At 41.4% G+C, this 240,513-nt stretch overlaps 8 protein-coding genes across 15 annotated transcripts; 4 read left to right on the top strand and 4 right to left on the bottom strand.

Annotated features, from left to right (window-relative positions):
• Positions 1-1,361: 1,361 nt before the first annotated feature.
• Positions 1,362-57,799, bottom strand: LOC136052167 (calpain-8-like). Of its 4 annotated transcripts, XM_065742278.1 has the most exons (22): positions 57,563-57,799; positions 56,157-56,226; positions 48,973-49,091; positions 48,018-48,151; positions 47,248-47,416; positions 46,393-46,476; positions 45,684-45,769; positions 44,327-44,401; positions 43,173-43,333; positions 42,285-42,460; positions 40,385-40,396; positions 38,448-38,659; positions 37,844-37,880; positions 37,306-37,371; positions 36,249-36,306; positions 35,568-35,632; positions 34,392-34,460; positions 33,330-33,408; positions 32,301-32,417; positions 31,653-31,711; positions 10,603-10,716; positions 1,362-1,436 (listed from the first exon to the last, which is right to left on the bottom strand). In XM_065742278.1, the coding sequence occupies exons 1-21, from the start codon at positions 57,797-57,799 to the stop codon at positions 10,708-10,710; spliced, it is 2,094 nt and encodes a 697-aa protein (XP_065598350.1). In that variant the 3' UTR covers positions 1,362-1,436; positions 10,603-10,707. The 4 variants fall into 4 exon arrangements, with proteins under 4 accessions (XP_065598350.1, XP_065598181.1, XP_065598270.1 ...); XM_065742109.1 differs by lacking the exons at positions 1,362-1,436; positions 10,603-10,716 and adding an exon at positions 30,525-30,761; XM_065742367.1 differs by lacking the exons at positions 1,362-1,436; positions 10,603-10,716 and adding an exon at positions 30,889-30,995 and having other exon boundaries at positions 31,644-31,711.
• Positions 57,800-62,053: 4,254 nt separating this feature from the next.
• LOC136053113 (calpain-2 catalytic subunit) lies at positions 62,054-81,373 on the top strand. The gene is made up of 21 exons (XM_065743799.1): positions 62,054-62,290; positions 62,389-62,458; positions 66,424-66,542; positions 66,774-66,907; positions 67,748-67,916; positions 69,476-69,559; positions 70,495-70,580; positions 71,243-71,317; positions 71,482-71,642; positions 72,070-72,239; positions 72,989-73,000; positions 73,854-74,065; positions 74,256-74,292; positions 75,114-75,179; positions 75,425-75,482; positions 77,043-77,107; positions 78,182-78,250; positions 78,834-78,912; positions 79,366-79,482; positions 79,803-79,861; positions 80,463-81,373. The coding sequence occupies exons 1-21, from the start codon at positions 62,054-62,056 to the stop codon at positions 80,484-80,486; spliced, it is 2,103 nt and encodes a 700-aa protein (XP_065599871.1). The 3' UTR covers positions 80,487-81,373.
• Positions 81,374-81,973: 600 nt separating this feature from the next.
• TP53BP2 (tumor protein p53 binding protein 2) lies at positions 81,974-122,859 on the bottom strand. Of its 3 annotated transcripts, none has more exons than XM_065740867.1 (18): positions 122,717-122,859; positions 104,907-105,054; positions 101,527-101,640; positions 100,843-100,922; positions 99,781-99,882; positions 97,475-97,649; positions 96,114-96,295; positions 95,529-95,693; positions 94,886-95,123; positions 92,679-92,804; positions 92,164-92,303; positions 90,991-91,474; positions 89,839-90,620; positions 87,925-88,062; positions 87,253-87,386; positions 86,389-86,555; positions 85,088-85,287; positions 81,974-82,764 (listed from the first exon to the last, which is right to left on the bottom strand). In XM_065740867.1, exons 1-18 carry the CDS (start codon positions 122,741-122,743, stop codon positions 82,723-82,725), a joined length of 3,444 nt encoding a protein of 1,147 aa, XP_065596939.1. In that variant the 5' UTR covers positions 122,744-122,859; the 3' UTR covers positions 81,974-82,722. The 3 variants fall into 3 exon arrangements, with proteins under 3 accessions (XP_065596939.1, XP_065597006.1, XP_065597086.1); XM_065740934.1 differs by having other exon boundaries at positions 92,164-92,300; XM_065741014.1 differs by lacking the exon at positions 104,907-105,054.
• A 7,790-nt stretch (positions 122,860-130,649) lies between these two features.
• On the top strand, positions 130,650-143,313 carry FBXO28 (F-box protein 28). Of its 2 annotated transcripts, none has more exons than XM_065738369.1 (5): positions 130,650-130,904; positions 135,696-135,805; positions 136,604-136,742; positions 139,040-139,235; positions 140,416-140,600. In XM_065738369.1, exons 1-5 carry the CDS (start codon positions 130,692-130,694, stop codon positions 140,484-140,486), a joined length of 729 nt encoding a protein of 242 aa, XP_065594441.1. In that variant the 5' UTR covers positions 130,650-130,691; the 3' UTR covers positions 140,487-140,600. The 2 variants fall into 2 exon arrangements, with proteins under 2 accessions (XP_065594441.1, XP_065594367.1); XM_065738295.1 differs by lacking the exon at positions 140,416-140,600 and adding an exon at positions 142,672-143,313 and having other exon boundaries at positions 130,657-130,904.
• Positions 143,314-149,059: 5,746 nt separating this feature from the next.
• On the top strand, positions 149,060-153,295 carry DEGS1 (delta 4-desaturase, sphingolipid 1). Its single transcript, XM_065742878.1, has 3 exons — positions 149,060-149,156; positions 149,816-150,558; positions 152,253-153,295. The coding sequence occupies exons 1-3, from the start codon at positions 149,075-149,077 to the stop codon at positions 152,397-152,399; spliced, it is 972 nt and encodes a 323-aa protein (XP_065598950.1). The 5' UTR covers positions 149,060-149,074; the 3' UTR covers positions 152,400-153,295.
• Positions 153,296-158,638: 5,343 nt separating this feature from the next.
• On the bottom strand, positions 158,639-187,530 carry NVL (nuclear VCP like). Of its 2 annotated transcripts, XM_065741266.1 has the most exons (23): positions 187,432-187,530; positions 187,072-187,145; positions 185,211-185,263; positions 185,024-185,123; positions 184,108-184,162; positions 183,381-183,647; positions 181,974-182,100; positions 181,598-181,674; positions 181,199-181,333; positions 180,556-180,657; positions 179,429-179,546; positions 178,799-178,943; positions 176,945-177,209; positions 174,614-174,832; positions 173,795-173,899; positions 173,413-173,475; positions 172,545-172,664; positions 171,143-171,242; positions 168,774-168,880; positions 165,122-165,198; positions 163,549-163,637; positions 160,078-160,148; positions 158,639-158,882 (listed from the first exon to the last, which is right to left on the bottom strand). In XM_065741266.1, exons 1-23 carry the CDS (start codon positions 187,486-187,488, stop codon positions 158,838-158,840), a joined length of 2,571 nt encoding a protein of 856 aa, XP_065597338.1. In that variant the 5' UTR covers positions 187,489-187,530; the 3' UTR covers positions 158,639-158,837. The 2 variants fall into 2 exon arrangements, with proteins under 2 accessions (XP_065597338.1, XP_065597414.1); XM_065741342.1 differs by lacking the exons at positions 185,024-185,123; positions 185,211-185,263; positions 187,072-187,145; positions 187,432-187,530 and having other exon boundaries at positions 183,381-183,580; positions 184,108-184,150.
• A 52-nt stretch (positions 187,531-187,582) lies between these two features.
• CNIH4 (cornichon family member 4) lies at positions 187,583-192,818 on the top strand. Its single transcript, XM_065738184.1, has 5 exons — positions 187,583-187,687; positions 188,365-188,433; positions 189,427-189,539; positions 191,945-192,085; positions 192,620-192,818. The coding sequence occupies exons 1-5, from the start codon at positions 187,619-187,621 to the stop codon at positions 192,645-192,647; spliced, it is 420 nt and encodes a 139-aa protein (XP_065594256.1). The 5' UTR covers positions 187,583-187,618; the 3' UTR covers positions 192,648-192,818.
• A 6,885-nt stretch (positions 192,819-199,703) lies between these two features.
• WDR26 (WD repeat domain 26) lies at positions 199,704-228,480 on the bottom strand. The gene is made up of 14 exons (XM_065738059.1): positions 227,654-228,480; positions 226,329-226,428; positions 226,144-226,200; positions 219,499-219,635; positions 218,832-218,929; positions 217,941-218,097; positions 213,108-213,246; positions 209,552-209,692; positions 208,039-208,158; positions 207,061-207,206; positions 206,484-206,562; positions 205,761-205,890; positions 203,232-203,417; positions 199,704-201,780 (listed from the first exon to the last, which is right to left on the bottom strand). Exons 1-14 carry the CDS (start codon positions 227,989-227,991, stop codon positions 201,755-201,757), a joined length of 1,854 nt encoding a protein of 617 aa, XP_065594131.1. The 5' UTR covers positions 227,992-228,480; the 3' UTR covers positions 199,704-201,754.
• Positions 228,481-240,513: the final 12,033 nt, after the last annotated feature.

The raw sequence follows: 240,513 nt of genomic DNA, 5'->3' as shown, positions 1-240,513 counted from the left end.
ATGCTAAAAAGAATTCTGAATGCCTCACAAGGCACAACACTATTAAGAGCTAAGATTTAACAAGGATCTTGTCATGCAGTTATGGCAGATAATAACCTGGGATATGTGATATTTCTTGTATTCTTACCAGGTTCAAGTTTTCAAACACTTTCAAACAAACATGTGAATCATTGCTGACCTCGCCAGATCAGTTTAAACCTTCTCTGGAAATCAGATAAAACTTTCATGCAATTTCTTCATATGTGGAGCATGCTATATTTTTGTTTTAACTTAGAAGAATTAATGAGCCTAGATTTCACTAAAAAAAGGTGTGCATCATTAACTCATGTGAATATAACAGAATATTGTCAACAAAATGTTTTACCTTCCTTAGCATTAACGTTGAAGTCTTTACATTAATATTCATGAACAAATAAGTCTCTGAGTATTTTCCACTTATCTCCAAGTGTGTTTTGGTCCCTATCAAAGCACACCTGGAGACCCTTCTTTTCAGAATACTGCCATGTTTGTGTCAACAAGAGGCTCCCCCACACTTCTCTGGGTAGATTTGCACTGGAGATCTTGATCTCATCATCCTTTGTCTAGAAAAGCCATCTTTCTCACCTATGTCTTCCTGAAGAAGATGATTGCTGTCCCTACAGTAATTGCAGGGATTGCAGGAAAGCAATTATTCTTAACAGAGTGCTTTAAGGTGATTGCTTTGAAGAGAAGCTTGCCTCATAAGTGTACTTTCAAGAACAGATATGTGATGAGGAGAATAATTATTTTGATAAATTCTGAACCACTAACAACGATCATGGCTCAAGAAAAGCAGCCCTAAAATTGCTGAGACCTGATCCTGCCAACACTCAGGGCTGGCACCTAGGCTTTTCCTTGTCACTGTTGCTTGGGTGTGATGGCATCCAGATGTTAAAGGCAATATGATAGGAGAAATCTTTATCTTTCATTGAGCCACTATCACTTATAACCATAAAACCACATCTGGGGCCAATTCACCAACATTTTTAATGAGAAAACTAATGTAGTTTTACCAATTAGTACTAACTGTTAGAAAAACTGGTAGCATAGGGAAGATGGAGTAAAACAAAGCACTATGCTTTTGTTTCATTCCGACCTTTTTTATGTAACTAATGAAAAATTCTAATCTAAAGAGCCCTTTAACAAGAGCCACAATTTAATTAACATGGAACTATACTTATTTTTATTGCCATCAGTATGGTTTAGAGGAGATTACAGAAAAAAATAAGTGATACCTGAATAACTGGATGTCTGAATTGCACAGGATTTACTGGAAGGTTTGCTCATGAGCACATGAAGACTTAGGTTCTTTTCTGCCAAATTGTACTTACCACCACTGCTGTGACTGTGCTTGGCCTTTGCTTTCCATTAGGCAGTAAATTCCGCCAGAAGAATGCGAAGAGAAGCAGTTCCAGGATCTGAAACAATTTAAATCTATTATGAGCACTTTTCATCCCATGACACAAGAGGAGAGCAAATGCAAAACGCAGCATCTGATTTGCAACGCCATTCTAAACACAAATGGTACACATCACCCTTAAGTAAAAACTTGTGCCTTCCCTTACACAAGCTGACCAGCTGAGCTTTTCACACAGGTGCAAAAGGAACAGGCTGCGTGGCCCAACAGGATACAGGTGTGTGGACCTCCTGCCTACAGAGCCTGTGCGCACTGTGTTTGCCTTCAAGCATGTGAATAACCACTAACAAAGTAGAAAATTGTGTGCTACCTTTTTCCTCCCATGAAGAGCAGCTTTACATATTCCTTCAGGACTACAGGAAAAGAGGAAAGAGGGATTGGAGATGAGTTACCATGAGAGAAGGGAAGAGACAAAGCAGATGCATTCACACCTGTTCTTTGAGAGGCCCTGGCAAGACAGAGGCTGCTTTTTAAGAGCCCTTCCATTGAAAATACCCTTACTATCCTGAAAGAAGGAAAACAGATGAATAAAATGTCAAAGTTATCTAGCAGCATATAACATTTTCCTAAATTATTGATGTTTTTGGATTCTATCCTAACCAAATGCCATGCGTTTACTTAACTACACAACATGTGGTCAAATACAAATCTGATAAGAACTGATTTATTCACAGAAAAATGTACTGGGTAGTTCTTGACATCAGGAGACTTCGAAGAAGCAGAATTCTGGATATGAGCTGTTGTCAGCTCTAATTTCCTTTTTTATTTTTCTACTTTTTCATGTAGCCACAAAAAGTAGCTTAATGCAGCTATAGGCATATTGCCACTCAGCTGTGCTGGCTGTATCAGCCATTCTTTTGGCTCTCAGTACAGACAACAGCTCAGGTTCATCCAGGTTTTCTCTGTACGTGACCCATTCTCCATCTTTGGTTCTGTGTTTTGTAACTTATTATTTGTCAGTATGTTCAGGTAAGTTGATAACAAATCTAAAGCTAGCTAGAAAAGTCATGATCACCATTCTTACATGCTGTAGGCACCCTGAAACTCATAGCAATAACAGAACTACCTTGAACTGACTGTTTGATGGCTTTCAGGTATTTGGATCCCTGTAGAATGCATCCAGATCTTTATACTTGCTAGTGGAAAGTGAATCCATCCAGGTCTAGACTCCATCAACAGGTTAATTGACATAATATTAATTATTCCTTTTTATTAAGTTTAGTTCCATCTTAAGGCATTACTCCTCTTTCTAATTAGGCATTAATGTTAATTTATGCAAGGTGCTTGCTCTCCTCAAAGTGTAGAGCACAAACTGAAATACAAACTTACTTCTCCAGGGTACCAATGTTAACGCATCTTTAGTGCATAAAACATTAGATATTGTATGCATGGCTGGGGTCATGGATAGTGGTGATGATGGCACTGGCTGGAGAAGATAGGCTCTCTTTAATTTAACATTAAATTTATCTTTTTTTAATCAGACCTTCTAAATGGCACTGACCATTACGTTTCTCTCATTTAGCCCAGTATGTTCTGCATGCTGAAGAGTACTGGTGCTTGGTTACACTTGTGTTTCAATAAGTGCATCCCATTATCTTGCAGCAGCTTGTTCAAACAAGTTAATCACTTTCCACGTGGATATAAGATCCTCAGCTATCCAATTTGAATTTCAACTTCCAAATACTGATTCCTCCTGGAAGAATACTTTCTTAACTGTGATCTGGACCTGCTCAAGCTACCAGAGGACAGCAGCAGTAAGGAAAAAGCAAGGACAAATGGACAGTCCTCTCTTGGAAGGTGTTTCCTCTTCTTCTGGAGCAACAAATCTCAGGCTTGCTTTCACTGTTGAGAAGCTTGGAGCAGGCCTGACCCTTTCCAAAATGATTACGCTGTGTTAGGTGATGGCAGCCACCAGCTCCAATGCTATCTTTTTAGGGAGTTACCACTGCCCTGTACACACCTTGCTCCTAATACAATCACTAGCTGCCTCATTTGCATCCATCAAATAATTCATTGCCTTATTTTCCCCCTGCTCTCCATTTTCCACACTTCACAAATTCTCTTGTATAATTGACTCTTCTGTTATCCTTTTTAATTGATCACCTATCAACTCTTATTCCTAATTGCTGCTGTCATTTTTTCAGATTCTAGAAGGCCTTTCAGCTAACTCTGTCATCTTTCATGGCATTGGAATCATGGCATCACAGCTTTTTGGCTATTTATTGAACTCACCTTGAAAGAGCTCACAGTTCTCAATCATATTTGCTCTTTATGATGCTTTTGTTCTCACTACAAGTCTCACTGGATTTTCTTCCCCTTTAGGAAACCAGTTCTTCTGAGCTACTGAGATGTATTAAAGCCTGTTTTCTTTTTGCCCATTTTGAGTACCGCAAGTAGCAAATACCATTCCCTGGTTGACCACTGCTCTCTGGTCCAATTAACTTTCTTTGTCATAGAAGGGTTCAGAATCAACTTGGTGTAGGATGGATGTTCTAAGTTCACATTATCACTTTTTCTAAAAGTGCCTTTGAAGTGAGAGCCTCAGAGGTTGTTGCAGTTTTTCCACATACACGAAGCTCGTGTAGAAGAGAGGAGTTGTGTATGTGAAATTTTGTTGCAAGTGACTTGAATCAAGGAGTTCTTGTTTGATCTGTCACAGTCGAGTCAGAGATAATTTAAGACCGTTTGGGTGGCAGGATGGATTTCAGCTGATGATTTATTTATGAATCTGAGAACAAAGATTATTTATGACTGCAAATGTGGGATAAACTGTAAAATTTCATCTATACCTGAAAATAAATCACAAACATTCAGCCAATATTGCAATCACAAACTTCCCTCCTAATATAATATTTAGCAAATACATCATTATCTCATTACATGTGGTCTTTGCCCCTAAGAGCTTACAGTCTCATTCAGGCGAAGATATTTCTTAAACGGGGAAAACATAACAAAATAATTGGTTTTGAAATAAATAGACATCAGTTAAGAATAGAGAGAATGCAGTTTAATTAAGGTATCATCCAGAAACCTTCACCTGCAAGGGACACATTCTGCACCAGGGAATGCAAGAGCTGCTACACTAAGGACTTCACTAGAATCAAAAACTAGCCCTCTTAGCTTCACACAAATAATTTTTCTATGCCAAGGTCATAGGTCCATCAAAAGAAGACAAAAGATCACAACTTCAAAAGCTATATGCTACATTTAAACCTCCTTACAATGTGCTGAAAGTACTTCCCTGCAGTTTGGTTTTGCTCAGAGCTGAAGCTATTAGCGTGCACACTCTTTCAGCAGTTACATCGCTGAGTTATTCTACCACAGCACAGTGCAATTTAGTACTTCTCACAATGCCTGAATAAAGAGAGCCCATGAATGCAAATAGGAAGAATAATTTCATTAAATTATTTCTACAACTGCATAATTTCAGTAATTAAAACTTATACTGATTCAGAAGCTAGCAGAATATTATACTAATGCACTGGCACTTATTAAATTTATAAGGTTCACTAGTAAATTTGTGGGCAATGTGAGCTGCTGTTAAAAGGCTTTGAGGAGAAAAATAATCGAAGAGCATTTTGATTAGTATAAATATATTTATGTCATTACCTCCTCAAATTCAGCTTGCTGGGAACAGATGGGCTTTTTGCACATACCTGATTCTGTGGCTATTTCGCTGCGCTTCTGTTGTCTCTGAGACACAGGTGTTTCTAGGCAACACTTACTGAATCCCCTGAGGAAAAATATCAGCATAGGAAAAGCAAAACTGAAAGCCGCCTGAACCAGGAGGAGCAGAGCTGTGCTGAAGTAAGCCAACAGACCATTCTCTCAGTTATTCAAGGCCTAAGAAATATTCTTATTTCTTTGAGATTTGAGTCAAGTTTTTAGGATACGATCTGCAGCACCGGTGAGAAACCCAAACTAGGTGGAGCCCAAGAGAAATGTAAGGGAACACTGAAAAAAAGTTATTTGCAAATACTGATGATCACAGTCATGTCTACAAGCACATCCAGAAGATGGAAAACAAGCGCAACAAAGCATGTACATAACACAAAAATCTTGATATATATATATCTTAGGCAAGAAAAAAAAATCATATCCAGAAAGGGTATGTATCAGGGAGCAGGGCTCTGTACAGATTTAATCACAGTATCAGGGCCAAGGTTAGCTTAAAGAAAGAAGAAATAAGTCATTTCAATGTTCATAATTCATTAGAAATGCAGTTAGAAGCTACCTCTCTACTGTTTCTCTGCCAGAAAACTCTTATATCTCAGCTTCTTACAAGACTGAGAAATTACTAGTCAAAAGAACAAACCTTTTAAAAGATTTAGGGGTTTTACCTTCTGTATTATATACAGTGGTGATTTAATGCTAACATGCTGCCATGCTGACTAGAGCAATTTTAGTCATAACAATTTATGGGGTGCTCAGAGTATGTCCCAAACACCGATGATGATGGATTGATGAGCTGTTCCACAAGACATGCAACTGATGTTGTGTCTTCATCCCTCAGCTCCTCTTGCCAACCCAAGCACCTCTTTTGGCAGTCTTGGCTGTGCTAAGGCAAACATCCCAGCCATTGCCACTAGTGCTCCACAAAACCTGTAATGTGGTTCTGCTCACCTGCTGCTCTATAGTAGTGTAGATTCAGGACCTTTATTCCTTGTCCAGACTCAGACTTCCACACAGAAAAACACAAATGTCACTATCTTTGTCAATTCCATTTCTTTTTCCATGTTGTATTTTAAACTGGTCAATATACTCAGAAGTTAGTATGTAGAAGGAATTAAATGATGAAAGAGAACAGATACAACATGGTTTTTCTAAGTGTAAAAACAGTACGTGTGGAAGGAGAAACAGAAGGTTAACTGTCCTGATAGAGAGAGACTTTCCTGTCCTACAGAAGTTTGTTTATTCTAGAGTACTCTGTCCAGATTGGGGGCCCCTACTGCAAGAAGGACATAGGCCAGTTAGAGCCAGTCAAGGGGAGGACCACAAGACAGGCTGAGAGAGTTGGTTTTGTTCAGCCTAGAGGAAGGGCTTCAAGGAGACCTTATGGAGTATTGGATTGGCACTGTAGTACCTAACGGGAGCCTAGTGGAAAGATGGGGAGGGACTCTTCATCAGAGAGCGTAGTCACAGGACTGAGTAACAGTTTTAAACTGAAAGAAGGTTGCCCAGAGAAGCTGTGGATGCCCCATCCCTGGAAGTACTCAAGGCCAGGTTGGATGGTGCTTTAGCCAACCTGGTCTAGCAGGAAGAGTCCCTTCTCAGGGCAGAAGGGTTGGACTAGATGGTCCTTATGGTACCTTCCAACCCAAATCATTCTATGATTCTACATTTCTATGATTCTCAGCGTTATCTAAGTAAGGGCAGGTAAACCATGACAGCTTTACTTGCCTGCTGGAGTCTTAGATCACAGGTCTTTTGAAATTCATGAGGATTTACCTTTCCTCTCAGTAGTAAAAAGATTGTTGCTGAAACCTTTAGGCTCTTCCATTCGTACCCACACAAGTCCCGTTGATGATTATACCTCTTATGTCTGATCACAGATACCAGTATTTCAAAGAGCAACGTCCTAGCTGAGGTACACAGATTCACCTTATTTGTACAGTGCTGTAACTACCAGGTAAAAATGTAAGGAAAAAGAAGACAACAAAAAAGAGTCAATGCATCTCCAGTCTGTTTTCTCACACTGGAATCACTCTCAAGAGTTACACAGCTGAAGTGAGTGGATTTACACTCAAGAAGATTAGAAAAAGATTTAGTTCTTTGACTGTCACTCATATCTGCCTTTTATCTCATCATTGTCACACCCTTACTATACCGTTAAAAGCTGTTGAGGAATTTAATGTCTAACAGTAATTCTGGGAAAGTTGATCTGTGAGATAATAGAAGTCAGGTTTGCATAGCGGAATCCTCATTTTATTTTCATTTATGCTGAAGTGCTTTATTTGAGCAGCCTAAAACTGAAGTTGTGTATTACAGAGAAAAGTCTTTTTGTGAAAGAAAATAATTACAAAGAACAGTGATGGTTTAGTGGTAGTTTTCCATTGAAGTAATTTTATCTCTGGCAGAGTGGCTCTGGTTTTCTCTTTAGATGAAAGATCAGAAGCAATCAACTTTGTATTTCATAGAGTGGCTTGGGTTGGAAGGGATCTTCAAGACCATTCATTTCCAACTCCCTGATGGGGGTAGGGGTGCCAACCACTAAATCAAGCACTAGATCAGGCTGTCCAGGGCCCCATCCTGCCTGGCCTTGAACACCTCCAGGGATGATGCATCTACAACATCCCTCTGAGAGAAAAATTTCTACCTAACATCTAATCTAAATCTCCCCTCTTCTACTTAAAACCATTCCATTAGCTTAAACAGGAAAGTTTGCTTTTTTTATCAGAGACTATAGTAATTGATTTCTATGAGAATAGATTAATCTGCCTAAGGATTTGAGGGAAGACCCCAGCTTTGAAGAGAAAAGCAAGAAGACAGTGGCACATTGGCACTAATGGCACTGAGGAATTCTGAAAGTCTACTGACTCCTCAGAGAATCCATCTGAGAAACACAGATTTATGAATTGGAAGGTTAAAGACTCTGCATAGCCACCAGTAAAAAAGTTCTGTGAGTAACAAATACTTGTCCGCTGTACAGAATTTGTGGAAGACAATCTGCAATTCCATTCAAACTGAAGGACAAAATCCATTAAAATCAAATCACATAACAGTGTTTATGTCTTGTAGAAATGTCTTGCTCTTTATAAAGTTTGACTCTGATGGGTCAGAAAGCTGTGGGAGAAACAGTTATGTGCTTATTTTCATGGAAAGATCAAGTGGTTTCTGATGGAAGCAATGACTTAAAGATTCCAGTTTGCACATCAGCTTGTTACATCCATCTTCTGTACAAATAAAAAGTCTTGAAATAAATTTGAAAGCACTCTAATCTCCTAGAAAAATGAACAATCGTATATAGAATAGTAAACTTGATAATGAACACTCAAAAAGCTATAAAACTGTACCCTTTAGCACAAATACTTGGGTTTATGTTTTCTTTGAGTGTACAGTCACTGGAGAATCCAATCAATCTCGGCAAATTGGGTATGTCTTTCCCTAGTAAGTAGTCTGAATTGCATTCATTGCGAGAGAATAGCTGGGAAGCTGCTGATTCTCTATACTGTCTACACAGACTAAGTAATAACAACACAAAACCAACCAACAAACTAACTCAACAACACACACAAAAAACCCACTAAGCCCCAAAGCTCAAAAAAGGAAGCTTTATATTTAACTTAAATGGGAATTTAAAACCTCATAAGCTGTCATGTCCAGCAGTACTAAAATGCCCAAAGCAGAATACTCAAAATAGAAATTCTAACTCACGCCCACTTACAAAAATATGCCATTATATATCTACAGTTCACTAACTCTTCTACAAATAACTTCTGAGAGCACTGCCCAACATTCCCACATTCTAATGTGAATCCCAACACAAACAGTAAAAAGATTACTTCATATAAATCTCAATGGTCTCATCTAGTTGAGCTTGAAAACAGTAAGATATTTTCTAGACAGACAGAATAACCAAAATTTAAGAGACATACAGGATCACTAGTAATGTCGAAAAATGTTAACTTCCCCCACAGTGCATATTTACTATTTTGTCTGCAGTAAATAATGTAGAACATATTCTTCCTAATGATGAGATCTAGGACTCTGCCCTTCATTGTTGTGTAACTTATCAAGATTAGGAGGTAAGTTTCCAGGTTCTTGTGCAGTACCACAGTTCCCACTGTTATGAAGATACTCAGCTTGTATGGGATTGTTTTCCTGTGTTGCAACAGAGGATTTTAATAGCTCAGTATTCAGACCATTTATTTCCTTTCAAAAACTGTATGACTGAATTTTATGGCACAGAACAAGACTTTTATGTTTGAATAGAGCAAACAGGCAATTCTGCACTGGTATAGCTAAATGAATTTGTTTCTATAACAGAAGTGTTTTTGTTGCAGCCTTTTAAGTACAAAGACAATTGGATGAGCTAGGAATTATTAATTCCTTTCTGTTGTGGAAAAGGCTACTGTATCAATTGATAATGCATTTTACTTTGCATTTATATAATGAGTTTTCTTTAGTTGAATCCCTAAACAGCAGGATAACTCAGTTCAGCTGAACTGGCCATGCTAAGTCATAACGATTCAGAAGTTGTGGGGGTGGAAATCTAATTATCCCCTGGTCCTCACCATAGATCAAGTTTCTCTTGGCAAAGGTTGGTGGGTGAGACTAAATGACTGTGGAAATCTCCTCCATTCAGATCCTTCTAGCTAGTTACTGGTCTGGAGCTCAGGTAATGATCCTGACTCTGCCTCCAGCCATTTTATCTAATAGGCTGGATGTAATTGGAACAGGTATCCATTTTATGTCAAGGCATTGTGCAAATTACACCTATTTTGTCTGAGAAATTTGCGTCTATGATGAAGTGTGTACTACAAACTACCAAATTAGTGGGGCTGCATCTTCAAGGACTATGTAGTTAATGTACAAGGCAAATTATACCAATGGAGCAGTACAGCATGAGCCAAATACTTCAAAGTATTCACTGCTTCTTTGGGGGGGGGGGGGGGGGGGTTCAAAACAGAATCAGGCTCAACCACAAATTTTCTTTCCAACACTGATCAACAGCCCTAGCACTCAAACCAGCGCTTACAGCAGGACTGATGTAATCCCTATGGCTTCCTTGTGGTATGCATGCTTCTATAAGCAAAACTCTTAAGAAAAGGAATCACTGGCCTCAGGAAAACCTGTGGTCAACACACCTAGAAGATGTGTAGTAAGAGGCCGCTTTCAATCAGCTCCGGGAAAAGACTAAAATAAAGCAACCTCTGAAGTATTTATTATGTTGGCCTGCTCAAGAGGACATGCAACTGTTACTAACAGTAGGTCAAAGTATTCTTTCACTCATAGCCAAGTCTCACAGATATATGGAATCAGTAGTGTTAGCAAGTTCATCATTAAAACCTAACAATGAAGCTCAGTGAGGAATACTAACTTCCATGACTTGTAATTTAGGTTACACAAAACAGATGTGAGCAAGAAAAGAAAAACAATTAAAAACTTCCTCCCAATTAACTATCACCTCACATTTCTGTTTAACCTTAATTAGTCAATTAACTCACCATGCATGCCATGGGACAAGTAAATCTCAAGGACATATTTGGAGACTCCGATCAATCCAAACTTGAAAGTCATCCAAGCATCATGACATGACCTGCAAGAAAGTGCTAGGATATCTAAGAGAAAAGTAGATAAACAGCATTTAAAATCTGAGGTAGACAGCTGTAGTTTCATTAGAAAAAGTGTCCTATCTTCTGGAAAAAAACAGAGGTATTTTCCAACACTCCAGCTAGCATTTGCAGTTTCCTAGGACATTTGTGGTGCCTGGCACAGTACGTAGATTCCCATGCTTAGCTCTTAAAGGTCAGTGACTATTCATTAAAAATTCACAGTACACCCATCTCTAGAAGTATGCCGCCTCAGCTTGCCATCTGGAAGGTTAATAATGGACAGATTAGCAGGCCACGCTGCAACACTCAGATCCAGAGACAAATTTCAGACTCTTCTGATTGCAGCAGCAGTTTAGATCTAAGTTTGGGATGGTTTTCAGAGAAGAGACACTTTCCTAGAAGTTAAGTCTGTTCAATCCCCGACACTAAAAAAATTGACTCCAGTGCTGGAGACTTTAATGTCAACCTTTGACATGTAAATAATACGCAAGTGTAACAAAAAGATAGAAAGGGATTCTCTACAACCAGTTGAGTGGAGAGAAACTCAAACTCCTGAATGCATACCATCATTCCTTGACAAAGAGAAGACTTCAGGACAGTATTTCCTCATACAGTGCTGAGCATCAGGCTTGGAATTGAAGTAATAACACCGGCAAACTACAGCCTTTATTTTAGGATCAGAGAGAACAAAACTAGGTAAGCTTTTCAGACAAATCAACTTCTTTAGCTTCTCTGTGACTCTCTTGTGTGTTTTCAGGAATCAAACATTCACAACTGACACTGGAAATATGTGACTGCTGAGGTGGTATTCATAATCACACTTAACCCAAGCTTACGAGCTGGCTGTAACTCACTTTTCTGAAGAACAGCCCACTTCATCGTATCTATTAGCACTAAATAGCTGGTGTTCTCCAGTGCCTGACATTTACAAAGGGATTGGAAACAACAGTTCCTGTGCTTTAACATTGTTCTCTGACTTTGATTTCTTCTTATATCCTCAATTACTTCAACCATACCTTGCATTAGAACCATTGCCTAAGAGGTACAGAAAAGCACAATGTATAACCCAGCAGTTCTGCTCATGCTGGAAAAACTGTTGCATTCTGCACCCTGTGTAATGCTGTAGTCTTGTACCACACAGATCATCAGCCACTGAAGGCCAAAGACATTTGATCAAGCTAAGCTGTCTTGCATGGAGTCTTGTTTCCTGGTAACATTTTGCAGCATGTATAATAGAAAAACATCATCCAGAGTAGTAGGCAGTGTTCCCCAGAGAGCAAAAATCTGCAGCTACAGAAAAGACTGCTATTTAGTGCAGTACTCTGGCACTGCTCAGCTCTTTGCTCTAGTTCTGTTTCAGAAGACATCTTGTGAAGGAGGATGTCTCAGGTTATCAGCAATGGACAGCAGCTGCTGCACAGAGACTGGAGGTCTTTAGGTGATCAGCTGCACTGGGAATAATTTGAAACGATGAGAGTTAATTAGCTCAGAGTAAACCAAGAAGGGATCTGATTAGCTGGAGTACTAAAAGCCAATTACTTCCAGAACGCAGCTAAATGGCTTTACAAAGCTAAGAAAAGACAGCATCTCCAACACATGAGCTCCAAGCACCAAAACTAGGACCTCTTCCTGCTCTCCCTCAGAACTTACAAGTCTGGTTGAGGGCCAATTTAGAAGAGTTTTTTGCATGTTTTTAAGAAATAATTTCTGCAAGGGCTTATAACATACCCAGCTACTCATGAGCAGATTTCATGGGGAGAAAAAAAACTCACCACCATGAGAACCACTGTCAGAAACAAAATGAAGATGATACAAGTTTTCCCTCTTTCAGGCAGCTTGCTCTCAGACCATCCAACCACCCAGGGATCAACATAGTTCAGCCTTCCACCAACTGCCCCTCTGTCCTCTGACAAGGAGAAACTGTCCTGAAGCTTTTCTTTTCTGTGATTCACATGTTACTGCAAGCTTAATCCACAACTGAAATATTGGTACGTGTATTTCTGAACATTTAAGCATATTTAATTACTTAGATAAATATATATAAAAACAAAAGGATAATTTAAGCAGGCAACACCGAGAATGTGAGCAAGAAATAGATGATCTGTGGGCTGGTGTGTGGCTGCCTCTGTAGCTGCTACCACTCAATTCCAGCTGGAGCTGTCTGCTCCTTTCTTATAAGCATGCTGTCAATGCAAATTGACAGGAATCCTCAAGATTTGAGCCTCAGAACACATTCCCTTATGCAACGCTAATTGTTCACAACAGGACAGATATTGCAGGAGAGGATGTTTGACTAATTGCATATCAAATTACACCCAAGCCAAAGAACACTCACAGAAGAAGCAGCATGTAATTCCAGGTGGGGTGAAATGGGATCATGTGAATGCAGCTGCTTAGGTTCTCCTTAAATTCTCACTGTAAATATTCAGTAGAATTTGCAAGGCCAGAAGCCAGTGCTCTGCGTGGATGTGAACTGCATCCATAGCGTGTATGGGATTTGGTCTTGTATAATTCATGAGGATAGCCACACAGGGTCACAGCAAAAGCTTGTTTAGCTCAGCATCCTGTCTCTGAGTCTGAGCGATAAAAGATTTGTAGGAGAAGAGCATAAGGAGCAGGATGAGCATAGTGTGCTCCTTCCCCTGCTCTCTCCTCACTCTACTGACAGTCACTAGTTCAGGGATTTCTGGAGGTTGCTCCAGCTTCCCAAAGCTTAATAGCCCATGAGAGACCTTTATTCCTTGATTCTGTCTAATTACTTCTTCAGCCTATTTTTATTTGCAATTCCAAAACATCCTGTGGCAAGGAGGTGCAAAATTCAATTATACATTGTGCACAGATGTTCTTCCCATCAATTATTTTGATAACTAATTTTATGTTTTTCCTATTAATTCCTGTGTTATAAGAAAAAGCAAATCTTTCCTAATTCACCTGTGAAATTTTCGCTTCCTCGTATAGATTGCTGTATATTATTTGGAGAAGATTAAACCTTGAATTGACTCATCTCACATGGATGTGATCCCTTATCCCTTAATATCTGTTAACTTCCAACTGTATCTTTTAATGGGCCTGTTCTGAATTCCAGGTGCAAGAAATGGTCTCAGTGTAACATTCAGGCTTTGAATACAAATTACAGAATGAATATGCCTCCAGCATCATTATCCATTGGGCCACTGGGATTTAGAAACTCTTCGTACCTTATCTGGTTGCCATGGCCGTTCTCATAGTCTGTTATTCCTGTGCTTTGTACCAGATCTGTAAATATAAAGCAGTGCTTTGTGTTTCCTTCAAAGGTATATAGCATTTCAATGAAAACCTCCCCATGTTCAGACACAGAGGCTTCAGCAGACCCCCTGATGTGAAGACAAAAAAACCTCAGATATAACAGAAAGAAAAAAAAACAGCCCTGCCCCCTTTTTCTCCTTGTCTTCACACTTAACATTTTGCAAAATGCCACTGTGAAGGTCTTTTCCTTCTGCACCCATCACTGGATTCTCCATGTTATTCAATTAACATCTCTCATACCTTTCATTTAATCCCATGTACCCATCTTCTAATAACCTACTAGATGACAGATGAATTGCTTTGATTGCTTGCCATAAGCAACAGTCATTTCTTCTTTCTCAAGGCCATAGTCACACATCAGTTCTTCACCTTCATACCAGAAACTTCCTTGCCTCTTGTTTTCAAAGTCTATCTTTGCACCAGTGATCTCTGTCAGAGACTGGTTCTCCACTGCTGTGGAAAACTGCTTCATACATATAAAATGCACTGCATGTACTAAGTGATAGCAAATCAGAGCACCACTATATTTTGAATTCATCTAGCACTAGCTTGAAGGACTGTGCAAAAATACAAGCCTGAATATTTGAGGTCTCTAGCTCTCAGCACCCCCATAGCCCTGCTCCTGTTACATGCTTTTATTTTTTTCCTTGCCACGTCTAGATTTGACTGCTCCCAGAGGCAGAAAAGCAGTGATGTTTACAACATATCATCTCTTATTGACAGTGTCAGGGAAATGTCACAAGTGCATCCTGGTAGCAGTTCACTTCAAGACTAGAGCACTACCTTCTCATCTAGGGGAAAGAAGGTAGTACTACTCCCAAGGGGTAGAGTTTCTTTAAAACTACTTTTTAAAATAACACTTCTAAAAAGAACAAAATATTGAGTTCAGCCCATCTGTGCAAACTAAATGAAACTGCTGTTGCAGCTCTGTGCAACCCATTGCACCATTAGAGGTGAGAGGGACACAACCCTCTCCCTCCCAGGAAGTAGCACTTCTGTGATAATAGTCTTCCCTTTTCTTACCAAATATAATCATCAGTTCATGGTACCTGATCATATCAAAAACTGTTATGGAAAAGCTTTTGTGCTTGGCCCTAACGTGGGGAGCTTTTTGTCAAGCCTCTACAAGAGCACAACTGTGAACACTGCAGCAAACTTAAAATGTGTTTAGCCTGTCCTCATTAGTCTAACAAGAGAGAAGCAGCAGCAGATGCATGCAGAGTGGGCATTTCTCAACAACGTGAACTTAATTTATTGAGCTTGGATGAAGGAGCCTTTGACCAGCAGCCAGACCTACATAGTAAAGGGCACTGATGCGAGCCAGCACGTCTGAGCCTGCAAATGCATTGCACTGCCTACTCCTGCAGTGTCCTCCATTGGAATATAATTCTGAAATATCCCAAAAAGCTGGGGCAGCTGGACTATACACTTTTAAATCAACCTACTTCTGTAGCCATTTTGAGCCTGAATTTTCTGTGTGTTTGAGAAGTCATTTACATAAGGTACACTCACAGCTGCCACTATGATAATGTTCATCCTTCACAATTCTTCTAGCAGGCTTGTGTTGCTCACATTTTATGAAAGGAGAACTGAGATGGAGTTTTGTTCAAGGTCACTGTAGCCCTCTGTCATAGAAATGGCAAAACATTCTCTAGTGATAGCAACAGGGCCCAATGGAACAGCACGGAGCCACACCAGGGGTGGGTCAGATAGAGGTTAGGGAAAGGTTCTGCTCCAGAAGGCGGTGGGCACACAACAAGCTTCCCAGGGCAGTGGGCACAGCCCCAGGCTGCTGGAGTTCAAGGTGCATTTGAACAACACCCTCAGATTTTGTATGGTGCCATGCGGAGTTGAATTCAATGATCCTTATAGGCCCCTTCCAACTCAGGATATTCTGTGAGAGAGAAATACTTGGAATCCCCCTTCAAGGGGCCACATTGTACTACCAGCAACAGTCCAGAGGCAACAGTGGTGTGGATCTTACCTTCAGACCCTTTTCAGGGCCACTGAGATTTAAATAGTTGCTAGATTCAAGCTACAAGGCTGAAACGCTCTCTGCTTGTTTGGGTTTCAGGATGATATGGCAAAAGTCCTGTCTAACACAACACACACAAAAAAAAATAACATGCAACCTATGCAGTTTAGTGAGAATAAGAAAGTGCCTCTGCAACATTACAGCCAAAGCTACTGTTCCTCTGTGGAAAGGCTGAGTAATAACATACATTCTAAATCAGCTCCCTGACAAAAGCATTGTCATTGTTCATTTTTCTGTAGAGGACAAAAAGCACCAGTGTACATCCTGTTAAAGAGTCATCTGGGGAATGTCCAAAACATATGTTAGCAACTAGGGGTATGAAGTGAGAGCCGAGGGTCATGGTACTTCTGTTTCAGCTCATTCCCTGATGCAGAAAGCTGCAAGCTTGCAGTTTCTACTTGGGACAGCACAGGTTTCCCAGGAACACAAAAATCAGGGTGATGCAAGAGCTGTAAATCTGTACATTTACTAGCAGTAGTGTGTAACTTCAGAAGCTTTGATTAAAGCATATTATCTTGATAATATCTCCGCAACCTCAAAGTAGCCTATTACAGTCTGGACTTAAGCAACCATGTAATGCCCCTGTGAATGTCTCTTAATTAAGACAATATATAGAAGTAAAACAAGTCAAGCATCCCATAACACCTTGCCTCAGTCTTACTAAAAAGAAACCTAGAAGCAAAAACTTCCTTTTGAGAGCATTTCCTTGTGGCACATGCATCACTCTATGTATCTGTGATACACTGAGTTTTCATACTTGGTATAAGCAGTAAAGATGCAATTTAAATCTAATGGCAAACCACTATTTTCCATCCTGTACACAGTCTTTGCTCTTGTAAGCTGTTGTGCTGCCATGATGTGCTTCCTCCTTCTGGGAGGACATTAAACATATTTCCTTCAACAAGAGACTCAGTTCTGTAATTCACTCTTACTATTATCAACCTTGAATTGAGATCAAACTTTCTGACAACATCTAAAGATAGTTGCCAATTAAATCATTAGGCTCAGTTATCTTAAGTAGATTCAAATTTTACTGAAAGAAACTGTAAAGTAAACAGCTGTTGAGAGAGATCTCTCATACCACAAGCAGTAGAATACTGCTGAGGAGGCAATGTTTCATCTTCCTGGAGCAAAAGATCTGCCCGTCAGGAAGATAGCCACCCTATGTAATTTGAGTGTGATTCTTCCTGCTCACAGACTATGTCAGCATGTAAACAGTCACAGGCACTCTTTTTTTCCTGCTCTAGAAAAATGTTCTGCTGTGCAACCACGCACAGCTTTTCTTGTAAAATTAAAGGATTTAATCTTTGAAAAAAAAAATCAGAAAAAGTGACCAGAAGTAGGTAGATTTAGGTTGGATGTAAGAAAAAGTCTTTTATAGTCAGAGTGGTGACACCAGCACACATTGCCCAGAGAGGTGGTGGGTGCCCCATTCCTGGATACACTTAAGGTCAGGCTGGAGGAGCTCTGAGCACCTGATTGAACTATAGATGGGGCAACTGGACTAGGTGACCTCTGTAACACAATGGAAAGCACAGCAATGACCACAGAGCAATAACATCCTAAGCTGCAGCAATTGAGGAGCCCTTCAAATACAACAGCCATAGGCACGGAACAAAAAAACAAAACAAAGAAACAAACAAAAAAAACAACCTGCTTACCTTCCAAAGGCCTCAGGTATGCAAAGACCTCCAACAAGATCCCCTTACCTCCACTGCCAACCCTTAAAAGAGTTGTGAGAATGGTTGTACCCTGGCTCCACCCCTTCTGATCACTCAGGTACATTGCATGCAGCTGAGCTCCCCTGGGTTGGCCCTGCCTTCGCACCAGGTGCTCCATCACTGGTTCAGGCTGTGACTCAGCATTTCTGCTGCAGAATTTATGGGTCCCTTTCAATTCAAATGATTCTATGATTCTAAGTGAAGAGTCAACCAGAGCTGGTCTTATTAGGATGTGATATAATTAACTTAAAATTTGTTATTTAGTGACGTTATAATGATCAGTGTTACGTTACCTCTAGATGACAGAGTTATTAGCTTCAGGCTGCCCGAGGGTAGGAGATAGGAAAGAACTGTGGTTAAAAAGCACGTACATTGTGTGAGTAGCACAGTAATAATCTCTGTGTTTTCTCTCCACGGTGCCCCTTGGACATACCTCCATGGTCTTATTTGACTTCTGATGTGTACTGAAAAACTACAATCAAAGGTCAGTAAAGTTACTTATTACTGGCAGTGAACAATATTAATGAGAACTTAATTTCAGCTGCCACAACACCAGGTGAAATACAAGCACTGTCTTCAAATACTTCCTGATTTCGTCTCCCAGCCTCCCACAGTTCATTAAAATTACCCAGCTGAAATGTACTTTGTGCTGCTCAGGTCAGGTACACTAGATGTTTATCAACTAAGCAAAATAAATAAACAAATAAATAAAACCAGACTAAGAAATGAATATATTAATGGTATGAATGTTGGCCTTGGGGCACTGCAAATCCATAGGATTCAAACTAGCAATAAAAAAATTTTGTTTATGCTTCAAAATGTAAACATTTTTCATTGTGACAGTCGGCTGCTTATAAAACACAACACTAATCCTAAAACAGCATAATGACACTCGATACCATGTGCTTGAATTTCTAGCAGCTTATCTGCCTTCATACCCCATGCTAACCCTGCCCATAGGACCATGGGTCTTTGTGGGGAGGAGTCTGGCTCATGGCTCACCAGGTCAGGCTCATTGCCATGGGGTGCAGAGCTGGAAGACTCAGATGGGGTGCCTGTCTCACCCACAGTGCAGGCAAGGAAGTGCCATGCACAGTCCCTGCTTGTTATCAGTGTTGTTCTGGCAGCTCCTGAAGAGTCTCTGCAAGAAAGCTCCAGTGGGCAGCCATGGATAGAAATCACTGGCAGAATGACTGTATTGAACCCAATTGTACCTCTTTCTTAGTTGAAAATAAAAGGTGCAATCATCTGGAAAAACAGGGGAAACTCCTTATTCTAAACGACTTTTTAGGTATCTTTACTCTCCTTATCATTTTGCATGGTTTTTTTTGTTTTGTTTTGTTTTGTTTTTTCTTCTAAAGAGAAAAACCTATCTATCCCTACTATATTCAAATTTGGTTATTGTAAGCTTTACATTTTTATCTGAAAAGGTCCATACCTATTTAGTGTGTTTCAATGGAGTTTGTTTTTAAAACAAATTCACAGAATTATTTACAAGTGCTCAGAAATTAGCTCTAATTTAGAGTTCAGCAAAATCAACACCTTGTAGCTTTTGCAACCTGCCCATATCTGTTTAGAGAGGAAAAAGTACTGCATTTAGGATAGGTATGGACATAATATATTCCACATGTATGAAGGAAATAGAGATAATTGGAATGTGAACTATCAAAATGAGAACATTTCAGCAAGGATAAATCAGACTGAATCAGTCACTCTGGGTTAAGGGTGTTAACCCACATGGTGAGTTGTGATCCCTGTAGTTCAACTGATGTCCAAAGCTGAAATGCATCACACTTATTTTTAGAGTTAGCCACAGGCACTGGCATATGAGAGTAAATTCAGCGAGGTTATTTTAAGGATTAAAGCATCCTAATCAGAACTGGAAAGAATGGACTGTTTTATTAGCTGGTCTGACCTTTAGAGTCAGACTTGTGACTTCAGTGTTAACTCACATTTTATCACCTTTTATTCCTCACTCCTATAAACTCTGAAAAGTGTGATCCAGATTTTATACCCCTCCTACATCACCAGAGGAATCATTTATTGAGTTCACAAACAATTTATACTGTGCAAATTCGCTTAAAGCAAGATGTCACTCAGGGTCCAGGTTGAAAACAATTTCAGAGCCTATTTTATTTGGTGTAACCTCAACTCCAGCCCTGCCAAAGATGACTTGCAAGTACTAGTTGGACGGCAAGCTGAACACAAGCCAGCCATGTACCCTTGCAACCCAGAAAGCTAGCCATGTTCTGGGCTGCATCAACACAAGTGTGGCCAGCAGGCTGATGGAGGTGATCCTGCCCGTCTGCTCTGTGCTGTGAGACCTCACCTGGAGTACTGCGTCCAGATGTGGTCTTCAGCACAGGAGAGACGTGGACCTGTTGGAGTGCATCCAGAGGAGGGTCACAAAAATGATCCAAGGGATAGAACATCTCTCCATCAGGACAGGCTGAGAGCTGGGGCTGTTCAGCCTCGGGAAGAGAAGGCTCCAGGAAACCTGATAGTGGTGTTTCAGTATCTAAAGGGATGTAAGAAAGGAGGAGACAGACTCTTTAGCAGGATTTGTGGTGATAGGACAAGGGGAAATGGTTTCAAACTAAAAGAGATGAGATTTAGATTGGATATGAGTAAGAAGTTTTTTACAGTCAGGGTGGTGAGGCACTGACATAGGTTGCCCAGAGATGTGGTAAATGCCCCATCCCTAGAGACATCCAAGACCAGGCTGGACGGGCCTCTAAGCAACCTGACTGAGCTGTAGGTATCCCTGTTCACTGCAGGGGAGTTGGACTAGATGGCCTTTAGGGTCCCTTTGAACTCAAATGCTTCTATGATTAAATTCATCACTGTGATCTGGGTGACACGTTGCACCATCAGATAGAAGTATCTCGACAAGTTAACTGAATCTATAGCAGTAATGCAGACTGAGCAGTAGTTCAGATCTCAATCAAGTAGATGGGAGAGACAAACCGCTGGGAGAGACAGACGTTGTTAATAGATGATCTTTAAGTTCTCTTCCAACTTAAGCCAATTTATGATCCGGAAAATGGAGACTCCAGGAGATATGAAATTAATTTTTCTCAAAATCATGCAAGTTGCTCACATCATAACTGAGAGCTGAACCCAAACCTCCCAAGCTCTAACCTAACATCAGCTATCCATTGCTTTTGCAGCCTGCTTTACTCCATTTACGCTCCTAGAAATTACAATGGGTGGAAGAGCCACTGGCAGTGTATGAAGTGCATTGCAGAGAGCGAGTGCCCTGAGGCTTGGGCAGACCTTGCTGCTGCTCTATACTAATGCTAATCAAGCAACGCTGAAAGGCAATTTTTGGATTTTGTTTGTGTGGTGCTCATGGATGCAGCACCTGGTACACGTCATATCCAATTTGAAAGCAGATCCATCTCACAGATCTTGGTTGCTGAAATGGGCAACAGAACAAAACTGAGGCTGAAGCTATGTGCTACTGCGTTAAAACAGCTAGATGAAAAGAAAGCATTAGAGCCTGTATAATTATCCTCACTAAGAAACATGCAGATAGAAGCATTGGTCCCTTAGGCTACCTAGATTCTTCCCTTTTGGGACTGATCTCTATCAGGACATCTACTTAGAATTCTAAAGGGTTTTTATTTCATCCCAGAAGTAATTTTCCAGAGCTGCTAGAAAAGAGGACTTACGAAGGGATTTCATTTTTTTCAAGTGATCTGGGGACTACAGTCACCATTATTGTCAGATCTGAAGGTTAGATCTACTGGTTCCCAGTGCGGTGATTTTTGGGGGAGGGCTAGGGATAGAGCCTGAGATCCAGAGAGGTTATTCACAATTGCTAAAGACTGGGATTGTGCAAAATATTTTTACTGGCTATCATAGGGTTTTCAAGCTGGTACTTTGTGATTTATTTTTATTTTATAGGAACGAGCAATTTATCTTTTATAAGTTATTCTTTGCTTTAGAGTAATTTTTATTGTTCAAGCATTTTTCAGCCAGTTCAATAGCTGGCCAAAACTGGGCACTGAGAGTACAATTCATAATGCCTGTTCACTTCTCATGCCTTGCCCAGTGCTATAGACCAGCTAGATCTGGTGACAACAAGCTCCACTGTTTAGTTAACATTCTATAAAATAGTCTGTAAAAAATACTTTGATTGGGTTTAAGTTTATTTCTTCAATGTTATATGAATATTGCTTCTCCTTAGGTGAAGCAGAGGTTTTGAGGAGAGCTCCTGGCAAACCTTTTGGCTAAGAAGTCAGGCGTTACAAAATGTGAAAATAAAGGAGGAAAAAATAACAAAATCTACCTAAGACTATTATGAAATGATGGGATGTTTTCAGTAAATGTGAGAACGGGGCAAAAAAGAACCAGACTTCAGCTTCTTCATGCCACTGCCCAGCCAAAATATTTGTCAGCACTGGGACATACATTCCTTCAAAAACAAAAGCAGGCTCCTCACTCCAGGATTTTGGATTGTTGTCTTTTTACAGCTTGATTGTAATTACTTTTCTGTGCCTGTTTGTGCTGCTGTGTACGCCTGCCACAAAGGCTGGAGAGTTGTGGAGGTGTCTAGGGGTGTGGGGCTGCTCATTTCTGTCAGCGTTGCGTGGAAATGACTACTTTGGGTGCTGACTGTACGCAATGCTTCAGAAGTATGCCATCTGTTGATTAGGACTTAGTTACTCTCCAAATTAGATAGCACTCAAGAACACATCGTCTATCTCCTGGGTATTGTAGGACCAATAAAACTGTGAATGTGTGCTGTGAACTGCTTCCTCTGGCTGTTCTTTGTATGAGCTCTTCACAAAACCCTTACATCAAGCGGTAAGTGTCTCTGCAGTCATCCCATTGATTTCAATGGCACTGCTCAAGTAGTAACTCAGTGTGAATAAGGGTATCCATCTGGCCCTTGGAGATGTAGCTGCATCAGCTGAAGGATCTGTTGAGCATTCCCCAAGCAGTCTGTGCTCACAGACATAAAGGCTGGCACAAAATTAGGCTGGGGAGTACGCTGATAAAGCAACAGCCAGAACAATCCAAGCAATAGATAAGACTGTTACAATCCAAGAGCAGTTCCCCAGGTGTAATTAGGAAGTGCACTGTTATGCAATTAAGAAAATTAATTAGAAGTAAACGTTCAGGGACTGCAGGCTGACGACATGTTACAACGTAGCCTTGTCTAGGTTTGTGGTACTTTAAAGGTCTACTGGTGTTATAATTGGTTTTACAGTGTCTCCAAATGAACGGTATTCCCAGACTTATCTATTGACAACTCCAGTAGCATGTAGCATAATTTACCACACATATTAGAATATTGCAACCTACCAAAACCAATATCAAAACACATGGTTCACTTTTTGCTCAATGCAGCAAATCTCTGTGGTCTGACCAGATTCAATCTAGTTCTAGCTGAACACCCTCAGAAAGGCTTCTATTCTGATTTAGCTGTCTCTATCCATCCATGTAACAATCCTGAGTTTAGGGATGAAAATATTTCCAAGCATCCTTAAGCTAATTATCATCATATTGCCATCTACTTTCAAATAAAATTAAGTCATCTGGGCAATGCTACTTTACACATCCTATTTTAAATTACAAAAACCCCAAAACTGGAGTGTTTGGAGTAGTTCAAAACTGAAATGGAAAAATAATACTCCTGACATCTGTAAAAATTTTAACTGTTCTATGTATAGGAACTCAGAGAAGCGGATGTCCTAATTTGACGACTACTTGATTTTTCAAGACTTGTCCTGTGTACGGCACTTATAAAATGTATCTTGTCTTCAGATATGTAAACCTCCCCATTAACAATAGGACGTCATCATTATGCATTGCCATTACATTCCAAAATGGCATAGCCCTTATTTTGGAGTTCAGACCTCAGGCTACACAGCTCCATGGAGGGGCTTTACCCTCAGTGGGGCTCTCTCTCACTTTGGCTTTCTGTTTTTCTGGTATTTGAGTATTTGCATTTGTTTAGTGCAGTGGCATAGCTTCCAGAAGAGGAGTGGAGAGGATTCTCCCCTCCAAGACCACCATGGTGGTAGAGCCTTTCCTGGGAATGGGAGACATTAATATGAATCACCTGCAGAGAAGAAAGGTTTGAAACAGACCTTCTTCTGTCCATCCTTGTCAAGGGCTTAAACCACTACATCACCAAGGATAGGGAGAGAATGTGTGCAGCAGGGACACAACTTCCCCATAGACACATTTCACACGGAAGCAGTGATATCACTATATTTCAAAAGGAACCAGACCCTCCTGATGTGCTGCAGACATACTGTGATATGCCTCTGGGACTGAACATCTCAGAGGATTTCTTTCTAGAAAAAACTTTGCACTTGGAATCTGGATGTCCTTGAGTCAGAGCTAGATGCCAAAAACTCACAAAACTAAAATATTTCTGCACATGTAAAGGAATTCAGCACCTCCAAGCTGAGGCATCCCCACAGGCAGGTGGCAACAGAACATAGGCAAGTCTGAGCTCTGAGGCTGAGGTTCTAAATTCAGGTGGTAGCAGTTTGAGTGAGTACAGCAAGGATGCCCTGCCCTGGAAGTCACTAGTGAAAAGGAGAACTGAACATCAGACTTCTAAGCCTGAAGGCTGCACTTAAGATGTCTGCCAATTGTTAGAAGACAAGGAAATATTTGGTGTGATCCACACCATTATTAAAGTCCCAATTTTCCCCTTTATTGGTGTCACCATACAACACATGATCATTTTATTTTCCCTCTTCATGAAGCTTCTTTATTGTTTGTGCACTTTTCACCCTGGTCACTAGAATTCAGTCACATTATTCCTCCTTCAAGCTGTCATGCACCAGACTAGCATGTCTGAAATTCAGACATTATCAGTCCCTGTAAAAACACACACACACAAAAATTCCAACCCAAAAGCAAGATGAGTTCCAATTAAATGAACTTGTAAAAGGCTTGCACTCTCTTCTAGAATCAACTACATGCTCATTATTATTAAGTTCACAATTGCTGCTTCAGAGGGTGCGTTCTCTCAGGACTTTCACTGAAGATGTTTTACAAATTAGAGACCAGATTGCTCCTTTGTCATTTCCTCATGTTCCTTTAACCTCCTTTCTTCCGTTTCATTAATTCCTTCCTGATTCTTTCTGAAACCAAGCATATTTTCCTATTTTCTTGCATTTACAATTCCCATTTCCCCAGAAGCAGTCACACAAAGCAATGTCCTTCTACTTGTGACAGAAGTTGCCCACCAAGGGACCAGTGGAGGAGAAGATCCCCCCATATCAGAGCTGGTTTACTTAGCCTCACTCTACCATTGAATGAGATTAACCTTCTGTTGGATGAACACTGCATTTCTTCATCCTAACTCAACAAATATTAATGGACAAGGATAGGGAGCTCCTAAAATATGATTTACTGTAAACTGAGTCAGACACAAAGCCTCTTAAAATACTGAGGGTTCCTACCTGCTTTGGCAGTACATTGGGAAAATCTACACAGCAGTCCAAGGGTATGATTACAGCTCATGAAAACATACATGATTTTACAAATACGTGGAAGCTAGTTTTCATAGTGAGTGTGCCAGGTGTCTTCCTGATACCAAGTATCAAATAAAATATTTTCTTTCCCTGTCAGGCCTACATGTATGGCTTTAAAGATGGATTATCATAGAATAATTATGGCTGAAAAAGACTCTAAGATCATCATGTCCAACCATCAACCCATCCCCTACCATGCCCACTAACCCATCTCCATTAGTGCCACATCACAGTTCTTGAACACTTCAGGGATGGTGACCACCACCTCCCTAGGCAGCCTGTGCCAGTTTTTCCTAATATCCAGCATGAACCTCCCCTGGCTCAATCTGAGGTCATTCTCTCTCATCCTGTCTCTGTTATCAAGGATAAGAAGCCAAGCCCCACCTCACCACAACCTTCTTTCAGGCAGTTGTAGAGTACGGTAAGGTCCCCTGTGAGCCTCCTCTTCTCCAGACAGAACAATCCCAGTTCCCTCATTTTTCCTCCATAAAACTTGTGCTCTAGACCTTTAATGGCTTCGTTGCCCTTCTCTGGACATGCTAAAGTCAAGCAGAGCCAATAAGACACAGAAGTGAAAATCTCTGGAAATCCCAAATCCTGTGCTATCTGTAGCTAGGCTGTGCCAAAAGGATTCCCTTTATTTATAAAGAAGGCAACGATGTTGCAACATCACAATGCCATATTCTATATTCTTTTTCTTCCAGCTGGCCAAGGAGTAGCCTGATTTCCCTGAGGGGGTTACAGGCAATGAGAGAATGGGTTCCTGGTAATAAATCAGCTGCTTTGCTTTTGTTTCTAAGAGTAGGCCCTCAGTGGGGCCAAAGTTGCTTATTTTCTCTGCACAGCCTGTGGTGCCACTGAAGAGGCAAGGACAATCCTGGGGGACGTTCAATATTGTCCCCCTGAAGCTACAGGGCTGAGTAAAGAAAAGGAGAAAACAGGTGTGAATTCAGGTGAATTAGGTATGAATTAGGCAGCACTGGTGAATTTTGGTGGAACCCTAGAAAAGATTACCATGTCCCACTCCACAACCCAACTGATAGCCCAGGTTGTCTGGAGCTCCTCCCTCACTGTTTTAAAGAAAAGAGAGGAATGCTGGAACAATTTACATCATCAGCCAAAATGAAGAATACAACGGAGATAAAAACGTGACCGTCAGTGTAGTTAGGAGAATAAAAGAAAGGATATAAGAAATGGTTTGGGAAAGTAAAGACAGCTGAAATGATGCAAGATGATAGAAGTCCCTCACTGTTGCCTTTACAGGAAGATCCAGTCCAAGACTGTCCATTAAAACTAGCCTAGGCAGCTTAAGTTGCTTGAGAGATCATGCTGAGAAGTAGAGCAGCAAGTCTGAACTTAAAGACAGCATCATTCCTTTTTTTTTTCCTTTGCATGAATAGGAGCTGAGTTAGAAGAAATACATGAATCATCCCTTGAGCCAGCGATGGAGTTTTCACACATTTAGAGCTGAGTGAACAGATTAAAACAGTAATGTCTGCAGAGTTTTCCAAATAAGAGAAGAGCACTTGATTTTCCGAGTCAGCCCAGTGTATGATGAAGATAATGCACGTGCCTTCCTTCCTGAAAGAAGCAAGAGCTGAAGAAGAAGCGCTTTTCTCCAGTTCCTGACATCACTTTGCTTGTGCACTGCTAAAAGCTGACTCGTTCTGCTTCCCCCTGGGTGTTTTCACACCATTTGCTCAGGTGCTTCTCTCGTCCACCTCCTGAGATTGTTCCTTCAGATAATTTTCTAAACCGCTCTCTTATTCTGGTATACCCATCCCTCCCAGTAACCACACCAGCAAACCCTCCTGCCCACATCCACTGGCTGTTTGTGACTATGGGAGCTTGCATTTCAGGTGAGAGGTTCAACAAGGCTTCAAAGACAGGGGAAGGAGTTAATGAGTGGCCAACAGTAGCAACTGGAGTAATTTGCTCTATTAAAGGAAGAGAGGATTTTATGCTGTACGTGCCAGTTATACAGAGAGAGAGACACCATGGCAACAAGCTTGTCAGGCAGCAGCAGGGCACTACTTTAAGATTAACTATCACTGGGGACATCATTAGTGGTGGAGAAACTTCAAAAGCTTTGGAATGTGGGTTCCTTTCGCACCCACAATCTCACTTGCTTTATGAACTTTATTTGAATTTTCAGCCCATAAGCTTAGGCTAGGAAAACAACAACAGCAGGCTGGGGATTTTGGATGCATCCTCAATAAGATGGAAAGGAAAAACATGCTCGCAGTACCTCAGCACTTCCAGGCCTGCCAGGTTGTCTGAGCTGTAGGAAAATGAAAAACCAACACATAGCATTGGGTCAGATTCAGTGGGATTGTCTGAAGTGAAGGAATGAAAAGGAGCTTGAAGAGGAATGCACCTTCTGTGCCTACTTGTGAGCCATGAATCTGATCATTAGCCTGTAGTGATGCAAAAGTAAGAGATCCTTCTGCAAATCTCCCATTCTGAGAGGATGAGCAGGTGGCAGATAGCTGCACAGACAAGGTTGATTCTTTTCGTACTTCTAGCTCAAAGGCAGAATCCCAAATCACAGTGATTGCCTTGCACCTTGTATAGATATTTAAGCTGGTGTAAAGCTGGTGTCAGATTCTGATGCAGTAGGAGCTATGTTCATGGGAAGTTACTCTGTAAACAAGCATAAGACGATTAAAAATCAGTCAAATATGAATCACATTTTAAAGGAACAATGCAGAGAACTCAATTTTTCAGCTCACTAGGCTGCAGTGCAACTGAAAACATTTCTACAGCAAAGTGGAGAGAGTCTGGAAAGCTTTGAGGAGCCATTGCAGAGTGTCCGTGGGAGTCTTCTTCGCCCCACTTCATTTGTAAAGTGCTGATCATGCCATTTAGCAAGGTTTTCATAATGACAGGGAATGCATCGCAAATTCATGAGCCTTTATGACTTGCCTGCATTATAATTCCCCATGACAGACCCACTGAAATCTAGCAGGAGTCAGTGGTGCTTCACAGCTCTGATAAGGAAGCATGGCCAAGTAGCAAGGTGTAAGTGCAGGAAGTTTGGATGCCCCAGCCCTGGCTCAGCCCACCACACTGCTGTCACCAGGGCTGCTGTGGGCATTTTAGCCAGCAGCATTACAGTTCCTTCAAGACTAACTAGTAGAGCTGATTAGCACAGACATTTGTTCATCTTGCAGCATAAAGGAAAGAATGGGATTTTAATCATTTTCCTGTAAATGTATCAAGTGAAAAAGAGATGTGTGTTCCATCCAAAAAAAAAAAAAAAAAAGGCTTATTTTTGAGCAGTCGGTGTCCAGGATTCAAGTCCTGTCCTCAAAGAACAAATGAAAGAGGAGGTGGCTCCTCTGGAGCTGCCTGCTTCCCAAAGATAAAGGAAGATGGAATGCAGCACTCTGTCCATGCAGCACAGGGTGAGAGTCACTGAGATAACGGTGAGAATTATTGTGTTGGAGGACCTCGTTTGATGTAAGGGGAGAAGAACTGGGAGCATGCAGTGGATTTCTGTGTATGTACGAGTTTTCCCAGTTCTGTTGAGAGAGGCCTCTCTGCGATCATAATTGGAATGAACTCATGAATAGTGAATGTGAGCAGAAAGCAAATCCAAAGCTGCAAGCTGTTAGCTCACTCTACTGCATGGTGAGTAAGGAGACGCATTGCATGCTCAAGATATAGGGCAGGGAAAGACATGTTCATCCTACCAAACAGGCAGAGCACTCACTAGAAAATTCCCAAGGTTTTGGAGACCCCAGCTTTCCCAGGTAGCTCAGTCTCTCAGGCAGTTGGAGGTACCTAGGTATTCATTGTTGGTCAGGGATTTTTGTCTACCACAAGACAGTTGTGGTAACCCAAGGCAGCTGTATGACTGTCATCATAAGTGATATATGGACAGCGACAGCAGGGGAAAACTTACAGTTCTCCACTGGCTGATTTTACTCTGTGTTCTGAACTGAAAGGTACTTATTTCTCTTTAGCAAATACCATTTATTAGGAAGGTAGAGTGGTATACTGCAAAAGGACATGTGGTTGTAACCAGTACTAACATGAGATGCTAGAAGATGTCAAAGTGAGGCTTGGGGCTGTCACAAAGCATGTATTCCTGCTTGAAGAAAAAGGAACAAGTGAGTGTGAAGAGAGACCTCTCAAACATAGCTCTGGGGAAAGATGGAGACAGAGCCTCATTCCCACATCTGCCCTAGGGACACAGCTCTGCACACCTGCAGCTCTCAGAGAAAGTGTCAAACAGATGTCATTCTGTCAAATCATTACTGGAACTTACAGAAATATTTTCTGTTTGCTAAAAGGACTGCTAGGTTAACTTGCCTGCATTGCTGTGTTATTATTTGCTCTTCTCCTATTAAATTAAAATGCAGAGAGATTTTTTTAAAGGACAAATGTTTTAGAAGATTTTATGAACTGTTATCCAGTGACTGTGGGCTTCTTCTGTGAATCATGAGCCACATCAGCACATTCCTCATACACCCAAGCTCCACAACACTCTACATACACATCATTTCTCCCCTTGTGCCTGCCTTTATGAGGTTCAGGGCTCCCATCACTCATCCCATATAACTTCAGACCCCACCTTTGGGCATTAAAATGGACAAGAACTGACAGGAAACAACTTCATCTGAAGTAGCTGCACTAGCTTGCCCATGGCCTTCCATCCCTGCTTCTCTTCCTATACGAAAAGCTTCCTCTCAGAAAGAGCGGTGGTGAATTGGCACAGGCTGCTCAGGGAGATGGTGGAACCACCATCCCGGGAGGTGTGCAAGAACCGTGGAGATGTAGCACCGAGGGACATGGGTTAGTGGGTGTGGGGGCAACAGGTCTACAGTTGGCCTAGATGACCTTGAAGATCTTCTCCAATCTTCATAATTCTACAGAAAAAAGACTTAGGGAGGTATGTCATGTTTGCCTAATTCTCTGCTCAGGCCTGGGGCTGTGTCTATGCCCTATTCCCCTGAGCTCTGAGCAGTTCATCTTCTGCCTCCAACCTCTTAACCCCCAAGTTCTGCAGGCAGTGGGTATAGTCAAAGTGGACAACTAGGAATGGAGATAGCCAGGGGAGAAACAAATATTGGCTGCTCTATGAGCGTGGGCTTCTCTTTGCGAAGCACACGCTATGTTGCTCTTAAGAGGTCTCCTGTCCTGGTTTATGAACTCTGCTGAATTTTTATGGACAGCTACAAGTCAGACCTCCCCCAGCCCATCTGTGCTAAGTCAGAATTTGTGACAGTTCAGCATGACACACAGAAATACTCTTTGGGCAGAAGTAACAGAAGGTAGGTTTAGGCTTGTTTGTTTTATTTCTTTGGGGTCTTGTTCAAGAGTATATTTACTTTCTAACTGACGGGAAATCATTTATCATGGAAGAAAATAACTTGACAATAATAAAAACAAGTTTATCTCTGCTTTCCCAAGCAGGGAGAATCTGAAGGAGCGATTCTGTATTCGGATCTCTCTGCTGAATTCATCGATCTCAACTCAAACCAGTGTGCAGCACAGCCACTGCGGGAGAGGCAAAACAAGGAGTCAGACCATCTGTGAGGCTCATGGTGTGTCACCAGGGCAATGCACAAAAGCTCCAGGGGAGCAGGCTTGGAAAGGCCAAAACTGTGTTGTAATCTGCTCTATGTGAAGCATCCATCTGCTGTCAAACTTTGGGGAAATTCTTTGCCTGGATTGGCTTCAGACATTGCAAGTAGGGTCTCTTTTGAGGCATGATCTATTCTCCAGGGTAAGCTGCATGGTATTTGAAAAACAGTAGATTTAGCAATGTATTCTTTCTGCTAGATTTAACTATCTGTGACTGAAGGTCACAGGGCCTCCTAGCCATCTTCCTCCCTTTGAGCCAGTCTTCAGCAGTAAGGACTAATTGGATGGACCTCTTGGGGCCCCTTCCAGCTCTGTTTCCTGAGATAAATTTGTATCCTGAAAGGGGAAGGCTGAAGATGATGGCTTTTGTTACAGTTTCAACAGGAGAAATTTGCATTAAAAACAATAGGGGAAAAAAGAGACCTGGCATCTAAAAAGGTCTCTTCTAATTCTGGCATGTTTTTCAGTTCATTTTCTGTCAGAAAATAACATTTTCCTGCTGTGTGTTTTCTAATGAATTGACCACTGCCTACCAAAAGTAGACAGTAAAACTCACTGTGTAAGCAACTTCCCAAGAAACCTTAGGTATTCTGAATATATCTTTACTTTTTACTCACATAGGATAAATATTCATTTTACTAATTTGGACAGGCCTTCTGAGCTGAAGATCTTTGCTACAAAAACAAAGTTTTCCTTTGAATTGCTGTTGCATTTACTATGTGTAGGAGAGATTCTAAAGAAATATATTAGTGCAGTCCATTACTGTAGCTTAACGACATAGTACATTAATCTGACCAGCCTCACCTCTGCTAAAGAGAGCCGAACAACTCCACTCTTGTCTTTATCTAGCAGATCAAACACTCCTGAAAAGTAGAAAAGGGTAAAAAAACAAACAAAAACATTAGATGAAAACTACAGTTTGGCAAGTTAGACAAAATGTAGAGAATTGGCCTTTTGCCATGATCTACTGGAAATCTAGACCAGTTCTGCAAGAGAATACTACAGCTGTTTTTCTTTCCTCTTACAAGTGATTTGTAGGTCACATCATGGGGCAGAATAGTTACATCTACAGCAGAAAACTGCGAGTTGGCAGCAGGACAACTACAGCATCCAACACAATAGCATCTGATATGGTATGGCAACAAAGCTGTGAATCAGGTCTGAGTAAGGATCCTAATGGATAAACATTACCATTTAGTGGGTACAAGCTGGTGACCAGAGCACTGAACAAGAAGCATACATGACTGTAAAGCAGAGGAGCACCCCCACACTCCGTGGTCATCCAGACAGAAGGCATTTGCTATTGCTCTTCTGATTTCTCAAACAGACACATTTTTGCTGTCACGTTCCCCTTTCCTTGCAATCTGCTATATTCACAATTAAGACACAAAATATTAATGAAATCCCAACATTTTCAGGAATTTCCCTTGACTGATAAACAGAGGCACTTACTGAACAGGGTCTCTAAGCGGATCATGCAGGCCACAAAGCCATCAAAATCAATGGTCATCTTGCTGCAGGCGTACCGAATGGCAATGCTCTGCTGCACCTGGTTGTTGAGCACGAAACCTGAAGGCATGGGAAGTACACAAATCACTGACACGGCCGTTACTAGGCCATCTTTCATCTGACTTATCCATGGACTGCTGCATCTGCAGGCAGAGCCAGGTGAAAGATGGAGGACTCTTCCACCCAGGTCTGTTGGATTCCATCATCACCCACCTCTGCTGTGGGTCTCTTCCAAAGCACACTGTGCTGGGTGAAGAGAGGCAAGAAGTTCTCCCATAGCATTCTGTCCAACTGCATACTTTGCACTGTTTCACAGCATAAGCAATCCCATGTTCCCAGATAAATCCCTAATTAGCGAGTCTTGGTGCTGCAGTTGAATAGCAGTGATTGCAGTAGAGCCAATTTCTCACATAACATATTGGGCTGTATTCAGGCCCATATCAGTGCTATTTCTGCCTTTGGATCATCTACATACACTCCAGGAGAGAGATTAAAAAAAAAACAACAACAAAAAAAACAGCGCTCCTGTAGGTAGCCCTGAGAGGGCAAGCACTGCTCCAAAAATGGCCAGCACATCGCAGAGGATTTGGTTGGGGAATGTCTGGATCAGTTTTGCACCTTCTCCACTGTAGAGACAGGTGGTAGAAGGAAAAGGAGGGAAAAGAAAGACTGGACATAACTCTGAAGGGAAACAATTAGATTAGGAAATAACGAGGCCAGAAATAGAGCAAATAATAATCAGACAGATAAGCAATACTCACAGCATGGACAAAAATATCTGTAGTACTGAATGCAGAACAGATGAGTTTTGATGTATATAACAGCAAAAGAACTATCAGGACAAGAGAACAGCACTTGCTATGCTCTGATTTAGGAGATGGGAGGGAAGCAAAGCCATGAAAAGTCCCCACTGCTCTCCTCGTGTTTTTTAATGGAGAACCACTCTGGTCCAATGGCAATCACAAAGCTCACCTGCCTCACTGAGAGCATTTCGCATCTCATGAGAATCAATGGTACCCGAGTAGTCTCTGTCCACCTTCCTATAGATTGCCTGCAGCAGAGGAAAGAGGGAATGTGGGAACTCTTAAGTTATGTGCACACAACTTCAGGTTTCTGCTGGCTGGGATGGACTGCCCCTACCAGCCGAAGCTCTTTGAAACGTTAATGAGCAAGGGAAGTGTTTCAAGTAGCTACTGGCAGGCAGGGCAGACTGGGAAACACGTTCCCATGGGCTGGCAGCTTGCCTGCTTCCATGTTAGGACAGGCCATTGAGGAAAATATCCTATCACTTGGCAAACACTGCAGTAGATAAAGTCCATTTTTCTTAGTATTTCAGACAAGATGACAGATGCTTCCTACTGCCAGCAGGTTTATTATCCAGAATTAGAAATCACCCAGACCTACAGCACAGACTGGAATTGGCTCCCAGGGTTGTTCTGCCAACAGCAACCCCAGGATGGAGGAAAGCTGAACTAATGGACCTCTGGGACAGATGCTCCGAGCTGACCAGCATCAATCATGGTAGCAGCAGACTTGCCTGAAAGGGATGTTATCAAACAAAGCAGATACAGATTTGACCTTCCCTTAGACTGCTGGATTCTGGGTGAACTTATTGATATCAGAAAAATATAATTCAGCATGTGTATAGAACTTAAAAATACAAAGACAGGCTTTTGGTAGATCAAAAAATGTTTCTTCTGCACACTGTTGCCCAGCTGGCAAAGTAGCACACCTCAGCAGCAGAGGAACGAGCTCATATGAGCTTTAATACAGCAGGCAGCAGAGAGAACTGCCTTTGCCAACAACAGAAAGGAATTAATCTGGTTTTTCAGGTTTTTCAAATTATGAGAACGGTGGGGCTAAAGTGAAAGAGGATCTGCTTGTGTCCTTTTAAACCGGAGATGTTTCTTGGGCCTTGGAACAAATTCCAACAATATGACAAGGAAATCTTCCGTGTATACCTTAACCCCTCCCATACTTCTGGATCTTTACTTTACAGCTGTAAGGGAAGGAGAGAAAGAAATATTACATTACCAAATACATCTGAATCTTCATCCAAAGCTTCTTGAATTCTATAAGCCCCAAGGAGCCGGTCCCATTAGTCTTGGAATGTTAAGTAATGATTCAAAAATTAGGATCCCTCTATTCTTACCAAATCTGGAGAGCAACCAGCAATTAAAAATAGCTCACCCAACACAGTATAATCTTAATGCAATTTAAGTTCTGATTCATAATGCATCTCTATCTCACACAGACATGCCCACATGCTTTACATTTGCTTAGCTAAATGTATGCCAAGAATTTCCAGGATACCTGCAGTCTTGAGGAATGATACATGGGATTCCTAAATACATAAACACAATTTTGTGCAGTTAAGAGTAGGCTGAAGTCCTTTGGGAAACAAATGACTGGTCTTGTGGTAGACAAGTGTTAGAAACCAGAGGAAGGAAAGGAAGGAACTGTGAGTGAACAGTAACAGTAGGCTACGGAGTGCTCACCTGTACCCTTCAGGGTCTTAAACATCCCTTCCTATGGGAAATTATGGAGAAATAAGTAATATTGAGCTGCTCTTATGGATTTAGGAGGTTGTGGAGTGTAGGCCAGTGCACCACAGCTAATCCCTTCTGACCTCAGTATGACCATGTCATGAGACCGGCACTAGTGCAACCCTATACCCTGTCAATATGGATCTCAGCCCTGCTACTTAGCCCTTCCCCATGCATCAAGGTAGTTCTGGCCAGAAGAGTTGACTACTTTCCTTTAGCTGTGCCAAGCTCATCAGCTCCCAGATGCCCTACAAGTTATACAGAAGGGAGAAAGCCTTCCAGTCTGTCTCTGCTGCTTTGAGCTCTGTGTTCTATGAGCAGTACCCGATTTAGAGATGGAAGCTGAGCTGTGCTTAAAATCTGCCTCCTGCAGAGCGTGCTGTGCATGCATCTGAGACCACACTGGTGGTGTGTCCAGGCAGAACGTTCCTGCTTCTCTTCCCTGCTATTTTTAGGGAAAGGTTTAAGCAAGGAGAGATATAGAGCAGGTGAGAGAAGCAGCTGACAATGAAATGATTCAGTTTTCTGCCGCTCTGAGCTGATAGAGCAGCTTGGCTGAACTTTATGTGCCAGGACAACAGACACGTAACCTTAGCCTTATCTCATCAAGAAGTTTTGCAAAGGAGTTCCAGAAACTTTAAAGGTGATTACATCCAAAGGATACATCTAAAAGGCTGATCATCTCCCTGCAAGTGTTAATGTTGAATCCATCACTTCTTATATCCTTTCCTGGACAAAAGGGAAGAAAAAGTCAAAGTCAGAAATACTTCTAGACACAATTGTTTTCTGCAGACCATGCTGGAGTTGCTATTTGCCTTAAAATCTTGCTAGCAAAGCAAATGCTCTGCCTTTTCTTCCACCATTTCCTTCCAGCTGATTAACACAGCTTTTTTAAGGCAGGAGCATTAAAAGGGAATGCTTTGGATTTGGGAGTGGTGAGCCTCTATCTGCCTACAGAAAGTATTCAGCAAAATAATAGCTTCCTACAGTGAAAGCAGATGAATAGCTCCTGTGACGAGGCTGACCAGCAGTGGTCCTTCAGAGAGGGCAGAAGGAACACGGTGCCTCTACAGGACAGTGGAAAGCAGCTCTTAAGTGGAGCACCAGGTGGTGTTTTGCCCTTTGTAGCAGAGGTTCAGCAAGCCAGGAGAAATTCAGCTGAGACAAAACTTCATTTTTCCATCACCCATAGCTAGCAGAGCTGGGTTTTGTCAGCACAGATCCCGCTTGTGTGCTGAGAGATTGACGTGCAGGTGTCAGTCTGGATCAAAGGGCAACTTTATGCCTCATTTTCAGCCCATGCCTCTGAGCTGCATTCAATGTGAATCAAATAAGGGATACTTACTCTTCGCCAAAACCCTATTTAAAATAATTTGAAGTTCAGTTGCAGTCACTTCACAGTCCTGGACAGAAAACACATTTAAAATGTTAAGATGAAAAGCATTTGAGGCAAACTATATCCATTCACTGTCATCCTACTCTAGGGCAAAGTCTTTGATTTTTTTCTAACTCTACATTTACCTTCTGACATCACATGAAGGAAATCCTCAGAAACCATGAATATTTCCTAGCATTTCAAGTGGGAAATAAGCGTTTTGTTGGGTGCCATGGGGACGTGGCCCAGTAAATGTTAACTTTTTATCAGGTTTGACTGAGCTGGATCATTGCTCTTGTTCCTTTCTCAGCTAAAAAGATTCGGGAGAGCATCTGAGATTTTTTAGGTTTATAGATACTGCAGTCAAACAATAATAAAATTCCCATCTCAAAACTCACAAATGCTTTTCTAACTAACAAGATGTTTTCTTCCTTCACTGCCACCGGCCACCTGTTCATTAAGAGCACACCTAAAGAGGCAGCCACAGGCTGGCACAGCAGGTTTTGTAGATACAAAAATGCAACAACAGAGAGAAAGTTCAGCCACCAGCTTTCTGAATCCTGGGGCTTTTAAACAAAAAGGAAGCAATTGAACAAATAGCCAATTGTTGGAATTATATGCTAACTCCATAGGCAATTTATTTCACCATGGAATAGTCCTCACTTCATAGTCCTCACTATTGGAGTTATTCCTGTTGGAATTATATGCTAACTCCATAGGCAATTTATTTCACCATGGAATAGTCCTCACTTCATAGTCCTCACTTCCATCACCCATATTTTCAAAGTCATTCCATACCTAGTATTGCTGAGTGAACAAATCACATTTTGCTCCAATAAGAGGAAAAATGTAGTAGAAGTGTTCTATTGTAAAATAAATTGAATTGAAGCTGTGAGTTAATAAAAGGGGAGAAGTGCCTGTTTTTTGAAAACCAGACAGAAAAAGGAATTGGCAGGCCAAATATTAGCATAATCATAGCAGCCAGAGGTTCCCTTTTTTTCTCTCTCTTTCGTTTTAATCCACTTACCTCTCCAGAGAGCTTTTGAAATAGAGACTTGAACTCATCATCTATATCTTTGTTATCAACATGAGGCTAGGGGAAAGAGATGACCAAGAGTGTGGTTTACAACATGGTTCTTAAAAGGGAGACATGGATATCACAAAAGAGCTTTACAAGGGACACATTAAAGAAAGGGAAAAAGAGAGCTTGCTCTGTGTAAAGACAGAAGCACCCCTTAAATCCTTAGATCACTTAGTGCCCTCGCCATCTTCTTCTACTTGTACTGCTTGAAAGCAGTTTCATGTGTTTCAACCAAGTCTGGATGTGTGCAGTTTTTGTGTCCCATGAGCCCAGGTACATGAAATACATGCGAAGCTAAGTCATAGAAGCAAGTAAAGAATCTCTGTAATCAAACTCTTTTTCTCCTGAGCATGAAGTACATAGTAGATGCTCACCTACCATCATCTCAGCTCAGTAGAGAAATAAAAATCCCACATCTGTTTTTCCCCACTACATGGAAGAAAAGTCTACTGCAAAAAGCAGTCTGTCCAGTTAAGGTGTTTACCTCATATGGTTTTGCAGCCACCATATCACCATTCATCCTAAGAAAAACAAACAAGTAATTAAAATAACCAGAAATTATGACTCTACTTCTTGAACTTGAAATCACTAGCAAAAAAAGGCTTTATTTAATATGAAGTGTTACTAAATGCACAGAACAAGTCTTTAGGTTCCCTGTTTCCAATGTTTCCCATCCCTCCTCTGTCTGTCCAACTTTGCCATTATTTTCCTTGGGAAATCCAGCCTCCTTGTTCTTGTCTTGTATCCAGACACCTGTTTTTTCATTCAGTGGCTACTGTTGATACAATAGTTTTTAAAACCATCATTCTACTTTCAGAACCTTCCTCTGCACTCTTCAATTGTGGGAACTTCTGCTGTATCTCATGGATCTGAGGGATCTAGTTACCACTTCAGTGCTCGCCAGAGGTCACTTGAAGAGCCTTGTCTTCGTAACATGGACACATGTGTCACATATGGTAGACAGTGGAAGAAAACAGGTCCCAGAAATTAGCCTATTTTGCTCATAAATTGCTGGTAGATAGAGCACAGACATTTACCTTTATGGGTCGTGTCAGCAGAAGAGAAAGCTTTACACAGACAATACTCACCGAGTTTTAACCTTTTTCTCAGAAAATACTCGAAGGCAGAACTCTCCATTTTTGTAAGGCTCAAATGTGGATGGCACAATGAGATACTCTCCCTTGGGCAATTTAATGCGGCTGGAGACTTCACGCAGGTTGATGTAAGTCTCAGATCGGGCTACTGGCTGGTTCCTTGTGAAGAAAGCACGGTTCAGATGAATGTCTTTGTTATTTTCAAGCTGTGGGAAACATGTTTTTATTAGAAACCTTTTGACAATTTACTGGCAAGCTAGCAATCCTATTTAAATTTCAATGCTTAAAATCCATCTCAGGTTTTTCTTAGTGCAAAATAATAAATCTCTGAGTGATGGCATAAGAGATAACCACCAGGGTTCCATCATGTGAAACAGGCAGGTAATTAGAAGAGAAAAGTACCCTTCTCTATAAATATTATCTCTTTACATGCCTCTTCACAGTATATGGTATAGAATAACTAAAAAGAGCATAATGTGCACTCAAATCTGGTCAAATTATTATCTACTCTACTGAAGTTGTCCATGTAATTAATATTTTTTGCTTCCATAGGCTGCTCATGAACAAATTTAAATTTCAGAATGCTTTTTCAGCAATTGATGGTATGGGATAGACCTCCTGGTTGCATAGGAGTTGCAGTTTCCTATTTCTTTAGACACACATAAAAGAACAGTAAACAGAACTAAGTAATAGTAGTCAGAACGATAAGATTTATGGAGCCAGATAAAATGATTTAACCAATTTCTGTTAGTAATACTAAAGGTGCTCCTTTGTAATGTGGCAAAAATTGTACTAAATTTTTCTATAATATAAATATATTATTAAATGTGACATGTGGTATAGCTCATAAAACAAAATAACTGATTTAACAAGAAACAATAGTGTATGAATAACATTTCTGCTTTGAATCTCCTCTTCATGACTTTTGCTTCACTGGGGCATCTTACAAAAAGTGTGATTCAGTGATCTACAGTAACTGCTAAATAGTTGACACAGGGTGTGGAACATCAGATACAGATAAGATTTCTGTCTAAGTTCAGAACATACAAAGATATTATCAAAAGCTTTAAAAATAATTCAGTTGGGGTTTTTTTTGTTGTTTTTTTTTTTTTTTTTGGGTCACAAACTGTAGAATAGTATGCTTTTTCTCCCCTGCTTTGTTCAAAAGATAAGATTGGATTTGTTATTTATTCAACAACCCTGTCCTTTCTCTCCATCTATCTTAAGCTAGGATTAGACTGCAAAGATTAAGAAGTCAGATCCCATATCTTCTTCAACATATAAAGCTCACTTTCCCTTTGCATCTTCAAGGCTGTTAAAAGAACACAGTTAATTGCTACATGACCACACATTCATTAACTGAGAGAGAAGAAAAGGGCTGAAAAGCCTAGGAAAAATTGGCAGTATAGAGTGCTGGACCTCAGTAATGAGTATAGGCTATTTCTACTGCCAGACACCCCTGGGGTCTCTTTCTTTAAGAATGAAATTCTCTTTAACTTGCTATTGACATCTAGGAGGATTTGGGGAGGTTGAGCTGTTGTTTTTTTTTTTTCATTACCAGAAGCCCCAGCTCAGAACTATAAAAGGAATGGATCCACAGAGTCTAGCATTTCTTCTAAAAAATATTAGCTACATTTTCTAAGTTTTACTGTGCAGAGACTCTGCCTTCACCTCTACTGAACAAATTTTGACCTCTGTTATACAAAATAAGTGGGAGACAAATGTGAAGAGGTATAAATGAAATCAGGATTAGAAATGTTTCTAACAAAGCTTTATGCCCCAGTCCCTTGGAAATGGTCATTTAGAACATGAAATTGTTGTCCAGTGATAAAGAGGAGCTGTTGATATCAAGGAATAAATCCTCCTGGCAGCTGGACTGACACAAGAAGGGCCCGTCTGGAGTGTAGAAGTCTTCAGCAACGATTACATACCTCCTGTGGAATCTGAAACCAGAAGAAAGTGCTGATGTCAAAAGGTTGCTACATACACATTTCTACCATTAGATAAAGAGTCAGATAAAGTCCCCTTCAGACATTAAGTTTTCATCCTCATTTACTACCATGTGTTGTAAGTATCAGTTACCATGAAGTTCCAGCTTGCACTAGAACAGTACCAAAAGAAAAATGACCTTCTTCCAGAGGAATCTACACGATCACTTTTCTCCAGATATGGTGTTGTGAACGATACTATCAGTTGGAAGTATTTCAGTAAACCTTGAAAAGTTCAGACAGAAAAATCATCAGGTTGGCCCTACTTTGCTAAATGAAAATGAGTAGACCTAAAATCTACCAGCCTGCTGCTACTGGAATGCTGATGAAAATACAAGGCTGCTGTCATCAGCAAGAAGCCTGAGGATGACTAGACTGTTGTAAGGCACATAAAACAAGTAGCAAACTTCAATGTTTGGCCATCCAATATTAACTAAATATTTGCAAATTTGTACCTCTGAACATAAGGTAGCTTTTTCAAGATCAAATAGTAACCTCAGGAGTACAGATTCCAGTGAAAGCCAAAGAGACTCTGCTCACAAGGCACAGAAAAGCTGTTAAAAATATCACCCCTACAATGCTTCTGAACTGCCTGAGATGGCCCTTTGGGTCTTGTTTATTTTATCCAACTTACTAGAAGGTCAGAAGCTCAGTGATGAGCTACACAACTTTAAAAAGCTTTGCAAGGCAGGTAGGGCTGGGCATACACATTTTTACCTTGTATAATACAGAGATCTGATATGTCCTTGGCCACAGCATCAACTGCAGTGATATAAATCTACAGCAGTTCATGACCTGGGAACTTGGATCTTAGCTGTGTGTCTACATGAGATGATTTAGCAGCCTTTTCTTTCAGAAGAAAAGCCTCATCTTGTTAAGAGTCACCAAGCCTACTCTACTCAGAAAAAGGATCTCAGAGGAGGCAGATGGGATGAAATAGATATAAAGCAAAAATGCTCTGCTATCTTCTTCAGGATTGTTCTCAGAGATACAAGCAGACAAACATCCTTCATGTGCAAATTCTAGAATGTCAGTAGGCTGGGGTTTTTGACAATCACACAAACAGCAACTCAAGATAAGTACAAGGTGAGAACCAATAGCAAAATCCGTCCTGGTTTTGAACCATTCTTCACAAAGATATATTAACAAAAGTCAGTGATTCCCATCTGCTCACACCTATGATGGCTAATTATCTTCATCCAGAGAAATCTATAGGACACTGAATTGCTTTTCTCCAGATATGACGTTGGGAAATATAATACTGGTTGAAAATTCTTGTATTTGCTTCTCTGCCCTCACACCACAAAAGTTAGAGACAGCACTACAGACTTTTTTCCCTGTGTTATATTAATGAACAGAGAAGCAATACTGGGAAAATTAAAAAGATTAAAAAAAAAAAAGACCAAAAAAACCCCAAAGCCAAAGCAGAATAATAACATTATAGACAAAGAATCAAAACACTTTTCAAATAAAAGGGGAAAAATAAAGAAAATGACTTCTGAGCACTGATGATAAGCAGTAATCAAAACCACTTATCTGGAATTGCCAGCCACCCTGATCCTGTCCCCATTTAGATTTTGAAAGAGAAGGCTCCCATTGAACCTGTTGCTAAATTAACTGCCTCAGTTTTACACCTTTTTCCTGTTAAAATAGGACAAAAACCAAGCAAATTTTTTTCTGAATCTTCCCACATAATGTTGGTCAGGAAGAAATGAAAGGTTTTCAGTCATCTTGCAAAATCTAGTTCTTATTGAAATGCAGTGTTGAATGTCAAGATATAACACATGACTAATTTTTGCCAGAGTAACAGTGAATAAAACCTTCAATGAGGAACAAACCATACCTGATAGAGTGAATAACCGATACTAAGCAGACCTTCTCCCATTCTCTTCTGTCTCCTGCGGTTCTTCTGCATCAAGCCCACCAATATAGTACAGCATGGCTCATTCAAACTCCCTTCATGATCATCATCTGGTTCATCCAGATGGATTTTAAACTGAGGATTGATCCAGTATGTTGCTAAAAGTCCACAAGGCAAAACAAAAGGAGGAGATTTTGTTGTCATTGAAGCCAGAATGGTTGTCACTACAATTACAGAGAAAATCTCTTTGGATGGACATTTGCCTGGAGTTTATCCAAACCTTTCCAGTGTGTTGCATGGTTTTATGCATTTCACAGCTATGCGGTATATCAACTGGAGCCATAGCAAATCAATGATATTTCCTAGGCTGTAAGGATAAAGAAGGAGGAGTTGATACCATCAATTCCAGCCAGTCATTTATCTCCAGCAAATGTCCTTGGCTAAGGCTAGTTTTGTTTCAAGAGGACCAAATATCAGGCAGCCTCTCCAGAGCTCTAACCTGAAAATGAATGTGAGACAACACTCATATCGATCTATGACACTTTCTTGGCTTACCCAGCCCTTTGGAGGATTATTCCAGTCAGTAGCAAAAGCTGTGTAAGTAGGGGAAGCACACAAAGAGAAAAAAAAAAAAAAAAAAAGAATATAGCCACGAATTAAATGCTCAGTGGGCCGATTATCCCTGACAGGGAAATAAGTGTAAATTAGGTCTTGGTTTAGACTGCCAAACATTGGCTTGCTATCTAAACCACATAGAGAAAGCTGTACCTCCCAACCCTTCCCAACCATGGCCAACCCCAGTACACAAGCAAGTTAATTTTGTGGTTTTATTGTTAATTTCACCAAATGGCCATTCAGCTGGGTCCCCACCTGGGTAGTTCTGGCAGCCTCCAGCTGTTGAACCCCGTATCCACTGTCCATTGAACATGGTCAGGTCCCATTTCTTGACCTCGTTGCTCGTCAGTGTGTCAGGAGTCAAGTTGCAGATCTCCAGGCGAGTGAACTGCCTTTGAAAATCAGAAAATGCCATCCTGGAGCACAGAAAGACCGTGGTTAGTTCATCAGCTAACAGTCAAACGACTGCAATGTGGATGCCTCTCCCAGAGGGGAAGCAAATATTGATAGTACAGAATTGCCCAAAGCTCCATTTAATTGAACTCTTGAGTCTTAGGTCTGGCTTTGGGGAAGCAAAATTTCCCACTCCCTGGATGAGCTGTATCTCATATGAAGACAACTGTCCTCAAAAGCTGTGATATATTACAGGCTCAGTGGTATCATTTTCTGTCATCCTCAGTCATGGACAATCCCTCTTGGACTGTGCTTAGTAAAACTCAATAAAACTGGTGTACCAAATCAAGCAGCAAAGTGCTATTTAGTGGGAGTAAGAACTGATCCTTAGGAAAGAGTCACTCTGCAGAAAAATCATCTCAGTTTGGTATATTGATTTAAAACTTTTGTTGATGTTTTTTACCATTTCTAGTAGGTGTGTGTGAGTAACAGACCTCAATCTCTTCATGCTGCAAGCAGAGGTCTGTTCCCAACCCTCACTGCTTTATGCCCCACACAGCTGACTGTCCTCAAAGATGGCAGGTGTTTATCTTTCTGCTCTAGGAGAGATTGATATGAGTTCAACACCGATCTACCCGATCACCTAGCTGGCACTGTCTTTCCATCAGGTCTGGGTAAACAGATTCTTTCCCTGCTAACAATCTAAACTATTTCATTAGTGTGTAGCATTCAGGCAAAAAAAAACAAGCCTCAAAATATGAAGCATATGAACTTCATTCTTGCCACTTCATTAATTTTATTACCATCTGGTCTCTATATTTTGAGTAAGCACTGAGCTATCCAAGCTCTAATAAAAGGTAATATTTAAATGGGAAGGGAAATAAACAAGAGGCTAACAACTCACACATGAGTTAACTTGGTGCTAGCAGTTTCTCTCCATCCAACTGAAAGGACTGCTTAAAAACCACATTTGCACATACAATATCCAAAAGATTACACTAATGAATGATGCTCACCAAAATTCTCCATCATCTACTTGCTTATCCAAAGCCTGTTTTTGTTTGGGATCAATATAATTCCATTCAGGAGCACTGCAGACAAAGCACAAAAGCAACTCACTCAGTTATATTTCATTCCACAATGAGGTCAGAGCGTGACCTCATTGTATCTATGTATTTCTGCAACAACTAGACCTTCTGCCCCTTCCAGTAGAGCTGTACACTAATGGACATAATACACAGCACTGGAATCAGGCTGCAACCAAAACTACAACAAATAAATCTTGAACTGAGGTGGCAGAAATTGCAAATATGCTGGATTGAGTAGCATGCAGCCCAAAAATAGGGGAAGAACTTCACAATTGTAAGAACTACAGGGATGCCTGATATTCTCCCTAGGGAAATGACATAAGCTCTGCTGCTGGGGTCACCAAAAACAAGAAAGCAAAAAGGTGGAATTAGAAAAATCCTGCAAAAAACAGCATCACTTCATTCCCATGCCAATGTTGCTGTGCAGCAAGCCAGATTCTGACTTCATCTGCTCCCATGTGGCTGTGCAGTACCTCTCTCAGTAGTGTTGTTCCATGGTAAAATAGGTGCAGCAAGATCAGGATATGGTGTGTGGGGGCCAGAGACACGTTATCTTAGGGCTGAGCAAAGCAGCTCTGATAAAGATAAGAATAATTCTAATGTTTTCTGTATCAGCACCAGTACTGTGGTCAAGACAGGAACCTGAGATCTCAAAAAAGTACTTGCAAAAGACAAGTCACATCAAGGCCCAAATGAAAGCAAAATACATACCATTATGAAAATAATTAATTTGCTGTCTCTGCCATTTCTATGAAATTCCAAGCCCTGACAGCTTCTTCATAGCTATTCAAGCTTCTGATCCTTAGGTGAGTCATCATCCCCATTTTTTTCAGAATTCTCCAGTTTAAATCAAATATTGATCAGATTTAAAGCTCCAAAATCTCAAGGCTGACATAGGGGCACAGCAGTGTAGCCCTACTGTGTTTCCTAGTGATTGAATTGGTTTGCCTGTCCTGCTAAGGTCTTGGTAACACCAATGGGATATTCTGAGAAAAGTCATCTTGAGAAATGGCATGGGTAAGGCTTGCATTGGGCTACCCACAATTAAAATATGCCCTGTTCTCTCTTATTAGAAAGCTCTGCCTGGGGCAGGGAAGAATGTCCACTGGGCAGAACAGATCAACATCTAACCTTGCTAATAAATTAAGAGTGTTTTATTCCAATGGATTTACTATTTTTACTAAATGTGCTTTGTGATTTGATTAAAATGCATAATCTCAGTTTGATTGTCAAAGGATACCAAAATACATAGAAGAAGGAAAGGCAGGAGCATATAAACACCTACTTATCACTCCACGCTCCAGTCCATTCCACTTCACCCCAGGGATTTCTAAGCCTTACGAGTTTCTCCAGCCGTCCTCGGTAATAGACCTAAAAGATCGACGACAACAAACAGAACTTCAGCACTCCCATTACTCCAGTCATCATGGAGCAATTGCTTTTCAGCAAGGATAAAACTTGATTTGCACTTGAGCGATGCAGTCCATTACAATTTGCAATAGTTAAAAGGCACCTAGATGTCTTTCACTTTTATTTTTACATTATCCTGTGCCACCAAGTGAGCCATTAGCTGCAACACTCACCATTTCATATAATGAAAGCAACCTGCAAGGAAAAATATCAGCTATAGAACAGCAGAATATCTTCATCCTCAAAAGACACTGTACAACACAGCAAGGTTGGAAAGAGATTATTTAGCACAGACATCTCTGTAATGATTCCCGTTTCAGAAGTGTGAATATCTAGGGCAGGCTGGGGAGGTGAGACTGATGGAGCTGTTCACTAAAGAGGCTTTGAGTCCTTTCCTATTTGGGCTGATTGGTAAAGCACATGCTCCCATCCCATGCGGCACAAGTATGTGCAACATTTTTATTTGATCAGTCACAGGAAGACATCAGAAATCAGAAGGCACTGCAGTGCTGCAAGTTGTTCTGTATAATGGCAGCTATAAACACATCAGCCAGGCTGGATGAGCTGCATAGAGACTGGCTTACCTCTTCTGCCCCAGTGACAGAATAAGCATGTCCTTTCACCAGCTTCAGACTCGTGATTGCTTCTGTTTCAGCTGCACGGGTTATCTGAGGCATGAAAAATATACAGGCACAGCTTTCATGAGCAGATTAATATGGGAGAAGATATCCCTAGTGATAATGCACAATGAATATCAATATTCCCAATGCAAAGTATAGTAAATAGAGGTGAGAATCATCACAAAAGTTCACCTCCAGAGTTTCCTGCCCTCAAATACACAGTCCTAGCACAGCAGAGACTCAAGGATATACCATGAAATCTAAATCTAGAATTAATTTGCAGCTCGGGTGACACACCCAGTCAACTGCAGAGGGGTGTCCACATCCACTCAGCTCCAACCTGCCTCGGTTGAACTAGGATTTGAAATGAAATTTTAACACAGGATGTGAAATGTATGGAGTTCCCAAAACATATGCAGACTCATCAGTAACTTAAGAGATCTTGTATGATAGGTGTCAATGATTTTTTTGATTGAAAAACAAAGGCAAAATCAGAGTATGGTCTACAACAAAGTACCCTGAATGGTTTATCTCAAACAGTTCAGTTCAGGGTGGGGAGCTGACATTACACATCATTTCAGTGAGGAAAGATACTGTGAGAATGAGAATGGGATTCAGGAGCTGTCCCCAGCTCATGGCTCTATGCATTCTAACAGGCTGTCTTGTCCAAAGTTTTTATCACTGAAATCACAGAAAGTCTCACACTGACTGTAGTTTACTTTTAATCCATACCTTCACACCTATGCCTACATGAATCCAAGTATGATAATGACAAAAGCCCAGAGAAGTGAGCAAAGTAAAGCAGTGGCAGCCTCTTACATCAATGGAACAGCCGAGCAGTGACCCTGCCCTCAGGGCCTGCTGGACAATTTGGTACAGGTTTGCTGGAGCCCTCCGCAGGTCATAGGATTCAGAGATGCCTCCAGTAAAATCCTCAAACCCCTCTATAGTGGATCCTCCAGCAAGAGCTTCATAAGAACCATTCAGCCTGTGGGAGAGATGACAGAGCCATGTGAGGGGTTGTCTCCACTTGCAAGCACAGAATCATACAATCACAGAATCCTTAGAGTTGGAAGGGACCCCTAAAGATCATCTTGTCCAACTCCCCCACAGTGAACAGGGACACCTGCAGCAAGATCATGTTGCTCAGAGACCTGTCTGACCTGACCTTGAATGTCACCAGAGACAGGGAACCTGCCACCTCTCTCTCAGCAACCTGTGCCAGTGCCTCACCAACCTCACTGTAAAAGACTTTTTCCCTACATCCAACGTAAATCTACCTTCTTTAAGTTCAAAACCATTTTCCCTTGTCTTACCACCACAAACTCTTTTAAAGAGTCCATCTCCTTCTTTCCCATAGCTCCCCTTTAAACACTGAAAGGAAAGCAAGTGCACTGCAGAAATAAGGGCTTATAATGCAATCGTAGTTGTGACCTGGGGCCCCTTGAAACAGAAGCTTGGCAATATCTTATCTGGACTTAGAGGAAGCTGTAAAAAAAATGGTGGAACAGATGATGCCTTTGAGTCTTATACATAACACCATCCACTACTGCACATCCAGGAGCCCTGCCTCCCATCTAGCCACGTACTTGGCGTAGGCTTTCTCCAGCAGTGCACTCCAGAACTCATTCCCTTCCTCCGAATGCACGAAGAGCAGCTCCCCATTCTTGGTGGGCAGCCGGTCGTCCACCACCACGTCCACCCACTCCCCATACTGCCAGAACTGATGAGAGGAAGAAAGGAAGAGATGATCAGAGCTGGTGTGCATATTGTGGCTTTACACTGCTATCTTCCTCTGCTGTGTCACTGAGGCAAATTCTTCCCAGTCCTGTGAAATGCTGAGTAGGCTTCTTAACACTGTGTCAAAGAGCTGCTGATAGGCAACATTAACAGCAGTTTCTTGTACGTAACATCTGTGTTCTGTTCTCCATGCGCAGCTTACATGATGGAGGGACCAGAAAGTCAGTGAATAACAGAAAACATTAAAGTCCACATCTCTGGTTTGCTAACCATAGAAGAAAAAAGTCATGCTGCAGTAAAAATGCTGCAAGGAGAGATCACCCAAAAGAAGAAGAACTTGGTAATGCCAGTCCCTTCTGAAAATATCAGGAAATGTATGAAACACTGTTAAATTTTGCTGGGGCACTTCCAGCATTTTTTCTAGAATTTGTTGCAGTCACAGAGGGGAAGGAAAGAGAATAATCTAAATGACATCTTCTCTGATGAGATGAGCAGGAAGATGTGTAGAAAAACACAGATCACCTGTTGTCCTGATCAACTAGCCTGTGAGAAAGAGCTCGTGTTAGCTTAGGAGCACAAGAAAACTGCCTCTAACTGCTGCATGTGGAAGAAACTTGTTGGTGAGAAACTGCTGTAAACTCTGTTCTGCTTTTCTCCCCTCCATCAATTTCATTTACACATTGTAGTCATTAATACTCAGCCTGTGCCAAAACAAGCAAACAAATAAACAGACAAATAAAAAAGAAATCATCTAAATACCACGGTTTTCCTCTTTTATTCTCAATACCTTGATCAGACAGTTACCTGGAAATGAAAGATTCCAGCATAGTCCTCCTGGAAACTCTGAGCCTTAGGAACAACACGGTACAGAACATCTGGATTCAAAGTCAGAGATGCAATGGCAGCCAGGAGCCAGCAGTCACCTGCAAACACACATGATCCAAGGTGGAAAAGTTGATTAACAAATAGCATCTTGTTGAGCTGATCCCTACGGCAGTATATCACACTCCCACAGATCAAAGTGCCAGCATTAAGTGCTGTGCGAGGTCCTGCAGGATTCATTGTTGGTTCGGCAATTCATTCTTGCTGCGTTGTGTTGTTTCTCTTTTGCTCATTTTCCACTCACCCAGACCACATAGGTATTTCAGAGCCTCTGAAGCTGATGGCAGCGGTGATTTTAGCGGTCCAGCTTGAGCTTTGCTGTTTTGATTTTTTAATGAAGCTCTGAAAGCAGGCTGTTTTAGTAGAGATTTTTAATACCTTCAGGAGACCAGGAGCAGAGCCAAGACAAAGAGGAAATCTGGGTTTGTGGGTTGCAAAGCCTGGCTGAGCAGCACAGAGTTAATTACCTGTGCTACCTCAACTAGCCCCAAGCCAATACACCTGGGAGAAGCAGAGGCTTTTATATATATATATATATATATATATATGTGTGTATGAATATACATTTTATCCCTTTCTTTGAAAGTCTGGACTTGAACCAGCTCTCAGGATTATTACTTCAGTTCTACTTGAAGACAGATGGAAACAGGAACTCTGGAAGCAGGAGCCCTTTCTTTGGCTCAGTGCTCCTCCTGGAAAGGAGGGGCATGGGTCCTTACTGGAGGCTGGGTATCTTACAGCTGTTTGCTGAGTAGCTTGCTTGTTGTGGTTGGATGGGTGAAAGCCTTACACTTGCTGCAGGGAAACTCAAAGATTCATGGATTTCTTAGTGTATGTGCTTATCACCAAGAGCAGGAAGCACTTTTATGGCTCAGTGTTAATTTTTGAGGTCTGCTTAAAGCCTCGGAAAACAAAACTGCTCTGAAGGTGCTAAAATTGTCCTGGTTCCCTGTGGGTTATCTGTGCCAAGATGCACTTTCTTTACACAGGTGCGTATACTGCAGAATGAACTGGCATAATAACTCTTACTTTATTGAAAGTAAACTAATAGAGAAACCATGACAGTTTAATCTGTATCATGATATAACATGTTAGAGCAATTAACTCTTTATATTGATTTGGGCTTTTTGTTTCAGTACCACAATTACTATAATTTTAAAGATGATAAACTAGGATTTGCCCAGTGCTGGATGGCTTCTGTTGCCTATGTACCCCACTCACAGTAACCAGGTGCCTTCTATGAGCTGAACCAGAAGCAGCTGCTCCCAATCAGACAAACAGAGACATGAGAAACATCTGTGAATAAGTGCTCCACCTGTAGCCACCTGAGCTGGTTAATCTGATAGAGGCGTAAAACCCTGATCCAACCAATGTGCATGGTGCAGGCATTCCCAATGGGAAATATAGCATCAGTATGTAAAGGTTCCTGAGCCTTTCTCAGCACTGTTCTGTGCCAGGGAATAACATTCAGGCTGGAAGAGGATAGAATGTGGCTGGATTACTTGCTTACTCCAGCCACCTGCGTTTCCTATCAGAAGAGGTTAAAAAACTTGTACTACTCCTCCTGTTCAAGTGAAGTTTGAAGAGGAATTGTGAGAAAGGATAAATGCTACTGTGGGGGGGGAAAAAAGAAAAAAGAGGAAGGATAAATCAGAATAAAAGAATCATGAAATGTTTAAAGTGGAATTTGTAAAATGTGGCTGCTGTGCGTATAGAAAAGACCAATAGCATCAGCCTCTAGAATGACTACGACCAAAAATCTTCGAAGTTCATATTCAGCCAAATTATCTTAGAAATTATTTTGCTTTCAGTAGGAGAGGACTCAACTCACTGGCTTGGAAGATTCCTCCTAGCCTTAGGTACCCACGTATGAAATAAATAAAACTGGGAGAGCACAGGGCTGCGGAGGAGTTGAAAAGCTTTAAGAACCCCCCTCTCCCAAGAAAACATAGATGTAGGGGAAAAACTGAGATTAAGAATATTCCAGCCTGCTTCGTACCCACTTGTCTGAGGCTTTTCTCAGTAACAGCTTTGTGCTTTATGCTGTTTTAATTTCTGCTTTTCCTTGTAGATGTAGAAATAGCACAGTAAATCTGAGAAGCCAGTTGTCAGAAGAGGAAGATGAAAAGACTAACAGAGTTAGGCCAGCAGACCTCATTTTTCCCACTCCCCAAGCTTCTTTTGCTGCACAGAAGGTAGAGGAGGATTCCTGTTGTCCCCCTCTGCCCCTGGTGAGACCACAGGAACTCTGTAGCAGGGAGTTAGTGCTTTCCCAAAATGTAAAGTCTGGAAGGGTTTCCTCTTCTTGGTTCCAATTTTTACAGCTGGTAGAAGGGAAATGTGGGCTTTGCAGAGGAGGGTGTATGTTTGATGCACAATTAGACAGAAGAGTCAGTGAAATGAGAAAGGTTTCTTTAAATATGTTATTTACTTCTCTGATTCAGAACTGAACTATTTCAGACTCTCATCCATGTGAGATGCCAAATGCAGCATGAAATCCTTTACAGCTTCCTTACAGTATGAATTAACTTCCTAGCATCTGAGAGGTTGCAAGACGTTGGCACTTCTGCCTGCCACAAATGCACCATGCAGTCTGACTTCCTGGAGAGCATTAGGGGCAAGCTGACTTGGGAAGGATCCTATTTGAAGAGCTGCTGGGGGAAACGTGGCTTTATTGCTTTACCTGCCAGGAGCAATGCAAAGTCCTAAGCCTTACTTGGAGGCCTAATACCTTTTGCTAAGACTGTACCAGAACAGCTATTAACTGTGCCTTCTGAAGGGAGTCAGCTGGGAATTAGCTGCTCTGCAGTAACTTGGTAAAACAGGAGAGCTTGCTCAGATACAGATGGTTTTGGACCATTTTATATACAAGCAATGTGTTACATTCAGGTTCCTGTGATGTTGACTTTAACACAAATTAAAGAAGGATATAAGAAGTTGTCCATTTCAAATTGCTACCAGAATCGAGCCTAAATTGCACAAGTTGCTTCCTCTCATACATTTCAACGGGATTCATGCTTATTAGTAAGGTTTTTCAGCCCTTCTCAATGATAAATTCCCAGGTTTTTTTTGTTGTCTGATGTTTTTGTTGTTTTAAGTACAAGTCTCCATTAAGTGTTCCTTTTTTTCAAAGTTCAACATTGCTTTGCTGACAGCAGCTTTAATGGCTTTGTTTGCAGCTATGCATACAGTGTAGTGTGGCAGTATGACATCCCCTGAAGGCAGCTGATATAAGACCATAAAACTCGTCCCAGTATGGCTACAGGTTATAAGTCACTTTCCAAACTGTGAGGAAAGCATTTCATTCCTTTCCTAAAAAGTGAACTTTGGGAGGAAGAAGAAATGAAGCCAACTGGCCAATGAAATGAATATGTAATTAGAATGCGTTTCCAATACAATTATAGTCAGAAAAATGTCAGTATCAAAAAGCATTTTCACTCACAGCATACATTTGACGTTGTACCCTTTTAGCCTCTAGAAATGAGCAAAAAAAAATTCCTCAGCCATTATCCATGTGAAGCTAAATCACCTATGGGCACATGCACTGCTTTCTGTTCAGTCACATATTTCATGAACAAAAGTTTCAGACCAGTGCCAATTACACTGGTTACTGCTCCTACTGCTGAATGTGCTAAAAAGAAACCAGCCTGATTCCTGGATCGAAAGCCATTCGTAATGCTGGTAAAGTCCAAATTTATTTAATTTGAAATGAGCAATTATGACCTTGAGTTTGTAGAGAAGAGGTTGAATTTGAAAACTATCTGTGCATGTTTATATGCATACATCTATATACACACAAACGTGCATATCCTGCTTTGAAACATCACTTGGATTGATAGGGCACTTGATCTAGAACCATTTCTTGCTCACACAAGCACTGTAGTGACTCTGTTCTCAGCACCACAAAGGTGCTTTGTGGCTTACAGACAACCAAGCTGCTGCAATGGATGCTGAGTCCTTACCAGCCTGGGAGGTGTGCAACTCCTCTATGTTGATGTTTACCTAAGTACACTGAAAGCACAGCAGCCATAAAATTAATGAGGAATTTGATTAGTTTCCATTGCCACAGAGCAGCACTTAGTTTCTGTTTAGCTACTATCAAAGCATCTGCACTTAGAGCATTTGCACTCTTCACTGAGCTACTGAGTAGTTAAGCCTACAGTCCAGGTGTCTGGTTCCAACACATAACAGACAGCACAGAAGCATTTCTGTGTTGACTGTACTCTGGTTTGTAGCTGATTCATCAATGCCAAGTTTCAGATTGGCCTCCAGTCTACCTGTAACCTCCTCAAGACCATGTGTGCTATAAGATATGGACAAAGCACCCACAGGGGATCCTCAGCTGCAGTGTCTTGGTGGCAGCCACGTTGGCTTCACAACATGGACCAGCTGGCAGCTGGTTCTAAGACTTCAGAACAAAAGGTGCACCACGGATAGAACTGGTGGAGATCTGGAAAACTATATTATATGAAGATGCATTTGAGTATGCTTTATGCCAAGTTAAATTTATGCCACTTCCTTCTCGAGACCTTCTGCAAACAGATCTGTGTTAACTTATTCACATAGCTGCAAGGAAACTTCATAAGTCACCTCTAATAATGAAGTCTGTGAGTGTGTTTCAAGTTACTACCAGGCTATCAAAAAGCTATGGTTCAAAGTACATTTAAAATATTTCAGGTCTTTCAAGTTCCCATCAAACTTCCCGAGCTGATATTCATCTAGCTTATGTTGTTGTCAAAGAAATAAGTTTAATGGAGTGAGACTGACTCTGGGTTTTCTTGTTCCTTTTGTTCATATAAATCCAGACCTGCAGTGTTATTTTTAAAAGAAAAGGAACATGTCACAGAAAATTATTAAAAATATGCTCTATTTCCCTAAAGGACTTGTTAACTGGTCACATACACAGCTTATGTAAATATGTAATCAGGGTCTGTTTCAATAGAAGGGTTTCACATGACAGCTTTAATAACAACTACTTTGATATTCAAGGTATTGGATCAAATACCAAAAAAAAAAAACCAAAAAAAAAAACAAATCCATAACGTGCCTCTGAAATGTAAAACAAACACCTGAGCACTAGGAGGTAAGTCCCATGCCTTTGTTCTGCAGTTTATATTTGTAAAGGGTCAGCATGCAGAAGTGACTGTAAACAGCCCTTCAGAAACAAAAGTAGATTATATGTGTCCCCTCATTGCTTTTTCTGCCTCTGTGAAAATATGATCTTTCAAAATGGTTTTACTCCTTTTTAGAGTCAAAAGAAATCTCAGAACAAAAGCAGACTCAGGTTACGTAGCTTTTTTCCAGGTTTGGGGCTATTTTTCAGGGCACACACTTGGGTTCCAGCAGCCAGCCCCCTCCCTGGAGGGGCAGGAGCTGCTTGGGCCCAAACCTGCAGCCACCACTATTTAGTGGGTTTAGCACTGCCCTGTGGAATGAAAGCCCATGTAGTACAAACAGCTGAGAGCCCACAGAATCATTCAAGAGGCGATGGAAATGAAAGGAGTCCAAGGGTATTTGCATTCTGTTTCTGGGCTTAACACAAATAATCAAGGAATCATTAAGGCTGGAAAAGACCTCTAAGATCATCAAGTCCAACTGCTGACAATCACCACCAAGCCCACCAAACCATGTCCCTAAATGCCACATCTACACATTTCTTGAGCACCTCCACGGTCAGTGATTCTCCCACCTCCTTGGGCAGCCTGAGAGCAGCCAGTGTTCTTCAGCTCTCTAGCTTGTAAGCTGTCAAGGTTTTACTTCAGGTGGATAGTTGTCATAAAGATTTTATATGCTATTATAGAAACTTTCCAAATTGGAAACAGCAAGAAATGTCGCTTTTATTACTTATCTGAACAATTCTCCTAAAATACAGTAGGCGATTCCCTGTACTCTGCTCTGGCATCCACCAAATAAATATTGTGGAGCACACATACTATTGGGCATCTTATTTCCAGTAGCTAGAATATAGGCCCATTCACCAGAGAATGTCTTAGTGATCACTTTAATAGTCCTATGTTTACAGAACCAGCATTGGTACTATTTATCAACAACCACTTGCAGAAATTGGTTGAATCTCATCTGCAAAGTAAATGGGATGGATTAGCAGTGAGGTCAGGAGTGCTGTGGTAAGCAGCACAGAAGGGAGACAAGCTGATTTCTCCTTGTCCCATCTATCAAATTCTCATTACAAGAGTTTCAGCCTTTTTGCCTCTGTATGCAGTCAGAAGAGGCTGCTGCTGCTATCTTCTGCAACTGAATCTTATCAGCTGGATGGGCAGGGAAGAGGCCAATTCATCAGCTACCAGAGAGGGGATAAGAGCTGTTTGCATAGCAGCTTTGCTTAATGATAGCAAGCACTAGGGGAAAAAAAAAAAAAAAAAAGGTAGAAATGATGGCTACTATAATGGGCCCAGGAGAGAATGACCGCTGTCTGAAACATCCCATCAGCATCAGGTCCCAGTTCACAGAGCCAGGCACCACTACCTTTTTCAGTGCTGCCTTTGCATATATATGCAGTCACTTCTGGTTGCAGCTCTACACTAAACGCCATACAAACAGAATGAATATTCCACGTGAAGACCTTGGAAAAAGTTGCCTGTTGGGGGTTTTTCCACTGGGAGGATTACAAGGTGCTGGCACAGACTGCCCAGAGCATAATAAAGAAGGGAAATTGACTCACCTCCTCTAACAGAAACAGCTCTATCCAGAAAGATCCTACTCCCTCAGCTGCTAAACTTTAAATGAAGATAAGGAGGGTGGATCCAGGCTCCACCCCTTCTGGTCACACAGGTGCACTGCTTGCACCTGAGGTCCCCGGGTTAGCCACATCTTCTCACCTAGTGCTTGACCATTGGCTCATGCTGTTCCCTGGCAACTCCACCGTATTTGGGGACCAGGTATTTTCTTTGTGTGAAATTGGGACTAGATCTTGCTCAGTCTCCCAAGTAAAAATCCTCTAGGATCAGGGTAAAGAATAAAGCTTTCTCAGTGTCCCTTGAATATCTGGAGAGACTTACTGGGATGAGGAATTTTTAAATTAAGCTTCTTGTTTTGAAAAAATAAAAATAAAAAAGAATAAAAACAAAATGCAAAAGTGTTGTACTTACCCAGCACTCCTTGGCAAACATCTGTCCGAGTAGCTCCTCTGACTATGAACTGAGGATTATCACACAACTCCTGAAAAGACATGTTCTAAAAGTGAGCATCACTCTTCCTGGTCCCAAAAGTTTCCTTGTTTTGTTAATGGTTCCAATGGGAAGGCTCAAAAAATATGAAACATATATAGATGAGTTAAGGAGAAGCCTTCCCTTTCTCCTAAGCATTCTCCAAGGGGCTGCAATGGATTGTTTTTTTTCCCTCCTTTCCTCCCTCCAAACTGGCCATCTGTCACAGCACCTGCTGGCTGTCAGCTGTATATGACATATTACATGACATATTACACATTTAGACACCTTTTCCTTCTGAGCCACTGCCAAGCACCACGTACACCTTTCTTACACATGCATTTTCAATCTCTTCCTCTTCTTGGAACACGTCATAAGTTGATGGTGGGCTCTGTTTTCCCAAGACAGGCAAAACCAAGGGAGCTTCCACAGAAGTGCTGCAGAAGTGCCCACTGAGGTGCTGCTTGACTACTGGGCTTGCAAGTAACTTGGACTTACTGAATCAGCAAAATTATTTCTTTTTCAGGTAGGTAAGGAGAAGAGAAAGAAAAAGGCCTTGAATTTTTCCTTCTTGTTGCCTTATCCACCTCAGAGAAAGGTAAGTTATTTGTGGGTTTTGGTTTTTTTTCCTTCTTTTCCTCCTATTTTTCCTTCTTCTCCCGTTTTAGAATCATTAAGGTTGAAAAAGACCTCTTTTAAGTCCAGCCATCGATCCGTCACCACCTTGATGTTCCAGAGGGAGGTAAAATGATGGAGGAGGAGCAAAACACATACATAAATCAACAACTGGAAAATGAAAGCATAGGAAAATCTCTGAAGCTGTGATTGATTTGTATGTTTTGTTTTTAAGACTTTGGGTGCCTTTTCTTTTTTCTTTTTTTTTCTTTCTGATGAAAATGATTTTCAAAATAATTTTCAGTGAAAGGCCATTTGCAGGATGTGTATATTTGGGAGATGACTGTTCCAGCTAGCTGCTTAGTTCCCTGGGGTACTGAGTGAAAGGACCATGGATGAGTACCTTCACAGCCAATGGTCAGTGCCATGGGGTGCCCTGTGCTGCCTGGATGCACATGGAGAGTGTGTGTCCTTCTTGGACTGCACCCTGAACGTGAAGCTCTGAGGAGCTGGGATGGAAAGGGAGGAAACCAATTCCCAATAGGCAGTTATAGGATTCTCTGCTTTAAGAAGAGCTTAGGTAAGGCAAGATAGAATCAAAAGTGAACCAAACGTGAAGGAATAGCAGGCATTCAGCATCACTCATGCTGTATCATGCATCACAGCATGGATGTACTCAGGCAAATGCTAATAATCCAGACCCAGCCAAGCACCCCATGACAAAGTGCTCTTACCGTGGGCCGCTTCCAGACTATTCCCTGGGTTTTGAAGGAATAGGGTCCCAGGTCCTGGTATCCCAGTGCAGATGGGCAGGCAGGGAATTCCTCATCCTTGAACAGAGCCCCAGCCTGCAGGCACCTCTGCTTCAGTGCCTCATAGTCCTGGCCCAGGTAGCTGAGGGCCTTCCTGCAAGAACCCAGCCCCTCTGCAGCTGCTCGCTCTTGGCACAGCCTGGCTGCCAGTCCAGCCATACTGCCTCCGTCTGTGGGGCTGGAGGAGGTGTATGGAGCAGGCAACCAGGGTGGGGCCTGAGGGGAGGAGGCTCAGCAAGTGCAAATATGTACCTGAGACAGTGGGCAGCCAGCCTGTGAGTGTAGACACTGGCTTCTGCCACTGTCGTCTTATTTGCTCAAAAGCTAATGAACTCCTTGCTCATTTCTAAAGCACATTTTTAATGAGGGGTGAGGGAAAGCAGTGGCTTTGCAGGCACACCTGTTTGCACACAGAAACCCATTCAGTGCTGGGAGTCAGGCTCAGGGGCCAGCTCCAAAAGACCAGGTGAGGATGCTTCAGACATTTCCTTCCTTCCAAAATGCAGTTTTACACTGCTGGAGGGCAGAGAAACCAAAAAATCCAGGGCTGATATCGCCTATGTGGCTATGGAGTGTTAAAGCCAGGAAAAAATTGAGCAGCAGCAACACTAGGAACTGGATTATGGACCTCATTGCAAAAAATAAAAAAATAGTCTTCAGTACTCTGAAAACGGTGCATGTGTATGAATTAATTAATCAGCAACAAAACGTGAGAAACTGATAGAACTAGAGATGGTTGTTTGGCTAAACAACCTGCAGAGGGCAAGGATCCCATCCAGTGCATGTTCTTGGCCAAAAGAGCACAGCTGTATGGCACTGTGCATCACCAAATGGAAGCACACTAGTGCCTTTCCCAGCAATAAAAATAGGGGTCTTATCCACCATACTTCCAGACTTTTGGTGCTTCCTGGATATAAAATGTTTACAAAAAAGGAATAAAGCCTCAGGTGCAGAAGGCTTTTTGACATTAAAAAGTACCAGTCTCTTGTTCTTATTGTTCATCTTGTACTGACACACGTGTGCACACTTCCCTGGTATAGTGGCTGCGGAAGTTTGTAGGCTGGAGAAGAGAAGCAGAAGCAACTTTCTGCAGAGCAGAGCTCAGCTGCTTTCCAACTCAAGAGTCAGGTTTCCCAAGGAAGGGCCACTGTATGCCTACCCAGAGCCAGGCAAACAGTTGCTTTGTTTGCAAGAGGGCATGGTTGATGACTACCCCTTGGTACATTTAGATAGAAGGTGTGGGGAAGGGAAGAGAGAATTTTTAAGGAAAGAAACTAGTTGAGATAAAGAATCCAAACAGGCTATAGCTGGGTTACTTGTCTGCAAATATTTGAAGAGCAAGAATGTAAGAGAGGAAATGAAATTACTCGGTCAGTCCCAGGTGGGCACTGGTAGGGAAGGTTTGGCTGTGGGAATTATTATACTGTCTATATAAAAATGAAATTAGATACTGTTGAAACTGAGTAAAGAAGAGTGGTCAGAATTTCATCTGTTATATTTCCATACTTCTGTGTGTGTTTGTGTATTGAATCAGAATGAGGAGTTGAATAATAAAAAGGCTGAAGGGAGGGGTTTTTGCTTTCCAGAATGTTTTTTTTTCCTGAATAATAGACCCAATCAGATATACCCTCTTTCTCTGATAATGGGGCAGAAAATTTATTTTATTCTCCTTCTGCATCATACTTATGCTGATGTTTCCCCCGTTCCTTTGGACCAGAACTTCTCTTTTGCAGTGATTGCCACAAGCTCTGGCAATGTTGTTTCTGAAAAGCAAGGTGCTTTGGCATGCAGGAGTTTCCATTTTGACCCAGAATTCTTTGTTTCCCACGGATGGTTTCGGGTGTATTTTTGATATGTTGTGTGCTCCATAACTCCAGTTGCCACTGGACATGAGTGGGCACAGAAGGGGTGAAGCACTGCACATTCCTGCCATGCTGAAGTATGAACTGGAGGAAATATGACAACAGTTTATCTCCATAAATTGCAGTAAAACATGCTATGAGATTTTTCCCTGTCCTTTATCTTACATTTGGGAAGAAGCTGAGGACATTCATTTTCTCTGATGGAGGCCTAGACCCACCCAGTGTGTTTGCTACAAACTGATGCTCCCAGTTATCTGTAGGAGAGCGCTTTAAATCCATTTCCAAGCTTGATTAGCCCCAGCGTGACCTGTTTTGTGTAGAAAGTGGTGCGCAAGCACCACCTAGAGGATATAAAGAAGAGGAAAAGATAACAGCTGTACAGTTGAGTACCCTGAGACTTATGTTATGGGGGGAAAAGGGGTTAGGTTTTCTATAGTCATCAAAGTTGCTACTAGAGAAGTGTTATCCCCTAAGGGAAATACAAATCAGAAAAAAAATATGTATATATAAAACTGAATCTGATTTCTGATGCTTCTGGGACTTACATATTTTTGTCCATCTCTTCATGATTTCTTCTCATTATTCGGTAATTGCAAGAGGGTGAGATAAATGGGGAAGAACAGAATCAACAAGGAAAAAGCATCATCTCAGCTGCAAAGGAGAATCTGCTAATTACATGAAATCAAAACTGTTCCATGTCTGTGGAAATCCTCAGAAGAAAACTGCCAGTAATCTAATGGCTCTAGCCGTTTCTGCTGTGCTGCATTACAGAGAAATGAAATAGCCCTCCTGCACTGCAGCACTCTGCTAATGAGAATTAAAGCTGCTTATCTGTATTGTAGACTCTGAGCTGTGAAAAGGGATTAGTTTGACTTAAAGAGCTTGCATTCTCCTGTTCTGGATGTACAGGCTCCTAGGCACCCTTTTATTTTGAAAATTGAGTGACTATTACTAGGCAGACCAGTGTGAGCTATGATATGCCTTCAGTGTTTGTCCATAAGATTATTCTTTAGAAGTCATTGCCCCAAATACGAAATTCCACAATACAGCAGGGCTGGCCCAGGGGATGAGGAGTTGGGAAGAGCATTTCACAAGATGGCCAAAGCCTTGCCAACACCCCTGTCTTGGCTGGGCCTTGTCCTGGTGAAGAAACCTCCAGCCCCAGAGGGGAAAGCAACTCCCTTTGTGGTGAAATACCACCACTGCTGCCTGCCCCATAGGAAGCACCAGTGCCTCACCACTCTTATTTGTAAAAAAACTTCTTCCTTACATCCTATCTAAATCTCCCCTTTTAGTTTGAACCATTTCACCTTGTTCTGTCACCACAGACCCTGCTAAAGAGTCTGTCCCCTTCTGTCTTATAGCTCCCTTTTAGAAGAAAGATGGATGCTGTGAGGTGGATGGAGCAGCACTGAACTGCTCAGGGTTACTGAGTGAGGATGGGGACAAAGAGGAAGAAGAGCAAGCACATTCTACCTGGGACATCTCTTTGGTCCTCTTAGCCCTTGTCTTGCTTCAGAGACTACAAGAAACCTCTGTAAACTGTCTGCACAGACAGACCATGTCACCTTCTTGTACACATTTGATTTTCCTGATCACTGTCCAGGCAGAGACTATGAGCATGCTGTCAGCAACCCCTACAGCAGTCAATAGTAATCCCCTATGGGACGTGGGTAGGTGGTTAAGAAAAGCAGAGCTATTGTATGAAAAGTCTAACTTAAGTTTCTGTACCTACTGGAAGCTGAATAGAGGAGTTCATTAACCAGCCCTGGTTTCCAGGCTAGTGAAAACCACCGCTTTAAAGTGACATTAGTTTCCTTCTGCAGCTCTTGAAAAATGAGGTCAGTCTGATCCGTGGCAGCTCTTCAGCTCTGATCCGCTGTGTGGAGCCAAACCAGTGGCTTTGGAGCAGCTCTGTGGTTACGTGGCTCCCTGCAGGTTACACTACAGGGCCGAAGTATTTATGATGCGTTTCAGCCAATAATCAGCTGGAAACGCCTCTGTTGCCTTAGCTTAGTGAGATCCCCCGACCCATGATAAAGAAGCGATACCGAGCTGGATGTGCATCGCCACACACATGGAGCCATCCCCAGGCTCCAACGCAGCAGCATCCAAAATCACAACCCTATATCTGAGAGCACTGCAGCTCCGTGCCGTCCCCAGAGAGCAGAGCTCAGCGCTGCCCTCCGCTCCCCGTGAGGAGCTGCAGCCGCCATTTGGCCTCCCCTCAGCTCCTCTGCATCACGTCCAGCCCAACAGGGCGGCTCCGAGCGAGCCCTTCGCGCGTGCAGAGCTCGGGATCCGCTGCCCCAAACGCGGCCCTGTGCAGGCAGCAGTGCCGTGAGTCAGACGCGAAGCACGGCACGAACCGTGCGGTGCAGCGGTGCCAGCAGCACGCAGAGGCGGCCGTGCGTGGAGCCGCTCGGGCAGCTCGGCGGATCCCCACGGCGGATTTTTGGCCGGGATCGGGTTTGCCGTTCCCCTCCCACGGCCCGCGGGGTGCGGCACGCCCGGGGCGGCCCCATGCCGGGAGAGGCGTGGCGGAGGGGCGATGGCGGGGATGGCGGCGGCGCTGGCGAAGGAGCGTGCGGCGGCGGCGGGCGCGGGGCGGCACGGGCAGGCCGTGCCCTACCTGGGGCAGGACTTCGCGGCGCTGCGGCGGCAGTGCCTGCAGGGCGGCCGCCTCTTCCACGACCCCTCGTTCCCCGCCGGCCCCGCCGCGCTCGGGTACCGGGAGCTGGGGCCCGGCTCTTACAAAACGAAGGGCGTCGTCTGGCTTAGACCTACGGTAGGCGCGCGGTGCACGCTCGGCTCCATCCCCGCCGCTGTCGCCTCTCCTCGCTCCCTCCTCCTGCTGCCGTAACGCCGGGCTCGTTTTGTTCCCAGGAGCTGTGTTCCAGTCCCCGGTTCATCGCCGGCGGAGCCACGCGCACCGACATCTGCCAGGGAGCCCTGGGTAAGGCGGGCGCAGCTGTCCCAGTGCTGCTCTATGCGGGTTCGCGTTGCCCCGTACCGCCTCGTGTCAAGCAGGGAGGATGCAGGCGGGTTTTCCATCGCCTGATTGCTGCCAGCCTTGGTGTGAAAGATGTGCGGGTCCGGAGGAGGGCCGTGAGGGCGCTTAGAGGGCCGGAGCATCGTTGCCGCAGCTGGCCACTCAGACACTCTGCCGAGTTTATGTGGTACCTCTAAAGGGTATGAATTGTGTCACAGCTTGTATTCTTTTCCCTCCTGAAACAATATTTGGACAGGAGGCTGTTAGTTTTTGTGTTTTGTTTTCAGCATGACTAACTGCTGCTGTGACTGGCCTGGTTATCTTCTTATCAATCTGCTCACAGGGAGTTTCTTTCTCTTGATGAACCGATCTGATGCTATGGATTTTTCCTCTGTGTAGCCATTGAGTTACTGAGACCTTGCTTTGAAGGTGTCCTGTGCAAATGCTTTTTTTTTTTTTTGCCTCTGCCTCATTTTACGCTCAGCTTTGCACTGTGAGATTTACCTAAGCTTCCATTTACTTGAACTTCTCTTGCTGACATTGACGTCACATCATGTTTTGGGATATTCCAAAGGACACTGTATTAGAAGACATCAGGTGTTCTTGGAAACTTGTGTTTTATATTATTATATTGCTTTTTGTTCATAGAAAACTGTAATGATCTATTTGTCACCCGGGAAGCTTGATCAGAAAGCAACAGACCTGAGTCCAGAGTTTTACAGCCTAGAGTAGACATCCAAAGCACATGTAGCTATCACTGCTGGGACAGGCTTCTTGGCCTGGATCACCAGCACAGAAAAGCTCACTGGGTTCTCCAGATTACAAAGTTCTTCCCTTTTGGCTTTGGGTTAGCCTTTGTTCTGCTTTACTGTTGCACTTAGAATGTTTTTAGGACACGTATTTGAGTCAGTTTTGCAGTATCAGGTCTGCAGTCAATTATGGAGTCTGGCCCAGAGCAGCAGCAAATGGGATGTGGTGACTCATTGTAGCAGAAGAACCAAAGCAAATGCAGAGGAAGCTTATTCACCCTTAACCACATTCTTTGGACGGATGTCACCATGGTATCACAACACTGGGGTGTATAGGGCTCAGTATCTTTTATGTGCTGTTTAATCACAGATATATCCTCCTTGAATACAGATGTGTGAAAAAATAATGAAGTGAGTAGGATGAATGTAGAAAATGAGATGCGTGGTTCCCACGATGGAAACCACTCTATTGTGAGTGAGTTGACACAGCCTCTTGTCTTCAGCCAGAAAATTTCTTGGGGTCCCACAGTATTAATGCAAAAAATTCAGCCACTGACATAGTTATTAATGTATAACTATGAATGCTTAAAATTATTGATGCTTTTGAGATTGGCTGAATGTACATTTCTCCCTTGATACCACATTCCTATATGGGCTGCCCTCCTGCTCTATGCTAAGATTTGCCTTGCTTAGCTCTCCAGAATGGCCTGTTTTAAGTCAAGAATCTTGTGGCTATTTATGATTGCCTTGTTGTAACTTTTTGTTTTGTTTTGTTGTCATAGTATTGTTCTTTCTTGTTGGAGATTAGGTAAATGCACAGATGAATGCATAGAAATCAGAGGTAAAACAGTGATAGCAGCACACAGGAAGCAAGATGCAAAAAAAACCATCCAACTTCTTGTTAATATAAATAAACTCACAGCCTGATAATTTCCTTTTTTCTGATAACTTTGTTCTGTACATTTACACAGATGAATACAGCCTGGCTATCAGCCCTTTCAAATATACTCTAAACAGGACCTCTAGCTCAACAGCCATACAGGAGGACTAGTTTTATCATTAAGGGTATTTGGTAAGGAGCTCCCTCAGGCTTGCTTAGTGCAGGCTAAAACTCCACTTACACTCACAGGCTTTGAAATATCAGGTCTGCTTTTAGTGATGCCAGTTTGGAAAGACACAGCTTAAGTCCTGAGCACTTCTACATGTGGAAGCCAGGGGGTGGTGAGCCTTCTTATATATCTCTGTCTGCCCTTTAACTTCCAGAAGCTGTTGCCCATGGTTGTCCAAATCAGTATCTACAGTTATCTGACTCTTAAGTTCTCATCAGAAACCACATAAAGCTCCACAGAGAGCCTTTACACCAAAGTCTGCTGTTTCCTTCTCTTCTGTCTGCCTTTGTGTTACAGCTAGGTGGTAAAGGAAAATCTTCAGTTCAGCTAAGAGCTTAAGGTCCTTGATTTCTCTGATGCTAGGAACACTGCTGTCAAACAATATGGGGATCCCCTGGAGTCGCTGAGTGCGTGGCTGAGCAAAGCTCTGCAGTGTGTGCTCAGGTGGTTGCTGCAGGTTGAGCAACTGGGAGGGGAAACATTGCTTCAGCTGAATGTGAGCAGAGGCTGTGCTGTCCAGGAGCAACTGAAGCACCTACTGCTCTCTTGCTGTAATCTCTTTTAACTCAATAAATCACAGAATTGCAGGGGTTGGAAGGGACCTCTAGAGATCATCGAGCCCAACCCCTCGCTAAAGCAGGTAGCCTACAATAGGTCAAACAGGTAGACACTAAGAAGGGTCTTGAGTATCTCCATTGAAGGAGAGCCCACAACCTCTCCGGGCAGCCTGTGCCAGTGCTCTGTCACCCTTATCATAAAGAAGCAACTGAAGGACTTCTTTGTCTGTGTTAAAAAATATTTTTTGTTGTGCAGTGAGTGCCAGTGGGAGAGAAACAGGTTAAGGAGGAAGAAGAGACAATAAGTTCTCAATTCAGAGGCAGGAAGGTACTGATTCATCTTAGCGACACAAGAGCCCCAGTCAAAGTGGCAGGTCTCTGTCTTGTTTCCTGAACCATCCAACACACACTGCAGGATGGTACTGGGGTATCTGATGCATAATGCCATCATTTCTCTGCTCACAAAACAGCGTAGCAGCAGCAGCAGCTCTGATTACATAGTTTAGTGGGCATTGTGGTGATGGGTTTACGGTGGGACTAGATGATCTTAATAGTCTTTCCCAACCTTAATGATTTTGTGACTCTCCTAAGGAGGAATTCCGAAATGCCATTTCTTTCTATGGATTGTGGCAGTCAGGGAGTCCTTAGATCTGTAACCACGTTGTTAATGTGTTTAACTGAAAGGTGACTGCTCTGTTAAAACATTTGTTTCTGAAGATAAATGCAACAGTTGCAGTCTCCTGCTTAGAGAGGGATGGTGTGGAAAAATACTGTCCAAACAGCGTGGACCCTGGGCTTGGTATGTGTTGGCTCTGTCCCAGGAAAGGGTGAAGTGTTGTGTAGGCCTGAGAAACAGTGCCTGCCTTCAGGTCCTTCCTGCCTCTCTGGTAACCAGCGCCAGACTAGATGTTGCACAGGACAAAGAGGCCTCTAACAAGCCTCCAGAGGTGTGTAAGGTCAAAGGAGCTCCTGTTTGGCAGGAGATTGCAATGGAACTTTTAACAGGAACTTAGCCCTAGGTTAGATGTCTGGGTGGCAAGTCAATAAGCATTTATGAAATGTAGAGAAGGGAAAAGAAAGCAGCCCATTCTTGAAAAAGCATGAGCCTTTTGAGGAGAAATTGCCCCCCAGGGAACCTATGTGCTCTTTGACTTTTCCCTGTGCTGTTTCCTAACCTTCAGTACATACTCAATTGAAAATTAATTCATTTTTCAAGTAGTCCCAGCATGGGTGATAATTACTGCTTTCTTTTTTGTTGTTATTGTTGTTTTTGTTTTGTTTTGTTTTATCTTGAGAAAACACCACATCTTCCTGGAAATGGCGTGTATCTGTATACACACATTTGATGTGTCTTAAAGTGATGAGTGGGATCATCTCATCATGGCTCAGGTGATTCATTTCTGAGTCATGAGCTATCACCTCAGCAGCCACAGTGATCCACATGCACAATCCCTACTCAGTACAGAAGTTAAAGAATAACTTCTGAGTAATGAGTGCTGTCTTTTTTTTTACAGGGGACTGCTGGCTCTTGGCAGCTATTGCCTCCCTCACTCTGAATGAAGAAATTCTGGCCCGTGTTGTTCCCAGAGACCAGAGCTTCCAGGATGAATATGCAGGAATCTTCCACTTCCAGGTATGTGGAAATCTGGCTCTCATCTTCTACTGAGTGCTGCTTGCCAGGAACCTGTGTGGTTGGCCATGTCTGAGTGTGAGATGTCTCTTGGAATACCTTGGGGGACATAAAAAAAAACAGGCTGGAAGGAAGAGTGATGGTGATGGCGGGAAGAAGGCCACTGACCACAGAGCCAGGACCAGGGGCTCTCTTTGTTGGTGGACATGACGAGTTATTTGCACTCTCTTCCAGTTCTGGCAGTACGGAGAATGGGTGGACGTTGTGGTGGATGACCGGCTGCCCACCAAGAACGGGGAGCTGCTCTTTGTGCACTCAGCAGAGGGCAGTGAGTTCTGGAGTGCACTTCTGGAGAAGGCCTACGCCAAGTAAGTACAGCCCTGGGTGCCCATGTGGGGCAAGGGAGGCTGCTTGTTCTCTCTTCCTGCCTCTTTTTTCCCGTACCATCCACCATAGTGCAGATACTACACATTAAAAATGTCACTCTCGTTATCACAGTGGCTGCTTTAGTGAAGCTATGCTGACAGGTGCTACTGACAGCAGCCAAAAGTACTGTCTTTGCTGCTAGCCAAGAAAAACATCCCCTGGCAAGCCTGTTCTTCGAGTGTCATCTCCTGTTACTGGGGTCTGGGAGCTCCATTTCATGTGCTCTGAACACCTGTGAGGGTTTGCAGCTGCTCCGGTATGCAAAGCATGCCAGTCCACCTGCCCAGATCTGTCTTCAGGGTAAAAATGCTCAAAGGTGAATTTCTGGGAGGGAGCCGGGGAGGAATTCTGCCATATGACATTACAGTTTTTAAACTGATTTAAGAAATGGAGCTATTATTTCAGAGCAGCTGAAAATAAGTCCCACGATTCTTCAAGGGAGTGAAAGACTATGCAGAACAAGTATGTTATTGGCTCTTGGTTTTTGAGAGTTTGGGGTTTCTTTGCTTGTTTGTTTATTTGTGTGTTTGTTTGTATGACGTCCAAGTTTTTTATCTGTCATTGATATGACTGAACCTGCAAGCTGTACAAGTGATCACAGTAGACCTTACTCTAAATAGTTGTAAGAAGAAAAGCTGAAGGAAGGAGAGATTTCCTATGTAGCTGCCATGGTGCTGCTGAAAGCAGAAGTGCTGTGACAGTTTACACAACTGAGTGCCAGTCTCCAAGAGAAGAGGAGAACAGGGAAGCTGATGGTTGTGTGGGTGTGTGCTTTCTTGCAGGCTGAATGGATCCTACGAGGCTCTCTCCGGTGGCACCACTACTGAAGGCTTTGAGGACTTCACGGGTGGGATTGCAGAATGGTATGAGCTGCAGAAGGCACCACCCAACCTCTTCAAAATCATTCAGAAAGCACTGCAGAAAGGCTCGCTCCTTGGCTGCTCCATTGATGTGAGTCAGTGCTTATTGCTGGATGCTTAGCTGTTGCTCTGCATGATGGCACGCAGGAGGGGAACAAGGGGTGCTCCCCTCTGCTTCTTGAAGACCAGTTCTGTGCTCTCCCTTCTGCCTGTAGAATTTGACCAGGAATGTGACACAGCAATAGAGAATAGGTTGAAATGTAGAACTAATTAGTTTATGTGTTAAAGCTCATTGCCTCAGTTACGTTTTCTTCCTTGAGACCCAGGAGTTGAACTCAATGAGCTCAAGAATCCCTTCTAACTCAGGATTTTCTGTGAAAATTTCTGCCGTTTCATAGGCTCATGGTGAACTCATAAGGGATCCTGATGTACACATCTTTGTTCTTCAGGAAGTCTGTGGCTCGGCAGCAGATTGTCTCAGGCTAAGTGGCTTTGGGCAGAGAACTGTTGCTAATGTGTCCTCCATTGTGTCCTCAGTCATAGCAGTCTCCATCCTCGCCACAGCCTGTTTGTTGTATAGATCGTACCAAAAGATTCCAAAAAAAAAGAAAAAAAAAAACCAACAAAGCAAAAACAACTGTGGTACACTGTCCAGTCAGTCATTTTAAAGGCTTTATCAGAAAACACGTTGCCAAAATCTAAATCTGCACTATAAAAATTCAGCATTGCTTTTAGCCTCACTGAAACGAATCTGAGTATTGTTACTGTGATAACCAACATACTCCCAAAGGAGATTAGATCTTAGTTACGTCTAAAGAGAAGGTAAATTGTTGACAAGAACTCCATTCGTAATTTAAACTCAAGTGTTTCCTCCCATTTTTTATTTTAAATCCCAGTCACAAGAGAGGGAAGTTTCACAGCAGGAAAAATACTTTGTTAATGTCAACGTGCAACTCCACAGCACTTTCTGTCCATGTTCTAGTCTGCATTTAGATAAGAATCTGATCTCTGGATTTTTGCCCCAGAATGATACAATCTCTTGTCAGGGGTGGGGGGAAAGTAAATATATTCCTTTGTTGATGAATGCTTTATGTATTGCAAAGTAATTATTAGTGACTTTGGTCTTTGAAAAATCCCATAAAATCTTTTTTTCTTTTTTGTCAGAGAAAAAGGGTAATGAAGTTAAGCATTATACATTAACTGCACAGGGAGGTGGTGGAGTCTCCTTCTCTGGAGACATTCCAGACCTGCCTGGACACCTACGTGTGCAACCTGGGCTAGGGAGCTGCTTTGGCAGGGGGTTGGACTCAGTGATCTCTAGAGATGCCTTCCAACCCCTACAGTTCTGTGATTCTGTGATTATAATGCCCTGCAGTAATAATAGGGCATGAATCAGCAGCAGGAATTCTGTCTGCTTGATCCCAGTCTCTTTTCTCTTTCATTTTTTTTTCTTTAAGCTTCAAGTGTGCTTGTTTAAAGATCACATACCTTCTGAAAAGGTGGAAGGAGAATGACAAGCGTGTTTAATGGAGGTTGAAGAAGCTTTAAATCAGGCTGTCAAGCAGCCACTTTCTTGCTAGAAGAGATTTTCCCTGCAGTGTTCATAGGTCAGACTACTCAAGTGTTGTAATAGCTTCTTTGCTCTTACAGATCACCAGTGCAGCTGAGACAGAGGCAGTCACATCGCAGAAGCTGGTGAAGGGACACGCGTACTCTGTCACCGGGGCAGAGGAGGTAGGTGCTGTGCCCCGACACAGGGTCAAATACAACCAGCCCCATGTGTGGTCCTCCCTGAGCTGCAGCAGCAGCAACAGATTGGTCTTCATAGCCAAAAATTCTTCATTCTCTGCCATTTTGTAGAACCAGGTTTTTGAGATGATTCTGTCTGAAGAAATACCAAGTTAATGTGTGAGTTTTGGGTAAACACAAACATGAGTTCTTGGGAAAGCTCTCTGCAGAGGGTATGCTATCCTCTGGTGGCAGTGGGTCCCCTCAGCAACTTAAATTTTCGGTGAAATGTGGGAGATGTGCCAGGCAAAAAAATATTATCATGTATTAAATAACAGCGGTCAGCACCTTCCAGCAGAGCACAGTGTGTGAGAGCCAGGTGCCTAGCCAAGAGTAAGTGGTCAGGGAAGGTAAGGTGAGCAAAACCAAAAGGAGGCAGACAGGTCATGGTATCCTTCATATGTGTAAAGGACATTTGGTCACTCCAGTTGTTATTTTTGAAGTATCTCTGAAATGCCAGAGTGAGGTGTGGTGAGTCCCCAGCCACAGGCGTATTGCAGGAAGGTGGACAGTGCTCACAGGCAGGCTGGGGTGCATGCACTTGGCTCTTTCTGTCAAAGAACAATCAGAAGGGAATTTGACCTTTGTTCCAAAAAGACATAGGCAAGCTTCTCCTTCAGAGGCATTTGCAGGCTTTGTATGAAGAGTTCATCTTGAAGCCCCACCCTTTTAACTCTGGTGCTCTGCCTGCTCCCCTCTGTTTGCTTGGCTATGGGTTCTAGTGATGTGTTCCTTATAAGCAATGGCTGTTCCCACTGGATCTCATAGAGCTTTGTTTGTGCTGGGCTCTGTGTGCACAGCAATGGGCAGATTTTAAAAAATGGAGGAGAGCACACTGCTGAGTCCTTGGGTAACTTTCCATACACTTCTGATCCCACCAGGTGAACTTCCGTGGAAGCAACCAAAAGCTCATCAGAATCCGAAATCCCTGGGGGGAAGTGGAGTGGACAGGGAAATGGAATGACAAGTGAGTCGATGGCTTGCATGTTGCCTATAAGGTCTTTACTGCAGGAAAATGGTGTTCCTGCTGTTCTCTGTCTTCTCCCTACCTCCAACTTCACTTTAAGTCATGTCTGGATGCGATGTTCACTCTGGGCTGGTTAAAAGAAGCATCCCACCACTGTGTCTCCCATGCTTGCAGTGGTTTCCATACAAACACCTGCTTTTGTGCAAGATGCAGCGATTTGGTTTGTGGTTCCTGCAATTCTTTGTGTAGCTTCTGCTTTTTTTTTTTGACATCCCAGATTGAGTTGTGAGCTTCTGAAAACCTACTTTATAAAAGGGCTATAAAAATCCATGTCTCTTATTAGCAATGAAGGCTGGAGTTTATGTACTGCTGTGGCTGAACAGTATTTAGTCTGAGTCTTCCTGCTCTGTTTCAGTCAAGGCATTAGTACTTTGAGAAAATAAAACTCCTGCCTTGCATTTTAAGAGGCCAGGTACCTAATGTCCCAGTGTCCCCATATTTCAATTCTGCTGTTGTTTGAGAGCCCTACAGCTGCTGTCAGGTAGGTGTCATAAAGTACTGTAATTGTGTAGAGCTGTGAGAAAATTGAGTCATTGTGCCAGAACAGCTACATTAGCATTTAACTTTTACTGGTCTGCAGTTAACATGGGTTTGTCTTTCAGCTGCCCAAACTGGAGTGGTGTGGACCCAGAGGTGCGGGAGCGGTTGACGAGGAGACATGAGGATGGGGAGTTTTGGTAAGCAAACAAGCCTTTTTCCCACACTCTCCTACCACGCTCTTCAAGATGAGTGAGCAAACTCACCCCAAATCCCAGTGCTAAGTTGCTTCAGTAGAGGGGTTAGGTAGACAAGGTGGCTGTCCTGAAACACTGTTCATCTTAAAGAGATTGCATTCCCACAGGATGGCCTTCAACGATTTCTTGAGACACTACTCCCGCCTGGAGATCTGCAATCTAACTCCGGACGCTCTGGCAAGTGACAGGTACAAGAAGTGGAGCCTGCTGAAGCTGGATGGGAACTGGAGGCGAGGAGCTACTGCAGGGGGCTGCAGGAATTACCCAAGTAAGAGTGTGCTCATCCGCTTGTTTCTCTGGGAGCTTCTGTCTCCAGATAGACACTGTGCAGTGTAAAGGACTGAGTTGAGACCATAGCCTCAGAGAGGCACACAGTGGTGAGAAATCTTTCTGAATCTGGTGTAATGCTGGCTTTGGTGTTGGCTTTGGTCAGCCCTGCATGCCTAATGCACCCTTGTCCTGGATGTTCAGTGGTATGGGGAGGCTTGTGACATGCTGGAAGTATCAGGGACTAATATCCAGAAAGTGCAAGAGCATAGAAGACATGGCTCCATAACAAGGGTCTACTTCTTGTTGTGAGGCAGGGAGAGAAGCATTGGTCACAGCTTAATTTGGGAGTCAGGGCTGTATCTGCCCTAGCTGGCATGTATTGATCAAAGAAGGCTCTGAGCAGTTTGCATAAATCCGCTTCGCAGACACTTTCTGGACCAACCCACAGTATTTAATCAAGCTGGAGGAAGAAGATGAAGATCCTGATGACCCTGAGGGGGGCTGCACTTTTCTCATTGGCCTGATTCAGAAGCATCGGAGGAAGCAGAGGAAGATGGGAGAGGACATGCACACCATCGGCTTTGCAATTTATGAGGCAAGTAAGGTGGATGGAAGGAAAAGGAAAGTTCACTCACTCTATGAACCCAGCCAAGTTCTCAGCTCCTTCCATGCTCTGCCTGTGCAGAGTTGGGCTTCTGACCCAAACTCACCAGGGCTGAGTCAGATACCAGTAGCTCAAGGGAAAAATCCATTTAGATGTTTAGAAAATTGTCCTCCACCAGAACAGTGGTCAAGCACATGGACAACAATCCAGAGAGAATATAGAGGCTGTGTTCTTGGAGATATTCACATCTAGACTGGACAAGGTTCCAAGCAGCCCCATCTAACTTCAGTATTGGCCTTGATTTGAGTGAGGAATCTGGACACAGTGACCCATAGGGACCTCTTCTCAACTATAGTGTTCTATGGTTCTACATGGAGGAGCAAACAAAGTATTAAAAAAAAAAAAAAGGCCCCAAAACGAAAACCACCTCTCATAGAGCAAAAACAGTCTGTTAATTTGTTATGCTGTGATGAAGAGAGGCTGAAGAAGAGCAGCTATAATGGGAATGTAATGCTAGCCAGGGCACCAGCACAGCTCAGAGCTGTGCCCACTGCCCTGGGCAGCCTGTTACATGCCCACCACCCTCTGGGACAGATCCTTTCCCTAACCCCCACCTGACCATCCCCTGATGCAGCTCCACACTGCAGAAAGCTGCAAAGACAGGGGTTCAGTTCAGGACTGTGAATGCAGCCAGTGAGCAGCTCTGCAGCACACAACTAACTGTGCTTTTCTCCCTGCAGGTGCCCCCAGAGGTACGTAGTATGCGGTGGTATTCAAGGTGCTGCTCCGAGGCTGAGGTCTGTGGGCAGGAACAGTTGAGAAGATCCTCCTTCCCTGAAGGGCCATATGGGCTATGTAGAGTCTGAAGTTAGTGGCCGTTTATTCTGAGGTGGGCTTGAGGCTTTGCTGCATTTTCAAAATGTCCTGGATTTAATGAGAGCTCCCAGTACATCAGAAACTCACAAGAGCAGCTCCTTCATGGCTCTTCTCCCAGCCCAGACCCACACCTGCTCCTGGCTCGCACAGAGGTCGTGCCTGACACAGTGTTCCACAGGGGTGTTCATTCTCATTCCCCAGTGAATCCTCTTCTTCTCTGTTTCAACCTGCAGGCAATTAACAGCATGCCCCAGAGGTCAGAGCAGGGCATGCAGTGGGGCGTGATGGCTGTACAATGTGAGGCAGGGCTGCAGACCCCTCTGGAACAAATGAGGTGGAGCAAAGTGCCAGGGTGACCTCAGCCATGTCTTGCTGCACCTGATAGGCTGCACTCAGATCCCTGAGGCACAGGAACAGTGTATGTGGTTGCTACGAAAAAAGGTGGTTTCACCAGGAAGGATATGGGGTTACCAGTTCATATGCTAGCACCTGCCTTCTGAGTGCTTTAGCAATGTTCTGTTACTCCTCAGCTCTTACCCTAGTGGTCACTATCAGATCATGTTGGTCTCCAAAAAAGTTGTCCAATTTCTTCACAATCTGACAAACACAAGCATTACCTGACTGCTGCAGTGAGATGGTTTGCAGGAGTATATCTGTGTTGTAATTGTAACTTACAAAAGCAAATACATGCAAGTGATGGGTTTTCTCTGTCTTCTTGTGTTCTGTAAGTTTTCTGGCCGGACGAATATTCATCTGAGCAAAAATTTTTTCCTGACTAATAAAGCAAGAGAAAAATCCAACACCTTCATCAACCTCCGCGAAGTGCTGAACCGGTTCAAGCTCCCCGCGGGAGAATACATCATCGTGCCCTCTACCTTCGAACCCAACCTGAATGGAGACTTCTGCCTCCGAGTCTTCTCAGAAAAAAACGCAAACTCAACGTACGTTGCTTTGTGCTACAGATGATTTACTGTACCAGAGAGAACACTGGGATGTCAGTGTGTCTGTGGCTCACCCCAGCAGCCTCTCAGCTTTGAATATGCATTATTTTTACTGTAATTTGAAGAATTTTGATCTTAAAGCAATTGAAAGAAAAAAAAATACTTTATATCAATCTTCTTATCTTTCTAGGGTTATAGATGATGAAATAGATGCAAACTTTGAAGAGGTATGTTTTAAATATTTAAATTGAGATGATTTTGTCATAAATAAATGGGGTTGGACACAGTCTTGCTCCCTGCATAGCCCAGGCAGATGGCTTTTTTCTTCAGGCATTAGCAAGAACTTATCCCACTTGGAAATAGGTCTTTGGATATGCATAGTTGAATGGCTGGAAGAGTGAGCAGAAACATCATAAGCAATAATGGAAACAAATGTTGTCTCTTTTCTGTGGGGAACTCGGGCTCTCCAGGTGCCCAGGATCAGGTGCTGCCTGTAGAGATAACTGAAGCTATAGGAAAATTCCCTTTGCTGTCCAGGAATCCAGGAGCACAGGCCTTTAGCCATAGGTATACTTTTTCATGGGATGTTGTTTCCATGAGTAAGAAGTGGCTCGGCATAGGTTTAGTGTTGCAGAGGCTGAGAATGTCTCACCTAGTAATGTATCTCTGCATGACTATGGGATTTTTTTTTCCAAGATGAGAACCTAAATTTTGCAGTCTTTTCTCAAAATGAAGACAGTGCCCCAGCTGAGTAGCAGCAACAGCAGAGTTGTGAATTTGGTTGTGTTCTTTTTTGATACAGTAAAGAATTTTTATTTTTTTTAGGGAAAGCCATTGCAAAAGTTGTTAATCCTTCAGTGTTTACCACAACAACGTTCTGAGGAGCCCCTGAAACTAAAAATGATCAAAATCAAAGTAAACACACTCTGTATCTACAACTTTGCCATTTGAATTGTGTTTTACTGAGTCAAGGAAGCACATTAAATCCTTCTCAGGCAGAAAAGTTCCTCCTTTCCACATTCTGTATTCCTCTCTCTCTCTCTTCTAGACTGAGATCAGTGAAGATGACATTGAAACTAACTTCAAAAAGCTTTTTGGACAGCTGGCAGGAAGTGTGAGTATTTCATCGTTATGTCTTACTGGTGGCACAGAGGGGTGGGCAAGAGGAACAGCTCCCCATCACTGGTGCCAGTGGGTCCAGAGTAGCTAAATGGGTTTCATGGTGAGGGCACACCCACATCACTGACAGAAACTCTGAGGGATGCTGATCTTGACCGTCAGTCCCACAGGATTAGGAGGATGCTTATGAGATGGTGCCTGCATCTCCCAGTGAAGAACTTACTTTCCTCTTTTCTTCAGGATGCAGAGATCTCTGCCTTTGAGCTGCGCAACATCCTGAATAAAGTCTTGGCTAAGCGTGAGTACCTTCCCCCATCAGTGCATCAGTAGGACACAAGACAGGTTCCCATTGCGGCCATGACTCTTCACACAGCCAAGGCTACATGCCCTGCAGCATCATGCAGCTGCAGAAACATTTGGGCTGTGCCTACATATCACAAGATGTGTGCTCCAGTGGGGTGCCTTTGCATCCCTGCTGCATAGAGGTGCTTCTCATTCCAGTGGGAATGACTGCCAGGAAGATGGGCAGACTTAGTGAGGGGACTTGGTAGGACAGGTTGGAGGTGAGGATCTTGAAGGCCTTTTCCAACCTATACAGTTCTGCAATTAGTGCTTAGTAGTAATCAAGGGAGGGTACTGCTGATACACAGCACTGAACCACACAGGATTCAAACCTGACATGAAACATTGCCCCGAGTGATCCTGATTGAAGGACAAGGAGGTCACAATGATGTCACAAGTGAAAAGAGGTTTAAATGAGTAATTTGTTCTCAAAGAAATTTGTCTCTGCATGAAAACTGGTTTCCTACCCAAAAGATTATTTTGCATCTGGAAACAGTTTCTGCTGGAGAGGACCTGTTGAGACCATGACTGAACAACTTGTGCCTCTGCAGTTCCTGTGCTGCTTGCAGCTCCCCAAGTCCCATCACTTGCCTGCTGATAGAGCCAGGAGTCAAGCTCTACAACAGCAGCCCAGCTTCAGACTTCTCTTTGTTTTCTGGGAAGTCATTCAGAGTTTGGCTAAGGATTAATTTCTTTTACATGAAACAGTGTTTGAGCCTGGAAAAGAAATTGTCTTTAATTTCCAAAGTAAAATCTTAGCTACAAAGCCAGGGTTGTGCTACACGCATCAGCCAGTTAACAATGGTGTATTACTGGTTACCAAGCTTGATTTGATGAATAAGGCTACCCAGTGTTGACCTCCACAGGTCAAAAGTCCATGTTGTCCACATTTGTAAGCAGACAAGTGCAAGGAAGGCTTTATCTCTGTCTCTTGTTTCTGCGGCATACCTACAAACCAGACTAACTGGGCTGTTTGCTTGAGGAAATATCACAGTGAACTTTCACCCTGACATCTGTCAGGAAAAAGAGGGCTGCTTATTAGCATCTATTTGCTTGCTTCAGTGCTGTGTCCCTCTCTTGTATAAAACCAGAACTATCTTTAAGGACTAAATTACCTTAGAAGGGATACCTATGCAACTGCTAGATCCCAAAGGCTGAGGATGCTGTTAATAATTCCCAGAGCAGCATTCCCTACTGCCTGCTGTGCTGGTTTGACCCAGACCATGGCAGCCATACAACAGAACACGTCATCATAAGGGTGGATTTGAAGGAGACACCAGATTGCCACTGAGTAACTGACTTGCCACAGATGAGGCAAAGTGCTAAGCACAAATTATGGAGAACAAAACTGTTCCAAAATGAAAAGGTCCTCTTGCCAGTTCCAAAGGAAGTCCCTGAAGAGACGTGCAGTTAAGGGCAGAAGTGTGTACACTGGTTGCAGAGCTCCCACACAATGGAGGAAGATCCTGTGATACAGCGTGCAGTAATAATCCCTTCTCTTGCTCTTTCTTTACAGGCCAAGATATTAAATCTGATGGCTTTAGCATTGAGACATGCAAGATAATGGTTGACCTGCTAGATGTATCCTTTAAGGCTGTTCCAGGATGCTATTTTTCTGTAGGTGAGCTCCTGCCTTTGTGATGCCATCTGAGGCAGATAAGCTATTTTTGCTCTGGTCCTCCCCCAATAGAAGCTGCAGCCTTTGCTTTGGCCACTGACCACGGCACGCACATTATCTCAGGCTGTGGGGAAACTCCATTTCCAGATGGGGTCATCTGCTTCGAAGTCTTGTGCATTATGGTTTAGTTGATGCCAAAGTGAGGTTTGCTGGGAACAGGCAGCTCTCAGCAGGGTGTGCACAGCTGGCTGTGCTTACACACTTTGTTATCTAGCCGGTGTTGGGAAAGGTATGGTAAAGCCGTAACAATAAATAGGAAATGAGACAAGCAAATAACAGAAGCCAGAAACTAGGCTGGTTTTTAGGAACTTCTACATCCAACAATAAGCACAGAAGTATAGGATGAAGGACTTGGGTCTAAGAATAGTTACATCCAGCTTCTCTGTTCAGTGGAACTGTGTACTTGGAAATAAACAGAAAATTACCAAACAAAATGATTAGCTGCTAAAATTTTACGTTAGCAGTCAGTACAGACTACTTAGTGGTTTTGGGGAGGGAAGCAATGAATGACCAGGTTCTTTTGTTAGCTGTTTGTGCAGGAGTTCTCTAAATAGCAGGCTTGTTGTGTCTGCTCCTGTTTATAACCAAGAATTACAAGCTCCTCTAACTGCAGGTGCTGAACCAAATATGGAGAGCAAAATGCCATCACCTCTGCTGCTTTATACACATATTGAAAAGGCAGAGAATTACCAAAGAAGGAGCAAGAAGGGGTTGTGAACCAATGACAGTTTAAATGAATCAGTCAGTTGACTGACTGTTCCCCAAGGCTTCTTGTCTTTCTAAGTCTATGTATTCAACAGGATGGGCTTGTTTAAGCAAGAGAAACAAAAACATAAGCTCTAGAGAGGACTTGCATCCTTTTCTTAATACTTAAAAAAAAATCTAATTGTGTCACAAGTGCTCGTGTTAATTAGCCCAGCACAGAGAAGGAAAACCCTTTTCCTGCCTTCCAAAGATATTACCTTGACTCCAACAAGAATGATGGAAGCGGAAAACTGGGGCTGAAGGAGTTCCACACACTCTGGAGAAAGATTCAGAAATACCAGGTAAGGCACAACCTTCTGGGGGGAAACATACAATAAAACGTGGATTGTTTTGCCTCACATGATATATAGCTATTGGAGAGTATAAGTTTTTGCATGCAGCTCCTTTGAGTGTGATCACTGCAAATTGTGTTTTATTTAAGTGAAATCAGGAAATATCTTGCAGTCTGAGGAGATGAGGTATGTCCTTTCCTATTGGTGATGCTCTGAGTTTCAGAGGATCAGGGCAGACTGGAAAGAACAAGAACAGCACTGAACCAAGTTACTTAACTCCCCTGTCAGTTCTAATTGAACCCAGTCAATTGCCTGTCAAAGTCAGAGCACAATCAAAACTCCCCTAGAGTTCTACAGAACACGAAGTAGCAGGAAAATAATCTGCTTGGAAGCCCTTTGCTGTCTGCTTGAGGCCACACTGACCAGAAGTTGGGTGGCAGCCACACATCCCAGTGCTGGGACACCATTAGGAAGGTGCACAACGTGTCTCCTGGAACCTGTGCATCTCAGCTGTCAGCTTGGTCTTTACCCTTCTGACCAAAAGCACTCTGAACTGCTGACAAGTTATGACTTTGAGTTTTGTGTCCTGCAGAAAATTTACAGGGAAATTGACGTGGATCAATCCGGAACCATGAATTCGTATGAGATGAGGAGAGCGCTGGAAGCTGCAGGTATTTGTGGTGCTTTCTCTCTTTTAGACTACAGCACTCTCAAGCTGAGTTGGCAGGTGCTCGCTGCTCTCCTGTACGATTTCTAAGCTGAAAAATCTTGTGCACCCAGACCTGAAAGACTTCCATTTAGTCTAAGTACTTCACCAAGGATTCTGTGACCTATAGAATGGAGGCAGCTTGACCCAGGTGTGATGCTCACTGTAGTGTTACAAGAGTCAGTTTGCTGATGAAATGTAGGAGAATGCACCATAGGAAGAACACACAGGACACTGGCAGGAGCTTAAGTATCTTCAACTGCAGAGGGCGGTGGTGGGAGATTTTCCACAATTGAGTAGATACTCCTTAAAATTTGACAACTTTACCACAAAAGTTAGCACTTGAACTTCCTGGCAATTGTGATAGTTTTGTTTTTTTCTCTTTTTCTCCCCCCCACTCCTTCACACTATATTATAGGGTTCAAGTTGAACAGCCAGTTACATCAAATCATTGTGGCTCGGTTTGCCGACGAAAACCTCATCATTGACTTTGATAATTTTGTTCGGTGCTTGATTCGGCTGGAAACCTTGTTCAGTGAGTACAGGTTTAAAAACCAAACTGTGCTGCTTTCCCTTTTCCATATAAGACTACTGTATGCAGAGAGCTGTTTATTGGTCAGTTCTGTCTGTAATACTATTACAAATGTTCAGTCTCTTTTTCTACCTGTTTGGCAAGTAGTTCTCGTATGCTGACTTGCAGACAGTATTTCTATCTTTAGTGAGATGACTTTGTAGCAGCCCTTTTTATAAAAAGAGGCTTCACCCTGAGCTGAAGTCCTCTGAGCTGAAGCATTGGGAAATCTTTCCAGTTGATCCCTGTATTCATTTTTTTCCATCATGTCTCTCACACCACAGAAATGTTTAGGAAACTGGATACTGAGGAAACTGGAACAATAGAATTGAACCTCATAAACGTAAGTTCATTCTGCTCTAAAAGGTTCTTTTCTTATTTGGGAGGTGGAGGGATTTAACAGCAAAGAGCATCCCATTTTATTCTGACTAGTTATGACTGGGTATCTCATATATGATGGATTTATATTGCTTGTGTGATTGTTTTGAGAAATATCTTTTTCCAAGCTGTAACTATAGCTAGTCCTGAATAAGATGTAATATTTTAACCAGAAACCACTCATTTACTGGAAGTAATTTTGGATGAAACTTGTGTAGGTGTCTTTCCTGCCTTTTCTGTCAATAGCAAGTAAAATGCAGTCATGGAAGTACTCAGGAGATTGACCACACATGATTTCTTGACCATTGCATGTGTCCCTTCAGAGAGCTAGGAGAAAACTAACCTGCTATTAAAGTTCAAGTAACAACTTATATCTAGACCAAAATGAGGAATGTGCATATCATTCCTAAGTTCCTCTACAATAAGATAAATTTAAATCATTCAGGTCATATCTTAAAGTTACTTCTGTAATAATATTTACGTTCCTCCTCATGGAGGAAGTAAGAACATACATACTTGCTCTGGGTATTTTTCATTAAACTTGAGGCCATTTTCCTCTCTCCTAGTGGCTGTGCTTCACTGTCATTTGAACTACTATCAGCCCAAGATACTTCAAAAAGATGAAGATCAGGTGAAGATAATCAAACAGCATACAAAACAAAAAATACATATATGTGCTAAATTACGTGCCTTAACTTACAAATGGGAACTTTGCACACACTTAGAAAGGAAGAAGGAGCTAATTTCATGGCAGAAGAATCTGCAACCTTATTTAATATGTTTAATAGCCTTTATATAATCCTATATACCTTCTGTACAGCTTTACTACTGTATAAATCCTCAATGCTACTTTTAAGAATATTTCTTTACTAATATCTTCATATTTAATGCAGGAAGAAAGGTAACTATGCTTGATTAAGAGCTTTTATAATAGCAGCACCACAAGGTCCCACATATCTGGAAGGGGATGGTGTTGCAACAACTCAGAACACAGATGTTTAGGTAAGACCTGTGGCCCTGCATGTTTTCTGTTAAGCTTCAGCATTATTCATTCAGGTTAAATATTCTTTGAAGGACTCAAGTAGCAAGTAACACATTTAAACAAACTGAAGACAAGTCTCTGAAGCCTGACTGTTGATGTTCCTGGAGTGGGAACAGATTGTCAGCAACTTGACTCTCACCAGACTACTCTCAGGTCTTAAATTCCTGCATCTTATTTATCTTCTTTTGAAATACAAGAAAATATTTAAATAAAAAGATAACAATGAAAATAAGGTTTGCAAGATCCTTATTCTTTCTCAAAATGAGCAACATTTCTTTGGGAGAGAGTCTTGCAAAACGTATGCAGAGCTTCAATTGCCCAGGACAGAACCAGTTACTTCTTAATATGGAAAAAAAGAAAAAACCCCAAAACATTCTGGAGCTTATTAGGCACTAGCAGATGCTGAATGTGCATCTCTTAATGCAGTGTTAGCCTGACAATGTGTTTTCAAGAAAAATGATTGCTCGTATATACACCCCCATACCTGAACTGTTAAAACAGTGAGGCTGTGAACAAGAGCAGAGTTCTCACTACAGCTGACATCATAACTTCATCCACTTGAGAATCTGTATCCTTCTCATAAATTTCTTTTACTTAGGGACACCTTTTGAGGAAGTAGCAAGGACTTATCCAGTAAGAAAACAAGCCTGGAAGTGAGGCAGAGGTACATCACATGAATTCTTTACCTTCAAGGAAATATTTAATGATTTCTACTAAATAAGTTATTACCAAATGATTATTCCTGGATTGATAGCTATAAACAATATTTCCACTGGAAATTTGTATATGGAAAATACTTGGTTCAAGGATATTTTTCTGAAACATATCCCTTAAAAGCTAAGGTTAATACAGACTGGATATAACTATCAGTTGAGGCTTAAACACAGAAAGAAATGGAAAGGGCAGAGGGGATGGTTGAACTTAATATAGAAAATAGTTGAATGTAACCATAATGTAGAACAGGAGTATCATACTGTCAAGATTTTCACATGGTCTTGAGTAGAAGCTTTACATGAAATCACCCAGAGATAAAGCTTAAGAGGAGACAAAAGTTTAATGGTATCACAGTCAAATAAAAACAAGTAAGTTGTCAGGGTCTACAGAAAGTTTCTACATTTAGTTTTAAAAGTAAAAAAGGCAATAAATACATGAGACTCTGCAAAAAGAGGAATCTAAAACTACATTGTCTGTTATAGCACATAATATTTTGAATACATAGAATTCCTAAGATGCTACAGCATTTTAAAGTTATTGCTTACTGGATTGGTCACATGTTCTCCACTGCTCAGACTCTCTTCAGTTTCACTTCTTCAGCAAACGTTCTGCTTCCAACAATAAGCATTTGGGTGCTGCACACATACTTTCCTAATTTCTCCCATCTGGAAGAAGCCTCGGGATAGATTTGGACAAAGCTGGTTGTCTGTCTCATGATGACTCATTCAGTGGTAAACTGAAAAGGTTCTTGTACTTAACACAGAAAAGTGTGAAAGTCTTTTCTGCCATGTTTGGAGAAATCAGAGCGAGTACCTCAACATTAGGCTTGCTTAGACCGCAGGCAGAATAATTCTGTTTGTTTGCAAGCATTATTTCTGCTTGTAGAATGCCCTCATCTATTTACTAATGTATCAATCCTTCATTTGTTTTCAAAGCACATTCTTCATCGTTTCAAATTACATTGTCATTGAAATAAGTCTCATGATACTGGAACCAACACAGAATGAATTTTTTCTTTGTAAGTCATCCACGATTAGCAAGTACTTCAAGAATCTGGCATCCCTGCAACTTCATGCCAAGCTCCTTTGTCTAGGCTTAATCCTTGGGTACAGCTGAGGGTAAAACAAAATGGGATTTAAAATTTCAGTGCTTAGAAAGGTTACTTTAAAAAAAAATCTCTTTGGTAAAACAATTCTAATATAATCCTAAGTAGGAAATGCATACCTACAGAAAACACTCAGCAGTAACAAAAGTAAACTCAGTATCCTTGGGCAAGCTTAAAAATTACTAACCTCGTCAGTACAAGAGGCAGGCATTGAAAAGCACAGACCAGCTCCACCCAGGTGGGTGGGCTAGGGAAAGCTCATGGTTTGTAAGTCAAGAGAATTTTGTTCTCAGTAAACTAATGGAAATTTTTTTGCCTGTTTTAGAAAGGGAAATAGAGAGGTATTTAAGTGTTTTGTCTTCTGTCTCTTGATGCACATCAGCTTCTACAGACCTACAGCTTCGGGCAATCTGGAAACATCTGGCTGCATAAGGACCATGGAAATGTAAAAGCCATGTGTTAGTTAGCACATAGTGGGTAGCCACTTAAATTCACCCAATTGCCTGGCTGATAATCAGTATCTGCCACCCCACAGCTCTTCAGCTGTGTGCCATTCGCCTACTCACAAATGGAGGTACACAGGCTGCCCCAGCTTCAGCATAATGACAAATGGGACATGACACAGAGCTGAGTGCTTGGGAAGCTCTTTAGACCTCACTTTCAACTCCTGCTCTGCAAAGCATGGCTACTCCTGTACAATAGAAGGGTGCACTTCATTCAACTAGGAAGGATGCATCCTCCATGCTCTAAGCTGTAACACGTCAACATTACATACTGCTATTTCAGGTAAAGTTCTTAAATATTCTCTTCCCCATACAGGGAGAGGCTCTACCTTTCTTCTTGTTCTTAATCAGCTAATAATGGATTAATAGATGACCAACAATTTCAACCAAAAGTTTTGCCTCAGCCTGATGACTGTGATTTCACCCCAGCAGAGATGAAATCAGTCTTGAAAAGATTTTATTTGGTATTGAACAGTCAGTATTTTGACAGTATCATTCTATTTGTATTCAATTTTAGAGCTCTTGCACAGCTTAGTGACCTACTGAGTCAGTAAGAAGAGGCAGATTAACTCATCCTTGCTTTTCTTCAGTGCACCTAACTGCAAAAAGGGATGAAGCAGCTGTGATAGAAGTACAACTTTATATAGTGAACTACCAAACATTTTTATCTAGGCTCAAAAGCTTAGCCTAGATTTCAGATGCAATATTAAGAGTCCAGGATTTGTTTTTTTGAGACTAACAAATAGCATACTCAGGTGGTGATACTGAAACTGAACAGGGTAGTTATTCCAAAGGTTCTGTTGGGATTGTGCTGTGTAAAGAAGGAGTCATCCCCAGTCTTGAGCTGTTCTGCCTTGTACTTTCTATACTTCTCACTGCAGAAGCACAGCTGTTCCTCTGTTCTTGCACACCTGTGCTCAAGGCTGTGTGCAAATTCATGAAGAAGCCCAGCTCCCCATGGGGCAGGAAATAAAAACTTTATTGTGCAGGGCTGAGGCTACTGTCAGTTTAGAAACATTTACATTTGGAGAGGAAAAACTGAGCAAAATTTTTCCATTATGCAGTACTTTACATTACCTAGTGGGTAGGTGTGACTTGAAAGTGATAGAGAAAGGAAAACTAATTTTGCATTAGATAAAGTATAGCTCTGAAAAGTCTACCCAGATTAGGAATGCACATGATCTGCACAAGGAAGGAAGATCAGCCTCTTTCAATCATCATACATCAGCAAGCTAAAATTCACAGCGGTTAATCTTTAGCATCAGCTGAACCTCTCACCTCCTGCAGCAGGGATGTTGGATATGCAGATAAAAGCTTAACAGAATTTAATAAGTGCCCATCTGCTGCAGTTTTCTAGCAAGCAGGGCATGAGAAATATGATGAAATAACTGAAAACATCCATTATTTGCATGTAATTGTTTTTGTTTTAAAAAAAGAAAGGTAGTAGAGAAAAGGATGACTCATTCTTAATACATGCATCTGTTCTGAAGGCCTTTTGTTCCTACCCATGTATCGCTTCCGAAAAGAGGGGAAGCCCTGATCACATACTTAACAAAACCTTATGTGCACATAATACTCCTAAGTTCTTTTCATTTCAGATAAGATTGTAATACTGTCAGTATTACAATCTGATATGTATAGCAGGGTGGCAATGCATGTTCTGTGTACCCATTAATATCATCTGGTGGTTATATAAACAAAGGGTGTTACTTCACTCTCCTATGGAATAAAGGAAGAACTTCAACTCCTGCTTTTGCATTTTTCAAACCACGTGCAACTTAGAATGTTGTGAATATCCCACATGTGACTCCAGAAATTAGGACTTACCCCCAGCAGATTGCGGGGAACATAGCCTTCCTTGTCATTCAGCCGTGCCCACCACCACTCAATCTCATCTTCATCTTCCCGGCGCAGGATTGTCATGCAGTCTCCTTCTTTCATTGAGAGCTCATCATCATTCTGAGCCTCATAATCCCACAGTCCATAAATCACTCCTTTGTTCATTATTCCCATTTTCTCCTGGACTCCTGCAATATATGCAATACAAAAAAAAGGAAAAAAAAGACAGTTGGAAAGAGTGCTGTACTCATATTGCACAGCAGTCCAGGAAAAATATCTTAATGCCTATCAACCACACTTAGCTCCTTGTTGTCATCAGCCTACCAAAAACCAGTCAGGAAACAGGCAGCATTGCAAAGTTAACCTCTGGACGTGGCAGAGAACATGAGGTAACAGAAAGCAAACAGGAACAGAGCACTGGTTGATAAGGAGTAAGAATTTTGTGCTGGTGTTAACATTTTCCATACCTAAGTGATGAGCAAGAAACACTTATTTGTGCTCTTAATTCATCACTCATCTTTTTCTGTCATAGGGAAACAGGTATACCTGCATACGCTGACTACCACCTCCATCTTACTGCCTGGGTGTCATTTTCTGCCTGTGTCACTTTGTTTTTGACCTTTACAAGTCTCATTTTAGACCTGTGCCTGGAACATCTGCTTGCTTTTAGTTAAGGCTTCAACCACTCCAATGTCTGTTGAAGGGACAACACAGCAGGGCATAAGCAACACAGGAAGTTCCTGGAACACACTGAAGATAACTTCCTTTTCAGGCAATAAGGGAGCCCCTCGAGGAGAGGTGCTGTTCCAGACCTTGTTCTCACCAACAAGGTGGGGACTGTTAGGGAACGTGAAGCTCAAGGACAGCCTTGGGCCTCTTCAGAGGCCTGGTTGGTAGAGCTCCACAAGATAAATCTCTGGAGGAAAGAGGGGCCCAAGAAAGCTGGTTGATATTTAAGAATCACATCCTGCAAGCTCAGGAGCAATGCATCCCAACAGAGGAAGCCAGGTAAAAACATCAGGAGGTCTGCATGGATGAATGAGGACAAAGTCAAACACTAGGAGGAAGCCTGTGGAGAGTGGAAGCCTGGGGGAATACAGAGAAACCGTCCAAGCAGATAGAGATCAGGTAAGGGAAACTAAATCCCAGACAGAATTGAATCTGGCTAGAGACATCAAGAAAAGCTTCTGTAAATACATCAGGAATAAAAGGAAGACTAGGGAAAGATGTGGACCCTCTCTGGAAGGAAACAGGAGATCTGGTTACCCAGGATGGTTGTCATCACCTACCGTATAAGAACTGGGAACACTGTGTGTAGCCTTCCTCCATTTCCTCACACTTGTCTGCAGCTGTCTGCATGTCACTGTAAGTCATAGCAAATACAGCCGCGCCTGACTCCACCAGGAACTTGCACACCTGCACATTATTGCAAGATGCTGCACAGTGCAATGGGGTCCTGTAAGCCAAGATGACAGTTATTGTTCATAGCAGTACTTACAGGCTCCTTGGAGTGAATTACCTTCACGTTTGACCGCCACCAATCAGAATTATATATCACTGAAGACTTCCTACCCAAAGCACTTAACCCAGGATGGCAAAAGCAATTGCTTTTCACAGTTCAGGGGCTACCAAAAGCTGCCTGAGTCCTAAAGCTGCATACGAATCTCTACAGTTATCTTACACTTTTCTAATCCATCAACATTTTAAGATGGGTCACCAAGGCAATAAGAAAGCAACAAAACCAAAAAAGGAATAACCCACACAGAAATCCTACTAAAGTCACATCTTACTGCTGCAATATTGACAACAACTTCAAAACACGATCTGGGGACAAGTGCTGGTAATTAGAATAACTGCTGAGGCACAGCAAGCATCTTGGGCATTAGACACTTCCATTACAGGTGAAATAACAGTAAATCATTGCCCTCCCATGGTCTACCAATAAGCTATCTAGCATCCTTTAACAAGCAACTCATTAACTGTTACCTGCCTGCAGTGTAGGTCACAGGCTTCCTACCTGGTTTCATTTTTATATCATCTGAGTACTGGAAAGAGAACTGAGCAAGGTTTATGGGGCTACATGCTGCTCAGAGCACAGTAAGCTGTGGGCTTGCAGACAGCACCCATAAGGTACCACTTAAAGAAAGCCTTACCATCCATCACTGTCTGCAGCATTCACGTTCACACCAAACTGTACCAGGAACTTCACAATTTCTGTGTGCCCAGCACACACAGCATTGTGCAGTGCAGTGATTCCTTCATCATTGGGCATGCTTGGATCTTCAACCTACCGAGTCAGAACAAGGAACCATTCAGATTCTCCCTATAGTAAGTGTCTGTGTGTGTACAAAAATGAGCAAGCCTATTCTGAAATAGGATTTTGAAGCAAATTATATGGAGGATATCAGCAACAGGAAGAAAACTACAGCAGTAACTCATCTCACAAGAAGATTCACATAAAAGTTTATAGCTTCCATTCAACAGTAATAACTAGTTCAGAAAAAAAGTAAACATAACTTAGGTTTTATAATAAATTTCAAAGACTTGCCTATCTGACTACAAGCAAAATTTGCCTGAATAGGAGGTAAAAATACTGTTTAAGAAAACAGGTGATAAATTCGCTCCCACACAGTTACACTCTTGGTGCTAAATACCCAGTGTGGATTTAACACAGACAAAGCAGCCTCCAAGTGGGCTTTTCATGCCAGGACTACTTGTCCTCTCAAAGGCAGATCTCTGTTACTTGCTGTTGGAAGGCAGCACGTGAACTGGACTAGATGGCCTTTAAGGGTCCTTTCCAACTCAAAGGAGTCTATGATTTGTACCTCATAAATGATTCTCTGCACAAGGTCAAACTCCCCCTCCAATGATGAATCCAGAAGCAGTGCAAGGGGGTTGAACTTCACTCTCATTCCATGAGCAATTCTGTCAGAGCCGGCCTTACGCAAGTTTGTCCTCTTCCCCTGAGAGAAGGTAACACAGTAATGGGAAATTTTTACTGGAAGAACATAAAATTATGAACTTGAGAACAGCAGCAGAAATAAACAGTTGAGGCAGTGTTTAAAATGAAATAGGCTATTTTCTACCACTTCCCCAATACATAATTAATACAGCAGGTTATGACAGATCTCTGCCTTTATCTCTAGGCAAGGTTCCTATATTCAACTCAAATGACATCTTGATCAAACTCCTTAAAATCCCCAAATTTCCAGGTCCCTAACAATCAGGAAAATTTTCTGCTTTTAGATTTTGGCATTAACTCTCAGAGCTATTGCATAAAACAAGAAACTTGAAAAACTGCATGAATTAACGTGGAGTCTCTGGGTTTCTTTGTTTTTAAGCTGAGATGCTAAGTTAAGAGGTTAACAGGAACAGAAACAGTTAAGGAAAATGATTTTAGAAAGTATGTAGAATCAAATGTAGATGAGCTCTAGATGCTCCTGATGATACTGGAAAGCAAGTATTTCTATAGCTTAGTTTGTACTCTTTCCTGTAGAGAATATGCATACATTAGATCAGCACTCTCCCCAGCTGGCTGTGCAGCAGCAATAAGCACTATTCACAAGGCTATGCAAATTTCCAACAGATGTCCAAGCAAAGATGAATAGAAATGACTCATGTTTTGCAAGAGCAAACATGCAAAGATGGAAGTTTCATAAAAAGAGATTCCCAGAAAATACTCTCTTGCTCATTGACTTGTGTGTGCACCAAAAGAAAGAACTTGTTAAAGAAAGACCTAGTCTGCACAAACCAGATCTCTAAACTTGAAGTTAAGAAGTTAGGCTGGTTTCTTCTCATCATAGCAGAATTATTACAAAGTCAACCAGAACAGAGTCTGAGCAATTTAGGAAACACTACTGCTCCAGTATCCTTGCTAAAGGGAAGAAGACACAGTCTCAAAAGCATGAAAACTTGCAATGACTATTCCAGGGCTAAAAAAAGCATGCTAAAGCTTTTAACTCCTCCAGAATGAAGTAGTGAAGAAAAAAAATGCTTTCATGTATATGGTAATTAAAATTAAATTAATTATAAATTTTAAAGAAACTCTTTGAGGAAGAGAAAGTATTAAACATTTCTGTTCTACTACAGTGAGGTGACACCATACGATGCACAAATGAATTTCCCAAACAAATGAGACTCTAAAATACTGCCTAACCTTAGCCCAGAGGTGCTCCACTTAACTTGAGAACTAACTGATGTCAAATTAAAGTTCCTAAATAAAGCATTTCAGTAGAGGAAATGCAAGCAGCTGCCTCCAAATGATTTACTAAAGCAAAGACTATACGAGTCCAATTCCCCTCATTTTTCAAGCAATGCACTTACAAATAAACAAATGCAACCCAGGATTAAGGGAATTAGTTTCCATCTCATATGAGCAATAGTGGAAAATTCTCTGAAAAAAGTATTGCCTCAAAAACCGTTTAATTTCTCTAAGAAGAAAGTATAGTTTGGATGTAACAAGCAGACTTCTATAAGGAATATTTTAGAAAGCTCAGAAGATTTCTGTTTGTGTATCAAATTCCATTTGAAACTTCATGTCATTCATTTTAGAGATTGCAGAGGCTTTTCATTACTGTCATCCAATTTGGAGATAAAAAGAAAATACCCATTGAGACTTCTAGCCCATTTGCACAACAGTTCTCCCACATCTGTTTAATGTCTACAATAGGAAAAACAGGATTTACAGCAGAGCTTGGGGGGACTCAGAGCACAAAATTTCTAGGCTAGCTAATACTCACAGGAGGCAAAGAGAACTGCCCTGTAACTTCAGGAGGCCGCATACTGAATGAGTCCTCTCCCAAACTCTCCGGTTCCCCAGATGGATATGGAGGTGGTGGATATGGAGGATACTCCTCCATGTATACTTCCAGTGGTAATGGAGCCTCGTGGCTCGGTTCTTCCATTTTTGGCTGCATGGATTCATCACTATCTGATACGCCTTCAGGTACCGTGTCTAAAGCAATGGAGGGAAGAACAGCTTCACTCTGATCTGCTGGTATGTTTTCTGCTTCCTCAGCAATGGGTGGTTCAGGCATAGAAGAAACAGTTTCTTTCTCGGATTCCGCACTCGCATAAGGATTTGGGATTTCCACTGGGCTTTCAGGACTGACAGCTGACGCTGTCTGTTTGGAGGGATGTGACGGAGCTGAGATAGTCTCCATAGCAGCCAGAGTTGTCCTCTGATACAGCAACTTTTGAATATTGGGGCCGTTAGGTCCTTCTGGCTCAGTAATGGAGCTACGTTTCTTCAGCGGTCTGGGCGCGTTGGACAGCTTCTTCCGCAGCGCTTCTAAATCAGCATCGCTCTGGTTGCGGTACGGGTTGGACAGAAAAGGCAGCAACTTGGTCGGGCTGAGGGGACGGGGTATTCGCTCCGTTTCATGACTTTCGTGAGCAGAGGCTGCTGTTTCCATCTCGGGCTCTGGACTGCCTGGCTTGCCTTGGAGGTTTGAGTAGATGTTCTCCGACTGCGGCAGCTGATTCTGTACACCTGCTCCTGCCATCACAGGTTTGCCATACACTAGGGAGCAGTCAGAGAATGGTAGGGAAAGAACAACTGTGAACACCTGATTGAGAAACCTATCAAGAACATAAACAACTTGATTCACCTGCCTAAGGCAGAGAAGCACAACAGAAGAATCAACCAAACAGAACTCAACTGTTAACCAGGCCTACCATTATGATTTAATTAACTTGGAGATGGAAGACAGGGAGACTTTGCACACTTTGTGAATGTTTATTTATCACATGCAAGATCCACCTGAGATTCTTGCAGCTGCACTATCTTGCTGAATTGCCCCCCAGGAACAGCTCTGTACCCATAGATTAAATGGAAAACAGCTCTCTGAAGTTTATGAGAACAGAAGAAAGTTGAAGAGCTACAGGCTTACCACTTGGGAAGTGTGGTGCTCTGGTCTGTGCTCTTGTCAAAGCACTTTGCACCGCTTGCTGGAAGTTCTTCCCAGGAGTCTGCTGTTGTGTGTACATACTATAAATCGAACTTGCAGCCACAGTTTGAGGCTTTCGAAACGGTGGCAGTGAGGTCTCTTTGGATGGCTGAGGGGTAAAAGGTCTTACAGCAGCTGCCGGGGGGCTCTCCTGTTTGGAAGAGGGAAGAATCTGGTCCTGGCTAGAGGAAGGACCTACAGGAGTTACAGAAATCCGCTGCATCTGCTGAGAATGGGAGGGCTGCTGTGCCACTGGTTTTTGTTTGCTCCCCATAGATGCAACAGCCAAAGGCAGCTTCTGTAGGTTTCCATCCAGCTTGGGGTCAGAAAGTTGCTGGTGACTGGCCTGACCAAAATAAGGCAAGTTTATCTGTTTTGGTTTCATGGGGACAGGTGGTGGTACCTTTGTTACATTTTTATTGGCTGTCTGAAAGAAAAATAAAGCACGTTAATTAATCTGCTGAGAAAGAACAAAGATCCCCCAAAACAGCACAACATCTAGCATTGTTTACAACTGTGCTGGAAACACAAAGACTTCTCCAAACATTTTAACTTAAGTACACCTAAGGAGACCCTGATCGCCTTCACTCCTCCTGTAGCAGCCATGTTCAAAATTTCAAGCAATGACTGGGCAACAGTAATTACTCTCAAAGTAGCAGAGGACTTATTAGAATCTGTAGGAAAGAAGTTACTTTCCAATTGAGCTCCTAACATCCTCAGTTCTTGTATGCTACTCCACACCTACACAATCAGATCATTCCCTTGTGGGAAATCTTGCTGCAACCAACCACGTGAAGGACACTGATGAATTAAACAATGGAACAGGTATTTAAATCATTTGTAGAGCTTCTGTAATTCTTCTGCAAATGCCCCTGTACATAGAGTCTCTGTAAATAATACCCACACCACACTAACAAAATAACAGTATTACTTATATAATAAATCAAGACACAGGTAAAAACATTTCTCCTTAGAAGTTTTTTCAAAGAAGACTTTACAAGTACTACTTATCAGGAAGCAATTTGAATAGCTGTGTAGTAATCTCCATCAGATGGAGTACATGAAAACTCAGCAAAGTTTAGAGCTGTGCAGCAGTTTGCATTTGAACCTACATACCTGAGCTTCTCGCAAAAGATCTTCACTGCTCTGGTTCTTCCTTAGCGGCCCCAGCCCAGCAGACTGATCCACAGAATCAAACATTGAGAACGGACGGACTTTCTTCTCTTTGTCTCGTAAAAGAGCATCTCCTTCAGCTGCTGTTAGAGAGATTTTTTAATGGCAAATCAACCGTAGCAGTAAGAATCCTGATCTGTGCAAAAGTTAAGACTGTGTATACAAGGAATGCTTTTAAGGTATCCAAATTTCTTCTGTACTAAGGACGCAAGGGCATGCCAAATGCAGTCTTGCTAATCAAATAAAAGCATTTCTGAAGGCATTAGTATCCACTTTACCACCTGAAATAAGGTATTTAAAAAAAATCCCTGCAACACCATACTGCAGCTTGTACAGCAATAACCCTTGACTTTTTGTGCTCTCAATTTTACTATTTAGTGAGGCATGTTTAGGGAAAACGTGCCATTAAACCAAGTCCCATATTATAAGATTAGATAGACAGTCACATAAGAGCCTACCTTGACCTTCACCAGCTGCAATTCCCTTTCCTGAAGTCAAAGTAGATCCTTGACTTATATGGTTATCTGCATTTAAGGTAGTCCATTCAGCAGATGGGGAAGGTTTTGAACTGGGGACCACAGAACCTAGGAGAAAACAAATGAAACAGTTTAAAATATTGTTTTATTTACTTATCTATTGCAGAGTGAAGTTGCTTGTTGGTTTTGATTTGAGTGGGAGTCAGTCTGTATGATGCTTGTATATCGTGTGGACTAACTGCTGTGGAAATCCATCACTTCTGATTCTAGTACATACCACCATTTAAGCTAGAAAACAACCTTAAAATCAAGTCCAAACATTCACCTAACTACCAAGTCCCCCACTAAATCATAACTCCAAGTGCCTCATCCACATATTTCTAAAATACCCATCGAGGCTTTACCACCTCCATGGGAAGCTTGTTCCAGTGCTTAACCACTTTCTCCATGAAGAAAACCTTGATACCCAATCTAAATCTCCCATAGTGCAATTTGAGGCCATTTCCACATCTACTATCAGTTGTCATCTGAGAAAAAGATTGACACCTACCTCACTACAATCTTTCAGGCAGATGCAGAGAGCAATGAAGCCTTCCCTTAGCCCCCTTTTCTCCAGACTGAACCAACCCAGTTCCTTCAGGCTCTCCTCTTACATCTTGCTTTCTAGTCCCTTTACCAGCTTCATTGCTCCTCTGCACACTCCAGTAACTCAACATCTTTCTTGTAGCGTGTGGTCCAAAAGTGAACACAGTATTTGAGGTACAGTCTCACCAGAGCCAAGTACAGGGGGACAATTCACTTCTCTTGTCCTAGCACCCACCTGGGCATGCTGCTGACTTATGTCAACAGCTGAACTAGCACCCCGGGTAAGTAGGAGCGGTGAAGTTTGTGCATCTGAGAAAAACATGATATATGAAAGCAGAAATAAATCCTGGTAACAATATCCATAAAAGTAGAAAATCATCTGCGTGGATCAACACGTACACAGGCATTGCATTAAAACTGATCTTCACATTCACTCGAATAGATACCCATTCTGCTTCAACAACAAAGATGATGCTTACAACTTGCAACCAGCTTCTAACCAACTTCTAGCCTTCTATCACACCATCACCATAAGTGGTACCCAGCTCAAATATTAGTGATGAGCAGAAGAGAAAGTATCAGATATCACCCCAGGCAAAGAGTCATTTTGCCCAAATGCTAGAAAAGGAGTGGTGGCTTAGTTCAACTAGTCCATTACCACACACTCCTGCAGCAAACATCTATATCTTGTGCAGACCAGAACTAAAACTCCAACCTGGTAGTTTTATGATCTAAACTTACATAAAACCTAACTGTTCCCCATCTTCCAGCAGAGTAGAAGCAGCTTGGTACTTTATAAACATCAGCCAGCACTGGAGAGGGGGGAGGGAGAGAGATGAAGAAACAGAACTGTTCTATAAGCACAGCCTCTGTTTTTCCTTTTGAGGAGATTTGAGTTTCTCATATCTCCCTGCTGAAAAGCAATTCTGAAAGATAACACAGGAAAGATATTTGCAACTCCCTAGTTTCTTCTGATTTCTGCTCTCTCTGAGCTGAACAGTATCTCATAGTAGAAAGCTGAAGAGCAGCCAGGCCAACCTCCACCAACACTCCGCACAGCAGAGGCCAGGCTTCACATCAGGAGTGGGACAGGTGTGGTCAATCCATAGTCCTGTGTCACCAAAACTTCAGCAGGCTCATTTCTATTTCTGTGTTATAAACAATTGCCACCTTTATAATATTTCTTGCAGTGTTTGCTGATCTTTCACATATTTCAAAGAAGCACAATCAGAAAACTTGACTTTGTTAGTTATTCAGCCCAGTCAACAGGTTAGCCACATGTGTCCTAAAACTGCCTCTGAAATTTGAGCAAGTATTTTTTGTATATTTAGGAGATTTTTAGGAGAAAAGAAAAACACAAGATGAATCCTCCTACGTTTTAAACTGTATAATATCTCAGATTATTCACTAAGACGATTACTTCATTTTTAATGCATTTAATCCTACAGCCTCAGTACTTGTAAAATACACTCACTGGGTCAGGACAATTCCAAGAAGACCTCCAACTCAAATAATACTTGGCTTGAAAAGAAAAAATTAGGGCTGTCAAATTAGAAGAAAAAAAAAGCAGTTCTAGAGAATAAATATTGATTACAGGCTATTACCTGCAGGAACTTTAGCTTGTGAACTGCTCCCAGCTCGCATGTTTGGCAAAGTTTGTGTTTTCAGTGGACCATCAGATGTCTGCAAAGCTTGGGTCCCATCTGAAAATGCCGGTTTCACCAAAAGTTCAGGTCTGGAAGCAACACGTGGCATAGTAGAGGACTGGATGTAAGGACCTACTGCTGCCACTCTGCTTGGAGCAGAACCCACTGCCTGGGGTAAATTCCCATCAGAAGAAACCTTGAAAAAAAAGAAAGGGAAAAAATGTAATGAGTTGTATGCTGTAATATCCATCCAAAGAGTTTGAACTATAAGTCAAAAAAGATAAAAACAAGTGAAAAAACTATATTCAAGTACTAAAAAAAGATGTTTCTAAGAAGCCTCAAAAGGTAGGATGCAGTAATAACAAGAAAATCTGAAAAAGAAATTCCACGACAGCATAAAATGTCATCTTGATCATAAACAGTAAGTAGGTTAACATCAGTGTACCATGAAAAGTACTTCAATAATACAAGACTTCCACCATGAATGAATAAAAACTACACATCTAACATCTGAACAGCCCTCCCCAAGCAAGTTTGTACTTCAGTCCATATGCACCACAAATAAAAGCCCTTGTTGGTGTTTGAAGCATCCATCACTTACTGGTACGTTCTCTTTCTGTTGCAGAGCTGCCTTTTTCTTCCACAGGCGCTCCCGCAGCTCATTAACACGCTTGTCCATGACTGCCACCTCCGAGTTGCGCTTGTTCAAACACTCCCTCTGTTGCTGCAGCTTGGCATTCTGCTCCTGGTTCAGTTTGTTCCTCAGCTGAATAAATTCACAAGGCGGGGGGGGGAAGGGGAGGCAGGAAGAGGGGGGAAAAAAAACAACAAAAACATCAACACAAATCAACTTTCAGGATGGGGATAGGGGACAGGAAACAGCTACAAAGAAAAACTTTCTAAAAAGTCAAGTCTTGCTTGACTCCCAAGACTGTATTCTGAAACAGACTATATTCTCCTGACGTTATATTCTGGAAAAAAAAAATAATGCTGGGTCATCTCCAAACTGCCCTCAAGGACAAGGCGCAGGCTGAGTGTTCTGTCCCTTCTCTACCTTGATCTCAACACAGCCAGCCCTGCACCCACAGCCCTCAGCAACTGCATAGCTCAGCTCAGAGCAAGGGCACAGGGTTTCCTCTCAATGCGAGAAACCGCCACCCAGTCAACTTCCCACCCTCCACACTACCTGCAGCTCCTTGTACAGGCGATCAAGCTCAGCTACAGCTGACTGGTTGTCGTGGTAGCCATCAATCCGGCCGTTCTTCAGCATCTCCAGTTGCCTGGTGAGTTCCTCTACCTTTGAGACTGCCAGCACCAGCTCACGCTGCTTTTGCTGGAACAGGCTGTTCATCTGTTCAATCTCCTCCACTGAAGAGGGCGAGAGAGCACAATAGCTGCCCTGAGAAACAGCCCAGCGTGGGCTGCTTCCAAGGCAGCACGATGGGGGCACAGAGCGGCTGGCTGCTGCAAGCCTGTGGTCCCTGCAAAAACAGCTCTTTCTTGAGGGAGCTGAACAAGCAAACTCGGCAGCAAGGCAATGGAAAGTCTGTCTGTCCAGAGCACACCAGCAGAGTTGCTAAATTCACAATAACACCCAGATTTCATAGGGGGATGTTCACTCAAACAAAGCAAGCGTACAATGCTCAGAACGCCTGAGTTTACATCAGAGGAATGACAGATGACATAATGACAAAACACTCAAGCTGTTACACTAAACAAAGCCTTTTTTAAGGGTTTACTACACATGGTCATCAGCTGTTCTAATTATTCAAAGCTGTAGTATTTTAGAACAAAATCTGAAGAACAAGGAATCGTTCCAGCAAGTACCAAGACCAGACCTGCTGGGTGTGGTGCAGGGAAGCAGACATACATGCTGTGTAGTCTCAGCTCTTGCTCCTTTGTGTTACTTTACTGTTTTTCTCTTCCTTTAAACTGAGTTGCATTACACAAAACAAATACCAAACAGAATTTATTATTCCCACAGAAAATCTTCTGCTTTCATCTGTAAAGCAATACGCTTTTTTTTAAATAAAAGAAGACAGCAGCTCTAATAAAGCAACATATTTTCATTGAGTACACCCAGAAGCAACAAATTCTGTATGATATGGATAGAGAGGGAAGAAGAAAAGAGGGAGGAGAATGTGTAAGTCTGAAGCAAAACATGTAATACTGCAGTTCAGCAACTTGATGCAGTCACCCAGCTAGTGTACTGCAGAAAGGCAGACATTTAGCACGATTTTCCTGACTGAAAGCATACAGCCACTTTGGCCACTAGGTTACCTATTGCATAAGAGGAAGCGTGGGTAACATGCCAAGCAGCTCACAATTTTGTTAGAGGCCAAAAGGAAAGTAACAGCCTAAACGTGTGAGGTATGAACAGAAAGGAAAGAAAGAATTCCTGTCGTATATACAAGCATTCAAGTAAGTTAACTTTTCTTGGAATACTGCAAGTATCTTCTGAATCACTGAAATCACCACAGATTTCCAAGTTTCAAGAACTACGCTCCATGAAAAACCACAGGCTACCTTCCCCAGGCAACAACTCACCTAACTTCCCATTGCTGAGTCTTTTCTGCTCCACGTGGCCTTTCAGTGCTCTCACTTTCTTAAGTTTAGCTTCCTGATTCTCAGCAATTTCCTTTAAACGCTTCAGTTTCTCCTGCTCAGCAGCTTGCTGTTGCTGTCGCTGATCTTGCTGCTTCAGAAATTTCAGACGCTGTTCCTACAGGCAAGACAAGGAATTTACTTATTCTAAAAAAGTGACTAATAGTGAAATATTGATAGAAACACTCTTAAAACTTATATACAACTGCCACCGCATCTCTGGTCATTGGTTCCTTTACTGAGCATCCTGACTTCTTGTTCTTCAGTTGCTAGAACTCATCATGATTTCTTCTCTACCTTCTCTATTCTGTTTGTACTTTACAATCTCTATCATATGACACATTTTAATATTTTCCAGCACAATTTACAGTCATTTAGACATTCTTTAGATAGAAAGTATTCCATAAATTATAGATATGTCTGTCACTCTTTGTACTTCTTCAGGTTCCACTAGAACTTCCTTAAAAATGACAATCACAGAACAGCAAAGCTTTGAAAAGCAACACAGAATAATTCAAGACATAGGAAAACTTTTATATTGCCCTAGCTCCACTTATGCAGTAGACAATTTCAATGCAGAGAATGATTTCACTTGCTCCAAGATTGTAACAGTACGGTGGCACACCACCCATTTCTATACACAGATATCCAAAGTTTAGAGCTAAAATAAACCATCATCTACAGAGACTTCCTTTAAGTTAGTGGCCATTACATATGGCTTTTAGTTCTGGAGATGATGTGTTATTTCAGTGGTAGGAAAGCTGACTTTCCCAAGCATCCAAACATAGACTAACAGCCACGACTACCAGTGGCTACTAGAATTAGAACACAACATTTTCTTCAAATGAAAAATAGATTTTAAAAATAAAGTCACTAGTTTTATTTAGAAACATGGACTCCTGAGCATTTTGACTAAAAAAGAAAGAGGAAAAGATGGGCTTGTTTTCCCGAGAAAACCAGGCAACACCTGCAATACATACACTGGTTTAGAGTCAATTCCATAAAGGGAAATGTGGAGAGAAAAAAAAGAAAAAACAGATATTACAAGCCATGTCTGAAAAGAAAGTGTTGTCTTCCCTTCTAAATCTATTTTTAATACTGCATTTGATTTCAGAAGGCACGAAAGAAGCAATGGAAAGTCTCTCTTCAGAACAAAGAGAGCTTACCAAACATCTTTATAGAGAGGTATCTTAGATGATAAATTGTACATCGTGATACCCACAAGGTTACTCTGCCACCAATGGCAGCAAGGTTCCTACCTGACGGGCAGGATGCAGACAAATTCCTAACTTAACTCTTGTATGACTCACCTTACAATGAATATATGAATTTTTCCTATTTTGGGTTCTATATATGGTCACAACAGTTTTAGTGCTATTTATAAGACCAATATCTACTACCATTACTTGTTAGTGAGTCAGTCAAGTAAGGAAGGGCTTCTGAGAGAGGAAGAGTAGTGAGACAGGAGCAGACAGAAGCCCCAGAGCAGACTTCCTCCTCAGCAAAGCACACTCTGCAGGGCCTGGGAACTAATCCACTCAGTCAAACACTCCTCAGGTTGAGCTCATGTGTAAAAATCCTCTGCTAACAGCAGTCCTGTCAGTGGTATTTTCAATAGCAGTGAATAACAACAATGCTAAAGTCAAATTCAAAATCCATGCTACCACTCTGCAGACATATTCAGAGTATCTTTTCCCTAAACAATTCAGGAGCAGCCACTGTGCCATCATTAGCTTTTCTGTTGCCATTCAGCAAACATTTTATAAATCACTGTCCTAGTTACTTTATCACATGAAGGCAATCTTTTTCAGACAGCTGCCCCAGGAAACTAGGCACACTGAACTTTATCAGTAGAAAGCAAGGTACCATTACAGGACAGCATTATGTCTAGAGACAAAGGCATTGTTCAGCAATCAAACTGGTGAATGGCTGGTCACCACACAGAGCACAAACAGGGCTGGCATAGAGACCAGGATAAATGACAGCATTAACACTGTATGTTCTACCCTTTCAGTAAGCTATAGCACTGGTGATATCAGTGACCCTATTTTAGCGTTTTACTACTAGAAATGTGTATAGGCTGGCTTACAAATTTAAGAAGCGGGAGCTAAAGTGAGTTCTCTGTTTATAAGAAGCGAGGGATGAAATAAATAAAAGAAAACCCACACACCAGTCCCTAACCCTTCTTCCACTTCATATAATCCTAACATGTATGTTCCAAGTCACAATCAATCTTATTCCAAGCTCACCTTGTTAGCCAGCATTTGCTGTTGAGCCTCAATTTGCTGCTGCTGGCGTGATGCCATCTCCTGAAGTTCAGCCAGTGTCATATCCATCCTTGGAGCACTGACCTGACAATGAAAATCCAAAGCATTAGAATACTAGAATTTCTAATTTGGCTAGTGTACAATTCAATAGAGCTACTGCAGAAAGCTATGATTAAAATTCTTAAAAATGATAACAGAACATAGAATAAAATAATTAAAAATAGCATTTTTCTATGTTAAAGGAAATAACTACTCAGAAGCCTGTACAGATGAGTGCCCCAACCCGGCAACACATGCAACTAACATCTCTTGAAAAATTAATATTTCTAGAAAAATCCCAGTGGCATTTTAAAGTGGCATTTCAGAGCCCTGTATAATTACGCTCAGCATGGTTCAGCTTTGACTGACTGAGTCCAAAATGTTCAGCACATGGCAAGGCAGATTGGTGGTTCTAGGTACCACTGTGATTCAAAGTACTTCTACATAAACTGAAGAAAATAGAAAATTTAAAGAATAGAAGGAAATCAAAGGTAACACTATTATTACATTAGTTATCTGCTTGCATCTTTCCTGAATCCAGATTTAATCCTATATCCATATTAACGTCTTCTGGAGCAACAAGAAAATGACAGAATGGATTTGATTTTGAGATGCTAGCTGGTCTCAACTTGAAAACCAGAACTAAAAGCAGGCTACTACTCTGACATCAAACTGGACGTGGAAAGGATCGATCAATGAATTGAAGAAAAAGGAAGGAAAACTTTGAATGGGATTAGAGGAGGGAAAGCAACACTGATATCCTCCTCCCCCTCGCCCCACCCCATGTTCCTTGGTACAAAACACACATATGGCAAATAACACGTCTGGAGGAAATTCAAGAACTAAAAGAGTGATAATTGTCAGAGGCTTTGTGTCTATTTTAGCGTAGTCATGAGAAATTTCTCAAAAATCATCTCTTAGCTTCCAGGATAGGGTTTGCACAAGCATCTGAGAAGAAGGGAAGCCTCTGCTTTTGCTACACTGGCCAATACATAAAGAACTTACCCCATTCTCCATTCTTCGATCACTGGGCACTTTCACACCATTTCTTTTTAAGGCTGAATCTTGAGACCTTTGTCCAGTCCCTAGGCAGAAATGCAGGATAACATAGATGGTAAAGTACTTTGGGATTTTACTTACCACTTCAGATGTAGCATTCAATACAAAAGAAGAAACAATACAATTTTTTGTTTATAATCTGAAAGAACTCTGCCATTTGCAAAGTACTACCCAGATGAAACATGCTAATATCACATAGCAAAAGGTGTCACCATACTGTGATTTGCTTACTAAACATAAAGGAAAAGATCACAATTCCTTCCTTTTAGGTGACTAATCACATATCCCTAGATATTTAACTCTGGCTAGTACATTTAGCACGGAATGCTCTTAGATGCTGCAGTCATGCTGAGCTTTAGAAAAGCTGCTAAAGTTTCCATTCAGATTTAATATTCCCACATCAGATATGGGAAGATAAAAGTCTTTACTAAAAATGAAAAAAGGACAGTGAACAGCAAGTGCAGTTTTCTGTTATCAGCATTCCCTCTACATAAGAAAGAGAAGGTTGGACCAAAAAGATTTGCAATACCATGCTGGTTACCAGCATGGATGTATAACATATGCACATTGTTTCCTTATCCTTGAGGAATTAAAGGAAACTTCACTTTACCAGCTAAGACCAACTCCTACCTGATTCCCGGCAGGGAGAGCGTTCATGTCTAAGAAAGAAACGAACTTCACCTCTCTGCATCCCAAAGCGCTGCAAAATATCCAGCATCCGTTCATTATCGGCTATAGGACGTTCTGAAAAGGTAAAGACAGCTTACAATCACATCCCTGTGTAGTTAGAAGTTGTAACAAAAGCATCTATCCACCATCTTTCAAACATTGTCCTTATTAAGGTGCAGTGGGTGGACCTAACCCACACAATCACACAACGCCTTTCTACAGTTTCCTTAAAAAAGTTGTTTCAGAAGGTGAACCAACACCTCGGAAAAGATGCCAGAGCCCTTCAGAAGTCTAACAGAAGGAAAGGCTGAGGGTCCCATCACAACCCAAGGAAACACAAAGTTTAGTTTTTAGCTGAGCACCTTAGTTTTTTATTTGTAATTCACTGTACCAACTCACCATCATAGAAACAGAACTGGTGGACCTGTTGCCCCACTCCTGCAGTACCTCAGCATAACTCACTGACTTATCGTTCCCAGCTCCCAAGGGCTCTCTACAATTCCTAGGAGGATCCCTCCACTTTGTGAGAGTGTGAAAAGTGACTCCAGTCAGAATCTCCTGTTGTTTTCAGGCAGTTGAGATGAAGTTTCTATAGAAGTTACACGCACAAATTCAATTGAACTGCTTTTCCTGCTCTTTGTTCCCAAGTTCAGGATTCGGTCACATCTCAGATTTTTAACACTTACTCTTTGCCTTTTGACATTACAAAAAACTCAATGAAAGTCTATGTCTACTGCCTTTATTTAGCAGTGCTCCTGTTTTCCTGTATTGCTGCTCTTCCAAACTTTACACGCTTCAAAGCTAGGCATTCACAGGATGAATATAATCAGAATTACTACTGTCCTTCAAACCTTTACAATAAAGAAATTCCTTCTGTTATTCTAGATACATTGGCATACATTTTTGTGTCTGTTAAAAGTGATGGCAGCTGTGCAGTTAACACACTGCAAGTAGTCAATTTTATGTAGTTAGGGCACGATCACAGTATCTTGTGACAGTATCTGAGGCTCATGATCAGGTTGGATCCACTTGCACACGGTGCCAAATGAACAACAAGTATTGTACCCATCCAGAGGATGGGGGCAAGCAGACAAAGGCTGAAATTAAACACCACCAGTTTGGTTTGAGCCAACAATGGTTTTGTTGGATATTTCCTTTCATTGTTTAGACAAGAAAAAAAGAAAGAAATCAGAGAAGTTCATTCACATTCAGCGGTAAGACTTTCAAAGTAACCATCTTAATACGGAACAATCATCTCAGGGACAGAATTATTAGTGTTAAGAATAAACATTTTCAGTTTGAAAAGAGGAGCTACTAAAATGTTTTCAGCACGTGAAAAGCTTTTTTCCAACATGAAAGGGCTTCTTTAAAATGAAAATAGTGCAGCTGTGCTCAAGCAATCTAGGAAGAAAAATTTCTGGAGTCACTGTCAAAAGAGATTAGCTTTGCAGAATAAGCAAGTAGGTCACTGTTACAGAAAAAGCAGCCTCTTAGCGGTTACTTGTCTAGACAGCTAAAAAAGCTCTTCATCTGCTAAACCTTAATTCAAAAAAAAAAACACCAAAAAAAACAGTATGATTGACAAATTTCCATCTTACAGTATTTAACAGTCTCACGAACCAGCTTTGTAGCACAAGGCAGTACTTTAACTGAAAGTATCAGTAAGGGAGATGCACTCTACCCAAGGATTCGACACTACTCAGCGACTTCGAAGGAAGGTCAAGAGATCTCCAAACATCAAGCAAAACTACATTTGACAAGCTCAAGAAGCTAAAATAAACAGACCTCAGTTCTTATTCCCTGTCTTCTAAAGTGTGTGTGCGTGGAGGGGGCGAAGGAGAGGTTGAAAGCCTTTACAGACAAACTCACACCTCTGGCTGCTTTCTGCACTCAAGGTAGCCATCTAACAGGATTCCAACAGTAACAAAGATCAAGGAAGCCTGCCCTGATATTCCAAGCAAAACTGGGAGGACAGCAAGAGCAGTAAGCTTGCCCCCATTCAGGGAGTGCCTCAAGAGAGCTTGAGGCAATGTTTCAAAGTACGTTTAATATAGTCTGACAACAGAGGCTTAAATTCCTGAGCAAGTGTCAGGGAGGGAAAGAGAGACAAGCTATCTCAGAAGAATCTTTGTAACTGAAGTCCAAGCACTCATTTTTCAACATTCATCTTTTATTTCTACCTCAGAAGGATGGCTGGCATGTACCATGTTTATTTTAAAATCAAGTTTAACTTGCTTGGTGTAATGGAAACCATGGGGTATCTTGGCAAAACAAGACAGTGAACTTTACCTTCTTTTGTTTCAGATGTTAGCAAAGTTTAGGGTTTTCCTCCCCCCTTCAAAAAAATATTCAAAATATACAATATATTTTGTACCCTCTAGTAGCAAACATTTACACAGATGCTTAAAAGAAGGAAACACTTTTATTAGAACAACGTGCATTTACTTCACCCAGTACTTAAGTCATTTAATAGCAAATGATTTGAGACAACTGTTAAAAAGTACCATCTGAAACTGCAGGGTCCTGGATGTGCACACACACACCAGTGCTAGTACATGATAGTATATAATTAGTAAACGTGACAAGATTCACAAAGGGAACAACTTAGCTTCTAAAATGATTACCAATATTTTTACCTTATCAACAATAGGGTTCTTAGTCCTCTGACAACAACTGCCACTAACCATGAGAACAGACTCAGCAAATACCAATCTCAGAAAACAATGAAGACAAGATAAGAGCTGCCTCCCATTTATGCCAGCAAAAGTTAGCCATACTTCAGCTTTTAACTTGTTTGTTGACATGTTAACCATAGCAATGGAAGCTTACAGAGATTTGAACTTACTGTCCCCCATCCCACCACATTCCTCTCACCCACTATATACCTTCATTTAGAAGCATCTAGTATCAGATGGCTCTCTCTACTCTTGCTAACATTCCTTCCCTCCCAGACTCAATTAATGAATGACAAAAGCAACATCCAAAAAAGGAAGTTCTCCTTGGTCACTGCAACTGAGAGTAGCCATGGGATTTAGAAGACTGTTCCGCAGTACTACTGATATTTGCCACTTCAAAAACCCTGCACAAGCCACTTGGAGAAGGAACAAAAAAGCAACTCCCCTACAAGCTTCCAAGACTCGCTTGAGTTGGAGAAGAGCTGCAGATGCATAAGAAAATTTGCATGCTTGACTTTTTTTTTCTCCCACTTTAAATCATTTGTTACATGTATGCACCTTCCCAAGGAGATGCAATTCAGATGAAGAGATTAACAAAAACGTAGGGCAGAAATTCCCTGGGACAGGACTGCATCAGTCACATCTCTGTGCTGGAGTCTAACCTACCTGAGCCACACCACACCTCAGCCAGGTGGCACTCACTCTCACCAGGCTCTTTGCACAGCTCCACCACATCTCTGCATGTTGTCTCAGGGGTGACTGGCACCTCGGTGAAGTGCTGCTCATTGTTACTGAGGTACACAGTCAGAAACATCTGGAAAAGACAAAGACAACAGGACACACTTTAGAACATGAAACCAGGCTGTACACTGAAGGCACAAATCTCATTTATCACATTATTTTTTATCACAACATAACAGGGACATGCTTAATTAACTTCTGTGTGTATTGATTTTTTAAAACAAACCCAGATCTCCTTTAAAGGTATAAACCAGCGAGATGCTACAGAAGTAATCCTCTGAATTACATTCCTGAAGGATTGTTTGTTTTTCAAATCTGGACCTACAGATCCTTCTTTCTCTCCTAAGGTAAAGTGCCAAAACTCCTAACACCTTACCATACTTACAGCCTGCAGGCAGCTGACACAGCAGAACAGCCACCCAGAATTCACAGATATTTCCTATCACAGAAAAACAAGGGAAGCAGAACATTTGCACTCCCACCACACTTAGCATTGCAGTTTCTCACACAATACAAGCAGACTTGCCATTATACAACTAGGACGAATGTAAGACCTCCCCCCAAAACACCAGTAGTAGGAAAGAAAGGCTATTTTACTTGGGTTTTTTGTCACAGTTGTATATAAATTCTTGATCTTACTTCATATGAAATAATAATCACACCACAGAACCACACTCCCTGTATAAAGGAGTCTATGTCAGAACAGGCTGCTCAGAGAAGTTTTGGATGGCCCACCCATAGAGGCACTCAAGACCAGGTTGGATGAGGCCCCGGGCAGCTGAGTGGGGGGCAGCACTGCACACAGAGCAGGTTGGGACTAGGTGATCTTTAAGGTCCTCTCCAATCTAAGCTATTCTATGACTCCATGCTGTGCGTAGGCCGGAGCCACACTGCAGGCCTGCAGGCAGAATCAGCTTACCACACACACCTATTATGCAGGGAAGGCTGACACAACTGCTGTGCTGTAAGCAGCACAGCACACTGAAAGTACTGACCTAAATTAGGAGACAAAGCTTTCCAAACAGCACCTCCATATGCTGCCTGACTCTTTCATCATTGCACAATTATGTTTTATGTTTAGCATTTCTCGAGGCTGACAGCAAGGGATGTCATACACAACCAGGTAAAACTACTGTTTAATCGCAAAAACTGAGGCAGAAAAGTATAAATAAAGAACAGGCTCTCAAATAGCTTTAGAGCAGGGTTACATAGGAACACAAAACACAAACTCTTCACATGTAATGCTGTATAATCTTGTACTCATAGAACTAAATCACACAGGTGGTGTGTCAGCAGTAAGATTTGTTAAGTTTTGAAAGATGAGCTCATAGATGGGAATTAAGAGCAAGTTATACAAAAACATAGTATTGCACACAAAGCAGACCTAATTTGACCCTAGCAGGGCTGTTCACTCTTCAGTGTGCCTGTTTATCTCCAGTCGTTAATCCTCAGGATTTACAGACACAGACAGCTACACAGGAAGGATCATGAGTTGTGGTTTCTATCCACAATGCTCAAGATAATTACTAACACATTAGGCTGAGAGCACTCAAACCTGTTGTGCAGGGGTCACTTCTGAGAGTTAGTGGCATGTGCATTATATCTGTCACCTGTGTTGTATGAACTGGGGATGGGGGAGAACATCACTCCCTGCAAATTATCTAAAAACACATCCACACAATTGATGTGACCTTCACAGTCACCTCCTTCCACTTTCCCTGAGCTCCAGGGACAATTCAGAAACCATTTGGAAGTCCTCCAAACACTGGCACAGGATGCCCAGAGAGGCTGTGAAGCCTCCTCCTTGGAGATCTCCAAAAGCAACCTGGGCAGGCCTGGGCAGCCTGCACTGAGTGTCCCTGCTAGAGCACAGGCTGGACATGACAGACCCAGAGGCACCTGCCAGAGTCAACCATCCTGTGATGAAAGACTGTGCTAAAACAAAGGGAAGAAAAATCTCAGTCAGATTTTATACTTTCTCTCACAGACAGCTGTACTCCATACAGATTTGGATTACAATGTTTCACTCAAAGTTTTAAGCTCTGAAGGATTGAGTTCCAGGAACGTTCAGTTTATACAGCTGAGAACTTTTAGTAAGGGACCTGACTCTGGCTTAAATTCTGAACTAAGGATCCCCAAGCTCACTTTTCCCTCAAGACTTGCTGTTTCTAAGTATGCTAAAAAGCTTTACAATGTAGAAACATCCCAGTGCTGCAGTGCACTTGCAGGAAACCAGGGGTGTGCAGTAAAAGGAACAAAGCAGTTCCTTTTAAAGTCACATCACAGATTTCAGCTGACTCTGCTAAAGCCTAGAAAATAAAATTTTGCAGTTATGGAGCTACCAAATGAGGCAGTTCGATCAGGTGCACCAAGGGCACACGGACTAAAGCAAGATATCATTTTTGCAAGGAATGGCTTTGATGAATGACTTACAAGCAAAGTACTGGATACAAAGGAGGACTTTAAGTCTCAAAAAAACCTGCCACACAAATCTATCTAAAGTGGTATGAACTAAAACTTGCATCCTCCCAGCATGAAATGTGTTATTTTGTTCCAACCTGATTATTTGTGCATCATTCCAAATATAGCCACTAAGCCTGGACTGTAACACACCCACGTACAGGAAGAGAAAAGCAACCAAAATAAAGGAGGTCAAAAGAAGGCATCAATTAAGGCAAGTCACACCCCACCTTACTCCTCCTCTCCTGTATGTCAGTTTCAAATAGCCTTACATCTGCCTGCACACCTGACCCATATGCTGTTAAACACATCAACAGGAACATCTCATACAATTGCACCATCGTATACAGCCTACCTTATTTGCAGGTGTTGAGGCCTGATCTCCACTAAAACTGAAATATTTAAGGATAGCTCTACAGAAACACTAGTCTATGATCACACTGCATTCTGGCTCCTACTTGGTCACACTAAAAACAAAAAAACAAGTTTCAAAACTAATCGGAATACATGCCAGAACACATTAGAATTTACATCCATGTAAATAGACACCACCTCATATCAACCTCTCCCTTTAGTCAGAAGAGTTCAACTGATTTTCAGCTTTGATAGTGCTTCTGTAAGGAGTAAGATCTCATACTATGAACCTGACATCACATAACTTGGGTATTAAAAGGCTGTTAAGTTGTACGCTTCCTAATTAACACAATAATAATTCTATTAAAAGGTTTTAGCTTCAGCAGTAAATCTCAGGATACATGTATCTAGTGGAAAACTTCATTATTCGACATGATACAGTTTAAAATATCATGAATACCTGAAGCAACCTTAGTTTAAAGATCTAGAGGGCAAGCATAATTTTTCTTTCCACCCCTCATCAACAGTTTCTAGTCAAAGAGCTAATTCACATCACTAAACTTCAACAGACAACAATCTTCCAGGGAAAAAAACCTCAGTAGCTCATGAAATATTACATCCAAGTAGGGAGTTTAAGAATACTAACTTACCCCTATTTTTCACTACTTCCTCAACTCCCAGCCTTAAGCAGTCCTTTCCGGCACACCACACAACATACAATATGAACTGTAGCATCTATTCATGAACTATTTTTCATCTTCAAAGCACCTTACAACCAGGAAGTCCTGACAAAAGCAAGCAGTTTCCTACTTTACAGACTGGGAGACTGAGGCAAAGCAGGCAGTCACAGAAACAACACTATTTTCTCTCCAAACAAGCATACAGCCTCTTGAAATCATGATTCATTACTTTGCATTAGAACTAACAATCATGCCTCACATTCTATATTCTGTGTTTCAGAGTGAGTGCTACTGTTCTTGAATCACATAATACTCACGTTGGCTGTTTGGTTTGCTTCCATAGCACAGCTAAATAATGGTTTTGGCTTGCATAACAAGTTTTCTTAGATGTCATTTTTAAGGAAGCGAGTAGCCACTCTTAAGGTTAATGAAGCAATCCTTCGCAGCTGTATTCCCTCTCTTGTTACTTAAGTTATACCTACTAAATTAGACTACAAATGATTGAAGATAGGCAATATATTTTCCTGCACACACATGTACACCTGATTTGCTGTATAAACAAGCCTCCAAGAAGGAATTGTTAGCTCACCACATGCCCTTCAATGACTTCTCCACAGAACGCAGTTCCAGAGCAGCAGTATGTTTCAATACTGAAAAGCTGTTGTTTCAAATGAGAAATAGCTTTTTTTGGAGCAGTGCGTGGGATGGAAAAGAATTACAACAACACAATTTAGATCCTGAACGAAAGCATATTTTTAGAAGTTAATTTTAGCACCGCACAATTTTCTATAATGAATATATTAACTACCAAATTTTAAGTACAGATGACAAATGAGAAATAACCGATTCCACCTACAGACTTGATATCTGAAGCTTTAATGAGTGAATTTTTCCTGATAAGTACAAAGACCCTTCAAACAAGAGTTTTAAAAGGAAGCAGCTTACCTAGTGGGAGCACTGACGCTGCACCTTCCTAGACAGCCACAAAGAAATCAGATACTAAAATAGATATTTCTGCTGACTTGATGCAACTTCTTAAACAACAGAAGACAGCCTGCATAATGGCAGATTTTCATGTTCTAATAAACAGCACTCAAAACCAGTACATAGTTGCATTAAAAATATAATTAAGACCTGTGAAGTATACCTCAGTTAATTAAATTAGCGAGCCTGTCACATGAAGTCCCTCAGAACCTTAAAACAGTCCTTCCATAGGCAACATGCACACTTATTTTACCTGCAGATTAAGGTAAGCAAAAGATTAAGGGAAGCAAAAGATTATATAATAGACTTACTATAAGTCGGGTATACAGGATGATTACCAACCCTGATTTTTTTTTTCATATTCAATTAAGCTCAATAAAGCTATGCCCAATAGAAATACAGAGTGAATTTAATATTTACCTATAGCCACACCCAAATATATGGATTTATGTTCCCTCTGTCTCATCTGCAGCGCATGCTACTCCATTTATATTGTACTGGCTCTTGGCCATAAGTGTGAGAAAGGAAGTTATGATGCAAGGTAGGTGGAGTACTGTAGGAAGTACCGTAGAATTGTTCAGATTATTCCCAGTCTATATAAAGAATGGCCCTTTTTCCCTTCAATTGTATCACAAGAGAAAACAGAAGTCAGCCTCCACACTCAAACACACAGCAGCTTCTGCTTGTACAGATCATTCTTATAAACTTATCTTTGGTAAAGATGTACATTCAGTTTTAAATGCTGTAAGAACTGACATCTGTATGCACTCTGGGGCAGGAAAATGAGAACGGAAAACAGCAAAGAGGAAGCTTCTCCCCTCCCCCCCCGTTTTTTTTTTTTTTAAATCCTCAACAAAATGAAAGCCATCTGCTTTTGGAATACCACAGTACACTGGACAACAGCTACAGCACAAACTTCAGCCATATTTTAGCTCCTTATCAGGCACACAGCTGAATCATCATTATGGGAATTTGAAGATTTGCAAGGAAAATAGACTGAGTTCTGGACAAGTACTGTCACCACCTGCAGTTAATGGATGTGGGTTTGTGACCCACCTACTTCACAGACTGCAGCTCCAAAGACAAAACTCAGCACACCAGTTCAAGCCTACATATGAGGAAGGTGCAATTTCAACCTTCCTGTCAAACTTAAAGTATCATCATCATCCTAGTTTAGCTGTACTGTTTTTCTAGAATCCATCAGACAAAACTCATGACTGGTAAACAGAGATTCCCTAATCTACATCCTTCTCCTTCTGTAGGGTATTATGCACAAGGTCATTAAGGAAACATCTGTCTCAGACAAGACTTTTACTCTGCATCCAAGGTACAATTTTCTGACTTACCTTTTCCCCCTTTGTTATTCTTAGTCACAAGAACAGAAGTCCCCACATAAGCCAGACAGTCAAAAGGTCTGGGTAAACAATTATGATTGTGAATTTCGTATGAACATCAAAATTCATGCACTTAGGAGGTCAAGTCAATGCATATCACTGAAGGCAAAGAGTGCCTCAGCTCAAGAGGAACTTTTAAAGCCACTTTTACACGGCAGGTATTTATTCCAACATCAGCATTCAGCAGGAGGAAGCGTTCTAAAAAACAAACTGGCTCATATGTTTTAAGATAGAAGCAAAACTGGCTTCTATAAGACATAGGAAACCACAGCCTTTCACTGAGCACCCCAACACATCGTGCATAGCTGATTCTGTTCAGACCTGAAGCCACACTTGGATTTACACCAATTTAGTTAAACTACAGAGTTATTTGGGGTAAACAAATCCTGTCAATGTTCTTCACGGTGTACCACACCGCAGTGTGTTCACAGGCCTCTTTCCATTACCATCTGCACTTTGAAGTTCCTCTCCTTTCCCCACTCAAAGCTTTCTTCCCATGCTCATCTCACAGCTCCTCAGTCCCACAGTCAGCCACTGCACAAAATCCCTGAGCAAGCTGACTGAAGAATCAGCCCTACAGTGTCCCCATGGCCAGTGCTAGCATCCTGCTTGAAACTGCTCCTCCTCATGAAGGAGATGACAGGAGGGTCAGGTCTTTGGAGACTTGTCCCTTCAGTCAGACTCTCTCCGAACTGTTCAACACTGTTAAGAACACTTGGTACATATAGAGTATGATTTCCCAGCACATACTACCACCTAATTCTTACAAAAGCTCCTAAACTCTGCCTGATTCCTGTCAGCCCCATGGGGTTTACAGTCCAGTCCATCCCTCAGTGTCACAACATGCACTGCACCTCACAGAAGAGCCTAAAGACAACATCCACACATAACAAGCAAGGTTATGAACTCAGACTTAAGCCTGAATCATCTCAATTTTCTATACTTGCGTCAAACCCCAGAGGCAGTCTTTGTACTAAATAAATAAATAAAAAGAAAAAGAAACTAAGCTGCTCTTGTTGCTCTAGAGCTTTATATGCCTTTGGTGGGAATAAGCACTCCTGCTCTCTGAGCCTTCTAGGCAGCTTGAGACCCACGAGAAGCCATACCAAGTGCCACCTCTTGGGACACTTAAGAGCTGCCCCTCTCAAAGCAGACCTTTAAAATGCAAGTATATTCTTATGATGCAAAAAGCAAGTCAAGTAGTCTTGCTGGCAGCCAAAGAAGCGGGCTTTGTACAAACACAGATATAAACAAAGCTACACCTGCACCAGGGAGAAAAGCATATTTAACTTCCTACACCTTAACAGCACAGGCTGCCACAGCAACCCGGCAGCTCTACCACCCACACCACACGCCTGCAGGCGAAGGCACCAACTCCTCACACTTAAAAATACCAATTTTCTACTCTTCCAGCCAACATGTAATAAACCTGCTGATGAAAAGATGCTGAGCATTCACACCCAGGAGCACTGTGCCTCAGCCCACCAGAACACACAGGTCAAACCCGATGCTCATCACGTGACACGTGCCCGACCCACACACCAAGCTCAGTTATTATCTTCTGCTTACCAGCAGCTCCGGGGAGCGCCCACGAGGGATGCACGGTACTGAAGTAGGAATATTTTTTGTGAGATACTTCTTTCTATCTCAAGCAGTTTAAAAAAAAAAAGAAATTGAAAAAGAGCTGAAGTTCTGTGATTTCCTACTAAAACAAACTAAACAGCAAGTTAACAAGAAAAAGGCGTGGAATACTAGCTTAGTCCAATCCCAGCAACTTCACAGAGATGAGTGCCAAACATTTGAAAATACCACTCTTTACTCCACCTTAGTCACTCACCTAAGAAAACAACTGCCAAAGTCTGCGTCCTACCTCCATGAAAGATCTCTGACAAACCAAGAGCTCGTGACCTGCAGAGGTGGATCAGTGGCCACACAGTTTCTGGCAACTGCAACAATGACACACGTTTAAGTACATGAGTAAACATCGCCTTTAAGCCGAGACTCCAGGTAGGGCTGTTCAGCCATCTACCTCCAGGACAAACAAAAAGGAAAATAAAGAAATTTCAGGCCCCTTAGCACAGCAGTTTTCATGCTTTACTGCTTTCAGAGCAAGCTCTGGCTTCCTACATACATACCTCCAGGAAGCAAAGGCTTCGTGCTGTATGAGTTTCTCACCAGAAAAATTACACTGCTGTTAATCCAACATAATCCTCGCAGTGAGTGAGGATACCTGAAGACGGTGAAAAAGCCCACCTAAGACAACGTGGAATTCAAGGAAAGCACGCAGCATCACCTGACTGTTACAGCTTAGCCCACCTAAATGGTGAACTTGGTAAACTGCCAGAGACGACAGACATGTCCTTTCCCACCAGGCCAGATTACATACACACAGCAAATCACTTCTACCACATGAGCTTTTTTGTTCCTTTTCTGCCTGTAGCGTAGGTGGCTATTCCCCCCAGTCAGCCATCACCCAGCTCCTTGCTAAATTCACTGGGAAGCAACAAGGGCACGTGGCTTTGGGTGGAGGTGGGAATCAAAGGAACAAAGGCATCCATTTGAGCTGCATCCTACTATTAAATTAATTAGGTGTAACATCACACCATATCCTTACAGTAGGGCAGCCCTTTCCAATTTACCACCACTTCTGGGTGCGAATGTATTTCTGCTGTAATGGAAGTGTACTCTGAAGAATGACGTTCACTTGTCAAACTCAGGTGACTGTCAGTGCACTGAGAGCAATCTGCCCATGGTAATGGAGGCTGACAACATAGACACCAGCAGTGTCAAAGACAACAACCAGGAAATGCCCACGCTTGGTGATCATATCTGCTTTAAAACAACTGAAGTTACTGTTCAAAGGCAAAAAACTTTTGTCCTACCACTGCTGGGCTTCAAACACTCAGGAAGTCATTAGGAATTGTGCAGATACTAACACTGCACTACAGAGGAATATATTCAGCTGGCACAGAAGACACATAGAGCTTTTGCACCACAACAGATGGACTGCTTTTATTTTGCAAGCAAGAAGAGAATGACAGGGCTATTCCAATATCAGAGACAATGGCTGGTCAGGTGGCCTAGTGATCACGCCTATAAGGGGATACGTACAACTTACCCACTACAGTACAACCAGGAAGAGAAACCTAGCCCCACCAATTTGCCCAATATTCCACCAAGTACCCTGCTTGATCTAACCCTCGCTCCTGTAAAAGAGCTTGACATGCTTAAACTTTCATCAGCCAACACTCAGCTCCTGTACCAGGAGCTGCAGAAGGCTGGCAGATTGTGCAGCTGATAACTGTCTGACAGGTTTTATTTAAGTACCACATGCTCCCAGAGGCATTTTCCAGGCAGTACCAAGCTCTACACAGACACCAGCTGAGAAGTCAAGGAAGGGAGTGCAGTTCATCAGAGCAGAGCAGCTGTCCTGCTGAGTGACTCTGCACACTGCCATAACCAAAGTCACAACAGAGATCCCCACAGATGGACGTGTGTGAAATGGTGGTCACCGAGGTGATTTCGCAGCTACTGATAATGATATAAACAGAGGAAAGTTTGATTAAATCACCATTTGTATTAGGCACAATTCCTCAACAGGTTTCTTGTGCCTCAATAACACCATAAAATGCCCCCCTCAGCCCATTTCTGTTTGGCCAGTCATCAGCTTCCCAGGAGGTAGAATACATTTTCTCTTTCCCAATCTCACTATTGGCTGATTGCAAGAGAAGCACTCTAAGTAATCTGGTTTTGTGCAATACCAGGAACCACACTGCAGAACGGTCTCACGGGCAGGACCTATGTACAGGAACAACGCTGCAGAGGCAGAAGGCACGCAGTGCTGTTTCCATAGCTTCCCTGCACAAACCTTACGTGTAGTAAGATCTGTTCTCAAAAGACTGCAAGATGCACCATGGGGCTACATGTGAGGGAGGTCAAGGAGGTAGCACTCATAAAAAAGACAAAACTAGAGAGTCCAAAGGAGAGCTGTGAAGATGGAGAGGCTGGAGGGCAGAGGTGTGCAAGGAGCACTGAGACCCCCAGGGTTGCTCAGTGCAGAATAGAGGAGCTGAGGAGGCATAATGGCAGCTGCAGCTCCACACAGGGACCAGCACTCTGCTCTGCCCTCTGCTCTCTGGAGATGGCAAGGAGCTGTGTCGGGGGAGGGGCAGCTGGGCATTAGGGACAGGGTCTGCCCCAGGGGAAGGTGGGCACAGAACAGGCTGCCCATGGCACAGCCCCATAGCCAGAGTTCAAGACGCATTTGAATAGTGCTCTCAGATGTAGTATTTTTGGGGTGGTGCTGTGTGGAGCCTGGGGTTGGACTCCATGATCCTTGTGAGTGCCTTCCAACTCAGGACATCCTGCAATTCTACAACCCATGTCAGTGCTGCTTTGCCATTTTTGGTATCTCATAAGAGAGATATATGGCATTCTCCAAGAGGCCTGGAGTGTCTCACCTGCCTCTTGCTCACCCTGCTTTTCACAGCTCAGTGACAGTTCTTTTCCTGCCCCAGCCTTTCCTTTGCAGGCAGAAATCAGCTACATTCTCTGCTAAGTTAGACAGGTTTTCCTGCAACACCTCATTATGTTGAGAGGCAAGCAAGTAGGAATCCCATCCGGAGAGTACCTTCCCAGCCTCGAGATGCTCCAAGTCTCTGACTCCCCCAGAGATGGCAGGGCAGGAGCTATGGATCACTGCACTGCATGACCCAGATACCAGTCTGGGTAAGGTTCTGCTTCCCGGGGAGTACACTCACATAGAATGACAGCAGGGTGAAGAGACAGGTCTGGATACAGACAAGTCACCACTTCCAAGCAGCAAGGAAATTACGACCAATTCATAACTATACACAAATACACCAGGAGCAGCTGAAGTACAGCCCCAGCTACAGGTACTAGGATCCATTTTGGACACTCAACTTCAGTTTTTGCAAGAGGGATGCTCTGCATCAGTACCTGTACGTGGCCTGCCAGCTCCTGATTCACAACGTAGCACACAGGCAAGCTCAGCACAGTTTAAGACAAATAGGATAACAACACAAAAAAAAATCTGAAAAATATTAAAGAAAACATGATTTCCCTCTTTTAAAGAGCAGAAGGAAACTTTAGGTAAGAAAAATACACAACTCCTGAGACTCAGCTTCCAATTCTCAGAAACAATGGGATTTAGCACTTCACTACAATTGAGGGAAACTGGTAATCTAAGCCAAGATCTAAATTGCTCCTGAAGCAGTTAAACCTCACAAAATAAAAGTATAATAAAAGACAAGGGAAACCTCTTAGCTTGACAAAAACAACAAAAGAAAAAAAGTACACCACCTTACAACCAAGATATGTCTTTAAAGTGCACAGGGAATGTTCACAGGTACATACAAAGGATGTATGAAGAACCTTCTCTTTTAGGATCTGTTCTCAATGAACTACCCTCAGGCTCTCTGACCCTACAGAACTATAATCACAGGAGATGGAGGTGCTGAGGAGACATAGTTACCAGTCACTAGCTCATTTAACTTTTACAGTGGGCATGACAGAGCTGTAGTGCAGCTGGAATACCGCACCACAGCATGCCAGTGGGTTTGACTCTGGGGGAATTCTGGTCTCCCAAATCCCAAGCTGAACACACTGAGCGACCTTTAACAAGTTGCTTAACCTCTGTGCAGCCACAGTTCCCTTCAATAAATGCTCTGATCCGGTATTTTACAGACCAGATTTTGATATTAGACAACTCAAAAGAACCACATCAGAAACTTTTAGGTCAGCATTGTGAAAGAATCTAGATTTTTGCTTGACCCTGGGGACTATAAACAGAATAATGCAGAAACATGGATAACTGGCAGCAGGCTTGAACCTAACATTCACATGGTTTATTTGGCAAAATGATCTAAGAGTAGGACTTACAAAAATGTGAGGAAGTGCAGAAACATTCCCCTAATCCCCCTTTTTCTTTTAAAATAGATGCCCACACAGGCTAGGGTGCCACACACAGCCACACAAAGGCTCAGGAGGTGGGAAGGCCTGGAAGCATCGCTGCAGTAGAGAAGAAACTACTACTGAAATAACATTACCATCTCGCTATTGAAATTCTTGGCATTGATGCCACAGCACTGAAACACAAAGGGCACATCATTTATATATAACCAAGACTGTGTTAAACATCCACATAATGCTGTGACTATGGTGAAACTGGTGAGGATGCAGGCGTGACCAACTCTAAGCACTCCATGCGAGATACAGTATATTAATGATTAACAAAAAGCAAACAGAAAAAAAGCAAGTGGGAAACTGCTTTTTGCATGCCTAGCATTGTGATGGCATCACGATTATTGCTCTTTCCCCAGTTCACTTCCCATGAGCTCTCCACATCCCCAAACTACAGCAAAGAGTTACCTAATGGTACTTTAAAGAGCCTTTCAGGCATTTCTGTGGAATGTGAAACTTCTGAAACAGTTGAGCAACAGTGACTAAGGTAATTAAGTACAATTCTCATGATATCCAGGATTTCTGGTGAACTTTATACACAGTTTCATCTGACTCTTTGAGAACAGGAGATCAAAAAAAGACTGTTGCCTGACTCAGAAGTGACTAAGCTAGGAGGCCTGGAGATAATAAAACAGAGCAAGGAGAGCTTTCTCTGCTCACCCGCTTATGAGCACAGCCACTGTCCAGCCCTCAGAGCATTCAAAAAGAAAGAAGCCTCCTTGAGGGGCTGGTGACAGGACTGTCCACCATCCCACTGCTGGGTGGGAGCAGAAGGAGAGGCCCCAGGCCCTGCTAGCAGGGGCAGCAGCTGGCAACCAGGCGTTTCAAGGGCGGCTCTTGGTCAATAAACCAAAGGAATGCTAGGCACATTGCCACTTCCACTCCGCTAGCTTGCTCCTCTGAAAGTACATTCACACCTGTCTCCTTCAAAGCCCAACTGACTCACATGGAAATGAACCTCACAAAGCAGTCCCGATCCTTAATAACACAGAAATCCCATTCGGTGACACTAGAATTTAAAAAACTAAATCCTGTGAATTTTCCCCCCATCCCAAGCCTCAGCAACACATGCTGGCCCCTGAAGTATTAAACGCAGGAGTCCCACAAGGCGCTCACACTGTGCTGCTGAGCAATCAGAAGCAGCATAATGAACCACCTCCCCCAGTCCCACTGCTGCTAAGAGTTTGTAACACTATCCTTCCCCAAATTTCTGATAAAAGCCTCACAAAGAAAAAGAGGTACTCAACACCACTTGGCACACACATTTCAGATGGAAGACCACCTCAGAAATCAATAGCTTTTCACGCTATTTATGGGAAAAGAAAAAAAATCACACTGCAACAACATGAAAGAAAAACGTACTGTAGGGAACTTGAGGTAATGTTTTCCCATTAGAAATAATGATGAAGTTCAGAATATATAAGAGAAGTGCAAAAAAGTGATAGAAGCACAGAGGCAAGAAAGCTGACCCAAACAACTAGCTAAGCCTACAAAGTATTTTGTCTGAAATGCTGACAAACACTGAATACCGCACTAAAATATTTGAATACAGTCTCGATGCTGGAACTTCTAAATGCCTGACATCAACTAGGAAATCATTCAGAATAACTTTCAACTGCTACTGAATACTTCATTTAAATAAGGAGGTAAGGCATATGTTCAGAAGTGCTCAGTCTGGAGTCCTGTTCGTGCACTAAATCCATGCACATGGATGAGGAAAAACAGTGCTGTATGGCTGATAAACCTGATCAGAACTTCAGTAATTAAGAGGCTACAAGAAACGGGACTCAGATGCCACAGATCACTTACTGCCACTATAACAAGCCACTGCCTGTGCTCTGCAAAGGTTTGCCCTACTCCAAACCTGATAGAGCTCCAACTGCACCGTTGCACCCCCCAGATTCCACTGCAATTCCCTTTGCATCCATCACACCGTTATAAAGCACTGCAACTCCCACAGCCTCAGTGAGCCCCACTGCATCATTACAATCCTTCCCATTTCCCCATAGCCCCCACTCCAAGCACTTCAAATCCAATAGCCTCCAATGCATCACTGCAACACATTGCAGACCCCATTACAAAACCCACAGCGCCCACAGACCTCCCCTATTACAAAGCATTGCACCAACTGCACATTAGTTATTTATAGACATAAGAGATGCTCATCTTGCAAAGTACAAGATTCATTTCTGTTAACATTTCTTTAGTTAAGCAGCAAGTTAAGTGTTCCCAAAGAAAATCACTCTAGATGAGCTAGTAGTACACAAGTACACAAATTCAGTATGGCAGTTCTAATTAACTGACTAATCAAGAAATTTAATTGTAGGAGTTTTTGTTTGGTTGTTCCTTAAAAAAGGATTAAAATACATTTATAAAACATACACACCCACAAGCTAGTAGGTATTCTGCAATGAAAAAAAAACCCATATTTTAATCCCTATTGCTTCCTGGGCATAGCAGTTCAGAAAAGACCACTGAGAACAAGGCATTCAACACGAAAAGGAAAACACAACTACTTATGGCATTGAAGCCGAAGTATTGCCCTTGAGCAAACTGTATTTTATCACACTTAGAAAATAACACATGGCTATGACAAACTTCAGTTTCAGAAGTTTTCTTTATTTCTGATGATGAATGGCAAAACTAATGTAAGCACTCTCTACCTTGCCAGTTTGTCCTTAACAATGTATCTGCACATGATCCATCCTGATATCAAGCAGGCACCCAACAAGCACTGCACATGAGACAAACTGTACAATGGAACCTCATCCAGATCTTTGGGGGGGGGGGTGATCTAAAAATCTCACTGGGCACTAAAAGGTGACTCCATCTGTGCTGCCTCCCACTATCTGAGAAAACCCATTTCTCCAGTGTGGATAATGACGCAAATTATTTCTCAATGCATGCTCATCTTTAGGGTAATAACGTAAAATTAGGGGGAGAGACCAATTACGCTGCAGGAAAATAGGCTATTTTTGAAGGTGTTTCCAGCTCCTGTTCACTACTTAACAGAACCAGTCACACTCCCACAAGCCTCTGGCAGATGAAAGGTGAGAACTTCTCACAGCTCATCGGCATTAACCCTGTCATTACTTCATGAGCACAGCTACATGCAAGTTGCCTCCTATAACATTCTTATGTGCACTTCTGATCACATTGTCTTGACATATGGTCAAAGCAGCAGTTCAGTGCCCAGCTGCTATTACCAGCACAAAAACATTCCAATTTCAGGGATGTCTCCAAAGAGTACGAGTTGCTGTGCTGCTTCAGCAGCTTCAAAGCTTTTCAGTGGCAACCAGTCCAAAGGTGAATTCCTGCTGGCGCCACAATCACTGTGCTCCCTACCCACCCAGGGTCACCAGCCCCGCTATGCTTTCCAATTCTTTGTCTGCAGAGTGAAGGTGAGCCTAGAGAAGATAATTCAATTCTTACATGAATAAATTTATTGAGAGGGTGGAGTAAAAGATGTGAATATATTACTGCAATATGATGTTTTCAAAGCAGCAAGTGACTGAGTACCCTACAGCCAGTGGATCACCAAGCTTCTGTAACACCCTTTTGTAGTCTTTTGGGAAACCTTAACTCCTTGAAGACTATCCCAAAACTCAGTCTGAGAGGTTCTGGGTCTTTGTTTTGAAGATGGATAAAAGTAGTATTTGTAATCTTGCATTCACAACACTCATCCAGCTCTCACTCATCTTCTATTATTTGCAGTAAGCAAGATGTGAAAAGGCTGCATCCACCCCTTTGTTTACAGGTTAAAAAACAGATTCATTATTAAGTTCAGTCATCAACCAGAGGAAAGCCTGAGCCAGCAAGAAGAGTGCTCCTGCCACCTGCATGGCCCACAGGACACAGCTGCTCCTTCCTCCCTTGTTTGAGCTCAGTGACACAGAATGGACCATCAACAGCATTTCCAGGAGATTTTTACTGCTACACCCATAGAGTCATTAAGATTGGAAAAGACCACTAAGATCATCATGTCCAGTCATCAACCCATTTGCACCATGCTTACTAACCTACAACCCTTAGTACCACATCCACACAGTCCTTTAACACCTCCACCACATCCCTGGGCAGCCTGAGCCAGTGCCTCACCACTCTTTCTGAGATTTCCCCTAATATCCAACCTGAATCTCCTGTGGTGCAGCTTAAGGCCACTTCCTCTCACCCTATTGCTGTTGCCTGGGAAGAGGCTGACCCCCACCTCAACGCAACTTCCTTTCAGGCAGTTGTAGAGAGTGATAAGGTCTCCCCTTAGCCTCCCCTTCTGCAGACTGAAAGATCCTAAACACCAGTGTGCTACTTGGCTCAGTTCTGGAATAGGTTGAGCTCTCTATTTACCACTTGTTTCTCAGTTTTTGCATGTAGACAACACCACAGTTGCGCAACACGTGGGATGTTCCATCTGCAGTTAAGCTTGTATTTTGTCCATTCCTTCATCACTAAGTTACTGCAATAAAGTCAACCAGCCCTTGCTAATGGTGGGTGCAATTAAATTATTGCTCATTACTTCCTCCTAATTGCAGGGGAAGAGCCTCACACTGATAGAAAACAAGGCAGTCACAGCACGCCCCTACACCATCACCCTTCCAGCATGGATCCTTGGCCTCAGCACCCGGCACAGATCCTTCCCCACTGCCTCCCAGAGCCCAGCTGGAAACGTCTCTTAAGAATCACAGAATTATTAAGGTTAGGAAAAGCACTACGATCATCATGCCCAACCACTGACCCATGCCCACTAACCACATCCCTCAGTGCCACATCTCCATGCTCCTTGAACACCTCCAGGGACTGTGACTCCACGGGCAGCCTGTGCTACTGCCTCACCGCTTCTTCTGAGAAGAAATATCTCCTATTATCCATTCTGAACCTCCCCTGGAGCAACCTGAGGCCATTCCCTCTTGCCTTACACAGTGTTCCTCAGGGGCTTCTCATGCTCATAGCCGCAGGGACAGGCTCCAGCAAGGAGTAAGCGGGTGCTAAACTTGCTAAGGTTCCCTACGCATCCGTCAGCCTCACTGAACAACACCAAACCAAGGATTTGATTTGCCATCCTCGCTGCTGAAACGATATGCTCAGAGGCAGTCACTGTTGCGCTCGTGTTTGAGTTGGGCTTTTCTAAAACAGAAAACCAAGTACCGCACATCATTCCCCTCACACCCTTTGTGCCGATGGCCAAGCAAAGTTATCGAGCTGAGCTCTCGCCCAGCCTCAGGCGACATTTAAAACCCGCTTCGCGGCCCCTGCGGGACACTGCAACCCATCCCCCCACCTCCCCGCGGGGGGGGGGGGGGGGGGAAGAAGCGCAGCCCCCGGCCCACAGCGGGAGGGGCCCGGCCCGCCAGGGAGCCGCGCACGACGCGGACACCATCTTACCCCGCAGCTCAGAACAAAACCACCCCCCGCGCACACGCGGCGCGTCTCGAGCCAACTTAGAGAACTTTAAGGCCATAAATCGTCTACATAAATAAATAAATAAATAAAGATACGTAAAGCGGGGCGCAGAGGGGGCGGCTCGCAGGGCGGCCCCAAAGGGGCGGGGGTTCGGCGGCGGTGTGGGGCCCGATCCCTCCCCTCCCCGAGCGCTGGCTGCGTTCCAGAGAGCCCGTCTGACGGGTTGGGCCCGAAGTGAGGGAGGGAAAGCTGGGAAAAGAAAGGAAAAAGGAAAAATATAAACCATAAAAAAATAAAAAGCAAAGAAGAGAGAAAAAAAAAAAAGAAAATAAAAAGTAGAGGGAAGGGGGAGGGAAAGCCCCCCCCCGGCAGCCCTGCGGCCAGGAGAGAGCAGAGTAAAGCAGGCTCGCCCCCCACCCCCTCCGCGGCTCCATTTTCTCTCCCTCCCGCTGCCCCGCTCCAACTTTCCGCCCCCGGCGCTCACCGGCATCATCTTGGAGCCGAACCGCATGGGGACGGCCGGTAGCGGCCCCGCCGCCCGCAGCGGCTGAGCGCCGAGCCGGGACCTGTTGCGGAAGCGCCCGGCTCAGCCCGACCTCCTCCGCTTTGTCCCCACCGGGCGCCGCTCTCCCGACGACTCCGCTCCGAAAGCGGCCCCGGGCCAGCGGGAGGAGCCGCCCCGCCCCGCCCCGCTCCGCCCCGCTCCGCCCGCCTCCTCCCACCCCCCACCTCCCACCCCCCACCTCCGGGAGGGGCCGGGGCGGCCCCCGCGGGCCTGGAGCGGTGTGCGGGGCTTCGGCGGAGCCAGGTCGGGCCGCGCGCTCCGCCGGCGGCGTGACGGGGATCGGGGAAGGAGGGGGGGGTGTGGGGCGGAGCGGCCCCATCTGCTACTCCCGCTCACGTGAAAAGCTTCCCGCTGATTAAACGGGATGGAAGGGGATGAGGAGCTCCCGGACCAAGGGAGAATGGAGCCCCGGAGCTAATTTGGACGAACGCCTCTTTGCTAAAGGGGTAAATACAACTTCAACGGCGCGGATGGAAAGCCAGATAACTTTCTTGTGCAGTCGCCAAGTAGGGGTTGATACGACTGTAGCTGGGGATGAGAAATAATAATAATAATAAAGATTTTAAAAAGCTTAGAAGAGTTCCCAAAACCGCTTTTGCCGCTGCAGGCAGCCCAGCAAAACAAAAGGCACGTTTCTCTGCCCGCCGGCATGACATCACCGGCCCCGACGCGCATTGGTCACCGGGTGAAAACCCCGCGCTGTCTCCCGTGACGTCACTGCCCCACCCCCGAGTGACGTCACGGCTGCAAGTCCCAAAGCGGGGCTCAGCGGACCCGCGCTGTCCTCTTGTCTTCAGAGTCAAAATAAAGACCTTGGTGTGAATCCCACCCTGTGCTTGCTGGCTTCATGTCAGGGTCAGCATCCTGGTGCCCATAGATGCAGGCAGAGCAGTGAGGGCCTGCTGCAGATCCCTGCTGAGTTTTCTGGAGCATCCAAGTGGCTCGGGATAAAATAAGGGCTGAGATCTCTTAGTGCATTCCTTTAATACTGACTGGAACAAACCCTTTATAAGCTTATAAAATAAATATGGAAATGGTTAGGGGAAGATTGAGAATGGCTTTCTGACATGTGCAGTAATGACATTTTGTTAGCATGTGTCCCTTGCAGGTCAGTCCACAGAAGTCTCTGTTGGCACAGCTTCTCGTTGTTCTGTTCCCCACACAAAGCTGCTGCTCCATCCCTGAAAAGGAAATGAAGCTTCATGGGGTGACTGTGTTCTCCCCATGCCAGTGCCAGGCCCTGTGCTCCCAGTGCCAGCTGGCAGTGGGCTCGGAGCAGCCTCCTTCCACCTGCTCTGTGGGTAAATCAGGGCCACCACTGCCTGCACCTGTGCCTCCCTTAGCATCATTTCTTATCTCACTGTGATGGCAGGAATTTCCCACAGTAGTTTATTAATCATAGGAGAGTGCTATTACGAACAGGGTTCATTAAAGCTCTGGTTCCCCCCAGTGGGAAGAAGCCTAAGAGTTTCTGCTCACAGTCAGTCTCCAGGGTGCCAACAGTTGGTGACAAGAACATAACCCACAGAAGAACTGGCAGCAGCAATGGTTCCTCCTGCACATGCAGAGCTATCACAGAAAAGGAAAGATGAGATCACAGGAACAGGAGCCAACAGCACTGACAGCTGAAGCCCTGCACCTCTCCTCTGCTTCTTGGGGGCCTGCAAGGAGCTTACTTTGGGAGACCAAGACCATATGCAGTGCCTGAAAAGCAGCCACAGCAAGCAGCCAGCTGAATACTCATGGAACTGCTTGAAAAGCATCTGAGAGAAGGAGGGACAAAAAATACAAAAATGTACCAGAATCATTCCTCTTCTCTCCCTGCGAGAGAGATCTCCTTGATGTAAATTGCAGAAACTTACAAAAGTAGAAAGATATTACATATAACAGCAGTAGTGATGGTCACTATTGCAATAACCCCTTTGATTCTTCATCAAAAAGGCTGTGATCCTGGTTCTTAGACTATCTCTGAAGCAGTCATTTGAGAAAGTTCGTCACAAATCAGTGTAACAACATCAGTGCAACAGCCTTAGGTTTGCTGCCCACTGCCGCCTACCGTTGAAATAGCACCATATCAAATTTACGATCTGTTGTTACTGAAGTTTAAAGCTTACGAGTACAGAATGGAAAGCTTCTGAAGTGAGAAAGGTGGGAAGAAGAATGCAACAAGACGAGAGAATTGTTCACCTAAATTCAGTGGGCTGGGGTTTCAGATCTCTAACCCTAACCCAAAACCTAAGCCTTACCCCAAACACAGCCCTAACGCTAACACTACCCCTAAACCCTAATGCTAGCCGGAACCAGAACTCCTAACCCCTAAAACCTGACACTAGCAATGTCAATTCTAATGCTATCTACCAACCCATAACACCTAACAGCACCTGACACCTAATTCTAACACTACACTGTAACCATAATACTAACCTTAACCTGTAGCCCTAACCCTGGACACTGACTAGCCCAACCCTAACCCAAAACATAATCCTAATACTGACCCTAACCTCATCCATAACTCTTAACCCAAATCTTAACTCTAACCCTGACACTTTCTCTTACCTGTAACACTAACCTTGGGCAAGAGTTGGGCAAGCCACCGAGTATGAGAATATGCAATCTCCAGTACTTCATCAGTGCTGGGAATGGTGCCATGTACAAGGCTCAGCAAGCTCAGCAGCTGGTCCCATAGCAGACGGTTAGCCCCAGGCGAGCATCCAAGCTCTGCTGCTCAATGGGGAAAGGATGATGCGTGGTGTCCTGCTGTCCTCCAGGCAGACCCCTCTGCTTGCTGTGGGTGAGCTGCGCTGCCAGGCTGTCCAAGCCCTCTGTGTTCACTAAGCTATGCACACCATTTTCAGTATTTAATTTGTTTTAAAATGTCAGATCACAGACTTTGCAGTGGAAGTAGTTTTGCAGAAAATGTACAGCAGATGGAAAGAAAGGTTCATCAGTAATGAAATCTGCAGCTGAGACTGATGAAATCCCTAAAGGACTCAGTTAACCACACAAGCCAGGACTCCTTCTATCATTCTGGTGGCTCCTGCAGAAGAGAAACCCATGCTGTGTTTGAAACAAAACATGAAGAAGCATTTGGCAGATGTATTTTTTTAATTAAGACATTGCAACTTGCCACAAATTTTGTCATGTCCAATGTTCAAGGTATAAATTGTTGTGGTTTTTTTTGTTGTTTTGTTTTTTTTTTTTTTGTCATTGAGGAGTGATATAAAAGTTGTACCTTCCTCCTGGGGAAAAGATACTTCCCTCCAAAGCATCTGAATCTGGTAACTAAAATTTCTTTCTTCAGCTGTGAAGCCCTTCTCTGTAAGCCAATCACTGTATCTAAGTTGAGGGAGTCACATATGCACCCCATTGTGCAGTGTACTCATTTGATCACATTACCCACTAAGCTAATAAATAATTATGAGAAGGCAGCAGCACCCAGATACCAGCAGCACTCAGAAACTGCTTCTGAAATCTGCATTGATTTTGCTGCAATCTATTCAGCTCATAAGCTGATGACTCAACAATTTCAAATGATGAATATACAAAAGTAGAAAGCAGCATTTGTATCTCCATATGTAAGCATCACTCACACTAAAACAAAACAAAACAAAACCAAAACTTCAATTCCTTCCCTATCAGCCAGGAATTATTTAAATTTGGTAAACTAAAGCTCTTTCAACTTTTCAAGTTATTTGCTAGAAGAAAACTCTAATTTCTGCTTTAAATTATTTTCTATGTGATATAAATTTGGGGTTTTTTTGTTTTGTTTTGTTTTTCTGTTTTTTTGTTTGTTTGTTTGTTTGTTTGTTTGTTTTCCAGAGGTAACTCGATAGAGGGCAACCAGCCGTCTAAGGCAAGTCTGGAAAGTCCCTCAGAGACAATAAGCTTCCTCTCCCATTAATCCCCAGCATCTCTGAAACAAAGGTAGGCTGGCAGAAATAAGTGTTGGGTACACATCATGCACAGTTGCTATTCTCAATAATTAAATTGTATTCATTGGACTCACTCTGGATCTGTGTCAGTTTATCTCAGCACAGATCCTGACTGAAGACACTGTAGCAGAATGTCTGCCTAAGGCAATGACTGCAACATGAGAAAGTTGTGTCTGCCTCAGGCTGCTCCTTAAAGGAGTTGGTCAATAAGGAAGGACAAGGAAGGAATTAAAAATATGCTAATTAAGCTCAGACACATTCAGCTTTTGCAAACAGGAGTTCTGTGATCAATATCCCATTCCCTACCAGCAGCCCTGGGACACTGCTTGGCCGTGCAGTGGTGCTGAAGCTACATCTCGACTGGAGATTAGAGCATGTGGAGAGTTAAATGAACGCTCCCGTTTTATCGCTCCCCTGTTGCTGTCTCTCAGCTGCCAAGAAGCCAGCCTTAGCTCATGCTAGTAATTTCTCTGGAGAAGGGTTTCAGAAAACATAAAATTATTTCAAGATCAGGCCTAACACTTTCTTTTTTGTAAGGGGACTACAGGACTGAGGAGGCTGCACTGTTGTTACCTCTCGTGATCAGTGTACACATTTGCTTTGCACACTCTCACACAGAGCTGTATGCTGCATCAGCAATTCTAACCCTGCCTTAGATATCACCAGACAGAGGTGTATAGTCTACAAAGGACAACTGACACTGTAGAAGCTCTCATTTTCTTACACATCAGCACTATTGGTGCCGTTAGTCATGCCAGAAATGTTTCACTGAGCTGAAACGATGAGACACTGAGGGGGACATTATTGATATCTCCACCAAATTCTCTTCATCATAGTTTAAGTATATGGTAATATGCAAAAAAATCAAGGGAGTTGCTTGGAACTTACATCAAGGAGACTAGCAGAAAAACTGAGTACTTTCTAATGATGGAAACTGAATCTCTGCCCTAGGGCTTGTGAATAAGAAAATATAATACAGAACAATAGCAAAACTAATGTAATTGAAACTTCCTTTCTTTTAATATAGGTTTTTCCACTGAGTTTACTCCTGAGTACAGCTGTGTGAGGACAGGTAGCATGGCCAAGGCAACATGCTAGCCCATATGCGACTCCACAGCTTCCCTAATAAACATATGACATGTCCACAAACTCTCAATCGCTTGTGGATTTGAAAACACTTAATTAAATCTTTTTTTGAAATTCAAATTGGAAAATTCTATTTAAAGAGAGCTTGACTGTGCGACATGACTGGCCTACCAAAATTACTCACAATTAGTTTGGTCCCTGTACTTTTCACTGAGAAAATCTGCAGAGAATGCATTTTCTTTCATCCTCTGCCTCTCAGCTTCAGTTTATGATTACTATCAGATACCTTACACAGGGTACTGCAAATAAATTAAAAGGCAGATGGAGGTTGTAGAGGCAGTTTCTCAATCATTTTTATACATGTAGCACCAAAGGGCCCCAAATTGGCGAAACTACAAAGCATTCATTTAAATATATTGATTTAACTAAACTGGGATCACATTCCTTTCTGAAACTATAATTACAAATGACAGTATCATGTTGCCTATTAGTGGGTAGTACTTTTAGTTGCAAAACATGAATCTGTGCAAATTTATACTTCTATCTACTCCTGTTAGAAACATGTTAAAAAGAAATGGAGGTGGTGGTGGTATTTTTTTATTTTTGTTTGTTTGATTGATTTGTTTTAAGTTCAGGCTCAAAAGCGACAGTCCCTGGGTATGTCTGGATGTAACTACCCTCCTTTAAAGTCAGGCCCTAAGCTTTGTGTGGACATGAACTTGCACCAAGCTTCTGCACTAGTTTTAAGCCTTAGACTTCGCTCTGCCTCTGTATTCAGCAGCCTGTATGAAAATACAGCTACTCAAATATAACTGTCTGATTTCAAATTTAGCACCTTTTCTATGTATGTAAACAAGATTCATAAAGTGAGCAAATTTCTGCCACCCTAGAAAAGAAAACCTGCCTTGTGGGAAGGCATTTTCTATTTTTCTCTTGATTATACTAACTTAATAAAACAAATCTGTTTTCCTCCCACCCAGCTTCTGCTCTTGTTCTCAGTTTCTGAGCACGTTATTCCTCTTTGCTGATATATTCCCCATTAACCTCACAGTTCTTGGCCTAGTTATACACCTTCCTTCAGGTTCAGCTGCTGGATTTCTTTCCTTTGTCCCTGTCTTCCCTGATGTCCACTTGTCAGTTCTACACTTGTCAGTTCCTATATAAGAAGTGTTACACTATACTTAATAATATAATAAACATATAGAAAATGCATCTTATATATTATTAGGCATAAAAGTGTGTCTTAAAGCATAAAGCAGTACCTCAAAACCTCAAATTGATCAAATTACAAAACAGAAAGCATTCTTGAAACTATTTTAAATTATATATAGAAGAGGGGAAAAAACATTTGCTTTTACAGTATTAGTGAACTACCAGCACAGACTTCCTGTGCCAAGTCACAAGTTTACAAATTCGACCAATTGTGTTTTAAACTGCTGAGAGTGCATCTGGAAGGAGCAGTCAGCTCCTAAAAACACACCCATAAAAAACCCCTTGTTCTCTAAGATAGCCAGATCATTTTACAGCAGCATTGATGACATGGGATGGGGAGGAAGGGAAATACACAATGTGCTGTGCTCCTAAAAAGGAAATATTAATTTCAGTGCACATTTTTGAAATGCCATTAGAATGACACACATAAAGTCTCACCCTTGCATTTTCCCTGCTCCCAAGCTAATTCTTTTCTATTTTTTGTTCTTCTACGATGGAGCTTTCAGATAGGTTTCCAAGGGAGAAGCTGCACATTAAAAAGGTCATGATAAACCTTCAAAGACAAGAAGTATAAAGCCCTGGGCAACCTGATCTAGCTGTGGTGTCCCTGTTCGTTGCAGGGGAGTTGGACTAGATGACCTTCAGAGGTCCCTTCCAACTCTAAGGATTATATGATTCTATGCTTTGAGGATCTGTCCCTCTGTGGTGGTTGAGGATATAGTGGGGCAAGTGCTACCTGATATGAGGTTGGCAATGGTTTTCATACTGTATGATGGTCCCTTCTAACTGAGCCAGGAATTGTTGCCAGGCGTGAAGTGTCCAATATCAAGTGCCGTGCACATGCCATAGTGGCCATGCTTCTCCCTTCACATAGTGGTCATGGAGGGTTGTGGTTGTGTTAGAGACCTAAGACCATATTAAGCAAGACTACTAACTCCTGATTCCTCCATTGCACTTGGGCACAGCGTGTGGCTGTTCTGCACCTTCCACAAGAGTGTTACAGTACAGGTTTAGTTCTGAGGCCTTCACAAGATTGTTACAGTTCTGTTTTGCTAGTCCTCAATCGATCAGAAAGAGGGCAAGAATCCACAGTATTACAGTTCTATCACGGTGCTTTCAGAGTCCAAACAGCAGGAGGAAGAAATGTTTTGCTGTGTGGGTGACAGAGCACAGGAACAGGCTGCCCAGAGATGCTGTGTAGTCTGCACTGGAGATACTCAAGACCCAGCTGGGCACCTACGTGCGCGACCTGCTGTGGGGAGCTGCCATGGCAGGGGGTTGGACCAGAGATCCCTTCCAAGCCCTACAGTTCTGTGATCCAGCAGCGCAGCAAGCCGCTGGTTTATTGAGCTCATCTGGAACTAGAGCGGTTACTTCAAGTACTTGGTGTAAAGAACACACCAGATCAGAATGCACTGCGGTATCTCACAGTACTTCCAAGGAATTGTGGAACCAACCGTCCTTCAAACGCCCACTAACGCTTTTATCCTGCGCTACACCCGTTAGCACGACCACCCCAAGCAGCAGAGATCTCCCCACTCCGCCCCTGACGCGACAGTGCCCCGGGGACCTACGACAATCCCCGCCCTCCTCAAGAGAGAGCGGAAGTGCCGTCACAGGAAGGCCGTCCGCCCGCCCTCGGCGGAGGAAGGACGGGCTGTAAGATGGCGGCGGCGGAGGAGCGGCTCCTGTCGGAGGGGGAAGGCGGCGCCCCGGGCTCGGCGCGGCTCTCCCCGCCCCCGCTCTCGCAGTCTCCCGAGGCCCCGACGCCCTTGGAGCAGCCGCCTCAGAGCAACACGCTGATGGGGCTGCCCATCGTGGCCATCGAGAGCATCCTCAGCTTCCTGTCCTACGACGAGACGAGCCAGCTCCGCCTGGTAGGGGCTGGGGAGGGGAGGGGAGGCGGGCGAGGGGCCGCCGGAGCGGGAGCAGCGCCGGAGAGGAGGTGTGCAGGCGGCTGGGCTGGGCTGGGCCGGGCTCGGGCTCGGGCTCCCCCTTTCCGCCCACCCCGCTCCTCCCGTACGGGCGTGCAGGTGTGCGCTGTACCCGCGTTCCTAATGGATCCCCGCCGCCTCTTAACGCCTTTGATTCCGTTCGTGCTCTGTAAAAGCAGCGCGGGGCTGCTGGAGCCCACGAGAGGGGGCGGTGCGACCACCGCGAGGCGGTGAGACCGCTGCTCCGAGGACCCTTGCACGTGGGGCAGGGAAGGAAGGCTTAAAGCTCTGTCTGCCCTAGAGCCGTGCTAACGGATCTAACAAAAGATATGAGCTCCACCTGCTAACTCTTTGTGCCGATAAAAGCTCGGAGGTCAGTGAGGAGATCGGTGTTTATCAGTCTTCAACTGCCTGCTTCAGGAGCCTCGTGTAAACTGTGCCATAATATGACCAACTGCTATCTTACTCAATTTTGTTGAGATCGGGTATGGAATAATAGTGAGGGAATTAATACGCAGCTTATGTAACCCTCAGTCAACTTGCCTGTGCTGTTTCTAGTTTAAGAGCTCATTAGCTTAAACCAGATAGCATTACACATGTATTTCTGCAGAGAATTGGACTGCATTTGTCCCAGATCAGCAACCTGATTCTAAACTGAAAGCTTTTTAAGCAGAAGCTCTGGTTTTATTCATACTGCACCAAACACACCATATAACTTTTCACTGAGCATGATTAGGCCATGTCACAGCTGCCCAGAGAGCCGTGGTGCTCCATCCCTGGAGGTGCTCCAGCCCAGGTTGGATGGGGCCCTGGGCAGCTGAGCTGGGGGTGCAGCCCTACCCATAGCTGGGGGCTGGAGCTGGGTGGGCTTCAAAGTCCCTTCCAACCCAGGCGATTCTGATATGCTTAATATTTCTATCATCTTGTCAGTCTTGTAATCTCCAAAGCCTCTTCTGTGAGCGTAGATAGTGGATTTGTGGGGGGTGAAAAAAAAAATACATCTTTCTTGGATTGTAGCTTCTACAGTTTGGATGAAGGGAAGTAAAGAACATGTACTGTGTTTAGATATGTTCATTGTTGTATAGTCTGTAGTGCCACACTAGGCACTGCTCTTTGCTGCAGTTTTCCTGTTGCATTTTGTAAATGGTAGCTGTGGAAACTGTCAGTAGGCAGTAAGGAGATTTTTTTTCTTCCTCTAAGGCTGTGAGTGTTTGTAAACAATGCTTTGTCAGCAGTGAAATTGAGAATAGGAAAGGTGGTGTAAGGACTAACTCTCTATGTTTTCCAAGAACTGAAACACCTCTCTTATGTAACACAAATCAATTTTTTTTCAAGAAGACTGTTGCTTTCAGCCATTTCAAAAACAGCAAAAACAAAATGGATAAAAATTGGCAGAGATGCACATGCAAGGAGTAATACTCGATGTAAAATGAGGCAAACTACTCCTAGAGTCATAGAATCATGAAGGTAGGAAAAGCTCATCTCATCTAACTGTTGACCCGTCACCACCCTGTCTGCAGATGACACATCTACATGTTTCGTGAACACCTCCAGGGATAGTGACTCCACCACCTCCTTGGGCAGCCTGTGCTAATGCTTAACCACACTTATGGAGAAGAACATTTTCCTAATATTCAATCTGAACCTCCCCTGGTGTGTTAGACCCTTCTCTGGCTTTGTTGCCCCAAGGGTACTGTTGCCCCAGGATGATGCCAGTGGGACTGCGTGGCATGTGCACTGGGGAAGTTGGTCTTCACCTATCTTTAATATTTAAGTAACTGACAACAAAAAAACATAATTTTCATTGAATTCTTTATGGCACGCTTAAGCACACCAGGAAACATGATGAGAAAATACGTGGAAAGCATGCTTGTTTTTATTAACCAGCACTAATGTCAAGAAGCACTGCCCTTCTGGTCTGACTTAGTAAAAACCATGTAGACTAGATCAGCTCAGTATTTTCAATTGCTGTACAAAACTAAAGATGTTATTGTGGCAATTCACTGAAGGCTCAACAGAGGCAAGGAGGCTACACATAACTGCAGTCATTGATGGAGAATTGTGATAGCATTTCAAAATGACATTGTTTAGGTGTAAATTCATAATGGAAATTCACCACTGTCAGGTTTTTAAGGGCAGATGACTTTAGGATACACTTGTGTATTTGTGCATTGCACAAACAGCGAACTTTGAGAACTTACTTGAGCTGCTTCTCATAATGCATTTCCTAATGAGTAGCATTCTGCTAAAGATACGTTATGGGACCACATTAATTGAATGGCTGGGATTACATTCCTTAGGTCTTTATGCTCATTAAAAGTGTGCCTGTAAACAGCCTCGTTATCCCATGGAATGCCACTCACTTTCTAAGGATTAATGCACCTTGAGGAAGGCAAGACGTCAGCTAGCCTAAAGAAAGCTTGATCATACGTACACTGATAAATAGTGTGGATTCTCTAAACTGATAGCTTTAAATGCTGGAGCAGCAGGAGGGAACGCTCTTTTTCTCCCTTCTCTAAGAAGCCTTAAATTGTGAACAGGAAAATGGCAAAGGAGGAATGAAAACAACGAAAACCTGGAGCCATTTTCCTGGAACAAGTAATTTCACTTAATTACGCCCTATTTGTGTGATGCCGTATTCACTTAAGTGGAGCCTCCACTTTCTTGAATAAAATGGAGTAAAACTGAGTCAATCCTACCTTCTGAAATCACTTTGAATTCTGCTGGTAAATGTGTATGTGTAACGTCTCTTAAATGTGGTAACATCCACGTCTGGAAGAAACAGGTCTTCATTTTGAGATGCAGTGATGATGACATATGAAATGCTATCAGTTGTCCTAAAGCAGTAGAATGGGCTTGTGCTGCTCTAGGTTCTCTTTACAGATGCAGTCAGCCAAGAGGATGAGAGCTGGACACTTGTGAATTGGGGTGATAATGACACTCGTAGTGTGAGCTTGGAAATGCACTCCTTTTCTGGCTATTGCTAGGGTAAACATGACTGCAAACAGTCCCACAATTAAAAGCAAACAACGTATGTCTTCCTTGAACACTCTGAAGATAAGGTTACCTTGGATTCAGGCATGTATCAGAAGTGTCTTAGATGCTGCAGCAAATTTGCACTAGTGTTCTGCAGAGCACAAATAAGGACAGCTCAGCTTTAATCTTCCCACGGTTCCAATAAATCTGTATTTACAGGCATTTCTATTTTAAGGCTTGCTGAAGTCATCAGCATTTTGTCACTTATTCTTCAGCCTAGAAAGGCGTTATGAAATACAGTGTCTGTGTAGCTTCTATTGATCTTAAAAAAGAACACGCAATGAATCTAAACACTCGGAATATATTTTTACCTCCAGTTTTGATACTGGTCATCTGTTAGTGAAGTTGGGCAGAAGGAACACATGCTTGAAGAAAGGGAAGCTGGTAGTCCTCTAGCAGATTGTGTCAGTTTGTTTACAACAAAGTGGAAAATTAGCTCTTCTGGAGGAGCTGTTACTGCATACATGCCACCATGCTGAGAAGCAGCTACCCTGTGCATTTCATGTGGTCACAGAACAACTTTCTAACACTGAAAACTTGGCAAATATGAGCAAGTTTGAACTCTTGGCTTTCTTACAGTCCATTGAAATAGCAATTATCAGGAACCAAGAGCAATATGAGCTCTGAAAACGGTGCTAATGCTACTTTGTGTATGAGTGCTCACTATGTAGTCTAAGAGAGGCATATTATTCTTATAACTTCAGGTGCCATATTTTTAAATGGCATCATCAGGAACCAGCTGAGAACTAAGAGGTAATTGGTAAAATAAGCTGCAGACAGACACTTTGGTTTCATAATGGTATCGGTTTAGTGTTTGTTTTCTAGACTGCTTGTTGTCACAAATGTGAGCAATGTCCAGAAGCCAGGCAAATGAGTAAGATTAAAGAAAGATTTTGTTTAAAAATCCAGGGCAGTTCTTGTTAGACATTAACAGCCTTTGGATTTGGGAGGGCTTCAGCACAGGAAAAGGTATTGTCTGCCACCAGATGTCAGTATAAACATGATGAAAGTTTCTCTTTGTGTTCCCCCACAGTTTGTCCCTAGCAATGTACCTAGGATTTTGGAGTTGTATAAATGTCATTACTCCCTACTACTGTGAAAGAAAACAGGCTGTTGGTATCCAGCATAGCCTGTAAAGGAATCAAACAGATAACACTTTCGTATGGAAAGGAATCTTGCTTTTTCTGCACTATAGTGCAAAATTCTTTAATTGTCTGTCTTCCAAAAGATAAACTTATAAGCAGTGAAGGAAGAACATTATTTCTTGTTTCTAATGCATCTTTCTGAGACAAGAAAATACTAACTTTATAGAATCATAGAATCACCAAGGTTGGAAAAGACCTCTAAAACCATCTACTAGAGCGATTCTGGAAGACAGGCTGGAAGGCAGACAAAGGCTTTTTCAACTTCCATTATCTTAAGAGGGAAATTATATCTGCTTACGTATGAGTGGAATTCAGCCTGCTGTCTCTTGTTAGGCAGAATCAGGAGACTTACTTGTGAACTGTGTGGAATGTAGCACTCCTTCACTGTTAGAGATGGCAATGCCTTAAGTTGCTCTGCGGTTTCTGTGTCTTGAAATACAAGAAAAACTGCTAAGAGAATCTTGTACTACCCAGCAAGTATGGGTGAGATAATAGTAAAAGTGCCTTGTGATGTTGAGACTTAAGAGATTTGTTTTGCTTTTCTTAAATACAGGTTTGCAAACGAATGGACGTGGTTTGTCAACGAATGTTAAATCAGGGATTTCTAAAAGTGGAAAGATATCACAACTTGTGTCAAAAGCAAGTTAAAGCTCAGCTTCCAAGGTATGTACCAGCTAAAATTGTAGTGAAACTTCAGTGTTCTCACTTGCTAATTTGGTTTACATATCTTGAAAATTTGAATCTCATTTGTTCTTTTTTTTTATTCTTTTTTTTTATTCTTTTTTTCCCCCTCAAAAAACATTAAATGCCATTCCTCTTTGATACAGACTGATTATTTGTCTATGGCTCTGCTTAAAAAAGCAAGGTTCTTCAGTGCCAAGGATTAAATTAGGGAAGGGAGGAGGCTTGACGTGTGAGTGCTCATTATGAGAGCTCAAGGTTCTCTCAAAAGCAGTGTCTTTTCTCCACTTTCCAGTGTGTAAGTGCAGTTGCTGCTGCCTTTCCCCTCAGATTTCCCAGTCAGAGTGAAGAAACTAAATGCTACTTACTGTTGAGATCATTTGCCAAAAGGTTGTAGCAAGCAATAACGCTATATTAAATCTGTATTGCATTGAAATACTAAATGCAGGAATATGGGAGGATAAAAATAACCGCCCTGACTCATTGTCTGCTGTTAGTTAGTACTGCAAGCCTGTTTTTAGAGTCCCAAATGACATACAGTTTATGGATAGCAAAAGATGTAGTTATTTAGAGAAAAAAAAATGTCTTCTGAAAGTGTGCTATGCTATTACGAGCTGATATTTAATCTCTGTCATTTTTTGACAGAACAAATGTTAGTGGTTGTGTTTTAAAACCTCTTAACTGTTTTAAGGATTAAATTAACTTGAGTGATAGTTACAGTTGTATTTTGTGGACTCATTAAATTACAGTAAGTAAATCATTTAATGGTCTGTTTCCTAGACGAGAGTCAGAAAGAAGAAACCATTCGTTAGCTCGTCATGCAGATATCCTTGCTGCTGTAGAAACAAGGCTTTCTTTGTTAAATATGACTTTCATGAAATACGTGGATTCCAATCTCTGTTGCTTCATACCTGGAAAGGTAAAATGTAGCCTAATTTATGTGAATGTGTATGTTTTTAAAAACATGTTTGTGTAACTTCCAAGTGAATTTGTCCCAGCTGCCCCAGATTATTTAATGTATATGCATAATGAAACTGAGATACTAAAAAGCACAGTTAATGCTCCTCAGTAACAGGCAGTGTGAAATGAATGAACCAGACTGTGTCTAAATACTACTTAAAATATAATGTCTACTTTCCTTCAGGATTTTTACAAGGAACACAGGATAAATTAAACACAGGGTTTAATTCTGATTTGTAACTGTACAAAACAGCTGAAGTCCATGTCATCAGAAGATATAGCAGAAGACTTTTAATTTCTTTTCATACAGGTTTGAATACTTCAAGTTAACTGAAATAAGGTGTATAGTATGCAGAAACACCTTCAGTGTTGCTATGGATGGGGTATTTGTGTACATTAGGTGTAGTAAGCTTTAAATGTATGTAAACTTTGTTAAATATTGTAACTACTGAACAGCTCTGGTATTTTGGACTACTGCCCCAGCATAAATAAACCGGGTGAGATGTGTGCCAGCGATAGGACTGTTTTATAAGCTGTGAAAACAGAGGTATAGAGGGGAATTGACAAAAGCATCATCCGTGAAAGAGACTCAGATATAGTTTAGAACAGAAACAAGACCTGCAACCATTAGCCTAATGTTATTCATGAACAGATAACTGGGTTGCTCTGGGATGAATGTAAAAAAATAGCTGTTGGATTGCAATATGAAGCATGGCAGGCATTGTTGCATTCAGTACAGCAGGACAGGCTATCAGCATGAAGTAGTTTTTATCTTGAGGAGGTAATTTGATTTCCATACTCTTTTATTGCCTTGACACTAAATTAATTTAAATTCCTATCGTTCAGTACATTTAGGTTTATTAAGTTTATATTACTTCTATACCTATATCTAATTTAAAATACAATGTAATACAACATAAATAAACGTAAGGCTGTGATAGAATACCTAAAAGTAATATTGCCTTACTTTTCCTGGGGGATAGGTGAGAAGGCAATACTCAAGCTAGACCTGGGGTGTGTAGGAGTTGTGCAAACAAGCTTGGCAGACATTTTCCTTCTGGGCAGTGGGTCATAAAGACATTATTTGTATTCCTGTGTAACAGCTAGAATAGTTTTTTACTTGGTATACCAACTTGATACTGCTGCTGCCCTTTCACCACAGTTACCAGCTCACCAGAAAGTCAGGTTTTGGTCAAGCCTATTCAAGGCTCAGCTGCTCGTTTCAACAGAACATTTTTGTCTGAACAAAGGTGCCACAGAACTTTCAGGACGTGAACGTGTTAGAATATGTGAATCTTGGTTTGAGGTTCAGCATAATACATGAGGGTTCCCGGTCACAGTGAAGCACCACTGCAAGGTTTTATGTTGAGGATAGCAAAAGAGTGCTTTGAGGATGTTGTTACTGATGGAATATAATGTGGATAAATTAGAGAAGCCTTTGGGAGCTTGCTGTGTGATGGGATGCTTCGCTCATATCTAGCTTTTGCAGCTTTTTAGCTAAGCTTCCTTCATGAAAACCCTAGATGCAGCTCCGTTGATTCTAAGTTCTCAAGACCCATATCTTTCAGTAGAGTCTTAAGCCATTCTTAATCATGTGCAAAACATCTGACTCTGTAGTTTCTGTAGTAAGAAACCAGCACTCCTATCTTGGCCTGCTCAGTCTAGAATTCATAGATGAGTGAGGCACCTTTCATCTCCGTAGTTGTGCTGAACAAAAGGCTGCTTTTCAAGCCTGCTAAGAGGGTGCTTATGTTCTCTGCCAATCCTGGATTGGTATTTCATAAATTCATACATTTTGGGTGTAATCCAAATTTGCAATATTTTGAGTGGGAGCAAGCAAATTCAAGTAAATATTTACAGCTCTTCAGGCTGACATAAGAGTAATTCTTGTTATTCCATTGCCATGTTGTGTATGTCTCATGACTGGCTGTGGGAATAACTGCTGTTTTGGCTCTCCAAAAATGAAGGGCAATGCTTTTCTGAGTGCATAAAATCCCAGTGTAGGTGCAGTAAAACCATTTCACGCAGGTATTCTTTCATGAGTTTCAATAGAATTGTGATCCATCAAGTGAATGGTTTCTCTGGTGTATCACAAACAGTACTTCGTTTCAAAACACCATAAAGAACTAACACATGTAGTGATATGCCACAGTAAAGGTTCTGTAGTGAAAGTCCCTGATATGCCAATGCTTTTAGAATGATCTGAAATAATCTTGCCGTTATCAGAAAAATCCTAATTCTTCTTAAATGTTTTAGGTAATAGATGAAATCTACCGTGTGCTAAGGTATGTAAACTCTACAAGAGCTCCTCAGAGAGCTCATGAAGTTCTTCAAGAACTAAGGGACATTTCTTCGATGGCTATGGAATATTTTGATGAGAAGATTGTTCCAATACTGAAAAGGAAGCTTCCTGGGTCAGATGTATCAGGACGTCTGATAGGAGCTGCCCCAGGTATTAATTCCATTGTATAGTTAAGTGGCTTTTTTGTTGTTGTTTTTTATTATTCTGTTTTTTAAAGCTCCCTCCAATAAGTGAGCTTTATCACGTACGAATTAATGATACTTGTTTCTTAAGAATGCCAACTGTGAAATTCATTTGCTTTGTAATTTAAGGAGGCTTTGTATTGGCAAAAGAACGGTCACTTGAGTGTATGCTACAATTATGCATAGTGTGTATTCATTAGACAAATGCTTTTGTGCCACCAATGAATGAGACTTTATCGTTGCACTTGGTTGAAATTTGGCACATGACAACTCAAGACGCCTTTTATATTTAGTAAGGATCAGCAAATGAATTGGCCAGAGCTGCTGTAGTACATGGAGAGCTAGAACACACGAGTATGTGCTTACTTAGCATTCCCAGGGCACTAAGGTGTATGTTAACCATCAAAATACTTGCGGGCAACACTGAAAAGGCAGCTAAAATAATAGTCTGTAAATAAACAAGCTGGTCCTTTGTGTAACCTCACAGGCTTTCCGTAATTTATGTGAACCAAAGTGTTAAGGTAGTTGCCTCATAGAAAGGCCAGAAGCAACAGGTTGGTAGAACTGGAGAATGTTAGGGATTGCAAAATATGCTCTCTGTAAGAATAACTCTAAAAAAACAGCTTAACCAAAAAATGATAGGCTGAACTGTATGAGCTGCCTGTGGTTTGTTGCACGTCCCGTCCATCCCTTTAGCCATAACTCTCTATTCCACCTCTTAATTATATCTGGTTAATTATACCTCAGTTCTATTGAGTCTGTCAGCTAAGGATGCATCGCCCAAAACCATAGTTGATGTCAATCTCCTCACCAAACCCAAGGCTTAATCTGGTTTGAAAGAACCTATCCTGTATGAAGGGAATAGTGTATGTAATGCCAACCCTTTAGTGTCAAATAACTGGCTCTTAAAGAAAAAAAGGATGACTGTTCAAGGCTGTTCCAGATTGTTCTGTCTTCATAGTGCTTAAACGTTGCAATTTACTTGCACTGCATTGCTAGAAGAGTAAAATGGTAGGAAAAAAAAATGATGGATACCTTTTCATGTTAGAAAAAGTGAAAGAAATTTTACAGTAGCTGTTAGTCTCCTTCATTTGTGGGAACTTTAATAAAAACAACATTCTCAAGCTCAAATTCCAGTGTGTTTTTAGGACTTAGGAAGAATGAGTGTACATCACCATGGAAAATAAATCCCCTTCATCAAAAAACTAAGTTAAACTGAAATACCTTTCTAAGCCCCGAAAAAAAAAAAAAAAAGAATTGTAGCTATGACAGCAGAATAAGAGTGCTCTACTGAGACACATTTAGTACAGTTATTGTGTTGTATGTTTAATTTATAGCTCATAAGTTCATAAGTTCATAAGGTTGGAAAGGACCTATAAGATCATCTAGTCCAACCATCCTCCTATCACTATCTCTACCCAACTACTAAATTAAGTCCTTTAGCACCTCATCTAAACGCTTCTTGAACAGCGCTAGGGATGGTGCCTCAACCACCTCCCTAGGCAGGCCATTCCAGTGCCTGACCACTCTTTCAGAAAAGAAATGCTTCCTGAGGTCTAATCTAAATCTTCCCTGGCGCAACTTGTGGCCATTCCCTCTCGTCCTGTCATTACTTATCAGGGAGAAGAGGCCTACCCCCTCCTCACCACAACCCCCCTTCAGGAAGTGGTAGAGTGCAATAATGTCTCCTCTGAGCCTCCTCTTCTCCAGACTAAACAATCCCAGCTCCCTCAGCCGCTCCTCATAAGACTTGTGCTCCAGACCCCTCACCAGTTTTGTTGCCCTTCTCTGAACACGCTCCAGGGCCTCAATGTCCTTCTTGTAGTGAGGGGCCCAAAACTGAACACAGTACTCGAGGTGCGGCCGTACCAGAGCTGAGTACAGGGGGATGATCACCTCCCTGCTCCTGCTGGCTACACTATTTCTAATACAGGCCAGGATGCTGTTGGCCTTCTTAGCCACCTGGGCACACTGCCGGCTCATGTTGAGCCGAGCATCAACCAACACCCCCAGGTCCTTTTCCTCTCTACATTCTTCAAGCCATTCTGCCCCAAGCCTATAGTATTGCATGGGGTTATTGTGGCCAAAGTGCAGGACCCGGCACTTGGTCTTATTGAACCTCATCCCATTTTGCTCAGCCCAGCTGTTCAGCCTATCCAAATCCCTCTGAAGGGCCTCCCTACCCTCAGGCAGTTTGACACATCCTCCCAGCTTTGTGTCATCTGCAAACTTACTGAGGGTACACTCAATTCCCTCGTCTAGGTCATCAATAAAGATATTAAACAAGATGGGCCCCAAAACTGACCCTTGGGGGACACCACTCGTTACAGGACGCCAGCTGGACTTAACTCCATTAACCACTACCCTCTGGGCACGGCCCTCCAGCCAGTTCTCCACCCAGAGAAGAGTGAACCTGTCCACACCACGGGCTGCCAGTTTCCTCAGGAGAATACTGTGGGAGACCGTGTCAAAGGCCTTGCTGAAGTCCAGGTAGACTACATCAACAGCCTTTCCCTCATCTACCTGTCTGGTCACCCAGTCATAGAAGGAGATGAGGTTGGACAAGCACGACCTGCCCCTGGTGAACCCGTGCTGGCTGGGTCTGATCCCTTTATTGCCATGCACGTGTCGTGTGATCTCCCTCAATAACATCTGTTCCATAACTTTCCCTGATACCGAGGTCAGGCTGACAGGCCTGTAGTTCCCCGGGTCTTCCTTACGGCCTTTCTTGAAGATGGGAGTCACATCGGCAAGCCTCCAATCTTGTGGGACCTCTCCAGATAACCAGGAATTCTGATAGATGGCAGAAAGTGGCTCGGCAATCACCTCTGCTAGCTCCCTCAGCACCCTTGGGTGGATCCCATCTGGCCCCATGGATTTGTGGGAGTTCAGATGGAGGAGAAGATCTCTGACCGTCTCTGCTTGAATCACAGGGGGTGCATTTTGCACCCCGTCCCAGACTTCCAGGTCAGGGCAAGTACCATTTGGATAACTGTCCTGTCTATTAAAGACAGATGTGAAGAAGGCATTGAGAACCTCAGCCTTTTCCTTACTGTACTGCATGTTTTTGACTTAATGTGTCACTGACTCTAGCAGACCACAGATTCTGTCTATAATTTTTGATCTGGCTGAAGGAGGGGGACCCATACACAGAACGTGAAGAATGAGCTGTTTTCTGTACTACTGAAAATCCAGATATTTAAAATTGAACTAGCTGTGCCCTGAAATGCCATATGCTCTTGTTAGATACTTAAAAGAACCGTAAGTCTGTTTCCATGTTCGCATAACCTGCAGCCAGAACTCAGATTCGTGTTTGGGGTGTAGGGATAAGCAAAACGGAGAGCTGGGACACAATCTGCTTTTGTCTGAAAGATGTGGAGGACTAACCAGAGTTTTCTCTGAAGTTCCAGGGCCTTCTGCAGCACTAACAACAATGCAGCTGTTCTCCAAGCAGAATCCTTCAAGACAGGAAGTCACCAAACTCCAGCAGCAAGTGAAGGCCAACGGTGCGGGTGTGACAGTGCTAAAGCGGGAAATCTCAGAGCTTCGCACCAAAGTGCAAGAGCAACAGAAACAGCTCCAGGATCAAGATCAGAAACTGCTAGAGCAAACCCAAATCATAGGTGAACAGAATGCCCGATTGGCTGAGCTTGAACGCAAGCTGCGAGAGGTGATGGAGAGCGCAGTAGGAAGCTCTTCGGGTTCCGGTTCAAATGAACAATCTCCTAGAAAACGGAGGAAGGCGGTTGAATCCACAGACTGTCCTAGGAAATCTAAACGCCTTCGAAACAGAAAATAACTTGGGGAGTCACTGACGCCTTCAGGAGGATACACTGCTTTAGTAGCCCAAGCAGGTCTGCTTGTCTGGATACTGTGACTAGCTTCATGGTGTCACGTAGGCTGCTGGCTCTTCAAAACACCACTTAGACTCGAACACGAATTTTCTTTCATTGAGACATCTTCCCTGCTTTCTGGATGGGTGGGCCTAATGCACAGGAATCTTTAAGATTTGCAATAGATACATACTAACCAGACCTGCTCTGTTACTTTTTTTTTCTTTTTTTTTCCCCCGTGCAAATGTGTTGAAAGTAAACTTATTTGTGTTTATGCGTATGTTCACATAAAATCTTAAATAAATTCAGTCTTAACTGACTAAAAAGCTGAGCTTAAAAACAGATGTTCTGTTCACTTGAAGAAAAGACACGCTTTTAAAAATGTTTTAGAGAACTTGACTTTTTTTTTTTGTTACAAGTGACCTTGTCTGGAATATCTGAAAAGTAGTGAATACTTTTTTGGGATCTCTGTAACAAGTAAAACTGACTTCTTAAGCTACGGTATTGCCTATATATTTTTGTAAACTCTCCAGCCTTCACGTGCACATGCCCTAGTTCTAGGTCTTGGGAGCCATATTCTACATTTGCATGGATAGATGCATGCAGAGCGTAGCCTGCTAAAAGCACTTGTCTGAAGGTGTCCTAAACTCTGGGAGAGAGCACAGAGACGTAGAGGGCGATTCCTTTGTTCCTCAGCCACAGCTCCATACCTGCTTTCAGCACAACTGCTTTTGTACAGCGAGGTGCAGCAGCAGGAGGGGTGGGAGCCAGGCTGCCTGCTGCCTTCACTGCGTGGACATTGCAGGTATTGCTGGCCAAAGCTGAAGACCTGAGAAGCTGCCTGTGCGTCACTTGAGACATAGGCAAGCATCTAATAAGGATTAGACAAACTGTCCCTATGGTAACCAGACTCAGGGGAACGCCACGTCAATGAAGTGCTGTATTACGGAAAAATGTGAGCTATTCTGTGTGTATGTGTTGAGGGTGGGTGGAGATTTCTCTGTCACACTGAGGCCGATATTCCAGCCTTCTTTGTCCTGACCGTTAAATCACTTCAGACAAAGCTTTAATTTATTCTGCACTTCTGTTTTGTGCTTGTAACTGGAAAAGCATGTTTTGCACTGTTGGATCTCCCCGGTCACTTTAGCAACCTCAGAGTTGTATACAGTGATTTTCTTTTGTCATCTGTATATTTTTGGATCCTACTACAAATGCCATTGTCCTCGGTTTGTTTTAATGTACTAAACTACGTGGCTTTACCATTTGACTTATGTTTTCCCTTTTATTTTTTTATTTTTTGCATTTGGCTCAAGTGGTACCCAATTCAACTTGGCATGGCACTGAAAATGCAAATGCTGCTTTGTTGCAGCATTGATACTCTTACAAGATCAACCCTGATACTCTTACCAGAGATTAAAGTGCAGCTTTCTTTTATGACTTCGTAGAGCTGACAGCTTAACACAGCAGTTGGACTTGAAACGCCAACAGAATCAGAAATTGTCTGGTCAGATGTTCTAAAATTGTAGGAGCAGATATTTTCCCTTAAGGATTTTGCTTCTGGAACGTGCTGGCTCGTGTCAGGAGTGACACTGCAAATACCTGATTTTTGATAGAACGTTTTCAAATAAACTTGTTTGGCAGTTTTAGGCTTTTCAGAAGGCATGTTTCCTACGAGGAGCAGTGAGCAAGTGGTACAAGGTTATCCAGGGGAGACGTTAAACTGCTCAAGGACGATTTGCTATTAGTAGTCTTTGCAGTTCCTATGTTTTTACTGTTAAAATCTCCTGAAGGTAGGTATTTTGAGTCATTTGAAATGCCAGCATACTAGCTGTAACCACTGTATCACTCAATTGAATACAGATTTGTTTAACGATCTTTCAGACAAAGACTTGTAACGATGCAGTTACCAGATACTTGTGGTTAGATACTTCTAAACAAGCATACACTTGTGAATTTGCATTTATTGAAAAAGCTTATTCATACATCTTTTAATATCTTTCACTTTAGTTTCTTTGTTCGTTTCCACAAGATGCAAACTCTTCACAACACACGAGGACTTCTGAGTTAATCAGCAGTGCCATTTTTTAATGCTGGTGAACCTGCAGCTATGTGTAAACTGAGATTCAAAGAACAACAGTGTATTGTTACATGAAGCATTCTCCCTGAGCGGTGCCAAGTCAGAACCTTCAGCTTAAGGAAGTGTCACATGCTGCAAGTCAGCAGGTGCATCCTGACCCTCGGCGTGCTGCCAAGTACACTACAATTGAACCAAGCCCACTGAGATGCACGGGTTGAGAGGAGGGGTACAAGCAAGCTCTGAGAAACACCACCAAGGACACAAGAATACTGAACAACCTATTTTGTTCCCACTTCCTGGGGAGGGAGAGAGAGTTCAGCACTGTCTGGTCCCAAAAGGACTGGAATACACATCAGTGGTACAGAGTATAGGAAACAGTGAATTAATAGGTTAGAGAAAATTGCTGGAACATTTAACTTCCGACTCTTTGTTGTCCCTTATTAAATAAAAAAGGATGACCTTCATAATACATGAACAAGTTGATTCCTATGCTGAAGTAAAACTAAATTAATTTTGACTTTATAGATTTTCATGTATGTTTACAAGGCTTAGTGTGTCAACATGGTAAAGTACAGTGATCATTGCAGTCAGTGACCGGATAATCTGCAAGGGAGAACCTCAAACCAGTCAGACTGAGGTGTTGTTTATGGAGTAACATGAAAAGTGTTTTATTCGTGGCTAGCTATCAGTCCATGGTTTTATGACTTACAGCAAGGGCTGGGACTGAGCAGCTCAGAGTGGAAGGAAAGTGACAGCACTGGTTTTCCGTGGTTCATTTCTGAAAGTTGCCTAACACTGAGGCTGGTTTCCTTAAACCAGCAGCTTTTTTTTCATAGATGTTTGGTGGGTGTTTTTTTCTAAGTCTGCGTATCTAACAAATGTGGTGGTGCTAATGGTCTGAGAAGACTCTAGAAGCTGTACAGATACTTCTGGAGGAAGGAGCTGTTAGCAATCGCGTCCTGCTCCTCAGGTGGAACATTTTCTCCTGAGTGGAAATACAGAACACAAGCACCTTCTGAACAAGGCCTGATGAACGCAATTGATGAAAGCCCTGAAGGAAGGAAGACTGCCTGCTTAACAAAATACAGTCCTCAGATTCAAGAACAGCTTCTGAAATTCACACTGCCCTTCTCATAATGCATTAATCGCAGAAGTGATTGATGTTATGAGGATGTCTTTACACAGTTTCTTCACCTAAAGGTTAAGGCTGTTTTGAAACAGAAATTTAAATGCTCTCGTTGAGACCTTCTAAGAATTACCTATGGGGAGTGCTAAGATTGTCCAGGGAATTTTCAGCATTATGAGCCTCTTGAAAATAAGATGGCATTGCGTGTAGTTAAATCAGTCTTTAGATGGAACTACCCAATCTCTTGGTATTCCTCGTGGTTTTAAGAGTGTAACTGGCAAATTGCAGTGTCAGACCATAGTTATGTTAATCAGTAATTTCAATTTGGACTGTTTTATAGTAACGTGTACTAGTTAAGAAAAATTCTAATGCAATCCAGTTTCATGCCTGTGGCACTTTGCACTGTATCTGGAGCAGCCCGCGTGTCCTGTGCTGTGGCAGTTGTGCTCACTGCATCACACCTTCCTGGTCGGGCAAAGATGTACTGCCAGCTTTGGTTTATGTGTAACTAAACACTGCAGGATTTTTGTTCTACCCTTGGGCCAGCTGATGGCACATTACGTGCTGTGTCTCTTGGTCTTTAAAAGACAGGATGTCAGGTAGAAAACTTGTTAGCTTGCTGAAAACCTAATAAATGTGGATTTGTTTTGTGGACTCCACAGAAGACTCAGTGATTAAACAGAAAAAGAAAAAAGAATAGGAAGAGAAGAGAAAAGAGAAGAGAAGAGAAGAGAAGAGAAGAGAAGAGAAGAGAAGAGAAGAGAAGAGAAGAGAAGAGAAGAGAAGAGAAGAGAAGAGAAGAGAAGAGAAAAAACCAAACTTTCCTATTTAATATATTTCTCAGCTACTTAAGCTTTATTTGGCTGACGTGGACTGTTTAGCTTATGAATCTTTATGGAATCTTGTATTAAATTTCCCACTGAAACTTGTGGCTTTACAAACCCTCAGCACAATAATTCTGTGTACTGAGCTCTAGTACTCTTGAATGCTCACAGCAACCAACAGAAACCTTTCTTATCAGCAGATCCATTTGTTCTTTGGCAGGATCATTCCAATGGATGAGGTCTTTAGTTCCATGATGGATAGCAGTGCTAATATTTGAACAGCACCTCTTGGGGGCAATTTTCAGAAACATTATGTACAGGGTTTAGAGTGCAGGTGAGTGGCACACTTGGGATCTTGGCAGTTTTGCAGTCTGCCTCGGCACTGAGAGCACAGAGCAGTTCCTGGTTTACTGCTAAGCAGTCACTGAGCAAAGAACAAATCCGAACATCCCCTGCAAGGACAAAATGCTTCAGTGAAATTCACACATCTTTACTAACCACGTTGCACCAATTCTCACGAAGTGTAGAATTCAAATTTTGTGACCAAGCAGAAAAAAGCTGTGAATTCACTTTTTTTCCCCCACCTCTGCTCCTTTTTTTTCACTGCACATTTTAAAACAGATTAAAAATGCATGTAACCAAGGACATTTGCTGTTCTGTTTTACAGAGCTTGTGCCTTGTCCATTACTTTACACCGTTTTCAAATGGAGCTGGTATTTGCTCTGTGTTTGGCACTGCTGCAGCTCAGACTTTTAGCAGTTTGTGTGTATTAACCTCGATTAGTTATTACTAATACATTTTAAATGTGTCACTGTGAGCTCTGAGATATTCATATGACATTAATAGATAAGGTCTAGCTTTCTTTGTGATAACGTTTCCTGTTGTTTTTATAACTGCTCTGGATTTTGATTATTTTAATTTCAGTGGGTTTGTGGACAACAAAAATTCCAAGCAAACAGTCATACTCACAGTCATCCTGGAACACAAATTGTTCACGGTATCGTATGAAACAGAGATGCAGGAGCAGATTAAATTGAGTTTGGTTCTTAGAGAGGAATTCGTCAAAATTGTTCCTAAAATAATAGAAAACATGAAGAAATCAGGGACCTTGGTGCAGGCATTTTCAATCACAGTTAGCTATCTTTAAGCACCTTTAGAAAGGTGTATTTTGGCCAGATGATGGCAAGTCCTTAGAGCCACACAGATCCCTACATTGGGAACAGAACATGTACTGTTTGAAGAACTGCTATACTTTCTTATTATATATTTAATTTTCATTGTATTATTTCCTCATTTATTCAGTGATATTTTAACGATCTAAAAACACGTTACTGCTTGGTTTATATCCTGAGTAACAGCAACAAACAGCTGCTGTGACACACTGTTATTTCCAGTCTCACTGCCTGAGAAAATTGAGTCATGGGGGAGCGCGCTGCCTTCCCACGTACCTCTGTCTGCTCTTGGACGCGTTGTCCAAACAGCTGAAAGGGGCACAGAGTCACCAGAACCGCCCAGTGACAGAATCACGGGGGTCGGAGAGACCTCTGGAGATCATCGCGTCCAACGCCCTGCCACAGCAATTCCCAAGGTTTCCGGGGCGTTACAGAGCCTTCCCGACAACGGGGCTGAGCTCAGACGAGGCCCAAGGAGGGCTACCGCGCTCCCGCCCCGCGGGGCGGCGACTCCGTCCTCACAGCGAGACCGCGACACCGCTACCCTGAGGGCAGCGACCCGCCCCGCCCTGCCCGGCTGAGGCGCCAGGCGGCCCCTGAGGGGAGAGCGAGGAGCGCGGGAGGCGGGGCCTGACAGCCTGACAGTTCGAGATGTCCAATCAGAAGAGAGAACGACGCTGGAGGGCGGGGCCTCCGCCCAGCGCTATAAACCGCCGTGCCGGTGGGCGCCGGCCGTCAGGCGGCTGAGGAGTGTGGGGGCAGCGGTGTCGTCGCAATGGGTAACACCGTCGCCAGGGAGGACTTCGAGTGGGTGTACACGGACCAGCCCCACGCCGACCGTCGCAAGGAGATCCTGGGTGAGGGGAAGAGGCGGCGGCGGAGGCGCTCCTTGGCGAGGGGGCTCCCCGCAAAATGGCTGCCGGCCCCGCCGTCAAGGAGCCTCGGAGGCGGCGGGCCGAGCCGTTAAGGGATGGCGGGGGATGGGGGTGGGGAATGGGGCTTTGGGCTCGAGGGCACGGGGGGATCGGCCGCAGCTTCAGCAGTGCGGGGCGGGCGGGGTGGGGGGAGGGAAGGAGCGGGAAGGAAGGAGGGAGGGAGGGAGGGAGGCAGGGCGGATAGCGACCGTGTAGGACGGTGACCGGAAAGCTCGCTCGAGGGCTCGTGCGTTGTGTGTGGGTTGTCGGCTCCACGCCATTTCCTTCCCAGAGAGGTTGAGGTGACATTAGGGCTTGCCACGTTAATGGCAAGCTGCTGAACAACGGGAGAATGCGGGCATGGCTGAGTTTTGGAAGATCTCTGACAGCTGTTATTAACAGTGTGCTTTTCATCCCTTAGAAGATGAATCCTAGCAGAGGGGAAGGAATATCGGTATGCGTCTGCTGTCTTATTAGGATAGTTTTATGTGAGGAGAGTTTTGCAGTGGTGGTGGGTTGATGGTTGGGTGTGATCTTGGAGGTCTTTTCTGACCTCAGTGATCCTGTGATGTCTGTATTTTGTGTGTCTTGCTCCCCTGTAGCCAAGCACCCAGAGATCAAAGCGCTGATGAAGCCGGACTACAACCTGATCTGGGTGGTGGTGCTGATGGTTGTGGCACAGCTGACCGCCTTCTATCTGGTTAGAGACCTGGACTGGAAGTGGGTAGTCTTCTGGGCATACGTGTTTGGGAGCTGCATCAGCCACTCCATGACTCTGGCCATCCATGAGATCTCTCATAACAGTGCCTTTGGCAATGGCAGAGCGATGTGGAATCGATGGTTTGGAATATTTGCCAACCTCCCCCTTGGTTTGCCATATTCGATATCCTTCAAGAGATACCACATGGATCACCATCGATACCTGGGAGGTGATGGAATTGATGTGGACATTCCCACCAACTTTGAAGGCTGGTTTTTCTGCACCCGCTTCAGGAAGTTCATCTGGATTGTTCTTCAGCCATTTTTCTATGCCATTAGACCCCTCTGCATTAATCCCAAGCCAATTACTCGACTTGAAATCATCAACTTGTTGGCTCAGCTTATTTTTGATATTGTGATCTATTATCTGTGGGGAGCCAAATCCCTTTTTTACATGCTTGCTGGCTCAGTACTTGGGCTTGGGTTACATCCCATTTCAGGACACTTCATAGCTGAACATTATATGTTTTTAAAGGGGCATGAGACTTACTCCTATTATGGACCACTTAACTTGCTCACTTTTAATGTTGGCTATCACAATGAGCACCATGACTTCCCCAATATTCCTGGCAAGAGCCTTCCACTGGTAAGTTGACTTCTGAGGCTGTTCTTTTTCTTAAACTGAGCCCTGCTCTGATGTGAAAATTGGGCAGAACACAGGCTGCTAGAAGAATGGAAGCTAGAAAAACCCAGGAGTTAAAAGAATGGAATATGGGGATTTATTACCCTCAAGAGTTGAATGAGGGGGAAATGCTGAACAGATTCTAGTGTGCTATTCTAACCTTCCGTGAAGGAGGGGAAAGGCCTGTCCTCATGCAGTCCTGGCTTTGTGTTTTGCCCAACTCTAGGTTTCTGTAATTACAGCAGGCCTCCAGTGTTCTTTCACTTTGGAAGTATGTGGCAATCTAGTTAAGAAGTTGGAGGCACCTCCAGAATGTTGTCAGCTCTGTTTCTGATATCTAAAGTGACATAATGTGTACTTATCCTTCAATCTCCTTTACCAATGACCTTCTCTGGAAAGGAAAAGATATGGCTGGAGATACTGCTGCTGTTTGTTGTAGTTCTACGAATGTTTAATAGCTTTCTTTTCTGGAGCAGTTTCAGTTTTGTCTAGTGAAAACCTTTGAACCCTTCGATAACTGTCAGCTGTACACTGGCAATTGAGGCTTCAAAGCTAAGACTTAGTCCTCTGGCATCTGTGTAAGCAGCAGATGGGGACTTTCAGACTAGTTCCTTCCCTCTTCCAGCTTAAGATGCTGGGCCTCACTGCCTTGCTGTTCATACCTAGTCTGGTGAACCAGACTTCACTTAATGCACAGGTATTTAAGTTCTAAATAGGGAGCTAGTTTTTTGCAGCTATTTCATTGCAGAGGTAAAAACCCAGCTCTGCTACAGGACTGGTAGTCTACAGCTTTAATAAGAAAATGAATGCTGTTTTTAAAAGCAGTTAATTCTGTTGGCCTAGAGTCTGATGTGCTGTGGGCTGAAGATAGCTGAAGTAATGGGGGCTCTACTGAGCTGCACCTGCTTAGTGACCTATTTCATAGGTATGATGATAAAAGTATCCTCAGCTCTGAACCAGGTGTGTTAATAACTTTGTTCTGTTTGTTGCTTGTTAGAGATATAACATTAATACTCTGGCAAATTCTGTGGAATTCACTGAAAGCTTAGTTCTGTTGTGCTTAGGCTTTTAAGGCTTCAGATGGTTGAGAGGAAGTAATCATAATGGATATCTAATTGAAACTCCAACAATTCTAGACTTCTAGCTCAGAAAAGTGGCCTGGTCGGCCAAGAGTAAAATCAAGAGGAATATAAGCAGCTTATATTCATTCTTGCTGCCCTCAGAAATGAGATGTTCCTCAGATGTGTTGTTCAGAGCGATGTTTGGAACTCCATATTGAAAGTGGCTGTTAACTCTTCTTTCAATTTCGCAACATCCTTTTTGAGTGAGACTTGTATATACATGAGCCAGCTCTGAACTGAGTCACCCACTTCAGCCAGCAAGCCAACAGCTTTTGTGCTTTCAGAGGATTGGTTAGCTGCATGTTTCTGTAGGCAGCATAGACCTCATGAGGTAGGCCCAGCTTGCTCTGGTTCTCTCCAGCGTACAAGCTTTTCAAACTACTCAGTTGTTACAAGCAATTGCCACATTATGACACAGCTGTTCTTCTAGAGTCTAACACATAACTGAAACACTGTTAAGATACAGGTTTGAAGATAGTGAAGCTGTTGTGATTGGTGCTAATGTAAATAGTAAATGAACCTTGTATCTCTCTTTAGGTGAAGAAAATAGCAGCTGAATACTATGACAACCTGCCACAGTATAACTCTTGGATAAAAGTACTTTATGATTTCGTGATGGATGATACAATCAGCCCTTATTCACGCATGAAAAGGCAATTGAAGGGTGAAGTGAAGCAAGATTAAACTTCTGTCGACTGAAAAACTTTGTCTGCTTGCTTTAAAGTGACTGATACAAGGTCTCTTGCTAAAGATGTTAACTGGCGTCCTGAGTTAAGATCCACAGCAACACAGCAATGCATTTTTAAGGTTATTTTGTAGGAGGCTACTACCAGCTCTAACATTCCTAGCAGTACTCAGATTCATGGGTTAAATGTTTGTTTGCCTAAGGATCAGTGTTATATGCATAATGCTAAATCACTTTGTTACAGGATTTACTTTGGCAGGTGTTAAATCTGTATGAAACATGTTTGGCTCTCATATTTTAAAAGTTCTCAATGTAGTACACTGCCCCTACCATGCAGTTTAGGTGATGGTAGTATTAAGATGCTGTATTTACCTGTTAATTCTAAACTAACATGATCTGTTAAACTTCCATGTTCTGTTGAACTTATTTCGTGATTCATGGGTAGAAGAACTCAAGTGTCTGCTCTTGTTGAAGTAGGCAACATTATTTGAAGCCTTACCCAAAAGTAAGCTACCTGCTCTACAGAAAGTACCTTAAAGGAGTAGTCTGCCACTAAGAATGGAACAGCCATGTTCTAGATGGCTTATGTGGTGGCCTTGTTAGAAGGTGTGGACTTTGATGGTATCACTGTTCTTGTGTGTCCCCACCTACTCCTTCAGTGACTTATGCTAATATACAGGTTGAGCAGCCAGTGCCTGAAGTTTTGCACGCTGTGAGGGAGCTCAGCATAACTGAGGTTTCTCATACTGCAAAAATCTTGCTGTGGTTTGGGATTCTTCTCATCTGCAAAGGAAAATGAGAAGGTAGCGCCTGGTTGGTTCTGCTGTTACCATGGATTTAAGTGCTGGCTCTAATATTTACACTTGCTTGGAAATTTGGCTTGTATTGACAACCAAATCAGTTGAACCAGGTACTGTTTCTGGCAAGCAATGCTAGCTACAGCAACTGGCACTGACCTTTTCAGTGTATTAGTCCTTTATGTGTGCAGAAAGCTGTTGCTAAATGTTCTTCCTATTTTTTTTAAAACCTACAGTACCCTCCATAAACACTTGTCTTACTTACATAATAAAATGTGGTGAGAGCACAGGTGACGCATTGAATTACTTGAGAAGCTTTAAAGTGAGAACAAGGAATGGTTTTACTGAGCACTGAAGAACCTTTATATACCTCAACACAGTATATATATTTTTTGTTTCATTTAATGCATTGGTGATGGTCTTAAGCTGTGTAAGAGATGCAAATTGCTCTCAAATATCAAATGGTCATTCTGTAACATGTTCTTATTTGAAAGATGGGATCTGATAAAGGTAGAAGGCTCAGGATGCTGTCCATGCTGGTCTGCTATATTTTCATTTTTAGATGCCTTTAACTCCTGCATTTTTTTTTTGATGGAGTACCTGAGAAGCATACATCGTTACATCTTAACCCTCACTTGATTCTATTTGTGTTTCTAATATATGCTTTGCTTTTTGTTTTTTTATAGAAGCCTGGGCCCTTATCTGTGATTAAGTAACAGAAATGGCATGAAGGTGTGCCAACCAACCATTTACAACGTGACATCATTGTGATGCTAGTGATGTGGTAGCCAGCATATTGCTCAGGGTACAGTGTAATGTCCAAGTATACCTTATTCAGTATTTCTGTGTGTAATTAAAAAGCAAAGATTAAAATATTGGGTGCATTTCTAACTGAACCCCTAACACTGAAGTTCTGGATCAAGTTAGTATTAGCAAATGGTTGCTGCAACAAGAGCTGTCCTAGCGAGTGCTACTGTGGAATGAACTGTAAAGAACTGCTGCCTTTTCTTTGTTTTCTTTGTACTCTGAAGGAAATTTAGTATGGTGGACTTAGATCGGGTTAAACTGTAGAACAGTTTATTTTTAAGCCCCCTTTGTATGACTGCTCAAGTGAGGAATTGAATGAGGTGGTATTAAGTATCTTCAGTGTTGATGGCTTAGCATAGCAAAATGAAGGATGGAAAGTCTCCTCTCTGTAAGATTTTATAGCTAAAAGACTGTGGGGAAATTGATTATCTTAAGTATTTATCTAGGAAAAATGAGTTGAGGTAAACTTCCATTGTTAGACTTAGTAGCCTACCTCCAACTCTGATTATAAACACACTTTAAGTGCAGGATAGTGGGGAGTTCTGAGAAAGTTACCTGTGCTTGCCATAATCTTCCTGAAACATCTAGCTGTGATTTGAAGAACACTTACACACTAGGTTAACCTGAGCCAGCAGGACTGAACATTTGGATCTAAGCTGTCATTAGACTTTTGCAAGCAGGGTTAACTGCCATTCAAAGGTGTTCTTCTGGACTTTGTTATTCTCTGCATTGCCTAAGAGTTATCCGCATCTAACTTAAGAAGCAGATCATCTCAGAGCTGACCTATGTAGCAGCATAGCTTAATTCTTTAAAAGAAAGTTAAGAATTCTTCTGAACCACTGTGAGAAAGAATTAAGATCATTTGTGTTGTATATGTTCTCAATTAATAACTATTTCAGTCCAAAGGTGCAAGACAAATAAGAAATACTAACAAACTTATTCACATGGGCAGTGTAGTTATTGTTAAGGAATTAAACAGTTTTCATTAATGCTATTAAAATATATCTGGCAGAAACAGCTTGGTACAGTTCTTGAAACACTTAACCTGGAAGTTGGGGCAGCATCAACTAACCAGTGACTAAACCAACCTAAAGTGCACTGGGGACCTTGACGGTTGTTACTACTTCTATTCAGATGGAGATAGCAAACTGTTTGAGTTTATTCTGTCCTGTGTAACTAAAGCATCTTATTAGTTGGTCAGTTGAATGTTTTCTTTATGTGAAATCAGCCTGGAGTTTAGCTGTCAAAACACAGCTGACTGAGGGTCAACTGTTACATGTCATCCAAGTATTGTAGCTGCAATTAAATAGTGCAGAGCTCTCAATGCCCCTCAGGGCTTTCAGAGCAACCTGCAGTTTTGGGGGTAAATTGCCTTTCATGGTTGTCCACGCTTCCTTCCCCTGCCCCCAGTTATTTGAAGTTGCTTAAGTGGAGTAAGTAATGCATCCTGGAGTCAGATCCAAGGCAGATTTCCCACAGGACAGGCGTGGATATATTCCTCTTTCAAAATGCCTTTTGCCTCTGGCATTCCAGTTTTGCTGTGGAACCTGTCTGTTCCAGAACAGTAGCCAAATTATCCCAGATTAAATGGCTGCACCCTTCTGTCTGCATGACTCCATACTTTCAGATCCAGGGCAAGACTTTTACTTAGAGCCCATATGTCAGTTGGAAAGTGGAAAGTAGTTGTGGTTTCTGGTTCTGTATCTATATTAAAACCTTTCTGTTATGTCTTTAAATGTAGTTGGTAAGTACATAACACAAACTTAATATCTATAAATACTGAGAAGTGATGTTTTCTAGGTTAACAGGCACTGTTACATAATGAACTCAGCAGTGTCTCCACCCCCTTGTCCTTTGTTCTTACACCAGATGAAGTGGCATGCTGTGGTGGAACTTGAAGCTGCCTTTCAATAAATAACCAAGTTCCACAACCAGTAAGGTGGCCTTATGCTATTGACTTGTCTGGTCATTGGCATTTCTCCTTTGCTTAAAGTGCCAGTACTGTGGATGAATTTGCAGGCTGCCATACCCGCTCCGTTGGATGAAGAGTAGAAAAGTTGATTTCAAGTAGTGACCCTTGCCTGCTACATGTTGTTCAAGACACAGCTTTAGGAAAGTGCACTCCTTTGTAACTTGGGTCTCAAGATTTACAGTCAAACGAAGTCTGTTTTACTTTGCACAAAGCAAGGTGTTTCTACCACACAGCTATGCCTTTAGTGCAGTGATCTGCAACTGTACGTGTGCAATTGTGTTGAATCCTGTATTTCCATCAAGCCTGTAACAGTAAATGAGACTTTAAGGACAAAAGCATTCCCATCTTCCTATTGAGCCCAACACCAGCAGCTTTTGCATTAACAGTTCCCTGAACCATCTCTGCTCCCTATGCATGCTTAAGCCACCACCTAATATGTCTTGGTAGAGAGTCATTGTGATTTAGATATGTGGCTAGCCTCAGGAACAGGGAGGGAAGAATGGCATGATAAACTTTTTCTTGATCTTCTCCCAACAGAAATAAGATAACTAGAGGGAAAACTTCCTCTAGGCACATCTGCTAGTGAGCAAGGAGCTGCATATGCAGAACAAAGTCATGGTCTCTGCACTGTATGAACAGGTTCGTTTGTTCTTGAAGTAATGCCTGTTTCCTATGTACAGGCACAAGCAATCTTGCATTTTCTCTCATCAGCTGTTTTTCAGTGATGAATGCTGTAGCCTAAGCAGAACTTCTCCCAAGAAAAAGCAGTGTGCATATAGTACTTTCTTGTGTGAACAGTCAAGCAGTACAGTTGAATGCTTTCCTGTTCCTTGACAAAAAAAAAAGTAGTCCAGGCATGGTAAGCAAACATGATATGGACACTTGATCTTTTTCTTTCAACTTAAAATTGTTTTTGGAACTTCAAATTTTCCTGCACCCAGTTTACTTCTCAATTGCCACATTTTGAGAAGAATGATCAGATGCACATACTTCAACAAGGCAAGTTATCACTACTTGAACAATATTATTAATAGTATTTACATAGTATTTCTTCCTTGATATTGTTTCTACCCTACTTTCTTGTTTCATGTACATACATAGGAATAATACCATGGTGAGAGAAAAGGAGGAGAGAATTCTTACTGTATATGCCAGGGCTTGAGGATTTGACTTGTTCATAAGCTTGTTAACTACAGTTATACTTCAGTCTGGTTGCAAGGTTTTCTCCTTTATGGATACATAAAGGAAAACATCCATGTGGCTATTTTCAATTGTGAAAGAGTGGCTTGCTTGCCACGCCTTTTTCCAAGAAAGGATGCCAGATATTTCTGAATTGTATCACTGAAGTTGCATCACAGACTCATCTTCTATTCCTGATAGATGTTTTGTATGTAGTTTATTTCTTGTTTGAAACTGATGCATGTTACCAGCAGGTTAAAAAAATGAGGTCTGATAATTCCAGCCATCAAGGCAGAACTGCTTGCAGTTTCAAAATTGCTGTTTGATGCAGCACGTGTTCTTTAAACACTGATTTCAGTGTAAGCTTTTGTGAAATTTGCTAGTAGAAACATCCAATTTCCTTTTCTGATATTGCCTGATAGTTGGGACTGCTTTTAGGAAGTGTAAGACTGATTAAAGGTAGCTACTGAGATCAGTGCTCCTTTCAGTACCTCCTTGAGGATCCTTGCAGAATGATAACAGCAGTGAAATCTGAAGGCATGCAGGTTTCAGAAATCAGTTGCCCCAATCTGCAGCAGTAACACTTCAGTGTTTTGACTTGGATACTTCCCAGTTTGCTGATGCTGAAAGTTACAACCATCTTTCCAAGATGAAATTTTCTTGTTATAGAAGATACGACTTTGTATTAAGACCTTGCTGTGAGGACAAATCTGATCAAGATCATCCTGAAAAAGGTCATCAAGCTCTATTTCTGGGGTGTTTTTTAAGGTATCTGGAAGAATGAACTTGATCAGCAAAATGAGCCTCTCTTACACCACATACAAGAATGAGATCTTTCAAGTGTGTTTCTGCTGACTAAGGCTGTTTCTCAGTTGTGAGTTAATACATCACTTGAGTTAAAGGCAAAATTGCAGCTTGAGGCTCTTCTTGGCCTGTTTCTTACAACAGTAATATCTTCTACAGGATATCAGAATGCTGCATTAAGACATTCAAATTTATAACAGTTCTGTTTCACAGTTTTGTCTTTAAAAGAAAAGCAAGCTTGCTAACACTTAATTTCAAGTACCTCTAAAGTAGCCATTAAATCATCTCTGCATTTCTGAGATTTCCAAGATTTTCTGGGTAATTTTTAAGCCCTCTCTATATAGCTCCTCTTCATAAGGTGAAGAAAAGGTGATAGAAGCTCTGAGTAGTGCTGGCACAGAGTGTCACTATTAATCGTGCTGCTTGGAAATAGTGTTACACACTGCACCATATTCCCAATCTCCTTTCACAGCTCCTTTCTCCATGTAATTCTCCCAGAATGCTCTTGAAAACATAGGTGCTTTCATTAACAACTGAAGACACCTTCTTGAGCAGCAGGAACTTGGAAGAGTTAGCCTGTCTGCTGATTCTGATTAAGGGCACCAAACAACAACGCAGATTGGCCTTAGATCTTTAGTACTACAAACGTTTACTTTTAAACCAAATGTGATGAGTAGGAAATGTATATTGTATCTTCTACTCTAGAAGTAGTTTAATTAAGGATTGTTTACAGCAGTAGATTACAGTGACCTTTTTTCTCAGGTGCATGGTAAGTTGAGGGAGATCTGGTACAGCTTCTTTCCAACCTGTCTCTTTGAAGTCAGGCACGGGTATTATAAAATACTCCACAGAGTCAGTCTCTTCTGGGAGAGAAAGTATCACCTGCACAGTGACTGACGCAGTTCTTCGTACATTATTTGATCCTAAGTGTGAAAACAACAGGAAAAAGACTTCAGACAATGGTAAAAAACATAAGCAACACCTTAAAGCTAGACCAAAAAGAAAGCTAACTAAGGGCAAAGAAGATCCTACTGCCCTGGTAAATGAGGCTTTCCAGCAGTAGTTAGTGGTATGCAGTTAACAGAAGGCTTTGGCAGAGTTGTAATTGTTGCCGTGCTAGGCTCAAACTATCACAAGAACACTAGTGCTCTTTTTGCCAGCTGAGCTCCCAAATTGTCAATATCTCATCCCCTTCTGCCAGAAACAGACAAGAACATCTTTTGCTGGTCTTACTTAATGGTAACTGTTCCTTAACCCTTTTCTCTAGTCACTCAAAATAACAGCTTCGAGGAAGTGAATACTTGAAAGTTAAGTTCTACTGAAATTAACTGCATTCAAAAAATATCTGGCTTCAAAGATAACTTCATGATATTCACCTGTTTCCCAGTGCTGACAGAGTATGCAGAGATCTGCTTGATTAAATTTATCTAGCAGCTAAGAAATAGCATCTGGAGATGGAAGATGAGTATCTTGTACTTGATAGTTCAAAGTTATTTTGACTACAGTACACTCTTGGGTGTACAGGAAGGGTTATTAACAGCAATTTCTATATTATCTTTTCAATTATAGTAATTAAGATAATTGAGCAACTTTCATTTCAAAATAATTAGTCATAAGATAACCTTTAAAATGAACTTCCTTAACAAATGCAAATCATTGAAAGACCGATAAAAACAAAGATGATAAAGGTGAACTTATGTCCTATCTCAAAATGATGCATTTTGCACCTTATCAGAGACAGCTGAGCACTTTTAGGTGCACATCCATTTGGGAAGAATAGTGGGGGCAAAGTCTAATGCCTTGGCTTTTATGCCTGTGGAGTATTCATTTAAGAGGTGAGGGTCGTGTGAATAACTAGTCTGGAAACGTCAGTTAAAAGTTCAAGGTGCTGCACTGAGTGCCAACCTTGGCAGTACAGTAATGCACTCAGCACAAAGCATCACGTATCTGCCGATGATAAAGGGAGACTTTCATCTCTGAACTTCTGAAATCTTGTTCATTTAATGCAATATGTTTGCACGTATTTCACTATCTGAAGTACTTCTACCGGTCTACAGCAAACAAAGAGGATCCTTGTCAGAGGGGTGATCAGTCTTACACACCTGAAGCTCCTCTTACCTTTTTTGACACTGAAGATTTCACTTTTCTAAAAGCTTCTTCAAAGTGCTGATGGGAAATCTTGATTTCTCCTTAAAAAACAGTGAACATGTTACACAATGAAACTGCAGGCAAGTGACAAGTGATTTTTTTTCGTCTGTACTTTACTGCAGCACTCATGAAAACTAATTCCATGTGCTAATCCTGCTGCTTCTACTTACAACCTTTACCATCTAGATGTGTTTAACATCGAGCTTCCCTGTGGAATGTTACTCATAAATGTCTAGGTGTAGTTCAAATATATAAATTATAATTTATATTTATTTAAATACCCAGATTGTTATCCAGATACTACCACAGGATGCTCAATTCCTCAATCATTCACTTAATATCATTGTCTTTTTTGACCTCAACCAGAACTGAAAGCTGTCATTACTTTTTCAGTTGCTATTTTTTTTTTTAATGTTTGTGTTAATCCCCTTTCTGACCCTAAAGCAGCAGCCTAGAGTAACTTTTCCTAACCCTACTTCTGGAACAGGTTTGTGGTTTGGTTTTTTTGGTCTGCTACCAGGTAAGCATACCTCAAATAAATCATGGTTTCCTCTGTTCTGTTCTCAGAAAGCAACCCTTCTTTAATCTAGACACCACTTACCACAGAGATTCAGTACAATGCTAACGTGCATAGCTAGCAATGGGAGAGGTAAACAGAAGTATGCCTAGAGTTAATTTGGTGCATTTTTCATGTATTTCTTTAAGAAACCTTTGGCTTCCAGGGATATATCCTGCCACTACCTTTGCAGACATCTCTGTAATGTGAACAGGATGTGCAGACTTGCAACTTTTCAATATATTTGACATCAGAGTTAAGAAAAACATTCTTTTAAGTTCCTCTGCATAGCAAAGACTGCAGAGCAGGTGGAAGTGCCTAAACATGAGAACTTGTCTGTGATACGGTTCATGGAACTAAACATACAACTTTGCTGCTGCTCATCTTGGCTCTCTGAAGCTTTTACTTAAGATTCCCTCTATGCTACAAAGTTATACTAGTAAAAAATAAAGGTGTAAACTTAACATTTGAATGCAAGTATCTTATTTCCCCAAGCCAACATCCACTGTAGTGAGAAAAAGCTCAAATTCATGGAAGCCAAATGGCTTTAAGAGAGAGTCATCAAAATTCTGTTAAATATAAAAAGACAGTAACGATAATTGTTTGCTTTCACTTCTGTTTTTAAGTCACTTAGATTTAACTATTAAACAAAATACAGTCTCAGCTGAAGGGATAATGAAAACAGCATTAGTCAATAAGCGAAAACAAAAAGGGCTTGACTACCAGAAGTTATGGTGAAATCGTTTGAGATACAAATCTATATGTATTATCTGTGACTACTAGGTACAAGCATACTCTTAGCTACTGCTAGGTAAAATAGTTCACCTCTCAGCAGGTGCAGTGCTTTGCTACTTGCATTCACATAGCTGCCTTGCTTTGTGTGACTGCAGAGCCATTTAGTCTGGGTAACTAAGTATGTGTGGTCACTTGTCTTTTTTAAAAAACTATCTTCTTTCCAATGCTGTATATAATCCCATTTCTTTTTTAAGTTTAAAAATTTGATTTAAAAATCATTTCTTTTTTAAGCATTATATTTGTTTAAGAGTATGTACCTCAAGTTTCAAATAAGATTATTTTTCTTGTTCTTCTAGATGAGTAAATTATAACTGTTTCCTATAATACTTTTAATTTGGAAGTATCAAGCAAGGACCAGAACTGCTTTTCAGATTCCACAGCAGAGATGTGGAACTTTATCTCAGCTGGTAAACCACACACTCTGTAGATTCTAAGTAGATCACCTTAAGAATATACTAGAATGTTAACAGTAAGTCACCAGAAACAGATCATATTTACCCAAATGTTCTGAAGGAGCTTTCAAGTACAGTTTATTGATCTTTACGTGAAATGTCACAAAAAGGATATCTTTCATTTTTCACTATAGAAGTGTCCCTTTAAGCAAACTATGGAACAGGGCTGTGGATTTAAACATGAATTATTTGGGGGGGGGAACCTCAGTGGTTCCTTGCATCTGATATCCCCACACAATAGAAAGCAGCAGCCCTGACCTCAGCTAAGTGATTCTTAGGGACCGACTGATGAGAGACAGAGAGCATCAGTCTACAGTCACATTACACAGTGTGGGAGGAGAGGCAGCTGTGTGTGTCCTGTAGTAACACTGATGGAAGAAACTCCCACACCATGTATGCACACTGCCCTTTTGAAGATGAAAACGAACAAGGCTACAAATCAAAGTCTACTTCACACCCTTTCATACTAGCTAAGGCTGACAGCCTGGAAATCCCAAAACAGCGACATCCTGAACAAACAGCTGCTGTAAATGTGGATCGATCTGTGCCCATTGGATGGACTTCCTGGATGCCATCCATCAGTACAAGTCAGGTCAGGCTGCAACCCCAGACGTAGACTGAACTCAAGTGAATAACATCCCTGAATCAAACCTGCTCCATTTGGAATAGTTATGAAACCAAACAGGGTAAGTTCAACAGTTTACATCTAAAAATCTAGAGCAAGCAAAGTGAGTAATCCCTTCAGACAACACTGTAAGGTTTTTATGGCTTTTTCTTTTTCTCCCTCTAAATTAAATTGCTTACTTCCTCTTACAGCAAGAGGATCAAAAAGAATGATTCAAAACCATTAAAATTCCAGCATGACTCTGGAATTTTAATTAAATTAAGAAATCAGAAGCATAATGAAAGCTCAATATATTTTCTGAGGCCATCTGACATCTCAAGTTTCCATCTTAGCATCACATTTTGATTTTTACAAAATAACAAAATAAATCACTGGGGAAAAAAATGTATATGCACACAAATTGCTGCACTTTTCAATTGCATTTTCTTATCTGAGTGCTCTGAAGGAAGGAAGAAAAATGAGACTCAGAGATGCATCAAAAGACAGAATTTATACCTGAAACAATTTGTAACTCCCTGTTAAAGTCCTGGCAAGAGCCACCGATAAGCTCAACACCTAAGATCAAAAACAACACTCAGCTTTTCCTAGTGCCATTACTACTGAATGCTCGTACTTAATTACACAATATAATTGTGTACTGAAGGCTGGTTTGGAATTACTGCTGCACTCAAATCTGCAAATAGATCAGTATAATTAGCCTTTGATAATTATAAAATTGGGCAAAGATGTATTCAGTCAGGCACATACATTATCTGCCTACACTACCATTTAAAACTGACTTTTTATTTAGTTCACAAGAACACGTGAGCTCCAGGATAAGTGTTTTTTTCCCTGTTCCTCTCCCTTATAACTACTTCACATGTTTTCTGAAAACAAATCGGACTTGATTTTTGTTTGGATCAGTAGTTATCGACCGTTACTGAAAGCAAACACTTATTTGTGCTGGCATTGAACACTTTATGTTCCATTTATCTTCTCACAGTTCAGTTAGGACCTCTGGAAAGCTTCCTTACCTTTCTTGCCTTTAGCACTCGGGAGGGCCATTTCCTGTCTCAGCGCACAGATTGAAGCCTCGCGCACTAAAGCAGAAAGGTCTGCACCTCTGCACACAAAACCAGAACGAGTTATTTTAGAATGAGTTTCTCTCATCTATAGACGTGCCAGACACTACAAATGTTTATAGGAGATTGGCAAAAGGCAAAAGGGAATTTGCAAAAACTTCTTGAGTACCTAGCACGTAAATTATATTAAAAACTATGAAAAATTAAATAATCATTGCAGTTTCACTTTAAAACCTAGAATACATTGCAGACTTAGAAATTGAAAATCATTTAATTGCAGGGCTAAATGCATCAACGTTTAGAGTGCCACCAGTGGGCTACATTGCCCTTTTCTTTCTCGTACACAGTTGCATTCTTCCCTCTATCCAACAGAAAGAGCACAGAAAAGGAGGAAAGCAAAATATTTCAGAGAAGCATCATTGTACAAACACTGGGAAGAGGTTGAAGGACTACCCAGTGCTGCAAGCTCTATTATGGAATGAAGTCCTCCAGATTTAAGCCTCACATTTAGATCAGTGAATGAGAATCATGGGAAGAAGCAAAATCCATCCAGCACCATCAAAAATATCCAGGAATTGTTTAACGTTGTGCACTTGGTGGGAACTTGATCCTTTTTTTTTTTTTTTAATTGATGTTATGAAAGATTCAAATGAAATCAGCCATTATTACAACACAGAGTTGATTGCCCAAAGCTAAATCTCCTGATAAAGTAACACGCTCTTAAAATAACATCCACAAAATGTGGTCAGAACAGTCTTTTGAAATATTTTTTCCCAGTTTCCAGCTTCTGATCTAAATAAAGCACTCACAATTAACTCCCCATGCTTCCTTTGGCAGGAATACTCCTGTATTTAGACACTCCCACCCCCTCTGCCCCAGGGTGGGGTGAAGAACATGAGCTCCTCTTTCCTACATCTAAAACCCAGACAAACTGAAAATGACTACTGGTGATAACTTCTGAAACTCAAAAGCAATACTGTGACATTGGGCAGGTCATTATCTTTTGCAAACTCCAGAAAATCATCAACTATCAACACAAACGTTAAAAGATCTAACAGATTAAAACTTTCTGGAGTTCTGTAAAGCACTGACGTTGCAAATTACTCTGACAGAGATGGCTATCAAGATTTTCTGAAAACCGTATGTCAGTACTCACAAAGCCCAGGTTGGAATAGGCCCTCGCTATTACTGTGTCAAACACATTTCTTTCAGCTGTGTATGAGAACAAGTCAGTTCTGGTTGTTTAACCTACTTGCTTTCATCATCACTGTACATAGTTCAACAACTTAAACAGGGCTCTTTTATCCTCAGATGATGCAAGAAATATAAGGTCAAGCAAAGCTAAGATGAAAAAGCAGTCTCTCCTGATCTGTATTTACAAGATGAAGAAGGCTATTCCAGATGACACAGATTTTAGCATCCATAGACTCCTTGGAAAAATGCACAAAGGGATGTAAGAAAATCAGCACAAACGATCATGCATTACTGCATACTAATATTAAAGTCAGAATGAGGAAGTACTCACGTATAACAATCACACTGCTGACTGTAAGCAATTTCTTCAAGGTTTACATCTGTATCTAGTGGAGGCCGGGTGCCGTCCTAAATGAGTTGTAACAATGAGATGATAAAAATATAAGTTTCTGTTTTTATTATTATTATTATTATTATATATATGTATATACACACACAGACATTTTTTTTACATATGCCATCTCCTAAGTGATTAATTTTACCAAAATGGGATAAAAGAGTCTGAGAAGCTGAAATATCCACAAATACTAGCATTGTTTTTATGTCAAACTGACAGGAAGGATCATCAGCCTTAAACGCATTTAATAACAAAATAATTTGCGATGTTAATTTTAACCTCCCACCACCAGACGAGACTTTCTATTGTCAGAATGATGGCCAGCTTATCACAGCATAGTTACACTCACACCGTGCCATACACAGACGTGCTTATGTAGCTGTTACATCAACAGCATTGTATACCTGCACTTCCTCCAGTCTTATTACATGTTGAAATCATGTAGCTCAGCAATAGGGATGGAGATTTAGTCTTGCCTCATCAAGAATGAGAAAAAAAAAAAAAACTTAATTACTGTATACCTTTTATGTTCCAGACAACCATACAGTTTCAAACCTGGAAGGTTTTCATTCTGGATTCAATGAGTTTATACACAAAGTAGACTTTTTGACACTACTCTTGCATATTAGTACTGCTTTCTCTACAGAGACCAAAGAAGTGGCAGAAACAAATAAATAAAACCAGCCAACACAATCACTTCAAATGCTGTAAGCCCATAGATCTCCTTATCACTCTTAGACAACAGTGAAGTACTACCATGCCAGTATAAAGACTGTAGATGTCTACAGTATGAAGTAATACCTGAATTTAGATGTTAAAGGACATCTTTTGATAGGACTGATTTAGTTCTGCCAAGGAATTTAACTCATTTGACAGAAATGCACAAATCCATATAATCCTTTTCTGACTTATTCAGGTGAATTAAAATACCATGTACCTAAAACACCTTCAAGATAAAGAAATAAAGTGTACAGCAAGTGACAAATCAAAAGTGTTCAGTAGGGAACTGACAGTTGAATAACTGTGGAGGGCCTAGGCAGATTAAGGGGGCCATCTCTAATGAACCTTGGATAGAACACCAGCTTGAAGGGAAGAAACTAAGCCATGGGAACAGCCTCATTTTGAAACATCTTGAAAGGAGAAGAGACCCTAACATGGGCACAAGGAAGCTCTATACAATTACATATGGGATGTTTTAATAATTATTGTACAAGACCGCAAGGCAGTGAGACACCTCTACTAACAGGAGACATTTTACCAATTACTGTGAGTAGAATACATTGGGCATTTGTGAGTGGGATGCTCTGCCTGCTCCAGAGACGAGCTCAGCACCAAGTGCACCAGAGGAGCTGACAGAGCTTGCAGGAATGTCAGCACAGTGGTAACTTAGACATGTGAACACATGCTTCTCTTGCATAATTAATATGCAATCTGAAATTGACTAATTTGTACAATTTAACTGAAATAAAACTGGAAGCTTCTAACTCCACCTATACCATTTTCTTTACATCCTATTGCTCCCACAACTCCCTTTTCTACTCCTCCCACTGCCTTTATAAGCATCCAGGCCTTCCTCCAACAGTACTGTGCAAGTACTCCTCTAGGATTTTTGGGAATGGCTGTCATCACCCTGAAGCCTCACGCATCTGGAAAGCATTTTCTGTTTTATCTGAGTGCCTGCTTACACATGTGCTCCTGCACAGAGCTTTTTCAGGTTTTCTTACCCAGAGTGTGGGAATGAAGTCTGACAGAGGGTAAAAAGAAAATAACAACATATTTCCTGTTCTTAACATTAGAAATATTGATCTTTACCTAGCTTTGTAAGAACTCTGTAAATGCACCAGTAGTAAGAACAGCAGCATTCTCAGTATGGAACGAGCATGGAAGTAAGCAAGGAAAATATTCACTCAAGAAATGTATCTCATTTCTGCTGGCATCTTAAAATCACAGAATCGTGGAGTGGCTTGGGTTGGAAGATCATCCAGCCCCAACCCCCAGCCATGGCAGGGCTGCCCCCCACCAGCCCAGGCTGTGCAGGGCCCCATTCAACCTGGCCTTGAAATCCTCCAGGGATGGGGCATCCACAGCTTCTCCGGATATCCTGTGCCAGTGCTTCACTACTGAGTAAATAATTTCTTCCTAACATCTAACCTAAATCTTCCTTAAAAACCTTTAACCCTTGTTCTATCACTACACTCCCTACAGAGTCCTTCCCCATCAATTCTGTTGGCCCCCAAGAAGTACTGAAAAGCCACTTATAAGGTCTCCCCAAAGCCTTTTCTTCTCCAGGCTGAACAATCCATAGAAAAGGTGCTATAGCTCTCTAATTACCCTTGCGGTCATTTAATTAAAAACTGAGAAAAAGAATCAATTAACAACTTAGCATCTTATTCACTATAAAGATTTGTAGCCAAAATATTGACTAACATGAATGAAGTATACATGGAAATGTCTGGCATTCCAAAAATAGCATGCATGGATAACTAAAGACAGGAACCAAGCTGGTAAACACTGTGCAATGTGTCACTTATGATAACAAGGAGGACCATAATCAGATAAGATCACAGCAGAAAGTCTGTGCTCCGATAACAGGATAATGACAAGGTTACCACATCAGATATACCACCCCTCTTGGTGTGGTGCAGACTGTATGCATTAAGTTACTCAGAAGAAGAGAACAAGGACAATTTGCAGCAACCTCACCAAGATTTATGATAGTTGAACTAAGATTCTGAACTCTTTGACTTTTTAAGGGAATCTAGAAAACAGTTTTTTCTACCAACCAGTTTGCTAATGCTAGTCAAGAGGAAGCCAAGAAATGAAGTGAGGTCAGAGCACTCACAATTCCTTATCTTTGGTGACGTGGATCTGGCCCTTCCACTTGGATGTGTGCATCCTGGTGACTACATGTGGCTGTGAGAGTGTGAGCTACAGATATGTATGAGAGTGACAGGATCAGTTTTGTTTAATACCACCTTTTCTTCACATGTAGTCTTGACCCAAGCTTTGCTGCATCGTTTTCCTAAAAATCACTAATGAGTATATGCCCAAGGAGGACCCACGAAGACAGCTCTTTTTATTTCAACATTTTCACATTTTTAAATATTTAAAATCTTCAATCATGTTAACCATTTCTGAAATTTTAACATTTACTTGGACCTACAGCTTCCATCATCACATGCTTCCCATTACTCCTGATGAGAATTTAGTGTCACAATTAAGTGTTGAGCAAATACAGCTGGAGCTATTGAATCATGTTACTGAATGTGAGGAAATCTCCTTCAGGTTGCTTACAAAACATTTACAGGCCCTTTACTCACAGAGATAGGAATCTTTTAATTAAATCTCCTTGAATTGTGACTATAAAGGCAGTAGCTTCTATGCTGAACAGGTTTGCCTTACTCAAGATTTATCAACCCCTAGAGCAAATTTAGCAGCAGATGTGGCTGATGGTGTATTTTCATGGCTTTGTGGAATATTTTAAATTGTTTCATGAGACAGGACCCTGCAATTCTTTTGTAAAGTATAATTTGTATTAAATCATTCCACCAATGTTCGAGGTAAGAATATACTTCCAAATACTCACCTTGGTGATTGTCTTTAAAATAGCAAGTCGATCTTCAGGAGGTGGCAAACCCACGTAGAGCGTTTTATCCAGTCTGCCAGGGCGCAGGATAGCTGGGTCAATTATATCTTAGATGGGGAGAAAAAGACAAAATGATCCAGAAATGAGATATATCCCTAGGAAACTACACACATGAGAAGTAATATATGGAGGTAATGGTACAGAAATCCAAAAAAGCCTTTATGCCACGATGTGAAGCCCTGAGCAATAAGATATTTGACTGAAACAGTTTCATCTCCGTTCAGGAGGAGACATTATTACCCAGTACAGCTAAGCTATATCTAGTCAAAAATCCCTTATAAATACTAGTTTCCTCTGGTCACAAATAAGGACACCTCTCCTTGAATGTACAGTAGAAGAATATTATTTGTGTCAGACCTAGTACAGTCGAGTGAGGAATTTCATGACACTGTGTAAGAAGGAAAAATCAGCTTTATGTTTTATTCTGCTATACAGAATTTTATCTGTACTAACCCCTGGAAATCAGCATGAAAGCCACCATGATAGATTAATTCACAAGTACGTAGCACTGATCTTAATTACCCACGTGTAAAATTAATCTTACTTGTTGTTGGCTTTTCCACTACACATTAATTTCAGTTAATTTTATGGATGGTAATAAAAGATACCCATGAGAACACAAAATAGACCTCTAAGGTACGGAATTTGTTTTCCCAGAAGTACTACAGACTAAAGAAGAAACCAAAAATCATCACAGATGTTTTTAGGAAAACATTTAAAACTTAAACGTAATAGAAATCTCTAGCAGCCTTTTAGCACCACAGGCTTTGATACCAAACCTCCACCAAGAGAAAAATCAGGATATAAATACCTAGCACTACTGATGTAACAAGAGACACGCACAGGGCATTTAATCTGGGAAAGACCTAAATTCCTGCCATTCCTGTCCATGTCTCAGCACAAATGCTTGGATAATGCTTCTAAAAGACTTAGCATCTTGATGCTCCATGTCCCCATCTACAAAATGGGACTCTAAAAATCCATATCCTACATACTACAGTCATGTGAATATCAAAGTCACAGAAGTACCCACCGAAGGTACAGAAAATTGTATTTTAATATAATATTTAATTTAAAAATTAATTTAAAAACTATAACTGTATTTTAACACCACATTTTATATAATTAAATATAGTTAATATAATTATAATGTAAAATATAATATTTTTAATATAACAAAGTCTGTGATGTCTACAGATGTTTTGGGTAGTATAGCAAAAAATGTATTGAAAAGTTACACTTTTTGGTGGAAAAAAAGTGTCAAGTTCAAAACTAACAAGGATTCCAAATGAAGCTGTTAACACCCAGACAATTAGATGCTCTTGGCAAAGTGTAGCTAACAGACAAACAGCAGGCATTCACGTATATTAATGTAGAAGAAATGGGAAAAGTTAAATCGCAGATCATCACTGTATGGATGTTTAAAAGCAAGCAAACAAACAAACCTATAACCAGTATAACCAGTAGCATGGAAGCACAGCTGTGCCTTTTTTTTTTTTTTTTCAACTGAAAATAAAAATATCTGCTTAACTCCACTGAGATTCCAGCTACCCAGTCCTATTACAGAGTGATCTTTTTCCCCTTTTGAAAGATGTACAGTTTTGCTCAAGTTATACTGTCACATGTACTTAGAGGGCAGAAAGGAGAATGCATGCATACATTAAAATTACTTTTTCCTTGAGCATAAACTATTTTTTTCCAAGATAGATGCCTCTGGTCATAGATGCTCAGGGTAGGTAAAGCCAACTATTGTGAATGTGACAGCATGGGAGGAAAAAAAGAAAACGGCCTTTTAAGATGATGTACTAATTTAATCCAGACAGATGAACCACGGTTTAAACACAATCACTGCCATGGCAGGCACAGACAAGAATATCTTTCCTGCACTTAGGTTCAGTGTTAGATCATACTTTCTCTTGGCACAAATGTACTTTCCTGTTTTTGTTTCTCTGTGCAGAAGGAAGTTTTGCTGCGCATTAAGATGAGATTATAAAGTTTACACAACAGATCAATTGTAATAATCCAAACAAATACTCTCAATAGGGATTGTATTACAACACCATGCACTTAAATTTTCCATTCAAAAGCACTTTAACAATACTGGTATGGAAAATGCTGTTTCCATTTTACATGTTGAGAAAACAGCACTTGCTACTCATCCAACAATCTACTGATTACATATTAAAATGGGACTCTCAGTCACGAACTGATTACTGAACTCAAACACCTAAGAACACGTGATTTCAAGACAAGAGAAGTAAGAATGCTTGATTTTATGTCTCTCTTGCTTATGGTTTTTGGGTCCTCACCTGGCCTGTTTGTGGCAGCCATAATGAAAACCTGCTGACGATTCTCCAGACCATCCATCTCTGTGAGCAATTGGTTGACTACTCGAACACTGGCTCCTGACTTTAAAAGGAGAAATTGGCCAAAGCAAACAAAACCCAAACAAAGAAACAAGCAGAAAACAAAAACAGTGAGAATGTAAGTACTTTAAAATAAAAGAAACAAAAGATGTACTCATTCCCCACACAGAAATACTACTCTGAGAAAGCTGCTTTTTAGCATCCTTAATACAGATGCATTCTGAGTTTCTACTATTATATCCTCAGCTTGTTTCTACTCCAAATTTATGCTATCTCTATACTTGCCATACAAATTCCCCTTGGCAAAGCTTTTCCTCCCCATTTAAAATGAGAGGCTCACTTAAATACACCTAGATAATTGTACTATGCATTCTCCCATCTACCTCAACAAAAATAACAAAACTCCCCAGAAGTTCTCTTTATTTGGGCTTTGGGAAAAAAAAAAAGTTTCTGCAGCTGACCTCACTGGAAACAAACAACTCATAGTTAAGTATCAACTCCATGGTACTAAAAGCCCATGACCAAATTCAATAGATTAATCTGGATTTCATCCTAGAGTTGAAGAGTCAGAAAAAACACAAACTCAGGAGCCAGAAAACAACAGTCTTAGTTAGACAGCAAAACCTGTCCTGTTAGGGATTTGATTTAGTAGTTCAGTGGGTAGGGATGGTGATAGGAGGATGGTTGGACTAGATGATCTTGTAGGTCCTTTCCAACCTTATGAACCTATGAACCTATAAAACCACTTCACTGTTTTGAAGAATGTTGTTCTAAGTGTGACTATTTTAAACATATACAAATATAAACTTGCCTACAGATAAATAGAATATAGGATGCATTTTTTCTGCATAAAAAACCAGGACATCCTTCCATGCAACATGCTCACAGTTTGCAGTAGAAGTAACACCACTCCCTCAAAGCATTTGTTAACTTTAAGTATACGTAATAACAACTCCAAAACAAAAATCAAGATAGAAAATATGAGGAGTGGAATAGCTCTGAAGCCTGATGCATTCCACACCTATTCCTGTCTCAAATGTTCACATTATTCATGTGGTTCAAACCTGTACACGCTTCATGTAAGCATTACAGTTGCATACAAGTGTCAGGAGTTGGCCAGAAATTAAGTAAGGCATTAAACTGCACTCCTTCATTTTTTCTTATGGTTTTTTCAAGTTGGTGGATAGTCACATTCTCAAGCTATTATTTCTAAAATACATATACAATGCCAACAGAAGTATTAAACTTTACACAATTTAAAATAAAATGCTTATAAAATATTTCCAGCACAATGCCACAAAAGATGCAACTGAGAATTTACTGAAGGTGACCTTTTAAGACTCACCTCACGGTCAGACCTCCGGGGGCACAAAGCATCAACTTCATCAAAAAATATAACACAGGGGGCTGAATTCCTGGCACGCTGGAATACCTGACGTACAGCACGTTCACTTTCACCAACATACTAAAATGAGTGACAAATCACAATGAAACAATGTGAGCCATGATGGTTTTGCCTGGAAGAAAAATCACAGTCTCAGACTCAATACTGGACAAGATTTACATCCAGAGGCTTGGAGAAAGAATAAACAAATTCAGTATTTTGGTTTCAGCTTCCAAATTACTGATAAACACACAACTGTCATATTCTTCCAAGATATGGGCTGCAGCCATCTCCTTTCAGTTCAACACTCTTAACTCTATAAAGGTCTGAAGATGTATCACAACTTCAAAATGCAGTTCTTCAAAAAAGTAAAATCAAATAAAAATCAGACTACAGTGTTTTTATCTGTTAACATATAAAAGCTTAAATTACTCTGATCAATTAGAAGTCATTGGTTTCCAAGGTTTCAGAAGACAAACTGACTCTCCAAACACATTTCCAAACTTGAAAACTGAACATTTTGCAAACTGCTGACTTGCAGCTACCAATGGTCAATTGTTCTCACAGTGGATAGAAATTATAGTTCATTTTTCTGATCTACATAACAGCACTGGTGCATGTAGTTGGCCATTTAGAAACCCTATTTCACTCAAGGAGGTTCCATCTGCCTAGTATCTCATTAAACAGTAATTTAAACTAAGATATATTTAAGCTACCCAGATAACTTTTTAGTCTTCACAAGAAAAACATCACTACTGAATGTTTCAAGCAGAGGGTAAACAACACAACTTCTGTTGCTTCAAACAAAAGCACAATGATCAGAGCATACCATATTTAGCAGTTCAGGACCTTTCACAGATATGAAGTTCAGCCCAGATTCATTTGCCACAGCCTATCAAAAAGAGATGTATACAGAGAAAATAATTTTTTCGTGTATTCTTTGGTTCTGTCCATGAAACTGAAAAAACCTTGAGAAGAAACATAGCATAGTGGCCACCTATTGAAAACAGCATGAAGTATCACAGTATGCAGTTAAGAGTGGAGTGGAGAATTTAGCAAGGTGTTCTCTCTTCAATGAGACAGTGATACTTCTACTTTAATGGGGATGATACTCCTGGCAGTAACATTCAAATTCAGCCAATTCTGACAAAAAACACCCACTTCCTCAATACTCTCCGTTATTTTTAAACACATTCAGAAAAATGCATTACCTTAGCCAACAGTGTTTTGCCACACCCAGGAGGCCCTGCAAGCAGAACACCAGCTGGAGTAGTCAGGCCCAGAGCTTTGAACTGCTCTGGGTTTCGCACAGGTGCCTATGAAATAAGTTGTCATGGTTATTAGTGACAAAAGGCCAACATTTCAGTTACAGCTGGAAGAAAATCCATTTGTAAGCAAGTACTTTATGCTAACTCTTTACAGGCTAAATGAATATACAGTCAGTCAACTGGCATCTTAATATCACGCATTGATAAATACCCTCCAAAATGGGAGAAGCATTATTATTCAGAGACAAGAGTGACGAGGCAGTGGCACAGGCTGCCCAGGGAGGTGGTGGAGTTACCAGCACTGGAGGTGTTCAAGCACCATGGAGATGAGGCACCAAGGGGCATGGGTTAGCAGTCATGCTGGGGATGGGCTAACAGTTGGACTAGATGATCCTAGAATCTTTTCCAGCCTTGATGACCCTATGACCAGCAGCAAGGCTATTAACCAGTGTCAATTTTTTTTCCCTCATAGCAACTGTATAACTAAGGTTATCAGTAGAAACATTTTAGAATACTTAAGATTCAGTAACAATGAACATACTGAAAAATCAAACCTTGAATATAAAAGATGAAGTATTTAATACATGCACCAGACTTGCAAAAAATTTTAGAGCAAATTATAAAAATCTATTTTAAATAAAGAAGTTGCAATATTTCTAGTTTGTAGCACACTAGAACTCATGGGCAACACATTGTACCTTAAATAAATAAAAGCAAACATACATAAACAGTATGCCTTCCAAAAGTAACATTAACACGTACCAATATTGCCATGGTCAGCTCCTCCCGAACATCCTCCAGGGCTCCAATATCTGCCCATGTCACATCAGGAATTGTGACAAAGCCTTCTCTCTTGGCAGAGGGTTGCACTGATGACAGTGCAACAATGAAATCATTCATCTCAATGCACAGCTTCTGCAGCTGTTCCTCGGGCAAGGGGTCTTGCTTCTTCAGCAAATCTAAAAGTCTCTGTAATTCTTCCTTAGGGTATAGAGAAATGCAGAGAAAGGATTACACAAGTTAAGATGCTTAGAACCTTTTCCAAGGGCTTTTTTAGAGCAATACTTTCTCCAGCTGTAATATTTATTATTATAAAACTATCACATATGATATAGACATAGTATAATATAACACAGGACATAAAAACATTAAAAACTAACATTAACAGAAATGCTCCAGGAAAGCATTTTGTAAATTCATCCCAGTTAAAGCACTGAGTGACATACTGCAGTCTTGATTTAAATACTACACAAAAAGAACAAGGAGCATATATTTTGTCTTCAAATTCTTCCTGCTGCTTCCCTCACAACTCTGCCAAACTGGTAGTTCACTGTGGAATACTGAATTACATACAGACCTTTAGAACTGTTAACATATGCATTTAGACTGTGTTTATTTAATTTTTATCTTATTTCAAGTCATCAGTTCATTCCCTCAGGCCGATTAGACCTGTTTTGGTAACCAGGCCCTGATAAAGTTTGGGAAAACAGAATAAGGATAGAGCAAAATGCTTTCTGACACTTTCCATCCTGCAGAGCACTGTTTGCCAAGGGCAGGGGAAGACAGGTATGTTCCAGTTATTGAAAATCAATTCCTTATTGGGGAAGCTATCTGAGAAAATAGCTCATCAAATAACACTTGTAATACAGAAAGGCCAAAAGAAAGCAGTGTGATACCACAACTCAAGTAAAACTAGGATTTTCATTATAAGACAAAGGGAATAAAAAGTTGCAAAAGTCCCATTCGTTTCCACATTTTTCCCCACAGCAGAATATGGGAAAATTGTCACTTGATATTAGTTGCAACCAAGATGGCTCTGTAACTGACCACAACGCGTCTTTACAGCAGCCAGTATTTTTTCTTAAGACCTCTCTCTTCTCTCTCACAGAAGCATTAAGAAAAACTATGAAATAGCTGAGACCAACAGGTTTGTTTATTGAACTGTGCGAATTATTTTAAAAGGGTTTTATGTGTTTATTTTTCTATGATAAATATAATACTACTGTTTTAATGACAATACCCTGTATTAGACTATGTCAACCTCCCACCAGCTATCAAAATATGGCTCTGTTATGATTAGACTTCCTTATCCTCAATAATTCCTTTGATCATGGTGATGTTGATAAAAGCAGCCACTACCTGTCCCTCCCCCTTTTCTTGTAGTTACATCAGGCCGCAGGAAACGCTGGAAGATATACAGTACGGCCGTATGACTTTAACACAAAGGTTCTCTACAGGTTTTTATGCTGCTTTTTGTTAATTAGATTAACAATTTTCTTTGCCAGTCCTTCTAAGACCAGAATCTGATCGCAGCATAGACTTAAAAGCACTTTAACTTCTGCAGACAAACCTTTAGGAATCCTGCATGCAATGCATACGACAAGCAACACACTCAAAATTTTGAGCAATAGGGCCAAAAACCTATAAAGGTTCACTGTCCACAGCATGTCACTCGTGCCACAGCACTCGTGGCATAGAATAATTCTGGCACTGGAACCATTTCCTGCAATAGAGTTCCACAGGTTAACAGATGCTTTCTCTGCAGCTGAAGCTGCAGTGACTAATGCAGCTTTTTCTTCAGAGTTTTTAAACACCTCCTCCTCAAACTTGCTGCAGGTACTATGTACTGCGTGGGATTTAATGCATGTCATCACACAGCTGGAAGGAAAACGTAGATGGCACAAACACTTTTAGACTTAGGCTAGCTCCAAGTATACCAGGTTAGGGAAGACATCCAGGCATCATGACAGATATTCCAATAAGGAGAAGGCAGATGGCCTGGTAAAACCCTCAGTGCAAGTCTGATATCCTTACAATTCTCTTACAACCAGTGTAACACCACAGCACAAACAACAACAACAAATTACAAAACCCCACCTTTTGTAAAATATTAGTATGATTTCTAGGTCAGGTTTTCAGGAGCCCGTAGTTCAGTCCCATTACACAGCTCATTATAAGTTAAGCTTCTGGCCTCAGAACTGATGTACCTAAATTTAAATTTAATGCTACACCGGCCACAGATGTTTAAGGATTTATGAGCAAAGGCTTTCACAGATCTTAATGCTAGAGACAGATACTTTGAGGAACAAATACCTTAGAAGGAAGCTGTTTGGTGCTCTCTTTCATCAGGATCTCTGTTTCTATTCCCACGCTTTCCTCAGCTGTGTTTCCTCCAGCCTGTATGTATTTCCTTTGCTGCTTCTCAGACTTGATGAGAACTCTGTTCACTGTGCACATAGCTGCCTCGCGACAAAGTGCCATCAGATCAGCACCTACGTAACCCGGAGTCAGATGTGCTAAATGAAGGAAGTCAAAGGACTCTGGGAGCTTAAGTTTCCGACACAATGTCTGAAGAATCCTGATCAAGAAGGGAAACAAAGAATAGCAAAATAAAGATGAAACTGGCCTTCTTAAAATTTTCATACAAAAAAATAGCAATGATTTAAGGTCTCTTTCGGCCTACATGAACTGAAGTGGTACAGTTTACACACAGGCAGGAAGCAACTAGGCTGAAAGCCACCAAATGATGCCGTATACTTCCTTTCAGTGCTTAAATGAGAACCACTATCAACCAGGTAGTGTCATTCAGTGGGTAAAAGCTAGTGACTGGAAAAAAACAAAACCAACCTGACTATATAAAGCTTATATTACTGGGAAAACAATCTAAAAGGAGTTTCTGTCAAATTCTTACCTCATTCTTATGCCAAGAGCTAAAATTACTCATGCCTGTGTAGTCACATCACTAATACAGAACAGCTCCATGTAACTGACAGCTAAGTTCTGTGCTTCCTTACACCTTTTTTTGTTTGTTTCTATATGATCCTTTTCCTTAACAATAGGGAACAAAATTCCCAAACAGAAAAATGCCCCAAAGTCAAAACAAAACTGAAAAGGAGGAAATAAGTAAGTAAATAGTTCCTATAAGGGTATACCTCAAGGGACACAAATACAAACAATTGTACAAAACAAAAACGCGTGAGAATGCAATTACTCTCCAACTGGTGAACAGTCTCTATTACTTAAATAAAATGATGGCTTATCCATTCACAAATCACATCCTCCGAGACAGTGCTGTCTCTGGGGGTATCACATTTTTGATGTGAACACAAGAAATACCACAGAATCACTCATGAATCAGTTTCAACCTCTAACCACTTGTGTGTTTTCCCACAATCAAGGAGAGGAATGCAGACATTACAGAGCTATAAATCTGCACTAGGGTGGGATGAAAAGTGGGAGGAATGGCAGTACTGCTGACAATAACTATTGACAATATCAATGCTGCATGCAAAATCATTTGCTTTTTCAAGCTAGAAATAAGGTTATTTGAGCTACAATAACTTATCCTTTTACTTCCTTCCCCTGACAATAAGATAAGTCACAGCTGTTTTCACACTTCTGTTCCTGTGTTTTCTGCTGTTGTAAAAAACAGTAGCAGTTTCTTTGTAAATAAAAAAAAAAAGAGATGTAAGATACATATATGTTTTTAAATCTAACCTAATTGCCACAGATCTTTTGAGTAAAAAAATGCCAGTAACACACAACTGCAGCCTGGCTTATTGCCTGGGCTGGCATATTTCCACCAGAACTAGAACAGAAGAATCTGGGCCTTCTTAAAATATGTGTTCACAAGAACTAACAGAAGTGCTATACTTAGTTTATGTTCCCAATTCAATAATTATGTAGGGAAATATATAATCCATTAATATAATGCTAAAATGGGACTTGCATGTAGGAAAGGAAGCAGCTCCAAACACAGGCACAGCTACTAAAACAGACTAAATGCACACAAACTTTTCTGTGCTGTTTCAGCTTGTGCTGATATGTAAGTACGTACAGGCACAAAAGGGACTAAGCATAGCAGAAGAAGTTTTCCTTCATTTGTTTGTAAATCTACACTTCTTTTTTTTTTTTTTCTAAATATTGAAGAAGTTTTGTACCACATACTTTTCCCTTGCTGCTTCATCTGGTATCCCTAAACAAATCTCTCGATCAAATCTCCCAGCTCGCCTCAGTGCAGGGTCCAGTGAGTCAGGTCTGTTGGTTGCTCCAATAACAAGGACCTGGGCAGTGGCAGCCACGTTATTCAACTCTAAAGGAAGGATGAAAGTTAGTACTCATAACCACCTTCACAACTTTATTCTGATACATATGTCACTCCATTTCTGCCACACAAAGTACTACTCAGAACAGTACAGTCAAAGCAACCAACAAGCACACTAAGACGCTGTGTACCCCTACTTCCATGATCCAGAACAGGTGTTTTGCACAGTTAAGCAGAAACATGCATTTCAAATAATATTTGACAGATTTTCCCATCAATTCTTTCTACATAACAGAGAGGATGTGAAAATAATGCAGTAATATCCCCTCAGTTTTATTCAAAGTTTCCCACTCCGCACAAACAGATAACTACATCAAAATACGAAAAATAATCACCACCATCTCCACTAAAGTAACCACGAGTCACTAATGGAGAAAACAAGATAATGAGACTGATAATTAGAAAGATCTTTCTTTCTAATTAATTTCTTTCTAGATTAAAAATAATTTAGTATAGAAGTTCTTGAAACTGACCATCCAAACAAGTTAGGAGCTGGGCAACAATTCTCCGCTCCATGTCCTTTGAAGCAACTTCTCTTTTCGGGGTGATTGCATCAATCTCATCAATGAAAAGGACACATGGTGCATTGAACTAGGAACAAGAATTGCTAATAATTACAAAACTACACAGATGTCTTCTAACATTCCAAGCGCTTTGCATTCATAAAAAGCCAACTCTAACATAAAGCAATAATTCGTGTAATAATAGAATAGTATTGAACTGACATAAGATTACTAACATTATCAAAAAGCACTTATGGTGCAAAGGAATACTTAAGGAAAACACTTGAGCTGTCATCTAAAAGTCTGAACTCCCAGTAAAAAAAAAGTATTTGAAACTCCAAGCATTCTGCATTATCAGGCACCGACGGCGCCATCTAGCTGCCATTGACATTTTCTTCCTTTTGAGAGAGGGCAAGAAAAAACCACCTAGCTATGAAGATTCACAGAACATCTGTATCATACAGTGGGAATGGTCTCTCTTTCCCTACACAAAAATTAAGTGCAAAAATCAAGTGGAAGATCCATTCAAATACAATAGGAAAAGCAACAGATTTCATTTTTTAAACCTATTTCTATGATGCATTTCATCTATTAAAAAATATTACAAAACAACTTTTATAGCTCCATACTGTGTATTTAATACTCATATTAAAGCAGAGCAAGACTTCAAATACAACTTATGCTCTTTGATATTTGCCCCCAAATTCTTACTTAATGTCTGCAGGCCCAAAGTCTTAACTCAAATTCAAAGCCAGACAAAAACAACAACAAAAACTTGTAAACAGCTTGTATAGTTTTTTAAGTTTTAGAAATCATTCAAAGTAGTTCTAAATAGATGAAATAACTTACATCACTCCCATTACACTGACACTATGAACCATCTTTTGTCAAGACTTCAGCGACCTTTGTGGTCTGTGTCTGCATGACACTCAGTACAACGGAATTCTGGTCACAGAAATGGAGACACTATGGCTTGTGTGCAGCAGTATAAAGATTGTCACTAATAATTCAGTCAAATTTAAACCACAGCAACAAAGCGTGAATCTTTACAAAGAAAAGGGCAAGCAACTCAGTGTTATTTCCAGTGGGTGTCTCACCACGGCCTGATCAAACAGTTCTCTCAGTTTCTGCTCAGATTCTCCTGACACTCCAGATACCATCTCTGTTGCTGCCACTTTCAGCATTGGGAGTTCAAGTTCCTGAAAGAGAGGAGTAACACTGTACAGTATTGCCGGGGGAAGGAATGTTGGCTGTCCTAAAGGACAAGTATTTTCCATACAGTATCTTTTACACCTGAAGATTTTGTATTCAAGAATAAATCTGAAAGTGCCTTTGAAAAAGATCATTAATTACCTCAAAATAAAAACAGTTTTAAGGCACTTTGCCATATGAACAGAAATGGATTCAAAAGCCAAGTGTGCTATGGTAATTTTAACCAAAATTGTCTTCCATTTCTAGCCTTCCCGATACCCATAACCTACACTGCAATCCTGGGAATGCCTCAGCACAATTAATTCAAATACAAAACTGTCACATCCCCTCTTCATGGGAGGTTCTATAAAGTACAGATGCAGATGGAATTTAAACTAAGGAAGTGAAAAATGCATGTAGTTTAGACTGAGAGAACAAGCAGAGAAAAGAGAGAACAAAGAAAAGACCTAGTCTACAATGAAGGAGAGTTATTTCGTTTCCTTCTAAACATTATTAAGAAAGAAAAAGATAAACTTAGAGCTATCCTACCCCAGCAATTGCCTGTGCAAGTAGTGTCTTTCCACATCCTGGTGGTCCATGTAGAAGAAATCCACGAGGTGGAACCACACCTAAGTGGAGATAGACTTCAGGATGACGAACATGAATCAGCATCTTGCATATTTCCTATTAAGAACAAGAGATATCTCCATTTAAATTGGAAAAAAAAAAGTATTATAAATTGTTCATATTATTACACAGACCAAAACAAAAAGATCTTTGGATTAATACGTTAGTGAATGCTTTCAGAAAAATAGATCAACGGAAAAAAACCCAACAACTCTGTTGTTGTTGGTACTAGCAACTATTCTTAGTGCCACGCAGATGAGGTCTGAGAGATTTCCCATTTGTCATTTTTCATATGATGTTTTAATCAACACTTAAACTAACCTTTAAAGTTTCATCGTTGCCTCCTACATCTTCAAACTTCACTGATGGGTGGTAAAGCTCTGGTCCCTTACTTCTACCTGTTTGGGAGAAAAAGAATAAGTCATGCAGATTTTGACAGAGCATAATCAAAGTTGCTAATACCAAACAAAAATGAACTCAGCATCAATAGTTAGCTAAGTACATGGAGCAGTATTATTTTTGGTAGCACATACAGGCCCGGAATATGTTTCAGCAGAACATAAAAGCTAAGGTTCTTAAGAATACACTTGAAGTCACTTCTTTGTACCTCAGAAAAGTAACAGTTCTCTAGTAATGGATTCCATGGTCATCTAGCACCACCTCTGTTTAGAGCAGCATGCCAAAAATAACTTCTCACCTTTCCCCTTAAGTAAGACGGATTCAATTTCTTTATCTACATCTGGAAATTCTTCTTTTTTCCTTTTTGTTCTTTTACCCTTCGTCTTCTTTTTTTCACTCTCCAACACTGAAAGTTCTGTTGGTTTCTAGTGTATAAAAACAGAATAATACAGCCAGTCAGTGAATTCCTGCAAATCCTTCCAAGAACAAAACATCACAGTGTCTATGGTGCTTAACATACACATTATTTAGACTTAGATTTTGCCTGCTAGTTTTTTAAATATTTTAGGAACTAATTATATCAGTCACTTGCACACCATAGAGCAATCCACACTATGAATGAATAAAATTGTATCAATGTGTTTATTCCACCACAAACAATTTTTGCTACAAGAAAGACACCAGTACTGGAAGAAAATACTACACAGTGCTGATCCAAGTGAGCTGTATGTAAGCAAAGGACTAATACAGAAGAAAAAAGATGTCCAATTACATTTATTTTAAAACACAGCATTGCAGACATTTTTACAGTTTGAAGATCTCACACTTCCTCCATTCTTTGTACAAAAGGATTCAGTATTAGTAGGCTAAAGGGATAATCAGTCATATCTGCCTATTCAATGAACACTTTGTATATTCAAAAGGTAGCTGTAAATGCAGTTATTCCTTCATTAAAATAAAACAAAATACAAAATAAAATTAAATGTTGTTTTCCACAAATAAATAGAGCTTCCAATAGCTAAAGTTTTAACTAACAACAATAATCCTTGGAGAGAAATCTCAAAGCAGGCAGTATGTTTAGATGGGAGGTACCATCTGTTTTTAACTGCATTATAAATGAATATATCTCCAAACCTTTCAACTTTCCCAACCCTCATCCATCCAAAAAAATTTCTCCAGACTCACTGAAACCTATCCACTGACTAAGGGAGGCCATGTGCTATGGCTACAGCTAGGCATATACTCAGTGACTAGTAACACCACTCGCTGGCAAATGGAACATATAACAATTAAGTTCCACTTACCTTTCCACCAGTGGGGGCATTAAATTGGGCCTCCCTACTACTAGGGACTACATCTTCCCTCAAAATTATGCAAGAAAGTCTTTCAACTTCTGGATTGAAATTTGCCAGAAGGTTCAAAAATCACTTCTGATAGAGCAGAACAATGGCCTAAGCCCCATCCTCCTTAGAAACCAACCTAAAAATTTGTACACTACGAGGCTTACGCCAATCTTCCCTTCTATTTAAGATTTCTGCTGCATTTAATAAAGCACATATATTTGTAATAATAGTAATTTTAAAAATCCACAAAGACAAACAGTGTTTTTGGTCATAGTATCAGCCTTCAAAAGCCTGTTAAAATTACATAAGAATGTATAGCCATACTGCTACCTAGATCACATTGAGTCTGTAAAACACAATACCTCAGAAATCAGTTTCTTGTCATCTTCTTCTCCATCCTCAGAAAGGTCAATGAAGAAGTCTTTCCCACACGGAGTCTTATCTATGAACCAGCCACCCTTAGAGATGCGTGTTTCAACCTGAGATGCTGGTGAAAGGGTGCTTGTTTGAGGTGCTGTTTGCACAGGAGTGGAGGTTTCCATTGGTTCACTTTTTGGAGTGGCTGGAACAGAATCAGGATTTCCTTTCTTGTATAAGGTCATCAGGGAACTGTTCATATGATTTGTAGACTGTGAATTCATGTATTTTAAAAGAAAATACATAGGTTATAATTTGGGTTACTTATATTAAGAGGACAATGAAAAGTATTCCATAAACATCAGTCAGTATTAACTTCTCTGGAAAAAGTACTATGTATATTTCCAAGTCAAACGACTGCATACAAAACTACATCTGCTGGTTGAACTTGCAACAGCCTTTATGATTTACCCTGAAACAACCCATTAGTTAGCTGACAGTTATCATTTCAGTAATAGTCAGATGTGTCAGTTCCTTCAATCACTTCAAGCATACGGCCAACCCTTTTGGGCCCCCAGCACAGTTTCTTCAAGAGTGATTCCCCACCATAGCTTCTCCCTTTATTACCAGAGACTAGCCACCTTTTAGCTCTATTTTTAAACTTTCACTGCAATTTCACAAAACACAATTGCATTACATGAATACAAGCATTCATAATCAAATATAACTTACTAAATCTTCCGGATAATCATAATCCTCAGAGTCTTCTGTGGAACTTCCTGTAGTCCTATTGCAATGAAACAAGACAAAAACATAACGTATCACAGAAAAACTGAAAGTGAGACACACACATAAAACAGAACAAATGCAATTTCCACAACACTGATTAGTGCAATTATGAAATGCAGGATAAGAGCAAAACCAAATTAAGTTCTAAATTTACTACTGTGAAGAGTCTAAAAATGCATTCTTTCAGTGGCTGCAATGAGTTGGATGAATGTGGTAACCTAGCTGAAAGACAGTCCTACAAAGATAGGGATGTGAGACCAATGTGATACAGCTCACCATGAAACCACACAATCACCAAGGTTAGCACAAGGGAAGTTGCAGGATATCACTATTGAATTATAGCAGTCCTTCTGATTACAATGTCTTAATTGCCCTTGAGAGCCTTGATATTTATCACAGGTTAGAAAACAGAATGGTCCATGAGACTATGCATAGATTTAGGAGTTAGGAATCTTAATGCCAACCTCCACGCTAGTAGTGATTTACTCTGAATAGCTTCTCCTGTAGTCTTCTCCCCCAGATTTAGATAATATCTATCACACTCATCAAAGATTAAGAACAAAACAAAGGAAGTTAACCATATAGGAAACTATCAGGAAGCCATAAGGATAACCAGTAATTCAGGGCCATACATTTACCACAGCAAAGATAATGTACTCTTTAACATATGCTGGTCTTCAGTGAAAAAATGCTTCAATTAAGTACAAGTAGCTCCCGATAAAGACAAGTCTACAGGAAATTAAGGACTAACACATAACCTTAAAACTACCAAAACTTCATTATACAGTGACAGAAAGCTTTAAAGAAGAGTCAAATATTAAGGGCAGTGCTAAAGTGGTAAAATGGTAAAAATTCTTACTCATTTCTCTTGTGTCCATGCCTTGCTCTTTTAGCCAAATGCTCAGCTTCTAACGCTGTTAAATCATCTTTTTTTTTTTCATTGTTGATTATTCCAAACACTGAAGAAAAAGTTTAAACACGTTAACAGGACAGCCAAAGTCTAACCAAAAAATCTGGCACCGTGGACACAATACTGACAGAACTACCTTTTGCAACTTGTATTCTGAAAGCATTTCGTTTTCTTCGTCCATATTCAGTGCTGTAAAAAAATAAAATAAAAAATGTCATGCTCTGTAAGTTGATAGCAAAACTTTTGCACAAATTCTTATTAAAAACCAGCCTGAACACATGATCATTTTTTATTAAGCCCAGAACAGGTCAATCACCAAGATGAAAAGAACACTAGAATACCTTGGCTTCTAGAGGAGTGTTTAGTAAAAGTTACTTAAGCCCTTTTTTAGCAATACAGAGACAGCAACATACAGATGATCACAAGGGATTCTATTTCACAATGACACTACTGATTTTCTTATTTTAATTCACACAAGAACATGTGGACACAGGACTACATCCTGGAAAGAACAGCCCAGCGAGGAACAATTGGGATATATAATAACATCAATATAAGAAAACCTGATTCAGTGAGCATCTTTAACTGCAAACAAACATAATCAAGTTTTTACTTTCACTTACAGAGAGAACATTTTGTTTGGTTTAATATAATAGCTGACGGAAGAAAAACAAAACACCAGGACCCTTAAATATCTGGGGCAAGAGTTTCATACAATCATAAAAGCCTTAGAGTTGGAAGGAACCTTTAGAGATCATTTAATTCAGCTCCCCTGCAATGAACAGGGACACCTACAACTCAATCAGCTTGTCAAGGGCCCCATCCAGACTGACCTTGAAAATCTTCAGGAATGGGGCATCAACCCACCTCTAGGCAATCTGTTTCAGTGCCTCACCACCTTCAGTGTGAAAGACTTTTTCCTTATAGCCAACCTAAATCTACCCTCTTTAAGCTTGAAGCCATTTCCCCTTGTTCTGTCACCCTTTCTCTGACAAGACACTAAAAAATAGATGTGCAAACATAAATGGATAACCTTCTCTAGCTCCCTTTACTCCCACATCCATCCACGACCTGCTGGAATACAACCTTTCCCCCCACAATGAAACAGGTGACAAATAATTCAGCAGGGCTGGCTGTCCTGCTAAGCAAGAGTCACTATTCTGTGGAATCCTGCAGCCACCTCATCTGCCTGCATCTAGGTGCTATTTTCTCTTGTATTTTCAGCTCCGTAGGGTAAGGACCAACATGCTGTAATGCATCTCTAGCTGCTCAGTAACAATTGAGTTATGAAGTTAACACAATGATATCATGTAAGTTATTTGACATATCAGCAGCAGAAACAATCTTACTGTTTCAATTAACCTCAGCAATTAACAAAGATAACAAAATTAGAATTTTGACAGCACACAAGTACAAAGTGATACGTTTTGCATCCTGAGTGAGGAATATAAAGACACAGATCACAGAATCACAGAACTGCAGGGGTTGGAAGGGACTTCTGGAGATCACCTAGTCCAGCCCCCTGCCAAAGCAGCTCCCTAGCCCAGGTTGCACAGGTAGGCATCCTGGTGGGTCTGGAACATCTCCAGAGGAGACTCCACCACCTCTCTGTGCAGCTGTGCCAGTGCTCCATCACCTGTGAACAAGTTCCCATGCACGTGAACTATGCATCAGTTTGTGGCCAATTCCCCCTCGTCCTATCACCACACACTGCTGAGAAGAGTCCAGCCTCGACCCTTTGCCTCCTGCTCCTTAGATATTTATAGACATGGATCAGATCCCCTCCAAGTCTTCATTTTTCAAGGCTGAACAGACCCAGGTCTCTCAGCCTTTCCTCATAAGGGAGATGCTTCAGGCCCTTTATCATCTCTGTAGCCATCTGCTGGACTCTTTCCAGGAGATCCCTGTCTTTTTTGTACCAGCGAGCACAGAACTGGACACAATACTCCACATGAGGCCTCAGCAGGGCAGAGCAGAGGGGAAGGATCCTCGCTCACCTGTAGGTTTTCTGCAGGTCAGAGGCCAGGATCCCGATGTCCACATAGTGGCCGCACTTGCTGCTTGCCAGGTACTGAAACGAGACACGAGGCCAATCAGACCTTGGTCACTCACTTCACCCGTCAGCCCCACAAGCTCTGAGCCGCGATCGAAGCTTTCAGGACCCCGGGCAAGCTGCGGAGGCAACCGCGCCTTCTCTCCTCTCCTTTCCCTTCCTTCGGTCGCTCAGCAGCACCCTAAGGCCAAAACGGCGGCGCAACATGACGCCGAGGCCTCTCCTCCCCGCGCCCTCCGCCCCCGGCCCGGCGCGCTGCCCGGCGCGCTCCCCAGCGCTGAGGGGAGATGCGCGCGCACGGCACCTGCTTCACGCGCTGCTTCAGCCGCAGGTCCACGAAGGAGCCCGGCCGGCTCCGCATCGCCGCCACGCGTGTCCCCCCCCACGGCCGGTAGGACTGCGCTTCCCGGCGTACCGCGGGGCGAGGCGGGGCGTGCGAGGCCCGGGCTGGGCGGGGCGGGAGCGTACGGCGGCCGGGAGAGGGCGGCGGGATGGAGTCGGTGGTCTTCATCTTCTCGCTTATCGACTGCTGCGCGCTCATCTTTCTCTCCGTTTACTTCGTATCCTTCTGCGGTCGGGTCGGGCCCTGTGGCGGCTGCGAGGGGCTGCGGGTGGAGCGGGCCCGGCCTTGCAGCGGGGGGAGGCCCGTGGGAGAGGGGGGGTCCCGTGGGGTGGCCCACGTGGGGTGGCCCACGCAGGCCTCAGTGGCTCTATGTGGGGGTGCGCTGCCCGTTCTGCCCTTTTTTAGCTGAAAACATGGTGTGTGCCGCTCCCTGCTCTGCTGTCGGCCTTCAGCTGAACTTTGTCCAATAGCTGGCGGTAGAAAAGCGGCCTGAAGTGATTTAGGCTGATAGCGAAGCTCGGCCTAACGCTGCGCTGGGCTGATGGAAATGCGCCTGTGGTGGATTGGATGCAGGTTGGACGAGGATTGGCGATCTGCAGTGAGAGCACAGGGCTCTCAGCAGCTTCCTGCGTGAAAATGTTGGACCACAGAATATCCCGAGTTGGAAAGGACTCGTAAGGATCACTGAGTCCAGCTCCTGGCTCTGTACTGTACCACTCAAAATCCCAACCCTATGTCTGAGAGCAGTGTCCACATGCTCCTTGAACTCCAGCCCTGGAGCTGTGCCCACCGCCCTCTGGGGCAGAGCCCTTTGCTGATTCCAACTTGAACCTCTCCTTTGAGTGTTTGAGTAACCTGACTTACCGCACAGTTTTTCCTTATTGCTAACTTCAGATAATTACACTGTCAGATTTGGAATGCGACTACATTAATGCGAGGTCTTGCTGTTCAAAGCTAAATAAAGTAAATGATTATTCTTTGCGTTTCACGGGGTTTAAGAAAGCAATCTGTCATCTCTGCATCTCAAATAACAGAGACTGATGTACATCTGAAGAGCCTGGATTGGCAATACTTAATCAAAGTGTTTATCCTTTATTTCAGTCTATTTGTCTTTGTCAGGTCCCTGTCTGTCAGTAAGTTAGTCCCCAAAGGCTGTTCTGGCTGTCAGAGCTCAGTGCTCTGACACAGAGGCACAGAGCCTTCCAGCTTTCCTCTGTGTGCATGTGCCATCAATTAGCAATGTCTTCTCTTGGCTGAATTCTGGGAACCTTACACCAGTTTTCTTTGATGCTTGTGTATACTTCCAAACCTCTTGAGCAGTAGAGAGTTTTGCTGAGATAAAAAAGATCAATTTTAATCAAATCTGCTTGAAACTGTTTTGCTAAATCAGTATGACCTTCCCACATGTCTGCTTGCTCTGATTTAAAGGTATTTTTGTAATACAAGAGAACACTATGGGATACTCTCAAGCCAAAAATGTGTTCTTGCTAGGGCTGACCCACTTTACCCATGTCTGTTTGCATACTGGTCCATGTTCTTATTTATACCATGCCTGAAGATGTTTGTATGTCCCGTTTCTGCAGATCTGAGTTATCTGCTTCTTTCATTCCTGCATCAAGAGTTCTCTGTGATGGTTTCAGATGAGCACTGTGTAATTTCTTATTTTCCTAAGTGCTTGTGAAATATAGCTGTGTTTGAATGGCTGCTGTGTTTCATTCTGGAAATCACCATGTTAAATATAGAACCTCTGTTTTAAAACCTTAGGGCATGATTTCTGGCTTACTCATAAGGAATCTGACTGAAGGTATTAATTTCCCCATGTTGTGTTGAAATCACATGCCTCTGTAAGTTTTCTAAGTTTGATATGGTTAGAACTGAATTATGCAGATCTTTATTTCAGAAAGGAATTTACATTTGTCCACTTAACTCTATTTTCCATCTTTCTTTTTTTTACAGTGGGTGGTCCCTGAAGTGATTGGCCATGCTGTTGTCACTGTATTAATGCTTATTTCATTGCACTGGTTCATCTTCCTCCTTAATTTGCCAATAGCAACGTGGAATATATATCGGTAAGTGCAAAGAATTTGGTGTGCTTTTCATTCACTCTTACTAGTTCAGCTTTCAGGCTAGCATGAAGACAGTATGTCTTAATGAAATGTTTTTGGGCTCTTAACAGTCTCCACAGATCTTACTAAAGAGGCTCTCCTCTCTGCAGTCAATATTGGAAGAAATACAGCAGAGTAAAGCATGTGAAGATTTGGCCTTTGCTTGCATTCTTTCTAATGAGCAGATTCTAAATCAAGATCTCAAATCTTGATTTGTGAACAGTTCCCACGTTTGTAGGAAAAAACAGCATGTTAGTTGGGGTTACGAAGTACTGCTTCAGGCACAGTTGCTACTGTCTTTCATTCTGCACCTATGTGTCTGAGAGTGATAGCAGCACAAAAGTGCTTAGCCTGGCTGGTGGCTATAAGATCATCTGACTGGTTATCCCCAGCCCCCACCTTTGTGTACAGCTCAGTTTCTTCCCCTCACTTGCTTTACCTGATTGAATTTTGTGGTCCACCATTTTGCCTGCTGTATTTGGAAAGGTTTCCGGATTGTTCGCTTTAGGACGGCTGTCGGTGGTACAGGTCCCTTTGCACACTGAGCTGTGTGCCACCTTGGAATGGTTTGCTTCCCAGTAGAGCCCTGCATGTGGCAACATTGGGGTGGTGAGTTCAAACATGTTCTATTGTGTAGAAACGTGTGATATCGCCTGATGTGCAGAGAACTGAGTCCTATTGGATGTTTATGCTGATGAAACCGAGTATGGGTTTGTGGCAAATCAAGCACTGTACTGCTATCGGTTAACAGACCAAAAGTGTAAGACTTAAAAAGTTAGCTGTAATTCTCGTTTCCCCACGCCTGCTGGGATTGACTGTTTGAAGGGATGGTTTTGGTTGTTGGTTAAATAAATCAGGAGGTTTTGTAGCTCTTATGAAAGAGATTTTTTTCCCGTTATCCTGATTGTTCTATGGTAATATAACTACATAATTATGTCTTTTCTGCAAAAGGCTTCTAGCAAAGGTTTCAAATGTTTCAAATGTTTCTTGGTTGAAGAAACACGAGACACTTGGTGGTTAATTGCGGAACGTTGCTTAAAGGCCCACATGGGGTTAGTTTTGTTTGGCCACCTGTGTGTACAGCTGTATGCTTGTGCAACACTGTTGAACCAAATGGCTGATGCTCCCTTTGGTGTCTGCTACTGAGTGTAGTGTTACTGTGTTTTCGTTAGGATAGCTTGTTTCTGCAGTGACACTAGAGTTCGTGAATACAGTTTCTTCGAAGCTGAGAAAATTTCTTATCCTAGCTTCCCTTAGCTGCTTCCTTTCACTTACCCTAATGCATAAAGTAGCCACTCCTTTTTTCACCCTCACCTGTCCGGGGAATTCTTGGGTCTAGTGATACAGAGATGACTATTTCCATACTTCAGGTAGTAAGCTTTGAATGTTGTCTTTTTGAATTGACAGCTTTCATATTTGTCATTCACAGTATTTGTCATTCACAGTACCCTGAAGTCCAGGTTTATTTCCTCAATTCTAGATGTGTAATACACTTAGTAAATTAATATGACAACATGATACTTTGGCTATCCCAACAGAAGATGTCAAAATGTTAATTAGGCCTCTGCTGTTAATCCTGCCTCCTTTCTGAGGATCAGGGACTTTCACCCACAATGTCAGCCAGGACTGTCTCATCCATAGGATGCTGTAGCTTAATAGAAACAAGTGTATTTAGTATTAGAAAAGGAATCTGATGATTTGGGGTAAAACTTAAGTTTGCCTCAGTTGTTTAAAGGACAAATAATACAACAGTCAGAAAAATAGTGGTTTGTAAAATAGTTTGAACATGGTAAAGAGAGGGGGTGTCAATGACTAAGCTAGGATCAAGTGGGAACAGAATTAAGTCTAAACCTGTTACCAGGAGCTGCAAACTTCCAGCACCAGGTGGGTGTGTTTGAATATGCAGATCCTTCGTCTTATCTTGTTTTGACCATTGGAATTTGTGATAACATACAAACATCTTGCTTTTTTGGTAACTAAGTAATTTAACTCTTTCTTAATTCAGTCTCTTTCATTTAATACATCTGTTCACCATGGATGGATGTTTTCTTCTTAACACTGAGTAATCACAAACAGCAATTAAAGTGATCTGGCATTGGCTATAACTGGAAACTCCTACTTTTGCATAGGAAGCTGGGCTAATGCTATAACACTACTTGTCCCCCAATTCTTTGTGGATTGTTGTGGCAGAGCTATGTGCAATATCCTGAGCCCAAAGAAGAATTTAATAAAGCTCCCTTTTACTTAACTGCAAACAACATTTTGCACAGAGAGGACTTTCATCTGAAGTCTTCCTTTCTTATTACCTGATACTCCCTGGTGCTTTAACAACCCTACTTATCTGTTCTTGGTGTGTTTTTTTCTTTCAGGTTCATTATGGTGCCAAGTGGAAACATGGGGGTATTTGATCCCACAGAGATCCACAACCGAGGACAGCTGAAGTCACATATGAAGGAAGCTATGATCAAGCTAGGCTTTCATCTGCTCTGTTTCTTCATGTACCTTTACAGGTTAGTTTCAAAAACTGCTCTCAGAGAACAAAGGAATTATCTACCAGCTATTTTTATCTCCTCTGTTCCGCTCGTATAGTTGCTGATATTCATAATTGTCTTCTTGCATCCTGCTAAGATTCAGTGATATATTTTGACTGCCAGCTGCAGGCTTATTATATGCCTTTATTCTTTCTGATCAAACATTGCTTGAAAAGTCAGACTAGTTCTTAATCTCAGAACAGTGATAAATACAATATACAGACTTGCATGATTTCAGCACTTACAGTAACTGGCCTATTTAGACTTGGACCAAGTTTATTCCAGAAGCTCTATTTGAGAAAATAAAGTTCATCAGGTTAAGTTAACACCTGATGAGTTCTGTGATGGGGCTACCTTCTATCACAGAGAAGAACTGCTCTTCTTCTACTGCAGTCCTTCATACATAAAGCAAGTACCATAGCTGCCTTGACTTCCTATTACAGAATCAAGTGCTGTTCCTACCTGCACGTGCTTCAGTAATACACTGGTCTCGTGTTTTCTGTTTTATCACAGTATGATTCTGGCTTTGATAAATGATTGAGAAGTTGAAAAAGAACCATTAGCTGCCAAATTGGGTCATCACTCCAGTGACTGCTCATGGAGCCACAGACACCTACCGAACATACCTAGACCAGTGGCATCATGCAGTATATTTTTCTTTGAACAAGAAATATTTTTCTGTATTTTTAACATAAAATATTTCCAAAAGACATTGGATTTGTGTAGCTGTTGTTTTTGTTCTTTTTCTTTTTTTTTTAATAACTCCAAGTGCTTTTGCTTTTTTGTAAGGTGAAATCCTTGCTTAGAAAACTGAACTTAAAGGAATAAAATGGTGAGATGGATACACAGTTAAGCAGCTCAGGTGGACGGTAGTACTAGATGCAGAACAAATTTAAGTGGAGTTCTGGTCTCTGGCTGTCCAGGTATCCAAGTAAAGCCTAGGCTGAAGCAGCCCTTGGAATATAGATTTCAAAGTAAGCACTAGCACACCTTTTGTGTTACTTCATTTTGCTCCATTACCTTTTAAGCTGGGGAAAAAAATTTACGTTTCTCTCACTTCCCATCCCTCTCCTCCCATCCCCCAGCTGTACCAAGTGTTTTGTCAGGAGGGACTCAAGCTGCTTTGTGACACTTGTGTGTAAGAATGAAGAACTTGTATTGCTACAGATAAATGTAAAACCTGTAAAACAAGTAACGCTCAATTTCCCCCTTCTATGGTTGTTTTGTTATTTAAATTCACTATGACCTTCTGCATCAAGTAAAAATCAGAAGCAGAACATAAGGCCATCCAGAGGCCATGGCTGCTCTGTAAACCTGCTGTAGCCATATGCAGGAGGTGAATCATGAACACATCTAGCTAGAGGAGGTGGTCTGCTAAACTGTAACAGTTATCCTTGCAATTCTGATGCAGTTCTGCTTCAAAGACACAAAAGTTTACATTCTTTTTGTGCAGCTCTTACATCAGTGCTATGTACATAAACCTGAGTCTGTACCATCATTATCCAACAACTATCTTTGATCTTTTTTATATACACATAAAAAGATTTTCTTGAAATGTACATGTCAAGTGTAGTACTTCAAATATGTGAGTAATTAAGTCCTAAAATTCATGAGCATTTCCTTCTTAAGTACTTTCCTTCTTAAGTACTTCTTTCTTGTACAGCCGCAGTTAGCAGAGTGTATTGGCCTTACCCTACGTGCAACAGCTTGGGTCTTTTTTGATCAGACAGCAAAAAGACAGCACTGAAACTCAACTTCTCTAGCTAACCTGCATTCAGTGTTTCTCTGGGATAAGCGTGGCCTTCAATTTATGAAAGTTAAGCTGTTACAAATGTCAAAAACTACTGACAAGTATGCTTGTTAGAAAATAACTAGGGAAATAGCTACTGCAGCTGTACACCAGTTCTGCTTGACAACATGCAAACCCAAATCCCAGGAAATGCTGCCTTGTAAAGGTGAACCCCAGAGAGGATGTAGGTCTGTAACAAGGAGAGAGCAAGTGGCACTTCAGAAGAGAAGACTCAGTAATTTTTGTAGTCAATTGCCTGCCATTTAAGCTATCTTGTAAGCAATGACAATTTAACATATTTATCTTTCAGCCTCTTATATTCCTGCGAAAAAAATCAAAACATATCTATACTTACATTGGTTTTACTTTACTAGGAGGTCAATGTAAGCTGTAATGTATCCTGTAAGCAGGATACCACTCACTTTGAAAAGCTTGTTTGCCTCTGTCTAGTGAAGTGTTTCTTCTGGGATGGCAGCAGGGCAGAAAGGGTAAGGAAAAGGGTTAATATCTAGAAAAGAAAAAGGGGGTTAGCATGTGCCTCAATTCAGGAAGGGTTTTACAGTGGATTCTTCTCCACTTTCCTCCTCAAAAATGAATTACTAACCTCAACAGACCCACAAGAACAGTTACATCTGTTGTCAAATATTAAACAAGAAACACTTTTCATCAATGGCAACTTTTAAATAAATCCTCTGTTCATTCTTCTCTAATGACTTATAATAGTTGTGAAAGCCTGAGTAACAGAGTCGGAGGACTACAACTTATAAGCACTCTAGCATTTGAAGGTTATTAGATTATTAAGCTCTTTTCCTTGCCCACAGTCTATAAATTAGTTAGCTTTGATACTATGTTAGTACTCAAACTGATTAGTGAAAATGTAGCTCATTTAAGAGAGGGATTAATTGAAAATAAGATAGTATATTTCCCCTCAATTCATTGAAAGGTTGTGAACTATTGATTATTTAGTTTGTTCTATTAATGAATGTCCTTACCTTCTCATTTTATCTAAAGCAGTTCTATATTATGGTGACAGTACAGTAACCAGTGGAATTAATAGGATGTGTGGTAGTCCTAATAACCATTCTATATGAGGGTTAATGATCAGCCTGAAACTCTGACTACCTCACAAGAGCATATCTATCTGTTCAGTACTGGTACAGCTTTATTCTTTGCTTCACAAGAAGCTCCCTAACATTTTCCACAAATGCTAATAAGAGACTTATTTTTTGGCCTATATTACAGTAATGGCATTAGAGGTGGTGGCAGAAGAGCAGAGGTGTACAAACTTCAGTATTTAATCTTCAGAACATTACATATTACGTATATACACACACACACATTTTTAAGAGGAGGCAACAACTGGGGCTGCCATCTTTCTGTAAGGAGCAGAGGGCTTAAGCTCTTGTGACACATGACAGATAGCAGAAGAGTACATCAAGAAGCACAGGAAGCGTAGGCCAAGGTGTGAAGCACAGAAATACCCTACCGTGGAGTTTGGATTTCAGCTAACTATGAAGTGGTCACCGAAGAGGTTCTTTACATTAATTCATGTAAATAACCTAATCTGGCAAGTGGGTTTTTTGTTTGTTTTTTATTTTTCAGTTCATTTTACATCTTATTTATGCTGAGATGTGACAGTTCTTGGAAATCACATACCTGTTTCTCCTTCATAATTCTCACCAGGCAGAGGCAGATGTAGGATGACAGGTGCAACTGTGTGTGTGTGGGTGGTCGTGGGGAACAGCCAAAAAAACCTGATTTCCTTTATCTGCCATATGGATAATTTATGGCTGAATTGGGTCTGCAATCTAGCAACTCTTCTATAAACACTAGTACCCCAGGAAAGCAGCAAAAGCAAGAGCCTGGAGAGGGATAAAGCATGCCTGTTCTGTTTGCAGCTGCATTTAAGGCACAGTTATGTATACACGGCTTAACCTCTAAGCGAGGGAATAAATATTAATAAAACGAGATGGCATAAAGACCTTTCTTTTAATCCAAACAGAAGCTGAAAGGATTAAAAAAACCTCAATGCAATTCACCACAGTTGGAAAAAAAACAAAACAAAAAACTTCTTTCCTTCTCTGGAGACATTCCAGACCCGCCTGGATGCCTACCTGTGCAAGCTGGGCTAGGGAGCTGCTTTGGCAGGGGGTTGGACTAGGTGATCTCCAGAGGTCCTCTCCAACCCCTACAGTTCTGTGATTCTGTGAAAACCTACAGGAAGTAGAAGGAAAATTTAGGTACAGCTTTTATTTAGCAGAACTCTAGCTACAGCTGAACTACAGTGTCAGCAGTACCAGTACATACAGAACACAATAGCACCTCAACTTTATCCTGCAAGTTATGAGGGGAAACAAGAATGCAGGGTTAGCTGGAAGGAAGAAAAAAGGCAACAGGTGAGGAGTGGGTTCAAGATAAAGTCAATGTCAGGTAAGATGCCCCTGATTTGCAGTTTGTAATAGAAGCCTAAGCAAGAAATAGAAGTACTGTAAGAGCACCTTCCTAATGCAGGAAAGAACTGTAGGTATAGATGGGTTATGGTCGGCAGCCCTTGTAGGATACCTGAGCAAGGTCCAGCATTAAGGAAGGAGGCCCTCATCCAGCCTCAAAGGAGCAGATGTTCAACAATGTACATAAGCACAGAAGCAGCACACTGAGCAGCTTTAATGCACAGTCAGAAAGAGAAGTGGGGGGGAGATTAGAGCCAAGGCTTCAAAAACTGGGGAGCTGCACACAGCAGCAAGAGAATTCATCTTCAGCTGAACTGTCACAAGTGATTTCTCCTATAGAGAGATAAAATGCTACAAACGTAGAAAAAAAATGACAATTAATGGTCAAGAAATGAACATCCCACTGACAGTCACGTAAGAGAGGTTTAGGAAACTAAGAACTATTCATTCCAGTTATTTATTCTGTTTATTGAATTGAAAGAAAGGGAATACAAACATTTCTGTTAAGTGCTGTGCACCAACATGGAAAAAGTGTATTGTTTTTTCTTTTAAAAATCCTAATAAAAACAAATCAGAAGTTAATGTAGTTCCGATTGAACAATTTGTAAAGATATGTTTAAAATACTACACATTTATAAAATAAAAAAGTTAAAACGGTGTTCTGTAAATAATTAGTAAAACAAGTGAAAATAAATACGAGACCCAAAGTTCTTATGTTTTTAATGTAATATAGCAAAGAAATTTTAACTACTTAATATAATCCGAGGAGAGTAACAAAAATCCAGAAAGTTTAAGAACGCAATCCTTTGAAACATTTAATATCAGTCCATAGCAAATAGTCATTACATACCAAAAGCTCTAAGTGTTAACTAGTTCCACCACAACTCCATATAAATCTTGACAACTTAGAAATCTTGAGATCAACAATAAAGTTCTTTTCTTGATCTCTACAGCTTGGTTTGTAAGTACATACATGCTTTGAGGATCCGTTTTGTCCCATATGTTTTCGAGGAGCCAATAACTTTTTCCATCTGTGCCTAAAAATGTTAAGATTCAAATCTAGCACGTAGACCCTAACGATGAAAAACGTTTAAGAAAAAGATGGGGCACGATGAATTTCCAATTTATAAAAATATACTGATATTAACCAAAACCTTCAGGTCAGAGGACGCTTCACATACGCACCACTTAAAGTATGCAATAAGACATGACAAGTACCTAGAACATTGGGTTCTATGTCTGTTTGTGGAACGCACGCACACACATTCATACCGGATGGGAGGAACACTCTCACAGACTTCTTACTGGATCCAGATAACCTGGATCCACAAACAGAAAGAAAACAAAACTTGTCTACAGGTTATTTCAACAACTAGAGGCAGCTACCGCAGCAGCAGTTCAACACTGCGCACTTCAATTAAGTCCACCCTGTTTAAAAAAGTGTCAGAGTTAATGAGTTTTTTGTTTTTTTTCTGAATATCCTTAAAATAAGAGTTTTCGAAATTAAATATGGCAGCTGGAAACGGTCTCCAGCCAACGTGGAAAAGACAGGAGGAGGTAAAAAGGAAGGTTAGCTATTTACGGGAAGGATGTTCCTCAATTGCCTCAAAGAAAACAAAAACAACAAAAAGAAAACCGTTTAGCAAATACAGCCGTGTTTTGTAGTTAAAAAAATATGGACAAACTATTGAAAGTGCATTCTTCCTCCTCCCCCTTGAGTTACAGTAGTTTGTCAGTAAGTCCAGCTTTTTATCTTCATTCCTCTTCCTCTACCTTCCCGTATGGGTCTACATTTCCCCTTCAAACTACAGATAATCATACGAGTTCTCATTTCCTACTAAGGAAGCCTTCATAACTGATTCTGGATGGGAGCACTGCTTGTCAGCGTAAGGAGATACAACTAGACACAAACTCCCAAGCATTCTGAGCTTTACTCGACATTACCTGTTTGAAGCCAAGATGAGAAGTAACTGGTAAGATCAGGAGAGATTTCTACCTTGCACCTTTGCTCTAATCTTAAAAATGAAGTCAACTTTTAAGTTGAAGCACTTGAGAAAATACAGAGAACTTGAAACAAGGGTGTCATGTCCCCTCACTGCCCCACCCACCCCAACAAGGACAAATCTAGCATCACCGCTTCTTTTCCCTTCTGTGCTCCATTGTGCCTTGAAAATTACTTACCTGAACAGCTAACGAGCATTCAGATAACAAAATGCTTCCACTTCTTTTTTTTTTTCCTTTTAAGATCTGCCTTGACAGAAACCTGTGGCTACTGCAGCAATGTTAAGCTAAGAGCTTACCAAAGGAAGAGTAGTACACGCTTACAGTATTTTCCTCTCTAAAATCATAGGTCTGTTCACCAGAAACACAGCGTTTATTGTAGGTATGTCATTGTTCCAGCCTGACTCCAGCCCTACAGACGTTTTTAAGCACATGGAAATCAATGTGTTGCAAATGAGCAAGCTTGGGTTTTTTTGCCCCCCAACCCCACCCCCTCGTAGTCTCATTTTATCATTTGCACACAAAAAGTATTGGTAATTTTTGATTCACACACTGTGAATACAGGACACATCAGAAACAGACTGGGTTTTTAATTGCCAGGTTAGAATGGTTCTCACTACCACTGGTTCTGTAGTGTACCAAGTACTGCAGTAAAACAAAGACCACTCTCTCCTTCCTCTCATCTCTGCACACCACCAGGTGTAAACAGACATCTATGCAATATGGTGTGATTTGGACACTGGAAAGAATGCCATCGGTATGACAAAGGAGCCTTCCTTTATGTTGCATAGTTGCACCACAAAACTAAATTAAAGCAGAGATCTCAGAACATGTTTCTCCCTAACTTGCTTCTAAACGCCTGAAGCATCCTTTACACATGCATACCTACTCCAGAAGAGGTCAGTTTTTGGCAGAAGTACTAGGTTCCAATTTTTATTTACAATGCATTGCAGTAGAAAGTAGAACTCAGCTCATACGTACCCACACATAGCCTGTACCAGGTAAGGAGTCTCACTTTGGTTTAGGTACTGCTCACCACATGAAAAACGCCTTTTGAAATGCATGCGAGACTTTCAGTCTAAACTTGAGACTTTGATCCAGCCTTCAACACCTGCCTGAAGTTCCCACTGAAGTCCAGTGAGTATGAGGTAAGCAAGTAGTGCCAGACTCTTGTACGAGACACCCAACCCAGCACTGTTCTCCTTCCCCTTTACTCTCCCTAAATAACACTTCATTTAAAGACCAGTTTCAGAGTATGACAAAACAGGGGTAAACTTCTAAAGATCCTCATGCTAGCATTGCTTATGAATTATACCATGTTTTGAAGATGGAAAACACTGTTTATGGTGGTTTTGGTTTTTTTTTAAACCCAGAAGCTTGGTTTACTAAGAACTGACCTTAGGAAAACTTTGTTTCCCTGCAACACCAACGCCACAGGAGCAAGGCTGATTAATCTTACACTGTCCAACTAGCAACAGAAACAGCTCCTCTAAAATGAGCTGATTTGTAGGCTTCAGTTTACATACATACTCCCAGAACACAAGGGAGTGCTGATTATCTCAGCAACTCACCTTAAGACAAAGGAACAAAACTGAAGGTAAGAATGTTAAGTTCCTACTTCATTTTGGAGATACTAAATGTGAGTATGTCAGACTCCGAGCTGGTTTCAACGACATTATCAGAACCTTTAATAATCTTGCAGATTTACACACAGGGCAAGGGAAAAAAAAAAACAAACGAGCCAACCCACCCAAATACTGGAAATTAAAAAAAGAAATCTGACCTGCTGAACTTTGTTTTTCTCGGGAAGAAAAAAAGGACTATTTATGTTAAGCACCACATTCCCATTCATCAAAGTGGCTATGCTGCTCTTCCCAGGAACTCAGGCAAACCTTCCCTCACCCTTCTACCACACATGGCTAATGTCACTAGATTATCGTGGATAATCTATTATATTTCCAAGTTCACACTTCCATTCACATTGTCCTTGGAGGCGTGCCCTCTCCTGCTCCCTCGTTACTTCAGAGCACTACCAACGCTACCTTTCTACCCAAGGTGGGGAACAGAATCCAGTGCCATCCCACAAGGAATTTGTGTGTAGTGCAGAAGCATAGAGATGCCAGGCCATCTGTTTATTAAAAAAAAAAAGCTTCAATAATAAATGACTCTTTTTGCTAAACATGGCATATTAGTGGAACTGTTCCAAAAAGTGTTAACGTGTTCACAGCACCAGCTTGCAACAAGGTCCAGGAGAGACTTTTAAGCCTGCAAACTTAGAAGTATGCTCTCAAACTCTGTTTAGCAAATAATAAAGTTTTCCTTTGCAAAAAAGTTATCTATGATTTGAATGTTAATTACTTTTACAAAACGTTGACTTTGCAAAGAAAGGATTCAGCACATTCTTCTGTTGAGGTTTAGTTTACCTTTTAGCAGTTCTGTTGCATATATTTATATATTAAAAAAAAAAAAAAAGACCTTGTCTTGTTTAAGCTCTTACTCTCCTGGCATATTCTGAACACTTCTTTGTTTCCCTAAATAATACAGTTTATCTTTCCATATGGACAGTGAGTTTCTCCTTCTGAAACAAGCTTTGCTGCCTAAGCTCCTTCCAGCCACTGCTTTTGATTGGGTGTCAAGACACTCTGGAAGAGCATCAGTGATACCACATTCCACATTTCTTCTTGCATTGGTTTAATTCCAAATGTATACAAATGAAGTCATTTTAATCCTATAAATAATTTATTTTTAAAAAATTGTGCTGTTAACCCCTTTGCAGGGCAACGAGCTATGTGAAAAGTACAAAACTTTGTCAAATGTGATATTGAGAGTGCTTTTGACATAGTTCATTGGTTTATCTCAATTTATATATACTGCGCAACGGGCAAGGCTAGAATCCATGAACCAAGCTGCAAAGATCTCAAGCTAAGTAAGGCGGAGAGATTTGAGAAACAAGAGAAGGAAATACTTTCCTATCCAATGTATACTCTTCAGACTAAAGCACTCTTTCTATCAAGCCTCCTAAACTCTTAAATAAAGTGTTCCAAACAAGCATTTAAACTTCATTACACAGAAGAGCAACAAGAACAGTAGCCTGCCAGACAAAAAGGCAGGAGGGAAAAATATATACTGAGTTCAATGGTTAGCCTGAATGTAGCACAGTTCTTCACAACCGATGGGGGGGTAATTTCAACACGGTGTCCAACAACGCTCTAACGACGTGCTTCATCTTGACTGGTTACTATGAAGCAAGGTGGTAAATGTTTGGCCCCAACCGGGCTTCAGAAATGGTTCTTTTTCATGACGAGCATGTCTGTCCAGCTATCAATCATGTTTGTTTGCACCAAATCCCAAGCCATTTAAAATACGACTAATTAAGTTAAACTGAAGTCGTCTGCTCCAAATTCGCCATCAACTATCCATGCTACTGCATTCCTCTGAGCAAAAACAAAAACAAGAGAAAGAAATCAAACCTTCAAGATCTTATCAACAGTTAGCATTTCTATAATTACATTAGCACAGTGTATTCACGTATGTTTTACTAAGCATGCATTACTTACTGGAGCTTATATTGCAACTAAATCCCATACTAAAAATTAGCAATTTTAAATATTGTTACTCACAGTAAAGATTAACTTGCATTAAATCACCTCTTGATCATAGAATAGAATCACCAAGGTTGGAAAAGACCTCTAAGATCATCCAAGTGCAACCACCCACCTATGGTCGATATTTCTCACTAAACCACATCCCTCAGTACAACACCTAAACTGTTCCTTCATGCCTGCGGGGATGGTGACTCCACCAGCTCCCTGAGCAGCCCATTCAAATGAATACATTTGCATTCAAGTTCCAGGGGACCATGCTAATGACAAAGCTGTCTGTCACCCATTTAAGGTTCCCAATTGCTGGAGTCATGTCCTTTGCACCTACACTTCTAGTAGACACACTGCTGTGAGAAATCCTGTTTTCATCATTTCTATTTTTAATAGACTTTTTAATAGACTTCACTAAATCATTTTCTGGAGAAACTAAGAAAGTGAGTAGGCAGGTAACTGAGAAAACAAAAACCCAAATATAAGTTAAGCAATCTGGAGCATAGGCTCCGAGTCCCTATGTGTTATGTTCAACATGTTATGAATGAGACTGGCAAGGCTGGTCCACCCAGTCCAGTGCTAGGAACAGTCAGAAAGCATAGGAACAGGAAAAGGAGATGATCCTTAGTCCTAGCATCCTTCCAACTTCCAGCCACTTTCATCTGAGGGACATTCTGAACTAGAAGGGTTTATTTATCTGCTCACAATTAATGGAATTCTCTTTGATTACTTTGGCTCCCCTTGAAGTTAACGTCCATTCTTAGCGCCCAACACAAGACATAAAAGACAAGTCTACAAGCTGCACTGCAATCCCCTAGTTTTCATCTTGCTATTAATTCTGAGGAGTAGGTAAGAAGAGCTGGGAGAACATGCATTTTGACAGTGAAAAAACCTGCACTTATTAAACATGCAGCTCTCTCCCAGACACAGATAATGTCTGAAGGTCAGGAAAGGATCAATTGTGTACAGCTCTTAGGGTGTGAAAACTTCACTCCCTCCACATTCTGGAGAACACTTCTCTAAGCTCTATAATATCATTACATGATTTCCAGTTTGTTCAGAATGCATTATTTAAATGTTAATGACATCGCATGCACTTCAAGCACAAGGGGCAACATTTAAGAGGTCTGCGTAAGGTAGCTGAGGTGACAGTGAGGTCTCAGTGACAGTTTCCTATACGGCCACGTGAGAAAGGTGAGTATCATTCTGGAAACACTTCCTCACGACAAAGAAAACCCAGTGAAGCAGTTCCTAAGCAATTAGAAAACAGACATGCACACACACACACCCACCTTCAATATCCTGGTTGTCTACAAAAGGCGCTGGTCCCCATATTCTAACAGTGCCATCGTCAGAGGCGCTGGCCATCATGGATGGAATCTGCGGGTTCCAGCTCACACAGTTAACAGTACGTGTGTGCCCTGTCAGCTCCGCAATTGGCAGCTCGCTACGCTTGTGCCAAATATATACTTTGTGATCTAAAGAAAACGTGCATTAAAGAAAAACATGAGAAACATTGCTCTACGCAGATCCACCTGTCATGTCAAATAGCACTACCGCATGAGCTCTCAGCGGTTACCAAGAAGTAAACGCTGTTATAGAACCTGCATCTGTTGAATGGGCAACAGCACTATGTTTTTTTCCTTCTGAAAGTGACCAAGAGAGTATGGGCAAACATCTGCTACTGAGGGGCATGCTGCTTCCTTTTAAGACTTGTGGGAAAAGCACATGACTACAATGCAAATAAGCCAATAACAATGCTTACCTTATTACTTTTTTTTTTAAACAATCATCTACAGATTAGTACATGATTACAAATCACAACTACTAGAATATTTACAACCACCACATATTAATATGCACTAGATAAGATCACAGCTCTACAGTTAACGGAATAAATCTTGCTACTAAAGACTTAGATGTTCCACTTAGTGTCTCAAATTACAAGCTATTTCTGCTTTTGACAACAATTAACTCCTGAGTTGTATTCAAACACAAATAGATGCAATCAACAATCCCACAGATCTTACTGTGTGATAGGAAGCTTTTAATTCTTTTTAGCAACATACATGAACTGCAATAGTGAAACGGTCAAACACGCCACTGCAGTTTTTTTAAACTGTGTTTTATAACCAACAATACTTAGGACTAAGCAATTTATTTTCTCCCCCAACAGCAGATGAGCAGCCTTTAACAATCTTGTGGGTTGATCTTGCTAGGTAAGTCTTTGGAAAATTCCAAATAGAGCTATTTAAGCTGAACAAGTGTACATTACTGGCATGATACAACCACTAGTTGCTTAGTACTAGCACATCAACTTGAACTATTTTAATCTGTTTGGAAGGTTTTAATGCACGAGTCATTCTGGAGATGTAGCAGACTCTACTCTTCATCCCAACCCCCTACAAAACAAACTTGCTTTCTGACCTACCTGCTAGAACAGCACCACGGAATCACATGTAACTCAAATGTCTTCTGCTGGACCAGCTCATTTGAGTACAACACCTTTATATACACTCGTATTAGTGCAAATGTTCTGGTTGATTTCAGGAAACTACTCATCCACACTATTCATCAAGCAACACAATTCACTCACTGCTTAAATACCGGACACACAAGCCTCTGCTGTCTGGGAGAATCAAAGCCTAAACACAAACCAGTATTTTGGTGCTTGTCAGAACGCCTGTATTTTGTTTTAGAAAAAATACGCTAGCTAGAGTAAGGCAGCAGTCAATTTCCCTCTCAGAAAGAAAACTTCATTTTCTCCCTATTGATTAAAGCATTAGGAAAAAAAAGTCTACCTAGCTGAAGGGCACCCTCCCTAGTATAAGAGGTTATGACAACATCATCCACTACGTTTTTCATTGTTTTGGTTTCTTTGTTTAAATAGAGTTTTCATCAGTACCCACATTTACAACAATTACAAACTGTGCAGAGGCAATAGCCTCAGTAGTACAAATCTAAATAAGGCACCGTAAGGCTTCTAACCAGTGCTGAGTAGTTTTTAGGCACTGAAAATACAGAACTTGTTGAACCATAAGGAAGTTCACACTGGATTGGAGACAGTGTCTTTCAGTCAGCATTTACCAGTGGGCCTTGTCAAAAACTTTACAGATATTTGCTGCTTTTTAAAAGAGGATAGCAGTAATGTCCTGGCCCCACTTCCTAACATGGATGAGTTACACAGTGATTATATTTCAAGTGTAATCCCTAGCACTGCATGTAACTTCTGTGGGAGGTGATGGCACTACATCAGTGACAGAACTGAATCAATTCAAGACACAAGCCATTAACTGATTTCTCACCACAGAAAAGTTGAATAAAAACACATCACAATGCCTTTGATTACTAAGAAACCCTACTAGATTATGTCAACAACTGCTTAATTTGAGACTACTCCTTCATAATGCAGCTGGCAACTCCAAATGAAATTAAAATCACCTCACCACACCTGTATCTTCAACAGGCAAATGAGGCAGTTACTCTGTGGTAGTACTTCTGATTCAAGCCATAAGCACATCTCACCACAGAAAGAAAAAAACCCTCAACAACACTCCACCCACTTTTAATTAAAACTGTTCAGATGCTTTAGAGGAAAACACAAATTCATTAGTGCTTTCTCCTAGCACCATTCTCTCAAAAGATTCTTTCTGCTAGCACACAGTTATTTCTTGAAGTATGCTATGGCCTCTGTGCTCCTCAGAGTTATTTAATGAACCATTTACTTGATTTTAGAGATTACAGCTGCTAACAACATGATAAAAATAAGCTATAGGAAGGATACAGCACTCCAGTTTTCTGTACAAAAGGGATGATGTTACCTTCGCTGCCACTCGCAATGAAGTCTTCATTATGTCCCCCAAAACACGAGTGAATTGTGTAAAATCCTTGTGTAACTCCTTGATACTTCCTCACTAAAACTCTGTCTTGTAAGTCCCATAAGTGAACTCCCTGTGAATGAGAAGTACAGAAGATTATTTGTTTTAAACCACTGAACATTAACCAACGCATTCCTCTGAAACTTTTAATAAAAAGTTTACATATGATTAAAGTGCACTACTTCAGACTACTTTGATACTGTTCCTAGATCAAGAGAATAAAGACATTCTAAATTGCTAGCTTCAACCTCCTGGCTGTAGCACCTTCCATTTTGAAAACCATTCTTAATCAAGGTCCCCAAGCCAGAAAGAAATACACACATTTTACACAACCGTAACACCTCCTCCATTCACCCCCAGATACGTCCACCTGCCACAGTTCTTGCTGCTCCTGGTTTCTTTGTGTTACTGCCAGATAATAACATTTAATAGTACATTCTTCATAGTATTAAAACCTTCATTATACATCAATTCAAAAAGTCAGCCTCGAGAATAAGATTACCTTCTTAGAGAATATTCATAAATGTAGTATGACAGTAAGGTCTTCATATTAAACTTAATACAACTGGTTGATATCAAATACTCCAATTTCCATCGAGATATTTAGAAGCAGTTAGCAGATGCCAAGAGATTTATTTGCATATCCATTGACTGTCATAAACTCACCTGAGTTGCTACATTTAACAAAGCTAAGCGGCCATTTTTTGAAATAGTAAACGACATTATAGGGTGATCTTCTTGAACTCTGAAATTGAAAGACATCACTGTTAAGAGTATGCTTCTCCAAACAGTAATGCAGCACCGTGATAAAAAGTATGTCAAGAGAAAGTGTTGAATTTGATTTTCTGCTTGAAATATAATATGTATCTATGTCAGTACTAGCCAGGTCTGCGACAGTTTGTTAGTGTGCATAAAATTATGATAAATCCCAAGACAAAATGGACCCGAAGCCTCAAATACAGCTCCTCATTTCAAAGCAGGATATATTATTACAAATGTGAGGCAAGCACAACACGTAATAACAGAAATGCCAAAACACTGACCTGAAAACTCCAGTTCTTAGGAAGTTATTTCTAACACTTGATCTAATGAATCTAGCTTCAGTTGGAAATCACAAATTCCTATCCCATGTTATTGTCCTTTTAATACTAAGACCTTTCCAAGAACTTATTTCTCATCCTCCCCCAAAAGCTTTCTTGTATTTTCCTCTTACACAACCAGTAATTCAAAACCCAGTACTTACATGTTCCTGTCTGTAAGATCCTCAAAGTTATAACCCCGAATTCGCTGGTGTGTGTCCGATGCTAAAACAGTTTTTCCATCACTCAAGCACCAAAGGCATTGTACTCTTACCCCTTCCCAGGAGTCAAGGAGATTACCATCTAAATCCTGATCAGAATGAATAAAGAGATAGATAAACAAATTTTTAGGCTCAGGTTTCTGAAGGAGTCATACAACAAACATTTTTTTCACCTTTTGTTCATACAGCAGCTACAGAAAGCAATCTTACCATTTAGTGAAGAAGACTTAATGAATTAGGACTCGGTTTGTGTTAACTGAAGACTTTTGTAACTATCTGTCCTGGAGAGCTGTAAATCCCCTTCTTTGCAGATATCAAATCAGTAAAGAAGCAAGTACTTCATGTCAGGGAGCAATCTGCAAGCTCACTTCTGCAGTGAGTGAGGTTTGCACACTGCAGCATCATTCCAGACACCAACTCAGATGACAAATAAGAGTAGGGGTGAGACTGCAGAACACTAACTAAAAATTGACTCTAATTACGAAATGAGGGCTTCAAATTTCTGTTCACACTAAGCAATGACAGCATGCAAAAACTAAAAAGTGACATACAAAATCCTGTGGAATGAAAAAAATATATGGGAAAAGGCACTACTTTTTAATGCTCTGTTTTCGAGAGCAGCTATGACAAAAACTTCCAGCCCACAAATCCTCCCTTACACAAGGTAATTGTCCTGTGAAGGCGTTTGAGCCCTTCAACCTACTATATACAAAGAGAAGTGCTGCTGAAATACTAGCATCTGTTTACTGCTCACATGAATTCCAAAGGATCTGAAGTTTTGTTTTATAAAGCTTATCTGTGAAGATTAATTTTTAATATATGCACACAAGAAAATAAAAAAACCCTCAAAACTCACATTGGACTGCAATAAAATGTTTCTTTCTAGCTTTGCTTTCAGTGTGACAGATACAGAGAACTTACACACTGATAGAACTGTCCACGCTGACCTCCTGTTACAAAACGCTTCCCATCAGGATTCCAGGCCACGCTTGTTAAACTGTCTTCATGAGACTGGCTCATCTTTGTCCTCAGCTCCCCAGTCTGGAAAATAAAGACAGTAATGCCTGATACCAGCCAGGAGAACCCTCTTCCAAAATGACACTGATAACTTTTATCTGAGTTGCACAGTGGCTGGAGGTACACACGTTTCAACACGAATTAAAAAAAACAAGAAAACAAACTAGGAATAATGCAAAAAAATAAAAAAAGGAGTTTCCACAGCATTTCCAGCATTTCCTCAAATTTGATTAGGGGAAATTTATTACTCTGTCCCTCAAATCAAGAGTGGTGAAGTAGAGGGTGCATCAGACAACTGCAGGATTACAGTTTAAAGAGGGGAACTCAAAGAACTCGGAAGTAAGCAAAAGAGGCAAGATAAGCAAATACAAAATGAAAGAAAACAAAAGAAAACATGGCGACTGAGAAGGCTAGAGTAGCACAAAGGAAAACAGATGACAAAACTCCATTTACTAAAAAAGAACAAAAAAAAAAACCAGAACCTTTTCCTCACTGAGCTGAAGCTCTCCATACCAAACTTCAGCTCTCACCCCCACCCAGCTCATGACATTCCTGTTTCACAGGACAGAGCCAACAAATGGCTTACCATTGCCAAAACAGTAAGGGTTTCTCTCTACTCCCTCGTGCCAGCTCTAGTGCTCTTCACTGAGCCAATTTACTTCACTAAGCCAATTAAATTAATTGAAGCAGAACAAAAGTATTCCAAGGGTGGAAAAAAAACTTTTTTTTTTGGTTTGTTTCTAGGGAACTAAATTAGTTCAGAGTCTAAACAGTACAATAAAGACTATATACCCCACAACTGAAGCCAAGGAAGCTTTTATATCAACTCAGCTGCCCGTAAGAATCAACAGCAAAAAAGAGCTTTCAAAGGCATGGAGGAGATGGCCAAATTTCCTATTATCTGACTGAAAGACAGAAATTTGTGTCACTGTGGACTTTTCACTAGAATCACTGGGAGGGTGACACAAAACAAGTAACAAATTAAAAGCACTCCATTTCTACAATCTTCTGCAAGTTATTTCTTTCCTTAGATCGTATTTCTGTCCTGTTTCTTTTGATTTCTGCTGTTCTTCCAATCACTAGCTGTCTATGTCTTGTGGATTTGAGCAACCCCTTCTTAGAAATGATCAGCCAGTCATCAGACACATTAGAACTGTTGCAGTCCCAGGCATTCAGACTTGAGCTCTATTTTCAGTTCTGTACAAAATGGGTACAGAATTTGTTGGCTGATACAGTGTTTCCCAAATTAGGGGGAAAAAAGAAGTTCAGTCTTTTCATTCACACTTTTATGCAGAAAGTTTGAAGAATTTATATCCTTCGTGCTTAATAGATTTACGTGTATCTAACATTAATGTACATCTTTTTAAAAGGCTGCCTGCTGACCACAAAGTTTTTTATACTCTTAGTCACCACTTACTTGTACATTCCAGAGCCAAAGCTCAGAACAATCATCTGGGCCACAGGCAACAAGATAGTTGTCATCTGGACTCCAAGCAATATAAGAGACTCCATATGCATGGCCTTCTAATGTCTTAAGTAGTTTTAGCTGGTGGGTATCCTGAAACAAGAGAGATTCTGTTGAGGAAATACAAATGAGCTCCTACTAGATTTCACATGTACAACGTGTCCAAGTACAGCACGACACTTTGCTTTATGGAACTTGGCACTGGCATCACAAGTCCCCTCTACATGTGAGCAACTTCTTATTGGAAAAGCAGTTGCTAGCTTATAAAGCATGACCAGAAGGCAAAAGCCTGTGCAAAAACAAATACAAATGCCAAAAATGAAAAACAAATAAAAATTTGTAGGTATTTGGTTCTAATCTTCCACGATTCTTCTGAATGTGGAACTCACAAAATGTCGTTGTGTACAAAGTTTTATGTTACATGACAATCAATGTTACATGCTAAGACATGCTAATGACAATGACAATTATGTTACATGCTAAGACAAGTCCCTACCTCTATTAGAATACAGAAGTACTATTACCCATACTTTACAAGATTAAGTTACTTTCTTAGAAGTAAGAAATGAAGATGCTGGAAAACTGTTATGGTTAAGCAGAATTAATAACCAAAACCCACACTATTAAATGCTTTTTTTTTTTTTTAATAACCTGAGTGCATCATGTGTATGCCGCTCAAGAAAAAGGTTTTACAGAAAAATATTTTTAAAAGCTCACTTGTGAGATATTCTTTCTTTCGGAAGTGCTGCCTACAAGTTCTGCATCCTTTCCACCAGGCTTTGTGAATGGACACTTTGCACACACAGAGTTATCTCATATGAGCTTTATCTCACAACTGTTGTACTGCTGACTTGACAAAGGAACTTGACTTTCAAGCACCTTCCTATGAGGATAAGCAGTACAACTGGATGCTGTGAAAAAAATCGTACACTAGCTTCTGAAGGACAGTAACATGCTGCACAGAAACAACTTTGCTGAACTGCTTACAACAGTTTTTGTGAAGATTTTTGTTTGGCTGTTTGGTTTTGTTTGATTGGGGAAGGGGTTGTTTTTGCCTCATATTTTGCTTCAAAATGAATCTGAACCTTGTTTGAAGGTGCAATTTCATTCCTCAAATGATCCCATTTCTCTTTGTTTTAGTATTAAGCAGCAGAGCATCTCTTGACTTGGGATTCCAGAGAAAGAATATTATCAACAGAGGAAGAGAGTAACATGGTCTGTTTTCTGGGATGAGCTGTAAAAAATTCAGCAACTCTCAACTCAGCCTGAAGCTTTCCTGGTTCTGCTGCCTAGAAAACACCTCAAAAGAAAAGAGGCTAAGACTAATCTTCAAAGAACAGAAACAAGAGGAGCAAATGCAAGGACTTCCTCAAGGCCTCTCCTACTTCATTCTGTTCATTATTCTTGGTCTGCATTAGATGCTGCTGAGTCTCTATCTGAACTGATCTGCATAAAAACTGAGTCACATCTGACATCTCATCCTGGAGTTTGACTGCAATTGCTGCACTCTATTTTTTTTTTTTTTTAACTAATCCCAGTGTAAGGGTAGCCTGCCACTTCCTCGGCACCTCATTTGAGAAGCAAAAGGAACAGGATGCATATAATTTCTCTCTTCTAATGATAGGAATTGTGGCTGTCACTCTCATGCTGCTCTCATCCTTTTCTCCAAATACAGCAGAACTGCTATAGTTTGTCTTGCTCTCACAAAAACAGCGAAGATATTTCAGGTAAACATTCCCAGATTTAGTCTGCTTGCTTCCCATCTGCTACAAAAACAAATCTTAGCATTTCTGCTCCTTACACACAACTTCCCAAATGTTTGTTGTGAAGATGAAAAGACTACTCAGCTATTAAGTCTGTAATGATTGAGCTTCTTAGCTGAGAAGTCAAACACCTGTTAATAGTTTTAAGGAAGTGTAGTAAAAATAAGTTTCAGTAAGTTAAAAGCAAGCTCTATCAAAGTGGACACATTCCTGGCAAGATGATGCCTAACACTAGTGCTCTAGGGATTCTGCCACACTTCCTAACAGTCAAATAATGTATTTCACACCCAAATCTAGTTTACTCAAGGCATTAGTTAAGGCTGCTGAAAGAACAGTGAAATGAGCAAATGAAAATGAAAACAGAAGTATGGCTTAATACAGTTTAGATGACATGCAGATGGGTCTTAAAAAGAAGTAATACATTAGTATGGAAAAGAAACATTTAAAACAGTGCACTCCCATCACTGGCCCGCAGTTGGATGGAGGCAGATTAGAATAATTGTATTTACCTAAAGCTTTGAAAACCTGATTACATTTATGACTCAAAAGACACTGTCAACTGCTACAGGAAATGTGAAAAGTATGCTCTGGCAAATTTGAAATCAGAGTTATGTGGCTTCAAGTTACTTAGGAGTCATCCTCCTTGAAAGGTTAAGGTTTTGAGAGGTTTTTTTTCATTTGTACTCAAATACCGAAAGCAGAACTCTACACAACTTTTCTCCAGTAAAGAGTAGATTTTGTTCCTTTAACACTTTAACAACCCACCAATGAAAGTGTTCCAACAACCTAAAATTCTTAATGTGTTTATTTGGTTAGCTAGCAATTCATTATGAAATGTACCATCAGGATGTTGTGTATTAAAAGCCATCAACACAAAGCCAAGTAACAAATCAACAGCAAAGCCATTTTTGATCCCCAGTTTACTTGGGTTTGCTATCAATTTTTTTTTAAATTCAAAATCAAATCAGTTGTTATGAAAGATATGGACATACTTTCATCCCATTTCTGAGACAGTAGTCACGGATTCACTTACACTTTTTATTTTTGTAAAAAAAGATACAGGTAGAAAATACAATTTTTTTTTTATCTATAGGATATTTCACATAAAAGGAATGGTGGCTCACATTTGATACAAACTAAAAAAGTGGCCTGTAAGGTAATGGCTGGGTACAGTTTCACATGTGAGTGGACTCTGACAAGTTTTTAAATTGTTATCTCACACCAAGACAAAACAGAAAATAATGTGAAATGGTATAACAATGCACCTTTAAGCACATACCATTTTATTACTCAGAAGTAATGTGAGATGGACAGACTTTAAACTCAAATGCACAAGTATTAACAAGATAATTTAAGAGATTTAATAACATACATTAGCATGTCACATCAAATTAAGAGAGAATCACTTTCTACTGCTATGATCCTTCCATTTTCACCCAATGCTCCTCAAAGCCTTCAAGCTAAGAAGCACCCCTGAAGGGCACTAACAGGCTCTACTCAGCAGTGCTGGTTAGGGGGCACAGGGAGTTCCCATTCCAGCTGCCAACATTTCAGGCTCAATAAAGCCTGTTACATTCAGGTGCCTTCCCTAAGTTACACTGACTGTGATCTTCAGCTTTTCACATCCTAGACAAATACCCTAGTCAGTGGACTATGGTACATATTAGATCAAGCCATTCTAGTAAGAAAAAGTGGAGATATAGGGGAAAGAAAAAATCACACATTTTAACACGTTTCACACTTACTGGATCAACCTGCCATATAATAACAGTTGTATCCTTGGATCCTGTTGCTAGTTTAGTGCCATCATTGGAGAATTTACAGAACCACACTTCATTACAGTGCTCCGTTAGTATCTGCTGAGTATAGCATGGGAACTGTTTCCTAAGGGGAAAAAAAAAAGGGGGGATGCATTGAAGAAAAAAAATAATAAAGCAGTAAGAAACATATAAACAACAGGCAACAAAACAAAACCCCACCAATCTAATAAAAATTAAGAATGTATTTAAGTGCCAGACCAGGTAACTTAAGTCTGAAAAAACTCATAGTATCAAGTAATCATAACTAATTGTAGAGATATCTTATTACCCTCACGTAATTCATTATGCTTCATACAACCTGGAATAAATCTAACCTCATTAAGACAGTAACAGCTTCTTTTACTGTACACTTATGTGATGTATAGAAGATACTACAGTCAGTCTCACTGAATCATGCATGACAAATTTTATTAACATGCAAAATCTTTATGTATGTAATAGCCAGACCATGCAAGACTCTTAGAAATAATTCTTACATAGAAGTTGAATAAAAGAATAGCCTTTCTTGAATGCAAGCTTGCAGTAAGTAATGGGGTTTTCTTCATTGTGCAGGTTGTTTTTCTTTGTTTTAAATTTTCCTTGCAGAGTAGCACATACAACTTTAAGCATAACGTGACAGAATCACAGAATGGCTAGGTCTGGAAAGAACTCTGAAGATCATCCAGTTGCAATCCCCTGCCATGGGCAGGGTTGCCACACACCAGACCAGGTTGTGCAAAGTCCCATCTAAGCTGGCTTTTAGAGCAGATGACTGCTCATGTAAGTAACACTGCTGTTGTGAAGTTCAGTGTTTGAACACACTAAAAGCTAACAACTAACCATGAACTGTATGAATTCATAATTGCACTTATTACAAGAAACAGCTGACTTAAAAAAAAAAGTTACTTCCTAACATTTGTATTTTAAAATACACTTGGTGGTAGCCAGGCTGGCAGACACCCTGAAAAACTACTTTTTAAACCAGAAACTTCTGATGAATATAATGCCCACATACTCTCAGTCAGCTGCCTCCTATTAGGAGATACCTCCCAGTCTGTGTTTAAAGACCACTGAGCAACACTACACTACCACACATCTCCTCATTTCCTGTTTTATGATAGGGGAGGATAACCACACCATACGTACATATACCTGAACCTGTCTCCCTTTGGTAAGTCCATCCACTTCTAATAGAGTAACACAAGTCTATTCTGCTTTATTCTGCCTTAAGCTGACCAGGAGTTGTCTAATTGCCACTGGAACAACCCTGAGCCCAAGGTTAAAAGCTCCACCCATGAAAGAAGACCTTGTTTCCCTGAAGCCTAAAGGGATGCTGACAAGTCCTTACACAGATACCCACACCCACACCAAGAGTCCTTCATTATTACTTAGCCATATTGTAGTAAATCAGTATTTTTCCTCAGAGCAGCAGTTCCTTTCTGGAAGTTAAGAGCTTCTTTATCTATAATTCACACGAAGTACAAGGGGCATACAGCATCCCAGGAAATCTACTTCAACATATGTCATTAAAAGAAGCACTCTACTAAAGCACCATTTTTTCCAAAATTAAAGCCTCAGGTGCTTTTCTTAAAGACACGAAGAACAAGCAGCATAAAAGTACACCATTTCCATAGAAAGGAAGCCTCTAGGTGACCCAAAAAACTTAACAAGGACAGCTGATATCACTGCTGCGTGCACATCCAATGTTGAAAATATGCTATTCACAATTCAGCTCTCTCAAAAGTCCTAACAAATGAAACCAGAACCCAGCAAGATTTACTTCACAGACAAATGATACATTAAATAATGCTGCAGTTATTCAATAGTCCCTTGTCTACATAATGAGATGCTATTGTAACTCAAAGCGTTTTGCTTTTTGTTTCCTTACAAGCTGTTCTGTCCCTACTTGAGTCACTTTGTTCGCATACTGAAATAAAGTATCTAATAAAGTTATTCACTGTTGCATGTACAGAATTCTAAACTTAAACTATTACTAACAGCTAAGCTCCTATTCACTGTATGTAGGATGAAAGATTTATTCTTCAGCTTCTGCAAGAGCTCTTTTTCAAAAATGCTGCATTAACCAACAGAAGCATGCAGGAATGCAGCAGCATTCATTTCTCACTTGGGTTTCATTGAGAACTCAGACTAAAGCATGTTTACATGAAACCTAGAAAAGAGAAGTCCAACAGAGAAGAAAAACCAAAAATCAAACCACCTGAAGGCTCTCCAGGTAAAAATAAGTAAATAAGTAATAATTTATTCATGTAAATACACGGCCTGCTCCAAAAGTAATGCCTCCTATTATTTTGGTAGATGGTGGTGATATGACAGCAGAGGTGGAACCTTCCCAACCATGTTCCATTACATTTTGTTGCTGTGCAACAGATGGCAGCAGAGGGGCACTCTGACACAAGGGCGTCTGACATGGAAGTACATAAGGAGCAAAGGGGCGTGACTGAATTCCTCCATGCAAAAAAACACTGCACCCACTGACATTCATCAATGCTTGCTGAACGTTTATGGAGACCAAACAGTGAATATGAGCACAGTGAGGTGGTGTGAGTGTGCTTCAGCCATAGTAACAGCAACATGAAAAACAAGCCATGCTCCAAACAGCAAAACAGACTTTTATGAGCATGGCATGCAGCCTCTTGTTCAACAGCAGCAAAAATGCATAGCTCATGGAGGTGACTATGTTGACAAACAGTGTTCTGTAGCTGAGACCTCACTCTATCCAACAGTGTTACTGTGCTCTTTGTGTCTGTTGTAATTTACAACTAGAAGGCATTACTTTCCGAGTGACCTATGCACGTAAGTAATCGCCCCTCTCCAAGAGCATCTATTATCAAAATAGAATGCACATTAAGATTCCACATATCACCTTAACTCCCAGCAGTATCTCTTTGTCACCCGTTCTTGTGAAGTTATTAAGATTTAGTTAAACATTCTACCCATTAGTGCATCTTTAAGCATGCTTGCTTCAAGTATTGCCAGAAGTCCAAAATATTAGTTCCAACTAAAAAGGGAAAGTTGTCAGTGTTTCATTATTTAGCTATTATAGAACTTAAGTTGTCTAAACTATTAGACTACTGTTGTGTCTGTCAGTTTAATTAAATTTTGGCTTCCACTGTCTTTAACTCACCTCATTATGCCCAAGCATTGCACCATGTACAGCGTATCACATACTGATCTCAGACCCCTGCAATAGGTAGTTACAACAGGTTGAGTTGAGGACAGAATGGAAGCCTTTATTTTGAAGTGCTTTTGCTGCTTTTTTGTTTTATATTTTTTTTATAATTAGTTTGGCCAAACTTTCATTCAGCAAGTAGATTCAGATAAGGGGAACTGGAGTCCACGTTTATCACGTGGTACCTAGCTCTATCTAGCCTATCTTCTTGCTCCTTACAATTCACTCGAATGCTCTTTAAGGTTTGATTACACACACTGAAGTCTCCTACAAAACATCTAGTGTTATTTATGGGCTTGTGGAAAGACTAAACCACTCTGTTAGTTTGGTTTTAAGGCTCACTTCTGCAGCAGGGAAGCCACAATTCCTTTATCTGATCATTTCCAATAGCTCTTAAAATGAGCAACAGTCAGAAAGTCCATGCACATGAGAAACTGCTAGAACAACATGATGTAGCAGACAGAAAGTAGAACAACAGTCTTAAAAAAGTTACTTGAATAAAGTACCAGTTACACTAATTTTAAAACCTTAAGATGTTTACAAGGAAGTACTACAGAAGAGTGTATCTTTCAAAACAGATTCTAAGCGTTCGAAGCAGCTGAGTTCATGAAGTCTCTGAAAACAAGTTTAATTTTTCAGATGAACTAACCTTAACTCATAGAAAGTCTCATGTAAGCCCAAGTTTTAGCCCACTACATGAAAGAAAAAAAAAAAAAAAAAAAGAAAAAACAAAATCATAGAAGGGATCGTATGTGGCCTGCATTCTGCAGGTGTCCAAGCCCTCATTCATGTATTCCTGCAATACAACAGTTTTCTATAAAAACTAGACTGAGTTTTTAGATCCTTGGCCAAGTTTTCAATATATAAAGAAAGCCAGCCAAATTAGGCATTTGTTAAAATAAAACATACCACACCAACATCCTCCTGCTTCTGTCTAGAGTATGGCATTTTTACGATTCAGAAGCAACACCGATATGCACATAGAATAGATGCTCAGAATCTCTCCTTAATACCTTTAGTAAGAACTGTTTTCCCAAACTTTTATAATTCATGTTAGATATTAAACAAACGTATACTGAACATTTCAACTCCCTAACCTGCGAGTCTTAGAAGCACCTTGCTGTTCACTACTAAAAGCTATAAGTTGACTTTATTAAGTGTGTTTCAGTCAGCTTTCTGCATTCCAGTAAGCTTGAAGGTAGTGTGATTAACATACTAGTGATAGCCTAGTTAAAACATGGCCGTCACGTATTGATTAATGAACAGAATGGCTGCCCAAAGTTATGAAGCAACAAGCTGCTAAGGCTTAGCATAATATCCTACTCATATCCACCCAATTAAAATTTTAAAGCTTCAGTATGGCTCCATTGTCCAGCTCACATCCAGCTACCAAAGCCTTCCATATGCACAATGTATGAAAGTTTCCAACTCCACCTCCAACCACTCCATTTCTGAGACCTGTCTTTTCCCAGAACTGCGAAAACACATTAGAATCACTTTCATGATCCTGGAAACAGTAGGCACAACTAAGTTCTTTTAAGAAACAAAAGATATTGCCATCTATGTTACAAGTAGAAAGGGCTTCTTACCTACTACAAACATGATCTATAAGCAGCGAGACAGAATCTAGATTACTATCTAGTTTGGTATTATGATATAGGCACCGGTCCCGTTGTAGCTCCACAGCCTGACGTAGCAGGTTCTGTAAACGCCTCGGAGGAAGCATCACGGATGGGGGTAGGTATGCTATTAAAAAAAAAAATTGTTGAAAAATACATATATTAGAAACAAGTTACGAGTATTTGTTAATTTGAGTGTTTTTGGAAGAGACTTCAGTGAATAAAGCTTAAAGCTTCAGGAAAAGAGTGCACACAGCTTGTAATTTCAGATGTATACCTGTAAACGTGACAAGCACGAGTCTCTTGAAAGCAGAGCAATATGCAAGATACTTATAGCTACAGTATATGCTGTCATCATTTACACAAGCTCTCTCACGACCCAGTGCATTAACAAAAACCTGTCAGATCATAAAGCAGCATCAGTTGTGTTCATTTGAGAAATTCTCACTTAATACTACAAAAATGAAGAATACAATGTATCAGAGCTGTAAAACCCATGGTATTACACCAGCCAGAATTAACTAGAGGAGAAACAAATCCACAGCACAGTCCGAGATCACTATTAACCAGCACTTGCATCCACAGTTTCAACCTCTCACTATAGCTGGCATTTACAAATCAATCTTTCCCCTGCCCCAAAACAGGAATTCATCACTAGATTACATTCTTAATGCATGCAACAGAACTAAGTAACGAGAGCTGAAGATTAGCTGCAGAAGACTAAAACCTAGAGGTACATAAAGAACTACAAGAAAACAAAGCAAAAGCTGGTAAATGCAGTTAGAATAAATCTCCTGGGATATATGATTATGTAACGTGTATTTGATTTACAGAGGTGGAAATAAACTCTAAACATCTTACTCTGGAGTTTGTCCAAAAGTTTAGATCTGGAAGCTGTTCCTTTCCCTTCCCACTCAGCTTTTGCGCGCAGGTCTTCTGCATGGCTACACATCAGATACCTGTTTAAAAACAAACAAAAAACAAACAAGAAAACACACACACCAACAGACCTCTTTCTGGAATCATTCTTTTCCACTTTTAAGCATGATAAATAACATTTTTAGTTAATGCTAAGAACAAAGGCAAGGAAAGCAAACATTTTTCAGAACAGACACTTACAAATTGTCAATAGATAAGAAAACAAAAAGAGCCCCAGGAGGGTTGTTTTCAGGAGGTAAAAATTTCTTATTTTCATCTAAGAACAACATAGATGAAATTCACCTACTTAAACATTTATTTTTTAGTTATAAGGTAACAGATCAATAATTCCCAAGATCAAATGAGTATGCATGCGTATGTATTAACTTGGGTTTCAATTGAAAAATCATATCAAGTTATTCTCATGCATCAATAATATTATCTACTGGATGCTTTTTCTTTACTCACCAGTTTAGATAGCACACCTCACTACAGATTACTATCAAAAGGATAATAGCTTTAATACAGTTTGAGTTTATGAAGTCAGTACAAGCTATCAGAAGAGCCACAGTATTTCTCCAAAAAGTCCTCTCAAAGGCCAAGCACTTACCCACTGAGGACATGAATGCGTTCTGTATTATATTTCAGTGGCGTCAGTTCACAGCGTAGAACTTGAAGTGCCTCCAGGACCTTGCCATCCTCCAGGTACTCCAGGTACTTCTGCTGCAGCAGCAAAAACTTCATCCTCTGACATGACAGAAAGCAGCAGTCAGGGGAAAAAGGTTGACTGAAGTTTCAGAAAACGTTTGAGCCTAAACAGAACAGTAGAAACCATTCTACTATGCCCTTCAGAAACACAGCTATATGTAATGTTTCATCACTCAATTTCCTTTTGCTGGATTTTCAACAACATGCAGCAATTGAGTTATTGATGCAGGCATCCTCCTACCTCCTTTCTCAGATCCCCCCTTCAACTTGCCTTCACTTCATATTCACACTCTTTTCAGCCACTGTTCTTCAAACCCTGAATTAGAGAGGCTTCCCAATCTTGAAAGCCCAAGAAAAAAGAAAAGCTCAAGAAAAAAAGCCCAAAAGCAACTAATCACATACTACAGACCACATGAGAGCACAGAACACAAGAAGCCAACTTGACAAGTTCTCATACTGCTTACATAGGAGCTGACATGGATTGTTTGCATAGCTGTGTAACATATGGCAATAAAAAAAAAAACAACCAAAAACTGACACTGCCTGAGGTCTTGCTTTGTAGTATATTGCTTTCCTTGGGTGTTTTATCATTTTTCAAGAGTACGGGATAAAAATAAATAACAGATCCCTAAATTTAGGAATAACTTTTTATTTCTTACTGTTGTTTCATCATTTTCCTTTCATCTTGTACAGTTTTTTTCGCTTTGAAATAAACAATCAACCCTACCAACCTAACAAGTAACGTATGTGGAATTAAAACAGCAGACATTTCTTCAGAAATTTATAGTTATACCAAATTCTTAGACAGTTTGACCAATTCTGGACAAAACTATTCAGGGTCTGTACATCTTTGTTACTGCGAACACTTAATCAGAGAGAAAAGATGACTCCAGTCACCAGGTTAAAGAGGAAAACTTATGGTCTTATGCATATCAGCAAAAAAAAAACCCAACAAAATAAAGATCACGTTTTGCAAATCACATTTGCTTTCCTAGGGAATACACCACCATTCAACCACCAGTTCCCTTTGCTTTGTCACATCTCAAGCACCTCTCTATTTTCATGCACATATTTGGTCAATGTTTACTTGTTAGTTTCAGACCGACTGCTGGCCTCCTTAAGGAAAGGGATAATTGGGAAGTTTAGGACATCCTTATCCTACTAAAGCTTACGCAGAAGTTTAAGGTTTCAAATCTGTAAAATCTCAACCAGAAAAAGAAGCAGTTTTAACATCTAGAGATATTCAGTTCTGCAAAAGAGTAACATTTCCATATACAGTGCTATTTCATTATCATAAAGCTTTGTGAAGCCTCTATTGCCTATGGCCTGTATGTGATGGGCATTCCTGGATTATATCTCCCATAGAGTTCTTCAGTTTGTTTGGATTGGCAATCGTTAGAACTGAATATGAAAACAGAGCTTTACATTACAGTTGTCTTTTTCCTCCAGGTACAACAGCTTCGGGTTTTTTGTTTGGGTGATATGTAGAGAACTAACAGGAAAAAAGAGCCAAAGCCCAAACTTAACCTGAGGGGTTGCTCCCATGCACTAGGCCAGCAGGCCTCAGGCTGTAGCTCACACAGCAGCAGGCAGGTCAGGAGCTTCCTCTCCCAGCTGTGCACATGCTCAGAAGGAGGCAAGGAGCTCTCCTAGCACTCACAATACCATTTTTTCCACTCCTCTTTGTCACCTCACACGGATGATCACTATAAGGTAAAAATAGTCTGATGTTTCCAGTTTATAAGAAAAACTATAATTCCTTCAACTCTTTCTCTCTAGTTACTGCATATAGCATTTGTTCATTTTTTGTTGTCTTTCTCAAACGTAATAACAGTACCTGTATTTAATGACTATTTCCCTTTCTACTTCTAGAGCTTAACATGCTAATTTCACTTCTTCAGAGGAAATAAAGCATATTTTATACAGATAGATAGACACAAAACCCCTAAAAACCAGTTTTTGCAATGCCAATCCTAACAACGCCATAGATCACTACCGTGCAGAATACTGCTGCCAGGTCATTCAGAGAAGGAATTTCAATTTTTGTTTAGAAAAATATCATTTCCAAGAACAGCCATCAGTGCTAGGTGGAAGTTTGGCATATTGAGAATACAACACACTCAGAACAGTGTAGTACCATACACTTCCTGCTATTGCTAACATAATGGAGAATCAGAAAAAAAGATAAGCAGCTCTACATTGTAAAATGTCTATAGCATAAAGGCAGGGAGTGAAACGTTAATAGGAAAACTATTGTATCTAAGCTATTTTAATAAGTGCTCCAAAACTTATACCCTACTGCAAACTCAGTACCACAAATACAGCCTCTGTAAGGCAGAAGGATTCAAGTGCCACCATTCTTCAAAGTATTTATTTTTTTTTGTGTGTGTGTAGGTATCAGGATACTCCTTCCCACCACTTATTTTTGTGCAACTTTTATCTCTTGCCTGACAAAACATTTCACAGTAACCAAGTTTTGTCTTTCCTTTCTCTCAGCTACTTTCATATGCCCCACAAGAGCTAATTACTTCCAATACAATCTTCTCAGGTCAAATAACACCACTCTGAGCATAGCAACTTTTCTAGATCCTAAACAGTCGCTTCCATGAAGAAAAGAGAACTCTTTGGAACACTGACAGCTGTAGCACAAAAGCAGAAATCCCACCATTTAACTCAATGAATCTAAGACCGATCAGATGAAGTGCACTCAAAAATAAAACTTACTCAACTTTCCATATTCTTTAGCTGCCTTATGAAGAAAGGAAATGAAAATTACTATAATTTGAGTTATACCACATACAACATAATGGAAGCGCCTGGAATTTGTCATTACCATTTCAGTGTTTGTAATGGAAATTCAACATCATTACATTCTTTACTGTTGAAGAATTTCAATCCAAATACTACCACCTCTTAGGATTATAGCAAATAATAGAGAAGTTTCTTCAGTCTACAAAAAAACCTGAAGATTCCCAATATAACAGTTTCATCACAGCAGTCTGATTGCTCTTGTTCAGTTAGCACCCTCCCATCCTGTCTTTCAACTCTACAGTGAGGATGAGGACAAAGTACATCACTTCTCTGTTTCTAGAGGTTATTATTTAAGTACAGACTGGGCCTCTAATCATCCTGAGACAAAACAAAGACAGATTCAAAAGAACTAGAGTTGCTGGTTTTGTTTGTTTTGTTTAAGTGTAAATACTCAGGTTTTGTTTTCTTCAAACTACAGCCTTTATTTACTACTACTGATATTTAGCAGAAAAGCCCCTCACAGAATCTAAGTACTAGAAAGTCTGACTTACAGCATGATTCACCAGCATGAACTAAAGGTAAAGACAATGGAAAACGACAGGACAAGTATCCTACCACAATCAAGAAAACAAGACTTTCTGATCACTGGTTACTGTAGTAATCTTCAGTAGCTTAAAGAACAACATGCAAAAGAACATAATTTTAGGATTAGATTTTGCTATTATTTTTGACCTGCATACCTCGACAAGTTGTTACTGTACTAGGAGGCTATGGTTCAAAATAAGCCAGCAAACACTGCTGAAACAACTCTTTTCAAAATGAAAAAAGGTAACCATAAGATACACTGAAGTGGTCACCTGAAGTTCCTACATATTCTCTCAACACAGTAGCTATCCACTTACAGGCCTGCAGCACTAAGCCCCTGGTTTCTGTGACTTTTACCTTCAGCATTTAGATAGCCTTGTAAAAGTAAAACTGATAAATAAAAACACTTAACAACACCCAAAACTTCAACTTCAATGTAAAGATCTGAATATTTTCTGCCCTACAGAATTTAACAAGTCAGTCACTGTATTAAATCTTGTCACCTAAAAAGGGATCACCCCTCAATGCAAGAGAGATGCCACACAGGCAGGTGGAACACTTCACTGACACAAAACAATAAATTTTTATGCTGTATACTTTCAGAACTTGGGGAAAACTCAAGTAAATGGGAAAAAAAGTATATAGTTGCAAAGTATATTCTAGATTATAACTACAGACAATATCTAGATTCCTTCCCACATTCAGCTGGCTTCCCAAGACAGATGTTAAAGTATGCCTGAATAGCCCTAAACTAAGCAACACATTGGGCTAACTTGGAGCAGAAATTTTTTAAGTGCTATCCAAGGAATAAATTTAATTATCATGCTTGACTCCAGTCTGAAGTTTGTCTCAAGACAGCTGTATCTTACATGCTGGAAAAGTAAACACGGCTAATCGCATGCTATATTGCTAATACACAACACTCAGTTGTGTTGATGCAAACAGAAATAAAGAGCAGACTGTCTTCTCCCCATCCACATCCTCCCCCATCCAACATCCACAAGTAGCTTTTAAAAAAAAACATCTAAAGTTCACGGATGAAGAGCAGCCATTTCATCTTCAGCATTTTCAACTGTAGATTTTCCAGCACTTTAAAGAAATAAGTAATTAAAACAGAAGTAGAGTTTTCAAAGTACATATGTAAACCCTTTACTGAATTGATATTTCAGAAGCAGTCATATATCCTGGTTATTTTGACCAGGTCATATTGTGAGAGACGAGAAAAAACCCAAGGAAAAAAAATACATAAAACATAACTCCTAATTTGTTAAATACTGTGTCATCTAAAGTTTAGGTCCTCATTCCTTCTGCATGCATGCATTGAGTCACACAGTATGAGTAACAGAAGTCAAACCTAAAAATCTCATTTTTTGTTTTTGAATTGTTACCTGCAGCATCATCTTGCTTGCACTACCCCTAATCAAGACTCAAGACATTTATTAACTTTATTAGCTCTGGCTCTCATGCAGTCCAGAATAGCTGTAGAGCATAAAGCACCTCTCCTTACCTGTAATGGCCTTTTACTAGGTTTCCAGTTGCTGACTGCACTAACTCTGACCCAGCCTCTCACCCACATACAAAACAAAACACAAAGGGAGAAGGAAGGGCATGAAGATGGTGAAGATGGAGAGAATTATACTTATCCTTGCAAATCAGCACTGTCTTACAAAAAAAGACAGAATATTTACAAGTTAGCTGTTTTAATTTAGATGAAATTTTAAACACAGGAGAGCAACTGAAATTATTTCATATTTGTTTCAGGTAGCACTCAGACTGCATCAGTTATCTGTATTGTAACCAGTTTTATTAAAGCAGCTAAACATTAGCATTAAAGTACAGGAGGATGCCTTTCAAAGATGATCAAAATAGCAGAAGACAAGCTTCCTCTTTTCAGAAGAAACTAATCTGAGGGAGGAAAAGTACAGTAACAGTGGACAGTTTAAATCTCTCAACTCCCAGAGATGAGAAACACTTAAATACTATGAAGAAACTTTATAACTTCCAAAGGGAGAAACACAAGAAAATTTACTTCAAATGATCACATTCATATTTACACGCAGTGGTTTCAAACTTCCAGTGCTCACAATCAAAAACTGCACACAATGCTCTGAAGCATTTGAAGAACAAATCTTCATTTTATCAAGTCTGAAAGAGGAGAAACTGGACAACTGGTCTAAGAACTGTCACATATTGGCCAGATCAACAGAGCAGAAAGTAATCTTCTCTTAAAAATTCTTCGATGTTTTGCTAAACATCTGTTTTTCCTACTTCACTTCCTGTTCTCTCGTTCTTTCCCTCCCCCACCGGACAGGAAATTGTCTTGACAACAAATGAATCAGCTAGAAGTAGAGCTAAGCAGCCATCAGCTGATTCTTCACTGTTTACAGTCACAGACACTTCAAAAAGCACTGCCACTTTTTTCTCCCTAAGTGACTCTAGTCGTCCCAACTTCATTTCATTAGAAGGAACATTTAAGCACAACAGAACAGGCGGTCTGCAGAGCTAAGTAGTCATTCTTGATCTCAAAATAGAAAAAGCAAGCCAAGAAACACTTTCCTCAAAGTAACTGAAATCGTAACAACAGACATCATAATTGTCAAGTCACAGGATCTGCAAATGTCTATTTCTAGGTTCATCTTTGAAAAAAGACAGCCAAAGAGAAAAAGCTCCAAATAAAATCCCAAACAGCAACACAAATACGTTTGCTCTTTAGAAGCCATCTGGAAAAGCAACAGTATTGTTCGTGTTCTATAGCAGCCCCTACATTCCCACTATTACAATGCCAACTCTACATTTGCGTTACCGTATCTTTACTTCCAAATTTTTCTTTCCTTAAAGAGAAACCTAACTCCAATAAATACAGCAATAGTGAGAAGGATTTCAAGTTTGAAATTAGTATTCAACACAGGTAATTTCCATGGAAACAGACCTATTTTAGGCCTGTTGGAGGATCTATATTTCATCAATTTAGTATACTTAACAACATTCAAATATTCACTAAAACAAATACTAGGCTTAATACTTTGGTGCTTCCCACCTCACATTCTAGAAAAGAGTGAAAAGCTAAGATTAGTAGGTGTTGAGATAGCATGCAAGCTGCTTAAACAACAAAGAAAGTAAGAACTATGGACAACTAACTCCATAGTGCAAGATCACGCTATTCAACTAGTCCAACTATACAGCTCTGAAAGAGTTCAAGTGTGCCTCTTACCACAATTGCATGCGGAGAATGCACTAAGGCCTTAAGTTCATTCAGGTCGTTCTCTGCCTGCAGAAATTGGCATAAGAAAAAAAACAAACAAAAAAGAAGTATATAAGGAGGGTGGATTTTGAATTCTCTCACAGATACTATGAATTTAAACAGTGGTTAATACAGTCCTAGAAGCCCTACGTTACCTTATCCCATTCTCCTTCCATGACATGATTGCGGAATTTGGTAGCAGAAGGATGTTCTAAACGACATCCTGACTCTTGCATGAGAAGATCAACAGTCTGGCTGCAGGAGAGATACAGTGTAAAAAAACCCGACCAGTTTCACCCTCACAAATACACCGCCTGCTATGATAACAGTTAACCACATTTATAAGTAACTTTATTAAAGTAAGAACACTACCTCCAGATTCAGATGCTTGTCCAAAAGATTATCTCAGTTGACTGAGACATGTAAACAGCTGCCTATGTCTAAAACAAGTAGCCAGTTAGCTTGAGAGCTTCGCTGAAGTACCATGAAGGATGTGACTTACCAGCCACCCTTGCATAGGAGATAGACTTCATGAAGGAAGAGACAGACTACAGCTGTTAGCCACTAGCTATCAATCCCTGATCCTCCCCCCTCCCTACCTCCCATAAAAGAGCACAGAGCTATCCACACCTGCAACAGGCCCGTATTAAAAGACTGGCTCCTTAAAATAAAATAAACAAACTCACGGACCTGCAGCCCTCCCCCCTTTATACTAAAAATAGCTTATTTACTGTGGTGCCGTCTATGAACGGTCACGAGTTGTCTGTTGCTGTAAACTTGCCTCTTGTGTCAGGGGCAATTCATTTAGCGTGTTAAGTTCTTTGTAATTGACCCGGCCGACTTTGTTTTGAAGACTTGTTTTGTGGTAGCTACGTGAAAGCTTCGCAGGGTTCCTATTCCAGAATCACGATGTGGTGGTTTGAGCCTTGCTCACAAAGTGAACGTCGTGCTTAAATTCACGGACTCTCCTTCCTTCCATGTAAAATTATTTCCCCTATTCTGATTTTAGGAGAGAGCCAACGCGCTCGTTCCTAGCCTACAGGATCTTCATCCAAACACGGGGCTGAGACCTTTGCCATGGGCGAGGATGAAGGTTTGGCAGCAGAACACAAGAGCCAGTTTCAGCCGAGTTCGGTGGCTGCCAGCAGACAAGTGAAATCTTGGAGCTCATCTGCCAGAAGCCTCCCCCCACACCCAGCTGCGGGCTCCATTACGCGTATACCCGATAACTTCTCCCCCGCTATCACGTCGGTATTGATCCACCTTATCAGCGAGCAGCCCGACTTCCATATTGCCGTCCCTTTCCCGAACCGCCTGGGCCCGCCGAGCGGAGCGGCACGGGGGAGCACGACGCGTTCCCGGCTCCATTTTCGCGAGCCCACGGCGCTGCCCTGCCACTCATCTCCCCACCCCACGCCGCCCCGGTCCGCGGAGGGCCCATCCCCGGCCGCCTTCCCCTTCTTGCCCCGCCGCCACTTACTTGAGGCCCAGGCCGTGGAGGTGCTGCCCGATCAGCCGGATCACGTCCTCGTCGGACTGCGAGAGCCGCTTCTTCTTCTTCAGGGCGCTGCCGCCGCCCCCCAGCTCCGCGGCGGCCGTGCCGGGCCCCCCAGCGGCGGGCACCCCGTTGTTGACGCTGAGGCCGCCGGGGCTGCCGCCGCCGCTGTTGGCCGAGGGCAGCAGCCCGTTGGCGTGGGCCAGCTGCTCGCCGGCGGCCGTGCCCGCCGAGGCCTCGCCGTTCTGGGCGCCTAGGCAGCCCAGCTCCGGGCCCTGCGGCGGCTGCTGCTGCTGGCCCCCTCCCGCCCCGTTGGCCTGCATGGCGCTGCCGCCGCTGCTCGTACTGCTGCCGCCGCTGCTGCTACCTCGGAGCGGGGCGGCGGCGGGGGCGAGCCCGGCGGGGAGCGAGGGGGACTGGGACGAGGTGAGGCCTGCTCTGCCCGCGGAAGCCCCGGGCTCTCCTGCTCCCTCCGCCGCCGCCGCCGGGGAGGCCCGGGCTTTCTTCCGCGGGGGCGGGGAGGCTCCGCCGGTGTCCGAGTCGGAGGAGGAGGAAGCGGAGGCCAGAGTTTCCTCGCCGAGAGCGGCCGTGGTGGGAAGCCGGGGGGGCGAGGAGGGGGAGGCGGGGGGCGGCGGGGGTGAGGGGAGGCGGAGCGGGGCCCTGAGCCCCCGGGGGTCCCGGAGGCAGAGCCGCCGCCCGCTCGGGGCTCCCTCTGGCGATGGCGGCCGCCGCTGCCTCGAGCCCCCGCCCGGCAGCCCCGGGCGCCCGGCCTGCTCCGCTCGCTGCCCGCTGGGTTTGTCTTCTCTCAGCCCAGCTGCAGCCTAATGGAGTCCGGGCCGGGACGTCACAGGAAATTCCTATACTGCCCCCTACACACACTTCCGCCGCCCAGGGCTGGGGGTTGGGGACGGGAGCTATGGGGGACGGGGTGCAGGTGGGGCAGAGCTCGCCTCCGGCCTCTGGGCGGTCGCTGAGGGTCGGCGTCTCTCAGCGCCTCTGCGAGGGCTATAGGTGTCTGTGAGGGCTGTGTGTGTGCGTGCAGTATGGGTTGCGCCCAGTGCTGTCAGCTCTGGAGCGCGTGTCCAGAGCTGAGAGGTGCGAAGGTGTGAGTGCTTGGGTGCGAGTGAGGCCTTAATCTCGTCGTGGTGGGCCGAGAAGGGCTGCTGGAATTTCCTGAAGCAATCTGGTTTTTCTTCTTTTAATTATTATTATTTAGCATTAATAGGCCCCATCTGGAGTACTGTGTCCAGGCCTGGAGCCCCCAACTCAGGAAAGATGTGAAGCTGTTGGAGAGGGTCCAGAGAAGGGCCACAAGGATGCTCAGAGGGCTGGAGCAGCTCTCCAGGCTGAGGAAGTTGGGCTTGTTCAGTCTGGAGAAGAGAAGGCTGCTGAGGGACCTCATGATGGCCTTCCAGTATTTAAATAGAGGTTAGAAACAGGAAGGAAATCAATTTTTCACACAAAGTAGATAGTGATAGGTTAAGAGGGAATGATTTTAAACTAAAGGAGAGAAGATTTTGATTAGATGTCAGGGAGAAGTTTTTGCAGAGAGCGTGGTGAGGCACTGGCACAGCTGTCCAGGTTAAGTTATGGATACCCCATCCCTGGAGGTGCTCAAGACCAGGTTGGATGGAACCCTGGGCAGCCTGAGCTGGCGGGGGGCAGCCCTGCCCACTGCTGGGGGATTGGAAGTGGATGATCTTTGAGGTCCCTTCCAATGCAAATGGTTCTGTGATTATTGTTTTAAAAAAAGGAAAGTTACTGAGTGAAATAGCATCTTGTTGTTGCCCACACTGGTTTCTGCTAGTGTTCAAGCCTGCTCACAGTATGCATTAGCTCCAAAGAGGAAGAAAATGGCATTTCTGCATACCTGTAGTTGGTGAAGAATTGAAGCATGGGCCCACCCATCAGGATAACCTTTGAGAGGAGAAGTAGGTGATTTGGTGTTGTCTCCTTCCATCCCCCTCCTGTACAATGGAAACTGGAATCTGCAGCCAAGCCTCTGGTGAATAGTCATGAGACAAATAAAAGTTTGGTATTTGAAAATAGTCTCTTGAAATAATATGTTCTATGTTATTTGGTTTTAAGGCCTGGAATTTTCAGCTTCAATATTCTCAAACTTTTCTCCAAAACCCAAATCAAAATAACTCTTTCATTAATAAAAGCTGAAATTAACATTTAATGATCATCTTTCAGAAGCCACAGCTTTAAGAACACTGAATATTTCCAACTAATGTTAAAATGGTGAGACAATGCTTTCTTTGGAGTGCAAATATGAAGTCTGACTGAGGGAAACCAGCCTAATACCAGTATAGAAGCCTGCAAAGAGATAAAACCCTCAAAAAGAATTAACCAGATAAGAAGGCAAAGGTGGTGAGGCAATGGCACAGCTGCCCAGAGAAGTGGTGAATGCACCATCCTTGGGGGCATTCAAGGGCAAGTTGGGCAGAGCCCTGGCAGCCCTGCCCATGGCTGGGGGTTGGAACTGGATGGGCTTTAATGTCCTTTCCAACTGAAGCCATTCTGTGATTCTGTAAGAAAAGACTGCATGGAGGCAGTTGAAGTAGCTATCACAGCTAGGCCCTGTTTAGAGACCTCAAAAGCTATTTAATTGGTAACAGCTGAAGCACTCTTTAAACCAAAGGGAGAGGCTGGAAAAAGCTTTGTCACAGAGTCTAGCCCAGGTGTGGCTGTAGGATTACATTCAACACTGACAGGAGTGTTATGGCTTCGTACCCCATAGCTCATCAGCCATTGCCAGAGAACACATTGCATGTGTTTTAACCATTTCAGCACTGCCTTATCTCCTTTTGTCTCACTTCCTCTCTCATAATGCTTGAGGTGTTCTTCCTTTTCCACTCTCATTCTCTGGTTGCCACCATTGAATCTATAATTCTAATATTTGGATAAACATTACAGGAGCAGTGCAGAGAGCAGCACAGAGCCCATGGAGGCAGTTTACAAATCAGTATGAGTGTTTTAAGAGTGTAAAGTTGCCCATCGTTCCTCTCTGTTCACTATCTGGGTGGTAGAAGCCTCTTCCTGCCCTGTCAGTTTGTGCCACTGTCCCTCCAGTTGTTTTAATCTGCTGTGCTGCTCTTGCACTGCCTACAGAGCCTGGCCTTTCTTCATCAGTCCTTGCTTTGATCACCTGCATGTAAGCCTGATGCTCCCACACACTGACTCCTGTACTATGTCAATCACACTGGAGGAGTTGGAAGGAGGAAGGAAACTGATGAGGCTGTGAAGAGCGTGCCTGTGATGAAAGAAGCACAGAAGCCCTATAATGTAGCTGATATATGGATAAGGGGTTCCATATCTGTAGTAGGAAAAGGTCTCATGGTGTAGCAACATGCCTCACTCATTTCAATGAAGTATTCTCAGGGTGTAAGAGTAATATTTGAAGTTGAACATAAAATAGCACTTTTTAGAGGTATGTGTTGCTGCACTGGTCACAGTGAAAGTTCTTAACAGCCTCTACCCTGCCTCATTTCCTTCCTTGAGGGAGGAGATATCCCAGCAGAAACACTAAGAGCTGGAGGAAGAAGCTCACTGTTGCTGGAATGGCACAGGTCCTTGGCTCTTCTGCCAGGGTTGCAACATTTGAAAGTTTCTCAGGGTCCCAGAAGACATAAAAGTATAGAAGGAGAATGTTTCAGAGACCCTGGTGTGGAGAACATGCCTCGATCCTAGCACACGTATGTAATGTTCCCAGAAAGAATAGTTCCTACACTTTTTATCACCTATGAATTTCCTGGTCACCAGGAGAGTATCCTGAGAAAAAGGTTTGTGTCCAGTGGACCTTCCTTCCTATATTGCAACAAAGAGCAGGAGACCTGGGAAAGGGGCAATGACACTGTTCTTGGGAAATCTTTCATCAGTTGAACCTTGATTTGAAAGCTTCTTCTATTCTACATCCTTGTGAGACAGTTGATTTACTGGAAATCCAAACAAGCCTGAGTTTTTAGAGTAATTAGACAAATCAGAGGTTAAATGTAACATCTCACTTGTGATAGAGGACTTAACCATAACAAGAGGAACCCATCCATCATCCCGAGACCACTTCAGATTTTCCCAAAAGTAGAGAGTAAATGCAAAAATTCAGCATTAAAAATTGACAAATTTAAAAACAATCAGAAGAGGGATTATAAAGAAAAATGTTGTCAGCCTTAAATGCAACTGTCTCAGTGTCAACCAGGTTACTGAAGTACAGTATGTTTTGCTTTAGAGGATGGGGCAGGAAGTCCAGATCTGAATAATAGGAAGGAACTCTTTCATTAAGGGGCAGTGTTTTTTTGATGGTAATCATGCAAAGCTGCTTAGGCAGAGCTGAAATACTACAGAATATTAGAGAAAATCATGGAGTGATGGATTAATAGCCAAACCTGCATGATGAAGATAATGAACTGTTTGATTCCTCCTATCAGATGCATGTGTGTATGCTTAGAATCAGAAAATGATTTGGATTGGAAGGGACCTTAAGGATCATCTAGTTCCACCATCGCTGCCTACTCCCCCCTGCTTTATTTTTCCTTTTCTTCTGCACTGAATTTGAGGTCACTGGAAGCAAACCAACTAAAAGGAAAGAAAAAATGAAGAAAAAACTGTTTGGAACAGTGTCATTTTCCATGGCACCAACTGAATAGACTCTTGAACAGCACCTGTATATGCTTGTGACTTTCAAAAGATGAACTACAGATGAAAAACAGCCACTTGTCTTAATTAACACTCATACAAAATCTTCAGTAAATAGAGGATTTGTAACTAAACTGCACTGAGATGTGATTCCATCACATCATGCAGAGGACGGTCAATATTTTAGTGAAGGAGTGGAATCTGGAAAGCCAAAGTTGGTCTGGAGTAGTATCAGAAGCAAAAGTGAGGTGCAACAGAAAGAGCTTCTACAGAAACAACAGCAGCAAAAGGAAGGTGAAGGAAAATGTGTGCTTGCTGCAGAAATGTGGTGTAAGGGCAAGGAAAAGGTTCAAAGATACTCAGTGCCTCCTTTGTCTTGGCCTTTACTGGAAGAAAACTTCTGAATCTCCAAAGCTTTTGTGGCTGGTAGTGGAGTTTGGGTAGAAAGGGAAACTAGGATCCAGATGAGGTCCACTGCATCACATGCACTTGAGCACTGAGGGAGCTGGCCTCTAGCATTGTGTGCTCACTCCTTATGATATTCCAAAGGCTGTGGCATTTTGGAGGACGCCATCAATGACTGAAAACAGGTAAATGTTATGTCTTAATGTTTCAATTATGTCTGGCCCAGCCTCACTGACTTCTAGTTTAATGAATGGGGGGAAAACATAGGTTGTCGTTGAAGTCTGATTTTGTTAAGGTTTTTGATAGGATCTCCCTCCATAGCCTTATAACTGGAGAGATATGGATGGGGTGGGTAGACTACATCTGGGAAAACTTGGTATATCAGCAGTCTTGAAGGGTATCTTCTCAATAGTTTGAAGCTTGAATGATGCCCTCTTAGGAAGAGTTAGGGATCAGAACTGGAGCAAGTCCTGTTTCACAAGTTCACCACTGACTTTGAGGGTGGGGCAGAATGCGCCCTCAGTAAGTTTGTGACAGATCTCAACATCAGACCACAGAGATCAGTTGACATACAACAGACCACAGCTGCCATTCAGAGTGACAAGTCAGAAGAATGGGCCAGTAAGAGCCTCACAAAGGTCGAGAGAGATAAGTGTGAATTTGTGCTCCTGGGACACATTATCCTCATACAACAGTATAGACTGAGAGCCAGTTAGCCTGGGAATAACCCAGCAGAAAAGAGCCTGCAGTTGAACATGGGAGCTCAACAGCCACAGACCTGCATTATCATTATACCCACCTCTCTGTACATCACGGGTGAGGCCAAGTTGGATATCCACTGTCCAGCTTGGAGCCTTCCAGTACAAGAAACATAGCAACACCCTTAAACAAGTTCATTAGAAGCTGCCGAGGTTTTAGGGACTGGAGCACGTGGTGTACAAGGAGAAGCTGAGGAAGTGAGGTTGACTGCAGCAGGTTACAGCATTCAGCTGTGTATAAGAAAGAAAATTTTCAATGTGTGACTGGTCATGTATTGGTATAGGCTCCCAGAGGGACTATGGCATTTCAGCTGTGAACATACTCAAAACTGGACTGGACAAGGCCTTGAACAAAGTTCTGAACAACCTTGTCTACCTCTGGGAATTACTAGAGGTTGAGTGAGTGAGCTGCAGAGGATCTCCCTCAACTTTAATTTGATTCTATTAGTATGATTTTTAATGCGCTTCCTGAAAGAATCCCTGTGGTGGGGGAGAAACATCAGTGACTCAACAATTGTATCTACGGGGTTACTGATACTGTATCCTAAAGCTTCAGATAAAGATGACATTAGCGCTACTGTTGTAACCTATTAAACATTAAGTAATCACACTGTCTTCTGTCCGCCAAAGCCATGTGCACTATACTGGTGATGACGTCTGCATCCTCCTGGACATTCACACCATGACATGGTAACAAAAATAAATGTCAGAAAGTGCTGAAGATTCCATGTAGTGTGGTATACCCTATTTTAAGGCAGGATCCATTGTATGATCAATACAACTTCTTATATAAAGAACATAAACGTCACAGATTTTCTTATATTTCTGTTATCACAAGTGTCTTTCTGTTTGCTCAGGTTGCCCTGTATCAGGACAAATTAGATTTAGCTGTATGAGCAGGTGAAACATGCGCATGCAAGAGGTCTGAAACTGCACTGGTATTTACTGTGCAAGTTCTCTGAGCATGTACAGAAAACAATATTGCATATGCTGTGAATCTGACATGTCAGACTTGCTTTGCATGCATGATTGATCAGTCTGGGACTACCCTAGATATCAGCCTGCAAAATCCGGCTGTGTGTACTGTGGTATATCAGTCATTTTGAGTCATTTACACTAGAAAGTTAGTTGTAGCCAGGATTTGGAAAGACACTAGGCTACCATGTCAGTGCCTCAAAGAGATGTTTCCACACTTGCCAAGCAGCATGCTTGGACTTTTTGTTTTCCTTGACACCTCTCTACACATAAATGTTAATTCTAACACTATCTGAATCCCATTTTGACTACTGTATGCAAGGGGAGATGGCAAGTATTCTGTGGAAAACCCTAGCAGTGATTTTGTCCTGTGGGGCACTTTAGGCCCGTTGCTGAGTGAGTTTCCTGCAGTCTGTGTAGTGCTTAACATTAGTGTGTAGATTTCGTCTTCAGAACTCAGATGAGTTATTGGTGTTTTTGTGCAAGATTAGATTTATCATTCCATTGTTGCAGTTATTTTACTTTTCCTACTTGTGGGCCTCTCCCCTGCCTTTAGCTTTGTGCCAGCTCTCAAGGCAATTGTTATTTCAGGCTTGTTATTTGTATCTGCCAACTCCCACATGACTCCTAGAGCCGAACTCTGAGTGGGGTAATGCCGCACTTTCTATTGCCTTGCTGTTGAATTATGCCCTGCCTCTCCTGGAATGACATATATAGTAGTCCTTTCTCCTTTTTCTGTTTTCTCTAGAGGGTTACATTTGCAATGAGCACTTACACCTGGAACTAAAAATTCAAGACCAGGCATGTCAACTGTAGTATCGCATATCCACTCTGAAATGAACAGAGAAGGAAATTAGTACGTCATCAGCAGCAGATTATATCTTAATGTTAGGATTGTGAGTAGCTCCTTGGAACCCAGGGATTAGTTATTACTTTTTTTTTTTACTTATTTTTTAGTTACTGTTATTATTATATTCTTTTCTTTCTTAATCAGGAATACAGTTTTCAACTCCATGTTTAAAAAAGAAAGTGAACCACCAGACCACCAGATCCTCCTTACTTGTTTTGGACAAGAGATTAAAGGCTATTATCACAAGAATGTCATCTTACTACTATTTAACTGCCCTTTGCTTAAAGGGAAGTCACTAGTATTTGCTGCAGCTGTATCTTTGCTTAAAGGTAAACTTTGTGCACAAATTTCTACAACCTTGCTTTTGCATACGGTTTACTTTAGAAATAAAGAGCCATGAAGTTGGAGAAAAGATTGATTTGTGAATTTGCATGCTAAGAAACATTCAACACTTGGTGTAACTGCTTTCCACTGCATCTGCTCTGACAGTACTGCTCATACTTAACACCTCATAAGGTTTCAAATAGCTGTTATAATAAAGAACACAAGACACCAATTACCCAGCACAAAAATTCTTCCTTTGAGTACTTGGAAAAGAGTGTCATTCCAGAACCACACTGGCCTGAGTTGCAGGATAGGGAAGCAGAGTTGTGGTACAGCAGCTTTGCACAGCACTGAAGTCTGATCTCTCAGCTCTCAGAAGGGTACTCACACAAGACCAAAGTTCTTTCTGTAGCTAACAGCAGGCTATAAGATATTAAACACATATGATCCGATGATCTGTGAACCTTACATTATGATTTCCAGAAGAGTTAGATCACATCTTTGTCTGAAGGCTCCCAATACTTTATAGTTCTTATTTTTGTTTTGACTGTTCGTTGGTTTGTTTTTTGTCTTTGTCAAATGTATTCAGACTTTTAGTCTTAAAACATCACAGTTTCTCAAATATGAAAAATGATGCTCCCTAAATTTTCTTTATCTTGTTTTGCTTTGTTTTCAACAGTGTACAGTCTGTTGGAACACAAGTAGACATACTTTTTACAAACAGTTGTTTAAGTTGACTAATATTAAGTTATTTGAATTTTTACCTTCTGAATAGTATAATAATTTCAAATACATGCAAATTAAATCATTATGCTTTAGTGGCTTCTGCGTTCAAGAAGAGCACCAAGAGGTTTTCTGAAGCGTGGCATGGAAGAAAGGCTGTGCTAACCAATATTCATTTGGCAGTATTACTCATTACCAGTTTGACTAATAGGAAGGATACTCTGTGTATTGCCATTTCTATTTTTATCTGTCTCTGCATGGTGACACAATATAGTCAATTATGCCCGCAGTATTCATTTCTAGTTTTCTATAAATACCAATGCCTTCTATTTAAGCATCTCCTGTTCAATAGCGCTCCTTCAGAACACCACATCTGAGAAAGGAGTGCATCCTGCTGAATCCACACAGCGCTGGAGGCATGTTGGGAAGTGGTTCCAGCTGGAAGGAGGAAAGGGAAGATTTTCAAAATCAGGATCAAAGGCTTGATCTTTTAAATATTTCAGTGCACATGTAGATATCCTTCCATGAGTAGTACTATTGTCACATTTTCCCATTTGGAACTTGGTGCTATGAATTTTAACAAACCTGTCACCTAAAAGTACTTAGCTATTGCTGTATTGCACACTGTGACTACTCAAAATTTCACACTACATTCTGAAATGAGTTGTGGCTTTCTTTAAAGAAAACAAAGGCTCCTGTCCTTGAAGCTAAGAGGATCCCCATGTGCTCTTAGAAGTGTGGTGCCAAAGATATGTAGTGCCAGCAACAAAGCTGAACTCGATGAGTTCCATTTTGCCAGGAGCACTGACACAAATGCAAAGCAGGGAGTCTGATGAATCTGCTTTGCTGTTATTGTTGTAACAATATTAGCAGAAGAACTGATAGAATTCTGTTTTAAAAAAACACTTATTGATATTCATCTCATCTGACTTTATACATCTGTAAACACCTAGCCCGTGCTATTTTTCTAGGCATCCTCAGAAGATTTGGAGGAACCTGAAGAGGTGACTCATTCCAGATGCTTATCTTAGGATGAGGTGAATCACTTTCTGGTGCCTCACCATAGATATCAGGGGGAGCCTAGCCCAACTGTATTAGATTATGACACTAACTTCTAGGTGAGAAAAGGAAAAACAGGTAAATTCTGCCCTAAGTTCAATCACTTTTTTGGTAGATTTGCAAATGCAAACAGTGTAATTGTGGGCCAAAGATGCCAATATGTTGTTAATAGTCATGGTAAGGTGTGAGAGTGTAACACTTATTCCCTTATTACTGAGAGGTCAACCTTTGGCTCATGAACTTCATATTGATTCCTTTGTTGGAGCCAATCTTTGTGAAATTACATCATCTGTCTGATATCCCTTTTCTTTGATAGAAACAAGAACAATAACAAGTATCAGGCAATCCATCCTGGAAATGAAGTTTTCACAACACAGCTCTAAAATACAACCTTTTATTCCCCCAAGCAATTTTTTTTAATTTTGTATTCATTTTTTAATTTAAACACTTACCCACTTACTCCATAAGAGATACATGAAGTACTACATTTTGAAGGCATTATTCCAATTTTGGGAAAATACTTAGGAAATTCTGCTTAATTGTTATAAAAGCTTGATCATGCAGGTACCTTAGGATGTCTGATATCAACACACTATGACTTTATTGAAGTCTTGTGGGATATTTGATACTGAAATGTTTTAAATTTGTCTTTTCACAAAGAATGAATGTATTATTCTACTCCTTACTTTTATCATTGACAAAACATTAATATTTTAACCAATGCTGTTAATAAATATTAATATTGTTAATAAAATATGTGAAAACTGTTATGTGAAACACATACAACACCATTTTTCATATGCCCTAAAGTTTGTCACAGGAATGAGTTTTATCTATGCCTCTCAACATCCAACATTTTTTTATCATTTTATCTATGTAAGAAGTACAACTATAAACATTAATTTAAATGATAAATACCTTAATGTATGAAACTATGGACATGTGGTCAGATTTTTTTCAGCTACAAATATATTTTGACTACATTAAGTAGAGGCAAATTCAGGTTGTCAGCAGAACTACTTTCATACTTTGCTTTTGAAATGAGACCTCTTGAATAGCATTACATAGGTGGCTATTTGACTATCAGACAGTCTCCAATCATCATTAAAATATTTCACATTTTATTGAAGCCTTCTAGCAGGCTCAGCCTGCAAAATTTTTTACTGGGCTATGGTAATCCTTAGAAGACAGCACTACTTCATGTTTCAAAAGGGAGTGTTTTCAGAAGCAAGGTACAATAAAGCCTCTGAAGTGAGGGAAATTCTGCTGCTTGCATAAACTTAATCAAAATAAGACATGGAAATCACATCTTCAGTGGTATTTAATCTATGCTGATCAATGTTTCCTCTTCTTCATCAGCAGACTTGTATCATTATTCTCATTTCTAAAGATGTTTTCAAGTTCAACCATATTTTTTTATTTGTCATTGTGCTGGCTTGTGCAGATCATGGTGCAAATTTTTCTTTCAGTTGTTATAGAGATTTTCAAAGGCAGGGAAGAACACTGCATTGTTCTGAGTGACACAGTTGTGCAAATAAATAACACTGAAACTCAGCAGAGTGTTAATTAGAAATTATTATTGTAACCTGACTGACCTGACTTGGCATTATGGCATCTTGCAAAACTGGCTTTTTATTCTTACACGTGTCTGATTTGTTTTTGTGGTGAGAAGCTAATGATATCATGCACTCATTTGGCTTAATCCTGCTTTCCTTCCACTATGGAAATTTTATGTGAGGAAGAATAAATAAATCCAGAATAAGGTTCACTGGGTGTGTCCCAAAGTGATTACTCCAAATGATACTTTGTGTAGGTTTCTATGTTAATGAATTCATGTACATGATATATTGGATGTGTTATTTGTTTACTTTGTTATTAAAGTTGGTTTTGCTCTGAAAGACTGGCTTGCACCTGTGTAATTCTTCTGTTCTCAGTGCATTTTTTTTAATTCTTAGTGGAATTAAGTCACAGAAGAGTCCATTGAAACAAGCGAGCATTTTCTTGAATGATCTAATTAAGTAGTAACAACAACATGAGGTTCAGTTTATTGCAACTTCTAATCAGACCACCATTCTGGTAACTGCTGAGAAGAAGGATGGCTGTGTCTAGCTGGATTAAAATCTCACTTAAAGAGGTTCTTCAGTTAAGAGGAAGATCTTTCCAACTGTGTGCCCTACACAGAAATAAAGAAGCTATTGTTTAGAGTCTTAGAAGTGAGGTGGGTCTAACATTTGGCATACTCCTTACCCCAGCAAATCTGGCCTGCTGGTTAGGGCAGTGGGAGCAGTGGAAGGAGCAGAGCTCTGGCCCTCTCCTGCCTTCCTGGAGCTGGCTGCACTCATTAGCTGGGGTGGAGTGCCTTGGTGACACACCTACCCAGCATCTTGTTTTGGAGTTAGCTTGGTAGGAGCATGGCACTGAGCTATGCTGCCATATCCTCCATTTAACTATAGGTTTATGTGAGTAATCTGTCAGGTAGCTAAACCAAAGTTATTCAGAATATGAAGCATGTGTGACGCAAATAACAAATAGGTGCAGCGTGACCCTGCACTGTGGCCAGTGCTGTATTCAGTAATTGTCAGCGTGGTTTGTCATGTGTGGTTGTAAACAGCACAAGAGCTTTCCCAATATGATGCATCATACTTGTCTTGTTTGTATCTCCTTTTTTTTTTTTTTCTTTTAATTCCTCAGGAAGATTCTTTTCCATTTTCATTGTAAGGTATTTACCAGTAACCACAATCCAGCATTTCAACACATTACTTACAGTATGTACACAATACCTCAATATCCATTTGCCAGTAATCCATAAAGGACTGGGCAAGATGAACCCTGTTTCTATAGATTTTTAGTACAACATTGGCATCCATCTTTCAAACTATGGCAAATGAAGATATAACTGAGACAGGATGGAAAAGGGAAAAGGGAAGAGAATAATGGCACTGTGGTGTGAATGGTGTGAAGGGAAAGAGCAGAAAGAATTAGTATGAAACAGAGAAGCTTTTGGTAACTGACATAATACAATAGAAAGGGAAAAAGATGTTCATAGTTAAATCATGAGGAGTCAGTCCAAAATCTCCAAATATGTTACTGATGCTTGCTGATGGCTTTTAACTTTA

Source organism: Cyrtonyx montezumae, unplaced genomic scaffold (genome assembly GCF_038088225.1).
Source record: "Cyrtonyx montezumae isolate F1298 unplaced genomic scaffold, pur_monq_1.0 scaffold_0, whole genome shotgun sequence".
Classification (NCBI taxonomy): Eukaryota; Metazoa; Chordata; class Aves; order Galliformes; family Odontophoridae; genus Cyrtonyx; species Cyrtonyx montezumae.
The sequence above is the reverse complement of the archived record's forward strand: the minus strand, read 5'-3'. Positions and strand labels throughout refer to the sequence as shown.

Coding starts and splice junctions, on each gene's coding strand:
- LOC136052167 (XM_065742367.1), bottom strand. CDS start 57,799: ATGGCTGGACTGGCAGCCAGGCTGTGCCAAGAGCGAGCAGCTGCAGAG. Junction 45,770..46,392: donor CTGTCACTGGGGCAGAAGAG/GTAAGCCAGTCT, acceptor TCGATCTTTTAG/GTCTATTACCGAGGACGGCT. Junction 43,334..44,326: donor GTAGATGATGGAGAATTTTG/GTGAGCATCATT, acceptor TCTGTGCTCCAG/GATGGCATTTTCTGATTTTC.
- LOC136053113 (XM_065743799.1), top strand. CDS start 62,054: ATGGCGGGGATGGCGGCGGCGCTGGCGAAGGAGCGTGCGGCGGCGGCG. Junction 79,483..79,802: donor TCGGCTGGAAACCTTGTTCA/GTGAGTACAGGT, acceptor CTCACACCACAG/AAATGTTTAGGAAACTGGAT. Junction 79,862..80,462: donor TAGAATTGAACCTCATAAAC/GTAAGTTCATTC, acceptor CCTCTCTCCTAG/TGGCTGTGCTTCACTGTCAT.
- TP53BP2 (XM_065740867.1), bottom strand. CDS start 122,743: ATGCGGTTCGGCTCCAAGATGATGCCG. Junction 105,055..122,716: donor TCGGCTCCAAGATGATGCCG/GTGAGCGCCGGG, acceptor TGTCTTTTCCAG/ATGTTTCTGACTGTGTACCT. Junction 82,765..85,087: donor TTCCCCGCAATCTGCTGGGG/GTAAGTCCTAAT, acceptor TTTTACCCTCAG/CTGTACCCAAGGATTAAGCC.
- FBXO28 (XM_065738295.1), top strand. CDS start 130,692: ATGGCGGCGGCGGAGGAGCGGCTCCTGTCGGAGGGGGAAGGCGGCGCC. Junction 135,806..136,603: donor GTTAAAGCTCAGCTTCCAAG/GTATGTACCAGC, acceptor TCTGTTTCCTAG/ACGAGAGTCAGAAAGAAGAA. Junction 136,743..139,039: donor GTTGCTTCATACCTGGAAAG/GTAAAATGTAGC, acceptor TAAATGTTTTAG/GTAATAGATGAAATCTACCG.
- DEGS1 (XM_065742878.1), top strand. CDS start 149,075: ATGGGTAACACCGTCGCCAGGGAGGACTTCGAGTGGGTGTACACGGAC. Junction 149,157..149,815: donor CCGTCGCAAGGAGATCCTGG/GTGAGGGGAAGA, acceptor GCTCCCCTGTAG/CCAAGCACCCAGAGATCAAA. Junction 150,559..152,252: donor CTGGCAAGAGCCTTCCACTG/GTAAGTTGACTT, acceptor ATCTCTCTTTAG/GTGAAGAAAATAGCAGCTGA.
- NVL (XM_065741266.1), bottom strand. CDS start 187,488: ATGCGGAGCCGGCCGGGCTCCTTCGTGGACCTGCGGCTGAAGCAGCGC. Junction 181,675..181,973: donor CGTCTTACTTAAGGGGAAAG/GTGAGAAGTTAT, acceptor TCTCCCAAACAG/GTAGAAGTAAGGGACCAGAG. Junction 171,243..172,544: donor CCCGGAGGTCTGACCGTGAG/GTGAGTCTTAAA, acceptor CTCCTTTTAAAG/TCAGGAGCCAGTGTTCGAGT.
- CNIH4 (XM_065738184.1), top strand. CDS start 187,619: ATGGAGTCGGTGGTCTTCATCTTCTCGCTTATCGACTGCTGCGCGCTC. Junction 188,434..189,426: donor GCTGTTCAAAGCTAAATAAA/GTAAATGATTAT, acceptor TTTTTTTTACAG/TGGGTGGTCCCTGAAGTGAT. Junction 189,540..191,944: donor GCAACGTGGAATATATATCG/GTAAGTGCAAAG, acceptor TTTTTCTTTCAG/GTTCATTATGGTGCCAAGTG.
- WDR26 (XM_065738059.1), bottom strand. CDS start 227,991: ATGCAGGCCAACGGGGCGGGAGGGGGCCAGCAGCAGCAGCCGCCGCAG. Junction 226,429..227,653: donor CTCCACGGCCTGGGCCTCAA/GTAAGTGGCGGC, acceptor TCTCTCCTGCAG/CCAGACTGTTGATCTTCTCA. Junction 205,891..206,483: donor TGTTAAATGTAGCAACTCAG/GTGAGTTTATGA, acceptor TCTCATTCACAG/GGAGTTCACTTATGGGACTT.